The 288,358-nt window shown below is 41.0% G+C and overlaps 4 protein-coding genes across 6 annotated transcripts; 1 reads left to right on the forward strand and 3 right to left on the reverse strand.

Annotated features, from left to right (window-relative positions):
• Positions 1-10,046: 10,046 nt before the first annotated feature.
• On the reverse strand, positions 10,047-40,620 carry RCAN3 (RCAN family member 3). The gene is made up of 5 exons (XM_074305841.1): positions 40,464-40,620; positions 33,092-33,339; positions 18,144-18,317; positions 16,878-17,049; positions 10,047-14,867 (listed from the first exon to the last, which is right to left on the reverse strand). The coding sequence occupies exons 2-5, from the start codon at positions 33,284-33,286 to the stop codon at positions 14,683-14,685; spliced, it is 726 nt and encodes a 241-aa protein (XP_074161942.1). The 5' UTR covers positions 33,287-33,339; positions 40,464-40,620; the 3' UTR covers positions 10,047-14,682.
• A 6,375-nt stretch (positions 40,621-46,995) lies between these two features.
• Positions 46,996-98,295, reverse strand: NIPAL3 (NIPA like domain containing 3). 2 transcript variants are annotated; one of them, XM_074305839.1, is made up of 12 exons: positions 98,134-98,295; positions 93,306-93,524; positions 75,815-75,883; positions 71,569-71,740; positions 70,626-70,685; positions 70,054-70,199; positions 67,817-67,913; positions 61,928-62,063; positions 60,097-60,185; positions 56,103-56,166; positions 54,282-54,376; positions 46,996-47,571 (listed from the first exon to the last, which is right to left on the reverse strand). In XM_074305839.1, exons 2-12 carry the CDS (start codon positions 93,396-93,398, stop codon positions 47,372-47,374), a joined length of 1,221 nt encoding a protein of 406 aa, XP_074161940.1. In that variant the 5' UTR covers positions 93,399-93,524; positions 98,134-98,295; the 3' UTR covers positions 46,996-47,371. The 2 variants fall into 2 exon arrangements, with proteins under 2 accessions (XP_074161940.1, XP_074161941.1); XM_074305840.1 differs by having other exon boundaries at positions 70,054-70,175; positions 98,134-98,294.
• Positions 98,296-106,751: 8,456 nt separating this feature from the next.
• On the forward strand, positions 106,752-199,150 carry STPG1 (sperm tail PG-rich repeat containing 1). 2 transcript variants are annotated; one of them, XM_074305842.1, is made up of 9 exons: positions 106,752-106,875; positions 115,888-116,019; positions 125,891-126,009; positions 150,652-150,753; positions 160,757-160,927; positions 169,973-170,090; positions 174,525-174,693; positions 191,208-191,398; positions 198,620-199,150. In XM_074305842.1, the coding sequence occupies exons 2-9, from the start codon at positions 115,959-115,961 to the stop codon at positions 198,694-198,696; spliced, it is 1,008 nt and encodes a 335-aa protein (XP_074161943.1). In that variant the 5' UTR covers positions 106,752-106,875; positions 115,888-115,958; the 3' UTR covers positions 198,697-199,150. The 2 variants fall into 2 exon arrangements, with proteins under 2 accessions (XP_074161943.1, XP_074161944.1); XM_074305843.1 differs by lacking the exon at positions 160,757-160,927.
• Positions 199,151-204,994: 5,844 nt separating this feature from the next.
• GRHL3 (grainyhead like transcription factor 3) lies at positions 204,995-252,509 on the reverse strand. Its single transcript, XM_074305844.1, has 16 exons — positions 252,362-252,509; positions 234,580-234,766; positions 233,824-233,885; positions 232,522-232,867; positions 231,926-231,999; positions 230,895-231,048; positions 230,349-230,460; positions 228,305-228,399; positions 224,869-225,027; positions 223,824-223,902; positions 222,631-222,764; positions 220,822-220,856; positions 218,695-218,783; positions 217,480-217,565; positions 213,590-213,654; positions 204,995-207,343 (listed from the first exon to the last, which is right to left on the reverse strand). Exons 1-16 carry the CDS (start codon positions 252,376-252,378, stop codon positions 207,229-207,231), a joined length of 1,809 nt encoding a protein of 602 aa, XP_074161945.1. The 5' UTR covers positions 252,379-252,509; the 3' UTR covers positions 204,995-207,228.
• Between the last annotated feature and the right edge of the window lie 35,849 nt (positions 252,510-288,358).

The raw sequence follows: 288,358 nt of genomic DNA on the forward strand, positions 1-288,358 counted from the left end.
TTTCATTCTCAAAGAGGACCAAAATGACATTGCTATGTTAGAGTCGAGTTACAGTGTGTCTGACTGGGGCTGACCAGACCAATAAGAGCTCAGAGTGCTCTATCACAAGTCAGGCTCAAATAATTCATGTGGCCATTTGGGGTGGATTCTCTAAATCTGAGCATCAGATTTTTCTTTTTTTCTTTTGCTGAGGCAATTGGGGTTAAGTGACTTGCCCAGGGTCACACAGCGAGGATGTGAGACCAGATTTGAAGTCAAGTCCTGCTGACTTCAAGGCTGGGGCTCTATCCAGTGCTGCCCCAGATTTTTCTTTTGAATTTCGTTTTTGCTTTGCTAATGAGGGCACGCCATGCTGGGCAGTCCTATGCCAGTGTCTTCCATGTCATACAATCAATTCCAAAGTTTTTAAGTTCTTGAGAGCGTCCTTTCATCGTTTTTTCTGACCATAACATGAGCATTTGCCCAATGTGAGTTCTCCATAAAATACTCTTTTAGGCAAAGCATAAGTTTGGTGTTTGAACAATATGGCTAACTCACAGAAGCAGAATGTGAATGCTCAGCAGCTTAATTCAAGAAAGGACTTTAGTATCCAGTACCTCACCCTGCCAAACGATCTTCCGAAACTTCCCAAGAGATTCATTTTCCTGGCACGGCACTGGAATCCTGCCCAGGATTCACAGGCTTCGACGAGGAGGGGGGGGGGGGGGGTCATCAGATAGTTCTGTAGACCTTCACTTAGGTCCTCAGTCTAATCCCTTTCCTCTCCCACATTTTCCTCAGGAGCCTTCCAAACACTAACAACACCTGCATTAACCTCATTATCAATGAATACATTCCTGGAAAGCAAACTCTGCCCATAGCATTTAAAACTTCTCCATTTGCTGTAACTGATGGTTCCACACATGGATCTGTTTTCTCGGTGTTAACTGTAAGACTAAAATAAGCACAAGTTGTAGAGAATCAACCCATACTTTTTTTTATTTTTTATTTTTTTTTACATTTTTTACTCAATATACAAATTGAGTGTAACATAAATCTCCTAACAAAGAGTCACTCTAATTCTCCCTCCACTTTGGTCTCTGTTCATCTCTATAAAGGCAAAGAACATAGATTGTCCTGTGATAATCACAGTGGGCAGCGATGTACAATATTGATGGACTTCTCCAGGCCCAAATTTTGACACAATTTTCACAACTGATAGTACCATAGGCTTTGGTCAGATTGACAAGCTTTGTGTGTAGAGCTCTGTTCTCCTGGATTTCTCCTGGAGTTGTCCAACAGCAAACACCACATTGGCTACCTGGTAGATTACCATCCTCCGGGTGAAGGGCCAGACTGTTACAGGAGGACTCTGGCAAGCAGCAGTGACTAAAAGAGAGCCAACCTCTCCCCCTGTTCCTTCCCACTTTCCATCCCTCCATCTCTGCTTGCCTGGGTCCTGATAATGGATGATGCTCTTGCACTTGCCCAGTTACCAACGAGGGAAGCAAGGGCTTGCTCCCATGTTTTTTAGCCAGATGTTTTCCTTCATGTTGTCAGATACCTTCAATGAGGAAGAACACAGCATCATGTTCAGTTCCTGCACTGACGGTAAATAATTTAACTTGAAATGGCTATCAGCCTAGTAGTTATATTGCTCAGTCAAAGGGTTTTTATAGCCTTGTTCCAAGCTGCAACTCCACCTGTTACAATTCACTAGTGTACCTATTTTTTCTTCACCTCCTTCAGCATCTGTCATTTCTCATAGGTGTGAGGGAGTAACTCAGAGTTGTTTAAGTTTGTCTTTCTCTGATCAATGATTTAGAGCATTTTCCATATGACTACAATATAGCTTTGATGAGGGAGAGAATTTTTAACCAAATAAGAAATAGAGGTCATAGGAAATAAAAGACAATTTGTAAAATTAAAATGCTTTTCCATGTATGAGATCATTAAAAACAAAATTAGAAGAGAAATAAGAGAATAGGAAAATATTTGCATCAAATATCACTAATAAAAGTCCAATATTAAATATAAACAAGGAACTGGTACAAATATGTAACAGCAACAGGTATTCCCAATAGATAATTGATCCAGGGAAATGAACTATTTTCATAAGAATTTCAAACTAAATATGTGCACATGAAAACATGCTCCAAATCACAACAGCAAGAAAAAGCAAAATAAAACGATGCTCAGGTTTCACTTTACCTAGTGTAAATTGACAGAGATGACAAAAGATTAGGATTGGAGGGGTAGTAGAAAGAGTGGATACGATTTGGAGACAGAAGTTGTTGTTCAGTGATGTTATGAGGCCCCCATTGGGGTTTTCTTGAAAGAAATACTGGAATCTTTTTGCCATTTCTTTGTATGTATACTCCTCTCTTTTCCACTCTTATTATTAGTTGCTATTTTCATGGTCAACTATGGCCCATATTTCTATTACATAAACAAAGAAAGGGTAGAAACCTGGATTCTGTTGCAAGATGGACCATAAAGCAATATTTTCAAAACATTAGACGCTTTAAAGTTGGTTTACCTCTTTTTATGATGAATGTAAATGTCTTCTTTTGGTTGATTCTGTGCCAAATTAAAATTATGAACTTATCTATTTTTTATAAATACTGAAAATAAAAAAATATTTTCATGCTTACAAAAGATAAATATGTGAAAAATCTAAATTATTTTAATGACATTAAAATAGGACAAAAGCAGAACAAAATAATTTGTTTCCAGAACATATGCTTTAAAAACAAATAGTCATCTTCCTTTCATCTTTATAGGACCGAATCTAGTAGGGAATCTAGGTCCCTTTCTTGATAATATTTACTTAAAATATGTAACATCTGAAGATTTTCTGAATGCCTTGCTATCAAATCATATGCAAAAAGCATTAACAAGGAAAGCTGATCCTGTGGTGCTTTTCTGTGGCCAAACTTTTTGCCTTTGACCTTCTTCAGAGATGGCAAGCCCATGGTGAGTTAATGCAACCTGCCTGCAAAAGTTTTCTTGTCCAGGAAATCTACTCCAGCACTCAGAAAACTGACTTTTTGGGAACTCAAGATCACTTCCTTTTATGAGGAAAGCTTCTGAAAAGGAAGAGTTTCTGTAACTTTAGTAAAAAAGAGCATATCAGATTTTTCTGATTGGAGCAATAAAATAGGTGGAAATAAGCAATTTAAAATTGCCTTTAATGCAGAATTGAAGTGATGCAGAAGATCTAAGCAACATGCATCATTCAGTTATTGCCCTACTCCCTCTAGTGGCTTATTCTAAATTTGTACTTTTGCCTTTCAGAGAACATATAGGAATTTTAATTCATAATCTTATACTTATGAGAACATCTATGCCCCGTCTTAAAAGTTTAATATTTTCCTTAACTGTTATTTTCAGATGGAGTATCTGGGTTAAGTTCCCTACAATTAGACTGAGATGGAATTTTAAATATTACTTCTTTATAAAGACTCATTTAATGCAAAAAAAAAAATCTGCTCTCCATGCCATAGGAACTCCTAGACATCCCTGATGGCGTAATTTTGTTCTCTCCTCACATCCTCAGCATTTAGCACACAGCATCTTCCATAGTTAACAAATGTTTGTTGAATTGACTTGTCTTCTTCCTTTATCAGACACCTTGGAAAGACACACGTTTGTTCCCATTATATTTCCATTCATTAAAATGTTGTCAGAAATTTGAATACATTGACCAGTAGAAAATGTCTGCCTTGGGAAGGTGAAATTGATTTGAGGATTAATCAAACTCAATTGAAGCCCAGACTGGTGATTAAGGAGAATAAAATTGTATAAAACAATTTCTGGAAAAATGAACAACCAGATTGTGACTATAAGGTAATAAGATATCATGTGGCTTAAAAGAGTTGATTTTAAAAGTGATGTCCTAAGAACATTTTGGAAGATGAACACATACAGACTCTGAAGGTGATGAATTTGTTGAAGAAAAATCACTTTAATTCATTAGTATTTATTTATTTTTAAAAAATAGTTTTTGATTTTCAAAATATATGCAAAGATATTTTCAATATTCACCCTTGCAAAACCTTGTGTTCCAGTTTTTTTCTCCCTCCTTTCTCTCCATCCCTCCCATAGACGGCAAGTAATCCAATATATTAAACTGCAATTCTTCCATACATATTTCCACACTTGTCATGCTGCATAAGAAAAATCAGATCAAAAAGGAAAAAAAATCAGAAAGAAAAAGCAAGCAAACAACAACAAAAAAGGTGAAAAATACTACCCTCACATTCAATTCTCAGCAATTTTAATCAATAATGAGTTCTTGTCCCAGAAGCTGGGATCTCTGGGTTGATCAAACACTAGATTACTATAGTCAATGACTATTGTGTCTTGCAAACTTAACCTCTTTCACTGTAATATGTTAATTTTGACAAGTTTATCAATAATAATTTTGGGCAGCAAGGTACAGTGCAGAGAGTGCCAGGCCTGAGTCAGGAAGACCTAATTGAAATTCAGCCTCTGACATTTCTTAGCTATACAATCCTAGGCAAATCATTTACCCTCTGCCAGCCTTGGTTTCTTCAATTTTAAAATGGGGATAAAAATAACACCTGTCTTTCAGGTTGTAGTGAATGTTAAAGGAGATAATATTTGTTTGCAAAGCACTTAGTACAATATCCGGCATAAAACAGGAGCTGAAAAATGCTTGTTCCCTATCAGATTAGCTAAAATGATAGAAAGGGAAAAGGACAAAAATTTTGGAGGAGATGTGGAAAAATGGAGACACTAATACACTGTTAGCAGAATTGTGAGCACAATCAATCATTTTTAAGAGCAATATAGAATTATGCCCAAAGAGTTATAAAACTGGGTATATCCTTTGATCCAGAAATACCTCTATTAGGTCTGTTTCCCAAGGCAATCAGGGAAAAAGGAGAAGAACCTCTATGTTCTATGTTTAAAGCAGCTTTTTTTTTGTGGGGGCAAAGAACTGGAACTTGAGGGGCTGACCATCAATTGGGGAAAGGCTAAACAAGTTGTATTATATTATTGTGATGAAATTCTATTGTACCATAAGAAATGATGAGCTGGCTGATTTTAGAAAGATTTGCATGAAGTAATGAAAAACTAAGTGAACAGAACCAAGAGGATATTGTATATAGTAACATCAACATTTTTTGAAGAAATCTTCCTTAATAGATCTTTTATAGTTGCTATGAGTATTTATACTACCCAGAATATCTGAATACTACCCAGTTATAGTAACCCAAGTTATTCTGGGTAGTATAAATACTCATATCAACTATAAAAGATCTATTAAGGAAGATGCTATCCACCTTTAGAGCAAGAACTGATAAATAGAAGTACACATACCAGAATTTTACATATATTTATAAATCTTCATCAAATGATGGCCTTCCTTAGTGTGGGGTAGGGAGGGAGAGAGGGCAATAGTTGGGAATTTAAAGTATAACCTGCAAAAAGAGAGAAATAAAAAACAAAAACAAAAAAGGGGGACTCTTGTTTAAGTTGTATTATTCCCTTAAGCCATCATCCTATATTTTCTTCTTGTCCATCAAAAAGCACCTACTATGTGCCAGGCCCTGAGGTCAATGATAGGAATGCAAAGAAAGGCAAATGCCCTCGAGGAGTTCAGATTCTAAAGAGGAAGACAATACGCCAACAACTGTACACCTAAGAGACATGCACAAGGTAAGAGGGTAAGCTCAGAGGGAAGGTGCTGGGCTCTTAGGGAAGGGAGCATTTACAGATCTGTACAGAAGGAAGCGTTTCCGCTGAGCTTCGAAGGGAATCAGGGGAGCTAAGAGGCGAGTGTTCCAGACATGTGAAACACAGTGCAAAGCCCCAGCTGGTGTTTATTCGAATAATATTTAGAATATTATCATTATTATTATTAACTTTGATTACTATTATTAATAATTATTATTATCCTAATAATAATTAAAATAGGCAGCTGCCTATTCTAATGGGGGCCACTCCCACCCTAATTATGGATTCTCCCTTGCCACTTCACCACTCAGCTAAGACTTTTCCTGGCAACATGGACATAGCCCTGGCCAGGATGAAACACCCCTGTGGCTATGGGCCAGCACCATTTCATGGAGAACCATCCTGATCTAGGGACAGTAATAAGCTGCCTCAGCTTGTATCGTTTCCAAGTCCAACTAATGAGTAACCAAGAAATATTGATTTTTTGAACACCTCCCACATCATATTGAACAAAGTGTTTTTTTCTTACTTCCTATATATAGGAGGTTAAAACAGCCCTGGCTAAGACTGACTTTGCTGTTGCCAACTGATCAGCACCAGAATATTGGGAAAACCTCCTAGATCCTGTTTTCTTTCTTTCTTTCTTGTTTTAGATTTGTTCTGTTTATTTTATTTTTTATTTTTTTAATTAATTTTTTTTAATTTTATAATTATAAAAAAAATTTTTTGGCAGTATATATGCTTGAGTGATTTTTTAAAATAACATTATCCCTTGTATTCACTTTTCCAAATTTTCCCCTCCCTCCCTCTACTCCCTCCCCTAGATGACAGGCAATCCCATACATTTGTCATGTATTACAGTATAACCTAGATACAATATACGTGTGTAAATCCAATTTTCTTGTTGCACGCTAAGTATTGGATTCCAAAAGTATAAGTAACCTGGGTAGATAGACAGTAGTGCTAACAATTTACATTCATTTCCCAGTGTTCCTTCTCTGGGTGTAGTTGTTTCTGTCCATCATTGATCAGCTGGAAGTGAATTGGATCTTCTTTATGTTGAAGATATCTACTTCCATCAGAATATATCGTCATACAGTATTGTTGTTGAAGTGTATGGTGATCTTCTGGTTCTGCTCGTTTCACTCAACTGATGTTAGTCTCTCCAAGCCTCTCTGTATTCCTCCTGCTGGTCATTTCTTACAGAGCAATAATATTCCATAACCTTCATATACCATAATTTACCCAACCATTCTCCAATTGATGGGTATCCATTCAACTTCAGTTCTAGAGCCTGTTTTCACTGCTGGATTTTCATCCTCATCTGGAATGGAGCTGTGTTTTACCTTTTGCCTCCCACTAGGCTGGCTTTTAATTGGTAAGAGTTCCCCTCATTTCATCCATCCCAGACTCCAAATCTTCAATTTTTTTTTCTGAGATGGCACCTGGAATTTCTGTCTATCTCTAATTCTCAAATCGTAATTTCCTTACCATTTTTGCTAAGGTGAGTTAATTGTACCTTTCATTCACCACCCCTGTAACATCCCAGACCCAACATACCTCTCTGGCTACTAACTTCCTATGTATATTATTTTCCCCTTTATAATGTAAGATCCATGAGGGAAGGGACCATTTTTTTTTTTTTTTTTTTTTTTTTTTTTTTTGGTATTTGTATTTCCAGAAATGCCTGGAACATTTTTTTCATAATAAATGTTTTTTCATTTATTTATTCATCCAGTCACTTTTAAAAATTTCACTTTTAATTTTACTAAACATATGTAAAATATATTTAAACAAAATATTATATATAAAGCCTTTTTTTAACAATTCAGTTTTAAAAGTTTTAAGTTCTAAATTCACTCCTTCCCCCATCCCTTGCTAAGGCAAACAATAGATTATTGATTATATATGTGAAGTCATGCAAAACACATTTCCATACTTGCCATGTTGCAAAAGAAAATACACAAATAAGAAAATAAAGTTTTAAAAAGAAAAAGTGTGCTTCAATCTGCATCCAGAGTTTGTTAGTTCTCTCTCTGGGGTGGGGAGAAGAGCATCTTTTATTGTAGATTCTTTGGCAGTGTCTTCATTTACCCATTCTTGATTGCCAGGGCCTGGAGTCTTTAACTTCATCTTGTGACACTACACACGACTGATCCTCAGTATTCTCCCCCTTTTGTTTTCCCTGATGGGGCTCACTCCTCTTCTGCTTGTTCCCTGCCTGGATCCCATTGGCTAGCTGTGGATACCCCTTCAGGCTCTGTCCGGAACCCTTTTCTCTTTCTGCACTCCGCCTTCATGGTTTCTTCAGCATTTGTGGATCCATATGCTAACAGAACCCCCAGATGACTCCCTGTGTTCTCAATCCTAGTTCCTGACTTTTCCTTGGGAAGTAGATTCCCTAATATTTTATATTATCGGCAGTTATTTTAAATGGAATTTTTCTTTGTATCTCTTGCTGTTGGATTTTGTTAGTGATGTATAAAAATGTTGATGATTTATGTGGATTTATTTTATATCCTGCAAACTTTGCTAAAGTATGTAATTGTTTCTAGTAGCTTTTTAGTTGATTCTCTGGGGTTCTCTAAGTATACCATCATACCATCTACAAAGAGTGATAATTTGGTTTCCTCATTACCTACTCTAATTCCTTTAATCTTTTTTTCTTCTCTTATTGCCAAGGCTAGCATTTCTAATACAATATTGAATAGTAATGATGATAGTGGGCAACCTTGTTTCACCCCTGATCTTACTGGGAATGGTCCTAGTTTATCCCCATTACATATGATGCTTGCTAATGGTTTTAAATAGCTGCTACTATTTTAAGGAAAAGTTCATTTAAGGGAGGTCACAATCTAAGTGAGGAAAAACATACAAACATATGAACAAGATTAACTGGGTTCAATTTCAAAGTCCTTAAGGAGGCCTAAAAAAAGCTTCTTTTTAAAACATTTTTTTTTTCATTTTTAAAATTAAAGCTTTTTATTTTCAAAATATATACATGGGATAATTTTCAACATTCACTCTTACAAAACCTTGTGTTCTAATTTTTTCCCTTCCCTTTCCTCTACCCTCTTCCCTCTATGGCAAGTAATCTATATTAATTAAATATGTACAATTCTTCTGTACATATTCCCAGAAGTATCATGCTGCACAACAAAAATCAGATCAAAAAGGAAAAAAAAATGAAAAAGAGAAAAGGCATCTTAAAGAAAGCTGAGACAATTCTTTCTGACACTGAAGGACCTTCACAATGAGACTCTTATCTAACTTTTTGGCCTTATACATTATTTCCTTTAATGCTTTTCCCAGTCCAGTCACACTGGCTTCTTGGCTGTTCCTCATATGTGACATCTTATCTCTCATCTCCAAACTGTTACACAGGTCTCCCAACTCCTTGGAAATGAATTGGAATGAATTCTTCCTTCATATCCAGTTTGAAAACACCAAATTTCCTTCAAAGTTCAGCACAAATGCTACCTTGTACACAAATTATTTGAGTGGAAATAAGCCTAAATTTGTGACTAAAAGTCTTAGATTTCCTCCCTGGTTTTGTTACTGTCTAAGTAACCCTGAGAAATTATCCCACCTCTGTGGACCTCAGTTTCCCTATCTGTAAAATGAACGGGTTGAACCAGATGATTACTGTGGTTCCTTGCAATTCTACATTCTATGGTCTCAGGTCTAAGGTTCTTTCCAAGATTTGTGCCTTTGGCCATTTTTCTCTTCAAGATGTAAAAATACTTCATTAAGAGTCCATAATTCTGGAATTGAAGCAACCGACCCCATCATCATAATCATCAGATTCACATTTATAATACTTCATATAAATCACCCCATTTTATCCTCAGGACAACAGTGGTGGCAAAGAACTGGAAATCATCAATTGAGAAATAGCTGAACAAGTTGGAATATATGATTGTGAAGGAGTTCTACTTTTCTCTGGGAAATGACAAGCAAGTGGATTTCCGAAAAACCTGGAAAGATTTACATGAACTGATGCAAAATGAAATCAGCAGAACCTGAAAAACACTGTATACAGTAACAGCAACCCCATGATTCTGAAGGATTTATGATGAAAGGTGTTGTTCATCTCCAGAGAAAGAACTAGGGGAGCCTGCATTTTTGGGCAAAGTTTTTCACCTACTTTTCACCTACTGAATCTTTTTTTTTTTTGGGGGGGGGGAGGCTTATTCTATTATAAGTGTATCAGGGAGTTAACTACTTTGAACTCTGGCAGAGCCCTGGAGTTAAGGTAAAGGACTGCATATCACACACTGTGCTTTTCCATCTTAATTCAATAACACCCACATATTACTGACCACATAATGAAATCACCACACAAAGAACAATTCACTGTGTTATTTTAAAAAAATTAAGTTTATTTCTTACAGTTTTGAAAAACAAAAATTTCTTAGCAGGAATCATTAAGCTTCCAAAAGAATTACATTCTGCTTTTGCTATCTTTACAGCACAAAGTATATTAACTGTCTTTGCAGCATAGTATGCTCAATAATTGTTAATAACACACAAGACTAACTACAATTAAGACCATCACCTCAAGGACACTAAAATGTGGACAGTGTGTACAGATTATTGACTGGTCTTTTAAAGTTAATGACATACAACATATCTCCCAGGACCCTAAAGGGAAGGAGGGCCTCTAAAACAGAACACAAGCTCAAAGCCATAATCAGGGAAATCAATTACTCAACACATGAAGAGATTGGGGTGGTCATGTGTAGGGAAATGAAGCAGAAATGGGCAAAACAATCTAAAGAGACCTCTCTTCTTGCATCTTAGGACAGGATGAGCAGTGGAAAGGGACATCAGTAAATCCTGTAAACATTCTTTCTGGTTTTGAAAAACTGCAGGAAGAGTAATAGAGAAATCATATGGCACACCATTGACAAGATGACTGACTGCCTTTATCTAAGCCTTGTCTCATTCCCAAATTATGGCTATCAGGGGCTTTAAATAAGTCAAAGAATAGGGAAGACCCCCATTATTTGAACAGGCAGGCCTTTCATTATAGTGAGGATGTACATTTAAGAAAAGATCCTTCAAGGAGCACTCACTGGGAACAGGATTCTACTTTAAGAAAGGGGGAGGAAAAAAGCATTTATATAGGGCCTACTGTGTGTCAGGCACTGTGCTAAGTACTTTATAAATATTTGCTCATTTGATTTCAGAAGGAGAGATATAGGCCCACAAGAGCTCAAATTCCAGGGAACTAAGTTAGCAGGGAGTCAGGAAAGTCGTGCTTTTTATCATGTAAGGGTCCTTCGCTCAGGAGGAAGGACCTTCCTTCCCAATCCTGGGGGATAGTTTCTACTCTGAACAACATAAGTGTCTGTCCTTTTTTGATCACTAAATCTAGTGATTACTGTCTTCCAGTTGGCTTTAACCTATACCGGTTATAACAAAGGTCTCCTGGGCATCTAAAACATGTCTTCAATAAGCAAAACAACAGCATTTACAGAAAGTGCCTACCTCATTGCAAACATTATGGCAGAAAGGAAATTATGCTATTGAGTCAATACCTCTAAACAATGGGCCAAATCCGAGTCTTATTTTCAATCATCCAGTGACTGCTTGGTGAACATTTATTATTACACAGATAGGTTTAGATAAGAAGCAAATAGCTGGCCAGATCTCCACTCCCTTCCCTTGTCATGGCCAATATAAATTTGGATTTTCAGTACTAGAAAATTAAATGCAACACGTGTTCCCAGCAGATGGGACTATACAAAGCAGAAAAAATAAAGTGGTTCACAAAAGCTTAATTCATGTCACATAACATAAGGTGCACAACTCTTGAGAAAAGCTAAAATGAACAATAGCACCAGGAGATCGCTTCAGATTTCAGATTTCCTAATGCTTTTGTACACTAGTGTGTACCTTCTGACCAAAGCCACAATCTAAGAAAGGCAAGGGATGTTGGGCAGCCCCCCCCCCCCCAGTCCCAAAGGTGTCCTTGCTTTATTATCTATCATGGTTTCCATTGATCATCCCCTTCCCTCCCCTCCAAAGCACGAAGCTGTAAGATGGACTCTGGAGAGACTTCCACATGGTTTCAGGGTCTTATTCTATCGCATTAGATGCAGATTTAAAGCATAATAGTTACCTTAAAATCTCATTACAATTCTACTCTGGAAAGACCAATGCACACTGCTGGTATGGCTGACTCCCGAGATTAACCCCCGTTAAGCTCCACAGGACTGAACCAAACCGGAAAGCTAGCTTGTGAGTCAAAAGCACCACGGCCCACGACAAGGCAGACAGTGCCCTCTCTGCTGCACCCTGTGCCAAGGACTCAATGGCTTCCATGGCGCCAAGTAGTCTCAGGAGCGTCGGGCTTCATTTATTCCTCTCGTGCAGCTTTATGCAGGGAGGATTTTAAGGGTTCTTTGGAAGAAAATTGGATAATTTCGAGCCATGCTTTTTGGCAGTGCGTGCATGGTGAGAAGCAGCTGTTCAGAGGCCTCCATGGCACAGCTGGCACAAGCCCACCCACAGAGGAGCCAAGGCAGATCTCTGGAGGACAAAAGGACATGAAGCCTCTGGGCCAGGAGACCTCGACATTGTCTCCTTGAAAACACTCCTTCAACACCCACAATTCTGAGGCCATTTATCCTTTCTCAGAAGCCCTGGGTGGCTCCTGCCCTCCTCAACAGCACCTGCCACCCGTGAATGAACAAAAGGGGGCAGGAAGGGTAGCTTCCTTCTTGGTCACTCCAGTTTCTGTATTAAAACCGATGACTTTCCCTCTCTCCTTTCCCCACAAGGCACTGTTTTCTTTCCCAGAATTTCCTAGGCTATAGAGATTATAAACTTCAAAGAAAACATGGTCATTAAAGTTACTCAGACTTGGGTACAAACGTTAATTTGATTTACAATAATACAATTTTGATAGCAAAAATGTTGAAGGAATTTAGTTTAAAAATATTAAGTGGTGCATAGGAGAATTCTTCATTTTTCAAGAGTTATGTGACAGGATGCATAATTGCCCCAAAGGCAGAAGTTACAAAGTGATTCCAAAAGTGAGAAACTGAAAGGCATGGATAATTTTTACTTAAAACATTTGCCTCGTGAAAAATACGCCCTGGAATTGTCAGTGTGCCACCCTCACCAAAAACACAGAGCACGGCACCAGGAGGGACCTCAGAAAGCTTTACATTTTACAGACGAGGAAGTGAAACGCCACCTTCAGGAGACACAAGGGATCTCTGTGACAGGACTGGATTCCAGCCTCTGGATTCTCGGTTCAATTCTTCTCCAAGTGTAGGTCATGCTGACTCCTTTCTTCAATACTTTGCTGGTAGTTTGTTTAAAAAGAATTCGTCTGTTTAAAAGGGGTTTTGTTTTTTTTTTTTTGACTCATCCAACATTCTCAAAAAGGAGGAAAAGTGGGCAGCTGGGACTGCACAGATACAAAGTGTCTCATATCTCACTGATAGGACATATTAAAACTGTCAGGTGAGGGACAAGGTGGAATGAAAATTAAAGCAAAAATTGTATTGATTACATGGATTGGGGCCACTGGAAAATTATGATAATGTATGGCTACCAGTGTGGCCTCTGAAAATGATCTTAAGCAGATTTAAAACACATGTTGTTTCCTTCCTTAGAAGACTCATTTTGCAGCTCTAAACTGATGCCTACTGGGTAAGAGCAATAACTGGAACTGTCCTGAATTCAGATTTATGGAGTGAATTCATTAACTGGTTGCCAAATAAACTGCCAAATGCTGATCAGAATCCAAGAAGTTGCTGATTAATCACATACTTCCACCAAATTTACATTGGAATTTAGTAATGACAAATTCCAGAAGTACTACATGAATGTGTGTTTGTGTGTGCACACGTGTTTAATAAAGATTTCAGAATGTGGAAGGACCAGGGACACGTGGGAGATTAAAAAACAAAACCCTTACATTGAAATGGAAGCCCACAATAACCTATCTCACTGACGTTAGAACAGGTGCCAGAACATCTGGGGAGCACGCTCAGAGGTGCTCCCTCTTAGGAGGATCCTGGGCACCATGGAGAAACCACCTTCAGAATATCAGTCATCTCCTTTTCTCTGGATTATGGGCAGACATGAGCAAACGCACAACGACGAACAGTCTCGAGGACCAGTGGTTAATACGACAGAAAACGTGTCAGACAGGAACACAGTTAGGGGCAGGTGGCCATCCATGATGAGCCATCTGACTCCACAGTCAATCGTGCCTACTGGCAGGTGTCCCGCTCTGAAAGGGGCCGCCAGGGAGCTGGCCCCCCGAGGGCCTGTGCATCAGGAAGGGGAGCCTGGGGAGGTCTCTTCCCTCCAGACTCTGTTAAGGATAGAGGACGACAATATGCACATGGAAAGATGCCAAAGTTTTCATTCGTTAAATGTGAATTTGACATTTCTTTCCAAAAAGTTGAAGAAAAAAATACTTTGAAATGAGCCGTTCTCCTAGACATTAGATTTCTAGCCGTGCAAAATGTTAGTATATACTGAATAGCATTTATAATTTGATCAATATATTAGAAGCTAGTATACCAGTACAAAAATATCCACGCTGAACTGTTAAACTAGAGACTAAATCTTTAAATCCATAAAATGGTACTGTACTGGGTGAATATAGTTCCAGTTTTTGGTACCCCATGCTACATATTAGAGAAGTTAACATTGCTGGAAAAAATAAAACCAACTGCCTAATTTTCCACTATTAAAATATGTCAGAGATGCTACATTGGGGTACTATTCTTCAAAGTAAAGTGCTTTTTAGAATCTCACCTAAAATTCTGAACATGAAAGACAACCACTAGTAGAATCTGCTGTTACCTGTACTATGTATAGCGTACGTGGCTCTCAGAGCAGGACAGAACTGCGAAAGCCACGGCATCGCCAGCCCCCTCGCACCCTCCTGACCCGCACCACTCCCAGGTGCAGAAACCCACCCTTCGTCACTAAGCCACGGGAGGTCACTGCTCATGTCAGCCGCCCTCACAGTGCGCAGCCAAAGGCCGGGGGCTCGCTGCGTACTGTCGAAGGTGCTTCCGGGCGCCGGGTCGGGGCAATTTTCTGTTTGGGGTTTTTCATTTCTTCTTCCTCTTCAGTCTCACTTTCGCAGACATGAACCACCACACTTGGAGTAGACTCGGTCCCTGCGTGAAGTTCATATTTCTCTCCTACAGAAGAAATGAAAAGTTAAGAATGGGACAACAGGTTCCTGGAAGACTCTGCTTAACAAAGGAACAACAATGAACATCATGGAATTAAAGCAGTCCCTTTAACGTCCAGCTGCCCCACGGTCCCCTCTAGGATCCTGAAGATGTTTATGAATCTTTGTAACCTCACAAGACACTGGATTTTGGAGGGCCGACATCATCTTTTCCAATGCCAGCATTCTCCATGTGAATCCTGGCCCTTTAAATAACGCTTTTTCAAACACAGCAGCCTGGTGTTCAAAGGGGCAGAGCAAAAAAAAGGAGCTTTTGTGTAAGGAAAAGAATTAAATCAACCTGTAAAGAATGCCTCTTTCAAAGGCATTTCAAAGGCACCTGCTTGATGCCTGGAAGGAAGAGGGAAAGAACTCTGGCATAATAAAAACTACAATAATCTGGGTATAAAACAGTTTTCAGATAAGCTAGGTAGGATTAGTCTAAGGACAAAAGGGGCAGAATGAGGATGACCTCATTCTGTAGAAGACATAGAGGAAAGCCTCTTTTATATGGCAATAGTCTGGTTGTTTAAAGGGTTTTTAAAAATTAAAAAAAATGATAAAATTTGAATGTAAAGAAACACAGCTGCTGGGGACATGGGCCGTTTAACTGGACCTTTTTGCATATATCAAAATATTTGGAGCTGCACTTTTGGGTGCAGAGGAGACAAAATGGATGATCACTGAATGTGGCTGTAAGAAACAACACACATGATGACCAGAGAGAAGCACGGATAGTCACACGCAAACTGCTGCAAAACAAAGGCAGCAGAGGCAAGAACATACTACACAAACGACTCCGATGATGTGAACAGAAAGAGCCACCAAAAGCCAATGGAAAATGAAGGTTGCAAAACTACACAGAACTAGATGGGCCCCAGAGAAGGACTCAAGAGGGGACTTTCATCCATTCCTTTTTAGGGCAGAGGATACTGCAAATGTCAGCTTCTTTTGGTACTGATTGGTTTTACTGAAAGCTTTTACCCCTCTAGTGTTTGAGTTTTTGTCTTTTTTTTTGTTTGTTTGTTTGCTTGTTTGTTTTTTTGGTCATTGTTATAAGGGATAGCTCAGAGGGAAAAAGGAGAGATACAGGAGGAAATACAGGGCAAAAACTAAAATATGTAACTAAAGATTATTTTTTTTTTAAAGAAAAAAGGGGCTTTCATGCATTGATTAAAGGTTCTTGTCAAATGTATACACATAAACACAAAGCTTTGAGTCAACTGCATGATATTTGTGACAGCCATTAAAATGGTGAAATAGTGTAAACATATTCTGTAAAATGCATGTTTTCTCTGGAAAAAAATTCAAATAAAAAGAAAATACTGCTATTAAAATAAGTAAAAATAAAAAGTTGGGCCTGGTGAAAGATTACCGAATGGTTAAAGTTCAGAGCATTTACATTTAAGTGTTTTGAGGCTCTGCAGTAGTGAGGAGGAGGGGCTATCTGGACAGCCCTTCCCCATTCTAAGCCACCTTCTGCTTCTCTCTCCCAGCATGGGGGCAGAGGCCAAAGGCTAGGAAGCGATGAAGCCTCCTGCTGCGGGTGCCGCACCCCTCCGTAGGCCCACTGACTCCTTCTCTGACTAAGGATTTTACCCCAGGCTGGGGCTCTTCCAGCCCCCACTCCTTCCCCTGGTCCCACCTTGTGGCGCTGGTGCCCCTTCCTACAGAAAGTGGCCATGGGCATTGTCCATGACTCAGAGCTTTTTTGGTTCTTGCCAGGTAGATCTGCCCAGTCACAGAGCTGGTCAGCACCAAGTATCTGAGGCTGGGCGTGGGGGGTGCCTGCCTGCAGGGCCGCCCGGACTCAGATCCCATCTGGCATCTCTTCTGTTTGGGGAGAGAGGCAAGAGACAAGAAAGGCCAACGAAAGGGGGATCAGACAGCACGACTAACGATGGCTCCCATGTAGCCTCCGGTGCTCCCAGCAGCTGGAGAAGGTCCCCCCAAGCCCGAGCTGGCGCAGGGTCCTTACCGGGACCCAGCTTGGAAACGGCACAGAGTAAGTCATAGTTTATAACAGGCATGGCGTCCTCCCCCTGCTTCCAGCCCACGGGAGGGGAGGCGGGTGGGGAGATCAGGAACTGCTTGGTGGGCTGCGGGGGCAGCAGGTAGGCTTTGTCTCCCGGGTCACTGGACATCTGCACCTGGAGGGAAAGGACAAAGGTCGGCCTGGTGGGAAGTGGATTCCCAAGCTTTCTGTCCACAGCCCCAATCAGGCCATGACATCCACATGTCCCTCTGCAGCGGCACCAAAACAGCAGCGAAGGCTGCAGCCCTCAGGCCAGGGCGCTGCCGCCATTTTGCTTTCACCTCCACCTTAGAGATGGCTGCCAACACTGTCAACACGAGCCAGCTTTCTTGGGCCCCCTGCTCAGGAGGAGGACCTCCGGGAGGGCACAGAACATTCTAATCCCACAGAAAAACCATCTATTGTGAAAAGAAAATAATTTTAAAATGCTCGATTCATGAGAGAGAAAAGGAGAAGAAATCTGATTGTATTTCCATCGGGTTCCTCCTAAAAGATTCTAGTAAAAGGAAAAGGAAGGCTCCGATGGAGGGAGAGGATGAGCTCCGGGTGCAATTCCTGTTCTGGCACTGAAGCACGGACTAGGCCTTGGGGCCCTCGTGTTACAGGTGATCGTTAGAGAGCAGCAGGGACGGGCTTGAGCTCCCACCTCCTGGCTCCTAGATCCATATACTGATGGGCGGTCTGGTCTGCCCTCTCCCTTTTGTGCATGGGGAAGACCAGGCCCACAGGGATGGCTAGTTCTAGGTCACCCAGCGAGTCTGCAGCAGAGCTGGGAAATACTCCAGGCTCTGCCCTCCCAGGTCTGGCCCTTTTTCATCAGGACACAGATCTGGAGTTGGGGGGCCTCAGAGTCACTGGGGCTGCTGCCCCCTCCATTCTACAGAGGGGACTTGGCTGAAAGTCATGTAACTGACCTTAGGTAGCTACTGGTGCAGTGAACAGAGTGCTGGGTCTGGGGTCAGAAAGCCCCAAGTTCAAACCCAGTCTCAGAAATGTGTCAGTGAGGAAGTTAAGTGCTCTCTGCCTCCCATGGCAGTAAGGCAAGGGCCCACCTCCCAGGGCTGTTGTGAGGAGGTGATAATTGTAAAGCACTGAGCAGAGCTCCTGGCACAAGTTACAGACCCGCTCGTTCCCTCCCCCAGAAAATATCTCTTCCAAACCAGAGAAAAGGAAAAGTTGACAGGGAACAGCAATCTGCTCCTGAAATACCTGTGCAAAATACAGTTTCAGCTTCTTCCCATCAAAGTCGGTCTCATGCAGCTCTATCCGGGCTCTTGCTGCTGCTTCGGGTTTGCTGAAATTTATTCTGACTCTTCTAAAGCTTTTAAATAACTGAAATGTAACTTGGTCATCATAGATTGTAAAAAGTGCTTCAAATCTCTCCTAAAATTAAAAAAAAAAACTATATTTAATGAAAAGAATTTTAATTCACTGGAAATACAAAATCTATCACAGACACTTTTACAACTTTAAGAGACACTTTTATACTAAAAGGTAATTAAACTATTTACACTGATATTGTTTTTTAACTCTTACAATTGACACCCTTTTCCCTGGACCCATGGGATTACTGAGTTGCTAATTTGTCAAGTTTCTCCAACAGGCCCCCCATTTTACAGGTATGCCTTATTTCCCATTAAATAGGTACTGAACCTATCAGTTTTTAAGTTCCACCCAAGCAGGGATTGTGTCTTCTTTAATCTTTTTAACAATCCTCAGGACCTAGTAATGATGGAGCATGGGGGTGAAGCACTGAAGCCCCAAAATATAATGGGGTCCCAGGACTCTCCCTGTATGGATCATCAACTGTTGAGAAGTGGGGGTTGAATCCCCAAAATAAATTGGGGTTTCAGTTGCTGTCCCAAGGTATCTCCAAAGAATCTGTAGCCTTAGACCATCTCCAAATCAAGAAGCAAAGATTTTATCACACTGCTGACAGTGGGCTAATATTTAAAAGGGAGTTTTAGTGATTAACAAAGGAAAAGATGATGGGCTAAATTCCCTAGCAGATCTCAATTAACAAAGAGGAAGGTGTCATAAGGCAGGCTAAATTCCTAAAGAAATTAGTCAATTAGTGGCATATCAGTAAGTTCTTTTATAGGAAAAAATAACTTCAAAGATTGACATCATAAATTAGCCTTCTGACTGGATACAGTAACTGTGAGGTCTTGATAATTTTGTCAATGAAAGGAATTCACTAAGGGCCCAATGCAATAAAGGCTTCCTTAAGGTTAACAAAAGGTCCATTTAAGGAGACAATCCTGTCAGTGCTCCTCCTGTCTCAGAGAACAGTGGGACAGTAATTCAGGCCCTCTCCTGTTAATGATCCTCCCTAAGACCTATATAGCTACCAATGTTCTGGTCTTTAGAGTCTTCTTCACCCTTCACAACTTAGACCTGAAAGACTGGCCAAGAGTCCACTCAAGTCAACTTCTTAGTACATTCCTCAGAGGACCCTCTACCAAAGACATGTCCCCTACAGAAGAATGGCATCACTTAAACCCCCTCATATTCCTGAGGTTCAAAAGGGACCCCAAAAGGTTGGGGGTCACAGAGCAGTGCCACAAGATTCTCAAAAGAATTTGCAGACTTGAACCCATGTCCAAGTTAAGGGGCAAAGTTCATTGTAATTGTAACGCCAATTGAAGCAGTCTAAATTCTAACAGAATTTAGCAAAGAACCAAGAGCAAGAAGACAGTTTTATAGGACAGTTAGACCAGGTTTGAGGGGTGGCCTATTCACTATTGTCTCAGGAACTTGTAATCTGACCCACAGATTATCAATTGACAGTAATGTTTGTAGGACTATTCTAAGGCCAGAAAACTTTAGAATGATTGACAAGACAGATTGTTAGAACAACAGCACTCCAAGAGTAGGGGGACCTCAGGATCACTAATTCTAAAACTATAAGACTTTAGAATCATTGACAGATTGGTAGAACAGAAGTACTCTAAAATCAGGGAACCTTAAAATTATTGCTCTATTTCCCCTAGAAATTGTACCCTATCAATATAAATCACCTAGGTCATTCAGTAAAATCTTATTTTCCATAAAAAGTGAGAATTAGACCCTTTCTATTAGCTATGATAATAGATACAATATTTGGATCAAGTCTGACAGTGAAAGAGAGGAAGGAAGGGAAGAGAGAGAGAGACAGAAACAGAGACAGAGAGAGATAGAGAGTGTCAGAGACAGACGATGAGACAAGGCAGAAAGAGAAACAGAGACAGAGAGAGAAGGAAAGAGAGACAGAGAGAGGAGAGAGAAAAGAGGAGAACATCGGAGAGATAAGAGGACAATCAGAGAATGATGAGACAAAGAGAAAGAAAAGAGGAGAGATAGTGAGACAGATACACAAAGAGATGGAGAGAAAGAGCGAAGAGGAGAAAAACAGAGAGACAAAGAAGACTGACATAGAGAGAGAGAGGAGAGAGGGGAAAAGAGAGGGGGAAAGAGGGGGGAAGAGAGGAGGGAAGAAAGGGGGGAAGGGAGAGGGAGAAGGGAGAAGAGAAAGAAGAGGGAGAAAAGAGGGAGACAAGGAAGGGAGGAAGAAAGAGACAAAGATGGAGACAGAGAAAAAAATAACAAATCACTTAGGATAAGTGAAAATACCCCTAAGAAATAAATGACAAAAAAATCTTCATTTGACACTTTTTGTGTTGGCAAAGAACTAGAAACAAAGTGGAATGACACATGGACAATTTAGAGATGTTGATGGGAAGGGACAGCAGATAGTAAACAGCAATGGATTTGGAATCAAGGGAATTAGGTTCAAATTAATAGCTTAGTTATTTCCTCATATGTCACAGTAGTTCTTCCCTCTCCTGACCTCTTTCCTCCTTGAAATTGAGGGCCAGGATGGTCACTCATTTCCTTTGAGGTCTAAATCTAAAAAAGCAAGATTTATATAAAGTGATACACAATGAAATAAATACAGGCAAAGAAAGAGATATGTCATGGTTATGACAATGTAAACTGAAAGAAAGGAGACAAGAAGGAAAGGAAGGAAGAAATAAAGAAAGAAAGGAGGAAGGGAAGGAGGGAGGAAGGAAGGGAGGGAGGGAGGGAGGGAGGAGGAAGTCAGAAACTCAGTACTCTGAAATTAAAACGACCCAGCTTGACTTCAGAAAGAGCAATGTCCTCCCTTCTTTGCCTGGGTGGGGAGACCAGTGTGATAACTGGCATTTGGAGCTCATTTTTCTTTTTTCCTTTTTATTGTCTGGCATAAGAGACAATTTGAAGATCAGAGGAATATATTCCAAAATGAAGATGTAAAAACAAAAAACAGATTAAGAAAATAGCGTGGCTGGGTTTTCAAGTGAGTATATGGGTGCTGGAGTGAGCTAAAATAAAGAAAATTGGTGGGTCTTTTAACAATGTGAGCATCTTGTGGACTCCGGCGCCAAATCACCTTTCCACCACCCAGTTTACTCCTTCTGCCTAGGCTGGGGCACCTCTCCTGAGGAAGAGAGCCTTAGCATCTTTCAGCTGGAAAGGAAAAACCTAGGCTTCCTTCCTTTCCTTTTTGTCATCTTTTGCTTACAGAAGAAAGTTACTGATGAGATTAACCTTTAATGTAATCATATGTCCTGTCCCTCCTTAATAGTTTTCCTGGCAACTAAGTCGGTACCTATTTTTTAATTTTAGCTTGAATAGAAGCCCTAGTTTCTGACATCTGATCAATCACTTTGATGAGTGCAGAATAAAATATATATTCAATGGCTTCCTTCACCTTCTCCTAAGGTCCATCTGCTAGCTGAGAGAAGCTGTCTTCCTGTGACCACAGCACCAGCAACACACTAGGCCCGAGGCCTAGGACCTGTCCGTGGACAGCCATGGGACAGTCCGAGCAGGGACTGCCTCTAAAAGCCCTCGATGGAGCCTGGATGGAGGCTGGGGGAGGGGGAGCCAGCAATGATCCTCCTCCTCCTCCTCCTCTTCCTCCTCACTCTAGCTGGCCGACCTTAGAGCCTGCCCTGGGGGGAGGGACAGGAAGGGAGGGCCCCCACGGAAGGAGACCTCTGCCTTCTAGCTCCCCATGGGCTGATAAACAAAGGGATAGAAGAGTTGGCAGCCTGCTTGCTCTCAGGCTGAAGGGCCCTACTGTGTGCATGGCTTCCTCTTGGTAGAATGTGAGCTCACAGAAAACAGGAGCTTGTCACTTTTGGACTTGTAACTCAGGGTTCAAAACAATTCTTGGCATAGAGCAAGAGTTCAGTTAGGCTTTTCATTTATTCATTCGTTAGTATATTTTACTTTATTAACAATTAACAAGCTATTTTCTTTCTTTCTTTCTTTTTTTTTAAGAGGGAAAGAGCTGTTTTCTAACACACAAAAACAAAAAACAATTAAAAAGACTCCAACAGTACAAATACTGTAATTTTCTATTAAAGAGATTAATTAATTCAAATACTTCCTTCTTCCACTATACCTTATGGATTCTTTGCAAACACAAAATCAGTTAACAATCCCTTATTAAGCGCCTACTAAATTCCAGGCAAAAACCCAGTGGATGACCTGAAGGCACTCTCAATGTAAAGGAGGAGACAACATGCAAATATCTATTGATGAATAAGATACATAGAGGATAAACTGGAGTAATCTCACAGGAAAGACACTAGCATTGAGGAAGACCAGGAGAGGCCTTCTTGCAGGAGGCAGAGTCTCACCTGACACTTGAAGGAAGCCTGAGGAAGCAGGAGGTGAAGGTGGGGAGCCGCCATTCCAGGCCCACACTCCTGACTATGCTGATCATAACAAGTGGTTATAAAACAAGTTCCTGCCTTCACTATCCAAAGAATCTGCTACACCTGAATTCTCTTTAAATTAAATCTTTAAAATAAACCTGCAGGCATCCCCAAATGCAGGACTATGCACTACAAGGTGCTGTTAAGAAACTCATCTTCAGGTACCAGAGGATGCTCTGAAGGAACATTTCCTTTTGTCAGAGGAACATCTATAGGGAATCCTGGTTGGGCTGTCTCTTATTACCTAAAGAAGAGTTCTCCAAGTAATCCAGATCAGAGGCTAAACACCTCCAAGGGGGAAGAGCCTGAGCAATTTTTTTGTCCTGAATAATTTAATCATTTGATTAATAAGGTCAGCAGGTTAGTATTAAAGGATGGTTACTTGGCCATCTTAGACCAAAGAACCCTAATGGTGAGGGGGTCACAGTTTGTATGCTCTTTGAAAAGGAGGGGTTCCTGAGGGGTGGCAATCAACTTGGACTGGTTAACCCCAAAGCGGGTGTGGACTAGATTAAAATGAAGGTCTTGGGGTACCTGACGCAGGTCACTCAAATGTTGGTCAAAGAGACATCAATTTCCATATCATCTGTCTTGATAACAGGAAGACTCAACCTGTGCCCAGACCTGTCTGAGGGAGAAAGAATACACCTCTTAGCCTAAACTTAGAATTTCGTCTATTGCCTGATTAGAGCTTGGCCTGAATGTCTAACAGAAATTTCCCACACTGATTGGTTTCTGGATGAGGAAGTAGAAAAGGGAAAACCTCGGTCCTAATACAATAATTAGATATTAAATATGAGAGATATTCATTTTTCACACTGCCCTACCTGCTTCTAATTAAGGAACAAAATTTTCTTAGGGGATCAATAACTGATGTTACTCCATGAAGGATTCTTAACCATGGGGTAACAATGTGAGGGAAGCAAAGGGAAGAAACCGATGGAGGCTCTGACAAAACCAAAGCAGGCAGTCCCCTGTAGTGAGCAGCCCTTACAGATAAAATATGCAAAGGAAGAAATAAACAGTTAAAAAAACATCGTCCACAGGAGGCTCAGAAGGAGACGAGGCTCCCTGGTCTGGGTGTGGTGCACCTGAGCACTTGTAACAGATACTTAGACTAAACAGAAAATATTCTTCTCAGGAGCTGAGCCCACAGAAACATGGCCTGAGATTCAGAATGCTACCGTGCTATTTTGAGACTGAGATTCTTATAATTTTGAGAAATTCTGACATCAGCCTTGTCAGCTGTGCCAACCTAAAAGCACCATGCAAAAGAGTTACCTACAAAACAGGTAAGAATGGAGGTCACGGCAGAGAACCACATCTTGGGCACTCTCTTTTACCCTCCATACGCCTTTGCTCTAGGGCTCCTGCAGGCAAGGACTCGAAAAAAAGATCTAAAAGGCTGGTGGGCAGGAAATGAGCATTCTTCCTAGGGATCCAAGTTATTTTTCTTTGAAAGTGGCTTTAAATGTGCTATTTTATATATATATATATATATATATATATATATATATATATATATATATATATATATTTATTCCTAAATTATCTAATGGCAAAAAAAAAAAAAAATTAACTAACAGAACCAATGACACACTTAATTACTGGATCACCCCTGGAGGAGGGGTTGAGGGGGGAGAACCAGAGGAGTATTATACACCCACTATAGATAAAATATAGTTGTCCCAGCATTAGGGGGTTCAGGACCCTTTTGAATGTGAATTTTTTTGTGAATAATCTTTATTTTTAATAATTGTAATCATTTAAAATGTTTACACACAAGATAAGTAAACAATGCCCTGCACCCTTAAAAGTTATAGCTTCTCCACATAAGCTCACATACTATTCAGAATCTCTGCAGTACCTTCTTCCTGACTGCTTTCTCCTACCAGAAGCATCACCTAGGATCACTGCCCTGGGAAGGGAAAGGGGTGGCCTGAAACAGAGTCTGGATGGTAGAGAGAGGTGCAAAGCTCTTCATTCTTTGATGCCCTGATACTTTTGGCAAAATTTAGCTGTTAATAAAATACACACACACACACACATAAATGTATGCTTATGGTAGTGATAAAATGGGTGAATAATATGCAGTATTTATGCATCTATAAACTACTATAAATGCTTTTAGTTTTCTTTATATATGTACATTGTCTACAATTTTCTTCAGCATGCTGCAAATCTCCAAAAATTCCCATTTAATTATCAATGGCCAACTGCAAATAACTAGAACTACGAATGTGGAGGGATAACTAATTTTATCTGCTATCATCTTTCAGGGATGCTTATGGAACGTTTCCTTTTGCCAGTGGAATATCTACAGGAAATCACGTGTTAAGCAACCTGAGAAATCAATCCTGTTATTATCTAAAGAAGACTTCTTCAAGTAATTCAGATCAGAGGCTAAAAATGACTTCGCTTGTCTACACCACCAAGTCAAATATTAAAAAGACAAGTACCACGTCTTCTTGCAGGAGAAGAAAACCCCAAGAGCAGCCCACCGGAGAGGGAATGCAAGCTGTCCCCAAAGCCCAAGAGGAGGCAGAAGTCTGGGCGGGTGGGGGCACCAGCAGCCACCCAGTGGTGGGAGGTGCTGGTTTTTCCACTACATTGAAGTGACCCTGCTCCTTTCTCCCCCCTCTCATTCCCCGCTCCACAAGGAGAGCTAAGAAGTCAGTCCATCAGGGTGCTGAAGCACAATACAAGGGGACAGATGGCTGCCCAGCCCTTTGCTGTGACAGTAAAAAAAAAGAATCCCCCTTGGGGTCCTCTAAAGCATGGGTAGGTTCACAAATGTCGCTGAGGCCTCTCGTCTCCATTTCAAGGGGCCCCAGAAACGAGAAGGGTGCCGTGCTTGAGAAGGACAAGACCACCTGTTCCAGGACCTCCTGGACACAGGGTTCTCCTGCTGAGAACTTTTCTGCTTGGTGGCAAGGAGACTGGGACAGGTCAAAGATACTAGGATAAGTCAAAAAGGACTATGCCAGAGTATAAAATACCCTCCTTGAGGAAAAGTACCCTGGACAGCTTAATAATGCAACATGTACAAGTTCCGAAATCTTCAGTGTATATGGGGAGAAACTTAAATCTACGAACTTCTATCTTTCACAATGCTTTCCACCAGTGGAAGGAAAATGCTAACTGATACACTTCTCCCTGCATCAAGGAAACAGATAAAGGAAAATCCACCCGTCAAAAGGAAAATATGGACTGTCTGTTGTTATTCCCAGCTATTTACTTTGTGTTTTTGTAGTCATAGAACTTACTCAAGACACTTTTTGGAAGGTAAATTTTCAGAAGGCTGGGTCTTGTGCAGATTATAAGCCATGATGCGAATGTCACAGTAAATAGTCACAATAAATATTACTGATGAAATTTTGTTGGTTTATTTTTCACAGTAACAGACTGTCAAATTACAAGTACGCGATACTGTGAAATATTGTGCTTTAAGGGCACTTTGCCTCTGCACGTGGATGTAACCGGAGAAAATGGACTTAAAGTACAAGAAGATGTAGTTCAGAAAGCAATCTGGTGCAGTGTGACTTAGTGCTAGAGGAGAAGAGTCTGGGTCCTGACTGAGCTCTGCCCCTAAGGAGCTGCTGATCACAATCATCTCAGGCTGCACTGGGGGGGTTTAGCACTCGGTCAGTCAGAACAGGACGGAGCTATGAGGGGCTTACCCTGGGCAGGCCTTGTATTAGGGAAGAAAGGCCCAGGCCCTCAAGGGGCCTCCATTCTATGAGGCAGACTGGACACAAGAAGTACACACACAACAAACCCCAATTACGTCCATGGAGATCGGGGGCTGGGTGTGGGCCAGGGCAGGAAGGGCTGCTGAAGCTGCTGTTTGAACACGGTTGCTTAAGAGCTGGGAGGCTGAGAGGAGGTAGAAGGAAGCTGTTGTGCACTATAGGCCTGAGGACCAGCCATGGTACAAAGCCACAGAGATGGGGGATGTGAGGGCAGTGTGAAAACTGCAAAACATATGAGGCTGATCATTCTCAAGGGTGGTCAGGGAACTTCTGGGGGTCTCTGAGGCTCTTTCAGGGGGTCCAGGAGATTAAAACTGTTTTTTATAATAATACTAAAACATTTTAGTCCTGAATATGGCAAAACCAGATAACTAAAGTCCATACAAACTCTCGAGGGGGGATCCTTAATAATTTTTAAGAATATAAAATGATCCTGAGACTAAAGTTTAAGAACTACTGGACTAGTGCACAGAATGGGTGAAAGGGTATTCTGGGCTGCACCTGACCGAGGTGAATACCCCAGCAATTGAGTTTGCTACTAGAACAAAATGAGTAGGTCCCTGCAGAGTTACAAAAGGAGATTTTCTTAACTGAGATTAAAAAGACAATTCAACGAGGATGGGCTTTTCTAACCCTCTGAACAAGCAAAGCTCTCACAGAGACCCAGCAGCCACACCCAGGAGAGCCCCTGCTCTCTTCGAAGCCATTCGGGACTCAGGAGATGAAGAAGTGAGGTGAGACTTGGAGCCTCTGGAGCCAACTGAGCCTTAACAAAGGCCTTGAAACTTGTCAAAGAAATGCTAACCTGGTCTGCATGGGCAGAGGTATTGGTCCCAACACAAGAAGAACAGCATGTTTGTCACCGAGAAATTCCAATTCCAATAGAACTGAGTCTTCCTTCCCTGTGCCACGTGGAGGTGACTGTGGGTTCCCTGGGAGGGCTTAGTGGGCCCTATTTCATTTTGAGTTTGATGCCATGGATGTAAACGATACCACTGGAGACAGGTTGGTCATGTAGTAAGAGCCAGCGCCCACGGCAGGGCAGTGTCCCCAGAAAGGTCCCTAGCATGCTGGGGAGGGGAAGGGGAGAGGGGGGACATGGGGAGAACTTATGGGAAGACACGAGAAAGGTCCCCCAGAACTGGCTGGAACTTCAGCGCTGGGCACGGCCCCATCGAGGAAGTCAGGGCCACTGCATCCTGGGAAGAGATGTCCCTCAGCATCAAGCCCCCAGGTCAATGATGCTCTTGCTTACTCAGGTAACAGCCCACGAAGCAGGCGGGATAAAGAGCTCTCCTTCAAATGCAGAGAGAAGCACTTGGAGGCCTGTCCTGGGCCCCACTGCTGGCCGGGGGGAAACCTGAACCCATGTCTTTTGGTTAGCTGAGCTAACCAAGGAAACGCCAGCCTGTTTTGTGTTTTTATTTCCTTGATTTTCATTTAGAATTTTTATTCTCTATTCTTACTGAGATGCACAAATGATAAGTGTAGAGTGCAAGTTTAAGCTCATGCTTAGAAAAGGCTTAAACTGAAGAAGGTGGAGGTGAGTGTCTATGAAGACACCCTACAGGATTTGGGTCAATTAAGAGCGTGGCGTTAACAATGTCAATCCCTATGTGATCTACTTACTTTCACAGCCAGGAAAGTCTATTCTGTAGCTACAGGATATATCATTAATCCTTGCTAACTATTTCATGAATAAGGGACAATCAGACAAACAAAGGACACATGGCTCAAAGAAAACTCACCAGTTTGACTAGGAAAAACAATTCAAAGTATATCTAACCAACCAAGGAAATATCTATTCTTTTTTTCAGTAGATATTCACATAAAAAAGAAAAATACTTATGTTAAAGAACAATAATATAAATTATATTTATAAATGTAACATGAATTATATTTCTTCATAAGTCTAACTGCAAAGAAAAGTTGTGCCAAATAATACATATGCTGAATGTCCACAGATGTCACTTTGTACATTATAGAGGGATAAACCTCTTTACTCTAGAGTGGTCTCAAAATCTTAAAAACTGCACATTTACAAAAAAAATCCAAGCTACTTTAATTTTATCCTTACTTTAAAGAAGGGTAGAGATAGAGTTAAAGATAACTATATCATGTGACAACTTCAAATCTAATTAAGAAAATGGGACGTTAAAATACAGTGCTATCAACAAATCTACCAAGATTGTCCTACCTTTGGTGCATCTATTCATATAATACAGTGTACATAAATATATACAAATATAGTTCAATGTGTATACAGAACACAAACCATCATTTTTTCAACCATGTTCCTCTGCTGCTTTTTAGCCACTTCCCCCATATAGAACAGAATCAAGATAACATTATCTCTGTGGTATAAAAATACTTGGCAACTGGAGATGGATATTCACCTTTGGAGGCAAACAGCACTTGGATAATTTAGACTAAACACTCGAAGGATGTAAAAGCCTATTTCGTTGGTCCCAACTGCTGGAAGGCTATAAAGACAAGAACTATTGTGATTCAGGAATAAACTAAACTCCTTTTGAAAATAAAATGCTTTTTAGCACTCAGGATCTTCCTACTTCTATTGTTCAAAGTGTGATTTCTTCTGCATTTATGTGGATGACACAGATTACTCTAACATTAGCTAAATCAGAATGAAGAGAGATGAAAGAAAAGAAAAAATGATATTATTAAGAGAAGAAAATTAATGAAGAGTGGGACCTCTTCTCTATTTCAGTTTCTCCATTTCTTCTCTGTGCTTGCTCATTTGAGCACAGATTTGCTTAAACTATCCCCAAAGTCTTTGTGCATTTTTAAGAGCCCATAGTTTTTCAAAGCCTGCCACAGCATGCTTGGTGACATGTAGGGTGCACTGGGCTCCACCCCTCCCCACTGTGCCTTTCAGCTTTCCTATTTTCGTCTAAAAAGGGGATAATGATACTTACACTATCTATCCTACATGTTATTGGGAGGAAACAGTTTTTTAAATGGCAAAATGCTAAAGTTAGGGATGAAAACACATTCCATGGTGATAAATCTCCAAACTGCTCAAAGTTTGCTCCATGGGCAAATATCATGAGATCAGATTAAGTTCTCATGAATATAATTTTTGGGTGAATGAGAAATTGCACATAACTTCCTCCTACAACAAATATGCCAAAACTATCTTTTCTATTTAAAGTACGGAAACTAAGCACTAAACTTACATACACACAAACTCATCCTGACTGAATTTAGAAATGTAGAGAAAAACCAGTGAGGGTGCAGAGACTGAAAAAGATAACTAAGTTCTATTTTAAGACTGAAGGGAAGGAAGAAACTTTCACAGAGCAAATACTTTTTGGGAAAATGCAAGCACTGATAAAAAATAGAAGAGAAATCTTATAGTATAAGAAATGAATAATCATTTCAGATGTTGGTTATTAATCCACCCCCAATACCATCCATTCCCTCCAAAATGTTGCTCCTAAAACACAGATGTGACTACATTAAACCAATGACCACGACATATTGGGGAGTGTTCAGAGAAAAGTGATGGGGAAGGGCCTTGAGTCAGTGTCTCACTGGTTGGAGGGCCTGGGAATATTTACTCTAGAAAAGAGAAGATTCAAGATGAGGAAGATAGTTGTATATAAGTATCTGAAGGGTTGTAAAGGTGGAAAAGGGATTAGATTTAATCCTGTCTGATCCCAGAGAAAATGGGAGAAATGATGGTAGGTGGTGGCAGGAAGGCCATCCACTTCACAGGATTCACACTGTATTACATAGTAACTGAGGTCCCATTCAACTTTGATGATTCTGTGATTATGCTACTTTCTTCCTACTTAAAAAAAAAATAATAGCTCCACATCGCCTCTAGAATAAAAGACAAATCTTTGGTCTGGCATTTAAGATCCTCTTAATAGTCTTGCTTCTATCCAACTTTCCAAGTTTTTACATTTCCCTTTTTCTCCTCATGCACTCTTCATTCCACTAGCTATTTCTTAGACATCAAAACCTACCTCTTTCTTCTGAACCTTTGCATCAGTAAGAGGTCCTCCACCAGGTGTGGATGCCTTCCCTCCTCACTTCTGCCTCACAAAACTTCTAGGTGATTCCTTCAAAGCCCAGTTCCTTTACAGCCTTTGAAATGTGTTTTGAATTCACTTGTCTTTTATATGAGACCTCAGGAGGGTATAAGATCCTTGAGGAAAGACATTTTTTTATCTTTGAATCTTGTCTACTTTGAATAGCAAGAGTTGTGTTTGTAGGGTTGAACTGAATTTTAGGTATTCATGACTAAGACTCAAGGAAATGAAGCAAAAACCTACTTTTTTCCCCGGTGAATAATAAACTAGAAAAGGTTAGGCATTGGAAAAATTGAGCTATCATTTTGTTCCAGCCAGCTTCTACAGAAATATAATTAGGCAAATCACATAAAGGACAATCAGAATTTGTGGTGATCTTATCACATTCTATATAATTTTTATTGTATAAAGAACTCAAAAAAACTTATGAGTTTGTCTCCAAGAGTAATCTAGGCTAAATTGGTAATTTTTTGAGCTCCTATCAGTTCAGAAAATTAAGGATTCCTTCAACTTTAAGATTCAGCAATTAATTCTTTGACACAAAAGGGCAGCGAGGTCGGCAATACACCTCTGAGGACATTTGGGAGGTTCACAGAACCTTCCTGTGCCCCAGCTTCCTCCAGCAGCTGCAGCCTGTCAACCTTGCCATCTTTTCACACTGCAGCCCCATTTTACCCCCTGCTCAGCAGGCAGGAGCAGGCCGGCTTGTGCAGGCCCTCGCTCTGATGTCTCCTTGCCCAGCATCAGGGAGGTTTGGCCACACTGGGCATTCTAGACCTGCCAAAGCAGAGGTCTCAGGACCCGTGATTACTTCTCATAATACTTAAGGCTACAGTCTAGGCCAGGGTGCTCGAGCTGTTTTCCTACCCTTGGCCAGTGTGGTGGAACTACTGCTGGAAACCCTTTTCAGACTAAAGTTCTGAAGGCATAAAAAACCCACATGGGATTATTAGTCACACTGAAATATGGGGGTCAGACTATAAAAAAGCAGGTGGGCCCTAGGTAAAGAACTGTGCCCCCCCCAGGATGGCACACATTCCCCTGGATCATTTACTGTGCCATCTGTAGGGGGTCAGTCAGAGAGCAGGGTCAGGCTGGTATATGTGTATGCAGAAATGCACCTGTTTCCATATCACACGTGCATGTGTACACACATATACACCTATGGGCTGCACCCATTTGTTATTTACAAGGCACCTTCTATGTGCTGACATTGCCTCACAAGAACCCTGTGGAGCGGACACCAGTTTTACCCCCATTTTATACCGAGGCAATGAGGGGTTAAGTGATTTGCCCAGATTCCCAGAGCTACCTGCAGGCAGGCCAGTCTGGTTTAGAACCTCCCCATGAAGAGGAACCTCATCTGGAAATCGCTGGTTGGTAAGAAATGTTTTCTCACATTCGATAGCCATTGGAGCCCCTCCTCTGCGCCTCCCACTGTGGTCAGTGGCTAAGGCATGGCCTCCCCTGCAAAGTCCTCTAGGGCCTCTGTATTTGACATCTGACCTCTCCAAAGGTCTCCTCCAGGCCTGGGGCTCCATCTGTCTCCTGCCCATGACTCCCACCAGACCCTGCTATCCAGGGGCCCCCTCCTGGGATGGCTGACTGCCCCTCTTGGAAAGAAGGCCAGCCATGCTAGGCCCAAGTGGTCCCCCTTTGCTGCGGTCTCTTTTTCAGTTGAGGAACCACAACCACAGTCCAGTGAATTCTGTGCGAATTTCAGGGTCCATCACAGGCGCACACATTAGCAGACACTGCCATGTTTGTTGAAGAACCACCTATGACTCACACTCCCATGCCATTTTACGGTTTGCAGGCTGCACCTGGCTTATTATTCCCCCTTTCCAGATGAAGAAAGGCCCAGGGATCCATGCTCACACCAAACCCTGAGCCCAGCTCCTCAGCCTGGTGCTCTGGCAGACCACAAGGGGTTCCGGCTGATGATCAGCCACAAGCTTGGAAAAGCCCACAGGGCACGAAAAAAGGGCATTTCCTCTCTAATTCCATGACTCAGGATCATTTTTCTCTAACACAAGGTGAAACTTCAGCCCAGAAACAAAACGAATGTAGAAACAAAAAGGAGCTTGGCGCTATCTTGGAAAAGTGCTGTGCCAGTGCCACATATGACCCTGAGTCAGTGGCACCTGCTGGAGAAATGGTGGCTGCTCTGAGGGAGCTTCCTAGCATCTAGGCAGGCCCTCAAGTGCTGACCGTGCACAGCTTCTACCTGGACACATGCTCTGTGAGCACAGAAGCATTTACCTTAAGACAGTAAGTCTCCTCAGGCTTCACTGAGCATTTAGATAGCACCTACTGTATGCTAGGGATTGTGCTAAGAGTTTTACAAATATCTCATTTCCCAACAACCCTGGGAAGAGGGTACTGTTATTATTCCTATGTTATACATCAGAAAACTAAGGTAAACAGATATAAAGTGACTTGCTCAGGGTCACCCAGTATCGGAGGCTGGATTTGAACTCAGGTCTTCCTGCCTCCAGGCCCAGCACTCTGTCCAGTGTACCATCAAAACCAATATTGTATAATAGATCTTATTAGGATTTTATGACAGATGGTCTCTAATATATTCACATATTACCTACCTTCTGCTCTTGCACCTCAAAAACAGTTTCATGTACACTACATGCAAAAAGTGAGGTAGGCAGATCACTTAAATCCATCATCTCTTCCAAATCATCCTCATTTTCACCAAAAATCATCTCTTCCTCCTCTTCTTGGTCACTGCTGTAGAGATCTGACTGGCTGTCACTCCAAGACTTCATAACGTCCCTTAGCATTGTCCCCTAAGAGCAGATCTCTTTTTCTGAGTTCCACAATGTCAACAAGGCACCTGTTATAAAAGAAACCAGAAATCAGACCAAAGCACATGCCATGGCACATTTCCCCACAATGGAATTAGTGAAGCACTTTTATTGAGCAAAGATGAATGGGCCCCCTGCTTACTTCATAAATCAACTCATCTCAACCTTCTACAACTGAAAACTATCAATATCGGTTTTTATTTTCGCTATAGTTGCCTTATGCAATACATTTTGCCAGCTCGGAGTGAAAACAGGAAAAAGTCAAAACAATTTTCTAGCATGTGTGAAAAAGGCAAATACACATTTGTGTATGTGTTCCAAAGTAGTAAGAGGAAAACACAAAACACAATTGTGTCTGCATGTTTGTTTTCCATTTAACTTCTCCACAACACTGAAAATGGCAAATTGGTAGGTGCCCACATGGACTAATTTGCCATCTGCAGCTGGAAATCTGCTCTCTAGTGGTGTAACTGCCTTTTCTTAATCAGTTAGTTCCTTTCAAAGATATTAAGTAAGCAAAAGTTCTCTATAAATGTAGTCACTACCAGTTCTGAAAATATTTCCTGTAAGTACTGAGATAAATCAGAAAACATAAAACCTTTAAAAGGAATCGTTACAGAATTCTAGTAACTAGAGAAATGAAAGAGACTTGGATCAGCTCTTTCACCCACCAGGTCCAGAGCAGAATTCTATAAAATAGGATTCTCCAAATAACTTAACTTTCAGAGATATTAAAGGTCATTACATCTTAAAGTAGGATGCTTTTTAAACATAAAAAGGAGGTTTTTAAAAATCAGAAGTGCTATATAATACAGATAACAGTGCTTTAATTTCAATAGAATTTTGTTTTTTTTCAATTACATGGAGAGATATTTTTCAACATTCATTTTTGTAAGATTTTTAGTTCCAATTTTTTTTTCTTCCTTACCTCTCCCTTCCTCAAGACAGCAAGCAATCTGATATGGGTTATACATATACAATCATTTTAAATATATTTATCATTAATCATTTAAATATATTTCTATTTAGTTATTTTTGTGAAAGAAAAATCAGAACATAAGGGAAAAACCATGAGAAAAGAAAAGCAAACACCATCACCACAAAGGTGAAAATACTATGCTGTGATCCACATTCAGTCTGCTCTCTCTGGATGCAGATGGCATCACAAGATCATTGAAACTGGACCGAATCATTTTATTGTTGAAAAGAGCCAAGTCTGTCACAATTGATCATCTTATAATATTGCTGTTGCCATGTACAATGATCTCCTGGTTCTGCTCATTTCCCAGGTCTCTCTAAAATCATCTTGTAGATCATTTCTTATAGAACAAAAATATTTCATAACATTCATATACTATAACTTATTCAGCCATTCTCCAATTGATGGGCATCCACTCAGTTTCCAGTTCCTTGTCTCTACAAAAAGAGCTGCTACAAACAGTTTTGCACCCGTGGGTCCCTTTCCTTTCCTTTTTTTTTTTTTTTTTTTTTTTTTGTTTTATGATTTCTTTGAGATACAAAGCTCCAGTAGAGAGACTGCTAGATCAAAGGGTATGCACAATTTGATAGCCCTTTAGGCATAGTTGAAAATTGCTCTTTAGCTAGATCATTTCACAACTTCACCAACAATGCATTAATGTCCCACTTTTCCCACAATCCCTCTAACATTTATCATTATCTTTTCCTATTATCTTAGTCAATTTGATAGGTTGAGGTGGTACCTCAGGGTTGTTTTAATCTGCATTTCTTTAATCTCTAGTGATTTGGATCATTTTTTTCATATGACTATCGATTAATTTCTTTATAAGAAAACTGTTTGTATCCTTTGACCATTTTTCAATTGGGAAATGACTTTGCTTACAAATTTAACTCAGTTCTTTATGTTATTTTAGCCTTTATCAGCTAATAAAAATTATTTCCCAGCTTTCTGCTCTCCTTCTAACCTTGGCTACATTGATGTTTGTATAAAACTTTTTAATTTAATGTGATCAAAATGATTCCTTTTGCATTTCATAATGTTCTTAGTTCTTCTTTGATCTGTATTATTATTTTATTAGGACTTTTCAGAGAGGTGGAGGAAGGAATGTTAACCAGCTGGTATTTTAAGTCAAAGAAGTAACTGTTTTTCAAGGATATGATTTCTCTTTTTAAAGTTCCATACAGGACAAGTAATGGTATATAACCGTGGTAGAATACAATTGTGTTTATTTATTTATTTATTTTTATCAGCGTAATGACGAGCCAGGACTAATGCTAAAATCTACCTCCAGCAATAGAGTAGAATGCAGAATGAGAGAAAAAAAATTTTGGGAGGAGGGAGGTATGGCCAATGTGCAAATTTGTTTCAATCGACCATACTTAAGTAAAAGGAGTTTTGTTTTTCTTCTGTTCTCAATTGGAGGGGGAGAGAGGTGGGTTTAGAGGGAAGAGAAGGAAAATTTGGGGTGATTAAAACAAGTAAAAACCTTAAAAATAGAATTAGAAAACTAAAGTTCCATCTTCTTACTCCTCAAAAAAAAAAAATCAGAACACAGGAAATAAGTATTTCCTGTACCTGAACTTTTAAAATTTTCATAATGTGATACCTTCATTTCCTGTTTTCTACCTTTCTATCTTTAAGACTATAATGAAAACACTTGTCCTCGGTGTTGCTATATTCCTATTAATTCTATATTCCACTAGTTTGTTTTTTTTAATTGGTTTTTAAAGTGATTGCACCCAGGCTTGAAGTACTGTTTTATTGCTATGGTACAACAGGAGAGTTTAATGTGATTGCTGCTCACTTAACACATATACACAGAACACAGAGTCTTTGCCCCATCTGAACTGTTTGTTTTATGGTTGAACTCATATACTCCTAAATGAGATGTGTAGCAGAAGGACAGGACAAAAACAAAACCTCAATCTGTCTTCATTTTTACAAATGCTAGTCCACAAAACAAATAAAATTCAAAGCAAAATTTAAATAAGCTATTCAGAGCTGAAGCTAACAAATGCTCTACTCAATATCTCAATAAAGCATGAAGACAACCAGCAATTCTTGAAGGCTGTGCAAGTTCTGAGCAAGGGGTCCTAATTAGGGCAACAAATTTAAAGGACATAGACTTATTTTCCTTTCTTAGGTTAGAAACTATGAAGCTAAGTATCTAGCTAGTAAGAAGATTTTGTGGCTGGTCAGTTGTTACTCTATTCCAAAGTCTACCATCAAACAGACATACTCAACAGGAAACTAGGATCTCCATCTTTACCACAGCCTGCAAGTGGGTACCTGCCCCCTTCCCTTAATTAAGGAAGAGAATGCATCATTATTCTTGCTCCCAGAATGGTTTGTGCTACTTACTGTAGCATAAAAATTCTTAGTTATGGGCAGTCTGGCTGACAAGTCTTAACAACTAGCAGAGCTTTAGAGATAGACTCGGATGGATCATGTGTCTAACTACCAACAATCAGCATAGCTAAATTTGTAGTGGGGGATTATTTTCTCCAGCCACAGAAGCTCACAAAGACAATCAGCTATATTGAGATGATTGCTGCCTATACTACAAAAGGAATCTATACTGATGAAAACACAAATCCCTGAAGATATGAAAATAGTCAACTCAAAAAAAAATCATATGAATTTTGCTACCCCACAATATAGTCAATTGTCTTTGTGAGCCTCAGTGACTGAGGAAAAAAAAATATTCCCCTTCTGGCTAACTTTTTGGTAATGAAGCTCTACACATTTAGTCAGGATTTTGCATTATTATGTAATGAACATCTTAGCTATATTGGAATTAGAAATTGGCTCTCTCTTACTAAAGGCAACAATTTAAATTCTTTATTTCTATTCTTTATTATATTCTGTTATTTATATTCACGGGCATGTGAGATTTTTTTGTTTTTGTATTTGATAGAGCTCATGGTCAAATAGTTTCACAAATTCCTACCAACATTCTAAGTCCAGCCAAATCTGAACAAAAACAGGAGCCAAACTGAAAACATCAACTGGGTGAAACAGTCTTATTGGAATAGAACCAGGGTTGGTCAGCATGCATTAACAATCCATGAGAGTCAGTGCTAAGCTGGGACTACTGGAACTGTTAACTTTTTCTCAGCTGGGGCTGCTCCCAATATTTTGTGCCCTCAAAGCACTGACTCTTGCCGTAACAACAGAATAGTTCTAGCTTCAACAAGCAAACATCTGCATGGATCAGGGTTTAAATGCCTCTTCAGTGCTAACGATAACTAGCAAACTAGAGTCTAGCAAAAGGTTCTTTTAGGGCACATGAAATGAGTAAAAAACTCCAAGAAGAATGATCTTTTATACTGCTACAATATTCCTTCTGCCAGAGAAGCCTGACAATCTTTCAAGGAATGCTGTCAAGTTGCTTTATAAAGCCCATCATCAATTAATCATACTATTTCTGTCAAATTCTTATCAGACAGATTCCTCCTTAATTAAAGTATTTATAAGGGGGCAGTTCCTTTTTTTTTTAATTATGTAGATTTGGAACTAGTTAAATGACCATAATCTTTGAAAAGGAATGGGTTTCTCATCACAATACTTGCAGAGTCTGTGCCCTCTCTGGGATCATCCCTCCTAAGTGCGTTATGAAGGCTATCCAACAAAGTAGGGGCTCTATTTCCAGCTCTACTAAGCACTTGCTGAGTGACATTGGGGAAGCGATTGGACTTTTCCATGTTGCAATCTCTTCATCTGTGAAATAAGAAAAGATATTCACAGATGCTGCTGAGTTTGAAGGCATGCCGCATTCCTCAAAAATACTAAGTCTTGTCAATTTATGAGTCTTCAGAGGTTGCTTATTATACAAGCCTTTTGCTTGAACCTCCTACTCCCTTCTCATTTCATCATTTGCTGGCAGGAGTTGACTATTTCTAAGAAGCGCTGAGAAAAGGTTTGCTGAGGACGGAAGCTTGCACTATAGGCAAAAACGAAGATTTCTGCTTTTCTTTGGGTTTCACTGGATTCTATGCTATCCCTATATCCCAGGAACCTTCAGGGAGGATGAGGGTAGGGATTTATACGGCTGGATGGGGGAATCAAATAAGAATACAAGAATTAACTGTCAAACAAAATGAGGGAAAACATCAAGCTATTAAAAATATTTAAGTTATATGACTCAAAAAAATGTGATACTGACTTACATCTATATCATTTCCCCAAAATATTTCCTCCACTTCCAATTACTGAAGAATCAATCCCAAGTTTTGCATGTTACATAAGTGCAAACCCTGAGATTTTCACTGGGGTTTGGGGAGGAGGACCTTTAAAGGACTCTGTCTATTGCAACTCAGTATCTTGTTATTACTATTTTTCTTGACAATTGTACCTAGAGGTTTTTCTACAATCTACAAATTTAATGCCTATTTACAAAGCTCAGAGAGCTGATCTCAGCCTTAGGAAGTCCTGGGTTCAAATCTACTGCTCGATGTCTGGTTCTGGGCAAATCACAACTTGTTAGCATTCAGGGCAACTCTTTTAACTGGCAAATAACAGAAGATGTGGACTCAAAGAGGCAAAAGGACAGCTCTCTTCTGGAAGTTCTGGGAGAAGGGTCTGAAATCAGACCCTAGACACCATTCACTACCAAATCAGAAAGGTCATTTTAAACTTGGAGGGAACTATGATTTTCCTATATAGCACCGGGAATCTCTTTCCCAAGAACCCGACAAGGTTTTTGTCAGTACTAGATGATAAAATATAGGGCTGACTTGCATGGCCAAGGAATGAATGGGCACCTTGGATTTACAGCTCTCACACCAAAGAACATCCTAAAGCTGTCTCTAGACCACTTCAAAGACTTCATCAAATTGAAACCAAACCAAACTGAAAGATGTGACGCACAAACATGTGAATGTAGCTGCTTTTTAGTCTCATGTTAATGAATCAAACTGTAACATGCGGGATCTTGGACATCCACAAGAGTCAATTGCTACGAAAAGCAAAACAAGAAATTAGTTAAGTTCAAAGGTGAAGGCACTGTATCAGTTTGTGTTCAGTAATTTGCAATATAGAATAAATCCGTTATTTACCCCCTAATGAAAACAGTTTCTGTGGGCTTGTTTTGGACAGACGATCTTCCTTCTGAAGGTAACAGCCTAAGAGCCCTGCAAGCCCCGTTTCTCATATTCTTTCCAAGGCCTCTCTAATTCTCTACATTCTGAGGTTTCTTTCACTTTCCCAGTCTATCCCTTTAAATACCCGGTTGGAGTCTGACATTAAAGGGCACCATTTACCTGACAGACAGGTATGGATTTAGAAAAATTACGCTCAGATTGTTTGTCACCACAATATAAGCGGCAGAGCGCAGGCCGGATGTCCTGGGAAGAGATGAGGACTAGAGAGCAGCCGGCTCTTTCTGGGAACCCGCTGCAGCAGTTACCACGGCCTCGGAGACTTCAGACAAGGCGGCTTCCTCGCCCTGACACCAGCAGGGCCACTGGCGGACTGTTCTGATCCCTGCCGCCTCTTTCCCGGTACAGACGCACGCGGCTGGGTCCGCACCTGGACCGGGCCAGGGTCCAGCAGCCTCCTAAGTGTTCCCCATTGTGGGGGGGGGGGGGGCTGAGCCGCTTAGGGGGACAGGCGGAGTTTCTGGTGCAGGTCTCCTGCCCAGCGCTCTTCCTCCAATGGCCTCCCGTGCCATCCACACTGAACCAGCCCGGCCAGAGTCAGGTAGCACAAGTTTAGGGAAGTTACAGAATGGGCCAGGCAATGGGCATCTGGTGTTCCAAGTGGGGGGCTTTGGGGCAGAACTAAACCCAACAATGGCACGGAGCCGGGTGATGGGCACCGACCACCTGGCCTAAGGGGGCAGTATGATTCAGAACATCTTCACGGCTGCTGATGACCCCGGGCTTGGGGGGGGTGACCCCTTTTTCCTCCCCTCCCCGGGGTGCGACCTTAGGTTCAGCGGGGGGGAGGGGGGGTGGATTTGGAAGAGAGGACGACTCCCATTATTTGGCAGAGGTGGAAACTGAGGCAGGTGGGGGCGGTCACTTGCCCAGCAGGAGAAGGGCGCGCCTGGAGCGGTGTCACGCGTGTCGCCACTCCACGAGCCGCGGGATTTCGGGATGGGGGTGGGGATGCAGGGCCCGGGGCTCCGAGCAGGGGAGGGCGGGGCCGAGATGCCGCAGCTGTCAAACTCACCGAAAACTCCCGAGGACGCGGGCGGGCGGGCTGGAGGAGGGGACGCGGGCCCGGAGCCGGAGCGACCGAGGCGGCGGCGGCGGCGGCTCCAGTGCACCGAGCCCCAGAGGCAGCCACGGGCCGGCCGCGCGCCCCTGTGGCCTCGCGCGCTCCGGCCCCGCGCGCCCTGCGCGCGCTCCCGCTCCTCTCTCACTCCTCCCTCTCTTTCCTCCTCCCCGCCAGCATCTTCTCCCCACCCCCCTTCGGGAGAGTCGGGAGGCCCGCGGAGGGAAGGAGGCGGGAGCCGGACCTAGACCCGAGCAGGAAGCGACTCCTCCTGCCCCTGTTCCCGAAGCTCCGGGTGCGCGTGCGCAGGCCTCGCTTCTCGGCCCGTGACCCCTTCTCCTGCCCTGCCCCTCTCCTTCCTCTATTTCTCTTCTTCCATCATTCCCCCTCCTCCTTTTACCTCCCTCTGCCTTCTCATTCCCTCTCTCGTTCCTCTTTTCCTTTCTCATTCCTTTCCCCCTCTCCTCCCTCATTCCTCTCCTCACTGGGGCCTCTCCCCTTCATTTTTTACTCTTTCCCCATCCCTCATTTTCCTCTCTCATTTCTCCTCACTCCCCCCCCCCCCTCAATTAAGCCTTTCCCTCTCCCCCCACCCCCTCCCTTTCCCTTGGAATTAGAGGAGGGAAGGGGAGGAGCTAGAAGCACCCCCCCCCCCATGTTGCTTGCGCGTGCGTATTTCTCCCGCTCTCCTGGGCAAGTTTCCCTCTTCCCCCAGCTCCGCGCAGGCGCGCAGGCGCTCTTCTTTCCTGGCGGGATGTCCCCGAGCTTGGCCCTGCCCGCCCAGTCCCGGCCTGCATCCCCGTCCCCACCCTGACCTTTAGGCCCGGGGCCCGAGGGAAGGGGTTCTCGCCCTCGCCTAGCATTTTGCAATTTCCGTAATAGAGATATCTCAATGGAGGAGGGGGGCAGTGACAGGCCGGGAAACTGAGGCACAACCACGGAGGCTTGGAATCTGCTCTAGGCCAGTATTGGAGCTGGACCGGACCGCTGGAGTCCTACGACAGAAACAGGGCCGATGCTCTGCCCCCTGGTCGCAGACTGGATTAGATGAGCTTTAGGACCCCTCTGGTTCTCTGAGGTTCTTCCTGGCACTAAGATTCCATCCTCTGAGGCTCCCTCCAGGTCTCTGGCCAAGGACTCCTTAGACTAGACTGAAGCCTCTCCCCCGTCTAGTTGGAGCATGTCAAGCTGCCCAAGAATCATTCCATTGGGCAACTAACACCACTACACTACCCTCTCTTTTTCAGACATACATAGTTCAGTCTAGGAGTGCTTACCTTTCCATTTTCAGATGAAGGTGGAGGCAGGCCATAATTCAGAAACCTGAAGCTCACTCCAGCCCCGGAATTCATACACTGTAACTAAGTACTACACCCCCGGTGGTCTCTCCCATAGTCTAGATGGCTCCTTCCAGAACCGCAGTTTAACTGTTGGGTGCCCAGACCAGCAAGTCTTCATGAACTTTCACCCCTCACCCCTTCTAAGCTTCTCTTTATGTATAGTCTTTCCCCATTAGAATGTAAACTCCTTGAAGACAGGATCTTTGTGTCCTCTGTGCTTAGCCCAGGACCTATATGTTCCTGTAAAAGTTGTATGTTTACTGACAGTAAAAGAATATGATAAAATATATATGCTCTTCTTGAATCAAAATAACAGGTCTCACTCATGCCTATCCTGGCTTCTAGATAATCCAAACTTGAAGACAAGTACTCAAAGCATATTACTGAAATTTTTTTATTATTATTTTTTAAATATCACTTTGTTAAATTACTCTCAACCAGTGGACACATTATACAATTATAAAAGAAAGGCAACATGCAGCATCAGGTTTGTGAAATGAACAAAATATAACTTTTGCATATGGTACATACTGGAAGGCCACAAGGCCCCATGATTCCTATAGAGAACCCCAAGATAACATCATTCTGAACCTCAACCAGTGACGGACCAAATTTGCTCAGAAGCTTAAAGCAAAAAGGGCATATCATGCATGCGCTGGTGTACATGCACATTATACAGCAAAGCAGTTTGGCTTCCATTAAAGAAACCGATGGACGAATCTGACTGACCTGATGCACAGACCAATGTGATGACTACTGCTAAGAGAATCCTGCGGCACTGTCTAATATGTGCACTGGATCTTCATCTATTATTAAAACCTGTGGTAGCCGAACTCAGAAGGCCATATTATTTTTTTTTCTTTTAAATAATAAATTTTATTGATATATTTTGTTTTTACGTCATCTAGATTTCCCCGTTTCCTTCTCCTTCCCAGAAAGTCATCCAATAGAAGACTATTTCTTAAGAAAAAAGGAAAAGAAAATCAACAAATCACTCAATACACTAAAAAAATTGGACAATATATGAATTTTTCCACACCCAAAGATCCTACCACCCTCCATCTGTAAAGGAAGAGGAGGTATCTTCTCATCTCTCTTCTTTGGGGCCACATTTATTCTTTATAATTTCATTTTTTGAGTGTTTTCCATTTCTCATTTTTTTTATTATTTTATGCTTATTCTTCCACTTCCATTGTTGTTGCCATTGCATACATTATTTTCTTGATTCTGTTAACTCCACTCTGAATCACTTTATATAAAGTTTTCTCTTACTTTTCTGTATTCATCACATTTGTCACTTATTATACCACCATAATAACCCACCACAGAAAGATGTCATTCTAATTTGTCAGTACAAAATCTTCAGCACTTCAGTCTCCTTCCCCATATTCTCTTACTTCTATCAATTCTTTGCCTCCCTAAAGAAGGATATGGTGGGGGTGTAGACAGCAGAGAAGAAACATTCAAAATCATGTCCCAATCAATCAATAAACATTTATAAGTGCCTACTATGTGCCAGGCACTGAGCTGAGCCATGTCCAATGGCCTTATTCTGTGTGCTGAGTTGCTGACAGGACGAGATTTGATTTCCAATGTTCTGACAACTTGCAAGAAGGAAGAGAGGATCAATTCGGAGAGAGGTGGGGGACTACAGGTGTGAAAACACCATATATACTGTTAGACTCGGTAGAATATCACTTAAGTTTGCTCACCTTTTTTCCCTTTTGCTTTTTTCTTTATTCTTGGAGATGACCCTCTGGCTAGTGGCAGGTAGAATTGGAAAAGAAAGTGATGTGGAAAAAAACAGAATAAAAAGGGGGAAGGTTGGGGAAGCAATGAATGGGAAAGCCAGATTGCTAATGGTGGCCACCCCCTCAGAAGCAGGTGCTCCTTGTTGCTAGCAACAAGCAGACTATTTACTCAAGATTCACTTTCCAAGGTCCCTGTAAGTAAAGTGTGTTGTAAACCTGAGAGAACCCTGACAGTTGTGTTCCTGTTATGAAAAGATAAAGGAAAGGGGGATATGCTGTATGGTTGGCTGGGTTTAAAAGGCTTCACAGAACATTTCCTGAGGTCTCAAAAGCCTTTTTTTCAAGGTGGGTCTCTCATTTGACTAGGATTAGGTTAGAGCTGTCCCCAAATTCTGCATTCTTCAAAACACAGTAGTAGGAATAGCACAGCCTGGGATCCAAGAGACAGGGTTCTAATCTCAGTTTTGCTACCACCTTCTTGTATGAATCATTTCCCTGCTTCTGACTTCCGTTTCCTCATCTGTAAAGTGAAGGAGTTAGACTAGATGATTTCTTAAGTTTCTTCCAGCTCTGACATTGTGTTCTAAAAGTCCTCCCAGCTCTGACATCCTGGGTTCTAAGGGCCCTCCCAGCTCTGACATCCTGGGTTCTAAGGGCCCTCCCAGCTCTGACAGTCTGGGTTCTAAGGGTCCTCCCAGCTCTGACATCCTGGTTTCTAAGGGTCTTCCTAGCTCTTGACATTCTGTATTCTAAGAGTAAGACCTCTTCCCTATCTGCACCCACTCTTTCTCCACTTTAAGAGTCAAGACTTGCTCTGTTTTATATCAGGGTTACTTTTAATCCACTATCAACTTTGGTCCTTATAGAAATAACCTAAGGAAAACATTTTGTATCATGTCTCTCTCATATCTTAAAAATAAGTACGTCTTCACCTTATCTGTAGCCTGTAGACTTGAAGATGTTGGGGCTAAGTGGGGATACACTTAAATCAGTGTCCAGCATGGCCCATCAGAATTAATGTTCTAATGACATTTTTGTTTTCACACCATTATCTGACTTGGCAGTGCCAGGGGGCCAGAGGGAGAAGTGAGGCTGTTTCTAAGGTGAGGTGGAAAGAACACCATGGATCATATGATGATTATTGATCTTATCTAAGAAATTCTGAGGAAGAAACATTCCTTTGACCTTGCCAAACCAGCTATGGTGGAGCGACCTGGAGCAGAATACTAGCATGAAACTCAATATGAAGGAGTTTTGGATCCACTCTCCCAAGAACTTCTTATATGATCCTAGATAAGTCTTTTGGGTTCAGTTCCCTTTTCACTAATATTAGGATCTTGGATTTCTAAGGTTACATTTAGCTGGGTTCTTCTGTCTTCTAACCCCCAATTCCTAGGACCCTAGATCTAGAGTTGAACAGAACCCTGGAAGCCATCTGTTCCAGTCATTTCATTTTACAGAGGAGAAACTGAGGCACAGGGAGATGAAATAACTTGTCCAAGTCATCCAGGTAGTAACAATCAGACATGAAATTGGAATCCAGGTCTTCTATATTTATATTTGTGCTATATTTGTAGCATATTTGAAAGATCCCCTTGGTTTATATAGATGTCTATTCTCTAATTTTTTTTTTTTTTTTTGCTTCTCCTCCCCAAACCCAGGTTCCTGGGATTAAGTGATTTGTCCAGGGTCACACAGCTAATAAGTGTTAAGTGTCTGAGGCTGGATTTGAACTCAGGTCCTCATTACTTCAAAGCAGATGCTCTATTACACATTTAGCTGCCCCTGTTCTCTAAATTATTAAACAGACATCTAGATTGAATCAAGGGGAAATCACTTCACATAGACACAGTGAGAACTGACCCCTTCCAGAGAATATTTCCATTACTCAAGTAGGTCTGTGTGGGCATAGGATATCCTGAAACACATAACTCAATAGATACCTATCAGATTCAAGGAAAAATGTCAAGTTGAAGTTTAGCTTGTGAGTCTCAAAATCTCAGGCAGGAGGAGGTAATGAGCAATTTTTTCTTCCAAATGAACACCAAGACTTCTCAGGTGGCTTTAGCTTAGAAAAGATACAAAGTCCAGGAATGAACAAAATAAATCTCTGTTGTCTGAAACATATGTAGGGAAGCTCTATAAGCAATATTACTGCCACCATAGTTTATAAGAGTTACATAGTCCCTGCTATTGTCAAACAGTGGAGGGAGTTCCCTGATCAATTTGATAAGCTGTACTTTTGCCTAGGATTTTGGGTATAAGAGCTGTTTCCTAATTAAACCCCAGATACAAAATTCCTTTGAGGCTGAAGATGACCTAATCTTTGTAATGATTTCACAAACTTTAACAACTAACAACTACAAAATACTTTTGTGTAATCCCTTTTTCCTTGGGCCCACCATGTTAGTTAGCTATTCCTAGGTGCTAACTCTTTTGGAAGAGGTGGAATAAGGTGAATCTTTCTTTTTCATAGGCATTATTTGCTTCAAATGTTAATTAATGAACTCTCATTATTATGTCTGAACATGTGGGAATCCCAGCTTCTGCAACATAAATTGGCAGCATCCCGAAATAAAGGATAGGGAGTATATATTTCATGGACTATCATGAGCTGGTACAGAAGATACTTTCAAGGACATGGGCAAGTGGAAGAGGAGGCCAATTGAGGCAAGGACGACATGGGCCTTGGGACTGCAAATGGTCTAAAGGAATGACCCAGTACATGGGGTAGGTGGAAAGATTACAGACAACAATCCCACAAGATAAGGGAAGACCAACCCATATAAACTCAGAGATCCAGGGATTTCAAAAACAGTCTCTGATTCATCTTATTAACTGACTTTCTCTCTGACATCTAGCTATGGCAAAGCTACTACTGCTCAGCTGTTGACTTCCCAGCTCCTAAATTTGGGAAAAAAAAATTCATAAAGCTATTTGTGGCTCAAAATAAGTTTTAGATCCAGATGGATACTAGATCCAAATTTAGAGACACTGGCTTGTTTTTTTTTTTTTTTTTTTTTTACCAGAGGGAGTATTTGTGACCCTTCGAACACAGAGTTGGGTGCACTAGCCTGTTACCCCTCTTGTGTTTTACATTTCATTGACATAAATTACAAATTGCTCCCTCAAAGATTTTATCAAGTATGCTAGCCCATGGTAACCTGTCATTATACACACCTGATCACAAAGAGATAATTGAGAGGGATATTTGGAGAGTGATCATGCAGAGGGAAGGACAAGAAAGGAAATAAGGATCTCAGCCCCAGAGTTCTAACACTTCAGCATGTCTTAGCCTCCGCCAGGTTTCTGTTTATTTTCAATCAATCAACATTTATTAAGCACCTACTATGTGCCAGGCATTGTGCTAAGCACTGGAAGTAAGTAGAACTCATGAATCTTTCATGATTTATTTAGGCAGACACATAACCATCAAATAAGACGTGAGATCCTAGAAGAAAAACATACACGGCTGCTGTGCGTTCCTTATTGCATACCCCAAATACTGTGTTTAGTTTGTTTTGTTTTTGCCTTTTTCTACACAACAGTTCAAACGTAGAAGACTAGTACAATTTGCGGTTGGTTTAAGACAAATAACTTCTGAGTTCCCAGCTCTGCGGAATTCTCTACATGAAAAACAAACAAACAAACAAAATTGGAAAAGCAAGTTCAAGGCTAGAGTTTTAAGCTATAACAGACTGGAAAGCCCAGGTAATAAATAAACAAACTCCTCTGGGGCCGGGCTGGATTTCAGTTTCTTTTGAGACCTTACTCATTCCCTCTTTGTGTGTTCCAGCACTCGGTAGGGTGGCGTAGAGGAGGCTCTGGAGCCGTGTTCCTCTTGCATGACGGGCAGCGTGGCAGGGGTGTAGATCTCAGAAACATTGTCGTTGTTCTCCAGGGCGCCGTAGGAAAAGGAAGCTTTGAGGTCGGGCTGGACGGTCATTCCCTTGTCGTGTATATTCTGCATACCTGAAAAGAAGCCCGGTTTTTTTTCCCCAAAGAGCATCACATTAGGGTGGATGGGGGGAATGGGAATACAGCTTCACCCCAGCCACTGGCTAATTAGAGAACTCATCATGTACATTATCACATCATGTACATTGTCAATTTCCTGAGTGCTTTGGATCACCAAGGGAACATCCATAAAGGCAACCCTTGAAAATGACAGTTGCTTAGCAACGGTGGGATGAATCTTTCAGAAATTACACATAATAGACCAAGCATGGCAAAGGAAGCCACGAATGGGTACCGAAGGTAGACATTCATCTGCTTTGGTTAAAATGACCTTGGGAACTAGGACGGGGCCTTGCACATAGTAGGTGCTCAAGAAATGAATGTGGAGTCAAAGGGATGGGAGCATTCTCAGACTGCTGATCCCAGAGCCAAATCCTGCCCCTGACCCAGAACTGGAGTCAGAAAGACCCAAGTTCAAATCTTTCCTCGGATGCAAACCAGCTGAGTGATCCCTGAGCAAGTCACTTTTCTCAGCCTCAGTTTCCTCATCTGCAAAATGGGGAAAACAGTAGCAATCTGCCTAACAGGGTTATGAGCAGAGGTATGCCAGAGGCAGTCTGAGCTGGCTGGTGAGAGCCGATTGTTAAATTTTCAGTGGGAGCCTTTTTGCTCTATAAAATGAGGAGGTTCGAGTACTGGGTCTCTTAAGGTTCCAGTTCTAGAGGTAGATTCTAGAGTCTATTTCTAGATTACAAAGGATTATAATCCTGTGGAATCACTGATGAGGCAGGTAGATGTCTCAGTGGGGAGTCAGAACTGAATTCAAATATTGGCTCAGGCAGTTTAACTGTGTGACTTCAGAGCCACTTTTAGCCTCAGTATTCCCATCTGGGGATAATAATACTCCCCAGGGTTGTTGTGAAGATCAAATGACAGAAAATTTGGAAAGTGCTTTGCAAACTTTGCAATAACTTTAAGTTATGTAAATGCTAGCTATTATTATTAATCATGACAGAAATTCACATAATACACATTTTAGAAAATTTCTGTATTATAATCACACTCAATATTTATAGACCATCTTAAGTATTACAAATGTTTCACATGTGTCATTTGTTTGAAACTCACAACAACCTTGGGTGGGGAGAGAGGGCTATTATCATCCCCATTTTACAGATGAGGAAACCGAGGCAAGTGCCTTGCTCAGGCTTATACAACTTGTAAGCATCTGAATCACGTTTGAATTCAGGTTTCTGACTTCAGGCCCAGCATTCTATCTAATGAATGGATCATCTAGCTGCTCATAATTTAGAGAGTCAGTGTTCCCCAATGGACCCAAGAAGATAGATTTAGCCCTGGAAAATAATTTCTGGACTCAGGGACCATTCTATTCTGGGCTCAATGGGGTGACATCTGCCAAGTCTGCATAGGATCCATAGAGAGCATCTACACAGGATCAGCTATGGTGTTTTTCTGAGGAAACATTTCTAGTCCTACCTTTGAATCTATAATGCCAATTGGACATAACAGATTTGCAGTTTCATGTACAATCATCTTTTATTAATTATTATTATACTATATTATGGAGATGCTTATATTATTCTATAAATTAACAATAAAATAAATAAAAATCTTAAAGCATCTATAATTCCACACATCATGTGAGAATTTTTTCCCCCATAAGAATTAGTACCAATGAGTGGTTTGGAACCTGCAAAGAGGTGCCAAATTTAGGGTCATAAATCCAGAGCTGGAAGCAATCATACAGGACACTAACCCCCTCATTTTCTAGATGAAGAAAATGACAATACAGTTATTAAGTGTCTGGGGTAGGATTTGAAATCAGGGCTTCTCACCTATAAATCCAATGCTCTAACCACTGTACCATTCAGCTGCTAAAAATGAGCTGTTGAGTTTTTTCCTTGGACAGGCTTCATTTCTAGAACTTTCTTTCTTCATTGGATAAAAATTGACTGAAGTTCATTTTCAAGGAATGATTTAAGATCTAACTTGAGGGGAAAGTTATCGCTGAATTTGGAACTTGAAGGGATCTAAGAGATCACCCTAATTCAACCCTTATATTTTTGGGGAAGGCAATTGGGGTTGATTTGTTCAGGGTCACACAGCTAGTAAGTATCTCAGGCTGGATTTGAACTCAGGTTCTCTGGACTCTTATACCACTTAACTGTTCCAAATCCCTTTACTTTTGATAAGTGAGGAAATTACATGAGCTTATGGAGCTCATGTAAAACAACTTGGCTTAGGGCCTCGAGGAATGTAGTTGGGAATTAAGAAGGTCTGAGTTCAAATCCTGTCTTTTGATACTTAGATTCTGTGTGATAATGATTATGTCATCTCATCTCATGAAGCCTCAATTTCTTCATCTGTAAAATGAGGCTAATAAGACTTGACCAAGGTCATACATTTAAAGTAGTTTGCAAAATTTATATATTTTTCTATATATTTTATTATATAAATGCCAGTTATTATTATAGAGTAACTTGCCCAACATCACATGTAGAAAATTAAGGAGGGGGGCCCGAGTTTGGAACCAATCCTTCTGACTTCAAATAAAATCCGACTTTTGTTTGTTATGGTTTCCCTCCCCCCCCTGCCTGTTCCTCAAAATTCTCCTAGGCCATAGGGAGCTGGTGGGCTCAAATTTGCCTTTGATGTTTTAAAAACTTCCAGCTTTCAGGGCTGCCCATGCATTTTGTAGTTAATGAGACATTGATTTAGATGTCCTTGAAAAACAGGTACTGGTAAGATGCAAATGAAGGCATAACCTATACTATATCTCTGTTTCAGTTATACCCAGAGGCAGTTAGGTGGAATTGTGGATAGAGAGCTGCAGGGAGGAAGACTAGAGTTCAAATCCAGCTTTAAATACTTGCGTGAAGCTAGGCAAGACACTTACCTGCTGCCTACCTCAGTTTCCTCAATTGTAAGATGGGGATAATCATACCTACCTCTACCTCCTGGGATTGTTGTGAAAATCAAATAATATAATATTTATAAGCATGGTATTTAGTAGGTGCTTAATAAATGCTTGCAGGGCTTGAATTAATCCTTCGTATGTCATTTTAAAAATGCTATGATTTGGGAACAAAGGGTAGATAGAGTACAGAGATTCAAGGAAGAACTCCCTAATGGAGAGCTGTCCAAGAGGGGAAAGGCTGCCTTGGGCAGTGGTGGGCCACCTCCAAAGCAAGAAGGCCCTTTCTGCCTCAGTTTCCTCATCTGTAAAAGGAGAAGCTTGGAAGAGGGGACCTCTGTGGTCTGTTTCAGCTCTGAGTCTATGATCCAATAACAGGTTTCTCTCCACCTGCTCACACTGCTCCTCCTGAGCCAAGGCTCCACACAAGAGAACGTTTCCAGCTTAATCCCAAACTAGAACTAGAAGGCATCCTGGCCATCGCCCCCTGCATTATTTTGCAGATGATGTGATGAGGTCCATGGAGATGATGGACTTGCTACACAGACAGCATCTCGAGGGGTGCTATTTGAACTCTGGTCCCTGTTCTATCATACTGTGCAAAACCCACAGGCGTGGCAAAAACACACAGAGGAGCCCGTGGGCAAGTAACCTGCAGCCTTTGCTGCCTGCTTCACTCGGGCCACATGAACTGGGAGTGGAGAATCCAAGATAATTTAGCCTGGGGGCTGGATCACCTTGGGTCTCATCCCCTGTGCTACTTTGCCATGTGTGCAAATGGTTTGGGGTTCTCTGAGTCAAGGCCAGCTAGCGTAAGCTCCAGCAGGCCCTAGCCAAGTGGAAAGGCTGGGGCATGACCATCATCAGGGGACCAGCTGGGCGGAGTTCAGGGACTCTTGTCCACAGAAGGTCTCTGGAAGTGACTTTTTTTTTTTTTTTTTTTTTTTTTTGGTCACAGCAACTCATGAAATTGTCCACTCAGAGCATGGTAAGGGTTGGGACGGAAAGGAAGGAAGGATGACCTGCATCAGTGATGGGGGAAGGTCCATTCTGATGAGATCATTGGTCTTTCAAGGTCAGAGTAAGGAACAGACACACATACACACACACACACACGTGTACACACTTACACACACAGAGTAATACCTCACCTCCTCACCTATCTGGATCTTAGCTGAGGAACAAGGAAGGAAACATATAAGGCCTCTAAGCAGCCAGAAGAGACACCCCAAATCCATGCATCAGAGCTCATGCACTTGCACCAGAGGCTGGATTTCACAGCACGAGAGTGCCCCACCTCCCAGCTGCTAGCTTCAGACCCACCAAAGGTTAGAAGTGGCCAGTCAGAAACGAGGAGGGCGGACACGCCGACATGACGGAGGAGAGAAAAACGCCACAGCGAAAGCAGGTACGAGAACTCACAAGACACAGCACTTTGGGGCTCTTAGCCTACGGGCACAAAGGTCCAGACCCCCCCAAAACCCGAGGGCAGGGCTACACCCTAGGACACCCACAACAGGCGTTCAGAGGGATGGCTCAGAGTCAAACCAAGGGTTAAGTATCTTCAGCATCCTCTGCTTAAGAGGACAGGGAAATGCGTAAGATATTGGATTATTTTAAAATAATGGCTGACATTTATATAGCCCTTTAAAGTTCCCAAATACATCTGTGACATTCTTTGGATCTTGCTGCCACTCAAGGAGGTTGTGAACAATTTGAGGGCAGGGAGCTGCAGGCGCTTAATAAATGCTTGTTGATTTGAATGGATTTATCAGAGGCACTCCTCATTTTACAGATAGGAAATGGAGGCTCAGAGAGGTCACTCAGCCAGTAAATTTCAGGGGGCAGCAGTACTGAAGAATGGATGGAAGACTTGAGAAAAGGCAGGAAAGCCTTGGGTTCAAAAGCTGTTTCTGATGCTTAGAGCTAGCTGCATTATGCTGACTCAAGTCACTTGCCTTGGTTTCCTCATTTGTAAGACGAGGGAATTGGACTGGATAGGGGCTGTGGTCTGTTCTAGCTTTAAATCAATGATCATAAGTAGGACTGAAAACTGGGCCTTCCTGATTCTAATTCTGATGCTTATCCAGTATGCTGAGCACTCTCTCTCCCCAGTTCCCTGCCCACTTTTCCCCTTTCTCTATCTTTTTGTCTTTCTTTGTATTTCTGTCTCTTTCTGTATTTGTCTGTCACTCTATCTGTTTATCTCTTCCTCTCCTTCTTTTCCTCTTTCCTTCTCCATCTTTTTCCTCCTCTCCCTCTTTCTTCCCCACATCTCTTTCCCTTCCTCTCCCATCTCTCTCCTCTTCCGTCTCCCTCACTGCCTCTATCTGTCTCTTTGTTTCTCTATCTTCTCTCTGTTTTTGTCTGTCTGTCTCTTCCTCCCTCACACCCTCTTTCCCCTTCTTTTCCTCTTCCCTTCTCCATCTCTTTCCCCTCTCCTTCTTTCTTCCCTACATCTCTTCCTCTCCCTCTCCCATTTCCATGTCTCTCTTTCTCTGTATCAGTTTCTCTGTCTTTCTTCTCTTTTCCTCTCTCCTTCTTCATCTCTTTCCTTCCTTGCATCTCTTTCCCTCTCTCCTGTCTCTCTTTCTGTCTCATGCTTCTCTGTCTCTTTCTTTTCTGTCTCTTCCTCTCTCCCTCTTCTCCTTCTTTTCCTCTTCCCTACTCTATCTTTTTCCTTCTCTTTCTCCTCTTTTCTTCCTTGCATCTCTTTCCCTCCTTCCTGTCTTTCTCACTCTTTCTCTCTATTTCCACTTCCCTCTCTCCCTCTCTTCTTTGCTCCTTTGAAATTTAGCATTTCCTTCAATTGTTCAAAAACATCACCATGAGAAAAGATTTCAAGGCTTCCCAGACCACCAAAGGGGCCCAGGACCCCCAAGATTCAGCATGAGAAGCACCTTCCAGATCACCTGGGACTTAACCCAGCCCCCTTATTTGCTACAAAACAGACTGGCTCTCTCCCCTAAGGTCTAGGGGGTGGAGGAAATCTCTTTGTCCTGCAGTGGGCAGTTCAGTAGCCCCAAAGTAATCCTGCCAGTCTAGGAGGCAGATGCACCCGAGTTTACATCCCACCTCGGACTTTTTTAGTCTTAAGTCACATAACTTCTCACCCTCAGTTTCTTCATGGGAGGGGAAGGGGAAACTCAAAAACCTCTCAATTTGTCAACCATCTTTAGCTCTAAATCTCAGCCATCCGGAAAAGCCCTGATTATCCAGAATGACTCTCATGCTAAGGGTTCTCCTGCCCAGATTTTGAGGTTCTAAGCAATCATTCTATTAAGGGAGACAGTTTCCCTTCACAGACTGAATGCAAAATAGGAAGAATCAGGGATGTTGAATCAGAAGAGTTGGGGTTTCTTTAGAAACTACATCTAGGTGAGGGGGAACAAACCAAAATTCTCAATAAAAGCAAAGTGGGAGATCAACATGGGGAGAGCCAAGTTCAGGGGTAGTCTCAGATACTGATAGCTGTGTGAGCCGCTCTTTGCCTCAGTTTGTTCAACTGTAAAATGGAAATGTAATAGTCTCACCTGCCCAGGTGGTTGTGAAGATCATGTCTGTCACATGGGCACAGAAGGGGCTACATAAATGCTCATTCCCTTTTCTTCCCTTTCCCCTCTGAGGGAAAAAGAATCATGTAGAAAAACAGAGATGACATGACAGCTCGGCTAACCTTTTGTGGGCAAAGCTCTCAAGCTTCCCCTCCCCTCCTCCCAGCTCCTATCTCCCCCTTCTCCTCCCCTCACCCCCATTCCGCACAGTCAGTCAGAGGAGGAAGAAGGGTTACCTGGCATGGCATCCATGGAGATGTAGGGTTCAAATGGGACGGCCTTCTTTCTGTTCCTTGTGATCAGGAAGACGCCCAAGAAGGCAACAAGGCAGCTGAGGAGAGCGGATAGGACGGGTGAGAAATGAGACAGACCGAGAGGATGTGAGACAGGGTGTGGGCTTGGGGGGCCTGGTCAACAGGCAGTGGGTGGGTGGGGCTAATCAGCTGAGAATGGGCCAGAGGCCTGTTCAGCATGGATCGGGACCATGCATACATACATACATGTATAAATACATGTGTGTATATATGTGTATTATGAATATATGTATTATGTACACACACACATATCCGTTTCTCTCTACCCTTTTTCTTTCTCCCTCTCCACTCTCTACTTTTCTCCTCTCTCCCCTTCCTCCTTCTCTCTCTCCTCTCCCCTATTTCTTTTTCTCCTCTATTCCTCCCTCTCTTCCTCATCTATCCTCTATCCTCCTCCCCCCTTCTCTCTCCCCCTTCCACCTTTTCTCTTTCCTTCTTCTCTTCCTTCTCCTCTCCCCCTGCTTCTTTTTCTTCTCTATTCCCTTTTCCCTCTCCCTTCCTTTCTCATCTATCCTTCTATTCCCCCTCTCCTTTCTCTCTCTTTCTTCCCACTCCTCCTTACCTCTCTCTTATCTTCTCCCCTCCCCCCAGGACTTCTCTGCCTGTCTATGTCCCCTTTCCCAACCTCCCTGTCTCTTTCCTGAGCTCTTGTCCTCCCTCACACTTCTCTTCTGCCTCCAGTCCAGAGATTGCCTTTCAGACAACTCAAACTGAATGTCCCATGGGCATCTCAGGCTCATGGTGTCTAAAACAGAATATACAGTCTCTCTCCAAAGCCCCTCTCTTCTCAGCTTTCTTATTACTGTCAAAGAGGCCGGCAGCCTCCCGATCACCAGACTCCTAACCTCGGCTCCTTGCTGGCTCTTGCTCCATAGCTCATCTGTCCAGTGCGGGTCATTTCGACTTCTCCCATCAAGTCCCCTTTTCTGCATTCCCACGGTGAGTCCCCACCTCATGCCTGAGCTATTACAAAAGCCTTCTGACTGATCTCCCTGCCTCAAGACTCTCCTCACCACAATCCATCCTCTACTCAACTGCTCATGTGACTTTCCTTGAGGGTAGGTCTGACCGTGTCCCTTCCTGCTCAATAACCTCCAGTGGCTCCCTAGTACCTCCAGGACAAAGATAAAACCCTTCCCAACCAGCCTCATACGCATTCTTTCACTACATTGCTTTGGTCCTCTTACACACATAATACTTCACCAGATACTATGCTAAATGCTTTACAATTATTATTTTATTTGATCTTCACCCTGGGAGAGAGACATTATTATACCCATTTTACAGATGAGGAATGTGACAAAGATGGAGGTTAAGTGACTTGGTCAATTGGTATTTGACTCTGCATTTCAACTCCAATCTGCTTCACTTGGCTGCCTCCTGAGTCTCCATTTTCTGCATGAGAAAATGGAAAGGTTGGATTGAATGACTTCTGAAGACCAGCCCAAGAGTCAATTTATGATTTTTAAGCAGAGCGACCATTTTGGTCTCAGAGAATATAGGATGGAAGGTGTTCCCCTCCTCCTGCTAGAGCTAAGGCAAATGGGGATGACTAATGATGGATTACTACATATAGCCAAAGGCTGTGGTATTGGTTTTTCTTAACTGTTGCTTTTCCTTGTTATAAGAGAGCATATACAGCTTAAAATGATAGAGATATGAAAAACAAAAAAGCACAAATAACGCTTTAAAAAAAAATTAAATTGTGTGTTTGTGAGGCAATGAGGATGGGGATGAACTCACCCAAGGGCAAACATACATATGTGGAGAGCGTCTTCACCTATGAAATCCAAGTAAAACGTTGCTCCTAACAGAAAAACAAACAAACAAACAAAAATACTATGTTTAAATGCTTTTTAAAAAATATAAATAAAAAATTTAAGAATAATTAAAAATAAAAATAAACTTGAACATATTCCAAATACACAATATTGACAGCAGCACTTTGCTGAAACAGAGTTGATATATCCAGTGATTGGGGTAAGTTTGAATAAACTCGTGATACTTAATTAAATATAACAAACAAGACTTCTGTAAGAGATGATGAATGTGATAAATACAGACAAGCCTGGATAGCCTGACTGATGCACAGTGAAGTAAGCAGAACCAGGAAAACACTGTACACACAGTGACTACTATCATATAGAACAGGACTGATGTGAAATTATAAAGAACAAATGTAGTCCCAAAGACAGCTAAGAAAATCATCCCTTCCTCCTACTTCCTGTTCAGCTTCTTTACAGAGAGGTGGAGTCCACACCACATATTTTTTTGAAGTGTGGACTAGTTCTGTTGGATTTTTTCTTCTTATCTTCCTCTGTATCTTAAAAAAAAAATTCTTGGTTGTAAAGAATGGTTTTGGAAGCAGAGGGAGAGAGGATTACATAGGAAGTCCAAGCCATGTAAAAATAAAAAATAGCAAAACATTTAAAAAAAAATAAAAACTGGGGGCAGCTAGGTGGAGCAATGGATAGAGCACCAGCCCTGAATTCAGGAGGACCTGAGTTCAAATCTGGTTTCAGACACTTACTTCCTAGCTGTGTGACCCTGGGAAAGTCACTTAACCCCAGCCTCAGAAAAAAAATAAAAATAAAAACTACCAATGATCTTGTGATGAAGAGACCAGAGAGACGATCTAAGTGTAGATCACAACAGAGCATTTTCACTCTTTTTGTTGTTGTTTGCTTGCATTTTGTTTTTTTCTCATTTTTTTTTTCCTTTTTGATCTGATTTTTCTTGTGCAGGAAGATAATTTGTAAATATGTATACATGTATTGGATCTAACATATATTTTAACATGTTAAACCATCTAAGGGAGGAGTTGGAGGGAAGGAGTGAAAAATTTAGAACACAAGGTTTTTCAAGTGTTAATGCTAAAAAATTATCCATGCATGTGTTTTAAAAATAAAAAGCTTCAATAAAAAAATTAAAAACTAAACTTCAACAAAAACTGTCAAGCACAAAATCTTAAGGACAAGATTTTATTTTTTAGTTCTATCATCTAACCTTTATTAAGGCAGAACCAAGGCATGAAAAACTAAGAACAAAGCAAAGAAAATGCCTTTGTGTGCTAAGTTCCTTCTAATAATAGAATCATGCATCTAGAATTGGGAGGGACCTAAAACACCACAAAGTCCAAACCACTGACTATAGATAAGCAAATAAGCCCCAGAGAATGATTTTACAGCTTGTAATAGAGGCTAGATTTGAAACCAAACAACTTGTGATTGGCTTTGTGTACATCATCTCCTTGGAGTCTCTCAATAACTCTGTGAAAAGAATTATTCTCATTTTACAGACGAGGATACTGAGGCTTACAGTGATGAAGTCACTTGTCCATAACTGTAATTCTGTTATATGTCAGAGGGCTGAGTTTGAACTTAGGCCCAGTACTTTTACCATTAAATTACATTGCTTTATCTTGATTTTGAATTGTGGTTCTGTATGAACTTAAACAAGCCATTTAAACTGGGACTCAGTTTTCATTATTTTTAATGGACACAATATAATTTGTACTACTGATAGATACAAGTCTCAATATTCTACCACCATTTGCTCTTTTTTCTTTCTGTTTGTATTTTTTAAAACTTAATCATATTTTATTTCTCCAAATACATGCAAAGATAGCTTTCAACATTCATCTTTGTAAGATTTTGAGTTCCATATTTTTCCTTCCTCCCTCCTTCACTGTCTTTCCCCAAGGCAACAAGCAATCTGATAAAAAGTTAGACGTTGTACTTTTTAAAAAAAGGTGTTTTATTTTTTAAATAGTATTTTATTTCTTCCTAGTTACATGTCAAGAAAATATTTAACATTCATTTTTACCAGATTTTGTATTCCAAGTTGGTACTCTTTTTGAATCAGCTGAAAACCCACTAGCTAAGATCTGCCTCTGATGCAGAATATCTGTGAGACCCCTGAGCATCCTCAGCAATCTCATTTAGAAAACGAAGGGACTGGGCTGCATGGAGCCTGAAGACCTTCTTCCTCCCTGTTCCTCAAAGAAACAACAGTCTACTCATTTGTTCTATGCCTTTTCACTGGCTGACCCACATTTGGGATTCTTTTTCCCCTCAGCTCTGGCTTCTGGCTTCCTTTGAATTCAAACTAAAAGTCTCCCTGTCTACAAAAAGCCTTTCTTAAGTCCCTTCAATCTATTGCCTTCTGTCTGTTGATTGTTTCTAAATTATCCAGTCTCTAGCTTGTTTATATGTGATTGTTTACATGTTGTCCTCCCCTTGAGGAACTGTGGACTCTTTGAGATCTTTTACCTTTTTTGGTAATCCCAGAATCAATGGAATATAGTAGAGATACTTAATAAATATTTATTGATTGACTGCTTTTATTACTATTGATTGGTAATATTATTTATCATTCATTAATTTATGCATCATTTATTATTTATCACTATTTATTATTTATCTATTATCATTTATCAGCCATGTGGCTATTGATCCAAATATAGGCCAAATTCTTAAAATAAAAATCACTTTAGAAGGAAACAATGCACACATACAGCCAAACACTTATATTTCTGATAGCTGATGCAACTGGAAGTAGAATGTAGGGGAAGAAGGAAGCCCAAGGCTCAGATCCCAGCTCTCTCTCTCACACATCCTGTGTTCTAAGGGCCCTCCCAGCTCTGACCTCCTGGGTTCTAAGGGCCCTCCCAGCTCTGACCTCCTGGGTTCTAAGGGCCATCCCAGCTCTGACATCCTGGGTTCTAAGGGCCCTCCCAGCTCTGACATCCTGGGTTCTAAGGTCCCTCCCAGCTCTGACCTCCTGGGTTCTAAGGGCCCTCCCAGCTCTGACCTCCTGGGTTCTAAGGGCCCTCCCAGCTCTGACCTCCTGGGTTCTAAGGGCCCTCCCAGCTCTGATCTCCTGGGTTCTATGGGCCCTCCCAGCTCTGACCTCCTGGGTTCTAAGGGCCCTCTCAGTTCTGACATTCTGAGTTCTAGATTCCCTTTCAGCTCTAAACTTTTGTGTTCTAGATTCCTTTCCAGCTCTGATATTCTGTGTTCTAAGGGTCCTCTCAACTCTAATATCACAATGGCTAGCATTTATATGGCTGCTTGCCAAATACTTGACATATATTATTTTATTTAATTTTCCAAGAACACTGGAAGAGTTATCCCATTTTACATAGAACATGGAGACTCAGAGCATATATCCTGGGGTGACACAGACAGTAAATGACTGAGGCTGGATTTGAACTCATACCTTCCTGAATCTAGATACAGCACTCTAACCATTGCACCAGCTCACTACTTTTCATTAAAAGGACCAAAGACAAGTGGATCAAACACTGGATTTGGAGATGGGAAAACCTGGGTTTAAATTCCACCTCCTACTGCCTGCCATCTAGGGGAGGGGGTAGAGGGAAGGAGGGGAAAAATTTGGAACAGAAGGGAGTACAAGGGATAATGTTGTAAAAAAAAAATTACCTATGAATATGTACTGTCAAAGAAAATGTTATAATTATAAATATTAATAAAAAAAATTCCACCTCCTGTATTTACTAGCTCTGTTAATCCTGTGCCTCAATCTCCTCATCTGTAAAATGAAAGGCTTGGATTTTCAGGCCTCCCTAATACTAATATTCTATAATCTTATAATTCCCATTACACAGAATGATCCACAGGAAAAGGCTTGATAAGAAATGCTTCCTTAGTCATCTCTACACTGTCAATTTTTTTTTTTTAAAGGAAAGAAAACCTGGTCATTTCATAATAGTTACCTGCTGTGATTGCGATGGTTGTCGACAGAATGTAGCCCACACTGGCGATCAAGGAGGAATCATAGAGCTGGGTGGCCTGGCTTAAGAAGCTTCAGTAAAAGAAATAAGTACATTCGTCAGTTCCTTCCTTGCAGGAAAGATCAAGAACATTATAATTAAAATTTTCTAACTATAAGGGGGGGTATGCAGGACCCTGAAACATCAAGAAAGCATCTAGCATCAAAAGAACTAAGTATTCCTTTCATATTACTTTGCATCACTTTTGAGGAAAGAAATGGTCCTTGAGAAGATCCAGGTGTACTTGGTTCTCTGCTGGCCCCCTTTCCAACTCAGTCTAGTGTCCGTCACACAGCAGGTGCTTAGTAAATGTTTATCGACGAGCTGATGGATTGTCATGGTTCAGAATGGAGGATGAAACACCGATCATTCTTCTCTACAGAAAGATGGAAGATTTGGACCTTTCCAATCTTAGACCCTTCATTCTCGACAGACATGACCCCTCTGAATTTCTCCCTCTACCATCGTTCTTTTTTTTTTTTTTTTCTGCCTAAAATTCCAGCCCTTTTTCTTCTGAAGAATGGATTAATATTCTGTAGGTGCATTTCAAATGCCTCCTCCATGAAGCCGCCTTCTTTCTCTATTCAGATGTGATCTTTATCTTCCTTCAACTCTTATTAGTGTCTTGACTCTTTCTCATCACATTTTTATATCATTCTTCATATGATATTTAACTATATATTATATAATAATTAATGTTATAATATCAAGCTATGATATATTTCTCTTTTAAAAAGAATATTTTACTTTTTCCCACTATATGATATGGACAATTTTTAATATTATTTTTTAAAAAAAATTTGAGTTCCAAATTTTTCTCCTTTCTTCCTTCCTAAAATGATAGGCAACTTGATATAGGTTATATATTTGTGATTATATCATAGCTCTTTTGTACACTCACTCCCTAATAGACTGTAAACTCCTTGAGGGCAGGAATTCCATCATTTTGGAGAACCCTGTAACCCGAACACCCAGCAAAATACCCTGCAATCAGGGACTGAGTAAGCCTGAGCCAATTAAGGATAATTAGCGAAATAACAGAGTTCTCTCTTAAGCAATTGACATGGATATGAAATTAGAGAAGGTATTGTGTTGCTTCATCATACATTTTTTAGATCCTCAGTTAAGAGAAACTTGTGGGATCTTTGGCCCATTTATGGCAAATGAGATGACATCTCAGAAGGCCTCAGCTGGGGAGTATATATATCGTGATATCTTTCATTATGATGTTCTTTATTTCCTATGGTTTTAAAAGTGCGACCCAACAATGTTGAAAAATTACCCGTGCATATGTCTTGTAAATAAAAAGCTTTAATAAAAAAATACTTTAAGAAAGATAATTCTGATGGACATAGCTCTTTTCAACAATGAGATGATTCAGGCCAATTCCAATAGTCTTGTGATGAAGAGAACCATTTGCACCCAGAGAGGACTGTGGGGACTGAGTATGGACCACAACATAGTATTTTCATTCTTTTTATTGTTGTTTGCTTGCATTCTTTTTCCCCTTTTTGATCTTATTTTTCTTGTGCATCATGATAATTGTGGAAATAGGCACAGGTTTAATATATATTGGATTACTTGCCAACTAAGGGAGGGGGGGAAAGGGAGGGAAAAATTTTGGAACACAAGGTTTTGCAAGGGTGAATGTTGAAAATTATCTATGCATATAATTTCATTATAAAAAACTTTAATAAAAAATAAAAGAAAAGTGGGACCCAATCAGTATCTGATGGGAGATGGTGAGAGGCAGCAGGAAGAGAAGATGACTTACGCGGCTTGATAGATGGCCGTGGCGACCATGCACACCAGCATCACGTAGAAGATGGGGTAGTCGAGCTGGAGGTTCCCTTGGATTGATAAGACCAGCATTCCTGCCACAGCCTTGACAGTCACCACTGTCATGGAACCTGGAAATAATTTACAGCAATTTAAAAATCGGTTTTCTTAAAAATCACACACACACACACACACACAGACACACACGCATAATTATTATTATGGGTTATTATATTATATATTATAATTATATTATTATATTATATTATATAATTATTATGGGCGTTTCCCAATAGTAACTCTCCCATTCCCACGGAAATCCTATCTGATAATAAAGAAAAAGAGACAAAACTGAATGATAAAACAATCATTTATCACAGTGCAAGTCACATGGAGGAAGCTGGCTGGCTTGGTACACAGAGCACAGGACTTGGAGGCAGGAAGACCTGAGTTCAAAGAGAGCCCCAGACACTTACTAGTTATGTGATGGAGAAGTCACTTCATCTCTGCTTCAATTAATTATCAATCAATTTTTATTGAAGCTTTTTATTTTCAAAACAAATGCAAGGATAATTTCCAACATTTCCCCTTGCAAAACCTTGTGTTGCAAATTTTTCCCTCCTTTCCCCCCATCCTCTTCCTAGATAGCAAGTAATCCAACACATGTTAAACATATTCTACTTCAATTTAAATAAAAGTGGGATAATAACAGTACCTATCTTCCACTGGTGTGAGAATCCAGTGAGATATTTATAAAGTGCTTTGCAAACTTTGAAGTACTATAGAAATGCTAGCTGTTATTATTATTATTATTATTTTGTATTTATGGTCTATCTCTCTACAGAAAGGAAATCCTTTGTTCTGAGCTAGCCATCCATCAATAAATAAATAATTATTTTTTTATTAAAGCTTTTTATTTTCAAAACATATGCATAGATAATTTTCAACATTCACCCCTGAAAAACCTTGTGTTCCAAATATTTTCCCTCCACTAGACAGCAAGTAATCCTCCACACACAATTCTTCTATACAGATTTCCATAATCATCATGCTGCACAAGAAAAATCAGATCAAAAAAGGAAAAAAATGAGAAGTAAAACAAAATGCAAGCAAACAACAATAAAAAGAGTGAGAATGCTATGTTGTGATCCATGCTTGTTCCCACAATCCTCTCTCTGGATGCAGATGGCTCTCTTCTTAATAAATAATTATTAAGCACCTATTAAGTGCAAGGTACTGGGCTAAATGCTGGGGATACCAAGAAAAACAGATAGTCCCTGCTTCCAAGTAGCTCACCATCTAATGAAGGAAACAACAGGCAAACTCATTACATTTCATCTGTGTCCAACTGCCTTTTAGGGAAATTTTCTATGTTATCTCTATTATAATAGGTGCTCCTTTAAGAGCTGGGACCATGAGGAGTTTCTATTTATACCTCCAGGTCTTAGCAGAATGCTTTGAACATAGTTAAGTATGTCCAATAATTTTTCATTCATTCATTCTTAAGTCACTGTGTTTGCAGCTCAAAAACAAAACAAAACCTACAAACCAGGAGATGCACAAACTTAGGGTCATCTCCACTCCTTATGCTCCTATGAACTATTTGTGCCTAACTTGTGGTAGAGACTTCCCAGATCATCTTGGGTGATCAGCCTGTCAAGACACACTGCAACCTTGACTCCACAAAATGATGTCACTTTGATCCTCTTTGTGCATAAAAAGAAATGTATAATTCTGCTTTCTTCACTCTTAAAAATTCCTGTTTCTCTGTATTCTTCATATTCATTACTTCTTATGCTATCGTAACATTCCATTAGTCTTATTCCACAATTTGTTCCATCATTTTCCAGATCGATGAGTGCTTACTTTATTTCCAGGGTTTTTGTTTTTTTGTTTTTTTTTTTTACTAGTATTGTTACGAGTATTTTGTTTTATGTAGAGCCTTTTTTCTTTTTTTTTGAGGGGGGTCTTTGATATCCTGGGAAATTAGCAGAAATGAGATCATTAAGTTAAATAATTTCAAATTATTTTCCAGAAATGACTGGATCAAATCACAATTCTATCAATAATATATACATGTGTAGGTGGCCCTGTTTTAGTCCTGTCACAGAGGACTTGAGTGACCCATTCACTCAGGGTCTCAAGTTGCAGCTAAAATCTCACCTTCTAGAAACCTTTCCCAATCCCTTTTCATCCCAGTGCTTTCCTCTCCTGGTTGTCTCCAATGTATCCTGTCTATATCTTCTCTCTCTCTCTCTGTCTCTCTCTCTCTCTCCTGTGTTGTATGCTGTCCCCTCCTTGCTTCTGCATCTGCCTGCGAGCTCCATGAGAGCAGGCTTGCCATCAAGGCGATGCACTTGTTTTGTACACTTTTATTTGTTTGTTTCCAGTGTTTAGCACTATATCAGTACAGGTGATTAATAAATGTTGACTGTACACAGTGAGCAATGAATAAATGTTGAATGAGTGAAAAATTTAAAATAAAAAGACAGAAGCAATTTAGGATGCTTGGCTTTAAAAGCTCTAACTTTTCAATCTCATACGACTCCCCTTTTTGCACACTATAGTATAGAGGGATTGGTCTTCTTCATGTTCTGCATAAACAGCACTGCCTTGACTGTATCTTCAGTTCAACAGTTCAACAGGCTGATTTCAGAAAAGCCTAGAAAGACTTACATGAGCTGATTACCGAGTGAAGTGAACTGAACCCTGAAAACTTGGTGCACAATAACAACAAAATGTGATGGTCAGTTATGACAGACCTAGCTCTTCTCAGCAAAACAGTGATCAAGACAGCTCCAATAGATTTGGGATAGAAAATGCTGTCCACATCCAGAGAGAACTATGGAAATGCTGTGGATTGAAGCATATTATTTTTATCTTTTTTTCCTCTCTGTTTTTTTTTTTTCTCATGGTTTTTCCTTTTGTTCTTATTTTTCAACCACAACATAATAAATATGGAAATGTGGTTAAAATAACTGTATATGTATAATTTGTTTTATTGATTGCTCTCTTGGTGGTAAGAGAGGGAGGGAGAAAAATATAAACATGAATGCTGAAAACTATTTTTACATGTAATTGGAAAAATAAAATACAAATGTTTTGTTTTAAAAAAAGGACACAGATCAAGTACACAGAACTTTGTCTGATTCTTCTAACTCTTAATGTTCTCTCTTCTAAAATGTTCTCTCTCCTGTTCAACTACCTTCCTTTTATTTAAGACATACAATGTACATGTTGTCTTCCCCAACAGAATGTGAGTGTTCTAGGAGCGGTGGTTACTTAAATATTTTTGATTTGGGTCTTCAGTTGCCTATACCAAAATACCCAGCTCATGGCGGGTACCTAACATTAAATACTTGCTGATAAAGTTGGAAAGGAAGATAAGGAGACCAGCAAATGGGATCTTGCTAAATACCATTTCAGCACAGAAAGAATAAGGATAGTAACAGCTGTTATCTTGATATTACTTATCATGTTTTTCAGGCACCAGTTTGATGGCCCAGGCTGCAGCTTAACTCCCTTACAGGAAGCAAACTGAATTATAGCCTTTCTGACCTTTACTGAAGCTTAAACCAGGACACCCAGTGAAGGTTCTATTCTGACTACAATTATGGCAACCACAGCAGTGAACTATTGTTGCTTAATTAACAAAATGGAGATTATAATATATATGCAAACAGGTCAATTAAGTATTCTTTACTAAACTCAGCTGCTTTTTCCTTTTGTTCCATTCTGCCTAATTAGGATTATAAAAGCAAAGACAGCTGGTAGATCTCATAGAACACAGAATGTAAGAGTGCTGGGAGAGATCTTAAAAAGGCGGAATATCAAAACTGGGAAGGAGTTTGGAACACAGAACACCAGAGCTGACTCTTAAACTAAAGAATGACAGTGCTTGGAAGGAGGCCCTTAGAACCCAGGAGGTCAGAGCTGGGAGGGCCCTTAGAACCCAGGAGGTCAGAGCTGGGAGAGCCCTTAGAACCCGGGAGGTCAGAGCTGGGAGGGCTCTTAGAACCCGGGAGGTCAGAGCTGGGAGGGCCCTTAGAACCCAGGAGGTCAGAGCTGGGAGGGCCCTTAGAACCCGGGAGGTCAGAGCTGGGAGGGCCCTTAGAACCCAGGAGGTCAGAGCTGGGAGGGCTTTTAGAACCCGGGAGGTCAGAGCTGGGAGGAACTTGAGAGCACAGATTATTTGGAGAAGAGAAGTCTTTGAAGGTGACAGGATTGTTGCCTTCAAGCATTTGAGGAATGGACATGGTAGAAAGGATTAGATTTTTTCTGTTTAACCTCAGAGGAAATAACTAGGAGTCATAGGTAGAAATTATAGGGAGATAGTTAAAAGTATAATCTAATTGATATGTTTCTAAAAGGAAAAACCTGATCAGAACTGTCAAAAATTAGAATCAGGAGGTAAAGGGATTCCTCATACTGGAAGTTCCCAACAGAGACTACTTAACCAATGGGCATTCTTGCTTATATATCACTCAGTTAACAAGTATTTATTAAGGGCCTCCTGTATGCACCAGGCACTGGGCTAAGTGCTGATGGGGAGAAATGGGGTGGCCAAGAAAGACACAAAACAATACTTGCTCTCAAGGAAGCTAACATTCTAATAGCAAGTTGGAGTAATTGAGTTTTTTTTTTTAAATTTGGAAAATGAAGGAGTAGGATTAAGTAATCTTTATAGTCCCTTTCAACTTCCCTCTCAACTCTTAATGTACAGTTCTAAAATTCTAAATATTTAGTTAAATAAATAAAATGCTAAATATACAGATCTAAAAATTATAAAATTCCTAAATATCATGCAAGACCTTGTAATCCACATGATAGACAGCACATGTAGGAATATTTATATGCAGGTGTGTATCATCTGTGTGTGCACGTGTATGTGGCTGCTAGGGGGCGCCATAGTGCCCAGAGCAAGACTCCTCTTCCTGGAGCTCCAATCTGGTCTCTGACACATCCTAGCTGTGTGACCCTAGGCAAGCCACTTCACCCTGCTTGCCTCAGTTTCCCCATCTGTAAAATGGACTGGAAAAGGAAATCGCTAATTACTCCAGTATCTCTGCCAAGAAAACCCCAATCTGGTCAGGAAGAGTTGGACATGACTGAAAAATGACTGAAAAGCAAGAGATCTTTACCTACAACAAACACACGCACGGATCCGTATCTACAAACATAACAGGTTTTAAACTGGGTGCATATGTGAATTGTGCGCACGCGGGCCTATACACACGTATGTGTGCACACACGAGTGTACGAACCTATTACACAAACTTCAATTACGTAAACAAAGGCATGGATCCAAAGCTGGGAGGCCACCATCGAGCCCAACTTTCTCATTTTACAGACAAAAACATGAGTCCAGAGAAAATAAGATCGCCAACTTGTCCGGGGTCACAGCACCCAGTAGGTGTCAAACTCAGGATCTGAACTCAAGGCCACACGCAGTGTCAAAGGCGGGATCTGAACCCGAGGCTTTGGAGTCAGGGCTCTTTCCCTGCTCCCTCTTAATGATTTCTGGGCAGGACAACCACACCCTCCCGTCCCAAGGAGCCCTCTCAAATCAAGTAAAAACCAACTACTGACACTGTGTCGTGTGCTTTGGGATGTGGGGTTTTGGTTTTTTTTGCCAGATGCTGCAGAAAATGTAGCAATTAATGATTTCTTCAATATTTAATAAGTTACTTTTTTTGGAGGGGAGGGGAGAAGAGATAAGAGGAAAAGGAGAACAAAACGAGAGAATGAGGGGGAGGGATGGAAGGATGAAGGAGAAAAAAGGCAGGAGAGAAGAAGGAAGGAAGAAAGGATGGATGGAAGAAGGGAGAAAGGAAAGAAGGAAAGGAAGGAAGAAAAAAAGAAAATGAAAAAGGACAATCCTCACCAAGAAGAGCGACCAGGAGGAGGATCACGACTATGTAGTTGACGTTTTTCTCCTTGTAGAAATACAGCAGCAAGCAGAAGACAATGATCTCCACAAGCTACAAAAGAAGGGATAAAACATAATCCAAACTCATCCAGGTAAAGCCGGTACCCTCATAGTCCATCTCTAGAAACCCTCCAGGAAGCCCGTCGACTGTAAGAAGAGAGGGACAGAGTGGGGACTGTCCCCTGAGAACCAGCCTGCTCAGCCCGGAGGCAGGACGGGGTAGGGAGCGGTCTTGGCTACGTGACCCTCGGCAAGTCCCTTTGCTATTTGTCAAATCACTAACATTTACCTCGTAGGGTTGTTGTGAGATTCAAACGGGCTCAGAAAAATCATAGAATTTCAGAGCTGAAAGAGAAGTCAGTGGTCATCGCTTCCAACCCAATAATAATAACGTCCACCTGCCAAGTGGGCATCCAGCAGCTGCTCTGGGGCTCTTGTAAGGGAGAGTCCCCCTTAGCACTCTGGGGAGAATTCCAAGGAGGAAAGAAGCTCTCCCCAATATCTGACTTTATTTGGCCTCTTGGCGAATGCCCTCCGGGGCCCATCAGAAAAAGTCTAATTTTTCTGGACAGCCCTTCAAATACCTGGCTTTCACATCCATGTTTGGATCTTTCAAGATAAAGATTTAGAGTTCCTTCAACTGGTGAGTAATGTCCAGAAATAGGGAGGATGGCGTACACTTTGCCAACTTTCAACAGTTACACAAGTACTAATTATTGTTATTATTGTTGTTCAGAGTCATTCATCACCAGGTTAACCGCAAGGCAAGGAACGTCTTAGTGACAGCTCAGAGATTTAGAGCTGGAAAGGATCTGAAAGGCCATTTTGTCTAAACTCTCCCCACTCCCCACCCCTTGGGTTTTACAGACAAGGAAATAAAGAAGAAAGGCCTAGAAAAATAAAGAAACTTTTAGGGGCACAGAGTCACTAATATTAGCAATGGGACTTTGACCAGATCTTCCAGATGCCATGACCATCCCCGTATTCAGGACACAGTGTCTACTAAAGATTGTCTATTAAGAGGATTAGGTGTGATCCATGACAAAATCACAGATCCCTGAAAACTAAAACCCTCTCCCTCCCGCTCTCCAAAACTCTAAATGAAGTTTTTAGCTTTAATGGCTGTTCTAAGGGCCCTTCCAGCTTTAGATTCTAGGTTCTAAGAACAAACTCCGATATAGCAAGTTCTAAGGTTTTTCCCAACATGATATTCTACGTTTTAAGGTCTCTTCTAACTGTGATATTCTCTGTTCTACACTCTCTGTTCTATAGCTGCCACCACCTCACTGCCACCCCCAGCTTTGTCATGCTGACTTTTAAGGTCCATTCTAGTTCTAACATTCCAGATTCAAGGTTTGTTCCACTCTGATATTCTCTGTTCTCAGGGCCCTCCCAGCTCTGACATCCCAGGTTCTAAGGACTCTCCCAGCTCTGACCTCCTGGGTTCTAAGAGCCCTCCCAGATCTGACATCCCAGGTTCTAAGGGCCCTCCCAGCTCTGACCTCCTGGGTTCTAAGGGCCCTCCCAATCTGACATCCTGGGTTCTAAGGGCCCTCCCAATCTGACATCCTGGGTTCTAAGGGCCCTCCCAGCTCTGATCTCCTGGGTTCTAAGGGCCCTCCCAGCTCTGACCTCCTGGGTTCTAAGGGCCCTCCCAATCTGACATCCTGGGTTCTAAGGGCCCTCCCAATCTGACATCCTGGGTTCTAAGGGCCCTCCCAGCTCTGACCTCCTGGGTTCTAAGGGCCCTCCCAGCTCTGACATCCCGGGTTCTAAGGGCCCTCCCAGCTCTGACGTCCTGGGTTCTAAGGGCCCTCCCAGCTCTGACCTCCCGGGTTCTAAGGGCCCTCCCAATCTGACATCCTGGGTTCTAAGGGCCCTCCCAGCTCTGACGTCCTGGGTTCTAAGGGCCCTCCCAGCTCTGACCTCCCGGGTTCTAAGGGCCCTCCCAGCTCTGACATCCTGGGTTCTAAGGGCCCTCCCAGCTCTGACATCCCATGATCTAAGGGCCCTCCCAGCTCTGACATTCTCTGTCCTAAGGTCCCTCCTAACTCTAATGTTCTACAATTCAACAACCACAGACCCCTCACACAACCCCATTTTAAAAGGAGACAAATGCAAAGCCTGTCTCCTCCAGGTATTTATGACCCCAGCTGTGCTCTCTAAGGGAAGGCTGCCGAGGCTTCTCTTACCATGTAGAGAAGAAATGGCCAGCTCACTAAGTGCTTTGTGATGTTTTCTCCTGTCATCTTTTCGTGACTGTTGGGTCCAAAGGTAACCAGCAAGTAAGTGCCTATGATGGCCAAGCCACAACCTACAAAAGACAAAACATAACGCCCTGTGGGGGAAACAGGGACACAAGACACAAAGACACGTTAGTGGATTAGTAGATAGAACGGGACACGGAGTTATACTTCATGGAGGCGAGGGCTCGGGGAAGGAAGAGCTGGCCACTGGCACGGGGAGGGGCCTGACCTCTCAGGCCAAGGCCGCCAGAACAGAACAGGAGCCCACTAGCATGGAACAGTCGGACACACAAAGTCAGAGACTGCACCACAGGGAGGTTCCCGCCCTCCACCTTTGCTCCTCAGCCCCAAACTTCACAGAAAGGAAAATAAATGAAGTCAGCCTTGCTCATTACTGGGCTGTGGTTTATTAAGCCCAGGAATGGGGTGGGGAAGCAGCCCAATTACCCTCAGGGAAGCGGACACATCAGGAATGTAAATGAGAGAGCGGGCAGAAAGAGAGAAATTGGAAAACTTACTCAGAAAATCTTTGGGTTTCCATTTTTCTTTGATGAATATGATTCCTATTATGGCACTGGCTGCAGAAAAAGATACACAAGACAGAGAAAGAAGAGGAAAGATTTACATTAGCTCTATGTAGGGTTCCATCCCCCTTCCCTTTCCATGGGTCTAAGCCATCTCAAAGTGTCCCCCTTGATAGTTACTTGTTTACCCTGGATTTGGAATCAGGAAAGGTGGGTGCGAGGGGGTCAAGTCATGCTTCCAACATTTATTAGCAGAGTTATTTCTAAGTTGCCTCAGTTTCCCCATCTAGTAAATGAGGGAGTTATAATCAGGGATTCTCCTCCAGTTCTAAGCTTATGCTCTTTTATTGTTGCTATTATTCAGTCATTTCAGCTGTGTATGACTCTGTGATCCCATTTGGGAATTTCTTGGCAAAGACACTGAAGAGGTTGGCCATTTCCTTCTTCGGCTCATTTTACAGGTGAGGAAACTGAGGCAGGTAACACGCTGGTAAGCATGTGAGCCTGGATTTGAACTCAGGAAGACTTCTCGGCACTATGGTGTCATAGACTGGGGATCTCCTATGACTGGGGATCTAACTGGTGTAGGAACTTTTGGTGAGGCCCAAGTAGAGACCAGGAAAGAGCAGTTGACTTGGAGACCTGTTAGAGGTGTCTCTGTTATTAACAGTCACTTCCCTTCTTGGGGACTCATTTTCCCTTTCTGTAAAATGAGCACATTGTCCTGACAAATATAACTGGGCTTGAAAATGAAGCTTCCCGAGTGGGGATGACAGACGGCCTTCCCTCCTTGCTTTCTCCTGCCCACGATACACCTGCCCTCCTGCCAGCGTCCCATGCCCAGCGCAGGTCCCTCTGTGGTTCTCTTTCCAGATCACAATAAAAGGCCCGATTCTTCCAAGGACACAGAGCCCCCATCAAATGCTCCTGATCTTACCGATGACAGAGACGGCGCTGAGGGGCACGATCAGGGAGAGGGGCGCGAAGGCGTAGGACGAGAACACTCCCAGTTCTCCCAGAAGCATCAGGAACAGGCCGAGCCACCACGTCTTGGTCTTGAAGTAGGCCCGGGGGTCCTTGGAGCCAGCCAGGCGAATGTGGCTGTATTTCTATGAGAGGGAGATAGTGCAAAGTGTACAAGATTGGGGGCTAGATTCAAGTCGGGATGCCCTCCAGCTCCATCTTTCTGCTCCGATGCTCTCCTGGCAGTTATTTCTCAGCTGGGAGATTTAGCAAAGTCACCCCCTCCTCAACCTTCGTTTTCTCACCTATAAACTCAGGTTACTGGACTACATTACAGGCCCCCTGCCAAGGGCATGAGATCATGACAAGTCTCCAGGCCCTGCCATTAATTCAGGAGTTAACAGCTGATTTGCATGATTTTATAAGATAGAATAGAAGTCAAGAGGTCCAGATTTGCTCCCATGTGTGATATGGGGCAAATCCCATAAATCACCATGTCTCTGTTTCCTCATGCTTAAAATGAAAGATTAGATTTCATTCATAGACTTGTTAGTTTTAGTTCTAACTTTAAAACTCAATGATTCTGTGATTATCTCAATCAATCAGCTAATAATCACATCCTTTGTGGCCGGTATGTGCCTGAGTAATAAGTGGCCATCCAACCTTCCCTTTGACACCTGTGAGTGAGGAACAGCCACTATCTCCGAGCTTGTGGAGAGCTCTGATTATAAAGGTTTTTTCATATAGTAGAGGATGTTTGTCTCTGTCTGCACCTGCCACAGAGGGGTCCTAGCCTTTTAAGGCTAAGAACAACACCTTCTTGCATATTATTCAAACATTAGATTAGGAGCAGGTCTTCTCTTTTCTACCATAACCATTTCCACCTACTATTGATTAAGCACCTACTATGTGCCAAGCACAGTATTAAGCATTGGGGATACAAGAATAGCAAGAGAGCATCTGCCCTCAGGGAGCTTACAGTTTATGAAGAAGACAACATGCAATAGTCCGGATAAATTAAAGGTAACAGGGAAGGCAGTAGAATAGCTTCCTCTACAAGGGAGGTTTTTTGGGACCAGAAGGAAGCCAGGGAGATCAGAACTGAGGGCATTCCAGGTACGAAGAGGAGGGAAGGGCCAGTAGGGAAAATGCCTGAAGTTGGGAGACAGAATATCTCGAGGAACAGAGAGAAGGTCAGTGTTACTGGGTCACAGAGTACAAGTGGGTAGGGGGTGCAAAATATATGAAAATGGAGAAGGTTGGGGAGGACATTAACTGCCAAACCGAGGGGTTTATATTTGATCCTGAAGGTGAGAGGGAGCCATTGGAATTGACTGAGTACGTGTAAGGTTATAGGACTGGACCTGAGCTTTAAGAAAATCACTTTAGTGACTGAGAGGATGACCGAGCCGGCCCACCAGCAGCCACTGCAATAGTCCAAGCATGAGGCGGGGGGATGAGGGCAACAGTATCAGAAGGTGTTAGAAAGCACTAGAAAGCACAAGGGATAAATTAGGGGGAGACTAGAAAGGGCTTTTTTTTTTTTTTTTTTTTTTGCATATAGTGAGACTTTTGCTGCAGCTTAAAGAAACTGGAGAAGCTAGGGAATACAAAAATGTATTTCTCCATCTGTACCCTATGTCCATGCCCTCCCTGCTTTATTAGCAGTTCTTGGGAGTCATGATTGGTCACCATGTTAATCAGAATTAAGCTTTAGGTTCATAAGTCAATGACAAAACAATTTTCTCTGGAATACGCTGAGATGTAGTTTATGAGTAAAAAGAGTAATGGCTCCTGGATCCGGATCTGGGTTCAAATACAAACTTCCATCTTGGCTGCCTGTGTACTCCTGGACAAATTATTCCACTTTTCTGTGTCTCAATTTCCTTATATATGAGGGACTGAACTCGACTAATCTAAGTCTCTTCCAGCATGCATTCTACAATCCTCTGAATCCCAATGCTTAGCTCAGTGCCCGGTACATAGTAGGCACTTAATAAATGCTTATTGATTAATGGACTATTAAGCTCAAATGCTGCAGAGAAGCCTCAAAACTCCCATGGTAGGTAACAAAAAGAGGACAAATTTTCCCAACTTGGAGAGCTTCATTCCCTTAATAGATCTCTTAAATTGTCATTTGAATTTCTGGTGTCTATTTCCTTCTTCCTCAGATAAGGGTTTTGATGATGGTGGCTTGGTGCCTTATTCCTTACTGCATCCTCTACAGAGCTGAATCCAGGACCCAGGATGTTGTAGGCATTCAATAAATATTTGTTGTTTCCTTTTATTTATTTATTTTTTTGCTGAGGAAATTGAGGTTAAGTGACTTGCCCAGGGTCAGAAAATGTGTCTGAGGCCAAATTTGAACACAGGTCCTCCTGACTTCAGGGCTGGGGCTCTATCCACTGCACCACCTAGCTTCCCCTAAATATTTGTTGAATGGGGAAAAAAATAAAATAGCACAAAAAATGATCATCCCTAAGGTGTTAGATAATATTCTGGTTAAACCAGTTCTCAACAGTCAGACAACCTGGCACAGAAGGAAATGGAAGAAATGTGTAGGAGAACTTTCTATAGTTCAAGTAGAATTGGTTGAGGGGAGTAGTAAAAATCAGACCCACTCTTTAGTCTGGCCCATTCATGACGCCCACAATACCTTGCAGTAAGGCAATAACATTCCATTTTGCTCATTCTTGCCTACTATGTACTCACTCTATGCTCTTTGCTGGAAATATGAGCTGGAAAATGATATAGTCCCTGCCTTCAAGAAGTTTATCTAGATAATAAGTGGTATACAACATGACAGCTGATAGTGTAATGTGATCCTTATCTCCATTAAGAAGCACACTGTCTAGAAGCAGGTACATGACATCCTACCATACTCTGCCCTACAGATCACAAATAAAGTATCGGGCCCAGTTCTGTGAGGCACTTTAAGGAAGGACATTGTTGAGTTTTGGGAAGAACAATCCCAGGAGGGCACATATCCAGGATGATGGACCTCCACTCAATCCCACAGGAGAATCTGAGTTCTTGGTCTACAGAAAATGAGGTATTTGAAAGGCACAGAGAAGGGGTTTTTGATTTGTTCTGTTTAGCCGTCCGGAGCAGAATTAAGAACAATGTGTGCAGACTTCAAAGACCCAAATATAGCCTTGATGTCAGGTCAACCTTCTGGCAGAGTTATCCCAACACAGAGTGGGCTGTTTCAGAGTGAGGGAGCTCCCCCTCACTAGTGCTTGAGGGCACTTCGGTTCAGACCAGAGGGATCGCAGATTTAGCAGTTAAAAGATCCTATGAGACCATCTAGTCCAACTCCCTCTTTTTTTTACAATTAAGGAAACTGAGCTCCAGAGATGAAGGGAATGGGCGGCTGAACCGGAAAGACCAAAATTCAAATCCACCTCAGATAATCACTAGCTATGTAACCCCAGACAAATCACTTAATTTTAAAAATATATATATACATTATAATAGAATAGAATACTATATTTTATGCACATTATATATAATAGAACAGAATATATAAAATATATGATAATAAATATAATAAAAATTATTTAGATTTTCATTAAACTGTTGGCATTGAGAATCAGACATACATAATAAACCTCCCAAAAAGTAGATCCTGAAAGGTCCTTTTTGCTTAGAGCAGCACCCCTGAACTAGGCAGGTAAACAAGCTGGCTTCCCTGTACCACACCAGTCAAGTCAGCTTCCTCCATGGCCAGCTGTTCCAGCTTTGCTGGGCAAGTCATTTAATCTTTGCCTGCCTCAGTTTCCTCACCTGTAAAAATGGGAATAATAATAGTGCCTGCCTTCTGGGGTTGTTCTGAGGATAAAATATTTGTAAAGTGTTTTGTAAGCCTTAAAACTATATATAAATGCTAGCTATTATATTATGTATATTTTATATGAACCTATCTGCATATATGTTTTATCTCCCATGACCCCCAGGAAAATAGAAGCTATATGAAATCAAGACTTTCATTTTGGTATCCCCAGTGGCTAGCATTGAGCAGATGCTCAATCAACACTTGTTAAATTTTAGCAAATGGATTCAGATCCCCACAGCATGGAACAGGGGCTGGGCTATATTTACCGACAGCAAGGTCCCAAATGCAAGGGACAGAGGGACATGAACACAGCCTGGCAAACCAAGGCCACTTAAAGCCAAGCTCTGACGTGCTTTTCCCAACGGCGCTGAGGACTGACACTTACCTGGAGATTGAGGGCTATGCTGACGACGAGATGTCCAAAAATAGCCAGCAGGGCACCAATCAAGTTTTCCTGCAAGGAAAATGAAGGGGACAGAGATGAAATCCTGGCCCCAGTCACAGGAGCAATGACGTCCATAAGACCAAGTGAGGCGAGGTCTAGAAACAGTATCAGAAGACAAAAATAAAAGAACCACTCAACACAAGAATACCCAAAGTGGTTACTTAGGATGAAGACAGTCCATTTACAGATTCCCAGACTCTGGAACAGGAACAATGTCTGCCAAATAGGCCAGGCTAATTTTTTTCCTGTAAGAGTCAGGGAAGCTGTCTCTGAGGGCCCAATGGGTTAAAGATCTATTCGAACCTGTGCTGTATCTTTGTGGTGCATCCTTTCCAACCTATGGCTAAGTAAACTTCTTTTTCTGAACTGCTAGATGGCCTCCAAATGTCTCATTATGTTCCTATGCTATAACTGAAATGTGCTGAACCATGCCCAACCTGTAACAGAACTGGAAGGGACTTGAGAAAACAAGATATCGTTGCTGGATGGTACCTTGGAGCAGAGGATGTGAGATTTGGAAGAGACTCAGGAATCTAGGATGAATGAGCTGGAAGGGACCTTGGAACACGAAGGGGAAGTTTGAGGAGAACAGATTTAGAGATGAAAGGCATAACCTACTCCTTCATTGTTTAGATGGGGAAGACAAAGGCCTCAGAGATTTTAACAGATTTTTTAAAAGGCAAAAAATGTAAGTTACAAAATCAAGATTTGAATTCGGGGCCATCAAATTTTTTTAAATTCCAGGTTCTTCTTTCTTCTTCTTCTTTTTTGTTGACATAATGCTGTCTTCCTGATGAAGGAGCTAGAGAAGGCTTGAAAAAACAAAATTAAAAATTGATGGAACCTTAGAGATTCAACTTCTGATTTTATAGATGGGATTAAATAAAAACAAGAAACTGAGTGCCATGTTGAAATGCTTTGCCCAAGGGCACACAGCTCTTGGCTCCGCTACTTACTGGCTGGGTGACCTTGAGGTGGGGGTGATTTTCCCTCTGTGCTTTAGTTTTCTCATCTGCACAATGTCAGGAAAGGGCTGAGACAGAGTTAGTCTAGATCATCTCTAAGGTATGTTTACACTCTAAAATCCTATGATTTCCTGCTAAGAAAGGTGGCTCTAAAAACAAGGCTGGAGGAAATTAAAGGATTAGTTCAGATAGAAAGAATTGGAATTCCATCTCCAGAAAGAGAACTGATAAATTCTGAGGGCAGAATGAAGAATATTTTCTCCTTGCTTTTTTTTTCCAACATGGCTAATGGTTCACACAACCATGTCTATAATGATACTATATTACTTGCCTTCTCAGTGGGTAGGGGAGATGCTATATACATATAACATGTGTGGGGGGGGGGGAGGGAAAAAGAGAGAGAGAGAGAGAGAGAGAGAGAGAGAGAGAGAGAGAGAGAGAGAGAGAGAGAGAGAGAGATCAGTTAATTGATGGACCTGGTGCTTCCAGTGTTAAAAACTTACTTTGTGGTAATTATGTTTCCTTGAAAGCCAAGAGAAAGACATTGTGGCAGTGTAATAATAGAGATCTGACTTGGGAATCATGAAGATCAGGGTGCTGTCTCTGACTAGCTGAGTAATGCTGAGCAAGTCTCTCAGTGACGCCCCCAGCCAACTCTTTAAGACTACAAATTACAAAGAATTGTTCAGTTTCTATTGGTGGAAGAAATTTCCACAGTTGAAGTTCTCTACTGACAAAAATCACAGTTCCTGATTTTAAAAAATCGAAATCATATATAGATTGTGTGAGTTTTAACTATATCAGCTTATTTTTCATCAACTTCCTTCTGTATATGAAAACTATTTAACTAACAAGTTATTATTACTAATTGGCACTTATAAATAGGCCCTTTTATTCAAAGATTTCAAAGGGCCTCAGACATGTTAATTATCTCTCAAAACCCTTCTGAAGTAGGGATTGTTTCAGTTTTATAGTTTTCTGTGGTTTTTCCCTTCTTCTGAAGGTAGGCAAAGGATGGTTGGGACTTGTCACACAGCAAAGGTCTGACTCCCCATCACAAGACTAGGGATTGCCAATCGAGTGAAAGTAGGATTGTCCCATCTGTCAGATGCATGTGTGGGGCTGCAAGCACAGCCCAACTCCTACGAGTAACAAGGAGGAACACAGCAGCCACACAGCCCTCCTGGGCTCTGCTGTTCACATGATGGAAAAATGGGAAACATCGCCCAGTTTGGGCCTTTTATTGTAGCCAGGAGGAAAGCCAGGTGATTGGCCAATGCCAGACAGGAAGGCCTTCCGACTCCTAATTTAGGTTGTCTATTCTTGAATGGAATACATTCTGGAAAGGAATTTGGAACTAGGGCTGTCAAAATGTGCACATCCTTTGATCCAGCAGTGATTCTACTGGGTTTATATCCCAAAGAAATCTTAAAGGAGGGAGAGGGACCCATGTGTGCAAAATGTTTGTGAGCCCTCTTTGTGGTGGCCAGAAACTGGAAACTGAGTGGATGCGATATATAAAAGTTATGGAATATTATTAATCTATAAGAAACAATCAGCAGGATGATTTCAGAGAGGCCTGGAGAGATTTACATGAACTGATGCTAAGTGAAGTGAACAGAACCAGGAGATCACTGTACACAACAGTAAAATTATGTGATGATCAACTGTGATGGACATGGCTCTTTTCAACAATGAGATGATTCAGGCCAGTTCCAATGATCTTGTGATGGAGAGAGGTATCTCTCAGAAAGAGAGCACTGTGGGGACTAAATGAAGATCATAACATAGTATTTTCACCTTTTATGTTGTTTGCTTGCTTTTTTTTCTTTCTCATTTTTTTCCATTTTGATCTGATTTTTCCTGTTCAATGTGATAATTATGGAAATATGTCTAAACATGTTTAACATATTGGATTACTTGCCATATGGGGGAGGGAGTGAGAGGAAGGGAGGGGGAAAAATTTGGAACAAAGCTTTGCAAATGTGAATTTGAAAATTATCTATGCATATATTTTGAAAATAAAAGGCTTTAAAAAAAGAAAAAAGAATGTAATAGCAGACAGAAAGTTGCCTTTGTAGTCAAAGAAGCTGGATTCAAATTCCTTCTCCCATCTCTTGATCATCATGTGATCCTGGACTAGTCTTTGCCTCACCCTGGCTGTTTGTTCCTCTATTAAAAAAAAAAAAAAAAGTTGCTTGGACAAATGACCTCTGACGTCCCTCTAGGACTAGGCTTATGATCCTATGAAATCCTTACATTTATTTCCAATAGTGAAAGATCAGGCCTTGGTAAACCCAGGCGTAAACCCCTCCCCTGCTATACTTCTCAACTTTCAATTCAGGTTTTAATAATAGTCACAGAAAACAATTCAGTCAGCTAGTTAATAAACATTTATTAAGTGCCTATTAATACCAGGCACTGTACTAGGAGCTGGGGATACAAAAAAAAAAAAAAAAAAAAAGAAAAACAGTCCCTATCTTCAAGGAGCTAACAGTCTAATAAGGGAGACAAAATGCAAAGAACTCTGCATAAAAGAGCTAAATAAAGAAAAAATAGGAAACAATCAACAAAGGGAAGGCACCAGAATTAAGAGAGTTTCAGAAAGGCTTCTCCTAGATGGTGGGATTTTATTTGGATCTTGAAGGAAGCAAGGGAAGCTGGGAGGGAGAGATGGGGAGAGAGAGAAATAATTCAAACCTTCCCGAAGCTGAAGGATAAATCTAACAGCATTAAATCAGCAGTATTTTCCAATCTGTGTTCCTCTCATAGGCCAAGATGTTGGTACTGCCTGTTCACGGGAGATGATATTCTGCTGCCAATCTTGTCAAAAGCAATTCCAGCTACGATCCCCCCTTCTCCAGGAAGCCTTTCTCAACCAACTGCAAGAAGTTGCAAAATTATTTGACCCATATATCAAATTGTTTCTAATCTAGAATCTTTGCCAGGAATGCTTGATAGAGTTATTAAGCACTAGAATATTTATTATATTTCTGCAAATATCTCCCTTCTTAGAGAATCTCAAAGTATTTCCAAATTTTTCAAAGATAAAGTTACACACTAGCTACATCTGGGGGCTGATATGAGGGAGAAACTTTGAAACTATAAAGATCAGATGTGGGACTGACTCTTACAATTTCCACCACCTGGGGCTGTGTCTCAGGGAAAGGAGGCAGACTCTCCACCTACTTACTGATGCAATGCAATGGCTTTTGAATGATGGAGGGAGGGAGCTGGACAAGGTGACTCAATTCTACATATACACGCCTGCAATTCACAAAGCTGAGTTTGCTCCAGCCTCTCTGGAGACATGGAGCATCAGGTCAGAAAGAAGGGGCTTTTCTGGCAATGAATCAGCGCCTAGTGTTAATTACAGGCACTTAATAAATGCTTCTGGACGCGACTTCAAAGCCCAGCACTCTATGAAAACCCTGCATTTGCAGGGTGCATGCAAAGTGCAACTCCGTAGCCTAGTAGATAGAGCACCAGCCCTGAGGTCAGGAGGATCTGAGTTCAAATCTGACCTCAGACAGATTAACACTTTCTGGCTACGTCACCCTGGGCAAGTTACTCAACCCCAACTGCTTCAGCAAAAATAAAATAAAATAAAAAATAAAGTGCATGCAAAGCGGTATATAATTTGGGAGATTCTGAAGTCAAGAGCTCATCACCTTGTCAGGGAGGTGGGGACATATACCCAGAAAAAAATGGAAATAACAAGACACATGGCAGGTACAAAAACAAGCAGAATAGATAATACAGGCCAGTGGAATTTATGTCTGTACCTGGGAAGCAATCTGGCTGATTACAGCCACCACCCTTGCAGGTGCTGTAGTCACTTCCTGGACACTCAGAAAAGAGAATTCTAGCTACCCAAGTCCTTGCCTCTGTTGGGAAACTGATAGGATTTTATCAGTGGATATGATACTAAAGAGAAGGCATTAACTGCCTGCTTTGTTGCTGCATCCTAAGGATCATGGGATTTTTCCATTTGATTTTTGGCTGAAAGCTTCCCCAGGTGGTATTTCCCCCCAGTAGAATGTGAGCTCCCAACGATGTACTGTCGTGTTTGTATTCAACCCAGTGCTTTGTACATGGTAAGTGCTCAATAAATCCTTTATTCACTTATTTATCCATGAATGAAAAAATGAAGGTGTGGATTATAGCACTCCAGACAAAATATTAAATACCTAGCAGTTACTGAGCAGAGAATCTTTAAGTGAGCTGACGTCATGCAGAAAATCCAGGAAAATAACTTGCTGATGGCTGAACAGGCCAAACCATTGATGATAATAAAAAATGTATAAATATATATATATATGCATATACATATATATATACATATATATGTATGTATGTATATATCTTATTGTTATAGCACTCAAAAATAAAAATAAGTTTTTACATATATATGTTAAAACTTATTTTTATTTTTAATGCTATAATAATAATAATAACTACCATGTATATATTGCTTAAAGATTTACAAAGTGCTTTATAAATATTATCTCATTCTATTTTCATAATGATCCTGGGGAGTCGGTGCTATCATCTTCATTTTGCAGATAAGGAAAGAGGCAGACAGAGGATCACATGATCTGTCCAGGATGACATATATATGTATGTGTACACACACACACACACACATATTAATGTTAAAACAACAGACTCTTGGGGTTAGAAGGGACTTCAGACACCATCTAGATCCCAACCTCAAACTGTGATTCAAGACTTCATATGAGGTCTCACAATTGAATGTAGGAGTTGGGAGATTAGAATTTATTATCAGTAAATGTTTGATTTGTATAGATCTATTTTATATACCTATATACCCCAGATCATGCAAAAATTTTTTGGACAAAAAGGGCTCTAATCAAGATCAGGAATCTTACTTAGCCTTTTTTTTTTTTTTGGGGGGGGGGGAAGTATCATAAATCCAGTCTTTGGCAATCTGGTGAAGCCTATGGACCCTAGCTCATAATAAGGTTTAAATCTTAGGAAATGCTAAATTTCAGTAGAGAAGGGTGAAAATGAAGATGTAGCTTTTTTTCCATACTGATGTTTATGGAATCTGTGAAATCCATACATGGGTTCTTTGGCAGGGTTAAAGGACTCTGGGTAAAGAACCCTTGATATAAACTAATCTATATGTGAATAATAAACCCCTCTATAATCCCCACAAAAAAGTGGCCATTCAGTGAAAAAAATTTAGATCTGGAGTCTGGAAGATCTGAATTCAAATCCAGTCTCAGATTCTTACCAGTTGTGTGAAAGCTCAAGCTGCAGTTTCAAATAACTTAGGGAAAACCATAAAAGCCAATCCACACAAAGGTAACCACAGCCTTCATCTAATGTACAAACTTAATCCTGTGCAAGTCATTTAACATCTGTCTGCCTCAGTTTCCTAATTTAGAAAATGTTAATAATAATGTCATCTATGCCAGGACCGTTTTAAGGCTCAAATGACATAATACTTGTAAAGCACTGAGCACAGTGCCTGTCACATAAGAGGTGCTATATAAATCTTAATTCTTCTTATTATCATTAACTTCTTGACATATCATATGTACTATGGATCCATTTGGACTTTGCAATCCAAGTTCCAAAAATTCCAGATTTCTATCACGTAAATGGTTGCCTAGTTATTCTCTACTATATTGTAAAAATGATCCCTTCTGATTTTTGTCCATGTCTTGCCAATAAATTTTTCACACATAGGGGTCCTATTCAATATACTGGAATTGTTTAATATACCTATTCTATTTTTATTCATGAATTCAATTAATAGAAATTCGCGCCTAGGCCCCATTTTGCATATTAGGAGTAGGTTGACATGATCTATCCAGGATTAAACATCTAGTAAGTGTTCAAATAACAGATTCTCAGAGCTGAAAGGGACTTCATTCACCATCCAGATCCAGCTTCTTAAACTGTGATTTGTGACTTCCTATAGGCTCCTTGGACTATCTGTGCAAAACCTTAAACCCTAAAGCATCACCTAGTCAAAGCTTTGTCCTGGATTAGGAAATGGCTTGGTTCCAGATACATTAGAACCCCTCAGGCAAGCTTCTTGGGCTATGATAGCCTCTTCCCTTTCAGCTTCCCTTTCTCTACAACATGGACTTGTAAACATTTCTCCTCTGGCAAACTCAGTTTAATTAACTAATCAATCAAGAAAGCATTTACTTAAGTCTTCTAGTAGGCACCGGAGAGACAAAGACATAAATGAAATGGTTGGGAAAGGCACAAAGAGTTAATCAATAAACATTTTTTTTTAAAGTTCTTACTATTTGTGATACATTGGGGATATAAAAAACAAAAACAAAAACAAAAAAAGGTCCCTTCCCTCAGGAGATTTACATTCCACAGCAGAAACATGACAGATGAACAAGTAATCAATCAATCAACAAGTATTTAGTACCTACTCTGGACTGAACAACAGGCTGGGAACACACAGTGAAAAGTCACATGGTCCCTGCCCACAAGGAGCCAACTGGCTAAAAATGATCCCATTTCTGGAACTTCTTACTAGCTTTGTGGCTATGGGCAAAGTCATTCTGTTTCCTCACCTACCAAATGGGTACTCATGGGGCTGTCCTTGAAGTTCTAATGAGCCACTAACGTAAAGTCCAGCAAAAATAACTCTCTCAAGCCTCCTCTGTGATGCCACTTAACCTAGGGAAAGCTCAAGTTGCAGTTTCATATGACACAGGGAAAACCATACCCCCCCCAAAAAAAAAAAATTACACAAAGGTAAATACAGCCTTAATCTAAAGTACAAACAAAGGCTGGGCTGTTTGTTCCCCTGCTCCTCTCAGCTACAGACCAAAGGTCCCACCCTCCCTGGAGCCTTCCTAGACTATCACACCCTCTGAAATAAATAACTGAAGGGTAAATTGAATTTTACCCAATTAAAAAAAAGACTGATACATTCTGTATTGACATCCCTTGTTGGCCAATAAAAACTTTTCTGAACCTCAGTTTTTCACCTAAAAATGAAGGGACTGAATCCCACCAGCCTCTCTTAGCTTGAGGTGTACAAACCTCTGATTCTATGAACTTTCCTTTTCTCTCATTTCTTAAATTGTGCATCTCCATTTAAAAAACAAAAGTTAAACAAAGTCATGATTGTAATTGATAGTACAGGGAACTGTCCACTTTTGTAGTTTGTCATCTATCAGCATTCTCCCCAACTTCAAGGTGAAGAACTAAGATCAAGGGACTTGTCACAGAGGTCACAAAATAAGAGACTGAGGATACAAGTACAGAATTAGGAGCCCGATGGTCCATGCAAGGGGATAGAGCACTGGGATTGGAGTCAGGAAGATTCTTCAAGAGCCCATATCTGACTTCTGACACTTACTAGCTGGGTTACCCTGGACAAGTCATTTCATCCTACCCAGTTTCCTCATCTGTAAAATGAGCTGGAGAAGAAAACAGCCAACCACTAATATCTTTGCCAAGATAACTCCAAACTGGGTCACGAGAAGTCAGACACGACTGAACAACCCCAAAGCTAATTTTGACATTTTATTTCCTGTGTGATCTTGAATGAGTCATCTTACCTCTGAGGCCCTTTCATGATCAAGTGATTTAATCCCAGTCTCCTGTCTCTGAGTACAGCACTTTCTCTTTTCTTTTTCTCCTAGGTTTTCTCTTTATTCAAAGAATTACCAAGAGAGGCTTGGATTGATGGGAGAAAATCTGTGTGGGATGAAGAGGAAGGACTTCTTGGGGGTGCGGATGCTGGCAGCCTCTGAAATCCCAAACAAGATGGCTTTTGGGATCCTTCTGCTTCCAAAGGAAGAAACAATGGACCTTTTATCCCATTTATCTGGAACAGATACATGGTGATTTGCTTTGAAGAGAACTTAAAATGGGTTGACTTAGGCCTGTTCCTCTCCCTGTGGCTAACTGGCATTCCATGTACCCAATGGGCCATAGGAAGGGGAAGAGATGGCCCAGCTGGGGTCCAGCTTCCCATGGTGGGGTTTCCAACCTCAGCTATTACTATTTTAGCAGCGTGGGTCCTTTGGCAGGACCCCATGACCAAGTCAGGACTGGTCTCTTCTCTTTCCCTGCTATAGATCAAACCCTGCTTTCAGCTAGTCATCCCTCCAGAAAAGTCTGAGTAAGCTAATTCAACACAAGGCATTAGTACTATTCGATGAGAGTTTATTTAATGTGGACATTGGCTTTCAAGAAGAATCAGTAACTCAACCGAAGGGAAATGAAGCTCTACAGGTGTTTTTCAGACATCAGTAATCAGATATTTTTAGAGCTGGATACCTTAACAATAATAACAGTGTTTATATAACACTAAGGTTTGCTAAGCATCTTCTGGTTTTAATCTCTTTTGATCCTCATAAATCCTCATAGGAACTAAGAAACAGGTGTTGTTATTATCTTCATTTTTACAGATGTGGAAACTGAGGTAGATGGAGGTTAAATGATTTGTCCAGTGTCACACAGCTAGTTAATGCCTGAGAAAGGATTTGAACACAGGGCTTCCTGACTGCAAGTCCAGAGCCTAATCCACTGAACTATCTGGCCAGATTTTAATTTTATTATTAAGATTCTCTGGTCAATTGTGAGAAACTGACAATGAGTCAGGGGCCTATTCCTAGGAGGTTCAATGGTAGAGGATTACAGAATCATAGAATTTTTCTTTTTTGGTTAGAAAGATTCATTTAAGTTAATTAGGGATAATAAACTTTTATAGGCCTCAATTGATCTCTAAGGCCTCTTTTAGCTCCAAGTCTTTGTCTCAAAGTCTCTTCCAGCTCTAACATTGTTTCACTACCAGCTCAGATACCCTATATTCTAAGTTCTGACATCCCGGGTTCTAAAGGCCCTCCCAGCTCTGACCTCCTGGGTTCTAAGGGCCCTCCCAGCTCTGACCTCCTGGGTTCTAAGGGCCCTCCCAGCTCTGACCTCCTGGATTCTAAGGGCCCTCCCAGCTCTGACCTCCTGGGTTCTAAGGGCCCTCCCAGCTCTGACCTCCCGGGTTCTAAGGGCCCTCCCAGCTCTGACCTCCCGGGTTCTAAGGGCCCTCCCAGCTCTGACCTCCTGGGTTCTAAGCTCCCTCCCAGCTCTGACCTCCTGGGTTCTAAGGTCCCTCCCAGCTCTGACATCCTGGGTTCTAAGGTCCCTCCCAGCTCCGACATCCTGGGTTCTAAAGGCCCTCCCAGCTCTGACCTCCTGGATTCTAAGGGCCCTCCCAGCTCTGACTCCCTGTGTTCTAAGGGCCCTCCCAGCTCTGACCTCCTGGGTTCTAAGGGCCCTCCCAGCTCTGACCTCCTGGATTCTAAGGGCCCTCCCAGCTCTGACCTCCTGGGTTCTAAGGGCCCTCCCAGCTCTGACCTCCCGGGTTCTAAGGGCCCTCCCAGCTCTGACCTCCCGGGTTCTAAGGGCCCTCCCAGCTCTGACCTCCTGGGTTCTAAGGGCCCTCCCAGCTCTGACTTCCTGGGTTCTAAGGGCCCTCCCAGCTCTGACCTCCTGGGTTCTAAGGGCCCTCCCAGCTCTGACACTGGGTTCTAAAGATTCTTTCAGATCAATATTCTGGGTTCTAAGGGCTCTCTCAGCTCTGACATTCTCTGATCCACTACTACCTTAAAAATTCTGATTCTGTGCTCTTCTATTAGCCACCCCCCCAATAAACTCTTATATTTTAAAAAAGAGTAACTTATATTAAGAGGGAAAGCTAGGGGAAAAGTGGTCCTTTTACTCGAAATTGCTATTTGACTGTAAACTGAACTCCACTTGTATCTTCTGAAGGCCCCCTCTCTTCTGCTAATGGCATTACCTATTTAAAGGCCAAGCTGATCAAGCTTTCATCACTTAATATTTCCTGAAGGCCCCCAGCCTGGCAGGGACAGTCCAGAAAACAAGTATGGATTAAATCCCCTTGCTTGCCCCCAAGGAGCAGACACGGTGCAGTTCTATCACTTTTGCCTGTCCCTGCCACCTGAAACTGGGGTGAGCTGGGGGGAGGGGTGGTGGCTCAAGGCCATCCTCTTGACATTTCAGGCTGCCCTGGCCCTCTTCAGATGGCACTTTCCCCCACCTTGAACTTGTTTGCAAAGCTTCTTTTCCCCTGGTGATGAGGAATCCCAGGATCTCAGGCTTAGAAGGGACCCTGAAGCTCAGGAAACGTCCCAGTCTCTGATGAACAATCCCAGTAATGGGGAGGCTCCCAACCTCATTGGGCTGATGGGGATGATAACAGTACTTATCTCACAGAGTGGTCATGGGGATCAAGTAGGATTGTTCTTGTAAAACATTTTACAAACTTTAAAGCCTTTTCTTTCAGTCTCTCCTCCATTCTTTTTTCTTTCTTTATCCTCTTCTATTTCTCCTCTTCCTTTCTATTTTTCCTCTTTGTTCTCCTCTTCTCTCATCTTCTCCTTTCCTATTCTCTCTATCCAATCCCTTTCTTCCCTCCTTTCTTCTCTCTTTTTCCCTTCCTATTTTCTGTTTCCCCCCTCTGCTCTCTTCTATCTCCTTCTTCTCCTTTCCTATTCTCTTCTCTTTTTCTCCAATCCCCCTCCTTTCTTCTTTTTCCTTTTCTATTACCGTCTCTCTGCTCTCCTCTTCTATGTCCCACCCTCCTTCTCTTCCTTTTCTCTTTTTTCCTTCTTACTTTCTATTCTCTTCTTTTTCTCTTTTCTCTCTTCTCTCTTCCTCCTTTCCTATTCTCTCTCCTGTCCTTTTCTCTCTTTAATCCCCTTCCTCCCTTTTCTCTCTTTTCTTTGCTTCTCTCCTCTCTTTCTATTCTCTTTTCTCTGCACCCCCTTCCCTTCCCATCCTGCTTTTTTCCTGCCCCTCTCTTCATATACATGTGTATATGTGTATCAACACACACATATAATTACACATATAAAGCTAGTATATGTGAGTTCATGTGAATAAATACACATTACACATAAATATACTAGCTATTATGGTCCTTGTAAATTCAATGTGTAACACAATATCTTGGCACATAGGAGATCAGTAAATGCTTTTTCAATAGAATTTTTATTAAGCCCAAAGCTGACTTCCTTTGCTTTCTCCCACTGGCCCTAGTTCGGACTGCCAGAGACACAGAAGGAGAATGATATATTGAGTAGAACACCAGATAAAGAGTCATGATGACCCAGGTTAAAATCAGGGGAGCGCTGAAGCCTCAATTGTTAAATATTTAGTGTTGACACTCACACCTCGGCTTGCTAAATAAATTATATAGAATTTCAGAAATGACAGAGAAAATGTTAATAATGCACAATAAACAGTAAACTATATTGTTTTCATAGAGCTGGTTGCTAAACATTTACCTGTAGAGCCCTGGTTAAAACCCCACATCAGACACTAAGTTGTTTGACCCCGGGTAAGTATTTTGATGACTTGTTTTCTCATCTACAATGAGCTAGAGAAGGAATGGCAACCCACTTCAGTATCTTTGCCAAGAAAACCCCAAATGGGGACATGAGGTGTTGGCAAGACTCAACAACAACAACAACAACAAGCTCTTTGAGGGCAGGTCTGTTTATTTTAGTATTTGTGCCCCCGAGGTCTAGCACAGTTCTTGACGTGGAGTAAATAAATGTCCATTAAACTGAACAGAACTTGCTGCTCCAATGACAATGTGGAAACCTCATTGGGGTGGCTGTTGCCCACTGTTGTCACAAAGAATGAGGCATTTTCTAAACCCTGTCACAAAGAACCACACATTTACTTTTCAGTAGAAGGAGCCACACAATTACTATTCACTGGGCTATGGGCTTGGATCCAAAGCCTAAAAGCAGCTCCCTTCTGCAGCCTCGGGCTGAGATGTCCCCTGGGCTTCTCAGAGTACAGGAGGGCCCACTCACAAAGAGCTCATCCTTGGTCCAAGGCTCCTGACATCCATCCAAAAAGAGAAGCTAACATCCTGGGGAGCATTCTCTCCTCTCACTTGAATTCTTTCTGGCCTCCTTAAACCTATTTCTTTATGGGGCAGCTACTTAAAAAGCACAATCTGACTTCATAAATGTTTGTTGTAGAGGATGGAGCACCAGCCCCGAAGTCAGGAGGGCCTGAGCTTAAATCTGGCCTTAGACCCTTAACACTTCCTGGCTGTGTGATCCTGGGCAAGCTGATTTGAAGGGAGTGGCTAATATTTTGACCAATAGAATACTTGGGTTTAAGAAGTCTGGGAGATTAAAATTATAATCAAAGCAGTATTTCTGATCTTGGCACAAAAGACCTGAGATTTCCATCCTGGCTCTGATATTTACTAAGGTAGACAAGTCCTTGACTATTTTTCTCTAAGCTTTAGTTTTCCTTCCTGTAAAATGGCTGTTTGTACCACCTACCTCCCCCCCTAAAACAAAATGAAACAAAAGCCAAAAGAACTTTATATAAACCATAAAGCAGGATGTAAATGTGACCTGCTGTAGTCCTAGGATCTTATTCAAAACAAGACTCGACCAAAATCTCTCTGTATAAATTCTGCCCATTAAACAGATTTGTAATTTGCTCTTCATTTTTTTTTTCTTTTTGCAAATGATGCATAACACTTAGGATGATTTCACTAAGAACGATCTGGACAGTAGTGCAGTAGATAGAACAATGGGCTTGGAATCAGGAAAATTTGAGTTTAAATGCAGCCTCAGACCTTTACTAGCTGTGTGATCTTGGGCAGTTCACTTACTTAACTTGCCTCAGCTTGCTTGTCTTTAAAATGAGGATAACAGTGTCTACTTCCTAGATTCATTGTGAGGCTCAAATGAGACGATTACAAAGTACTTAGTACAGTGTCTATCATATTGTTGTTCAGTCATTTACCATCTTTGGGGTGAGAGGAAGGGAGGGAGTTTGGAACTCAAAACTTAAACCCCTCCCATCCAAATGTAAAAAATTGTTTTAATGCACAATTGAGGGAAAAAATAAAATATCATTAAAAAAAAAAAAAACTTGGAAGAGACCTAAGGAAGAAATTGGAAAAAAAATTATGAACAGAGAAAAGATTTGCAAATATATTCATATATACATGTTTATCATTTTATATAGTATATATGCATATATGTAGCTACATATGTATAAATATATTTATATTAATAGAGCATATATGTACAATACAGAAATAAAACAGTACACATGAAGGTTTTGCATATCACCACTTTCATCCATCTGTCTTCCTAATTTTCCTAGTTCTGTTAAGAGAACTTCTGAACTTCCAGTCAATCTCTGATTCATCTTCAATTCTTCCTTTCCCCTCTTTGCTCACTCACCGGTGACATCTTACTGATTCTGTCTCCAAAATCTATCTCGATTCCATGCCCTTCTTTTTATTACATCATAGCCAGCAGAATGTAGAGCTCATCACCTCTCGCCAGGACCACTGTAACAGCTTCCTAACTGGACCTGAGAGTTCTAATCACCCCCAAATCCTAACTCTGCTACTTATCCCGTGGCTGACTTTGAGCAAACTCCTGGATCTCAGTTTCCTTGTCTGTAAAATGAGGGGTTTATGAATCTAAATTTGCCTCTATGACCATTTTCTCATTTATCTTCCACAAATATTTACCAACTCTTCCTCAAGCAGAAGGCTGACCACGTTGCTGCCTTCTGGACAATCTGTGGCGGGTTCCTTATTGCCTCTAAAACAAAACATCACATCCTCAGCTTGGCACTGGGGATCCCACTCACACTCTGGCTCTGGCTACCTTTCCAGCCTCATTTCCTATTTTTCCCATTGGCATCCTCTACTCTCTGGCCAAATGGCCCTCTTTGCCATTCCCCAAGGCTGGAATCCATCCTCTCTTGCTTGTTTTTGCAAAGGCCATTTCTTCCCCAGCCCCAAAATCTTAGAAAGCAATTTCTCCTCATTTCTGCTCTGAGAAGCCCTGGTTTCCTTAAGCATTCCCAAATTCTTTTCCTAAGTTATTCTCTCTCCTCCAATAATCCTGCCTAAACAGACCAGTTTTCATATTGCAACCCCTAGTAGAGTGTAAGTTTTCTGAGGGGAGGGGATTTTTTTTTTTTAATTTTATCTCTGCATCCCCAGTCCATGTAATAAATAAATGCTCAATAAATGTTTGGTAATTGGATTACCTAGCTTCACACTGAATTCCATTAACATGTTTTAAGTACATAGTGTGTGTCTCGAAGGAGCAGCTAGGGGGCTCAATGATCAGAGTTCCAGGCCTGAAGTCAGGAAGACTGAAATTCAAGTCTGGCCCCCAACACTTACTAACTGTATGACTCTTTACCTCAGTTTCCTCATCTGTAAAATGACCTAAAGAACTAAATGGCAAACCTTCCAGTATAATCCCTTGAGAGCAGGAGTTGCATTTTTGCTTTGTTTTGTATTTCTGGTGCTTAGCATTATTCTTAGCAAACAACAGGTGCTTAATAAATGTTTATAGATTGAATGACAACATCAGATTTCTTGTATGAAAAGGGGGAAATAGTGCCTGAAGATATTCTAAAGAGAATTGTGTGAACAGTAAAGTATTATAGAAATGTGAGATCCTTTTATCGCTTCTGTCCCAACAGACAGAAAGGTCGATCCTTAACAGCACAATAATTGCCACTGTCTGCTTGAAAGTTTCCAAATGGTGGTATGCACTATATCCAATTTGAGCAAATACACGATTTCCTTTTTGCCAAAAGGGAGGCTCAGGGGCATCCGATGTCATCGCACAACTTGGAGGTGTCAGGTAGGTCTCTATAACTTGTGGATTCTTTCAAAGCTCATGGACCTACCCTGTAGAGGAAGGCTGCTCTAGATTCCCTTAACACTGGTGCCCACTCTGTGAGTGACCTTCCATTTATCCCGTCCAGATATTTGTCTGTACCCGGATATCTGTATGCTGTGCCCTGTTAGACTGTGGGCTCCCTGTGACGGAGAACTGTCTTTTCTGTGTCTTTCTTTGGCTCTCCGATGGTTAGAGCAGCATCTGGCATGTAGCAAGTAGATGCTGGAGAGATGTTCACTGACTGACTCACAAGTTAGCTGCCTCAATAACTGCTACATTATGGTTGCAAAAGCAATTTTATATTTATGACTAGAACAGTAAGATTAAGACCAGATGGAATAAAAAGGAAACAAATCTTTCCTTCCTTCTTTATCCCTTCCTTTTTCTTTTTTCCTTCCTTCCTACCTTTCCTTCTCTTTTTCTTTCCCTCCCTCCATTTCTTCCTTCTTTTCTTTCTTTTTCTTCTTTCTCCCCTTCTTCCTCTCTCCTTTCCTTTTTCCCTCTTTTTACTTCCTTCTCCTTTTTTCTTTCCTGTCCTTCTCTCTTTTTCTTTCTTCTTTTCTTCTTTCCCTTCTTTATTTTCCTCCTTCCCTTTTTTCTTTGTTCCTTCTTTTTCTTCTTTTCCTTCCTTCCACTATTCTTTTCTTTCTCTCTCTCCTTCTTCCCTCTGTCCTTTCTCCCTTCCTTTCTTTTCTTTTTTCCTTCCTTCTCTTCTTCCTTTCTTCCTGTTTCTCCTCCCTCCATCCCTCCTTCCCCTCTCCTTCCTTCATTCTTCCCTCTTTCCCTCCTTCCTTTTTTATTTCCCCTTCAAGGAAGAATACCCTGAATTATCGTTTTTTTTAAACATATTTTCATTTTGAATTCCAAATTCCTCCCTCTCTTGCAGCTCACAAGAAGTCAAGAAATATGATAGCTACTATCACATGAGGTCACTGCACGATCTTAAATAACTATAAGAACTATGCCGACAAGAGAACTGTACAGATCTGCACACATATATTGTATCTAAGATATACTTTAACATGTTTAATATGTATGAGACTGCCTGCCATCTAGGGGAGGGGGTAGAGGGAGGAAAGGGAAAAATCAGAACAGAAGTGAGTGCAAGGGACAATGTAAAGATTACCTATGCATATGTTCTGTCAATAAAAAGCTATAAAAAAAAAAAAAAGAACTATGCTGGTTTATCATATGATAACTTCTCTAAAAACAGTGACTGTTTAGTTAACAGTTATACCATTCTGATCTCTAGGTCTTAGTTTCCCTTGTTGGAAACCGAGATGGTCTACCACATTTAGATTTCTGACTAGGGTCAAGAGATTTGGATTCAGATGTCAGCTCTTCCACCAGTTCACTATATAATCTTGAGCAAACGGTTCCAAGCCTCAGTTTCCTCCCCTGTAAAGTGAAGTTGTGGCTTTGATAATCTTAACAGAATGTGGGGAATCATGAAATTATGATTTATTATCAGTAAATGTTTGATTTGTATGCCTATTTTATGTACCTATATAACTGGCGTTATGTAAAATTTCTTGGGCATAAAAGGGTTGCAAGTGGAAAAAGTTTAAGAAGTCCTGGCCTACAGGATGTCTGAGGTTCTTTTTTTGCTCTAAATCTATGAATAACCTAGAAAAGGTTATTCATGCAGCAAAATCTCCAATAAAAGCCATCTAAAAAAATATTAAGTTCCCCAGTAAAGAATTAAAAAAAAAAAAACAACCCAAAAGATCAAAAAGTCCTTGCCTTATAAGAGAAAGAAACTTCATTAACCGTGACAGTCATGCTTGTGGGTGGAAGTTGCTGGAGCTGCAGATCAGGGCTGTTGGCTCCTTCCATGTTGGTCTTCTTGGCTAGCTTGGTAACTGAAAATACTTGCAGGTGGAAGACTTCAGGTAAGCCAGACACTGGAGTCCATCTTTCCTTTCGAGTTTTTACCACTTCCCAGCCTCAATTTTCTCATGGCTAGGCAAAAGAAATTTCAAGTCATTCATCAGTTCATTTGATCCTTCATCAATCCACCCAATCAATATTTACTAATAACTTACTATATTCAAGGCACTATGTTAGGTGACAGACCTCCAAGTTGCTCTTTGCTAATCAATAGCCTTGTTTCATATCAGAGAAGCCTGGATTTGCTCCTTCACAGACAGTTCTCAAAAGTAAGGATGTAAGTTTAAATTTCTTCAGATGCCTTTAAGGGTCTTAAAAAATCACCCAATGGATTTAACATATATTTCTACCATGTTTAACATATTTTGGACAACTTGCCATCTGTGAGAAGGGGGGGGGAACCGGAATAAAAGGTTTTCTAGAGCTAATGTTGCAGAATTATCCATGCATGTGTTTTGAAAAATAAAGAGCTTTAATTAAAAAAAAAAAAGTCACTTAATAAGACCAATATTTCTAATAACAGACACCAACTATAATAAAACCTTCTTCCTTTAAAAATTTATTTTTTAATACACATTGCTTTATGAATCATATTGAGAGAGAAAATTCAGAGCAGTAGTGAAAAATCATGGGAGAGATTAAAAAAACAAAACAGAAAAAAGAAGTAAACAAAGTGTTGATTTACATTCAGTCTCCATAGTTCTTTTTCTGGATGTAGGTGGCATTTTCTGTCCAAAGTCTATTGGGATTGCTATGGATCACTGAACCACTAAGAACAACCAAGTCTTTCATAGCTGATCATCACCCAATCTTACTGTTGCTGTGTACAATGTATTCCTGGTTTTACTTGTTTCTCTCAGCATCAGTTCATATAAATATTTCCAGGCCTTTCTAAAATCAGCTTGTTTGTCATTTTCTATAGAAAAATAATATTCCATTATCTTCCTATACTATAACTTGTTCAGCCATTCCTTAATTGATGGGCATCTACTCATTTTCCAATTCTTTGCTATCACAAAAAGAGTTGCTACAAGCAATGTGGGTCCTTTCCCTTCCTTTATCATTTCTTTAAGGTACAGACGCAGTAATGGCACTGCTGGGTTAAGGGGAATGCACAGTTTTATAGTCCTTTGGGCCTAGTTCCAAATTGCTCTCCAGAATGGATCAAATGCATTAGAGTCCCAGTTTTCCCATCCTCCAACGTTTATCATTATCTTTTCCTGTGATTTTAACCAATCTGAGAGGTATGAGGTAATACCTCAGTTGTTTTAATTTGCATTTCTCTAATCAATAATGATTTAGAGAATTTTTTCCATATGACTATAGATGACTAATTTCTTCATCTGAAAACTGTCTGTTCATATTCTCTGACCATTTATCAATTGGAGAATGACTTGTATTCTTACAAATTTGACAGTTCCTTATATATTTTAGAAATGAGAACTTTATCAGAAATATTGGCTGTAAAGATTTTAAGATCTTCTTAACTGGTTTCCCTGACTCCACTATGCTCCAATTTCCAAATCTACCCAAGTGGATATTTATTAAATAAAACTAGCATGTGAGGATATCTTGTAGGCAGTTAGCAAGGTGTGTTTTGGATCCGTGGACTCTGAACCACGAAGGAGTTTAGTCAAGTTTTGTGAGCAAAAGATTGCCAAAGAAAATCATGTAATAAGAGCCAGGAAGAGGTTTAAGGGCAGATCCTTGGGACATAAACCCATCAGGTAGTTAAATTGCTATCAGTCACCCCCCGCCCCGGGGGGTCACTGGAACACAACAGATGAGAGTCTCTATGGGGGGGCAAGGATTCTTTGTTTAACAGGTACGGTATACCTGAAATAGTTGGGAACTGGGAGGCTCAAATCCAGTCTCTGACAAATGATCTCTTTGAGCCTCAGTATTCTCATCTGTAAAATGGGGGTGATTATTCCCAAACTATTATTACTGGGAGGCAGTTAGAGGGCCAGAATAGAAGGCAGGAAGAGCTGCTTCTGATGTTTACCAGCGTGAACATAAGCATGCTATCTTAAGTCTGAATTTCCTCATTTTTAAAATGGAGATGCTCACTGGTCAGAAGTGAGCCTCAAATAGGGGAAGTACAGCTTAACCTTTATTAATTTATTATTCAACCTGTAAGTATTTATTGTGGAAGGCCAATTAAGTACCTACTAAGTGGGGCAGGGGAGAGACAAAGAACTGAAACAGTCCCTGCACTCTTTTTTGGAGAGGGTCATGATGGAGATAGAAATATACAGAATGTATGAAAATGAAGACAGGATTGGAGGTGAAAGGAAGCTGGAGGTGGAGGAATCATGATCAGGAAAGGGGACTTTTGACTTAAGTCTTGGGAAGACCATGGAGTCCCAGGGACAAAAGTAAGGAGGAAAGAACAATTCCCATTCAGGGAAGTGGGTGGGACACAAACACAGACAGCTGCAGGAGTAGAAAAGCCAGGAGGTCAGGCCCTCAGAACAGCAGAACGGATAGGGTGGGAGTCAAATGTTAAAAAAGCCATGCTTGGGAGTATTTTAAATATTAAGTGGAACAGTTGCTAATTGATCCTAGAGATAATATCCGCAAATATTAAAAATACTACACTGGGTGTCTCAAAAGCCTTAGTGCAATTTTAAGCTTTGATAACTTAAAATAATCTAAGCTAAAATAGTTTTAAGGTTTTTGGGAAGGTTAACAATTGTTTTTTACATGTAATTGGCAAAAAAATTAAATGTGTTTTATATGACTAGACATGTATACTCTATATCAAATTTCTTGCCTTTTCATGGAAAAAGGGGAGAAGGATGGAGGGAAACTCAAAATGTTCAAAAGTGAATGTTAATGATTTTTACACATAATTAGAAAACAAATAAATTAATTAAAAGACTTTCTGTATCCAACATAACCTTCCTTCCTTTAATCTTTGACCTAAAATATATATTCCTAGGATTCAGATGCAGAAGAGATCCTAGAGCCCAAATCCCTCATTTTTACAGTTAGCTAACGAGCACTTATTTATTTATTTAATAAAATTACATGATAACTTTATTATATATATTTTTTGAAATAGCAAGTTGTACATAATAGATTTGTGGCTTCATTTTTTTCTCTTCTGCTTTGTTATGGAAATGTTTGTTTTATTTATTACTAAGTATCAGAGACATCATTTTGAACCCAGGTCTCTGTTGAGAGCAGTATTCTTTCCTAATCTACCCTGTGGTTCTTCAAAGACGGCCTGTCTTTGTTTCTGGATTTTGATCTCTCTGCAGTATAGAATATTCTCAAAGCCAGTAATATCATCAGATGAGCTTTTATAGCTGTACTGGAAGGGGAACAGGATTCACAGCCGAAGCTCTGACTATCCTCCATGACTTATTTTTCCTTCTTGCCTTTAACAGGCCCATAACCCAGATCTCTTGGGAGGGGTGATCTCTGTCTCTGAATTAATCAACAGACACTTTATAAAGTTTACTATGTTCCCCACATTATGCTAAGTGGTAGGGATACAAACAATGAGGGAGGGGGGAGAAAAAGACAGCAAATCCAAAAGACAGTCCCACCTCTGGAGGAAGGAGCCGGGGAAGGGAGTCACAAGTGGAGAAAGCAGGAAAGGGAGCCAGACTTGGAAAAACTTTATTTATTTATTTATTTATTGGGAAAAACTTTAAATGCAAGTGGAGAAATTCCTATTTAATCCTAGAGATGATCTGCCAACCTTAAAATGCATTTTAAGGAGACACCATAGAAATAACTAGATAAATCTCTGATGTTTATCTACACTGGCTCAGTGTAGATAAAATTCTTATTCCCTAAATCCTGCTAAAACACAGAAGTTTCCATTCACCCAGAGGGCCCATAATGGGAATCCTGGGACATCCTCTCACCTCAGGGCCCAAAGGAATACCACACCAGGGGGCTTGGGGTCCCGGCCAAATTTTCCTAATAAGTGACTCCCAGCTGTCTTTGATTATTAGGTGACATCTATCTCTTCTAGATCTCGGGCCTGATGGAGGGGAGGGAGAAACAGATTAAAGGAAATATAACAGCTAAAAACGGTCCCGCGGGCTCAGAGATGCTCTTTGGTTTAACCCTTTCTCTACTGAATTAACAGAGCGCAGGCAGGTGACGGGGGTGGGGACGAAGCAAAAAATCGGAGGCTTGGGTCACGTGTCTAACTCGAAGGCCCTTTGACAGAGGAGTTAATTACAATTTGCCCAAGGTCAGTCACACCTGGCGAGCCTCGGGGGGCCTCTCCGCATCCAGACCTGCGCTATTTCTACAAGCGTAGATGGAGGGGGGCTCCCATCCGGGAAGCTCTGGGGTGTGGCCCGTAACCGAGGAGTTAAAAAAAATAATAACCCTCAGCTAGAACTAGCGCCTGGGAGAAGGCCGTGCATCCACGTCCCTTTCTACCTGAGGTCATTTTTTTTTAACCTGAGCTTAATCCATTTCACTTCCTGGTTGCTTCATATCACACTCCATCAGGTAAGGAGATACCCCCATCCCCCACCGGGCAGACTTTTTAACCACGACGCGGATCAGAAAATGAGCCCAACTGAGAAATGCACCAGATAGGACTGATATTGAATTAACTTTCCATCTACTCGGGAGAAATAAACACGCACCCACTTTCCCAAAGCGCCCTCACCACGCCCAGGCCGCGCCCCCGGCGCAGCGCGCTCACCTGCTTCTCCCCCACACAGCCTCCATCCGTCAGCCGCGCGGGTGGGAGGACCGCGTCCGTCCGCTTCCCGAGGAGAGGACCCCTAATTTCTTCTCCAGCTGGGCTCTTCCCGGCTGCTGCAGAGCTGCGCTCTCCGGGGCGGGGCCTCCGCGGCCTGCCACTGAGCGGTGACGCTCCGTGACGCTCGGCGGGCGTGAAACCGACATCCCCGGGCTATTGGCTGGAGCCCGACAAGCTTGTCTGAAGTGTGGGGGGAGGGGAGGGGAGCCCCGGGTAGGCGGTGGCGGCGGAGGGGAGGGGACGCCGGGAGTCCCGGAGCACCCACATTCCGCCGTTTCTAGCTTGCGCAAATGAGCTTTGGAGGGAGGGAGCGGGTCTCCTGCCCCGCCCTGCGCTGTGTAAATAAACCCCTGCTAAATAGAAAAATAATGCGGGTTCCTGGAAAATAGTGATGGGACCGAACGGTGCTCTACGTAGATGGTTCGGAAAGTGTGTGAAGCATTAGGAAGGGTCTGGAAGGAAGGAAGAAAGTAATGAGAAGCAGAACGAGGCTGGGAAAAAGAACTACGAGAGGTTTGCCGCGGCGAATTCTACAGCATTGGCAACTGCGTGATGGGATTGATTAGGGGAGGAGACCAGTGGGACATCCAAGTAAAGATACCCGGCAGGGGACGGAGGAGTCCCAGGCTGCGGACAGCACCATGAAAAGGGAGGGCGAGGGACGGGACAGTGAAGAAGCCAGATCCCAACCCCACCGCTGCTGCTTCCACGCGTGGTCATTCTGGGGCTTTCTCAGTTCTCCCGGAAAACAAACGTTTCGGATTACGCGGCCTTCCAGGGCCCCTCCATCTCCAAAGTCATGATCCTGCGAAATAAAATTCGGGGCCTTCTACTTACGGGGTGATCCAAGTCACGGGAGTGGGCAAAGGCAGATTTTAAATAGCCACTGGTTTAATGAGGCCATTTGCAAGCTGTGCTACCAAACTGGCAGGGACAGAAACCAAATCAAAGGGACTGAGGAATCGGAGCCATGGAGTACTTTTCTTAAGTATGATAATGAAATAAGGGCAGGTTGTCTTTTAGGCTAAGGGGAGATCCATGACTGATCATAATGAGAAGTTACCAAGACGGGCATCGATTGAAAACTAATGAGAGGGGCCGCTAGGGGGCGCAGTAGATAGAGCATCAACCCTAAAGTCAGGAGGACCTGAGTTCAAATGTGGCTTTTCACACATTTCCTATCTGTAGGACCCTGGGCAAGTCACTTAACCCCAATTGCCTCAGCAAAAAACAAAAACAAAAACAAAACAAAACAAAAAACTAATGAGAAAGGTCATGTCCTTTTGTCCAAACTGACCCCATGACTGAAATGCATTCATCCTCCCTTCAACTTGTAGAATCTTTACCTTTCTTTAAGACTAAACTCATCGGTCATCTCCTACAGGAAGCTTTTCATGGTCTCCCTAATAGTCTTTCGTCTAAAATTATCATGTGTAAATAGTAATCTAGTGTTTGGCAAGTCCCTATAAAAGAAGTTTTGGGGGTAAGAACACGACATTTAAGAACATTTGCTGGCAAAACTTAGATAAAATAAATTTTTTAACAGCTTAATTAAAGGACTCATTTCTCAAATAACCGGGGAATTCAGCCAAATATATAAAAATAAGAGTCATTCCTCAGTTGATAAATGGTCAAAGGATATGGTCCTTCAAAGGCAAAGCTGCCATAGCTGAACCCAGTTGTAGAGTTTTAGGTAAGGAAGGCAGAGAGCAGCTTTGTGGAGTGTGTCCCTCTGTACCTTTATGGGGAAGGGAAGCAGGAGTTTATTTTCTACCTTCCCTGTATCCATCAGCCATGGCTTTTTTGTAGAGGAACTATTTGCCCAATGAGAGACTGGGTGTCCAACACTCAAGCAATTCAAAGAATCTTGAGTTTGAAGCCTTAATCAGAGATTCTCCTTAGAAGATAGACAACAGACAGATAGACAGACAGACAGACACACACACACACACACTCAAAACAGGAAACAGCTTTGAGGAACAAGTGACAGCAGAGGAAAGAGCTGACTGTGGGCTCTAGAGATCTAACTTCAGCAGTAGAGAGTTGAACTGCAGAGATGTCCAGATTCAGAAAACCCAATTGAAATACTTTCCTAGCAAGATGGGATATTTAATGGAAACACCATAAGAAGAAAAAGAATATTAGAGCCTGACAGTACTACAGCTGTGCTGGCCACTCTTCCTAATGACACGGTATGTATTTGTGGATAAACACATCCACATGGCATAGCTACTATTCTTACATGTACATTTTACTAAATGTTTTTGTTTTGATCTATTTATTTCTGCTAGTTGATTATTGAAGATAGGCTCACTGATGGGCTTGGAGTTGTAATTCTGGGAATGCAGGTCCACCAACCTAGGACTAGCTGCTTTTTGGAGACCCAACCCTTGAATATGAATCTAATGGTACAACAATCTTTTATTACATTCATATACTGTGTAATCTGTTTAGTTAGCCAATCCCCAATTGATAGTCATCCACAGTAGGAACATTAGAAACATTTTTTGATACTCTTTAAGATCAATAATTTTTCAATTAATGCAAAGTGAAATGAGCACAACTAGGAGAACATGGTACATAGTAACATTGCACACACAATTGTACATACAGTATTATAGGATGATCAATTATGAATGAATTAGCTATTCTTGTCAATGCAATGGTACAAGACAATTTTGTATGAAAAATTCATCTGTCTTCAGAGAAAGAACTAATGGAGTCTGAATGCAGATCAAAGTATACTTTTTTCTTTATTTTTCTTGTGTGTTTTTTTTGTCTGTGTTTTCTTTCACAACATTAACTAAATATGTTTTGCATGCCTGCACATATATAACCTAAAAACTTATCCTCTGAATGAAGCAGGGAAGGGGAGATAGAGAGAAGAATTTTGAACTCAAAAATATTTTTCAAGGAATGCTAAAAATTGCTTTCACAAGAATTAGAGAAGATATTAAATAAAATATGAAAAAAATAATTTCTCTATTTATTAATTAGTCAACAAGCATTTTGGAGAAGGAAAAGGCAAATCATTCTAATATTTCTATCAAGAAAACCCCAATGAGGTCATGAACTGAAAGGACTGAACAACAGCAACAAGAAGTATTTATTAAGCATTTAATATGGGAATATAAGTAGAAGCAGAAAGAAAGCCCCGAATTGCCCAGATTAACAAAAGAGAAAATAAATTACTTAAAACATCCTATTCTAGGAAAAAAAAAAACTATTTAGAAAAATAGGTAAAGAAGAAGTCCTGCCAAATTCCTTCTGTTACACAAATATGGGACCGATAACCAAACCAGGAACAGCCAGAACAGAGAAAGAAAATTGTAAACCAATCTCCTATTGAATATTGATGCAAACATTTCAAATAAAATATTAGCAAAGAGATTACAGCAATTTATCAACAAGATAATACACTATGACCAAGTGAGACTTATACCAAGAATGCAAGACTGGTTCAATATCAAGAAAATTATTTCCATAATCAACCATAACAATAACAAAACTAATAGAAATTATATGATAATCTCAATAGATGCAGAAAAAGCTTGTGACAAAATACAGGACTCATTTCTATTAAAAACTTTAGAAAGCATAAGGATAAAAGTAATTTTCCTTAAAACAATAAGCAATATCTATCTAAAACCAACAGCAAACATTGTTTGTAATGGAGAGAAGCTGGATACATTGCCAGAAGAACAGAGGTGAAAGAAAGATGCCCATTATGACCATTATTATTCAGTATTGTACTTGAAATGTTAGCTTTAGCAATAGGAAAAGAAAAAGAAATTAAAGGAATTAGAATAGACAATGAGGAGATAAAACTATTCCTCTCTGCAGATGATGTGATGATATAGTTAGAGAATCTTTGAAAATCATCCAAAAAACTACTGGAAACAATTAACAGCTTTAACAAAGTTGCAGTATATAAAATAAACTCAGACAAATCATCAACATTTCTATATAGATTACGGACAAAACCCAGCAGTAAGAGATAGAAAGAGAAATTACATTTTTAAATAACTGTAGACAAAATAAAATATTTGCGCATCTACCTGCCAAGACAAACACAGGAACTATATGACCACAATTACAAAACGCTTCTCACACAAATAAAGTCAGATCTAAACAATTGGAAAAATATTAATTGCTCATGAATAAGCCGAGTTAATATAATAAAAATGACAATTCTATCTAAATTTGGAATTATGCCCAAAAGGCTATCAAACTGTGAATACCCTTTGACCCAGCAGTGCCATTACTGGATTTGTATCCCAAAGAAATTATAAAGTAGGGGAAAGGTCCCACATGTATAAAAAAGTTTGTAGCAGCTCTTTTTGTGGTAGCATGGATAATTATATCTCTTCTGCACCAAGACTGACATGTGAGTTCATACTATGCCATACTAATCAAACTGCTAAAAATAGAACTAGAAAAAATAACAACAAAATTCACCTGGAAGAACAAAAGGCCAAGAATATCAAGGGAATTAAGGAAAACAAATACAAAGTACTAAACCTAAAATTATATTATAAAGCAACAGTCATGAAAGCATTTGGTTCTGACTAAGAAATAGAATTGTAGATAAGTGAAATAAATTAGATGCACCTGACATAATAATCAAGGCCTACCCCCAAACTCCAGCTTCTGGGATATAAAAACTCACTGTTTCACAAAAATTTGTAAGGAAAGCTGGAAAATGATATGCTAGAAACAGCATATACCTATACCTTATACCCCATACCAAAATAAGATCAAAATGGGTACCTGATTTGGGTATAAAAGGTGATACCATAGGTAAATTAGGAAAGCAAGGGGTATTTCACCTATCAGATCTTTGGGAAAGGGAGGAATTTATGACCAAAGAAGAACTAGAGAACATTATGAAATGCAAAATGAACAACTTTGATTACATTAAATTAACAAGGTTAAGCCAACAGAAACAAGATTAAAAGGGAAGTATAAAGCTGGGAAACAATCTTTACAGCCAGTGTTTCTGATAAAGGTCTCATCTCTAAAATGTATAAAGAACTGTGTCAAATTTATAAAAATACAAACAATCCCCAATTCATAAATGGTAAAAGGATAACGAACAATTTTCAGATGAAGAAATTAAAGTCATCTATAATCATATGAAAAAATGCTCTAAATAATTTTTGATTAGAGAAATGCAAATTAAAACAACTCTGAGGTACCACTTCTCAGATTGACTAAGATGACAAGAAAATATAATGATAAATGTTGGAGGGGAAGTGGGAAACTGGGACACTAACGCATTGTTGGTGGAGCTGTGAACAGGATCCAGCCATTCTGGAGAGCAATTTGGAATTATGCCCAAAGGGCTATCAAACTGTGAATACCCTTTGACCCAGCAGTGCCATTACTGGATTTGTATCCCAAAGAAATTATAAAGTAGGGGAAAGGTCCCACTGTTAGGATTACTAGGTGAGAACTCAGGTTGTCTGGACAGTGACAAGGTGAGAATTCAGGTTGTCTGGACAATTACAAGGTGAGAACTCAGGTTGACTTGATAGGAGCAAGCTCATTGGCTGAAGTGGTTCTTCCCAGAAGCCCTTGCATTATCCCACGCCCATTCTCTGGGAGGAAAAAAGACACAACATTGGGCCTGGAGAGCAGATTGGATTGGAGAAGGACAAGAGTCAAAGAGGAGAAGACTCTGCACTACATCTGGCTTGACGCAGCTCTCTGCAGGAAGGGAAGTCGGCTCTCTGCAGGAAGGGAAGTCACTTCTCTGGACAAGAGTTAATAGCAACTGCCTGGAGATAACAGTTCACTACAGGAAGAAGAATCTGTCTGAAAGATTTGAGTAGACACAGCAGATCTCTTCCCAGAGAGCGATCCAGCAGCTTTTGGAGACGACAGCTCGCTACATTTGGCGTCCACACGTGGGGCCAGGACTTTTGCTTATCCTGACAAGAGGAGCTAGACCAGACCTTTGCATCCCACATGTATAAAAAAGTTTGTAGCAGCTCTTTTTGTGGTAGCATGGATAATTATATCTCTTCTGCACCAAGACTGACATGTGAGTTCAGTTTAGATCAGTGGTGTTAAGTAGAAATGGGGCCATTAATCTGTACATAAGGATTCCTGAAACTGTTTATTGTTTTAATTTGGAAATATAATATTACTTATTTGAAAATAAAGTTTTACATGTGATTTACTGCATTTTTATTTATTTTGTTAAAAAATTTCCTCAATACATTTTAATGTAGTTCTAGCCAGCCTACAAAGTTTGACACTTGTTGTGGAGACAATCTTTTCAGGAAGTTAACAATGAAAGGGGAGAAAGAAATGGAGCAGTAGGGGGGCTACTAATCCATTCTGACCTTTCTGCTGATCTTCAATTTCTCATAACCCAATAGACATCTCAAACTGGATGTCCTGTAGACTTCTTAAGCATAATCCCTTCAAATTTATTATCTCCCCTCCTCCCCAACTTTTCTTTCTTCCTAAGTTCTCTGTTACATTTGAGTCACTCTTATTTATTCAGGCTCAGGACCTAGTTGTTGTTCAGTAATTTCAGGTAGTGACCCTATAGGGAATCTTCTTGGCAAAGATACTGGAATGGTTTGCCATTTTCCTCTCCAGCTCATTTTACAGATAAGGAAACTGAAGCAAACAGGCTGAAGTGATTTGCTCAGAGTCATTAGTAAATCTGAAGTCAAATTTGAACTTATAATATGTAACGTGCTGTTGTCTCCAGAAACTGCTGATCGCTCTCTGGGAGGAGATCTGCTGTGTCAACTCAAATCTCTCGGACAGATTCTTCTTCCTGTAGAGAACTGTTGTCTCCAGACAGTTGCCGTTAGCTCTGGTCCAGAATAGTGACTTCCCTTCCTGCAGAGAGCCGCCTCAAGTCTGGCCTAGAGCAGAGACTCCTGAGTCCAAGTCTGGTGCTCTATTTACTTCAACACCTAGGTTGCCTTCAGGACCTACTAGTCATCCTCAGTTCTTCACTCTCTCAGTTATCTCCATTCTCCTCTTCTCATTCAATCTACTGCTAAGGCCTGTGGGATTTGATGTAGTGTAACCCTTGGAAATGATGTTATTCATTTTTAAATATTTTTTAAAAATAATATTTTATTTTTCCAAATATATGCAAATATTTTTTAAACATTCACCTTTGCAAAACCTTGTGTTCCAAATTTTACTCCCTTTCTCCCCCGCCTTCTGCCCCCAAACAGCAAGCAATCTGAAATAGATTAAACATGTGTACTTTTCCTAAACCTATTTCCATATCCAACATGCTGCACAATAAAAATCCCATCAAAAGGGAAAAATAAACAGGAGAAAGAAAAAAATAACCAAGCAAGCAAACAACAACAAAGGTGAAATTACTATGCTTTGACCAGCAGTCTCCAATCCATCACATTGTTGAAAAGAGCCAAATCCACCATAGGTGATCATCTTGCTGTTACTGAATACAGCGATCTGGTTCTGCATCAGTTCATGTAAGTCTCTCCAGGTCTTTCTGAAATCATCCTGCTCATCGTTTCTTACAGTACAATAATATTCCATAACATTCAGATACCATAACTTATTCAGCCATTCTCCAATTGATGGACATCCACTCAGTTTCCAGTTTCTTGCCCCTACAAAAAGGGCTGCCACAAACATTCTTGCACAGGTGGGCCTTTTTTATGAAACCTCAGGACACCAGGTAGTCACCTTGGGAATATAGCTATATTAGGAGTGATATGGCACAGTCTCGGAGAGTATGTGTGAAAGGGAGTTGAATTTAACATCTTTATTCAACTAAACCATCTTTCAAGGACATATGGGTTGTCACCAAACTCTGGGGGGCTCTCTTCCATCTGGATCCCCCAAAATAAACACTTTTTAAATTCAAGAGCGAGTGTTAGCCTTCATTGTCAGACTTTCCACCATGGGCAAGGACCTTTCCCTGAAGGACTTTCCTCCTGAGCAGGGTACTAGAGCATATTTCTGTCCCATGTAACCTCCATGATAAAGGCACTCTCTTTACCATCTATTAGCATATTCTTGTTCCCGGGCTCATACACTTGTCAACAAAGGATGCACGTGTGAGTTCACTCTCAGAGTTGTAATTGTAACTTTCCACATTGGTCAAAATAACAGAAATAATAATAATTTGCATAATATAATAATATAATAAAATATAGTGCTTTCTGATTTGCAAATATCTTTGCAAATCTCATTTTATCCATCATTCTAATAATATAATATATGTATATAATATAATAATTTAATAATAATAAAAAACAGGTTCTGTTATTATCCCCATATTTTTACAGATGGGGAAACTGATCACATAGTCAATCAATAGAAGCCGAAATTCTCAATGCCTTTTCTTTCTGGGGGATGCAAATAAAAGACCCAAAGCACATTGGGGGGTGGGGTGGGGGAGAATCCTATCCATATGCTGCAGTCCTATTCCGGGACCGTCCCATCTTATTCATAAACCGAAGCTTCCTTCTTACATAGTGGGACAGACACTTTGAACAGCGCATGCGCCCTGGAAAGCCTGCTCCTTCAGACGTCTCTGAAAGACTTCTGGCGATTGGCCAGAAGAAACTGGCGTTTGGATTGGCCCGGGAAGCTTTCGAATGTTAGGGTTGTGTTGTTACAGTAACCATGCAGCTCAGTCCTAAACTTTTCCGGATTTGCCTTAGAGGCTAGGTAGGAAAGTTTGGGTGGGGAGAGGGTTTGGGGAGGAGGAGGAAGAGCTTGGGCTCCGCTTGGCTGGGGAAGGTGGGCCTCTCCCCCGTCCGGCCCCTTCCCCGACGTGCAGGAGACAGAACCCTCTGGGAATCTGGGTGCAGGGCCACGAGGCAGCTGCGGGGGGAATCTCTTCCCTTCCTCCTCCCTCCCAAAAAAACCACTCCCACCATCCGAAGATGGCGAGGCAGGTGTCTGCTCCTACCTCAGCTCTCTTCAGCTTTAAGCCTCTGGAGCCTCAGTCTCCTCATCTGTGAAATGGGGTTGATCTTGGGGAGCCTGGTTTACCTGTCAGGGACATGGGGGTGGGGGGGAGGGGGGTCCTCTTTGTAGATTTCCAAGTGCTATAGAAACGTTCCTTTCGTTTTTACCTTCCTTGGATTTTCTCTGCTTTTACTCAAGTTTTAGCCAAAATCCTATTTTCTTACAGGAAACCTTTCCCAACCATCTCTAATGCTAGTGTCTAATCCCGGTGTGATTGTGCTCAATTTATCCTGCATAAATCTCGTTGCACTTAGGAGCTTGTACGCTATTTTGTAAAGGAAAATACCGTGTTTGGGCTTTTGCCTTGATTAAGGAGACGAAACTCAGGGAAAAAAAGAGAATTAAAAGAATTATTCAGAAATCTGGGCTGATCAGGGTTAACGAGCGAGGGATGCAAGAGGAAGCATCTTTTCGTAATGAGAGATCGGACAGCTCCAGCCAAAGGGGGCAGACACCAGTGGGCCAGCATTGAGGACCGACAGGCTAGGAGGTGACTTAATTACTCGCTGGGTAGTGAGAAGTGTAAAAGCTGCAGACTTCCTGCAGGGGTCCTCAAACCACGGCCCACCGGCCAAATGCGCTGCGCCGGGTTATGCTGCAAACGGGGCCGAGGGGCAGAGACAGAGTGGGAGCTTTTGTTTTTACTCTAGTCCGGCCTCCCACAGTCTGAGGGACAGAGAACTGGCCCCTATTTAAAAAGTGTGAGGACCCCTGCTCAGAGACTCCCCCAGGACTTGATTTACAAGCATAACTTTTAATAATATTTCTTCTTTTAGAATGAGCTGCATGAAAGCAGGGGCTGCCTTTTGTCTTTGTACCCCAGTCTTAGCCCTTAGTAGATGCTGTTTATTGGCTGACTGACTGGAAAGAGCTCTGCATCAAGAGTTTGAGTCAGAGTTGAGTTCCGGCTCTGCAGCAGATAAATTATTTACATTGTCGGGGACTCCTGTTTCTCTTCTGTAAAATAGATTGCATTGCACAGCTCTAAACGCTATGATCCTAGTTGTATCTTAACCAAGAAGCCTTTTCCCTTCCAAACCTTAGCTTCTTCCTCTATAAAATGAAAGGTAGGATAGTCAGAAACTAATTTTCAAGTCGGGAAGACCAAGTTCAAGTTCAAGTTCCAGCTCTTATATATGCTGGTTCTGTGACCCTGGGAAAGTAAGTCATTTTTCTCTCTCAGTGCCACAGAAAGCTTTCTAAGGCTAATTTGCACAAGGGCCCATCTACATTGAGAGGACTTTCTAACTCTAGACTTTCTATACCACTGCTGCTGCTTCCACCTCTTCTGTTCCCCACCTCCCCTACACACAAACACATACACACACACACACCCAGGGACACTGAAAAAAAAAACACAACAAAACTTAATAATACCTGCCACCCTCCACTGTCATGGAGTGGCTTTGTCAATCAAAGGAAGTAATGGCTATGCATGGCTTTGCAACTCTAAAGTCTTTCTAGCTGTTTATCTCCAAGCAGGTTTTCACTGAAACTCATCCACTGAGATGTTTTTATTTAAAAGAAAATAAAAATTAATATTAATATTAAGCATCAATACAGCCAAATAAACTTGCCTAGTAGCATTTAAACTTAAATTAATTTCAAAGTGCAAAGTTTTCCATTATTCTCTTTAAGTTTCTGATCTCTTTTTCACTCATTCTCATTGATGTTTTCTTTTTTCATGGTCATAGTTATTTGGTTGTTTTTAAATATTGCTTCAGCTTTTTTTCATTTATGTTATTTTACAAAAATCTTTCCAGATTTCTTTGTATTTTTCATACTTGTAGATTGTAATTACATTATAGTATTCCATTACATGTATTCTTTTTTCTTTCTTTTTTTGATCTGGACTTGTGATTTTATCACTATCATGATACTTGCTCTGCTGATGTAGATCAAAACATCCCTTAAAACTTATAAAGTCTTAAATAGTTGTCTGGTCCACTGAGAAGTTAAGTTACTTGCCTAAGGTCACATAGCAAGTACAGTTCAGAGGAAGAACTTTCTTATTCGGTCATTCAGCAGGTATTAATTATAGACTTAACTATTTGTTGGGCAGTATGCTAAGGGCTGGAGATACCAAGAAAAAACAGGCCCTTCTCTCAAGGAGCTTACATTCTAATGGGAGAGACAAGGGTCTACACATACAAGTATATGCAAGTATATATAGAATCTCCTCTGGGTTCACTCCCCCAAGTGGTCCCCAGTAAGTGGTAGCTACTCTTTCTCAGGGTTTTGCAAATAATTTTGTGGGTATCTATTCTCCTAAAACTGTAGATTTCAAGCCACCACTGATATGGTTCCCTTTAACAATCAGCCAGTAGTTTTAAGTTTGCTGTAGTAAAGACATTTACTAAAATGGCATAGCAAGAATAATAGGCATGAAGCATTACTTGGGTAGCAATATCCCTTAAATACACATAGAATATATGGAGATGGGGAGGAGAGAAGGCCCAAACTTATAGGATGATGGTTTTGAGGCACATTTGTAAGGAACATATCTAGCAACTCAGCTTTGAAACTGCAAGGACTTAAGGGCTTTTTATTTTTTTTTATTTTTTTATTATAGCTTTTTATTTACAAGATATATGCATGGGTAATTTTTCAGCACTGACAATTGCAAAACTTAAGGACTTTTTAAAAAAGATCTTAAGCTTGCTGCAGAATATAATTGATAAATTGATCAACTGCATTGTCTTTTTGAAGGACACATCATCTCTCTTTTTAAAATAATTAACTCATTTTTAACATTGCTTTTTAAAAATTTTGAGTTTCAAATTCTCCTTATCCTTCCATTCTCTCCATTGAGAAGTCAAGCAATATATCAATTATACATGTAAAGTAATGCAAAATATATTTCCATATTATCCATATTGCAAAAAATTTAATGAATTGGTCCCAGGCCAATAAAGGCTCAGAAAGGATTTTGAAAATCAAGTAAAATAGGTAGAGGAAAAATTGGGAAGAGATATGAAAATGACGCAAGAAAAAAATCATAAAAAAAGAGTCAACAGCTTGATAAAGGAGACACCAAAAATACTGAAAAAAATATCACCTTAAGAAACTTATTAGGCCAAATGAGGTGCAAAAAAGCCAATGAGGAGAAAAATGTGTTGAACAACAGAATTGGCCAAATGTAAAGAGAGGGACAAAAATTCACTGGGGAAAGAAAGCCTCTTTAAAAATTAGAATTAATCAAATAGAAAAGGAGGTTCAAAAGCTCACCAAAGAAAATAATTTCTTAAAAATTAGAATTGAGGAAACGGAATCTAATGAATTAATAAACTATCAAGAAACAATAAAACCAAAAGAATGAAAAAATAGAAGACAATATGAAATATCTCTTTGGAAAAGCAACTTACCTGAAAAATAGATTTGGGAGATAATTTTAAAATTATTGGATTATTTGAAAGTCATGATCAAAAAAAGAATCTTGATATCTTTCTAGAAATTATCAAGGAAAACTCTTCTGATATTCTAGACCTCAAGGATAAAATAGAAATTGAAAGAATTCACCAATTGCCTTCTGAAAGAGATCCCCAAATGAAAGCTCCCAGGAATATTGTAGCCAAATTCCAGAGAGAAAAAATATTGCAAGCAGCTGGAAAGATTTATCAGCTTCTATATTAAAGGATCAAAATGATGAGGCTTGAATCCCCTCAATTCCTGGTGGTGATGAGGTTAGTGGCAATAAGAGAGTTGTTTAAAATCCCCTTTTAGTCTGCCACAGATATTAAAGTGAAAGAATTCACTTATTCCCTAATTATTAATTACAAAATGAAAGTTTATTGTTGGATAGAAATCAGTTTGCTAAGAGACTTCCATTCTTTAGTGGCAGGATTCTATTAGGGAAATGGAATTTGGCACTGAGAATGCTCAGTGGGCAGGGTCCTAGTAAATTGCTGGGTGATCTGTGAAAAAGCTTAGCTGAAGGAAGCTGTTAAATGGGCATCTTGGTTGGGGCTGGAACAGCCAGAGCAAATCACATCAGGATTTCTCAATTGAATGAGAATTTAGAATTTCAAAAAGATCAATGGAAGTTGATTTGCCCTTGAATAGTGTTTGCTTCTCTCATCCTGTCTCTAGACTCCCTGATCTCTGAGATCAGAAAAGGGGACACAATCTCAGAGTGATGATTTTAAGGAGAATACAGCTTCAAAATGATAATCTTAAAGGGAACACAGTTTCAGTAAAGGGACCAGTTTCCCTCCTGCTTCAAAAGGGCTTGGAAAGTCCCAAAGGAAGTTGTAGATCAAACAAGGAATACCAAGGGGCTACCTCCCTCAACATATCCAGCAAAACTGAGTATAATCCTTCCTCTGAGGGAAAAATGGATATTCAAGGAAATAGAGAACTTTTAAGCATTCTTAATGAAAAAAACTAGAACTGAATAGAAAATTTGACTTTCAAATGTAAGACTCAAGAAAAACTAAAAAGTTAACAGGAAAAATACGTAATAAGGGACTTAAAAAGGTTAAACTGTTTACATTCCCATATGGAAGGATGATATTTATAACTAAGAAGAACTTTCTCATTATTAGGGCAATTAGAAAAGGTTTATATAGACAGAGGGTATAAGTATGAGTTGAACATGAAGGAATATCCAAAAAAATTAAGGGACCAGAGAGGAATGTACTGGGAGAAAGGGAAAGGGAAATGTAGAATGGGACAAATTATCTTACATAAAAAGGGGATAAGAGAAGGGGGTAAGTGTGATAGAAGAAAGAGCAGATTGGGGGAAGCAACAGTAAGAATAGTCAAAACACTTTTGAGGCAGGAAAGAGCAGAAAAAAAGAATAGAATAAACAGAAGGGGAAGTAGGATGGAGGGAAATACAGTTAATAATAACTGTGAAATTGTTGAAGCAAGTTTCTCCTCTTTTCTGAAACAGAGAATTAAGTCAAATTTATAAAAATAAGACCATTCCCCAAGTGATAAGTGCTCCAAAATATGAGCAGTTTTCAGGTGAAATAATCATAGCTACACTGTAGCCATATGAAAAAGTGTTCTAACTCACTATTAATTGGAAAAATGCAAATTAAAACAATTCTGAGGTTCTATCTCATACCTATTGATTATAGGACAGAAAAGGAAAATGATAAATGTTGGAGATGTGAGGAAAAATAAAACTTTAATGCACACTGTGGATTGTAAAGCAATTCAACCATTCTATAGAGCAATTTGGAACTATGCCTAAAGGTCTATAAAACCATGGATTATTTGTATCCCAGAAGATATAAACAATGAAAAGAAAAAGGACTTATATGTACAAAAATATAGTAGCCATTTTTCTGGGTGCAAAGAATTAGAAATTGAGGGAATATCTTTTGGGAAATAGATGAACAAATTGTCTTATGTGACTATGATGTAATATTACTATGCTATAAGAAATGATGAGCAGGATGCTCTCAGAAAAACCTGAAAATGCAAGAACTGATGCAAAGTGAAATTGGGAAATAGATGAACAAATTGTCTTATGTGACTATGATGGAATTATTGTGCTATAAGATGAACAGGATGTTCTCTGAAAAACTTGGAAAGACAAGTGCTGATGCAAAGAGAAATGTAGTATACAAAATAACAGCAATATTGTAGTTATTCTCAAGACAACTCAGAAGAACTTAGAATAAAAATTGTATCCATCCCCAGAGAAATGATGACATTTGAATACATTGAAGCATACTTTTTCAAACTTTTATTTTTTCTTGAGTTTTTGGCTATATTATTGTGCTATATAAGAAATAATGAATAGGATGCTCTCAGAAAAACTTGGAAAGACTTACAAGTGCTGACGTAAAGAGAAATGTAGTATACAAAGTAATAGCAATATTGTAGTTATTCTCAGCAGTGCACTGATTCAAGACAACTCAGAAGAATTTAGAATAAAAATTGTATCCATCCCCAGAGAAAGAACTGATGACATCTGAATACAAATTGAAGCACACTTTTTCAAACTTTATTTTTTCTTGAGTTTTTGTCTATATAAGAAATGATGAACAGGATGCTCTCAGAAAAACTTGGAAAGATAAATTCTGATGCAAAGAGAAATGTAGTATATAAAGTAGCAGCAATGATATAAGATGTGAAAAACTTAGTTATTTTATCAGTGTAATGATCCAAGACAACACAGAAGAATTTAGGAAAAAAAATTTATCCATCTCCAGAGAAAGAATTGATGGAATTTGAATACAAATTGAAGCATAGTTTTTTTAAACTTCATTTTTTCTTGAGTTTTTTTTGTCTGTTTGCTTTCAAACATGAATATTTCTCTAGACTACGACTGATTGATCAGACACTAGGCTACTTATAGGGTTTGTTGCTTCTGCTGGACAGGTTGATCTGCTGGACTCCCTGGATGGGGCCCACTTTGTGGTGAGGAGCTGCATTGCTTACCACCTCCACTATCCGACTTGGCTGGATTCATTTAGAGTGGGTTTTTGTTTTTTTTTCCTAGCAAAGGCAATAGATAGGCTTGGCAGAAACCTTGTATCTGGGATTCATTATCTCTAGGAGAGATCATAGGACACAAATCTAGGGCCAAAAGGAAGAGGCCATCTAATCCAGTCCTTTCATTTTCCAACTGAAAAAATTCAGATCCAAGGATGTTAAGTGACTTAGGTTACTTAATCTTCAGCAAGCAGCAGGAGGTGTCAGAGAATTTGAACTATATTTGCCTGATTCTAGAGACAATATTCTTTGCAATATTCTACCTTAGTTTCCTTAGGAGATAAAGGAAGTATATCTTCTCCTATTTGGTAATTTTCCCTTTTTTTTAGCAGCTTCCCCACTTTTAGGTATGATGAATAGTCAGTTATATTTCCCATACTCCTCTTGAGGTCTTAGGGCTAGGGAAAGAGGTATTGGCTTATTGTGTCCTGTCACTGTCTCCTGGTCTCTTTATATGCAGTTATGTTTCTGACTCTTTCTAAGGTGGAAATGCCTCCTTTGCATCTGAAAATCTTTTCATTTATATTTTATTATCTTTTTTTTTTTGCCAGATGGAATTCAACCTCCTGCTCTCTACCCATATTAAATGATTTCAAAGCAGTTTGGGGAGGCTACTAATTTGGGGGTAGTAGGAAAGCTTTCCTCAAGAAGATGACAATCCTGCTTTTCAACACAAATGTGCCCCACGTCATTTAACTTTTTGTCCTATTGTTGGATGTTCAGACCATTTAGGAGGGTTTTTGTTGTTGTTTGTTTCTGATAATGCTTTTAGGATATGCTCGCTTTGACATCTCCAACTTTGGACTTTAGGAGTTCTCAGAAGAAAGTTCTTATCTTGTCCTCATTAAGGCAGTGTTTCAGTAATCTAGGGAGAGCCTTGGCCTTTGACTTAAAAGGAGAACCTCTGTGGACATTTTATCGATGAGGATCTTTCGCACTGTCCAACTCTTACCTGTAGCAACATAATCTCATCTTCTTAGTAAGAGACTTAAGAAAGATATTTAAATTAGAAATACAATTCCCATTATTTTTCTTAGGATCCATCTGGCTTGGGAGTGTGGGGTATTGGAATGAACCTTGTTGGAGATGTGGATTCTAGGATGCTAAAGTGGATTAGAATGCCCAATTTGAGTGTTTAACTTGATATCAGACAGTCTGATAGTTGAAAATTGTCTTTGCTTCTGTTTATGTATCCCTAAACAAATCACTTCATCTCTCAAGACATCTGAAAAATAAGGATTTGGGCCAGATGGCCTATAATGTGCCTTCTGGTTCCAGGTCTATGGTTCTAAGATATCGCATAAACTAAGTGACTGTGGCTGTTTCATCTTCCATAAAATAATGGATGATCTCTAATTTTCTTAGCAACAATTTTCTATATTATATTATTCTTTTCAGCTCTGTAAGTAACAGGGAGAATCTACTTAAATATATTTCTAGACATATTATCTTGGATCTCACTTTTTTTGTTTTTTGGCTGAGGCAATTGGGGTTAAGTGATTTGCCCAGGGTCACACTGCTAGGAAGTATTACATATCTGAGGCCAGATTTGAACTCAGGAACTCCTGACTTAAGGGCTGGTGCTAATCTACTCACATTTTAAGAATCATTGTAGGATAGTTGCTTGTGGGACAGAATTGGGGAACTATTCCTTGGTCTTCTAGAGGAAAAAGAAAAAAAAATTTCTAGTCTACATAAAGAAATTAAAGTTTTGCTGAATACAAGGGAAAAAAGAAAATCTTTGCCCTTCGGCAATTATAAGTCTAATTTCATAAGTACGAAGGGAGAAGTGACCTGGGCAATTTCCAATGTTCTACCAATACGTCATAGTCAGGACTCAATGTTCTTAGCCTAAAGCTCTGTTAGCAATAATAAAAATGATAACTTGAGAAGAAGTGACCTACACTGTTTTAGCAAGTATAAAAGGATGAGGTTTTAATCCTAGGGATAGTTTATGGTTTAGAAGGAAAACATGAATTAATCTTTATAAAACAGAACAGCTCTGAGACCAGATGATATCTGTTCTCCAAATACCAGCCTCACTGAGTAAAGAACAGCTGACCTCCAAAGAGCTGACTGTTAGGTGATGAATTCCTGGGCCATGACAATCCATAAAAATGTCTCTTTGGATAAATACAGTTCTTGCCCTTGGAAAAGCTACGTTCTAGTTAGGAAAGGGGGTGTGCACATGAAAAAAGGAAGTTACAATAGTCATAATTTCATTCCTGCCCTAAAAATGTTGCATTTTTGATGTTCTAGGTGGTAACAAAGAAAAATGTCAAAGATGCTTTCCGTCAGACGAGTGAAACTTGCTGCTGTTTCTTAGTGATATGGCTACTCTGGAAAACGAAAGCTACCGAAGATCCAGATTTTTTAAGAATATCCAAAAAGGTTTTGTGAACTTAATAAACACTTGCTTTATGGGGGAGAGAGCTCTACGAACATATAATCCCTGCAATTTGCAGAGCTGAGTTGTTGGAATGTAGTAAATATAGTGTCTGGCAGTGGAATGCAGCTGAATGAGAACTGGGATTTGGGTGTCTTCACGCCATTTATTAGTTGGATGTGACCAAGTCATTGCCTTGCTCTGCATGTCATAAACCGTGAGCTTGGACTAAATCATTTTGTAAATTCCTTTCTTTGACATTATAATCTCTGACCTTTCCCTCAGCTCTAACATTATAATGTTCATACCAACCTTATTATTCTGTGTTGTAAGATTCATTTGGGTTCTAACATTCTTTGTTCTAAGATCCCATTAGGTTATTTTTTATTTCTTTTTTTTTTTTATTGTAAGTTTATTTACTTTTAATACACATTGCTTTATGAATCATGTTGGGAGAGAAAAATCAGAGCAAAAAGGAAAAATTATAAGAGATTAAAAAACCCCAGAAGAAGTAAATACAGCATGTGTTGACATTCAGTCTCCTTAATTCTTTTTCTGGATGCATATGGCATTTTCTGTCCAAAGTCTATTGGGATTGCTTTGGATCACTAAACTACTGAAAAGAACTAAGCCTTTCATAGTTGATCATTGCACATTCTTGCTGTGGCTGTGTACAATGTATTCCTGGTTCTGTTTGTGTCTCTCAGCATCAGTTCATGTAAATTTTTCTAGGCCTCTCTATAATCAGCTTGTTCATCATTTTAAAAAGAAAATAATATTCCATTACCTTCATATATCATGACTTATGCCGTCATTCCCCAACTGATAGACATCCACTCCTTTTCCAATTCTTTGCTACCACAAAAAGAGCTGCTACAAACATTTTTGTACATGTGGGTCCTTTTCCTTCCTTTATGATTTCCTTGGGATACAAACCCAATATATTAGGCACTTCTGGGTCAAATGCACAGTTTTATAGCCCTTTGCGCATAGTTCCAAATTGTTCTCCAGAATGGTTGGATCAGTTCATAACTCCATCAACAATGCATCAGTGTCCCAGTTTTCCCATATCCCTTCCAATATTTATCATTATCTTTTCCTGTCATCTTAGCCAATCTGAGAGATGTGAGGTGATACCTCAGAGTTGTTTTAATTTGCATTTCTCTAAACAATAGTGATTTAGAGCATTTTTTCACATAACTATAAATGGCTTTAATTTCATCATCTGAAAATTGTCTGTTCAAATCCTTTTACCATTTATCCATTGGGGAATGACTTGTATTCTTATAAATTTGACACAGTTCTTTATATATTTTACAGATGAGACCTTTATAAGAAATACTGGCTGTAAAGATTGTTTCCCAGCTTTGTACCTCCCTTTTAATCTTGTTTTTATTGGTTTTCTTTGTGAAAAAACTTTTTAAATTAATGTAATCAAAGTTATCCATTTTGCCTTTTATAATGTTTTCTAGTTCTTTTTTGGTCATAAATTCTTCCTTTTTCCAAAGATTTGGTAGATAAATCATCCCTTGTTTTCCTAATTTATTTATAGTATCATCCTTTATGCCCAAATCATGAACCCACTTTGACCTTATTTTGGTATGGGGTGTGAGATGTAGGTCTATGCCAAGTATCTGACATTATTTTCTAGTATTCCCAGGAACTTTTGTCAATAGTGAGTTCTTATTTCAAAAGCTGGAGTTTGGGGGTTTATCAAATACTAGATTGGGCTAAAGGCTTGGATGGATGATTGTGTCGTATGTATCTAATCTATTTCACTGATCCACCATTCTTTTTCTTAGCCAGTACCAAATGATTTTGATGACTGCTGCTTTGTAATATAGTTTTAGGTCTGGTACTGCTACGTCTCTATCCTTTGTATTTTTTCCCATTAATTCCCTTGATATTGTTGACCTTTTGTTCTTCCAGATGAATTTTGTTATTATTTTTTCTAATTTTATAAAATAATGTTTTGGCAGTTTTGTATGGCACCGAATAAGTAGGCCAATTTAGGAAGAATTGTCATTTTCATTATATTAGCTCAGTCTAGTCATGAACAATTGATATTTTTCCAGTTGTTTAGATCTGATTTTATTTTTGTGAAAAGTGTTTTGTAATTGTATTCATACAGTTCTTGGGTTTGTCTTGGCAGGTAGAGCCCAATGGAATTTCTCTTTCTATCTCTTGATGATGGGTTTTGTCAGTAGCATATAGAAATGCTGATGATTGTGTGGGTTTATTTTCTATCTTGCAACTTTGCTAAAGCTGTGAATTGTTTCTACTAGGTTTTTGGATGATTTTCCAGGATTCTCTAAGTATATCATCTGCAAAGAGGGATAGTTTTATTTCCTCATTGCCTATTATAATTCCTTTAATTTCTTTTTCTTTTTTTTTTTATTGCTAAAGCCAACATTTCTAGTATAATGTTGAATACCAGTAGTGATAATGGGCAAACTTGTTTCACCCTTCATCTTATTAGGAATGCATCCAGCTTTTCTCCATTACAAATAATGCTCACTGTAAGTTTTAGATAGAAACTCTTATTATTTTAAGGAAAGCTCCCTTTATCCTTATGCTCTCTAATGTTTTTAATAGGAATGGGTGCTGCATTTATCAAAAGCTTTACTCTATCTATTGAGATTATCATATGATTTCTGTTGATTTTGTTTTTGTTATTGTTATAGTCAATTATGGCAATAGGTTTTCTGATATTGAGCCAGTCCTGCATTCCTGGTATAAATCTCACTTGGTCACAGTGTATTATCCTGCTGATAAGTTGCTATAATCTTTTTGCTAATATTTTATTTAAAATGTTTGCATCAATATTCATTAGGGAGATTGAGCTGTAATTTTCTTTCTCTGTTTTGGTCCTTCCTGGTTTAGATATTAGTGCTATATTTATGTCATAGAAAGAATTTGGCATTACTCTTTTACCTGTTTTTCCAAATAGTTTAAAATAGTATTGGAATTAATTGTTCTTTAAATGTTTGGTAGAATTCACTTGTGAATCCATCTGGCCCTGGAGATTTTTTCTTAGGGAGTTCATTAATGACTTGTTCAGTTTCTTTTTCTAAAATGGGATTATTTAAGCATTTATTTTCTCTTCTGTTAACCTGGGCAATTTATATTTTTGTAAATATTCATACATTTCCTTTAGATCTTCAGACTTACGCCATAGAGTTGGGCAAAAAAACTTCTTAATTATTGCTTTAATCTCTTTGTCATTGGTAGTAAGTTCATCCCTTTCATTTTTGATGCTGGTGATTTGATTTTTTTCCTTTTTCTGATCAAATTAAACAAAGGTTTGTCTATTTTGTTAATTTTTTTTCATAAAACCAACTCTGGTTTTATTTATTAGTTCAATAGTTTTCTTAGTTTCTATTTTTATTAATCTCTCCTTTGAGTTTCAAGGTTCTAATATTATTTGGTTATTATTCTGAGGTTCCTTGATGCTCTAAAGTTTTATATTCTGAGGTTATCTTTAAATTATATGTTTTTAAAAATTCTTAATTTAATTTTTTAAGCCATGTACAAAACCATGTCTCATTCTGCATATTAGCTTATTCCTCCTGTCAGGTGCCTAGATGTTTCATCATTAGTCCTCTGGAATTCATGATTGCATCAGAGTTCTGAAGTCTTTCAAAACTGTTTTCACAGTGCTGATGTTAGACTATAAATCGTTTTCCTGGTCCTGCTCACTTATCTCTTTATTAGTCCTTATAAATCTTCTCAGATTTCTCAGAAACCATCTTTTTCTTAATTTTTATGGCACAATTGTAGCCCATTATATTAATATGCCATAATTTGTTTAGCCATTCCTCACTTGATAGACAGCCCCTTAAGTTTCGAATTGATTGCTATAATGAAAGGACAATTTTTTTTGTACATATTGGTCCTTTCCTATTTCTTTGTTGGGTGTGAAGGCTTGGCAGTTGTTTTATAGGGTAAAAAATAGTTTAGTGACTTTATGAGCACAGCTCATAATGGCTTTCCAAAATGTCTGGGACCAACCCACAACTTTACTAACAGCACCTTTTTCCCCACATTTCCTCTAATAATTGTAATTTTACTTTTTTGTCATCTTTTGCAGTGTGACAGGTATGAGATAGAATCTTAGAGTTGCTATAATTTGTATTTCTCTATTTGTTTTTCAGTCTATATTCTATTGTTCAATTTCTAAGGTTCCTTCAGACTCTTAATATTCCGTGTTCTGAAGTCTCTTTTCAATCCATTATGCATATTCTAAAATTTCTTTCATATCTAACATTCTGTTTCATAAGACTTCTTTTTTGTTAGTTTTATAATTATAACTTTTTTTGACAGTACATATGCATAGGTAATTTTTTTTACAACATTATCCCTTGTACTCCCTTCTGTTCTGAATTTTTCCCCTCCTTCCCTCCACCCCCTCCCCTAGATGGTAGGCATTCCCATACATATTAAATATCTTATAGTATATCCTAGTATAATATATATGTGCAGAACTGAATTTTGTTGTTGTTGTTGTTGCAAAGGAAGAATTGTATTCGGAAGGTAAAAATAATCTGGGAAGAAAAACAAAAAAAAATGCTCACAGTTTAACTCATTTCCTAGTGTTCCTTTTCTGGATGTAGCTGATTCTGTCTGTCATTGATCAATTGGAATTGGATTAGTTCTTCTCTATGTTGAAGATATCCACTTCCATCAGAATACATCCTCATACAGTATCATTGTTGAAGTGTGTAATTATCTAGTTCTGCTCCTTTCACTCAGCATCAGTTGATGTAAGTCTCTCCAAGCCTCTCTGTATTCCTCCTGTTGGTCATTTCTTATAGAGCAATAATATTCCATAACATTCATATACCATAATTTACCCAACCATTCTCCAATTGATGGACATCCATTCATTTTTCAGTTTCTAGCCACTACAAAAAGGGTTGCCACAAACATTTTGGCACATACAGGTCCCTTTCCCTTCTTTAGTATTTCTTTGGGATATAAGCCCAGTAGTAGCACTGCTGGATCAAAAGGTATGCACATTTTGATAACTTTTTGGGTATAATTCCAGATTGCTCTCCAGAATAGTTGGATTCTTTCATAACTCTACCAACAATGTATCAGTGTCCCAGTTTTCCCACATCCCCTCCAACCTTCATCATTATTTGTTCCTGTCATCTTAGCCAATCTGACAGGTGTGTAGTGGTATCTCAGAGTTGTCTTAATTTGCATTTCTCTGATCAATAGTGATTTGGAACACTCTTTCATATGAGTGGAAATAGTTTCAATTTCATCATCTGAAAATTGTCTGTCCATATCCTTTGACCATTTATCAATTGGAGAATGGCTTGATTTCTTATAAATTAAAGTCAATTCTCTGTATATTTTGGAGATGAGGCCTTTATCAGAACCTTTAACTGTAAAAATGTTTTCCCAATTTGTTACTTCCCTTCTAATCTTGTTTGCATTAGTTTTGTTTGTGCAAAAACTTTTTAATTTGATGTAATCAAAATTTTCTATTTTGTGATCAATAATGGTCTCTAGTTCTCCTTTGGACACAAATTCCTTCCTCCTCCCCAAGTCTGAGAGGTAAACTATCCTATGTTCCTCTAATTTATTTATGATCTCGTTCTTTATGCCTAAATCTTGGATCCATTTTGATCTTATTTTAGTATGTGGTGTTAAATGTGGGTCCATGCCTAGTTTCTGCCATACTAATTTCCAGTTTTCCCAGCAATTTTTGTCAAATAATGAATTCTTAACCCAAAAGTTGGGATCTTTGGGTTTGTCAAACACTAGATTGATATTTTTATTCACTGTCTTGCTCTGTGAACCTAACCTATTCCACTGATCAACTAGTCTATTTCTTAGCCAATACCAAATGGTTTTAGTGACTGTTGCTTTATAATATAGTTCTAGATCAGGTACAGCTAGACGACCTTCATTTAATTTTTTTTCATTACTTCCCTTGAAATTCTCAACCTTTTGTTGTTCCATATGAATTCTGTTATTATTTTTTCTAGGTCATTAAAATAGTTTCTTGGGAGTCTGATTGGTATAGCACTAAATAAATAGATTGGTTTAGGGAGTATTGTTATCTTGATTATATTCGCTTGGCCTATCCAAGAGCACTAAATGTTTTTCCAATTATTTAAATCTGACTTTATTTTTGTGGCAAGTGTTTTGTAATTTTGCTCATATAATTCCTGACTTTCCTTTGGTAGATATATTCCCAAATATTTTATACTATCGACAGTTATTTTGAATGGAATTTCTCTTTGTATCTCTTGCTCTTGGATTGTGTTGGTAATGTATAAAAATGCTGAGGATTTATGTGGATTTATTTTGTATCCTGCAACTTTGATAAAGTTCTGAATTATTTCTAATAGCTTTTTAGCAGAGATAAGACTTCTTTTGAGTTCTAACAAATTTGTATTCTGAGTTTCCTTTTAGTTCTGATATTCTATGTTCTAGGTTTCGTCCTAACTTGAATATTCAGTCCTTTTAAGATTTTTTTTTCCATCTCTGGTCTGTTGCATCTGCTTGAGTATAGCAACTATATCTTTTTACTCTTGAGTCCTTAGCTCTAATAAATGTTTGTAAATATATATATATATATATATTTGTGGAGTCAAATGGATTCACCTTGGCCAGGGTGAATAGGGGCTTTTGCCCTGGGATCACTTCTTTTATTTCTCCTAAATTGTAGGAACTAGTGACTGGTCAGGGATGCAAGGAGCCTGGGGATGCAGCAGGAGTCAGGAATTAATTGCTTGCAACAGCAGATGTTCTTCTTAAAATAAAATTAAGGCTTTCCACTCATAATTGGCTGCCTTCCCTTTACTATTTTTAGACAGGAAAATTGTGATGGATCCTGCATCTTTTTAGTATCCCTATACTATTTATTAGTTCACGACATATATCTCATATAGACTGAATCTTTATTTCAATTCAACTGAATTAAGTTCTGTAGATATTTATAAGCACCCTAAATGTGCACCATGTAAGGCATTGGGAATTGTTGTTCAATCATTTCAGTTGTGTTCCAGTCTTCATGATCCTATATGGGATTTTCCTGGCAAAGATACAAGGGTGGTTTGTCATTTCCTTTTCCAATTCACTTTATAAATGAGAAAACTGAAGCAATCAGACCTAAATGATTTGCCAGTTAGTAAATATTTGAGACTGCATTTAAACTCATGTCTTCCTGAGCCTTGGAGGGTATTACTGATGCAAGAATCAGAAGGGAGCAGAATGCAACCAGTACCAAGGATTAGGAAGAGCTAGTCATCTAGTTTGGGCTAAACTATAGAGGACACAAGACAGAATAAAGTGTAATATTCCTGGAAGAGTATGCTGCTGTGAGACTGTAATGGATTTTAAATATTAAATAAAGAAGTTTATGGCTTTTTTATGGGGAGATCTGGAGACAATGGGGAGTCCTTGAATCTTCTTAAGTAGGAGTGTGACTTGGCAAAGAAAAAAAAACACTTGAACTTGATGACAGAAAACCTGGATTTGAGTCCTTGTTCCCTTTTTCTAATGCTATAATTCAGAGCATGCTATTTAATGTAGCTTCTGCTGAACTTTCTAAACTTTGTGAATTACTATAGAAATTTGAACTGTTATTATCGAAATATCCAGGGCATCCTTTCATATATGGGTACCTTGTAGGTCAGCACACACTCAAAAACTATAGCTCCTGAGCCCCCATTGGTTGTTTATTTTTATCAGTCATCCAGATGGCCCAATGTGGCTAAGACTAGGTAGTCTGAAATTTTATCTCCTTCCCATTTTCCTCTTCTTTGTTTAGTCTTCCATAGCATTTTTTCCCAAACAGGGAGGCATTTTTAGGGTCCTAGTTTCAAGTTTTTGTGTGTATGTATGGGGTGGAGCAGGGAATGTAGAAATGAGCGCACTTTATCAGTTCAACACTTTTGCCTCCCACTATCCTCTCTGGTAATTTTATTTTAGAACTTCTGGGGCAGCCCATCTATCTAACTTCTTTCCTGCTATTTTTTTCTAGTGTTATTGCTAGCCAAATTAATTAGAGTAGAGAATTCAAAATATGTAAAGATAGTATCCTCATTGATAGATCAAAAGCTATATGTTATCCTTTTTTCCTCTCTTTTTAAAAAGTTTTTTTAAGTAACACAGATTTATTCTTTCTCCATCCCAAACAAGAAAAAGAAAAACAAATTTCTTGTAATGCACAGTCAAGCAAAAAAAAATCCTTCATTGACTATATCCAAAAAATATGTCTCTTTCTGTACCATGAATCCCTCATTTCTCTGTCAAGAGGTGAATCTTCATCATTAGTCCTCTGGAATTATGGATGGTCATTGTATCAATCATAATTCTTAAAGTTTTCAAAGTTGTTTGTCTTTGTAGTATAATTATTATTGTATAAATCATTCTCCTGGTCCTACTCATTTCATTCTTCATTAATTTAAACTCGTCTTGAAAACTGTTCATTTTTATAATATTCATGTTATTGTATATAATTTCCTAATGGTTCTGTTCATTTCATTCTGCATCTGAAAGATATTTCCATGAAATTCTCTATTTTATAATTTTTCATAGCATGGTAGGACTGTATCATATTTGTAGCCCATAATTTTTTCAATCATTCCCCAATTGATGAATATTCCTTTAGTCTCTAGAAATGCTATAAATGTTTTCATACATACAGGACTATTTCCTCTTTCTTTCCCCTCTTTTTGGGTCTAGGCCTATAAGTGGTATAGTGAGATCAGAGTATGTTCTCTTGTTCTTTTCAAAGTTCTTTAGTTGCAGGATATCTTGTGTGATCTCTTTTGCTTTGTTTACCGGGATCCCCTGAGGTCACTCAGTCTGATAATTCTCATTTTTCTGGGGACTAAAGAAGTGGACGGTATAGGAAATTAACATGTTCAGCCAGAAAGCCAGTCTTAAACCCAGAGGAAAAAGTAACTTGCCCCAAATCAGGCAGCCAGTGTGTTGGGTCCAGGGCTGAAGTCCAGACCCTGGTAGACACTGGGGAGCTTCCTTTTCATTAAGCCACTGCTTCCTCAGAAAGGTTGATGATCAGCTAGGGGGATAACATCCCATCTGATGCCATCTATTTCTTCCTCAAAAACATATTGAGTGAACATCTTTATTGTGGGGGCAGTTAATTTCATAAGAACAGTGTGATAATTTGCATCTCAGCTCAACAGACATTTCATGGTAGCCATTCAGAAGGATGGTGGAACAAGCATCATGGTGGTCTTTAAGCCCTGGCAGAACCAGGAGTATTATGTAGAAGCAGTGAAGATGCAAATTATATTAGTGAGAAGGAAAACCTTCCCAACATACCATGCTATCTTTGTGTAGAATGGGCTGCCTTTTAATATGGTGGTCTTCCTGTTCTTGAAGTTTGAGGCCTTCTTTTTTTTTTGGGGGGGGGAGGTCTGACAGGGAATTCTTTTCCTGTTTTATATTCGACTAGATGCCTCTAAGGTCTCTTCCAGTACTGAGGTTCTATGATCCATGATGCTTCAGGGTAGGCAGGTTATGAGAATAAATCAGTGATGGTGAATAAGAAATGGTCGTTGTTGGGTTCTGCCCCTCAAGCTTTAAACTGGTAAATGAAATCCGGATCAGTCATTTTGATTTTTTTGCATCTTTTCTAGCGAATGGACTATTCTGCACACATTGGATGCTTGATAATTATTTAGTATTGCATTGACTTTGAATAAGCAAATGTTGAAAAAGGTTCCCCCAATAGGAGTTTATTTAATCCTTTTCACAAGTCCTAGGACAAATTCCCTCTTGTGTCTTGTTAAAAAGAAATCTTGATCTCAGAGCTCCATTTCCTACATTCTCCAATCCATCTTTTTATGTTTTTTTAAAAAAATGTCTTTTTCTTTAATCATTTAGGTTACACTGGAGCATATCCAAAGCAATCTTCCATTCCTTATAAATATCGGACCATAGTAACCCCGGAGTCAGAAAGAAAAGGATTTAACAGTCAAAGCAAAAGGTTTTATTGTAAACCGGTAATGATGCTATTTTTAATATTTCTTACTTTTATTCAGGATTTTAACATGATCAGCTTGTTTCATGGGAGCTATTTCCCTGCATCTCTGTGGGCCTCAGTTACTTTTTCTTTTCTTTTCTTTTCTTTTTTTTCCTGAGGCAATTGAAGTTAAGTGACTTGCCCAGGGTCATGTAGCTAGGAAGTATTAAGTGTCTGAGGCCAGATTTCAACTCAGGTCTTTCTAACTTCAGGGCTGGTGCTCTATCCACTGCACCAACTAGCTGCCCCCTCAGTTATTTTTTCTGTAAATGAAGGCATTTGGTCAAAGGATGTTTAAAATCCCCCTCAGCACAGTCTTCCTATATTCTAAGATCCCTCCCCAATATCCTGTATTCTAATCTTTTGTGTTCTAAAGTCCCTTCCAATCCTAAGCCTTCTAGTTGTGACATTACATATATAAATATGAATATCTGTATATTTATATATATAAAATATTCTGTATTCCAAGATAATATCCAATTACAAAATTGTAAAATTCTACAAATAAAATTCTATATCAGGACTTGGCTCTTTAAACTATAATAATAACAAACATAAAGTCAATTAAAGTGTTTATAAATATAGATTTATAAATATAGATTTGCATATATATAATATAACTTCTGGGAAATGCAGATTTAAAAATATAAATATATAAATAAACAAATATATGTCTATATATATACACACACACATACATACTCATTTAAATGTTTTCTAGTTAACCGTTTGTTCTTTGATTTGAACACCAGAGGGCGGTGTATTCCACACAGATATGAGTGCACTTTTTAAAAGGGTTCATTTTCTTTTTTTTTTATGAAGTGAGATTGAAATGTCTTAAATCTTGCAAAAATCAATCTTCTGTTCTGTCTGTTCCATTCCATTGGCACTGGCCTGTAGTTTTGTTGCTGGAGAGACTGAGGCCATTGAATCGCTTGAGTTTAGGAGTTCTGAGCTGTTTGAGCCCAGCAAGATAATTTAATTCTAGCTTCCATGCCAATCAGTATTCGCTGTTCCAGCCGAGGAAACAGGGAGACCCTGTCTCCAGAAACACAAACTAATCATAAAAACAACAACAACAAAAAACAAACTAAAGACAAAAAAGAAAAATATGAGGTCTGATAAAATGGGGATGATGCTGTAGGATAGGAAATTATCTAAAATTTGCACATTGCATGTCATTTATATAGTTTTAGTATTTTTAATCATTTTATATTATTGTTATTGTCCAGCTTCCTATATCTGTCTCTTTTAGATCTCCTGTCTTTCCTTGATGTTTCCCCCTTCGGATGCAGACATTTAATGATACAGTAGAAAGAGCCTTTGATGGAAAGGGGGAATGTAGAAACTTGAATTCTACTTCCTGGTCTTCTTCTCTTAGTGTGATCTTCATCAGTGAGATTTCCCTGTCTGGGCTTCAGTTTTCTTATTTTATAAATTGGGGGGAGGGTGTGTGCATGTGTGTGACCTTGAAATGCAGTGGGAAGAACAAACAATTTGGGTTCAAATCCTGACTTTGGACACCTCTCAGTGTCTTCCTTAGCTCTCAAAGCCTCAGTTATGGAGAAGGTGCTTGCTTTGCAACCGACTCTGCTAGTTCTCAAACTGATGAAATCACTCACTTGTATGGACAAATCCTAGAAAATCTGATATTTTTTAGTCTTTGGGCTCTCTGTTCAGTTAATCTCTTTTCATTTCATCTTCTCAATTCTCGACAGATTTCATAGTTATCACTTTATTACATATTTGGAGGTTGGAGGGTACCTCCAATTTTCTTTTTTCATTGTTCTGGGATAACCTCGGCCATCTTCTTAAAAATATCAAATTTATTATAACTTGGTTAAATTCCATTACATTCACCAATTGGGATGTTATTATTTTTGACTTACCCTAATCGTGAACAAGGAATTACTTCCCCATTAATTTCTGCGAGAAGCTTTGAGGTTGTTTTTAATAAAGTCTCTTGTGCATCATGCTAAGTTATTGCCCAAATATTTTATATATTTGTCATTATTTTCAGAGTATTTGTTAGTTTTTCATGGTTTTTGATGGCTTTCTTTGAAAATGCGGATAATTTTTATTCTCTCCCACTACTTCAATAAAGTCTTCCATTATCTCTATTTTTTTTTCATTTACTGTTTAGGGTTCACAGGTATGATTAGGGCAGTGTCATTGGGGTTTTGCTTTAGGATGCCTATCACTCACCTTCAGGTGAAGAACAATAGAGTTTACTGTCTCCACCGAGGTGGCCTATCACCCTTCTCCTTCTGTCTCTTTTTGCCCCCAGTTCCAAGCTTTGTGTCCTCTGGTCTTTGTCTCTCCCTTACTGACCCAAGTTCCATCTCCTTCTTCCTTAAACACACATTTACATTAGGTATCCTTTGTGGTATGTTGCCCTGGGGAGCAACAATTTCTAGTGACAGCTTTACATGAGTTTTCTAGGTATAACAATAGCTTGTCAGTGGCCCACTGGGGTTAGGTTCCCTGCCCCACTGAGGGGCCCCTTTAGTACTTGGGAAGCCTGAGCTCTAATGAGTTGGGCTAAACCATGTCCTTTTTCTCATTGTTGATGGATATTTGCAACCCCACCCTGGAGTCCTGGGGAAAAGCACTTTTTATAAAAAGCTTAGGTTTGGCTTATGTAGAGTCTTCAAAATGTACTACAAATAGTCCATATCTTAGGAAAGTCCCAAAGTTTCTTACCTCACATTCTCAAGAGAAGAAAAGGAGAGCAAGATCTCTTTGCTTTAATGACCACTTGTTTCTAAAAGGGGACCCATTCCCTCTGTCATGGACATCAAGGGACCAATAAGGAGATTGTTTTGTCATCCCCACACATGTCTTTCACTACTGAGCCACACATTAGAAGGAAGCCCTGGAGCAGAGCAGGGAAACACCAATTAATCTCCCTAGGATCCCCTCATAGTCTAAAAAGAGACTTTTACCTTCATTTCTTTTCCATATCTTCTTATTAATTCTAAGAGAAATAGAAAAAAATGAACATTTGGGTTTTAAGAATTTTTTGGTTTTTTTTTTCTGATTATACATGTATATTAACTTTTGAAGTTCACATTTATTTATGAATCATGTTGCAAGAGAAAAATCAAAACAAAAAGGAAAAACCAGGAGAGAGGAAAAAAAAAGTGAACATAACAGGTGTCGATTCATTCAATCTCAATAGTTCTCTTTCTGGATGCAGATGGCGTTTTCATCTAGTTTATTGGGATTGCCTTAGATCATTGAACCACTGAGAAGAGCCAAGTCTTTCATAAGTGGATCATCACACAATCTTGCTTGAACATTTGGTTTTAATGGAAAAGCACCTACTGTTTCTCTTTTTAAAAAACCAAATCCCTGATTTCACTGAGGTAGCAATGTCCCGATGAAGAAATTTCTCCTATCAGAGCGGAAACTTTGAGTCTTATATGGTTAAATGGCTTGCTTAGGGTCCCACAACCAGGATGGGGAGTGGGTGGGCTTTGAAGCTTAGTCTTTCCTAAGCTCCTCCCCTCAGTCCAGCTCTCTAGCTTCAACCTCTTTTGTAACATACTTCATGATCCTCTGATCCATTCTGGTTTCAGTTCAACTTTGTCCAGGGTCGTTAGGACCACTGTATTTCACTGATATTCTAAACACACACATATATTCCATCAATAGGGGGCAGCAGCAAAGCATAGAAGTATAGAAGTTCTGAGGAACCTGCTTAAGCTCTGAAAGGGATCTCTGAGAACACTGAGTCCAACCTTCTTCTTAGTACAGAGGAGAAACTGAAATCATTTCCTTTTTTTTTTTTTTTTTCCTTTATCCGTGCAGAAGCTCCCTCCTGCAAGGTCTCTTTCATTTCTATCTTTTTTTGCTTTGTTAGGGGTAGGAATCACCATTTTATTTACGCCCTCCCCTCCTCCCCAGCTGACTTTTATTTTAGTTTTACAACCATCATCCTCTAAGATCATTGGGATGATAGTCAAGACTCTGGTTTCCAGTTCTCGCTGTTCCTTAAGAATAATTGTGCCTTTGCACAAGTTATTTTTTTCTAAATCTTGTTTTGGCCAAGTCATCATTTTCTTGTGTATAAGATAACAGAGTTGGATTAGGGGACCCTCAAAATGCTTTCCGGCTCCAGTATTCTGTTATAAGGGCTAGCCCTCTCCCCAGCTCTAAGATGATTTGTTTTAAGGTACCTCCTGTAGTTCTGATGTGTCATGTCTTAACTAGAGCTATCACTAGGAATTCTGACAAGATAGGACTAGTTCATTAGGGGAGAAGGGTCAGTCATAGGTATCTTGGTTGTGATATGCTTGGGAAGGGCAAAGAAAAGGTGGGGTACAAAGAGATCTGGTTGAACGTGATCTCAGTGGCCATGCTTGTAAGGGTGAGTGCTAAAGTTGAGCAGTGGAAGATGGATGGTAGCAAAGAGGGGCGGGACCTTTATGGTGCCATATGGCATGGGACCAAGGGCACCTTGGCGCAGTGGATAAAGCATAGACCTGGAGTCAGGCAGATATCTTCACGAATTCAAATCTGGACTCCGATACATACTAACTGTGTGACCCTGAGCAAGTCACTTAGTGCTGTTTGCCTTATTTTCTCATGTGTAAAATGAGCTGGAGAAGGAAATAGCAAACCACTCTCCGATCTTTGCCAAGAAAACCCCAAATGGGGTCATTAGGAATCAGACACAAAGCAAACAACTGAACAACAATAGTGTGGGACCAATGAAAACACTTGAAGCCCTGGGTTGGAGGATTTCCCCTGGATTTTGGTGCTATGGAGTAATGCCTTGATCATTACTCCCTAGATACAGCTCACCTTGACCACTTTTTAAATAATTTTTTTCACTGATCAAAGTTTTCATTGATCTATTTCCTTTCCCTCCCCACTGCTCCTCTGTTCATTTTCCTTCATTGGCCATGTCCCAAAATAGGTGTTTTATTCCTCAGCAATTTCATCATCTTGATGTCAGGAGATGGGTTAACATTGTCATCTTCTGGGATCGTGGTTGTTTACTGAATGGTGCAGACTTCTTAAAGTCTCTGAAAGTTTCTTTTCTTTGACTGTTATTGTAGAAATTATTCTCTTGGTTCTGCTCACTTCACTCTGCATCATTTCATACAAGTCTCCACAGGTTTCTCTGAAACCCTCCCCTTTGTCATTCCTTACAGACAAATGTGTTCCACTCCCATAATTTGTTCAGTCATCTCCAGCTGATTTGCCCTGACTTTCTGTGTTCTAAGATCTCTGTCCAGCTCTAGCATTTTACATTCCATTATCCTCTGTTCTCTGTGCCCTTATATCTCAAAAATTTGTTCTAAGGTCCCTTTCTGCTTTAAAATCCTTTGAATTTCAGAAATCATCTTTTTTTTTCTAAAGTCAATCAAAGTGAAGAGTTTGATTCACTAGTTTCCACTTTTTGTTCCCTGTGATTTCTGCTGACCTATTTGCTGAAGTCTTATGTTGGCAATGCTTTACATTGAACATCGTCTATTAAGTGATTTGACATTCTTTGTTTTATTTGATCTTACCAGAAAGGCTGTGAAGTTGAGAGACGGGGCTTTATTATCCCCATTTTACAGATGTTAAACTCAAGGCCAGAGTTGAAGTGGTTTTCTGGGAGTTGCTCAGCTAATAGTGGGCAGCGCCAGGACTCAAATGGGCTTTTGACCATCAGGCCAGTGCTCTATGCACTAGGACACATTGCCCTTCTATAGACAGTCCCTTTCCAGCAGTGTACCTTCCCTAGCCTATGGACCATCATCCGCTTTGCAAGGCTGGTGTTGGAAGAGACCTGAGCTGCTGCCAGCTCCCCTTGCCATCTTCCTGGGCACTTTCCAGGAGTTCCGGGTAGTAAGCTTCTGAATTTGCCAATCTGGATACTGGGGGGTCTGAGAGTTCAAGCTATATCTCCTCAAAGTTTTCTTGCTATTCAGAAGATTTTTTGCTGAAGTTGACAAAGGGATCTCAATACTGTGGCATTGAGCCAAGCCACAGGTTGGTGAGGGGAGAAAAGCAGGATTTTCACATGCTTCTAGCTTCTAAGACATTCCAGTTCTGCCACTACCTCCCTGTGTGAACTTGGGCAAGTCATTTCCCCTGTGAATTTTCAAATTCCATATCTGTAAAACCAGAGAGTTGTCTTACACTTTTTTGTGTCATGGATCTTTGGGCAGCCTGGTGACGTCTCTGAATCTCTTCTTGGAAGTATGATTTTAGAGCACCAGCCCTGAAGTTAGGAGGACCTCAGTTCAAATCTGTCCTCAGACACTTAACATTTCCTGACTATGTGACCCTGGACAACTCACTTAATTCCAATTGCCTCAGCCAAAAAACAAACAAACAAAACAAAACAAAAAAACAAACAAACCTAAAAGAAATATGATTTTAAACATGTAAAATGAAATATATAGGATTACATAGGAAACCAATAGAGAAAAATAAAATTTTCTTCATAGACTCCCTGAAAACTCTCTGTGGACCCAAATTAAAAACCCTGGAATAGCACTTTTCACCTATGTTCTAACAGTCTTAAGTTCTTTTGGCTCTGACATTGTATATTCTAGCTTGGACAGACAGTATGTTTTTAAAGTGCCCTGCAGCTCATAAATTATATTTAGAGTCGAAAGATACTCCAGAATCAACTTTCAATGCTTTTCTTTTCTCTTTTCCTTTTTTTTTAACCTTTTCATTTTTTCCCAATAATATTTTATTTTTCCAAATACATGTAAAGATAGTTTCCAATATTCATTTTTGTAAAACTTAGAAACCAGGATGTCAGAGCCAGGAGGGGCTAGAACACAGGATGTGAGAGCTGGGAGGGCTTTAACCTGTATCAGATTGCTTGCTATGTTGGGGAGAGGGGATGTACGGAAAGGTGGAGAAAAATTTAGAGCTTAAAGTTTTACAAAAATGAATGTTGGAAACTATCTTTTTATTGCTATGATGCAATTCTGCCTCATTTAAACCTAATTCACTCACAAGTCATGATATCACCCACAGTGTCATTGCTCCTCTTTGAAAATGAAGGATGATTACCATCAAGAAGTATCTGACAGCATATGTTCTCTTGGCCCTTTCAGCTTTGAATATCTATGACTCTAAAGCATGGCACTCAAATTCTTTACCATAGCCAAAATCTAGCTTTTAAAGGCATTTCAACAAAGAACATCATCAGTCCAGAGTTTTTGACCTTTCTTGTTTGATGGATCCCTTTGGCAACTGGATCCCTGTTGAAACTTGGGGACCTCCTATCAGAACAATTTTTTAAAAAAGTATTTTATTTTTCCAATTACTTTTACTCTCAGGGTCTGTCTTTGCCCATCTATTTCTTTCCCAGTATTCAAAAACATGTCACTCTGAATATTGAGATCAACCTAGCTTCAGTCTAGAAATCATAATCCTTTGATGCTTAGGAGATGGGGAGTTGGGCCCCTGAGGTTTCTCTAGGAAGAATGTAATAAGCCTCTTACTGATAAGGAAAATTCAAATTCAAGAGAGCAGATTCTTTATACTGGAGTGATATGTAAAGTGATGTCTCAGGCTCATAAAAGTGATGTGGGAGCATGACCAATGTGCTAAGAATGGGGACAGAGGTATATTGGGGATTGTGTTAGAGGAAGATGTGGGACCCAGGAGTTTCAAAGGCAAAAATTAACTTTTCTACTACTAATTCAATGGGTGCTCATAACTTAGGAGAGGGGTCTTAATTTCCCTCTAACTCCATTTTCTCCACCATGAGATGGAGGTGATCATAAAATCTTAATGTTTTAGAGCTAGTGGAAATTTTAGAATACCAAATGTCACAAAAAAGCCAGTCTGTATTAAGAAAGGAAGCTCTTCACTGGAGGTTCTTTACTCTAAGAAAATCACAGGTCTAGCCTCATTCCAGGATCTAGCTGAAATAAAGAGTCCAAGCTATTGGGATCTGCATTGTAAAAGCATATGATGTCAGAGCTGGGAGGACCCTTAGAACACAGGATGTCAGGACTGGGAGGGCCCTTAGAACCCAGGATTTCAGAATCAGGAGGGCCTTTAGAACCTGGGATATCAGAGCTGGGAGGGCCCTTAGAATCCAGGATGTCAGAGCTAAAAGGGGCCTTAGAACACAGGATGTCAGAGCTGGGAGGGTCCTTAGAACCCAGGATGCCAGATCTAGGAGGGCCCTTAGAACACGCAATGTCAGAGCTAGGAAGATCAAGACAACAAAACTGAGTGAAGTGACTCGTGCAGTCACACGGTTAGTAACTGTTCAAGGCTGGATTTGAACTCTCCACTCTAAGTCTGGTGGTCTTGCCACTTAGCTGCCCTGAAATCCTCCATCTGCATGCTCCCATATGAAATCAGTGAGATCTTCAAAAGGAATTCTATTGCTTTTGTCCAGTTGATTAACAAGCATTTATTAAGCATTGACTATGTGCCAGACACTGTTACTACAATTTCTGACCTCAAAGAGTTTGCCTTCTATTGTAATTCTATTGGGGGTGCTCTATGTTACATAGAACTTAGATGTCCCCCCATCCCTGCTAGCCATTATCCCATAGCGTCTGTCCCTTTTCTGGCTAAATTCCCTAAGAAGACCGTCTATAGTAGGCACCTCCAGATCCTTCCTTCTCACACTTTTCTGAATCTCTGCAATCTGGCTTCCAGCCTCATCATTCAAATGAAACTGCTCCCTGCTGAATGACCAGTGATTTCTGCCTGGTGAAATCCAACCACCTTTTTTTTATTCTCATCTTTCATTTTCTGGCTGCAGCCTCTGACCACTGACAACCTTTTCTGCTTGATGCTCATTTCCTCTAGGATGTTCTCCCTTGGTTCTCTTCCTGCCATCTGACCCCTTCTTCTTGGTGGCTTGATGGCACATTTATTAAGCACCTACTATATATTTATTAAGCACCTATTATGCACCAGGCACTATGGTAAGCACTGGCATATAAAGTAAGGCAAAAGACACCTGCTCTCCAGGAGTTTACAGTCTAATGGGGGAGACAACTGTGTACAAACAAGCTATAGACAGGGTCAAGAGGAAAGGTTTTAACTGAGATTTGAAGGAATCCAAGAGGTGAAAATGAAGGAGAATTTCATTCCAGATATGAAGGACAATTAGAGAAAATGTCCAGATTTTGGATATGGAGCACTTTGTGGGAGGAACAGCAAGGAGACTTGCTTCCTTCATTAGGTCAAAAGAGTACTTGTGTGTACATAGAGCATAGATCTATTGTCTCCCACCTCCTTCACCCCCAACCCCAATAGAATGTGAAGTCCTTGAAGGCAGAGGCTGTTTCATCTTTGTTTTCCCAGCGGTTAGCATGGTGTCTGGAATACAGTAGGTGCTTAATAAATGCTTATTAATCAATTGGACATCTAGATTAGCAGAATTCCTTTTGAAGTTACCATGGGAGCATGCAGATGGAGGATTTGAGAGCATTTAGGTGGCCAAGTAAATAGAGCACCACACCTGGGGTCAAGAAGACTCATGCATGTGAATTCAAACCCAGCCTCAGACACTTAGGTGGGGCTCTAGGCAAGTCACTTTATCCTGTTTGCCTCAGTGTCCTCATCTGTAAAATGAGCTGGAGAAGGAAATGGCCAACCACTCCAGTATCTTTGCTAAGAAAACAATGGGGGTCATGAAAAGTTGGACACAATTGAGAAAACAGTTGAAAAACAACACTGGGATGGAGAATGTTACCATTGTGGGAGATGGGGGTGGGGTAGTTCTATTGACTGTCATCTTCATAAATGCTCAACATACCAGGATTGTTTAATCTTTTGTAAAATGACCCAGTGTTAATAACTGTTTACTTATTAACCTGCTAACACACCCCACAATCTCAGGGGAATTTCAATGAGAGAAAGATAGCTGGTGTACTTTCTTGAATCAGCCACATCTTTTGAGACAGTCACTCAGAAGATTTGATAATAAATAATAAACTGCATATTGAAATAAGTGGATGGGAACCAGCTGCTCTGTGAAGCATGTCCTAGCGCTGATACTACCCACTGCGGCAGGTATTGATGACTAGACTTGTCAACAAAATGCCCTGATCCTGTCCAGGCTTTTAAATCTCTTTTTGAGCCTATAATATAGTGTTCTTTATTTCTTTTAAAACTTCTTTCTTTAAAAAATTAATCCTACTTTGATTGGCAGTTTTTGTTTTTTAATCATCTTTATTTTAGAATACATCCGTCTCTGTCCCTTACCTAATGAACCATCTCTTTGTAACAAAAATTTGTTTTTATCTTTTTGTTCATTTTTTTTCAGTGGTTTTTGCTTGCTGTCTTGAAAAGCAGTTCAGCAAAACTAATTAACTCATCAGATTATGTCTGACAGTGTATGTAATGCTCCACACCCATGGTCCCCTAGCTCTGAAGTTAAGGAAGGTACTTATTCCCAGCTCTTCTTCAGGGCCAAACATAATCCCCTTTGATTTTTATAGTCAGTTTCTGAAAACGGTAGGATGACTCCAAGTTTCAGCCTGGACTGATTTTAACAAAGAAGAGAGTGTTAAGGTGAACAAAATTGGATAACATAATTTAATATTTATATACTACTTTCTCTGTGCATGATAGAACACCAGGCTTGGAGTCTGAAGGAGCTGATTTCCAATCTGGCCCCAGATACTCACTGTATGCTGTATGACCCTAGGCAAGTCACTTAACCCTGCTTCAGTTCCCTCATCCATAAAATGCCCTAGAGAAGACAGTGGTCAACAACTCCAGTATCTTTGCAAGAGAACGCCATATGGAGCCACAGAGAGTTGGACATTAATGAAATGACTAAATAACTGCCAAGCACTTGACCAAGTGCTTGACCAATGTTATTTCATTTGATCAAGATGGCAACTGATCGAATAGATATAGGGCAATGGACTGGGAGTCAGAAAGACTTGACTCGATATAGGAATCTGAGCAGCCTCTCCGAGCCTCAGTTTCCACTGGGGATAATAATTAATACCATCTCATAGGATTGTCATGAGGGTCAAATGACATAACCTTTAAAAAAACCCAAGTAATTTTAATGGTCCTTAAAAAAGTATTATCTACATGGAAGTCATAGTCATAGAATGATAGAACCGGGAGGAAATAGAATACAGATTATTAAAAAATGTTGTACAAAGAGATCACGAAGGGGAGGCAGTTGGGTAGCATAGCAATAGAGCAATTGAACTTAGAATTAGGCAAGTCCAGAGTTAGAATCTTCTGATACTTAATTGGGCAAAGTTGGTGTTTTCACTTCACATTCATTGAGTGTTACAAACCCTTAGGACAAGGGTCTTAACTTCTCTAGGTGTCAGTTTCTCCCCATCCAAAAAAAAAAAAAAAAAAAAAAAAGTGGTGTCAGTCTGTTTCCTCATCTGTAAAATGGGAATGATAATAGCCCCAACTACACAGAGTTGTTGTAAGGCTCAAGAGATCCAAGGATCATTGATTTAGAGCTGGAAAGGACATTAGAGGTCCATTGAATATGACCTCATTTTATAGAAAGTGAGGTCCAGAGAGATTAATAGACTTGTTCAGGGCTGAGGAAAATTTGAATTGAGATCCTGACGCCATGCACAGTACTTTTCCCAAAATAGCACACTTCACAAAGGGCAAAGCTTCTCTATAAATGGTAGCTATAACCATTATTGTATTAGCAAGAGTACGGGCTTGCACATCACAGGGCCTGGGTTAATAGCAGAGTCAAGCTTTTTTTAAACACCTGTGATCTTAGGCAAGTCATTTAAACTCTTTGGACCTCAGCAAGGGTGTGGCCTTCCCTCTGTTCTCTTTTGTGCATTTAAAATGCTTCAATAATTCTATTTTCTTTTTCTTATTCTTTTGGCTACCTTGTCCCTCCCCCACCCTCCTCCAACCAACCAATTGAAAAAAGGAGAAAGAAAACCAAATCCGTAGAGTTAGCGTTGGCCATGCACAAAAAATGTAGGGCTCATTTTATACCTTGAATCACCTGTCTGTCCTTTCCTCTCACTCTCTTAACCCTTCTTAGTCAGCCCTCCAGGTCATTGATTGGCTGGAATCATTCTCCAGAGGTGCCAGTAGCCTCTTACTTTAATAGTATATTATTTTTCCAGTTACTTGGAAAAACCACAAGAAGAAAACAACAAAGTGAAATATTATGCTTTGATCCACATTCAGTCTCCATAATTCTCTCCTTGGATGTGGATGGCAGTTTTTCATCCAAAGTCTTATTGGAATTGTCTTGGATCACTGTATTGCTGAGAAGAATCTATCATAACTGGTCATCCTACAATGTAGCTGTTTTATGTACAATGTTCTCCTGGTTCTGCTCACTTTGTTCAGCATCAGTTCATGCAAGTCTCCCCAGGCTTTTCCAAAATCATCCTGCTCCTCATTTCTTAAAGAACAATAATATTTCATTACATTCATATACCTTAATGTGTTCAGCCATTCCCCAATTGATGGGCATCTCCAGCTACTAAAAATTTTTTCACATGTGAGTCCTTTCCTCTTTTTAATGATTTCTTTGGGATACAGACTCAGTAGTAGCACTGCTAGATCAAAGGGTATGTGCAGTTTGATAATCCTTTGGGCAAAATTCCAGATTGCTCTCTAAAATGGTTGGATTATTTCACAACTCCACCAGCAATGCATCAGTGTCCCATTTTTTTCTACATCTTCAACATTTATCATTTTTTCCCCCTGTCATCTTAGCTAATCTGATGGTTGTGAAGTGGTACCACAGTTATTTTTAATTTTCATTCCTCTAATCAGTCATTTTTTTCATGGCTATAGTTAGTTTTAATTTCTTTATCCGAAAACTGTCTGTTCATATCCTAGCCAATGATCTGTTCACAGTCAAATCCTTGCTCAGACTTCATCTTCCTTGACCACTGCTGCCTTGGACACTGCCCTGGATAATTCTCTCTTTTCTCGAGTTTTTCGTGACACTGATCTCTTCTGTTTTCTTCCCATCTGCCTAAAATTAGTTTCCTTTGTTGAATTTTTAAAGTGTCCAGGAAGTTAGCCATGTGTGTTCCCCATGTCTTTGTCCTGGGCCCTCTTCTCTTCTCCTGGACCAAAACCATAGTCAGTTTTTGAAGGTGGTAGGATGGCTGAAAATTTCAGCTGCTACTGAATTTAACAAAGAAAAGGGCATTAAAGCAAAATTGGATAAAAAAAATAGTTCTTTTCATTTGGTGATTCCATCAGCTCCTATGGATTCAATTATCTCTATATAGATAATTTTTCAGACCTATTTATCCAGCCCTTATCTCTCTCCTGTACCCTGACTTTATATCTCCAACTGTTGCTTGAACATCTCAAACTGAAAGTCCCACTTTCCTGCTAAATGTCCCTCTCTTCCTAATTTCTCTTTATTGCTTAGAGTGACACCGTCATCCCAGTCACCAGGTTTGAAACCTAAATGTCATCCTCGACTCCTCTCTCTCCTCACGTCCATTCTTTACAGCATCTCTCCCATAAGTTCTGGACACTGCCATCAGCCTGGACTGCTTTAACCTGGTCTGTAGCCTTGACCACTCATGCCTGGAATATTAGAATTTGCAGCTGGTTGGTCATTCTGGCTCAGGCCTCTCCCCACGCCAGCTATCAAATGGATCTTCGTTAAGGTCAGCTCTAACTATGTCTCTGGGTCTGACCATCATTATGGGATTCTCTCCTTATTGATATGATGAGAGCAAAGTATTATGGAACTGTTATCTTCTTTATTCTAGACTTTGATTTTTATTCTTTTCAGATTTCTGCCCTATACATATACATATATATTTATATCTTATTTCTTTCTTTCCTGGAGTTGTGGAACTGGTTTCCTTTGCCACCTCAGTTTCAGACCCAATAAAGCCAGGCCTAGGAGTTGATCCAAAAGCTCTATGTTGGGGCCTGCTGGTGTTGTCATTTGTCCCCATTGCTCTTTCTGTCTCAATAAATGGCCTTTGTAGCTGCTGGAGGAGCCATGCTTGTTTAAGGAAGTAACTCTTATCAATGGAGCTCATTCTAGTTTTCTGGTTGCTCCCTTGGGGCTCCATCCTGACGTTCACTTTTGGCACCTTCTTTTGTTTTGAACAAAAAAGCAGAGTTTTTCTGCCTGAATCATCTCCCCTGTGATGGAGAGTATGGACATGAACAGCCACTATAGCCAAGGATGGAAGTCACAGGAACAGGAGGAGAGGAAGACTAAGGACAGATTCTTAACATAGGTATTGTGACCTTCATAGGGAGAGGGTCAGAGGTCTAGCCCAATATTTCATTTATAGAGGGCAGGAAACTGAGACTCAAAGAGATGAAGTGGCTTGTTCCAGTCCACACATCAAGTAAAAACAGTTAAGATTTGAATTCAGTCTCTGCAAGTCCAGTGCTTGGGAATAAGCAGCATGTGTCCAGGAAACAACCAAATTAAAGGGAATTGGAGAAGAATAATGTTCCCCCATAGCTGTCTATAGTTCTCAAATAATTTCTCCACTGAAATGAGCCAAAAGTTGGCTCAAGTTAATATTAGATATTTTATGTATATTTCATAGATTCACAGGAGGTCAGAGCTGGGAGGGCCTTAGAACCCAGGAGGTCAGAGCTGTGAGGGCCCTTAGAACCCGGGATGTCAGAGCTGAGAGGGCCCTTAGAACCCGGGATGTCAGAGCTGAGAGGGCCCTTAGAACCCGGGATGTCAGAGCTGAGAGGGCCCTTAGAACCCGGGATGTCAGAGCTGAGAGGGCCCTTAGAACCCGGGATGTCAGAGCTGAGAGGGCCCTTAGAACCCGGGATGTCAGAGCTGAGAGGGTCCTTAGAACCCGGGATGTCAGAGCTGGGAGGGCCCTTAGAACCCGGGATGTCAGAGCTGAGAGGGCCCTTAGAACCCGGGATGTCAGAGCTGAGAGGGCCCTTAGAACCCGGGATGTCAGACCTGGGAGGGCCCTTAGAACCCGGGATGTCAGAGCTGAGAGGGCCCTTAGAACCCGGGATGTCAGAGCTGGGAGGGCCCTTAGAACCCGGGATGTCAGAGCTGAGAGGGCCCTTAGAACCCGGGATGTCAGAGCTGAGAGGGTCCTTAGAACCCGGGATGTCAGAGCTGGGAGGGCCTTAGAACCCAGGAGGTCAGAGCTGGGAGGGCCTTAGAACCCAGGATGTCAGAGTTGGGAGGGCCCTTAGAACCCGGGATGTCAGAGCTGGGAGGGCTCTTAGAACCCGGGATGTCAGAGCTGAGAGGGTCCTTAGAACCCGGGATGTCAGAGCTGGGAGGGCCCTTAGAACCCGGGATGTCAGAGCTGGGAGGGCCCTTAGAACCCGGGATGTCAGAGCTGGGAGGGCCCTTAGAACCCGGGATGTCAGAGCTGGGAGGGCCCTTAGAACCCGGGATGTCAGAGCTGAGAGGGCCCTTAGAACCCGGGATGTCAGAGCTGAGAGGGCCCTTAGAACCCGGGATGTCAGAGCTGAGAGGGCCCTTAGAACCCGGGAGGTCAGAGCTAGGAGGGCCCTTAGAACCCGGGATGTCAGAGCTGAGAGGGCCCTTAGAACCTGGGATGTCAGAGCTGAGAGGGCCCTTAGAACCCGGGATGTCAGAGCTGAGAGGGTCCTTAGAACCCAGGATGTCAGAGCTGGGAGGGCCTTAGAACCCAGGAGGTCAGAGCTGGGAGGGCCCTTAGAACCCGGGATGTCAGAGCTGGGAGGGTCCTTAGAACCCGGGATGTCAGAGCTGGGAGGGCCCTTAGAACCCAGGATGTCAGAGCTGGGAGGGCCCTTAGAACACAGGGGGTCAGAGCTAGGAGGGCCCTTAGAACCCAGGATGTCAGAGCTGGGAGGGCCCTTAGAACACAGGGGGTCAGAGCTAGGAGGGAGCTTAGAACCCGGGAGGTCAGAGCTGGGAGGGCCCTTAGAACCCAGGAGGTCAGAGCCGGGAGGTATACAGAATACAGTATACAGTGCACAGTATACAGTATAGAGTGTACAGTATATAGAAGTATAGTATACAGTATATAGAAGCAGGGATGGAGCTTAGACAAGGATTAACAGATCTCAGAGGGCCTTAAACCTCCCTCTCATTGCTCAATAAATCCCATTTGCCCTATGGACACTTTCCTTGTGGAAGTGTCCAGATCTTTTAGCTCTTAAACTTCAATCACCAACTGATTGTCACCAACAGATGAACTGTTGATGAAAAACATTTTTTATTACCCATTCAGGGTCTCCCAAATCCCCGCCCTTCCACAATGGTTCCAGATGTTTGGCTCTCCCATTGTCTCTCAGGAAACTCAGAAGACAATCTCCATCTCATTTACCTTGCACTCCTACTACCTAAATGGCGTCACATGCCCCATCAAACTTGCTGAAAGCTGGAGGTCAGGCCCTGGATGGCTGTTAAGGTTTGTTAACAAACCATGTCTAGTTCTTCTCCCTTCCTTGAGGCAAACCACACAGTGGATGCCCCTCCGTTGGGAAATGGCTGAACAAGTTATGATATATGAATATAATGGAATATTATTGTTCTATAAGAATTCTCACTACCCATAAGCCTGAAGCAGAAATCCCAGTGGGTCTCCCATACATAACACAGTACCTTCTTCCTTCTAGCTAGATTGTAGTATTGACTAAGGTATTGGATATAGCTCATTCTTGCTTTATAAACTGCTGGATTAACTAAATGGAGTCCTGACTTGGCACTTGGGCATCTATGTTCTATGCTGTCTGTTAATAAAACAGTTCTGCTCCATTTAATATATATGAATACATATACATATATTTTTATTAAAGCTTTTTAATTTTCAAAATACATGCATGGATAATTTTTCAACATTAACCCTTGCAAAATTTTGTGTTCCAATTTGCCTTCCTTCTCCCCACTCTCCTCGATGGCAAGTGATCCGATATATGTTAAACATAATAAAAATATATTAACATATATTTATGTTATATCTAAACAATGAGCCAGGTCCTGGTGATATGTAGAAAAAAATGAGATAGTCGCTATCCCCAACCTAGGAAAACTTTTTTTTTTTTATAATGAATAATAGCATATCTGTCTAACTCATTGGGACAGCTAGGTGATACAGTGGATAGAGCGCTGGGTTTGGAGAAGATCCATCTTCCTGAGTTCAAATCCAACTTCATTTACTAGCTGTGTGACTCTGGACAAGTCACCAACCTTGTTTGCCTCAGTTTCCCCATCTGTAAAATGAGCTGGAGAAGGAAATCACAAACCATTACAGCATCATTGTCAAGAAAACCCAAATGGAGAGTTGGACACAACTGATCTTCCCCAACCCATCTAAATTCTAGTTCTCTCCTTCTTTTAAGTATTTCTTATTATCCTGTATATAGATTTCGTAGACATATTTGTTTTTTGTCTTTCCCATTACATTGGAAACTCTTTGAGGGCAGGGCAACGACTATCTTTTGCTTCTTTTTGTATCCCTAGTAGTTAATTCAGTTCCTGGCACATAGTAGATGCTTAATCCATATATATTGACTGCCTGACCCTGGCTCCAAAATCCAGTTCTTTCTACTGTCCCAAGCTGCACTGCAGTCTTATCACTTGTTTCCACAATTATTGTTTGTGACTTATTAGCATATTGCTTCTTCTCTCAGAACACATTATCCTCCTCTCCACAGCAGCTCTCCCAAACTTTTCCATCCCTCCTTAAACCTTATATGGTTCCTTTACCTCCTCCTATTTCTCTTAGTTGAGAATTTTGCCCCATAACTTACAGGAAAAAAATGAGTCCATTTGCTGTGAGCTCCCTCTTCTCCGATTTCCCTCATCTCCCAGCACTCGACAGCCTCTGCCACAATCTCCATCTGGGCCAAATTGGTCTGTGAAGTAATAATTCAGGAAGTAGTTCAGGAACATCTCCCTCGGACTAGCTGATAAGAGGGTAGGCTCTCTCCCCCGGTCTTAAGATCTCTAATGTTCTATGACTTAGAAAATACTTTAGTTTGGACAAGGATCCTTAATCTGAGGTCCATGAGTTTTTTTTTTTTTAATACTTTGTCAACTCCATTTCAATACAATTTATTTCCTCTGTAATCCTCTGTATTTTATTTTATTTAAAAACACTGTTTTGAGAAGGGGTTTCCAAGTTCTACCAAACCTGATGGAGGCGGAGAGGAAGCGCGTGACAGACAAACAGAAGGAAAGTGTTACAGTATCTGAATTCTTAGGATCCCGATCCTCCTCCTTGTGTCTGGGTGCATTTGTGTATATCTTCTCGGAATCCTTGTCCTTCCAGGCTCAGGCCATGTGCTACCCAGGAAAGAGCCCTGATTTTGGAGCCGGGGACTCCCCTTTGAATCACAACTTTGTCATTTTCTGCCTATGTGCCCTTGAACAAATAATCTGATCTCTTCTGGCCTCTGTTTCCTATGTGGAAAAGAGGAGGTTGCATCTTCTGGCCTCTGAGATCCCTGTCTGCTCTATATTGGTGTCCCTTCTTCCATGGTGCCTTCTCTGATGTCCCCCAAGCACCTTTTCCATCTTCAGAATTTCTGGGAGCATTTTCCCTGGACCTCTCCTTAGCTCTTACCGCATGCATCCTCATATTCTATTTCCTAACACTCTCAGTAAAATGCAAACTCCTGTTGTTTGGAATCTTCAGACCTGCAAGGTCCTTGCAAGATCCTTATGCAATAAGGATCTTAAGTGTCAGCAGAAGACTTTACTATTTGTTAAATTAAATAAGGATCTGGAGGGTAGAGATATGCAATAGAGATGGGGAATATTGCTAGCATGCCATGTGCTGCCCAAATTTGACCTGGCAATTGTTATCTGAGAAGCTTCAAATATCTGAAGGGCTGATGTGGAAGACAAATCAGCTCGAGGAGGTGGAACTGGGAAGGGTGCGGGTTGATTTGGGCTTGATGTTGGGAATGGCTTCCAGATAATGGGAGCTGCGTACTAAAGTAGAAGGGGATGCTGGGATAGAACAACGGTTTTTTCCCCCTTTTTTTTTCACAGAGGTCTTCAAGACAAGACTGAGTGACCAGTTACCCCAGTATGTTACACTGAGGGTATCTGTTCAAGTTCTGTGAGTCAGACCAGTTGGTCTATGGGGTAATTTTCAACACTAAGCTTCTTTGATTTTTTTAAACTGTATTTAATTTTTTAAAAAATTCTCTACTTTGATGGTACCTAGAAGGTACCTGGTAAACACTCATTGAATGGAATTGTCATCAATCTGTAGCACGCATTAAGTAAATGATCTCCAGACTTAAAATTAGGAAAACTTCAGTTTGAATCCAGCCTCAGACAACTATGGGTTACCATGAGCCTAGATAAGTCACTTAACTAGGTCTGATTCAGTTTCTTCATCTTCTGAATGGGAATAATAAAAGGACCTACTTCCTTTGTGAGGATCAAATGAGAAAGTGGATTGGAAGGAACTTTACAGAGCTTGTAGTCCTATGTCAACTATTTCCATTTTTAAAAAATTAAATGTTTATATTTTTTGTATTCCTATCCCCTATGTTTCTTAGTTTAACCTTTTCCCCCTCCTACCAAGAGAGGCATCCTATAAAATGGAGAATAAGAAAAAAGAAGAAAAACATTCAGCAAAACTATTTAGGATATTGGGGAGGGAGAAATGAGATCTGTAGTATTTCACACCCAGAGAACCTCACTTTGACAAAGAAAGGGAGATAAGGAGGTACCTTCTTCTGGCTCATCTTTGGGACCAAGCTGGATTTTGTCCACTTTTGTGACCCCATCTGGAGTTTTCTTGGCAAAGATACTGGAGGGGTTTGTCATTTCTTTCTCCAGCTCATTTTGCAAATGGGGAAACTGAGGTAAGCAGGATAAAGTGACTTGTCTAGGTTCACACAGCCAGTAAGTGTGTGAGGCTGGATTTCAACTCAGGTTTTTTTTTTTACATCAAGCTTTGACATTCTATCCTCTGTACCACCTAGTTGTAGTTATTTCTGTAAAGTGCTTTATAAATATAATCTGTTGTCATCGGGTTGTGTAACCCTGAAGGTACTGCTGCAGGAAATTATTCATAAGAGAATGTCTTTTCCTACTCACTTGCCCTACTAGACTTCATCAGGGTCTCCAGAAATTCAAGAGCACATTAATCCTGAAACTCAGATCTGCTTTGTACCCCCTGCTCCTGGGCTTCTACCACCCCTAACTGGAGAGGCAGAGAGTGGACTTCCAATGGATCCCCCAGATTCTCCATTTAAGGAGGGCTCTAGAGCAGTCTTCTCATGATTTTCATGCTGGCTGGACTCCTCTTGACCTCATCATCCCACTCCCTCTCTCTTCCAGATTTTTTTTTATGGTGGTTGCCCTCCTCTTGGAGAGCAAAAACTGTTTTTTGCCCCTCTCCAGCACTTAGCTCAGTGCATGGCGCATAGTAGGTACTTAACAAATGTTTGTTGACTGACATAAGATATCATCCTTGCCCTCAAGGATATTATAGCCTAGTTGGAGAGATGATGCATGTATATAAATCACGTCAAGAGGCAGAAATAGAGGTAGAGTCAGGGAGGGGACATTGGAGGCACTGGAAAAGGTGCTGAGTGAGGGCTTGCCAATTGATGATCAGATAACCCAAATTATTGACACTTAGGGAGAAGAGAGTAATAGAAGTTAATGAGAACTTGCCTTAAGGATTTACAGGAGCTCTCTCCTCACAACAAACCTGTAAGGCCTCTCTGCTCCAGAAACTTCTCTAGTTCTCTGGAGATCTTTCACAGACCTGACCCATCTTTCCTAGACCAGATCAGCCCCTGCCTACTGTGAGATGGGCATACTGAATGTTGCCAGTTGCTATCTGGTGGACTTTGGAGGAAGGACCCTAAACAACACTTAGTGGCTCTCTCTCTCTAGCCACAGATATTCTGCCTAGATTCATTCCTGTATTATTTACATATCCTTACCCCATTTCATCACCCCTTTTCGGTGATTCTAAACCCCTGGCTACAAAAGTATAAACCTTGTTCCCCATTCCCAACTACTCTCTCCCTCACTCCCATCTGACTCAACCCAATCCCACAACGGTCCGGATCCACACCTGCCCACCCTTCCATTGTGCTCTCTGGAATATCCATTCAGTCATTAACAAAGTTGCTTTGATCTTAAAATTTTCCATTCCTATTCTTTCCATCTCATGGTGTTCACCTTACCCAGCTCCTTCCTGATGACACAGCTTCCCTGGCCACACTTTCCAAAGCTGATTCCACTTTCCCTCTTATCCCTAACCTCACAGTCATGATTCAAGAGTTGCAATACTTCTTACTTCACATTGCCATATATTCTCCCTTTGCTCCCACCACTGAGCAATCGCTTCTTTTTTTGAGTGTCACAAATTTCAAATTTCTCAACTCATATTCTCTCCAGACCACCTCCACCCTGGGCCATTCTCCTTTCTTCTGTGAGTTCAGTGTCTGGCTTTTCCTCCCTCCCAACTCTTGTGCTTAATGTTAATATTGAAGAAGATATCAACATGTATTACTATTCCATCTCAAGTATTTCAACTTTCCATTTGTTCAATCTACTTAATCCCCATGTTCTACATATACTTAATCTCAGTTACACACAGAAATTGTCGTACCCTTGTTCTCACTCTCCCTTATACGTTTTCTTCTATGTTCATGAAATCCCAAATTCCTTCATTTGATCATAATCTTTGATCATTCCATCTTCCCCTCTGCCTTGGGATACTTAATCCTGTTCTTCATCCTCACTATGACTTCTGATTCCTCTACCCCTCAATTCATTACATTGTCCATTCTTCCTTATCTCCACACCTTGGTGACTAGAATCATCAGCTTCCTATTTCACTTCCACCAACAATGTATCAGTGTCCCAATTTTCCCACATCTCCTCCAACATTTGTCATTATCTTAACTGGTCATCTTATCCAATCTGATTTTTAACCCTCTGGCTTCTAACCTCATTATCAGACTGAAATCACTCTCCCCTAAGTCACCAATTATCTCTTAATTATTACATCTCATGGTTTTTTCTAATGCCTGCCTCATTATTCTTGACCTCTCTACAACCTTTGACATTGTGAAGCATCCTTTCCCCCCCAGGTACTCACTCCTCTCTAGGTTTTTGTGATACAAGTGTCCTGGTTATCCATCAATTATCTATCAGCACAATAATGCTCTTCTACCTGTCTGACAGCTTCTTCTCCATCATACCCATCAATCATGGCAGTCTCAAGACTCTATCCTGGACTCTCTTCTCTTTAACTTTTATGGTATCCTTTTCATCTCATATGATCCTATGGGCCAAATTATTATTTCTATGTAAATAATTCCCAGATCTATAACTTTAGTCCTAATCTCTGTCCTATGGGCAACTAGGTATTATAGTGGATAAAGTGCTGGGGTTGGAGTTGGGAAGACCAGAATTCAAATCTAGCCTCAGATACTTACTAGTTATATGATTCTGGACAGTCACTTAAGTTTGTTTGTCTTAGTTTTCCTCATCTGTAAACTGAGCTGGAATAGAAAATGGCAAACCATTTTCTTTGCCAAGAAAATCCCAAATGGGGTCACAAAGAGTAGGACATGGCTGAAACAACTGAGCAACAGTTTCTCTCATAAGTTACAGTCTCAAATCACCAACCATTTACTTGTTGGACATCTTGAACTGGATGTTCTATAGACACCTCAAATTCAACATATTCCAGATAAAATTTGTTATATCCTTCCCTCACAACCTCTTTCCAAACTTTCTACTACTGCTAAGTCCATTACCATCCTCCCAGTCTCTCAGGCTAGGGATCATCCTCAATTCCTCACTCTTCTCTCTCTTCTCCAATCTGTTGCCAAGTCTTGTTGTTTCTACTTTTACAATACCTCTCATTGTCTGTCCTTTTCATTTATACAGCCACCATCCTGAGGCAAGCTCCCTTTACCTCCCATGTCCCCATTACTTCCTGTCTGCCTCAGATTTTTTTCTGCTCTAGTCCATCCTTCATTCAACTGCCAAACTCATCTTTCTAGCGCTCAGAGCCAATCATATCACTCCCCTCCTCAATAAACTCCATGGCTCCCTATCATCTCCAGGATTGAAAAGAAAATCCTCAGTTTAGCTTTTAAATCTTTTCAAAATCTGTTCCTTCCAACTTTTCAGTCTTTTTTACACTTTACTCTCTTCCCCACATACACCCATCCAGGAACATTGATCTTTGGGTTTTTTTTTTTGACTGACTATTCCCCATGCACAGAATGTTTTTCTCTGGCTTCTCAAGTCTCTCTTGAGGTTCAGTTCAAATCTCACTTAATTTTCTTCCCTCTGAGATTACACCCCTCCCCATTTGCACTGTATATTCTTGTATAGTGGTTGGCATTGTTGTCTCCCTATTAGAATGTGAATGCTTTGAAAGCAGGTTTTTAATTTATTTGTATCCTCAGTGTCTAACACAGTGCCTGGCATAGAGTAAGTGCTTAATAAATGTTTATTGATTGATTCTGAAGAACCTTGAAGACAAGATTAAGGTTGTTAGTCATTCAGAAATGGGGAGCCACAGAAAGATTCTGAGCACAAGAGTGATGTCCTTATACAAATTTCTCTTACTTCTAAACATCCATGCTAAACACTGCCTATACAGAACTCCTTTTAGTAAGCAGCCTGGAAGATTAAATAGAAGCCTACTGAATTGGAATAGGAGGAATATTCCAAGACTTTCATGCAGTCTCCAGGCTTATACATACTATTCTGTTGGGTGCCCAAAGGGAGGAGTAACCAGTTTAACAGATAGTCTGGGCTGTGCCTTATAGCATGACCAAGGACCCTTATAAAAGTGACATATATGGTGATGGGGAAGGGATAGTGGTGATATTCTCTTTCATCTCAAGATGTAATTTGACCACCCCCATGGTAGTGGGCAGCAGGTAGGACTCTGGCACTGGAGAAGGGTATAGTAGTGATAGGATGGGAGTCGTGGTGGTGGCAATCTGTGGGTAGGTGCTTACATCATGGATAAGTGAGGATGGTGGTGTGAAGTTCTGTTGGGGGAAAAAAAGGTGATCCTCTAAATTTCAGTGCCTTGAGGCAAAGTTCTAGCTATCTCAGCCTAGTTACAGCCATGCCCTTTTATAAAATGAAGAGTTGCTTTAGGTAATCTTTAATACCTTGTAACTTTAATATTCTGTCTAAAGATCTCTTTTAGCTCTAACGCTATCCTAGCACTTTATGTTCTAAGGTTCCTTCCAAATCAGACATTTAGTGTTCTAAGTTCCCTTCCTGCCTAGCACATGGTTCCTAAACCTAGTTTTCCCCTCCCCATTCCTCCCACAATCCCCACATGCTTACATCCCTTGGTTCTTGCAGCAGGCATCAGAACCGCTAGTTACAGTTAAAGAGATGGGAAACTCGAAGCCCAGATATCAGTGCTACTTGCCCACAGAGAGTGAATAGCAGCACTGAGAGTAGAGCCCAGGCTTCCCAATTCCCAATCCAGGGCTCTCTGGGAAGTGGCACCTTTAGCAGGCAAAAAGGCATTTAGAGAAATGGGCAGAAGCTGGGGCTTTTAGTGGACTTGGCAATGCACTCACTTGGTGGGCATTCTCACCCAGAGGCAGAAGGGCAGCAGAGGGGACTGGAATGAGCAGTGTCTGGTACCCAGCTGGCACTTAATAAATGCTTGATTGATGATCAGTTAGCTGACTGATTGACAGATATTCCTTTTCTCTTTCTCCCCAGGATGAAAACCCAGGTCCGGGTTTTTACAATGTCATTCATCAGTCTCCAGAGTTCAACAGTGTCTCGCTATCAAAGAAAGGAACAGGATGCTTTCCTTCTGTGGTGAGACAACCTTCTTTTTTTTTTTTTTTTTTTTTTTTTTGGTGATTTATTCCATTCCTCCTCCTTCCTTCTCAGCCAGAAACCAGAGCACCATCATTACTAGCTTCCTGTGTCTTTTATTATCTCCTTCCTTCCCATTAATGAGGCTGCACATCTGTTAGGTGCTTTTCTGTCTACCCAGGGCTTTCACACCAATTACCTCATTTGGAGCTTACGACACCCTTCTAGGTAATGAGAATAGCAACAATAATAGTAATAATGATGATGATGATAATAACAGCTAACATTTATATAGAGAACTTTAAAGTTTATAAAACACTTTCCATGGATTATCTCATTGGATCCTCACCTCCAATCCTGAGAGTCAGGTGCTATTATCTCTCCATTTTACAAAAGAGAAATCTGGAAGTTAAATGAATGGCTCAAGATCTCACAGGTAACGAGGACAGGAGGTAGGATTTGCATCCAGGCCTTCTTGGCTCTTGCCACTTGGCTATTGATCATTTTGGACTGAGAATAAGGAAATTGAATTAGTTTCTTATAACTAAACAGACAGTTGGGGAGTCCTGGGACTATTGATCCTAATAGGTCTTTTGATCCCAAATCCAAGCTAGTTTCCCACAATGCCAGATATCTTTGGTTGTATCTGAAAAGCTTTAAAATTTTCACAGGCACAGCCCTAGGTGAGAGACACACTTTCCTCTTAAATGTCTTTGCCCATTTGTAGATGGGTAAATAGAAGCCCTGAGAGGATCCACTTTGTTGCCACGCCCTGTGCCACATCCAGGCAGAGCTGGGGAAAGAAGCTTGAAGAAGAATTCAGAATCTGGTCATTTGGGATGATTCAGCTGGGTATCCTAGCAAAGCAAAGACAATAATATTTGTGGCGTGCTTTCTGATGACCAAGCGCTTGCCTCACAAGAACAGAAGAAGTAGAGAGTGTGCTGTCATCATCTCCCTTTTCCAGTGATGAAACGGGGCCCTGTCAGGATCTGCCAAGAGAGCCTCTGGGTCTGAGGATTCATGACCCCATCTGAATAAATACAGCGAGGCACCAAGGGGTCTTGGTCAAGTTGAAATTGTAAAATTTCCGGGGGGGTGGTGTTTGAAGACTGATTATTATGGTTTTTAAAGGGGGGGGAATGACAAAGAGCACTTTAGGACCCGGGCCTCCCATTGAGGAGCTCTTGCCTCTGCTTTTTCATCGGTGGATAAAAATATCTCAGTGTTATACACCCAGGGCTTCTAGGAGGAGAGCCCCAGAGAGGACGGGGCCGGTGCCCCCCCTGCTTTCAGCGATAGGTTCTTGATTTACGACAGCATTCACCACCACAGGAGATCTCTGAGCCCTTTACAGGCCCTCCTCAGACACCTCCAGAGTGGAATGAAGGCTTGGGACCGGAGGCTGGCAGGGCGCAGTTGCCCAATGTCTGCCCCAGCTTTGAAGTAAATGCAGCTCAGGCCTGGCCGCCCACATCTCCAGCGGGTTCAAGACCCATCCTGCCGGGTCAGAGGGACCACACCTTGCCTGACGCCACAGGCACTCGCTAGCACATCGTTGGCTCACCCCCAGCCCTGGGAAGGCACGCAAGGGACGTGCCCTCCTCCCGGCACACTCGCCAGCCAGAAAACCCTCACCCTGGCTGCCGCAGAGCGCCACCTCCTACTGGTCCATTGCTTCATCCCGTCAGGAGGCAGGACTACTCATCGATCCCCTCGCCCTGAGGGATTGTGGGAATCCACCTGTCAGTGACTGAGGCTCACACACAGCGCAGAAACATGCTCGAAGTTCGGGCTGTCACCTCCTGAGTCACCAGCCAACACTTCCTGCAACACCTAGATTTCCTCCCTGGGATGGGGGCTCTGCCCACAGCCCGGCTCCATTCCTCATCGGGCAGCTTGCCCAGCAAGGCTATCTGCAACAGCAACCAAGGCTTATACAGCACCTACTATGTGCCAGGCACTGTGGCCAAGGGCTGTTATTTTTTTTATTTTTTTTTTTTTTTTACAAACATGATCTCATTTGCTCCTTAGAAGGGCCCAGGGAGGTAGGAACTGTTATTTTCCCCATTATACAGAAGAACAAACTGAGGCAGACAGCGACTAAGTGACTTGTCCAGGATCACACAGGTAGTCACTGTCTGATGCTGAATTTGGACACAGGTCTCCCTGACTTTGGATCCCGCACTCTATCCACTTTGCTGCCTGAATCCTGAGACAGATCCATGTGGGGAAGGGCAAACACATAAATTCTCCTGATCTAAGAGAAAAGAAGAGGAGAGACATGCAAATGCAGCAGAAATCTGGGGAGAGCCGGGTCCCTTTCAGCAGCGGGAGGAGGTGATGGAGAGCGTCTCCTGAGGAAGAAAGGGAAGGACTTCAGCATGAAGCTGGTCAAGGACCGATGAGGAAATGAAAGTCATAAATGCTGACATCTGCATAGCGCTCTAAGCTCAGCAGAGCACGTCCATGCTGCCTACTGTACTGGGAGGAGGGGCTTTAAGTGGCCTTATTTTAGAGATAATCAAAGGGAAACATCGAGGGATGTCCTGGTCACTCGGGGACTCGTGTGGTTGCTGCTGTTTGTCCTTCCTCCTCCAAGAGGACTGTGAGTCAGGGAGGTTCTATGACATGCAAGTGAATCCGATCTGCCCAGGTGGGATAGACCCAGGTTAGGTCACATGGCTGGGAGTGTCAGTGGCAGGATTTGAATCTAGGTCTTCTTGACTGCAGTTCCAGCTCTCTCTGTCCATCACACCATGACACGGCAACGCAGTAGGGGAGTGTAATGGTAGGGAATCAGGGTGTCTGGGGTTGCCATGGAAGCAGGACAGGTTGGCTCTGGTACAGAATATTGAAGGGAATACCCAGAGTCTTAAAGTTGGACTCTAGAGTTTATTTGATAGTCAGTGGGGAGCCATGGAAATTTTCGGAGAGAGGACAGAAGGACAGTGGAGCAGTAGGATAGGAGGGGCCTGACCCTGGACTGCCATTGAGGGAATAGAAATGAGGGCCAGAGAGGAGAGGTCCTGACAAGGAAGGAAGGACTTAGCTGGCGGATGACGGAGAGCAAAGTGTCCGAGAGGACTCTCACATGATGGAGTCGCAGCTCAGGCCAAGCCCCACTTCCTGGAGATTCTCGGATTTGGGGCTCCGAAGCCATCCACTACAGCTGGTGAGTCCCCTGGATGATCCCCGAGACAGATGGCCATCCAGTCCTCCAAGCCAGCCCCTTCCAGTTGTAATTGTGCACAGCTCTATGATGGATAGGAGATTTAAAAAAATTTTCCCTGTATAAAAAACCTAAAATAGCCTTTCTTAAACTCCATCCATTGTGTTCATTGCTAATTCTACCCTCAGGGACCACAGAGCTTTTGAATCTTTGAAGACAGGTATTAGGAACCCCAGTCCAGTTCAACCCAAGCCAATCCAGTCCAGTCTAATCCCCCAAACCCTTATTAAGTCCCTTCCATGGCCAAGACACTATGCTGTGGACCCGGATTCCAAGAACAAAACCAAAACATTCCGTCTTCCTCTCTTACCAAGTTTTCTTTGGTGAGCCCTCATATGGCACGACCTCCAGGCCCCCCTCAGTGCTGGCCATCCTCTTCTGGGTGGTTTCCAGATCTTTGAATCCAAGGATCCACCTCAGCTCACCGGCCGCGGTGGCCCTTTGGGTGGGGCAAGCAGCATGTCACTGTGGCTGCCCGGCCCTCAGAAGGTGTGGGTTCTGACCCCGCTCTGACACTTAGGGGTCATTGCTCAGAGGAGGTAGGCAATACAGAGTTTTGGCAAATCATTTCTGGACCTCAAATACAGGTGTTGGATTATTCTGCCTGTGAGATCCCTCCTAGTTTTAAGTCTATGATGCTACGACAGGGTTAAAGAATCCAGGAAATTTAAGAAGGAGCATAGGGATAGAAAGGAACTCAAAAGCCATGTATTTCAGTGTTTGGGTTTTACAGTGAGACTTCACATGGTGACAGAGGCAGCCCATGGACTGGGCTGGGATGGAACTTGCCCTCAGGCCATCTGCAACTGAAGGCAGGGTCCATGGATCAGTTCCTTAACAAAGAGCCAGGTACACAGGACCAGTTGAGGCTTAGGGTCACTGGCTTTGTTCCTCACCTAGGAGGGTTCTGAGGAGAACCATGGGGCCTGCTCATCTCTAGGCCAAGGGTGGAGAACTATATAGTTCTGGAGAAAGAGGCATGAGGACAAATCAGTACATGACCTAAAAATAATGGCAAACATGCAAATCTTTTAGAAATCAGATATTAAAAACTACACTTTTCTTGTAAAATAGCAACAAAAAGTAAAACTAAAAAAGAATGCCAAATGATATTATTTTAGTATCATAGCATTAAAGAAAAAATGTTATTACAGAACAGAACACGCCAGACTGGAGGCACTTGATCGTTTATACACGCTCCTTCTTCCATATTTTTGAGTAAAGAAGGAAAAAAAAAACCCAAAATGATATAAGCATTCTTCAATAACTGTTGTCGGGTGGGGTAACTAGGTGGTGAGGTGGATAGAGCACTGGGCCTGCAATCAGGAGGACCTGAATTCAAAGTCAGCCTCAGTCACTTGGCACTTAGCTGGGCAAATTACTTAATCCTGATTACCTCACAAACAAAGCAAAACAAAACAAAAACTCAAGGTGGCCAAGACTGACATGGTACATATGAGGGATGGTGACGTCAACCATGGTTCATCGTTGGTTCTCTGGACAGTGTAATGTTGCATTGTTTGTATTTCATGTAAAGAATGGACTCATGGGGCAGCTGGGTGGTGCAGTGGATAGAGCACCAGTCCTGACATCAGACACTTAACACTTCCTGGCTGTGTGACCCTGGGCAAGTCACTTAACCCCAATTGTCTCTGGAAAAAAAAAGAATGGACTCAGGTCCCTATGGACCTCACAACCTCCCTTCTTAACTCTCTTGCAGCTTTGGGGCTACCCAAGATCCTTGCTCATAGGAGGTATGCAATATCACATTTTAAAAAATATCTTTTTATTTTCAAAATATATGTAAAGATAGTTTTCAATGTTCACCCTTGCAAAATGTTGCGTTCCAAATTTTTCTCCATCCCTATCGCCATCCCCCTCTCCTAGATAACAAGTACTTCAATATTTGTTAAACACTACATTTTTGTTGATTTGGATTTCTTAAACAATGGAAAGATTTGGAGTCAGAGGATCCAGTTTTGAATCTTGACTCTGTCATTGCTTCCTGGGTGACTTCAGCTGGGCAGGTCACTCACTCAGCCTCTCAGGACCCCAGTCTTCTCACTTGTCCAGAGGAGTGGATTTGATAGTGTCTGAAGTCTTTCCAAAGCTATGAACCCGAGGGAAGAGGGATCTGGGGATCAGGAAAGAAGGGCCTTCCAAAGCCAGGGCTCTTCACATGTTTGATCCATAGACTGCTCGAGTTAGAGCGAAAAATCCTACTGGTCCCTCGAGTTGGGAGGGTAAGATGGGTAGCTGTCTAGGGCACATTAGTCAGTGGGGTACAACCAGGATCACTTTGTAATAGAGTTTTAAAAATTAATGCATGTCTTTACATTGGCTTTTAGCCTGAAGGCTGGGAAATACCAGTGTACATGTTTTAAATGCCAGAAAATTCTTCTGTGTGGCAGGTAGAGGCTTATTGTGCAATATCTGCTGTATTACAGTGAAGGCTTGAAGCCTCAGGTAGACAATAATGAAGAAAGGGGATGCAATTTTCTAACCTTGCCAAGGGCCTGCCCACTGCCTTGTCCTCCCTGCTCACACGTCCCTCTGTGCGCAGGTTACCCCAGGGTTGCCCTTTTATCTTTCCTGTGAGAATGGACTTTCTGGCCCTTTTCATTTCCCATCACAGGGAAGGGGGAGGGGAGCCAGACCCCAGGGTCTTGGTATCACCTCATTTTACAGATGACGCGGATGAATGTCAGGTAAAATGGCTGAGAGCAGCTAGGAGATGAGATCGGTGCCCAAGGTAAGGAGGAAGGCAGAGAAAGGGCAGTACCAGGAGCTCAGGTTGGGCCTCCTCCGGCAGCTTTTCTCCCCTCTGCTCTACCTGCTGGTCGTCTCTTCAGCCCAGAGCTGAGATGGACTCAGACATTTGTAAAGCATTAACAGACAGACACAGGGCAGAATGCCTGGTGCTGCTGACAAAAACCTAGGAATAAAACTCAGGGAGACTTATTTGCCTATAGGGAGGACAGTGAGGAAATGAGGGATGTGGGAAGGACACTGGACTTGGGGTCAAGATGACCAGCCTCTTTCCACCTGGGTGACTTTGTGAAAGACATTTGACTTGTTTGAGTCTCAGTTTCTTCATCTGTAAAATGGACAGGTTGAGCTGGATGAACTCTGGGCTCCCTCCCAGCTCTGTCTCTCTGAGCTCTGAATTTTATTAGAATGGAAAATTCTCCCACATAAGGATTGATTTGTTCTTTATATCCTGTCACTAGATAAATTAGTAGAACTTAATAAGTGCTTGTTAATTGAGTGACTGATGGATCGATCCTATAGATGATCATTGAGTTCCTTTCAAGTTCTTTTTCATCCTGGATCCCATACCAGATACAGTGGGATGAGGGCAAAGGAAAGGTCCAGAGGAAAGTCTAAGACATCTGTTGAGAGAGAAATTGATTTTGGCTTGTGAGGACCTTGGGGAGCTCTTCATGGAAGAGATGGCACTTCAATTAGGCCTTGAAGGAGACAAATTATTTTTAATAACAGATATCTGAGTATTGCTTTAAATTTTGTGAAATGCTCCCCACATATTATGTCCTTTGGTACTATATAATAGCTCATATTAGTACCATATTATTAACCATATTTGGTACCACATTATTACCCCTATTTTATAGGTAGGTAAACTGAGTCTTGGAGAAGTAAACTGAATCATGAGTGAATGCCAGATCAAGACCTCTGTTCTATCTCCTCTCAGTGTGGTAAAGATGAGGAGGGGAATGTGTTACAGAGAGAGCTGCAGAGTGGAGGATGAGATAAAGAGGTATTAGATGAACCTGTTCTGCCATATTGGACCTTATCAAACCTCATAGAAATGGACTGTCCCATTCCATCCAGTCCTATGTCCAGTTCATAAGGCCAGGTCAGTCCAGTTCAGTCCGGTACAACTCAAGGAATATTTGTATCCCAAACGCAGTGTGACAGTAGAACAGGAAGACAAAAAACAGTCCCTTGTCTTGAAAGAGCTTGCTTCTTATAGGAAGCAGAAAATGGGGGTTGCATGGGTTGGAAGTATAACAGGTGAGCATGGAAGCATATACATGATAATTGGAGGAGGAGAGAACACTCACAGCAGAAGGATGAACAGAGCAGCACATTTGTAGACCTTTATTGCATTGGATGAGCAGTGAGGTGGTATAGTGGATAGAGTATTGGGCCTGGAGTCAATAGGCCCTGAGTTCAAATCTGGCCTAACATTTTCTGGGCAAGTCACTTAATCATGATTGCCTCAGTTTCCTCATCTGTCAAATGAACTGGAGAAGGAAATGGCAAATCACTTCAGTATCCTTGCCAAGAAATTCTAAAAGGAGTCACAGAGAGTTGAGTAAGACTGAACATCAACAATAAAAATCTTGTTGGATAGGACTATTGGCTCTTGGAGCTAGAAGAACTCAATCCTTTCATTTTCTAAATGGAAATGAGGGATTCTAAGAGGCACAAGAGAGAGAAATGCCCAGAAGTAGGCAGACAAAATAGGGAGGACCAAGTTTGGGGGACTTGTCCTGTTTGACTGGAACATAGACTGTGAAGTGGAGAAATGTGAAATTACCTGGAGAGGTGGACGAGATAGCCGAAGGTATCCTGGAGATTTATGAAAGTTATGAAAGCTCTTGAGCAGGAGAGTGACATGGTGAAAAGTAGACTTTAGGATGATTTTAGCATATTGTGGAGGGTGGATGAGAGACTGATAATGTCTTTTCAAAACTCCCCAGCTATTGTTGGTATCTCCAGCAAGAAAGTAGCCTCAAGTAAATAGCAATGATTCATTTCTATAATGATCAGAAGTTTACTAAGTATTCCTGAGAAGTACACATGGTATCACCCATTTTACAGATGACGAGGATGAATGTCGGGTAATGTCGGCTGAGAGCAGCTAGGAGATGAGATCGGTGCCCGGGTCTCTAGATTCTAATTTTGTCCTGCCATTCCTCCTTCTTATAAAGACCACTCCATCTTCCTCTTATTTCTTTGGGAACTTCTAGAACTCAGCACATCTGGCCAGATACTAACTAGGAAGGGTGGGAATGGGGTATTCACACACAGGATCATACACTTTGAGTTGGAAGTGACCATAAAAAGGAGTCTAATTCAACCCCACTATTTTATAAGTGAATAAAGGGAGGGCCAGAATGGCAGAGTCAGGAAAGCCTGGATTCAAATCTCACCTCAGTTACTTACTTAGGATGACCCTAAGTAAGTCACGTAATTAAGTCAGTTTCCTCATTTAGAAAACATCGCTTGTGAGAATCAGAGATAATGAGTGTAAAGCCTTTTGCAAACCTTAAAGCACTCTATAAATGTTTCCAATGACCATTATCCCCCTAGATCCCATAGCGTCCAGTTGGTCAAGACTGGAACCCATGGCGCTTGCCTCCAGATCCAGCATTACTGGTGGTCCCCAGGCCAACGCTTCTGAGAACCCCTGTATCATGAAGCGGGGACTCACCATCTCACCGTTCCCTCAGGCAACATGCAAAGTCTCCCAGTGAAGCCGCCTCCCCCAGCCTCCCCAACCCACTGAAACTCAGAGCAATGTCCACAACTATTTTAATAGAGATAACTGGACATTTTTTCTCGATCTTACTCTGATACCTGCCATTCTATCCCAGGTAAAGAAGATGTTATCGTCTAGTTTCTATAGCTTTTGTCCCTCTTCGTTGGGCAAACATCGATTCTGTTTGTTTTTTAACTGAGAACAGTGTGTCATGGGCTTCCTGGATTGGTTCTGATGAGGCAGCAAAAATACTGTTGAGTCTTATGTCAACATATCTTAGATGGGAAATGGGGGAAGGGGGAGCCAGGCCCTTGGGACTGTGGCCACCAGAAGGTTAGAACCCAGTTCCACCGGGCCATTTGGAGATCCCACGGTGTTTACTTGTGTGAAACAGCAAGTCACGCTTTGCTGAGAAGACTCTAGTAAAATATTAAAGAAACCCTGAGCTCCCATCAAATAACCCTTAGCACACAGATGATGAGTCAAGTCTGAATGAATCAGAAGGCAGTGGAAGCAACAGAAATGCACCGAAAGCAAAGTCTTTTCTGCCAAACCCTAAACATTTGATACATGCTTGGGAAGGGTTGGTGCTTTTTTTTTTTTTTTTTTAAGCTCAACCTAAAACACGCCTGAACTTGCTTTTCTCAAGCACCCAAACCTACAGATTCAAAGGGCACATCGGGCTTCTCTTGCTAGAAAAGACAGCCCATGATGTAGTTAAAGCAACACTGAACTTGGAGTCCAAAGATTGGGTTTGAGGGCACTTAGGCAAACTGCTTCTCTTCCTTTTAGACTCAGTTTCCACATTTTGAAGATGGAGATAATAATACCCTCCCTCCCACCCAAGCCCACCCCAATTTCACAGATAGTAGATAAATGCAATTTTTATTCTTATTATTAGGTTGGGATTTGTGATTTCATTTTTGAGAAGGACTCCCAGCCCAGAAACTTTCTCCATTGATCCAAGTCAGTACCTCATTAATAAACTCAGGATTGCCCGGGGCATCTGAAGGATAACTAGTGGACCTGCCTTTCCCCAACTTGTGGGTTTCAGACCCCAGGTCCTGGTGTCTCCAAAGCTGGTTCCCCACTGAGTAGGCCACGCTGCCTCTTGGTGCCTGATCGTTTCCACTGTCTCCATAATTGCTTCGTCTTGTTTCTTCCTTTGGGAAGGCTTGGAAGCCTCCATGTTTCCTTTCTTGGTCTCCCTGATCAGCCTACAATGGATGGGTTTAGATTCCTTTTCCTTTTCTTTTTTGCAGGATACTCGAATGCCCAAGAAGATTTCTAGTTCCCCTGCAGCCAATGCCTACAATCTTCCATCCAATTTTACTTCTAAGAAAGACTTTAGCAAATCATGTTCTCACATGTTCCAGCTGCCCTTCTGTCAGAACGTCAGCAAATGGCACACCCCAGCACCTAATCATTATAATGTAAGGGGGAAAGGTCCATGGGGAGTGGGGTGGTGGGGGTCTGGGGAGGGAATTGGGGAAGGGGAACAGCTCTGGGTGGGAAGGGACTTCTGAGGTTCTAGACCTGCCCTCCCCCATTCACAAGAATCTTCTATAATTCCTTTGAGAAATTGCTGCTCCATTCCAACTTGGAAACCTCTGAGAGTTTGGAACTCATTTCTTTCCTGGACACTCCATTCCTTTTCTGAAATAGTGCCTGATCTGTTCCCTTCAGGCCCCTGGCTCCAGGGTGTATTGGGTGCTGGTATTACTGAGGGAGCCTCCATGCTGGGGTGGAGGACACACACACACACACACACACACACACACACACACACACACACACACACACCTGGAAGTTACTCCCTTGGCACCAATTCTCCCAGCAAGTCCTGACACCATCTGTACCAGGGAGCCAGTGGGAAGCCAAAATGACTTACAAGTTAAAAAAACAAGCCACTGTCCAGATGGGCTTGATAACAAAAGCGAGCATTTAGTTCTGACTCTGACAAAGCCCTTCGAATAAATCTTTTGCCCTTGCTTTTCAGAGTGCCCTGTAAGGTAGTCAGGGTGCAGTGGATATCACAGGCTCTAAAGCTCAAAGGAAGCTTAAGTTCATATAATTCAACACTGCACCCCTAACTCCCACATTTTTATAGGGGAGGATACTAAGGCCCCAAAAGATGGCATAGAATGGGTGCTTCTGGAGGGCAGACTCTTAGACTTTCCCCAAGTCCTGGCACGACATAGGTGGTTAATGAATATTTGTTGGATTGGGTTGGATAGAATTCTGAGAACGTCATAATTAATTAGTTGTAAGAGACCCCAGAGGCCATCTTGTCCATCCCATTTCATAGCTTAAAAGTATTTCCCTCAATGATACCCCCCCTAAGTGAACAGCCATCTGACCTCCGCTGTAAGTCCTTCCTCTGGGGAGACAGCCCCTTCCATTTATTCCATTAAAGAATAAAGCCTTAATATTCTTCCCTTCAACTCCTAAGCATTGCTACTGATTCTTAAAGAAGGACAAAGTCTAACCCTCTCTCAAAGGATAGCTCTTCACATTACTAACAACACCTCTCATGTTCCTCCTTCCTTCCTATCCCTAATGCCTCAGGACCAAACATCCCCAATTCCTTCAAAGATTCTCAGAAGTCATGGTCCCAGGCCCTCACCATGTTGGTCATTGTTTTCTGGATGTTGTCTGGTTTAACAGCGTCCAACCTAAACTCTGGCAATCTAAACTGATCAAACCCTCCAACTATAATCCAGCCAGGTGGGGGGACAGCAGCACTCTCCCCTTCCTAATCCAGTGAGCCTTGACCAAAATCGCATTGGATCTTTGGGGTTAGTGGATGCATTTCACTGCTGCCCAAAGCTCCTTGCCTCCAGAGCTTAGCCCAGTGCTCGGCACATAGTAGGTGCTTAATGAATGTTTATTGATTTATGTATTGACTTTCCCCAGGCCCCATAGGTAGTCGGTGAAGAGCAGAGTGGGACTCAGTCCCACTTCCTGACTCTGAAACTAGCACTCAATTCACTAGATTGTGTTGCCTCAGGCCCTCATAAATGCTTATTGAATTAAATTAATATTTGGATAACTTGCCCCATTGGATGGTGAGTTTGGAGGATCCAGTGGAAAACCAGGTGCTTGGAAAAATAAAAGTGCTCCAAGCTGGGATGGGCCTCGGAGATTATCCCCTCCAACCTTATCATTTTACAGATGTGGAAACTGAGGCTCACACATCCTTTTCTAAAAAAAAAAAAATGCCATTCTTAAAGTTACTATTTTATTGCTGCCTCTTGTCTCTACGTCACAATCACAATGATTTCAGCCTTCCTCTCTCCTATTGAACTCCCCATTGGGGTAAATAAAAACAAGTAAGCAAAAAAAACCCAAAAACCAAAAAACCCAAGCAAGTTGGTACAGTAATTGCCAATGACCACGGACATACTACTCTGCCCTGGTAAGCCTCCTCCTCTTGTTTCCTACTCTCACTGGTTTTTCTGTTATTCAGAATTCAATTTCCTTTAAAACTTCATGAAAGTCTCTAAATGTTTTGGGATGAATTTTCTTTGTTTATAAAGATTCCTCTGCCCTCTTCTTACCTTTCACATCCTTTCTCCAACTCCAGAATATAATAGATTCAGGGACAAGGGGATTCCTCTGAAGATCCCATTTTCTAGCAGTGTCAGACTACCTCCAGCCCTGGAATCCATGACCATACTCCCTCACCAGAATATGGTCCCCAGAGGTGTTGGAATGCAACTCCTTTTTACAACCTCAAACCCCAAACAGAGTACACAGTCCTTCCAGGTATAGCTGGCTCTTCCCTGCTAGCTCTCCCATAAGCAAAGCTTCTGGCATCCATTACCATTACACAAAGCAAAAAATCATGGCTCGCACTCCAGGGCATGAATTTATGGCTTCTTTCACACAAACTATGTTCTGAATCCATCCTGGCAGCCCAGGTCACCTCTTGGTCCTTCAGGGAAGCCTTCTCTATACCAGAGTTGCTGTCTTTTTTTTTTAGAACCATAAATTACTAAAGCCTGACCAAAGCTTCTGACCATTTCTCAAGGCCTTGTGGCTATTAGGGGTTAAATAAATGTGAATTGAAAAGCAAGGAATTTCCATATGTGGAACAAATGTCCTTAAGAGGCAAGGGATTAAAAGTTAAATGTGGGAGTTAATGAGGGGGGTGAGAACATCCATCATTTCTGCCTTGGTAACCTCTGGCCTGCTGGCTCTCTGAATCCTTTTCAACCCTTCTCGGTCTCTTCAAAGCTGCTTAAGCAACATTTTCCTCCCTCTGATAACATTCTTCACTCCTCATCCCCTTCTACTTCAGCCTCACCTGCTTTTGAACAGTCAACAGATTTGTATGAAACACCTACTGTGTGGGCTAAGGGCTGGCCTACAAAGGAAGGCACAAATGTGGGCCCTGCCCTCTGGTACTACTCATCTATTGTTCAGAAACTACTCTTTCTCTTAGACTTTGTTGTTTATTTTGTCCCTTCCATCTTCCTGAACCCACAGAAACCTGGCTCCACCCCAGAGGGCAGGGCAGACATCCTCAGCCAGTTTTGCTCATCCTGGAGGTACTTGCTCTTGTTGCTGGGACAATGGAGTCAGCAAGGAGAATGGTCACGTATCTCTATTTTCACTGCCATTTCCTGAACCTCTCTCTTCTGTCTTTATTCAGCAGACTTTCCTCTTCAGAAGTTTGCCCCCATCCAGTTGGATTATCCTGTCTGGATCCTACTGGCCCCCAGGAGATCAGTAACTGGCTCATGGTCTCCTTCTCCATCCCAAACTCTGACCTCATGCTGGAGAGGGTTTAAATATATACATTGATATCCCCTCAAAGATACTGGAAATGGTCCTCCTGCAGGAACCCAGGATCCTTCTCCTAGGGCTTCTTTCTCTCTCTGTGTGTGTGTGTGTGTGTGTGTATTAAATAGCTCCTAATGTCCATTACAGCTCTAAACCTATGGTTCTGTGATCTCGGTCCACTTGTGTCCAGACTGTCAGGTAACTTTGAGAGTTTTCTATTTAGGAAGCCCCTCTTGCTCCTTAGAGGAACCCAGACAATATTCTAGAAATCCCCCATCCCTCCCACTGCCAAAGGATCTCTATTCCCTCCTCAACGTTCCTGTTGTCTCTCCCCCTCTCCCTGGGGATGATTTCCAGCCTAAATCACAGGAAGGTTCAGGCTGGCAGAAGACTTTAAGATGTTAAGGTGTTACTAACTACTATGTTCTACTAACTACAATGCAGAGAAATGACCATGGTTTAGGGTATTACTTTCATGATTTAGGAAAGAAAGGATTTCCCTTCTTACTGGGGCCTCTGATAAAGTCACATAGCCTCATCCTGGCTATAGCTTAGTGAAATGTGTAATAACTCAGTTAACAAATCTTTCCTGTCCTCCCCTGCCCTTTCTTCCTTTCTCTTTTCCCTTCTTCCCCCAGCTTCTGTCCCCACCCCATGTGCTTACTTTCAACTCTGAGCCCAAACCCTGTGGCAAATGCTCAGGTAAGCAGCCACACAGAACAGTCCTCCCAGAATACACCAGATTTCTTTCACTCCTTCTTAATTCAATGAAAAAGGTGAATATATGCAAATCCTATTAGCTATGCAGAGTTTTACCACAGGGCTGGTCCTCTTTCATTACGTACCCAGCAAAACAAAGATTTCTAGACTTGGGATCCAGAAGTCTGGATCACCCTGAGCAAGACTTGCTCATTTGTAAAATGGGGACAATAATCCTTTTTCTTCCAATTTACCAAGGATACTCTGAGAGAAAGCAGAGACTTAAGTCTCTTTTTTTTTAAAAAAAATATTTATCATTTTATTATTATTTATTTTTTAATTTATAATTTAATAAAATAACAAATTATTTTTTATTATTTTTTACTAAGGGTGATAGAAATGAACACTGTTGTCATAGTGCCCCGTTCACCTCTTTCTTTGTCATCATCTAGGAACTAATCTGGCCCTTGCCCCCACCACAGTCCCATCAGCCCGATCTGTTTACTCTCTCTCTTCATGTCATGTAGCCTGGTTATCGAGGGCCCTGGAATGGGTGAATTCCACGGCTTCTATAAACACAAGATCAGGAATTCCATCTTCCCACCCTGAAAAGCTCCCCGGCAGCCCAGTCACCCAAGCCCCAGCAAACAGCCTCACCAGCCCCAGTGGAGAGCCCAGGGGCTCTTATCTAGGATACAGCACGAGGGCATCTGAAATATTTCTGATTCGTGCCTGATCTTCGCTTGGCATCGGATTCAGGGCTCTTGAGCACACTAACCCATCAAGACTGCTTATCAGCAGGAGAGGATGTTGGAGATGGACATTTTTTCATTCTGGTTGGTCCAGGAAAGCAGAGCCAAGGGCAGTACTGACCCAAAGGTCTGATCCTAATCTGAGATCGCATCACTGACTTGGGGCACACCGAGAGTTCTTCCTTGGCTGCCCCGTGTGTGTCTGGTTGTCATGTTTGACCGAGGAGTCTTGGGCCAAGTAAGGAAGGGATCAAGTATTTGTTAAATGCTTACCGAGTGTCAAGAGCTTTTCAGAAATCTCATTTCAAATATCTTCACGTCAACTCTTCAAGGTGGGTGCTATTATTGCCATCCCTATGTTACAGATAAGGAAACTGAGGCAAAGGTTAAGAGATTTGCTCAAGGCCATGCAGCTAGTGAGCATCTGAGGTCAGATTTGAACTCAGATCTTGATTCCAAGCCTGGTGCTCTATCCACTGAACCACTCGACTCATCAAGAAGTTCAGTGATTAGGGCCACACTTGGTTTTGTGTCTCTGCACAGAATGCTCTCCTTCCTCCTGTCTGCCCACTGGACTCCTGTCTCCCTTCAACACTTCATCCCCAGCAATTGAATTTGTAATTTCCCATCTGTGTGAATAGTGTAAGGGCCTGAAGGGCAGAAACTTTGGTTTTTGTATCCCCATCATAGAGTCAACAATACTTGTTGAATGTAACTGAATTGAAAAGTGACTGCCAGAAGATAAAAGTGATAATAACAACTTAGATTTACATAGGGCACTTTTGGGTTTATAAGTTCTATTTAGTACAATCCAATAAACATTTATTAAGCACATACTCTGTGCAAAGGGGCTGGCTGTCTCTGATGCACATTAGCTACATGACCATGGATAAATGAATTAATGCCACTGAGCCTCAGTTTCTTAAAACTTCAAAATGGAAATGAGATGATAAATAACCATAGCGAGAATTTATATAACACTTTAATGTTTGCAAAGTGCTTTACAGATAAAATTTCATTTGATCCTTACAACAACCCTGAGAGATAGGTGCTATTATTGTCCTTATTACACACACACACACACACACACACACGTGTGTGTGTGTGTGTGTGTGTGTGTATAATTTGAGACAATTGGGGTTATTGTCCTTATTACATATATATATATATATATATATATATATATATATATATATATAATTTGTGAGGCAATTGGGGTTATTGTCCTTATTACATATATATATATATATATATATATATATATATAATTTTATATATATATATATATATATATATATATATATATATATATATATATATATATATATATATATATATATATATAATTTGTGAGGCAATTGGGGTTATTGTCCTTATTTTATAGATGAGAAAACCGAGGCAGGCAAAGGTTAAGTGATCTAAGACACAACGAGGCAGTGTATGAGGCTGGATTTGAATTCAGTTCTTCCGGACTCTCAAGTCCAATCCACTCTGACAGGCAGATGACCACTTCCATCCAGGATAACAACTGTGGTGTGGCATCTTGTCATGGTGAATAGCCTACTGTCCTTGGAGTCAGGGAAGCCTCTCTTCAGATCCCTAATCTGATAGTTCCTAGCTATGTGATTCTGGACAAATCCCTTAACCTCTTTGTGATTTAGGCAATTCCCCAGAACTCATCTAAGTGACGGGTAGTAGAAGTAGAGATGTTCTGAGTGGGGAATCCCAGACACCAGATTGTCCATGTCTGGCTAAAAAATTTCCTGTGTCTGCTAAGAACAAAATCAAACCAAACCAAACAAAAATGAGAGGTCTGGGAAATTTCAGATGCCAGTATAAAGTAGGCACGAAGGAAGATTAAGAAGATGAAAAGCAACAGATCTCATGTCCTTTAAAAGCTTATCATCGCTGGAGATGAAGTGGGGGGGGCTACACTAGAAACTAGAATGAAGCAAGACAGAATGGGATGGGAATAAACAGGGGATTCAGACAAAGTGTCCTGGGACAGTTTGATGGGAGGGGAAAATAATTTTCATTTGGGAGAATCTGAGCTGGATTCATAGAAAAGGAAGCATTTAAACTGGGTGTAGAAACAAGAGGAAAGTTTAAAATACGTGGAGCTCTAAGTATAGAGGATGGGATGACATGGAGGATGGTTAATGATCCAATTTACTTAGGACACATAAAGAAATAAAGCTCAGAAAGGTAGGTTGGATCTAGGCAAGGCCTTAAATGCCAGGCTAAGGAGTTTGCATTTTATCCAAGAAGTAGTGGAGAACTTCAAAGTTTTTGAGGAGGGGAAAGCAAAGAATTTTCTTTACCACAACCCAATAAGATGCATAGTATAAAGATTGTATTTATATTTCAGATGAAGAAATTGCGACTGAAGCAGACAAAGAAACTTGTTCAGGCTTTGTTGGTGTTGAGTTGTTCAATCATGTTCCAACATTTCATGACCTATTTAGGGCTTTCTTGGCAAATATCTTGGAGAGGTTTGCCCTTTCCTTCTCTAATATAGGACTTCAACCCATTACACTAAAATATTAGGCCTTTTTATTTAGGTTATTGCTATCTAGCTTCCTCTACCTTGTAATTCTTTTTTCTTTCTTACTTTTCTTTTTTTTTTTTTTTCCCCTGAGGCTGGGGTTTAAGTGACTTGCCCAGGGTCACACAGCTAGGAAGTGTTAAGTATCTGAGATTAGATTTGAACTCGGGTCCTCCTGAATTCAAGGCTGGTGCTCTATCCACTGTGCCACCTTGCTGCCCTGTAATTCTTTAGTTGATTTTTTGAACCCTAAGCTGCTAGAAATTGATATTTTTATTAGTATTTTTACTATTTTACTTAAGATAATTATTTAGTAGTATTAGTATTTTATTTAGCATTATTCATATTTTATTCAGTACTTTTAGCATTTTATTTATTAGTGTTTTTATTATTCATCTTAGTATACATGGCTCACATTCTAGTTTGCCAATAGCTTTCTTGATCCTAATTCTGTAGTATTCTATGCTCTCTATCACTTTCAATTTTGAGTTGACTTCAAAGGGTGATAAGCATACCATCCATGCCTTCCTCTGAGTCACTGATAAACATGTTGAACCACCCTGGGGCCAGATCATTGGGCTGTCCATTCCAGGGCTCCCTCCAGGTAGATACCCATCCATCAGTTATTATTTGGGTCAGGTCAACCAATGAAACTGTTATCATTGGGCCCAATCCTCCCTACCCTGTCTACGTGGTTAGTGTGTGAGAGCCCTTGTCTGGCATTTGGGGCCCTCTACAGCCTGGCCTCCGTCTGTTCTTCCCACCTTGGCTTGAACTTTTCCTTCCCATTTTAGCTCAAATTTCTCTTTGTTACATACCCTACATTCTGGCCAAATTGGAATTTCAAACACTCATTCCTATTTCTATCTCTGAAACTTTGCTGTATTCTTCCCTATGCCTAGAATGCTCTCTCCCTGTCTCTGCTTATTAAGTTTCTACAAGATTCGGGTCAAATCAGTCTGTTCTGTGAAACTTCCTGGTAATCCTCTGATTGGAATTAAACATTCCTCCACTTTTAAATTCTCATTATACATGGTGCAGCAGACAGTGACTTTGGCATTGTAAAACATGGATTTAAATTCTAGTTCAAATAGGATGTTGACAAATCACTTTAACCTCCGTCCCCCTCTCCCCCAGCCTCACCTCATTCTACTTATCTGTAAAGTGGAGGAAAAAAGATTGGATTTCGATATTTAAACGTTTTTCACTCATGATCCCTTTCCCTGAGAAACTTTTAGAAGACCTTGGATATATAGGTATATAAAATATTTACTTCTAATAAATCATAATTTCATGCTCCCCACATTTAATTATGAGACCCCATATGGGATGGCCCACAGTTTAAGAATTGAGGATTAGATGGTCTCTGAGGTTGCTTTCAGCTCTAACTAAATCTATGATCCTATGAGGACTTGGTTTACCTCCATAAAACAAGGTGATTGATTTCCAGCTCTAATTGTATGAGTACATGACATTGTTTCCACCTATTTCATGCCTTTTCCAAATTCCATTTTGTGTGAGTATGTATGTGTGAGCCTATCATGTCCCCTTCAAAAAGACAAGCTCTCAGAGGGCAGGATCTAGGTTTAATTTTGTATCTATCTCTTTTAGGGCCTACGGCATATTAGATATTGAGTAAATATTTATTGAAGGAATTGAGATTGTTCTCTCCTCTCCCACCTCTCCCCCAACAGATCACAGAATTTTTCTGCAAGGAACGGAGCAATTTGTGTGTTCCTCCTCAGCCTGGGTTTTTGTCAAAAACTCCAAGGGGGTTTACACCTACTAGGCAAATACTGGTGCCTTCCCCAGGTAAGTGATAGGGAGACTCACACTGGAATATAGGATATACTATATAGTGTAGGACTTTCAAAGGCTCCATCTTCATTGTTTTTGTTATTATTATTGCATGGACCTGTGATTTGTGGCAAAGTGAGAAACTTGGTGTGGAAACTCCTTCCACTAATACAGATCAGCAACTGCTTTGTAATTTAAGGTCTTAGGGAACCACGGAAGGAAGGAAGGAAGGAAGGAAGGAAGGAAGGAAGGAAGGAAGGAAGGAAGGAAGGAAGGAAGGAAGGAAGGAAGGAAGGAAGGAAGGAAGGAAGGAAGGAAAGGAAGGAAGGAAGGAAGGAAGGAAGGAAGGAAGGAAGGAAGGAAAGAAAGGGAGGGAGAAGGGAGGGAAGAAGAGAGGGAGGGAGGGAGGAAGGGAGGGAAGAAGAGAGGGAAGGAGGGAGGAAGGGAATGAGGGAGGGAGGAAGGGAATGAGGGAGGGAGGAAGGGAAGAAGGGAGGGAGGGAGGAAGGGAAGGAGGAAGAAAAGAAGAAAGGAAGGAAGGGAGGGAGGAAAGGAAGAAGGAAGGAAGGAAAGGAGAAAAGAAGGGAGAGAAGGGAGAGAGGGAAGGGGGTAGAGGGAGAAGAAGGAATTCAGGGAAAGAAGGATGGAAGTGAGAAAGAGAGAAGAGGAAAAGAAAGGAAGGAAGGAGGACAGGAGGAAGGGAAAGAAAGGAGGAAAGGAAGCATTAAGTATCTACCATGTGCCAGGTACTTTACAAATATTATCTTATGTGATGCTCATAACAACTCTGTATCAGAGTTCCTTGTTACTATGCCCATTTTACAGTTGAGGAAAAAGAGACAGACAGAAGTAGTGACTTGCCCAGGATCACAAGCTAGTAAATAACTGGGGACACTAAAAGGGCAGATTGCCTTGGGACACAGAGCCAGAAAGTTTCAGAGGCAGAATTTGAATCCTGATCTTTGTCTTGTAGGCCAGCCTTCTGGCCCCCATATCATTCCACCTCTCATGTGATTTGCTGATAAATAATGACTAGTAAGTCTATGGAACTCCATAGTTACAAAATGTTTTCAGTCTGTAGTGTGACCCATAGATCTTTGAAGAAGGGCTGGCAGGTCTCAGAGGGTTGTGGATGTAGAGTTGAAAAGAACCTTGTAGATAATTGAGTCTGTATCCATGTTACAGGTGAGGGAAGTGAGATCTGGCTCACAGGAGGAGTAAACAGCAGAACCTGAATTCAACTTTGGGTCTTCTGACTTCAGATCTTTATTTTATAGCAGAGGGAGCTACAGTGGGGAGAGGTGATGAGGGGTGGGAGAGGCAGCCCGCACCATATAATAAGTAGCAGAGTCAGGCTGCCACCCCAACTTTCCTGGCCCCCTCTCTGCCTTATCCCCCACATCCATATGGTATCTGTTCATTGGGGAGGAGAAGGAGGATTTTTCAGGCAGTGGATTTTTCCTGGCTACAGATGGAGCATGTCAGATCTCAGCAAATATTGGATAAATTTTCAAAATAAATTGGAAGAGAAAAATTGCACTTTTCTGGCCTTAGAACCAAACAGAGTCTCCTTTGTTTTTGGAAAAGAATTCAGATTGCTTCTGTAAAATATTATTAGTCACCTACTGTATGCCTGGTTCTAAGAATGCAGAATTAAAAATAATAATTCAGAGATTTAGAATGGAAGGACCAGCAGTAGTGCTGCTGGGAGGAACTCAATGGACAATCTCTTCCAGCCTTCTTATGTAGGTGAAGTAACTGAGGTGCAACACAGATGTGAGACTCTTACTCAGGCCCGCAGGTTGTAAATCTTTCTCTACTGTACCATGCTGCTTTCCCTTCCTGGCCCTTGAGAAGGTTATAGGTTATAACCTAAAAGGGAATATTAGACACATACATAAATAAGGATAATGTTAAATAGGATGTGAAGAGCAAAAGTGTGAGCCAGGCAACAATGCTCTAAGAATGAAGAAGATAGGCCTTTAGGATGAGAGGAGAGTGAAGGAGGAAATGATCAAGGAAGGCTTCTTGGAAGAAGCAGCCTTGAGTTTGGCCAGGAAGGAAGGGAGGAATTTCAGCAAATAAAAGTGAGGAGGGATAGAATGTTTTTCACAAAGGAGTCATGAAGGAAGGAAGGAGGGGTAGAAGGGAGGAAGCAGGGAGCAAAGGAAGAAAGCATTAAGTACCTACTATGTGCCAGGCATATAGAATGGAAAGATCCCCTATGCTAGAGTTGAGAGGCCTGCTTTCAAATCGAGTCCTTCCTTTCTGTGTGATCTTGGGCAGATCAATGAACTCTTCTGGACTTTAGTTTCTTCATCTGTATAATGGGGAGAGATGGGACTAACTCTGGATGTCTGATAGTAGGTAAACACCCTGAGTGGGAAAAAGCTGGACAGGACTGGGGAATAGTGAGAAGTGGGAATGGAATATCCATAGTGTGTTTACAGTAATAATAATTGCCATGTGTAGTATTTTAAATTCATAATCTCGCTTTGGTGTAATAAGGCAGGAAAGACAGTGTTTGAGACAGAATTCAGTGAGCAAAAATGTCTGCCCTCCACCTGCCACGGGCCGCGGGGCCTTTGTGGGTCCCAGAGTCCGAAGGGTGGGACTCCAGCTTTAAGGCCTGGTCTCAGAAGTCTGGAGCAGTTAAATGGGTCACACGACCAGTGAATCAGCTACGGGCAAAGCTGGCCAAAGCCTGAGCTCGTGGGGCAAATCGTCCCATTTTCTGGAAGGGATAATGGCGGAAGGTTCTTCTCCATCCCCTGTGGGGCCAACAGATGTGGAGGAGAGATTGGAAGCCGCCGTGCCCCTGTCCTCCCAGGCAGGTCTGCTGCGCTTGGGTGATCTAAGCAGCCCAGGCTTGGCTGTCCATCATTGGCCTTCCCAATTAGGGGCCAAGGGAGAGGGGCAAGAGCTGATTAAGTCAGGCCTTCAGACCTGCCTAGGTTTTTCTTTGAAAACATTAATCATTCTCAAACCCTGATTATTTTCTTCTTCTGAGGTTCTGGTGTGTTTGCCAGTGCAACCATCCTACCTCCCCAAGGCAGTCTATGCAAACCCAGAGTTTTCTAGCTTTCCAGTCAGCTCTACTCTCTGGTTTCACTTTTCTGTCTCAAAGTTGAATAATAAAAAGTACTTAAAGGTTTGTTAAAAGTTTTCCCAATAAACTCTGAGGCAATATTATTCTCCCCATTTTACTGATGAGGAAAGGAAAATTGAAGGGTCTATCATTGAAGCTAGTAGGGGGCTAAAAAGGATCCAAAAACTTTGGTCTGGGGGCAGCTAGGTGGCGCAGTGGATAGAGCACCAGCCCTGAATTCAAGAGGACCTGAGTTCAAATCTAGTCTCAGACACTTAACACTTCCTGGCTGTGTGACCCTGGGCAAGTCACCTAACTCTAATTGCCTCAGCAAAAACAAACAAACAAATTAAAAAAAACTTTGGTCTGACCCCAATGCAATATACAGACATGTTAAGGTCTGCTATAGTCTGGTTTCCTAAGAACAAGACTGTTCACAAATTATGTGACCTCCCGGGTTCTAAGGGCCCTCCCAGCTCTGACCTCCTGGGTTCTAAGGGCCCTCCCAGCTCTGACCTCCTGGGTTCTAAGAGCCCTCCCAGCTCTGACCTCCTGGGTTCTAAGGGCCCTCCCAGCTCTGACCTCCCGGGTTCTAAGGGCCCTCCCAGCTCTGACCTCCTGGGTTCTAAGAGCCCTCCCAGCTCTGACCTCCTGGGTTCTAAGGGCCCTCCCAGCTCTGACCTCCTGGGTTCTAAGGGCCCTCCCAGCTCTGACCTCCTGGGTTCTAAGAGCCCTCCCAGCTCTGACCTCCTGGGTTCTAAGAGCCCTCCCAGCTCTGACCTCCTGGGTTCTAAGGGCCCTCCCAGCTCTGACCTCCTGGGTTCTAAGGGCCCTCCCAGCTCTGACCTCCTGGGTTCTAAGGGCCCTCCCAGCTCTGACCTCCTGGGTTCTAAGGGCCCTCCCAGCTCTGACCTCCTGGGTTCTAAGGGCCCTCCCAGCTCTGACCTCCTGAGTTCTAAGGGCCCTCCCAGCTCTGACCTCCTGAGTTCTAAGGGCCTTCTACACTGAGATATCTTATCATCCTTTGTTTTTTCCAAGTGACCCTTTTCTTTGGTTTTTTTTTTTTCTTTGTTTTTTTTTTTCCTGAGGCTGGGGTTAAGTGACTTGCCCAGGGTCACACAGCTAGGAAGTGTTAAGTGTCTGAGACCTGATTTGAACTCAGGTCCTCCTGAATTCAAGGCTGGTGCTCTATCCACGCCGCCACCTAGCTGCCCCCGACCCTTTTCTTTGGAGCAGGGGGTGGTTCTTTAGAACATCTATTATATAACTGCTATTTCCCTTTGGTTGTTAGAGCCATAATCCTTAGACCTATAACCTCTCCACCTCTTTCATTTAACTAAACAGATTCTTTTCCTTCTTAGGACATTATGAGATCAATGAGACTCTGGTGAAGGAGACCCCTAAGCTTCTGAGGTGTGGTTTCAAATCAAAAACTCTTCGAGAAATGAAGATAGATTCTTCTGGCCCTGGGCCTGGCTCCTACAATCCTGACTCGCCTGTCAAAGCCTCCCCAAAGAAGACCCCTATCCGGTGAGTCGAAGTTTTATTCATAGAAGAGGAGGCTGGAGAGGACAGCCTTCTATCCTGAGGAGAAGTGCTGGGTGCGGAGGTGCGGGGGGTAGGCATCCACCTTCAAGAAGGGGCCTGAGACAGGACCCTTAACCTTTGTTCTGTCCTGGCTCCAGGGGCTATCTGCTGACAACTCAGAGCTCCTTCTTGGAATAATGGTTTTCAATAATTGAAGGACATGGTAATTTTCATTTACAGAATAATGAAAATAAAGAGGCTATTTTTTTTTCCATTCAAGTACCCCAAATTTCTGAAATCCACAGTTGCTTTGGGGGCCAAAGACTCCAGGCTGGGATCTCCTGCTATAAGAAAAGGTTGATTATCACTGGGGCCTTTGCATCTCTCTCTCTTTTTTTTTTTTTCTTGTCTGCTCTTGTTGTCCCGGGTGGATGGGCTGAGAAGACAGAGGCTGGGGGGACCTCCAGTGTGGAGATTGTTGGTTGCCTGCCTGCCAAATAGAACATCTAGCCTCAAGGATCTTGGAAATGCCTTGAAATCCTGTGACTCTATACAGTCTCCTTGGTAGTTCCTCCATCCTACTCCCAGGGTAAGGTAACATTACTTGCCATGGGATGGAAAAGCTGGAACGGACTACAGAAGTCATCTAGTCCAACATTAGCCATTTGTTCGGTTCTTCTTCAATTGTGTGATGAATTCCTACAAATCAGGCATGAAAGGTTGCATCTCTAGAATGTGTTGAGCTGAAGATCATACAGAGGGAGTCAGGATTTGAACTCACATCCCCTGCCTGAGTTCTATTGTCACTAATTTGTCATTGGACCTGACACTAAACCAGCTTCTCAAAGGAGGCCCAAGAAGGTCCTAGTTCTCCCCGTTTCCCAACAACTTCTGCCTATCTATGCAAGATCCAGAGGCTTTTCTAAGAATTGAGTTGTCCTGAAGTGCAATGGATAGCTTGGAGATGTGATGGGCTCCTTCTGATTGGAAATCTTCAAGCTAAGGCTGGCCAATGTTTTGCTGAGTATGTTGGAAAGGGAATCATCTCAGCTGGAAGAGGCTGAGATTGTGGTAGATAGTCCAGGGTAAGACTGAGAGACAGTGTGAACAGAGAAGGCAGGATACGATGGGCCTGGAGCAATGAATAATCTAATTTGGCTAGAGTTTGGAGAATATAAATTTTAGCTAAACATAGCAAGGCATTTTGGAACCTGGGTTGTTGGTTTTTTTTAATTTTGAATTATTATTGACATATTTTGTTTTTATATTACTTTAACTTTTTAAAAAAAGTTTTTGTCTTTTCTTTTTACACATTTAATTTCCCCTAGTATTTTTCCTTTTCTCCCTTCCATAGAGCCATCTCATATAACAAATAGTATTTTTTCATCAAAGCTTTTTTTATTTTCAAAAGATATGTATGGATAATTTTTCAGTGTTAACTTTTGCAAAACCTTGTTTTCCCTTCCCTCACCCCCTTGCCTAGATGGCAAATAGTCCAATATATGTTAAACATGATAGAAATATATGTTAAATCCAATATATGCATACATATTTATACAATAATCTTGCTGCACAAGAAAAATCAACTCAAACAGAAAACAGGAGAAAGAAAATAAAATTCAAGCAAACAACAACAAAAAAGAGTGAAAATGCTATGTTGTAAACCACACTCAGTTCCCACAGTCCTCTCTCTGGGTATAGATGGCTCTTTTCATCACTGAACAATTAGATTTGGTTTGAATCCTCTCATTGTTTAAGAGAGCCATGGCCATCAGAATTGATCATCATATGATTTTGTAGCCGTGTACAATGATCTCCTAGTTCTGCTCACTTCACTCAGCATCAGTTCATGTAAGTCTCTCCAGGCCTTTCTAAAATCAACCTGTTGGTCATTTCTTATAGAACAATAGTATTCTATAGCATTCATATACCACAATTTATTCAGCCATTCCCAATTGATGGGCATCCATTCAGTTTCCAGTTTCTTGCCACTACAAAAAAGGCTGCTACAACCATTTTTGCACATGTAGATCCCTTTCTCTTCTTTAAGATCTCTTTGGGATATAAGCCCAGTAGTAGCACTGCTGGATCAAAGGGTATGCACAGTTTGATAACTTTTGGGGCACAGTTCCAAATCGCTCTCCAGAATGGTTGTATCAGTTCACAACTCCACCAACAATATATTTGTGTCCCAATTTTCCCATATCTCCTCCAACATTTGTCATTATCTTTTCCTGTCATCTTAGCCAATCTCAGAGGTATGTAGTGATCCGTTAATTGTCTTAATTTGCATTTCTCTGATTAATAGTGACAAATAGTATTTTCAAAGAAAAAATGAGAAAAAATCATTATAACTCATTAACCATCAAAAATATATGACAATATGTATAATTTATGACCCTATAGAACTCCCACTTCTGTGAAGGAATGGGGTGGAGTATTGCCCTAATTTTTTAATATATTCCTCTTCAGCTTGTTCCTTGTAAAAAAAAAATAAAAAGAAGAAAAAAATTTAGCAAAACTGACTGAGACATCAACTAAGTCTGACAGTATATGCAGTATTAAGCATCCATAATCCTCTACTTCTGCAAAGAAGGGAAGGAGCTTGAAGGCAGATTTTATTTTTGGATGCAGATTGTTGAGGGCCTCAGATTCCAGGACAGAGGGGAGCCATTTACAGTGATAGCACTTGTATCTTAAAAAACACTCCCTTAAGATGAGGAATTTGGTGTTTTCATACAGCGATCTTACTCGATTTTCCTATCAATGCTCATCTCCTAGATAGAGAAGACGTCATTAGTTGCACTGAACACATTCAATTCAGCAAACACTTTGCTACTATGGTTCTTGCTGCTGTGATTGTGGTTGTTTGCCTAATATATACAACCACTGGGGCTTGAAGTATCAGAAATTCTCCTAATTATTCTCTCTCATATGTCCTCACACTGATCAGTTGCCAGATCTCATCAAATGTATTTACACAGTGACTTTCATGTCTGTCCCTTCCTCTCCATTTCTGTGGCCACCATCCTACATGAATGGGTTCTCCTCCACGTATAATAGCTTCCCTTGTTTCACCTCTCCAATTTCATCTTTCAAAAAGCCAACATGATATCCTTGTTTATCCTTCTTTTAAAAAATTCTGACCTTAATAAACATTTTTTTAAATTAACATTTCCATCTACATCGTAGACCAGTAAGAGGAGATTGTGGTCAAAAGTATGAATCTCAACTATGTATAGCTTAATTAGAATAATTTTCCTAAAACTCTTTTTTATTTTAATTTTTTGTTATACATGTACATTCATTTTTATTTTTATTTCATTACATTCATTTTTAAAAACACATTTCCTTGAGCAGAACCAGGAGATCATTACACACTTCAACAACGATACTGTATTAGGATGTATTCTGATGGAAGTGGATATCTGGGACAAAGAGGAGATCTAATTCAGTTCCAACTGATCAATAATGGACAGAATCAGCTACACCCAGAGAAGAAACACTGGGAAATGAATGTGGACTACTTGCATTTTTGTTTTTCTTCCCAGGTTATTTTTACCTTCTAAATCCAATTTTTCTTGTGCAACAAGAGAGCTGTATGGATCTGCACACATATATTATATCTAAGATATACTTTAACACGTTTAACATGTGTGACTGCCTGCCATCTAGGAGAGGTTGTAGAAGGAGGGAAGGGAAAAATTGGAACAGAAGTGAGTGCAAGGGATAATGTTGTAAAAAAGTATCCATGAATATGTTCTATCAATAAAAAGCTATAATAAAAAAAACACATTTCTTTATGAATCATGTTGGGAGAGAAAAATCAGAATAAAAACAAACAAAAAAAAAACCATGAGAAAAAAAAACAGAAGAAAAAGAAAAAAAAGTTTTTTATATTCAGTCTTATATTACTCTCCTTGGATGCAGATGGCATTTCCTATCCAAAGCCTATTAGGATTGCTTTTGGATCAATACACCACTGAGAAGAACCAAGTGTTTTATAGTTCATCAATGCACAATCCTTACTGTGTATAGTATATTCCTGGTTCTGCTTGTTTCACTCAGCATCAGTTCATGTAAAACCTTCCAGGCTTTTCTAAAATCAGCTTGTTCATCATTTTTAATAGAACAATAATATTTCATCACTTTCATATATCATAGCTTATGTAGCCATTACCCAATTGATGGGCATCTACTCATTTTCCAATTCCTTGCCATCATAAAAAGAACTTTTGCAAACATTTTTGCACATGTGGATCTTTTTCTCTCCTTTATTATTTTTTTTGGGGATACAGACCTAGTTTTGGCACTGAGGGATCAACAGGCATGCACAATTTTATAGGCCTTTGGACATAGTTCCAAATTGTGCTCCAGAATGGTTGGGTCAGTTCACAACTTTACCAACAAGTTTTCCCCACATCCATCCAATATTTATTATCTTTTCCTGTTATCTTAACCAATCTGAGAAGTGTGAGGTGGTACCTCAGACTTGCTAAAATCCATTTTTTATAGCATAGGAATACTATGTCATATGCATATTTTACAATTTGTTTAGCTATTCCTCAATTGACAGACAGCTCTTAAGGGAACAAATTTAGGCCATCAAGAATAAAAATAAGAAATATGTTGCAAATAATTAATAATTAGTTAGCTTCCTCCTCACACCCATCAGACTGGCAAAGATGACAAAAAAAATAAAGAAAATGACAAATGTGGGAGGGGCTGCAAGAAAACAGCTTCATTGTTGGTAGAGTCATTAAGGTCTAATAACTCTGGAAAGCAATTTGGAATTACATACAAAAAGTAACTGAACAGCCCACGTGAGCACTTGGACTCATCCATAGGACTGCTAAGCAGGAATATACTCCTAAGAGAGCAAACAAAGAGGGAAAAGAGCTTTTTGTACCAAAAAATATTCAGAGCAGGTCTTTTTTGTGATGGCAAAAAACCTGGAATCTAAAGGGTCTTTTCTTTCTACTTGGGACTCAGGGTGGGAAATGTGCCTATTTAAGTAAATACAAGATAATAGGTGAGGGCAGGGGAATTAGAATGGGAAGACCACTAAATACTAATTCCATCACCAAAGACTTCACCTAGCAAGTGGCACCTAGTGGATCCTTTTAAAGGAGACCGGGATTTGATTGGATTTTTCCATTTCTATTTTGTTGTTATTGCATCCTCCATATCTAGTACAGTTCCTGGCTGGCACAACATTTAATAAATTCCTGTTGAATTGGATTTCACTTAAAAGGCAGAAATAAGGAGGGAGAGAAGTCTGTAGTCTATGCAGACATATAGGAAGACTATTTGAGGGATGACAAGGGATTCAATCAAGTCTCCTCCTGGTGTCACTTAGCTTAGTAAGGAGTGGAGGAAGGATTTGGATCCCCCAGCTCCAGCCCAGTTCTTTCCAGAGTGCTGAAAGATTTTGTAACCAACATATTTTGCTGATTCAAAGGGCTTATGGGTCTCCAAAATGTCTTACAAAAAAGCCTTGAATATAAGCTCGGATTTCTTTTCACTATTTCTCTTTCTGATGATTCAGAGAGCAGGGTTGGTTAGGGTCAAAGTTTCTGGAGATCTGACATGGTGCCCAAAAAAGGAGAACACCTAGGACTTCCAATCCTGTGTCTGTTTACTAGAGGTCCATGTGCCTGTGTCTCTGCACAGACATGTTGGTTAACAACAGCTGTTGAAAGTGTCTTATAGCCTTTATTGGCTGAGGTCCAACCTGGGCAATTAAACCAGACCCACCTAAGCTTCCACTAGGATTATCGATTAGATATGGGAGGCTTCTACCCCCCCTCAATCTGTCACCTGTTGCCCTGTCAAACACACATCGAATTCCATCCTAGGGGCAACTGGCTGCCCTTTAATGATGAGCAGACTGTTCCTTTATTCTTCTCAAATGATGGGGACCCCCTGCTGTCGATTTCAATCTGTTCTGGGAGTGTCCGGAGGGTCTCTGATGCCTTCCTAGGCTGACCTGCTGAGCTCTGGGAGACATTCATTATCCTTCCCTGATTTGCAAACAGCCCAGATTTAAAGGAACAAACATTAGTAATTCTTCTGGTGGGAGAAGGCTGGCCCTTTAATAGAAATTCCCCCTTCTTCCTCCTTGTCCTTTCTGCCCTCTTCTTCACAAACATAGAGGGCAGGGCCTAAGTGACTTTTATAAATAAATGATGAGGCTCATAAAATTCCCAGTTACCAAGAACTCAGGGACCTCTCTGGTTTTCATCAGGTGTGTTCTTGTAAAACTGCCAACATGCTTCCTTGATGCTGAACAAGAAACGCTTGTAGACTCTGAGTGTTTCAGAGCAGTCCTTCATATGGCTGTTTCCATCTCTGACCTTCTGTATTTCCACATCCAGGGTTCTAAGACCCCTCCTGGATTTGGCATTTTGTGATAGTAATTTACAGGCTAAGAACCCTTCTAACCCTGATGTTCTAGGTTCTCGCATTCTTCTGGTCCCAACCTCCTGTATTCTAAAGCCCGTTCTGGTTTTAACATTCTGTGTTCTAAAGTCCCTCATAACTGACATTCTGTGTTCCAGATTCCTTTCTGGCTCTTCAATTCTATGTTCTAAAGTCCTTTCCATCCTTTGTCAATGTTAGAAGTGTATTCTTATGTCTTTCCTTCTGCACACAAGTGATATTTAGAAAGAATGCTATACTCTTTGCAGCAAAGCCTGGGAGATGGGTAATGGCCTCTCAGCCAGGTAGTCCTGCTTCAAGTCTTCTGACACACACTAGTTGTGTGACCCTGGACAGATTACTTAATTTCTCTCTTTAAATCTCAGAGGAAGTGCTAGCACAAATTGGTATTATTCCTCATCTGGGATTTCCTTAAATCAATGAAATCATAGCATTAGTCTTTCTCCCTGTGCTTAATATAGGTACAACCTGTATAAATATGTTATACATATATTGGATTTAACATAGATTTTAACATGTTTAACATATATTGGATCAAGTGCCCTCTAGGAGAGAGGGTGGGAGGAAGGAAGGGAAAATTTGGAACACAAGGTTTTGTAAGGGTCAATGTTGCATAATTATCCATGCATATGTTTTGTAAAGAAAAAGCTTTAATAAAAAATATAGGCACAGTCCTCTCTGTTGTTCTTAGGCCAGTCATGTGGACAGATGAGAACCAAGAAACATGGCCAGACATATTCCTCAGTAGCTTCAGAGTTTGGCAGATTCAAGGAAAGGTCACCAGGGTCTTGAATAGAACCTCAGAGAAGGATTTATGGGGAAATATAGATGAGGATTACAGAATGAAAAGATGTGGAAGTGTTTTAATCTGTACCTGTGAGGGAGAGATCAAGCACCACTACCAACAGCAGCAATATTAATCATACTAATAATTTTATATAGTACCAGGGACTGTGCTAAGATCCTTTACAAGTAGTTATATGAAGTACTTCCCTTAAAGCATCAACCAGAGATTCAAAAGAAATAATACACAGAGTGTCTCAAAATTCTTGGTGCAGTTTTCGTTGATGCTTAAAATGACTCTTAAGATTTTTGGAGCATTCCGTATTGTTGAGAACTTTGCAAACGTTAAAGCCCGCTATACACCTCAGCTTGAAGGAACACAGATTTAAGCACTGGAAGAGAAGCTGGAGGTCATTGAGTCTTCAATGTCTCTCCCAGCTTTGGGATTCTGTGACCCAAGATGCAGAGTAACATGCAAATAGGTACAGGGAAAACATAATGATGAAGATGATGATAGCTAACATTTACTGTGCTGAGTGTTTGCAATTAGTTAATTCTCAGAACAACTCTGGGAGGTAAGGACTGTTATTATCCCCATTTTACAGATGAGGAAACCAAGGCTGAAAGTGATTAAATGATTTGCCCAGTTGGGAAGTAGCTGAGGCTGGAGTGGAACTCAGGGCTTCCTGACTCCAGAAGTTTAGCCCTTTCACAACTAAGCCATGTTGCCAGGGGGCCAGATCTCAGGAGGATTAGGGTCTAGTGCAGAACAGAACATGATATGAAATGCACTAAAAGGCATGTGTAAGGGACACACAAACCAAACTAAGGCCCAGGGAATGAAACCCTTTTTCCAGTTGGGGGAGAGGGATGAAGGAGTTCCTCCTGAAGGTTATAGCATCGGAGCCAGGTTGGAGAGACATCGGACTGGGGAAAGGCCTCCCACATGTGGGGAAGAGCACAGAGGAAGGAAACACCTGGAGATATAGCAGAGTGGGCAGTGGGGAGACTAATGACTCACTCCTTCCCCACAAAGGAAGAAATTGGTGCAATTGAGAAATGCCTTGAAGGCATTTGAGGGGAGTCGGGTATTGAAATGGCTCAGAGCTGTGCCTCTCCAGGGAGTCAGGAAAATCTGAGCCCACATCTGGCCTTTGACACGTAATAGCTGGTTAATAATAGCACTTACCTCCCTGGTTTGTTATGAGAATCAAATGAGGTATATTTGTAAAAGTGCTTAGCCCAGTGTTTGGTACAAAAAGGTGCCTGGTTATTTCTGTCATTGTCCCCATGTTGCAGATTAAAAAAATAAGGTTCAGAAAGATTAAGTCTTCATGGTTACATAAGCTTGTTGCTATTGTCGAGTTCTGTTAGACTCTTTGTGACTCCACTTGGGATTTTCCAGGTAAAAATACTGGAATAGTTTGCCATTTCCTTCTCCAATTCATTTTACAGATGAGGAAACTGAGGCAAGCAGGATGAAGTGACTTGCCCAGAGTCACACAGCTAGGAAGTTTCAGAGATTGGATTAGAACTCAGAGTTGAATCTCAGAGAGCTTCCATGCCCAGTGCTCTATCCACTGCACCACATAGCCAAAGGCAGAATTTGAATCCAGAGTCTTTTTGATACAGAGTCCAGCACTTTATCCACTTTGCTGGAGAAGCTGTCCTGAACAGGATTTTTGCACATTTCCCAGGAGAATAAAAATTCTTTGAGGATTGAGAAGATCCCATTTTGGAGTCTTTGGATTTGTGGAGAGTGGCCCCTAGAGTGCTCTGGGAAGTTCCTTCTGTCCAGGGCAAACTCAGAGTCTGAGTTATTAAAGGTTAAACCTGTCTAAGGTTTGGGGGTTAACTTAGACCACATTAGTCTGGGGAGCCTTCCCAGGAATCTCATGGGTGAGACACTCAGCCCATCATCCTGTCCATGGTTTTAAAGATGAATATGGTTCTGACCCAAAGTCCCAAAGTGAGGAAGTGTCAGAGGTGAGATCACCTGATTCTAATTTCTATACATGGAAGGTGTATAAGAAATATTTAGTGAATCCTCAGCCTATATTGCACAAGCTATTACCTAGCCCAGAGTTGTCAAACTCCAAGAGAAATGGGAATCGGTAACTAGTGCACAGCGATCTTTGCCAGCCACACACTGACTTAGAGAACCACTATATATACATATATATTTATAGACATATATAGACATATATTATTTTTATTAGTACATCAACACATTAAAATCAAGAAGTGTAATCTGGTTTGGGCTGTACCCTGGAGAGTTGTAGAATCCATTTGGCTCATGGGCCACTCTGATCTAGTCTAACTTTAAAAATGTCTACTAATGAGCAGAAGATACAATGCCGTTCAAATCCCACCTCAGACACTTACTGGCAGGTAATGTCAGATGAATCACTTAACCTCTGTCTACCTTAGTTTCCTAATCCGTAAAATGGAGGTAAAAATGGTATGTACTTCCCAGGGTTGTTGGTAAGTTCAAATGAGATATTTGTAAAGTTTAGCAGACTGCCTGTCACATAGTAGACATTTAAATAATGCTTGTTCCCTTACCTTCCTCCCCCCCAATAAGTACATACAACATGCAAATAAAGTGAATTGTACAAATATTGTATGGGTGACTAGAGGGCATCATAGTGCATAGAGTGCAGGGCCTGGAAGCAGGAATACATCTTCATGAGTTCAAAGATAGCCTCAGATACTTCCTAGCCATTTAAGCCTATTTGCCTCAGTTTCCTCACCTGTAAAATGAGAAGGAAATGGTGGACTATTCCAGTTTCTTCGCCAAGAAAATTACAAATGGAGTCATGAAGAGTTGGGCACAATTGAACAACAACCAATATAATACCAGAGTGAAATACAAGGTTATTTGGGAGGGAAGAAGGGCACTAGCAGTTGGGGTATCAGGGAAGACTTTGGCATGAGGATACTGGTCTTAAAGAAATAAAGGGATTCTAAGAGGTCAGTTAGTCACAGAAAATAAACACTTATTTGTGCCTATCAGGAATTGTGCTAAGTGCTGGAGGAGGCAAGGAAGGAGCGCATTCTAAGCATGAAGGACAACCAATGCAAAGGCATGGAGGTGGGAGGTGACCTCCCAAGTGAAGAACAGAGAGAATCTGGTTAGATATTGTTATTGTGGCTTGACCTCTGTTCCCCAAGGGGACCATGACATCAGGGAAGTGATACCAAGCCATGTGAGCCAGTTGGATTGAAGTGAGAGAGGCTGTGCGAGGTGACCCTACCCTCCAGAGCCAGCTGGGTGCCATGGCCAGATCTAGCTGACAGAGGTGGCCTTGGATGCAGTGGGACACCTTGGTCTTTGAATATCCAGTGATAATGGTAAGACAGAATGGGAGAGGCAGCTGGGTGGCACAGGAGACAGGAGGACTCTGTGGCACTGGGCAAGTCACTTAGCCCTGATTGCCTAAAAGAAAAAAAAAAGGGCTAGGTTGTGTAAGATTTCAGAAGCTACACAGCTATATTTACATTTTATCCTGGAGCGACTAGGAAGCCACTGGATTTGACAGAGTAAGTGGGTCGCACTGGATCTGCTCCCTGGGTTTGGGAACCGGTTCCTTTTTTGTTTTATGCCAGGCACGTAGTATGCCCTTAATAAAGGCTTGTCGTTTGCTTGATGGCTCTTCAAATACACAAAGAGAAAGATCAGAGGAGGCACTGGAATGGTGGTTACATTGAGTTCAATAACAACATCCACAGAACAACCCTGGTTGGGGGAAGGGAGGGTTAGAGAGCAGCAGGTACACCTCCTTCTCACACCGCTAATCATATGAATAACTGACAGGTACAAGGCCTTTGGGGCTGTATTCCTCACAAAACACTGGCAGTCGGTGATACTAGGTTTAGTATTCCCCAGCTGCTGTGGAGGGAACTAAAGCCCTCTGTGGCTGGCCCACCCTCATGCAGCTCCTAAGTGATAGGCCGGGGTGAGCCCCAGATTTCTCCTGACCAAGGGCAGCTCCCTGCCCCAGTCCCTTAGATGGCCTCTTCCACTGAGGCCAGAGCGGATGTGTGGGGAGGAGTCCCAGGCCGTGGGGGTCTGCAGCCAGGATCTCACTCTGGCCCTTCAGCAATCTAGCAACCCAGTCAGTTTCAAGACAGGGCAGGCTGCAGACTCAGCAATTTCCCAGGACAGCAGAATGGCCAGTGGAGGAGGAGGGGGAGGGAGCCACAAGTCAGGACAGGAGCAGGCCGGGATTAAAGCGAGGCCAAGAGAACTCCATACCCTCCCTTTGGGACGCTCTGGGGCAGACCAAGGGGGAGGGCAAGGAGGGGAATTTGGGCTCCTCAGGCACATTTCCCTTTTGAATAGGTGCTTCCCAGCCAGCCCAGCAAATCATGGGAGATCCTCATCTTAGATAAAACCCTCTTCTTCTCCAAACCCCAGATTCCTTCTTTGTAAAGTAAGGAATTTAGGTTCCTTCTCACTCTGACCTTTTGGGTTCTAAGAGCCCTCCCAGCTCTGACCTCCCGGGTTCTAAGGGCCCTCCCAACTCTGACCTCCTGGGTTCTAAGGGCCCTCCCAGCTCTGACCTCCCGGGTTCTAAGGGCCCTCCCAACTCTGACCTCCTGGGTTCTAAGGGCCCTCCCAGCTCTGACCTCCTGGGTTCTAAGGACCCTCCCAGCTCTGACCTCCTGGGTTCTAAGGGCCCTCCCAGCTCTGACCTCCTGGGTTCTAAGGGCCCTCCCAGCTCTGACCTCCTGGGTTCTAAGGGCCCTCCCAACTCTGACCTCCTGGGTTCTAAGGGCCCTCCCAGCTCTGACCTCCTGGGTTCTAAGGACCCTCCCAGCTCTGACCTCCTGGGTTCTAAGGACCCTCCCAGCTCTGACATCCTGGGTTCTAAGGGCCCTCCCAGCTCTGACCTCCTGGGTTCTAAGGGCCCTCCCAGCTCTGACCTCCTGGGTTCTAGGGGCCCTCCCAGCTCTGACAACCTGGGTTCTAAGGGCCCTCCCAGCTCTGACAACCTGGGTTCTAAGGGCCCTCCCAGCTCTGACCTCCTGGGTTCTAAGGGCCCTCCCAGCTCTGACAACCTGGGTTCTAAGGGCCCTCCCAGCTCTGACCTCCTGGGTTCTAAGGGCCCTCCCAGCTCTGACCTCCTGGGTTCTAAGGGCCCTCCTAGATCCTAAATTAGTGATAGAGACATCACCTAGCCTTGAAGTCAATCAAGAATATAAGAGATTGCCTGAAAGCCTGATCCAGCTCTATATGATCTGGCAATCCTGAGATTTGAGTTCTTCTTACTATATGACCTTGGACAATAATATAAATTATTATTATTAATATTAATATTAAGGCACCTCTAATCTGCCTTTAGAGCTTCAGGGTTCACAAAGGAATCCAAGCCTGTGACCTCATGTGATCCTTACAACAATCCTACAAGTGAGGCTCTATAGAGAGGTATTTCATCCATTTTATAAATGGCAAAATCGAGATTCAGAAAGACCTACATCCTGGCCTGTTGTCATAGAGCAGTGTTGGATGTGATCCCGGCTGTCTCTCAGCTCCAGGCTCAGTTTGAATTGTTACCCTGTGTTTCTGGTACCAGTATTTGCTTTCCTCTGATCCTCAGTTTCTTGCCTTATAAAATGAGTGTAAGAAGCTTCTATTTCCAAATCCCATGATGCAATTCAGAGAGCATTTGGAGCTCCATTCAAAGGTCAAGCCCAGTCTGGTTTTGAGAGGCCACCTCTGACCTGTAAGCTGGTAGAGTGAGGGGTATCACCCTAATCAGGGTGATCCATCTTTGGGCCAGAGGTGCTGGTCCACACTCTTGTTTCGTCCTCACAAGGGAACTTTAGGGAAATCACACCCTCATTCAAGGATAGAATTATCTGGGGCCCTAGGGCTTAACTTGTCTCTCCTGCCCATCAGAGGGTCATGCCTTTGGAGCTAGGAAGGCTCTCTTGAGTTCATCTTGACCCACTGAGGCACAGATCAGCGAAGTGATTTATTCAGTATGTCATACAGAGAGAACGTCAGAGCTGAGATCTGAATCCAGAGTCTCTGGTCCAGATGCATACACTCTTGCTGGCTCAGCATGGGTAGTTCCCCAACAGAGGAGCCTGAACTTTTCCTGGCTTCCCTTTGGCTTTTCTCTGCCCATCCCCAGTTCTGGGTGGATCCGCTTTTTCTGAAGTCCCGGTCGTGTAGCATCCAGCTAGGGCAGGCTCAGGGAGCTTGATGCTTGTGTGTGACTCACCCACACTACGGACACCTGCCTTGACCATAGGTGGTTTTTAGAACCAGCTTGCTTTGAATGTCCCCTATAGTGAGCTCGGACATCAACAGTTATGGAGAAATGGGCAGAGGGGTCCTCAGATTTGTTTCTCTATGTCTTTATGTGGCAACCCTCTTCCTGTTTATAAACAAGGGTATATGGATGTGAGGGTACCCATGCTTGTGGCCAGTGTGGGAATTAATTTTATTTAAACACACACACACACACACACACACACACACTTATTTAAAACAAGAACTTTCTACACTCCAGCCCCCACCCTACTGGAATAAAATGGAGAATAGAACAGGAGAGAAAGAAGGAAAAGGAAAGAAAGTTGTTTAAGAATAATTTTTTAAATGAAAAGAAAACATGAGGAAGGCCAGGAAGAAGCACAGAAAAGTAAGATAGCTTGGAAAGCTACAGTTTGAACTGTATTTTAATATAAATTAAAAGTAATTTTATATATATATATGCATATATATATATAATATGTAATATAATTAAAAAGAAAAATTCTTCAGTTTTATATCTAATTCTCTATTCTCTTTTTTCTTTTCTACTCTGTATATGGAAATGCCCTTTTAATTTGATTGTAATTAAGTAACATCTTTTAAATAAGAATCTCTGGTTGAGGTGGGAGCAATACCAGTATAAAATGAGGTTTTTTGATATATAATGTTGCTGGTTAAAGAAATGTGTTTGTCAAACTGTCTACATGAGGGAGATGTCTGAGCAAACCAGCCCACGGAGCTCCAGAATCCTGGGAGGCAAAGATGGAGAAGAAAAATGGTAGATATTTTGTTTAAAAAAAAATCTGTAAAATGAAGGTGTTGGGCAATTTGCTACCTTACAATCCTTTTCAGCCCTAGCATTCTGTGTTATTCAATTATTTAAGGACTCTTCTAGCTGCAACTTCCTATATACTTTCATAGTTTGGGAGTATGAGGTTGTCTGCCTTGGATAAAGAAAGGTTAGTATAAGAAAAGATTTGTCGATCTGTAGATCTTTTGGAGTCTAGGCAAGTGGATTATGAAAACAGGAGTTAAGGGCTGGACTACTGGGCGGATCCAAAACCGAGACTGGAAAGACCTGGCTTCCTCAGCATGAAAGCAAGATTGATGAGAAATCTTACTGTGGCTTGAAGTGAGTTTAAGTAAGGGTGGGACCCCTGGAATCTGGCCCAAATGAATAAGCCCCAAACTCTATGGACAATAGAGAGTATTAATCAATCTATCAGCCTCCAATATTTCTCCCTTAAATCCATTCTAGCATCCGGCCACAATAATTTGACCTAAATAAAACATTTTACTATTAAGGTTGCTTCCCAGCTCAATGAATTTCAATGACTCCCTATTGTCTAGGGTTAAGTTCAAATTCCTTAAGTGACTACTATGTGCCAGGTTATGTGCTAAGCACTAGAGATACAAAAAAGGCAATAGACTATCCCTGCCCTCAAGGAGCTTAAAATCTAATGGGGGAGACTACATGTAAACATATATTCAGAGCAAGTTGTATATAAAATGAATCGGAGTTAACAGAGAGAAGACACTGGAATGAGGAAGGATTGGGGAAAGCTTCCTGTAAAAGAATTTTAGCTGACACTTAAAGAAAGCTAGGGAGGTCAGTAGTTAGCGAAGAAGAGGGAAAGCCTTTCAAGGCCCAGGGCCAAGAGATGAAGTGTTTTGTTCATGCAACAGCCAGGAGACCAGTCAGTGTCATTGGATTGCAGACTTTGTTGGGGAATAAGGTGTAAGAAGATAGGCAAAGGAGGTACGTTAAGAAGGGTTTTGAAAAAAGACATTTCCTGCAATTTGAATTATGCCCAAAGGGCTGTCAAACTATATATACCTTTTGATGCAGCAGTGTCTCTACTGGGTCTGTATCCCAAAGAGGTCATAAAAAAGGGAAAAGGGCCTATATGTGTAAAAATGTCTATAGCAGCTCTTTTTGTAGTGGCAAGGAACTGGAAACTGAGTGGATGCCCATCAGTTGGAGAATGGCTAACTAAGTTATGGTATATGAAAGTAATGGAATAATATTGTTCTATAAGAAATAATGAGCAGGCTAATTTCAGAAAAGCCTGAGAAGACTTAGATGAACTGATGCTAAGTGAAGTGAGCAGAACCAAGAGAAAATTGTACACAGCTACACAGCAACAAAATTATATGATGATTAACTGTGATGGATTTGGCTCTTTTCAACAATGAAGTCATTCAACACAATTCCCATAAAATTGGGATGGAAAGTGCATCCACATCCAGAGAGAGAACAATAGAGACTGAATGTGGATCAAAGCATAGTATTTTTGCTTTTTTTGTTGCTGTTTATTTGTTGTTGTTTTTTTTCTTTCTTGTGTTTTCTTTTTTCCCTTTTCATCTGATTTTTCTTGCATGGCATGATGAATATGGAAATGTGTTTAGAAGAATTGCACATATTTAACCTGCATTGGATTGCTTTCTGTCTTGGGGATGAAGGAAGAGGGAAGGGAAGGAAAAAAAAATTGGAACACAAAGTTTTGCAAAGGTGAATATTGAAAATTATCTTTTCATGTATTTGGAAAAATAAAAAGCTATTACATATATATGTATATATATAGGTGTGTGTGTGTGTATATACATATATATAATATATAAAGGCATCTCCTGCTCTAAATTTTATCTATTCCTAGACTATAAGCTGAAGGCAGGGACTGCACTATATTTCTCCTTGTATTATCCAAGGCTCTGCATTTAGTGGGGCCTTATAGCATAGCTGTCATGAATAAGGAGCTTTTATGTTTCTCTGGAGCAATTTATACACATTTTATTAGTGGTATGAAGTAAGTAGATCATCTTCATTTTTACATAAGGAATTGGGGCCTAGAGAAGAGAAGTGATTTACCTTTGTTGACCCAATCCAGCTTATTTATAAATGGCGAGAGCAAGATTGGAACCCAGGACTTCATCCCTGAGTTCTTCTCCTTATCCCATAATATATTGTTTCACACTCTTCATAATGATCACAGATTTTAATGAAATGTTCACATTTGTCATTCCACAGGAAAAGATGCACCCTGACCTTCTCTGCATTCCCACTGCCTCCTCTTCCAAAGCCTCCTGTTCCAGGTCCTGGTCAATATGATATTGTGAACTACAGAGGCCCCTGCAAGCATTACATATCCAGTGCCACATTTGTGTCTAGCACGGAGCGCTGGACATATAACTCAAACCAGGGTGGTTTTCCAGGCCCAAGTAAGATGATTGTGAATGTTGCTTTCAGTTGTTTCAAAACAGAATAATTGAGGATTATTGGCCATTCTAACTTTTCAACCATGTCAGTACAGAACGCCACGTGTTCATTGCTGGGCATCCTTCAGTAGATGTACCTGGTGGCCCTTCTAGCTCTCTATGAGGGAGAGAGCTGCCATGGTCAAAAGAAAATTATTTTTTGGTGGTGTCAGCTTTTCTAATCTGCCTCTCTTTGCTTAGCTAAGCTCTGGCCAAGCTGGATGCCCTTTGCACCTGTTTTTTCCCACTTTCTTACCTTTGCTCATGAGTGCTGTTCCATATGCCTAGAATGCCTTCCCTCATCTTTGAATGAACTTGTTGAATTCCCTTGTTGAGGCCTTATCTATCTTGCCCCCCCAAAAAACAATCTTCTTTCCCACTTCTCCCCTTCCCCATTGAGAAAGCAAGAAAAACAAAACCGGGGTCACAAAAATGTACAGTAAAACAAGACGAATTCTCACATTGACCATGTTTGAAAACAAAATGTGTCTCAATCCATGTTCTAATTCCATTGTCTCTCTGTCAGGGGATGTCCTGCCTACCCTTTAAGGCCCAACTATTGTGCTCTATTGTTCAGGAAGCCTGCCCTGCAAAGTTTCCCTTGTCAATAAGGATAATCCTCCTTTGATTTCCCAGACTTTGCTTTATTTTCTTTAATGTGCTTATCATGTAATACTTCCCTGGGCATGTCCCTTATCCTCCTTTTAGACCAAGCCTTTTGAAGGAAGGACTGTTTCTTATCAAAATTCAGCATGTTCCCTAGCATCTAGAAGAGTACTCTGTGTTTAGTAGGTGCTTAATACATGTTTCCTGATGCTGGTACAGTTGGCCAAGGCAGAATCTATCATGAGAGCAGCATTCAAGCAAAGCTTCTTCAGCTAGGACCCTTCAAGGTGTGTGACCTTGACCAGTGCATTCTATTTGCCTGAGATTTCGCCCCTGTAAAATTAGGGCTATGATGCAACTACTAAAAGTTTGCATTTATATAATGCTTTAAGATTTGAAAAGTACTTACTTACATATATTCCCTCACAGCATCCTTGGAGCAAAGGTAGGTTCTCTAATTGTTTCCATTTGGTAGCTAGAAAAACTGAGGCTCAATGTTTAGGAAGTTAGGGCTCACATTTCTGTTGTACTTTACAGTTTGCAATCACTTTTTGCCTCTTATTTTACTCGTTCCTCACTACCACCTTGTAAGGGAGGGACTATGATTTCCCTAGGTGAGAAACAAAGATCACACAGCTACTGAGTAGCTGAGAAGTCAGGTCTTTCTGATCACAAATCAAAAGTGAACAGCTAGCATTTAGAATATTAAAGTTTGCAAAGTATACATGGATACATGTTTTTCTTCAGTGGCCACAGTGAAAGGGAGTGTTGTGAATCTGGGGTAGGTTTTGCAGTCAAAATTAATCTAGTAAACAAGCACACATGCCTTCCAAAAGGAGTGAATGACAGGTTCATGACAATGCAGTCGCCACTTGCAGGAAAACGCCACACCACCATCATCAGTGCTTAAGCCTCATCCTGACAAACTGATGAGATCAAAGAAAAATTTTATGAATACCTGGAGACCCTTATCATCAATGTGCCAAAAGAGGACAGGCTGATAATTTTGGGTGACTTTAATGCTAGAATAGACTTAGACTACCAGACACGGCTGGGAGTCCTTAAGAAGAATGGAGTTAAAACAGCAACAGCAATGGTCATTTACTATTGAAGACTTGTGAATCTCGTGATCTCATCACTGACATTGTATTCTATTTACCTAAACACAATAAAATTTCATGGATGTACTGGCAAGCATTGACATTTAATAGACTAGGTGATAGTAAGGAGAAGAGACAAGATATGAGAGAGGTGAAGACAGTGTGTGGAGCAGAATGCTGGACGGATAATAGACTTCTCCTCTCTAATGTGAATATTAACATTCAACAAAGCAGCAGATCCAAAGCCAAAAGATTACAAGAAGAATTAATGTCAACAGATCAGAGTGCTTCTTTGAGAGGGAACAGTTTGTTGCTAACTTGGAAAGTAAGTTGAGCCAACACATAGTTGGCAACAATGGAGCAGAAAAGGAGTGGACAGCTTTCAGAGATTTTGGTGTATAATGCTACATTTGCACATCTGGGTCAGAGCACACCCAAATATCAAGACCAGTTTGCTGAAAATTATGGGGAAATTCAGAAGCTGCTAAATGAAAAATGAGAATTCCACAGGATGTGCCAGCGGGATAGTTCATCCATTTCTAAGAAGGTAGTATTTGATTCCATCAAAAATAAAGCACAATTGAAACTTAGAGAGAGTCAGGGTTCTTGGCTCAGGAAGAAGGCAGATGAAATTCAGTTTTATGCTGATGATAACAATCCAAAGAATTTTTATGATTCCCTGAAGGCTATTTATGGAACAAACACCTATGGTGTGCACCTAAACTGCTCAGTGTTGATGGAGTCACACTGATTAGTGATAAGGACATGGTCCTGGAGAGATGGGCTAAACACTTCCATAGTGTTCTCAACAGATCATCATCAATCAGTGCTGAAGCCACTGACCATTCACCTTAAGTTGAAATCAGTTCCTCCCTAGCTGAAGTTTCATTTGAAGGAGAGGTTTTGAATGCCATTGGGCTACTTTTGTGTGTGGTAAAGCACCAGATGCTGATTCTATTCCAGCTGAAATTTACAGGAATTCAAGGATGCCTCCATTGTCCATTTTTATAAAAGCAAAAGAAATAGATTGTCCTGTGACAATCACAGGAGGGTCTCTCTCTTAGTCATTGTTGGCAAAATTCCTCCTTAATAAGCTGATCCTATACCTAGGAAAAAGGTCATCTACCTGAGAGCCAGTGACTTTAGAAGGGGCCAAGGATCAGTCGATATGGTATTTGTTGCCCAACAACTCTAGGAAAAATCCCAGAAGCACAGAGGTCTGTATACAACATTTGTAGATTTGACCAAAGTCACTAGTACTGTCAGTTGTGAGGGCATATGGAAAATTATGTTAAAATGTGGCTGCCCAGAGAAGTTCATCAGTATAGTATGCCAGTTTCACAATGCCAAGCTTGCCTGGGTTCTGGACAATGGGCAAAGCTCTCGAGCTTTCCCAGGCACCTGTGGAGTAAAATAAGACTACGTACTTGTTCTCATGTTTTCAGCCATGTTGTCAAACACTTTTGATGAAGACGAACATGGAATCCAAAGTCACTGATGTCAAATTCTTCAACTTGAAAAGGCTATAAACCAAACTAAAGTGGAGGCAGTGTCGGTTCATGATTTTTTGTTTGCAGATGATTGTGCAGAATTGATAGATAATTTTCTCCTGCTTGAGCTAATTTTGGCCTAATGATTAACAAGAAAGCACAGCCAGCACCACACTATCCATATGTGGAACCATCCCTTACAACAAACGGTGAAGCTTTGAATGCTGTGGATAAGTTAATTCCCTTACCTGGCAGTGAACTTTTCTGGGACGACCACATTGATAAACAGATTGACACACGCATTGCCAGAGCTATCTCAGTGTTTGGGAGACTCCAAAGGGAAAGTGTGAGAGAGGAGAGGGATTAGACTGAATGCTAAACTGAATGTCTACAGAGCCATTGTACTGATCGGGTTTACTGACTGCCTGTGAAACTTGGACAGTCTGTAGTGCCATGCCAGGAAACCGACTCACTTCCATTTGAATTGTCTTAGGGGGATTCTGAAGATCACCTGGCAGGATAAGATACCAGACCAGAGGTCCCTTTTTTAAATTAAATGTCTGCTACTATTGCTAGTTATTATTATTATTATTATTATTATTATTATTATTGCCTCCAGTGAAGAACAAGTCTTCAGATTCTCTTATTGGGCTGACCATATCGTTTGAATGCCAAATGTACACTTGCTGAAAAAATTATTTTATGGAGAGTTCACACAGAACAAGAGCTTACAAGGTGGTCAGAAAAAGTGACACATGGACACTCTTAAGATCTCTCTTAAGAATTTTGAGCATTCTAGCTGTGTGATGCTGGGCAAGTCACTTAACTCCAATTGCCTCAGCTAAAAAAAATTTAAAAAAGAACTTTAGTATTGATTGTATAATATGGGAGACACTGGCACAGGACATGCCCCAGCATGGCGTGCTGTCATGAGAGAAAATGCTGTGCTCTCTGAGCAAAGCAGAATTGAATTAGCTCAGAGATGTGCAAAGTTAAAGAATCCACCCAAAATGTTCACACAGACTATTTGTATCTAACCTGTGGCAGAACATTCTGAGCTTTTATAGGTCTGATCAGCCATATTTGGACACACTTGACTCTAACACAGTGGTATCGTTTTACTCCTCTTCAAGAACAAAGTACAATAATCATTCTTGAAGAGTTCCTTGATATCAGGGAGGTGATGCCATGAAATGCACGCTTGTTAGATTTAAGTGGAAGAGAGAGCTGTGCAAAGTCACCAGCTTCTCTGTTTCCTCTCAAGCCATCTGGGTCCAGGGGCCAGATAGCGATCAGAATAACTGAAGATGGCACTGATACAATGGCAGATCTGGCCTTTTGAAGCTAAGGTCTTTCAAATGAGATAACATAGGAAAGGTGTTTTATATAAACACAGCATTATATAAACATAAGTTATTTTTCCTATCCTCCAACTGAAATGGACAATAATAATATTAGTAATGATGATGATGCACGTGTTGTGTGGTAGCAAAGGTCAAGCCATTTGGATGCAAGCTCTGATAGACTACAAAGAACAGCTTTGCACAGGCTGAGCAATGAACCTTTCAAGATTCAGACAAAGCTTTGTTTTGGCCACAACAAGAAGTGAAGCCATCTCCTAAGGTGTGGAGGGATGATGACTGAGGCTGGTAGAGACCACAAGCACCCACATCTATGAGACTGAACTCCTTTTGAAGTTGGTGTTTGTGAAACATTTGATGGTGGCTAAAGAACCTAAGAAAGCTTACACTTCGTCCTTTATGACCTAGTCAATGGATGTCATGAAATTTAGTAGAAAAAGCCCTGGATTTGGAGCAAAAAGACCCAGTGGTCAGATATCTCCTGTCTGTGAGTATCCCTGACCTCATTTTAGTCCTTTGAATTCAATTCAGTTCAGAACATTTATTAAGCTCCAATTGTGTATTAGGTATAGAGATAAAAATAAACCAAGAATGGGGCAAGGTTAGGGTTGACGATATAGGAGGGATGTGGCAAGAGTTAGTTCTTGCCTTCAGGGAGCCTGCATTCTACAGGATCAATACCATCAATACAGGATAATCTGGGGAAGGAAGGAGCACTAGACTGTAGAGAGATCAGCTTCCTGTTGGTGGTAGCCAGTCAGTGGAACCTTTCAAGAAGCTTAAAGATTCCAAGAGGAAGAGAAAGCAAGGAAGAAGGGCATTTCCACTATGGGGAAACAGCCAGTGAAGAGCTCAGAAGTCCAGGAGTCAATCCCCACCTGAAAGGACCAGCCTGATAGGCAGGTGCCTCAAGAGCATGGATGGGAAAGCTGGAAAATGAGCTCTGAAAATCACAGCCTTGAATTAGAGGATCACTGAGGGTTCTGGAAACTCTGACAGTCCGACCTCCCTAGGTTTCCCAAATGAAATCTTCCATAAACACCAAGTCTTTGCATTCACTTATGTAAGCTTAGCCATATGGAGAATGAAAATAATTTCATCTCTATGTGTTCCCATTGAAGTTCAAGCAGCTCCTTGCATGCAGAATTCCCTCTCACTGGGCCTACATATGAACATGGTCCTGAGAGGGTCCCTCATTGGCTCAGAGAGTAGATAGGGTCCATTTCCTGTAGGGTGTCTCCCATGGTTACTTGGGAGCTAGAGCTGATGTTAGAAAGTTCAAATTCAGTTTCACACATTTACTATCAGTGTAATGCTGGGCAAGTTACTTCACTTCTGCCTGCCTCAGTTTCCTCATCTGTAAAATGGGATTATTAATAACAGTTACTTCTCAAAGTTCTTGTGAGGCTAAAATGATTTTTTGAATCAATGAATATTTGCAAAGCACTTTACAAACTTTAAAGTGCTACATAAATGTCTGCTACTATTGCTATTATTATTATTACCTTCAGTGAAGAGCAAGTCTTCAGATTCTCTTCCTTCCTTCTTCTCCTCCCCCTGCCTCCTTGTCTTTGTGGGGGATGCTGGGAGAACCTTTGTATCCTGTGATCAATGACCATGGGGCTGAGCAGAATGGGCTAAGCAGCCTCAGGAATTTAGGGAGTCCAGTGAAATGGTATTGTAAGATAAAAAAAGCATTTTCCAATCCCTGATCTCCTTTGATCACTACAACTACCCTATGAGGGATGCAGGGCAAGCAATTTCATCTGCATTAAACATTTAAAGAAGCCCAGGTTTAGACTCACACAACTAATAAGTATACAGCTGGAGGCTTAAACCCAAATCCCAGGAATGAATTAATAAGATGTAGCACTAATACTAAAAAAAAAAAAAAAAAAAGGTATAGTGCCTGAAAGGGATCTTGGAGATCATCTTGTCCAGCAGTTCTCGACCTGAGTCCATAGACCATGAAGGGGTTAATCGTACAACCAAAGAGAAAGGTGGCTGGTCTGAAGTTGGAACTGAAAAGAATGAAAATTCTAATTCAGTAAATGATAGATGACTGGGCCAGGAAAGATTGCAGGGGCTCCATGAATGTGAATGGGGGAGAAAAGTGACATCTTTATTTCTAACTGCTTCTTGATAGAATGGAACATTTCTTTCAATTATTTAAAACTCTTATTCTGAGGAGAGGTCCAGAGCTTTCACCTGGGACCCAGAATTTTAAAACCCCTGATCTAATTTAAGCCCTTCATTCTTCACATGGGGAAAATGAGGGCCACAGAGAGTTTATGTGACTTGCCCAAGTTCATACAGACAGGGATTAGCACCAGAACATAAAGCCAGGTCCTGCTTTCTTTCTACTACTCCATGCCATCCTAGACCTCCAGTTTTCCAAAGAACAGCCCCTTTCTCAACCTTGGTTACTCGGAGGCTGAGTCACAAAGGGTACCATCAATTCATTCAGCTTTGCCTCAAAGAGCTCCGGCCCCTCTGCAATCTGCTGCTTCCCCTGGAGGGATTATCTCCCCAGTTGGGAGACAATGAGGTGCCCTGAGCTGGGAGTGATGACTTATTTTAGGAGCCAGATTTCAATCTCTAAAAAGTGTCTTTGTTTTTTTTCTCCAGCTACCTACAAGCCTGAATTCCCTGGAAAACAGTCTTTTATCTACAACAGTGACAAGAAATGGATCCCTGCTTTATAATGGAATCCCAGAGTTCTGTCTTCCAATTATTTCTGCTGAAAATGATCAGCAAAACTCATTAAAAGTTACACTTTCTTTTGTTCATGGGCATCCACTGAGCTGTTAAGCTCAAGGACTTGTACATATGTTGACAGAGGTTTTGGTAATCTAGATAACCCAGAATGAGATTTGAGATGAGGAAGCTTCCATCCAAAATGGGGGTGTCTGGGAATGATGCAAGGAGCTTTTCTGGGGCTGTTCTTTCCTCCTGGTGATCCTCTACATCCCTTGTTATCTTTCTTTGCTATCCAGGTCCTTCTTCCATGGTGACTGGGAAAGATCTGAGAAGTACCTAGCTCTCAGATACCACAAGGGATGGATAGCAATGAGGATGGGAGGGGAAGAAAGGAAGTCTGTAATGGATACCATTTAAGTGCTTAACAAAGTACCTAATTAAACAGAATTTTTAATTCTCTCGGATGTTGGCCTTGTATGAATGCAAACAAAGTTCATAGAAAAACCTGAAGGACAGTTGGATTTTAAAGTCAGAAACACATGGGGTAGCCAGGCAGTGCAGTGGATAGACAGTCAGGAGGACCTCAGTTCAAATCTAGTCTCAGACACTTACTAGCTGTGTTACCCTGGACAAGTCACTTAACCCCAATTGCCAATTTTTTTTTCAAAAAAAGAAAAGAAACACTTTTGGTTTGGAAGGTTTGGTGTAATAATCTGTGAAAACAGGGTTTGGGCCAGAACATAGAATCAGAAAGTAGGAAAGCTGGAGGAAACCTTAGAATGTTGGAGCTGGGAGGGATATTGTCTTCAGATCTAGAAATAATCTTAGAACATAGAATGTCAATGTGGGAAGGGACTTAGAACTTACATAGTTATGTTATATATTTCTAGTGCTGGGAGGGACCTTAGAATGTCAGTGAAAGGAGCATTAGAATATAGACAGTCAGAACCTAATGGGTCCATAAGAACATTAGACTATAAGAATGGGGAATAATTTGTAGAATACAGAATGCTATCCTGAAAAAGACTTTGGAATTCCTCTAATCTTATGGTTCTTAACTTGGGACTCATCATTTTCTTTTTATGTTTTCCAAAATTCAGTTTTATATTATTTTCGGATCTGAATTCTTTCTGGTCCCTACTCCTTTCCCCTCCTTCTCCATTGAGAAAGTAAGAATAAAACTCATTACAAACATATATGGTCAAGCAAAACAGATCCCCACAAGTTTATGAATGTAAATTTTCTTTTGATAATGACTTCAATATAATTGGTTGCCTTTGCAATCCCATGTGTCTTACGAATTTAAAGACATTCCAATAAAAAGTACTATAAGGGTCATTGGATTGCCAAAGTATATTCATGATAGAGAGAAAGGTAAAGAAGACCTTGAGCTTGTCTAATAATAAGCATTTGTACTTTAACAAAGTAAAGTTTGTTTCCTTTAACAGAGGAGTACCAGGTCCAGAGAAGGATACACAGAGAAGAGTTCATTGTAGAGCTGAATCTATATAGCAAATCTCCTGAGTATCATTCACATTGTATCAGGCTGCCAGTGTGTGTGTGTGTGTGTGTGTGTGTGTGTGTGTGTGTGTGTGTGTGTGTGGTGTGTGTGGTGTGTGTGTGTGTGTGTGTGTGTGTGTGTGTGTGTGTGTTGTAGAGACAGTCTGAGCTTTAACTAGGGGTTGAAGGAGAGGACTTCTAAAGTTTCTTCCATTAGATAAAGTCACAGGGTTCTAGAAGTGCTAGGATTCTGGGATTGCTAAGATCCCTTGCAGTTCTACCATTCCTGATTCAATGCCTACAAGTTGTTTTGGGAAGATTTTTCTTCTTTTTTAATTAAAGCTTTTTATTTTAAAAATATATGCAAGGATAATTTTTTTAAACATTGACCCTTGCAAAACCATGTGCTCCAATTTTCCCCTTTTCCCTTCACCCTGTTCCCTAGATGGCAAGTAATTCAATATATGTTAGACATAGTAAAAAATATATATGTTAAATCCAATATATGCATACATATTTATACAATTATCTTGCTGAACAAGAAAAACCTGATCAAAAAGGAAAAAAAAATGAGAAAATAAAATGCAAGCTAAATAACAAAAAGAGTGAAAACGCTATGTTGTGATCCACACTCAGTCCCACAGTCCCTTTCTGGGTGCAGATGGTTCTCTTCATCATAAGACCAGTGGAACTGTCCTGAATCATCTCATCATTGAAAAGAGTCGCATCCATAAGAATTGATCATCATATAATCTTGCTATTGTTGTGTACAATGATATCCTGGTTCTGCTCATTTCACTTAACATCGATTCATGTAAGTCTCTCCAGACCTCTTTGAAATCATCCTGTTGGTCATTTCTTACAGAACAATAATATTCCATAACATTCATATGCCATAACTTATATTCAGCCATTCTCCAATTGATGGCATCCACTCAGTTTTCAGTTTCTGCCCACTACAAAGAGGGCTGCCACAAACATTTTTGCACATATGGTCCCTTTTCTTCCTTTGAGATCTCTCTGGGATAGAAGCTTTGGGGAGATTTTTGAAGGAAAGGCTCTTTTCGTTTCCCCAAGATATTTGCAGAGTGGATAAAACACCCATGGCCTTTGTCAGTTCCTCTGGCTTTAGGGAATTTGGGGCCAGCACTCAGACAAGGGGCAACAGCAGAATTTCCCCTGAGTGAATGCAGATGCAGGTGATAGTCATTAAGAACAGAGATAAAGTGAACTAGCCCTCTAGGCAGGCCCGTTGTCCATTTGGAGGGGCAGGGCTTTGGGAGAGGTCAGTCCAGGGGCACAGAGAGTAACTAAGGAAATAAAGACAGAGCTCCCTGTGTGGATCTCAGTTATAACCCAGAAAGCCAACTAGAGCCCATAGAAGAGGTTTCCTTCTAGAAATGAGATGCAAGCCCTCACAAGGTCATCAGAAAAAGTGATACTCCAAGGATACTCAAAAGTATCTCCTGAGAACTTTGGAATGGATTGCATGACATGGGAGATACTGGCACAGGATCACCCAGCATGGTGTGCCCTCATCAGAGAAGGTGCTATGCCCTATGAGCAAAGCAGAAGTGAATCAGCTCAGAGATGTGCAGTTAGAGAAGCCGTCCCGATTGTTCACATGGACTATTTGTGCCTAACCTGTGGCAGAACATGCCGAGCTATCAGCCACAGTTGGACACACTGTTCCCCGACTCTGTGTAACAGAGTGATGTTCTCTTCGAGAACAAAGGACAACAACCAAACAATTGTGCTTGGATTTCGTTATAACCCAGGAGGCCAGCTGGAGCCCATATACACAATAGCTGGGTTTCCTTCTAGAAATGAGATGCAGGAACCTACTCCCAGTCTCTTGGAAGGCTGTGTGGTAGGATAGTGCATTGAGTAGGGCCTCAGAGGACCTGGATTTAAAACCTGCTCCTGCCTGTGACTCTATCAAGTCAACACTCTAGGCCTTGAGAATCCTTCTCAGTAAAAAGGATTGGACTAAAGAGCCTCTATGTTCACTTCTAGCTCTGAAGCTGATTCCCTCTCTGCCTCTTTACATGGCAGTTTCTACTACAGTTCAGTCAGCTGGGTCCAACTTTTTGTGACTGAACTTGAGCTTTTCTTGGCAAAGATGCTTGAACAATTTGCCATTTACTTCTCTAGCACATTTTACAGATGAGAAAACTGAGGTAAATACAGTTGCCCAGGGTCACACAACTAGAGAGTATCTGAGATCAAATTTGAACTCAGATCTTGCTGACTCTAATCTCAGTGCTCCATCTACTGTGCCACCTAATTGGCCCTGAGAGAAGACTTAATGGGGTTATGATATCTGGGTTCAAGTAATTGATGAGTCATCATGGGGTTATTCTACATAGGCCCAAATAGGAGAACTAGAACAAATGGTGGAAATCACAAGCAGGTGGACTTCTGCTTACTATATAGAAAAACTTGCTTAGATGAACTAGAATCTTATGTAGGAAGTTCTTGTTTGATGAAATTACCACCTGTCAGAGATGCTGTGACAGGTTCCCATTTCCAGGAGTAGGACTAAATGATCTCTGAGAAGTCGCTTTCATTTCCTATATTATATGCCCCCATTTTAAGACCCTTTCCAGCTTTAATATTCTTAATTCTATTGTTCTTTCTAGTTCTGCTAGTTTGCCATTTAACCTTTATATTCTAAGATGGTAACTCAAAAGTCTACTTTTTAAGCATCTCTTTAGCTCGAACATTCTTTGTTCTAATGTGCCTTTCAGGTCTGATATTCTAGATTCTAAGATCCCTCCCAGCTCTGACATTCTATATTCTAAGACTTCTTTTAGTTTTAATGTCTTATAGTTTTAGAAGTAAATTTCTTGAAACTAAGACTTCCCCTAAACAATAGGTGGATGTGGCACTTTGCTCTTTATAACTGAAAGAAAAGGAAGATTTTGTCTTTTCCATAGAGATATCTTTTCCTTCTGTTTAAGACATAAATCTGTCCTATCTCCTTTCTTGTCTTCAGTGAGTAGTCCTGATATGGGAAGAACAACACCCATCTGTATTATGTCACAGCCAAGGTCTTATTAGACCCTTGCAGAGATCTCTGCAAAAAAGGATGGGTGGGTATCATTATTCCCCATTTTGCAGAAGATACTAGACCTCACTCACCCATAATTATCCACAAGGACTGAGTAGTAGAGCTGGCCCTGGAATCTAGGTCTCCCAGCTAACCTTTTCAAGACATCACCTGCTGTTTTCCTGCAAGCCCTTTCTGTTTTTTTGTGTGTGTGTGTGTGTGTTGTCTCCCTTCCTGGGAAGGAAATCTCTGACATTCAAAGTCAGGGCAGACTTTGGGAGCCGCATAGGTGACTCAGTGCCATTGAGCTGGGTATTTTTGATATAGGGATTCTAGTCTTCTTTCTCTTTCTTATCTTGATCTCCCCTCAGTAGTTTCTTCATATATCTCTCAAAGAAGGTGCATTAGCTTGGAGATAGGAAGGAAGCACAACAAATATGATTATAATGATAACTGACATAGGACTTCAAATTTGTAAGGCGCTATGTACATATATTTATTTACATATATGTACATACATGTATATACACATTTATATGTACACACATTTATGGATATGGAAATGTGTATATACACAATTTTAAGGAATAAGTGCCATCCTCATTTTCCAAATGAGGAAACTGAGGCTGAGAGATTAAAGGACTTGCCCAGAGTCACAGAGCTAGGAAATGTTAAATGCAGCATTTGAATCCAAGTCTTCCCACCTGCAAGGCCAATGTTTTTGCTACTATGACAAAGGTAGTTCATTGTTATAAACCTTTGCACCCAGGTTGGAAGAACTTGAAATATACTTGGGCAAAGATATTTCTCTGGATTTCCATTTCCCCATCCATGAAATAAGAGAGTTGGATTAGAACGTTTTTAAGGTTTCTTTCAGTGTGAAATACTGTAACAACTCAAACTTAAAATTCCAGATCATTAGTCCATCGCTTTAATTTTTCAGATGAGGAAAATAGGACTCAGGGAAAGAAAGTTACTGTCATACTGCAAATTCCAGAACTGGGATTTGAACCCAGATCCCCTGACTTTCTCTCTTCTATGCTTTCTACCTCTATACAAGGTTCTTAAAGCTATACAGGCAAGTCTTTGCACTATGGTTCTTGGAGAGGCTATTTGATGTAGTAGATAGAGCAATGGATCTGAAGTCAGGAAACCTACATTCAAATTTTGTATTGACCACTTACAAATTGTATGACCAAGGGCAGATCCCTTACTCAGCCTCAGTTTCCTCATCTGTGAAATGGAGATGATAATATTTATATTGCCTACCTTCCAGTGCATAAAAAAATGATTGATAGAATTTAAGATTCTATAGAAATGTGAGTTTGAGACTTCATTTTTCTAGGCCTCTGTTTCTTCATTTGTGAAATGGAGATAATAGTCTTTTCTTGCCTTTGTTACAAAGTTTCTGTGAGAACCAGAGGTGGATATATTATTTGTAAAATGCTTCAAAGCGACAATCAATATCCTTTTTATATATAGGGTTTGGATAAAATAGAAATCCTAAGTCCTCAGATCTCCTCATATATGACATCTCTGTTCTGACCATTCCAGATACTTCTCTATCAGTCCTCAAAACATTTATGGGTTGGAGAGAGACAGACAGACAGACAGACAGACAGACACACACACACACACACACACACACACACAAATTAAGAGAGAGAAGGTTCAGTCAAATGAAGCTGACCTATTTGACTCTGATTTCTGGAGACATTTACAAAAGGAAGTCATATTCACATCTGGTGTGTCATGTAGTCAGTCCTTTATTAATTAATGACATACTAATACAATACAAAACATTTAAAAAATCCAAGAAATGTGAAATAACACATTGTTTGAAATGATAAAAATGTCCCCATGAAAAATATAAAATGTTGCATATATATATACAATACATATTTATATTTTATATATATATATATATATATAAAACACAGACAAAAGTATACTCAGGAAATGTATCACATATTAACAAAACATCGGTAGACAACAACAGGATCCAATAAAATATGGCAGCAAATGACGGTTTATGTTACGTGACCAGTAACACAGTTTCAAACAATGTGGTATCAACTAGTACCCTTGCATCAAATATCAGTAAAGATCAACTGGTAGCCTCTTAACAAAAAGTTATCAAGCAACACTAACTTGATATTCACTGGTAATACCATTGTATCAATGTCTAGGGACACTGAGGGAAAAATATGATCTCAAACAGAAGGAATAAGTTGTGATGATATCTCCAGTGGTAACCAGGTGAATGAGACACAGTGGAATGAGAACCTACTAAGAACACAAATGCATGAATTAAATGTGGTGACTGTAACACAGACTCAAATTATCTCTCTAGTAATGACCCGAACAATAACGTTAGCAACAAGGTATCGTATTGTAGCAATGATGAATTGCAACAATATCAAACAGCAGCATGTTCTCAGTTAAAAATGGGGTATTAGGCAGTAACAAAACAGCAAAATAACAAGATTAACCAGATAATTAATGGTCATCACCATTAACCAGATAATTAATGATCATCACCATTAACCAGATAATTAATGATCATCATCATTAACCAGATAATTAATGATCATCACCATTAACCAGATAACTAATGATCATCCCCATTAACCAGATAATTAATGATCATCATCATTAACCAGATAATTAATGATCATCACCATTAACCAGATAATTAATGATCATCACCATTAACCAGATAACTAATGATCATCCCCATTAACCAGATAATTAATGATCATCATCATTAATCAGATAATTAATGATCATCATCATTAACCAGATAACTAATGATCATCACCATTAACCAGATAACTAATGATCTTCACCATTAACCAGATAATTAATGATCATCATCATTAACCAGATAACTAATGATCATCACCATTAACCAGATAATTAATGATCATCATCATTAACCAGATAACTAATGGTCACCAGAGTGACACAGTGGCAAGAAATGACATTGTATTTTACTATGAGCAATAGCATAGTTTCAAACAATGCAGCATCAACTACTATCCTAGAATCGAAGAGCAACTTATCAAACAATGGCAACTCAACATCCAGTAGTAATATCATGCTGTATAGCAACACGGTACCAAGGAAGGAGTATGACCTCAAATGGATTGTAAAGCTGACTCTAGGAATGACTGGATAACACCATGCAGTGGAATGAAAGCCTACAAAGTACACAAATGCACGACTGAACTTAGTGTCTGGTAGTAACGTAACCTCAAATTACCTTTCTAGTAACAGACCTGAACAAGGACAATAGCAACAAGGTGTCCGATTGTAAGAGAGATGAATTGCAACAATATCAAACAGCAGCATGGCCTCAGTTTGGAACAGGGTATCAGAGAGTAGCAAAGTAGCAATATGACCAGATAATTAGTGACCAAGGCGTCGGAGAATGACACAATGATAGCCTCTTTTAAGAGCAAAACCAGTTATACTTTAGTTGGGGAAATGAGTGGGGAGCGTATAGCCTGATGTGGCTGATCTGGCTTCAAATGTCTTTTTCTTGCACAAATGAAATTTCCCCATCTGCCTCCCTGTGTCTTCTGTCTGGAAATGGGAGATGCCACAAGAGTGGCCTTGGAAGTCAAGACCACCGATATCCCAATCAAAATGTCTGACCATTGGGCACAACAGGGCAGCCCCCAGTGCAAGAAGCAAGAAGGATCTGCTCTCAAGAATGGAGTAGGAAAGAGTCTGAAGGCTGGGATGGCAGCTGTCTCTGGAATCAAAGACAGAGCGGCACCCCAAAGGGGCAAAAGGCTTCTCTTGGGAGCTGCAAAGGCTGCTTCTGAAGACTGAGCATCTTCTCTCCCGGGTGAGTGCATTCAAGTAAGGGAGAACACTGAGGCATAGAAAAAGGTTGTGTCGGGGTTTTAGGGCTACGTTCTGGCTCTGCGAGTCAAATGTAGGCCCATAGGTCCAAGGACAGAGCAACTCTGGGGCCCTATAGCTCCTTGAGGATGATCTGAATTTTGCCATCGAGTTCTCCCATGTCGAGCAGGAAAGCCACATGGTTACTGTAGTGCTGGATGATGTTGTTGTCCATGTTCACCAAGATCCTGAAAAGGAAAACAGGAGAGGATGAGCAGACGCTGAAGATGGAATGATCTCAGCATCAAGGTTCTAGGATGGTAAAGGGGTCTAAAACTGGGAGTAACCGGAGAATTCAAGATGAGCCCCATAGGTTCTTAAGAATGAAAATTCTGTCTCTCCCAATGACCACATCAAATATTTCTCTCCCTTCCTGGGATCTTATCAGGTGTTTGTCTGACTACTGAGCACAACTGTCATAACCTAACAATTTATAGAGGCATTGAAGGCAGGAGCTTAGAACCTTAGGGAGGGACCTTAGAGCACAGAAATGTCAGCACTAGAAGGGTTCTTAGAACATTAAATTATCAAGCCTCAGAAAAGTTTTGGAACACAGCATATCAAAGCTGCAGAGGACCTCAGAATGCAGAATTCTGGAGATGAAAGTGAAACAGAGCTGGAAGAGGACCTTAGAAAATTATAATAGCGATTGCACTACTAATTACTATAACCCTTCCAAATGGCTTTGCTTCTCTCAAGGAGGCAGATCATACCTAGGTTGTTATCTCCATTTCATAGATGAAGAACTAAGGTTAAATGCCTCATTTAAGATCACAAAGCTACTTATTGGCTAACTGGGGGCTTGAAACTCATTTAATCTATTCTGCCGCTAAGTACTGTCCTGTGTGGGACAGATCTTTCTCTTCTCTTGGCTCCCAATCAGTCAATGCTATACCTAAACATTAGACAACCTTGGTCTGAGGATGGGCAGGATGAATCAGATAGTCCTGATGAGCAGTAAGGAGGGAAATTTCTTCTCAATTCCATCCAGTCATTAAACTAACCATGGAGGCTTGGGGATTGAGGTCTCTTCATGGGACTATCTTTGGCAGTATCAATAGAGCTATTATTCTCTAGATTGAACATTTCTGCTTGGGATTAGAATGCTCACAGAGCCAAGGACATCTTGGTTGGTCACTGCCAATTAATTAGAGGAGTTTCTTTCCTGGATTCAGACTTAGATTTATTCCCCAGTCAATTTCACAAAGGACCCTTTGCTTTGCTCTTCTTCAGGGGAGTGGAAAACCAAAGGAGATCCTCTGGGACCTAGTCAGATTCAAAGCCTTTGATCCCTTTGGCTAAAGTGAGCTTCTTTCTCTGCAGTGTCATAGCAGTAAGAATACTAAAGTGAAAGTTATTGAATTAAGGGATCTAAGGTCTAAGAGACCATCCAATCTAACCTTGTCAGTTTCCAGATGAAAAAGCTAAGGATTATTGTTTCTGATTTCATAGATTCAAAATGGCAACTCAGGATCTCTAAGCTAAAGCTGAAAGGAACCTTAGAGACCATCTAGTTAATTCAAACTCATCATTTTATAGATGTGGAAACAGGCCAAGACAAAGGTTGCCCTTGTTCAAAGAAGTCCTAGAGAACAGAAGTTCTCTAAACCTGGGTCCTGTGATTCCCAAACCAACTGGTCTTTCCCTTGTACCACTTTGCCTCCCTGTGAATTATAGAGGGTACCAGTATTAGGAATTATGGTTATTCCTTCTTGCCAAGATTTCCTTGTTAAGGGTAAACCTTGCCTCTCTAACCTTTTCCCTCTCCACCTCCAACCTGGCCCTTCCCAGTCAGAGGGGAACCCCAGAAGAAGACAATTGGTTGTAGTTTCATTCTCCCTCCCATCTCATATTGTTTAGCTTCTGAAAGCAATGTGATTCTGGTCTTTTTAGCTGGGAGATGAGAAGGATGAATACCCCAGCATCTAAAGCAACAGCAAACATAATGTGTGACCTGACTGTCATTTTTACCCTCCTATCTGTCTCACTTCACATTAAAAATCTGGCCAGGGGCCAGCAAAAACAATGTATTACTTAATCTTCCAAGCACTCAGTGATGCTTGCAAGGCTGATGGTATCTCTCTTTGTCCAGAGGACTCGCTATGTAGCTTTATGAAAATAAACTTGGCCATTTATTAGAATTTCCTGTTCATCAGATTACAGAGAGGACTGGGCCCAGGGAAGGGTGGGGAATCAGCCCAACCTCGTCAGAAAAGCATTTCTGAGGGGATATATTTCCTAATCTGCTCATTTGAAGCAACTTAATCAGGGGCACCTTTGAAGGGTAGAAATTCTTATAAGTTGGGAAAGGTGTTCCTGCCTCAGTAGAACTTCCAAGAGATATACCCTAAGTCTATCCTAGTATCTAGTCAAGAACTGCCATTGTCCTCTATTTAGAGGGAAAGATGGAAGAAGTAACATAGGGCAATGTTTCTTAAATTGTGGATCATGACCTCACATGGGGTTACATAACTGAATATGGGGATCATGAACTTATGGTTTATTATCAGTCAATATATGTATATATAGGTACATTTTATGTATATATATATATATCTATATATGTAATATACCAATATATATAAAATATACCTATATACTCAGGGTCACGTAAGAGTTTCTGGGGCAAAAAAGGGTCAAGAGTGGAAAAAGCTTAAGTCCCGGTGTAGTATGTGGAGTAATGAGAATACGTGTCAGAAGACATGGAGATGAATCATGATGCTGCACATCAATGGCAAGTGGCAAGTGGTTCTTCTCTGTGGACACTGCTTTTCCTAACTGTAAAATGTGACATTGGACTAGATAAGATCCCAGCTCTACATCGGTGTCCCTGTTCCCTATGAAAATGTGGGTGATGGACTCACCCGGCCTAAATATCTCTCCCACCTCTGACATTCTCTGTTCTAAGATCCCTTCTAACTCTGCTGTTCCATGTTTGACAATCCCTCTGTATTCTCAGAAAGGCCCCTTCTGGCTCTATCATCCTATAGCCCAAGGACTCATTCAGCTTAAATTCTATGACCTAAGGCCTCTTTCACAATTCTGCATTCTAGGGATATTTTGCATTGACATTTTAGCCTAACTGTGACATCTGATTTTCCAAAGTACCTTTCCAGCTTAGGTGTTCTGATGTTCTAAGGCCCCACTCAATTTTAAATTCTATGAATCTGCCAATCATCCAGACTGGGGAATGAAGCTCCCAACTGGACTTCCAGATATTTCAAACTCTCCAAAAGTGCTGCGGACAGTCAAAGATTCTGCCTACTCTGCTCCCAAATGATGAGAGTTTTGTTATTCAGAAGTAAGAAACAAGGGAAAGTCACTCTGGGCAAGGCAGCATTGAATGCTGAGCTGAGATTCTGATTCAGCTCCAGTGAACACGGGAGTCCCAGTTTAAAACCGAAACTTAACTAAACAAAACACACACACACACACATTCACACATAGAGACAGCCATTCTCAGGGCCCCTGATGATGAGCTCATTAGGGAATCATACAGTGTAGAGCTGGAAGAGATCTCAAGAAATCTTGCCTCCTGCCTGCAGGTACAGCAATGGCTAGGGAAGAAGCCCCAAACATATACCATACGGATTCAAGGAGACTTGAGTTCAGATTTAGAGAATTATTACCTATATAGCCATAAGTAAAGAACTCAAACTTCTCTTCTACAAAATGGAGGGGAGGGGGAGAATACTGTTATTTGTCAGGAGACAATTCAGGACAGTGGAAACTCTTGAGTCAGAGCAGCTATTTTTCAATCTTACCTCTGAAAGTTACTACTTGTATAATTTTTAAATTTTTGAGGGTCTGTTTCCTCATTTGCCAAATAAAGTTCCAGATCACAGGTTCGATTTCCACAATTGTTGTGTAAAGCAGCTTATAAACCTTAAAGCACAATTTAAATGTGAGCTATAATTCTTAAGAGAATATCCTGAATTTCTCTCCCTCATCTCTTATTAGCCAGGTAACTTTGGTCAGAGCACTTTCTCTTTTGAGCCTCAGTTTCCTCCTCTGTAAAATAGAGATAATCTCAACTGCTCTCTTTTCCCCACTTGCTTTTGTAGGCAGGAAAAGGGCTAGTCTGTCTCTGAACTGTTATTAATTTTCTAACATAGCCTCTCCCTGGCCAATCTGATGGGCCTCTGCCATTTGTAGAGTTGGTCAGAAGGAGGAGAAACAGGTAGTTAGGGCCCTTGCTCGGCCCCTCCCCCTCAATCCTTTGTCAGCCCCCAGCCCTAGCCCAGGGAGCATTCTGGGAGGGGGCGGCAAGGTAAGGGAGACTCACAAAACCTCTAAAAGGAAAAGGCCCAGACATTGTCTGGAGGCAGAATTCCTGGGCTCCTTCCAGGTGCTATTAATAAGTAAAAGAGTACAGTGCTGCTGGGGGTGGTGGTGGTGGGGAGGGAGCACTGGGGGACGGGATAAGAGAATCCTCCAGGAGAGGGATTTAGGGAGATAGATCTCAGTTTCGGGCCATTGTCCAGGCAGAACCGGGGATGGGTGGAGAAGGCTTCCAATTAACCCCTTACTATTATTTACTGTTAATCGCTCATAAATAATGATTTCCCCAATCAGCACTCACCACATAATGACTGCAAATTGGGGCTTAGCAACAAATGACTGTGGCTTCCCAGACAGCGGCTGGGCTCCGAGGAGACCAAACCTGCCCACCCCTGCTGTGGGTGGGGTGGGGGTGGGTGCACAGGAGCTGGGAGGAAGACTCCTGGCTCCATGTGTATGAATTGCAACAGAAAAACAGAGGATGTTGACTGAAACCATCAGTGGGGGCAGAAAAGGGAAGGGGGATAAAAATTATACTGGCATTTAGATAGTAATTTCAGGTTCACAAAACAATTTGTGTTCATTTTCTCATTTCATGCTGATGCCCCAGTGTATTTTTCAATTCAAAAAACACTAATTAAACACCTACTGTGTTCTGCTACTCTACAGCTCAGCTTCTTAAACTGTGAGTTTAAGCACTTTACATATGTTAGCTCATTTGCTCCTCACAACAGTCCAGAAGGTCAATGCTATTATGATGTCCATTTCACAGATAAAACTGAGGCTGATTAGAGTTTAAATAACTAGTTATCAGTGACTAGTAAATGTCTGAAGCAGAATTAGCATCCAAGTCTGTTAGATTCAAAGGCCTGTACTCTCCATCTACTTTCAACACCTGCCAATAGTCAATTGCCTGGGGTCAAATTTCCTCCAGTGCTTCCATACAGCCTATGTAACTTAAATCTCAGTTTTCTCCTCTGAAAAAAGGGGCATTGCTCTGCATTATCTCAAAGGCCCCTCCAGCCAGCCTTAAGGCTGTTTACTACCCAAGTAAGGTGTTTTTACTACCCAAATTCTTTCAGGTTCAGTTTGATAGATCACTCTCCAAGCTTTTATCTCTCTGTATGATTCCTCATTGTTTCCCCTAGAGTAGCTTGCTCAGGGTCCCAGGTCAGTGATTTCTAGAATTGCTCTAGCCTACATAGAATGGTGATCCCTGAGATTGAAAAAGAGTATTGTGGGCACCCTTTTATTCCAATAACCACCCTGGCCATGCAAACTACTAGAGGCATTCAGCATATGTGGATAATAAAAACCAGTCCTGCATACACTCAGAATCAAAACCTTACAATGGAGAGGAAAAAGCAGAATAGATCTCAGAGCTGGGAAGGCCTTAGAACACAGGATGTCTGAGCTGGGAGGGCCTTGGAACACAGGATATCAGAACACAGGATGTCAGAGCTGGGAGGGCCCTTAGAACCCAGGATATCCAAGCTGGAAGGTCCCTTAGAATATAGAATCTCAGAGCCTGGAAGAGTCTCAGCATTATAGAATGTTGGCTCTGGGATGCCATCCAATCCAACAAGTACTTAGTAAGCACCTGCTCTATAACTGGCCCTTCAATGTAAGTAAATATTTGAAAGCTACAAAGACCAAATAAAAAGTCGAGTTGTTCTTAAAATATAAAATATTAGAACAGAGGTACAAAAGAGATGAAAATATATCAAGTACGAACTTGATAGTTTGAAGGTACAAGGGGAGAACACTAAGGGTCCTTTAGGAGACAGTACTTAAAAGATCATCTCACTTAACAAATGGGGAAACTGAGGCCCAGAGAAACACTGCTCAGTGGTAACTGGCAGAGTCTGACCTGGAATGTCTGACTCTATTCTCTTTCTACCAGATGAATATAGATTGGAAGAGGTGGAGAAACACAGTCTATTCTCTTGAGAGTTATGGGGCCTTTTCCCCCAATGTCTTTCCCCTCAGAACCCTTGACAGGCTGGACACACACAAAGACACTTGGACACAAGGAAACACTTTGTGTCTTTGGTCCCACCAGTGGGCTGGACCTACTTGTGATTTACAATCTTGTTAAGGCCAAAGGCTGTTGACAAGTAGGTGCCAGCATTTCCCGGCATGCACTTACTTACCCTCGCTTGCATTTTTTATAGACTTTGTAAATACTTTCTTCAGGAAAACCATACTTCTCCGAGATCTGCAAGAGAACAGCCAGGAATTTTATTTGCAGGATGCCAAGGCCAGATTTTAACAGCCTAGAGGTGAGGTGGGAGGGAGTAGGTAAGTAAACTTTCCCCACCATCTAAAAATAACAATAATACCTCACTTTTGTGAAGAGTACTATGCTTTTCAAAAGAGCTTTCACATCCATTATCTTCCCAGAATCTCAGGATAAGCCTGAGAGGAAGGTGGAGCCTGTGGCCCTGGGCAGACCTTTGATAGATGGTCTGTAAGATTCCTGCCAGATACTATAAAGATTTCCATTTTGCCCATTAAGAAACTAAGGCCTGGAGAAGTGAAATCATAGGATTACAGAACTTTAGAGTAGGATGTCAAAGCTGGGAGAGCCTTCAGGACACAGGATGTCAGAGCTGGGAGGGGGCTTAGAACCCAGGAGGTCAGAGCTGGGAAGGCCCTTAGAACCCGGGAGGTCAGAGCTGGGAGGGCCCTTAGAACCCAGGAGGTCAGAGCTGGGAGGGCCCTTAGAACCCAGGAGGTCAGAGCTGGGAGGACTCAGAACATGGAATGTTAAACTTTGGAGGGGCCTTAGAACATGGGATGTCAGAATTGTGAAAGGCCTTAGACCATCGATTCTCAGAGCTAGAAGAGACAGACCCTGATCCTTTGCAATTCTGACATTCTCTGTTCCAAAGCCTATTTTAAGTTTATCTTTTTGAGCTTCTATAAATATTTATGTAACACTAGCTCAAATAATTGCAGAAAAATATTTAGGGACCTCTGAACCCCAGCTGGAAGGTTTTTATTCACCCTCACTCATGTATTACATAAGAACAAGAGAGATTGTCAAGTTGTCTGAAGATGTTTCTAGAGCAGAAGCCTCTTCAGGCTGTAGCCTTTTCTTTGTAATAAAGTAGCTATGTGCAGCTGAAAAGTTTTGTTCCTTTGATTCTGTCACTGGATATTCCAACTTTCCCTCAGCATCAAGAGGATCACTGAGAATATTAAATCTTCCTTGACTGGCTTCTTTGGAACTTCCCAATTGCTGCTGACAGGACCACCCTCCTCCTGGTAGCTCAGATTTGCAAACTTGACGTCACCCCTGACTCCTCACACTTTTAATCATGCCACTTATCCATCCAGTTTCCAAATCCTGTCATTTCTAACTTGCCACTATCTCTTGTACCCCTCTCTCCACTCATGTAATTACTACCTAGTTCAGGCCTTCAACATCTCTCACCTGGACTACTGTTATTAACTTTCTAATGAGTTTTCAGCCACAAATCTCTCTTCTCAAAAGTACTCTTCACTAAACCAATTTTCTTAAGTATAGGTCTTATCATGTCTTACTCCATAAAATACAATGAGATAATATTTGTGAAGGAAAAAAAAAGGAGAAGGAGGAGGAAAAGAAGAAGAAAAAAGAGGAGAAAGAGGAAAAAGAGGTAATAAATAATAAAAATAGGAATACAAAAATAGAAATAATAAAAATAATAAATAAAATAATAAAAATATAAAAATAAATACTTATTATCTTCTACCTTCCCTTCAATAAATTGCAAAGGCTGATTGAATAGAAATTGTTTTGCTCTCATTTAAAGCCTTTTTCCTTTCCTACTTGGTCCCTCCACCTTTTCAGGCTTGTTATACATTACTCCCTTCCATATACATTATGGTTCATCTCCTATTGTCATATCTTTACACAGGCTGTTTCCCAACCTAGAATGTTCTCTCCCTAACCTCAACTTTAAAAATCTCTGGCTTCCTTCAAGACTCAGCATAATTCCTGCTTGGCCCCATCTCTTTTCTCCCAGCTGCAAAGCCTTTCCTCTAAGGCTGCCTCTTCTCTATACCTTATGTGTACCTATGAATAAGTTTTCTCCCTTATTAGATTATGAACTCCTTGAGGGCAGAGATTGTTTTTGCCTTTTTTTGCATCTCCAGCCCTTAGTACAGTGCCACAGGTAATCCAGGCAGATCCACAGTCTTTAGCTAGCCTTGAAGGGATCTGAGAAGTCATCAAGAATGGAGAAATGTTCTCCATACTATTTCTCCCAAAAAGTGGTCATCCAGCCTCAGTTTGAATACTTCCAGGTCAGGGAACACTTTAGTTCCGGAGGCAGCCCATCTCATTGTCAGAGGTCAGTTTAGGAAGTCCTTCCTCATGCTGAACCTTATGAATAACCCTCGTGGATGGCTCCATTTCAGTCTATTCAAAACCACTCAGTTTAATTTCTGTTAAAGCTCACAGAGAAACAGGTTTGCAAGGCTAACAAAGGCACTGGCCCATCATAAAACAGCCATCAGATTATGGAGAATTTACGGCGTGTGCTTTTCCTGAGGAGCCAGTGTTATAGCAGCCAGGAAGATAACCATCACAGAAATATGCCTCATATGTCCCTCCCGCAACCCAGCTCCCCAAATCCCCCTGGAACAGGGAGAGCCACAGAAAAGCTGAGGCTTCAGGTTTCACCTTAATGGACCCTAGATAGGATCAAAAAGATGTTGGCTTTTTTCATTATAGTCAAAAATATGAAAACCTTTTGGGATTTTAGTGGGTTGCCGGCTCAACCTGAGTCAATAATGTATGTGAGACACCAATTCGGGGGCAGGGGGAGCAAATGTGGTTTCCAGGCTTTATTGATGGGATCGAGGTGTCTAAAAGGAAAGGTCGGCTACCACAGGCCAGTGCTCATGAGGAGGGAGGGCCTCAGGCTGGGTCCAGCTGAAATGTCTTTCTCAGGTGTGGGTGCCTCATTTTAGGAAGAAACCTAACAAGGTGATCTACATCTAGTGAAAGTAATCAGTATTGGGGGTGCTTAACAACCACACCATTGGACAAAAGAAAGGACCAAGTCTAGAGTCCAGGCCAATGCCTTATACTCAACTTGAGAAATGTGTGTGGAATACTATTGGTGAATGTTCAGTCTGGAAGAAGGGAGACAGTGGAGTGAGGCTGGAAAGCAAGTAAATATTTTTTTTTAATCAACTATCTTGAAGAACTATCTTGTGAAAGATGGATTGGCTTAAGTTCCTTGGCCCCAGAGAGCTGACGCAGAAAAGGTGGAAGATACATTTATAGAAATAAAAACTTTCTATCAAGTAGAACTGCCCAACAATATAAAATGGCTGCTTTTGGAAATAGCTAGCTCTCCTTGTTAAGAGGTATTCGTAAGAAGCTGGGGAAAAACATATCAAGAATAGGGTAATGGAGGTTCCTGATTGAAACAGTGAACTAATGCTTTTTAAGATCTCCCAGCTAGGATGTCCTATGTTCTAAGGGCTCTCCTAGCTGACATTCTGTGTTCTAAGCTCCTCCTAGCTTGGAGACATTCTGTGTTCTAAGGGTCCTCCTAGCTCTGAATTATGTTCCAAGAACCCTCCTAGCTCTGACATTCTGTGTTCCTTAGAACTCTGACACTCTCTCTTTTGAGAGGAAGCTCACATCCGACCCTGGATACTTACTGGCTTTGTAACCCTGAGCTAATCATTTGATCTCTCTTTGCCTTAATTTCCTCACCTGTAAGGTGAGAGGCTTGGACATGATGGATTCTCAATATCTCTTCCATTCCTGAATTTATGACCCCAGATCTCTTCTATAGTCTGATCACCCTTCCAGTTCTAGATGTTTCCAGATCATGTCTAGTACTAACACTTCATTCTCTAAAGTGCCTTCTAACCCCAAGGATTTGTAGCCAGATCTCATTTAATCATCTGGGAGAGAAGAGCAGATCAGGATTGCAAATACCTGTATCCTTCTAGGATTATCCAAGCTCCCTAGGGACCATCTCTTCTCACTTCCCCCACCTTCCCCAAGTAAACTGAAAACTTGAATAGATCTTACCGCATTCCTTAACCCTTTGAGGTCTGGGGTCTTCAGCATGAGAGCATCAAACACCTCCTCCGTCTCCCTCCGGACATATAACAAGACTGCAAAGAACAGGAAAAAGCTTTAGTTTACGTGAGAGGGAAGAATGAAGTCAATATAATTTCAGACATGGGGATCAATCATAGAATTAGTAGATTTAGGGCCAGAAGAGACCTTATAGTTATGGAGGTCCCTCTAGTTCCTTCATTTTATAGGTGAGAATCATGACTCAGAGAAATTAATCAACTTTCCCAGAGGGACATGAGTGATAAGGGGTAAAATTGGGATTTGAACCCATCTTCTGATCCCAAATCCAATACTTTCCCCCCTATACCATGAAATCTTGAGCCTCGGAAACTTTTTTTCCCTGAGGCAATTGGGGTTAAATGACTTGCCCAGGGTCACACAGCCAGCAAGTATTAAGCATCTGAGGCCAGATTTGAACTCAGTTCCTCCTGACTTCAGGGCTGGTGTTCCATCCACTATACCAACTAGTTGCCCCAACTCTGAAACTTTTTAAAAGGCCCAGAATGAAGAGAAGCGAGCATAACTCTCGGTGTCTGTCCAAGCCCCAAAGAATGTTCACCCATTAGAGACAGAACTGTCCCCATGGCCAGGGGCATGACACATGGCTTGGAAGACTAAAAGGTATTCACACACATATACATACACACACACACACACACACACACACACACACACACAGATATGTGTGTATATCTATATATCTTACAATGAGAAGATCTGAGTTTAAGATTGAGTTTGTCATTTACTAATGGTATGACTATGGCAAATTACTTGATCTCTCTCTGAACCTCAGTTTCTCCATCTCTAAAATGGGAATAACATAATTTGTTCTACCTTCTTCAAATGCCCTCACGTTCATAAGACATTGTGTAAGCTTTGGAGAGCTGCATAATTGAATATCTTTATTATTCTTCATCCTTCATAGCAGATGTTAGTACCTCCTGGAGAGGTACCAGGGGCTGTCCCAGTCTGATTTTCTTAGAGAATGGGGCATACATCAGCATGATGTGTGTGAAAGAACATGGAGGTTGGAGTCAAAGAACCTGCCCTGGACAAATACCTCTCTGAGTGTTTTGGTTTTCTCCTCTGTAAAATGAGGGGACTAGACTCAGGGATCTCAGAGATTTCTTCCAGATATTGTGTGGGGATGGGAGGCGCCCTTACCTCTCTGGAGATCATCTTCCTTGGCTTGTTTGGGAGGCAGAAGGTCAAAGTCATCAGAAAAGGGTGAACAGGTTCGTTTAAAAGGCAGCCTGAGGGGACAGAATGGTAGGGAGTTCCAGGTCAGGAGCACAACCAAGAGAGAGAATCAGCTAGCCTTAGAAGCTATGTGGAGAAACTTCTCATGGGGGGATTTCTGTTAGACTGGACAAAGAGCAGGGGTAGTCTTGCCCTGTGTTGACATATAGCTCAGAAAGTTGGGGTCCCTCCAGATAGTGCCATCGGACCTACATTTAAAAAGCAGTGCTCTGTATTTCAAAGTCCGATTCTTTTTGTACAGCAAAATAACTGTTTGGACATGTATACTTATATTGTATTTAATTTATACTTTAACATATGTAACATGTATTGGTCAACCTGCCATCTGGGGGGAGGGGAGAAGGAAAGGAAAAATTAGAACAAAAGGTTGGCAATTGTCAGTGCCGTAAAATTACCCATGCATATACCTTTAAATAAAAAGCTATAACAAAAAATAAAATAAAATAAAAGGCAGTGTTCTGGGAGGGGGGGGGAGAAACTGTACTAGAGAAGTTAGAAATCCCTGAATATGACTTGGGAGGTTGGAAGTAAATGTAGATAAGCACTTAACATTTGCTTTGTATTATATCTTTTATGGTGACCTCCATGGACCCCTTTTCAGAACCAGATATTTAAATATATTATATTTAATTTATATATTTACATCTATAAATTTCATATATTTCTGTATATTTAAATATGTAAAATTACAAAGGAAATTAATTATTTTGATATATTCCTATTGAAAATATTAAAATCAACTCACAGATACTAGGCTAAAAACTCCTGGTAGAGATTTTATATCTCTCAAAGAAACAGTCAGTAGAGGGAAAAGAGCCCAGGAGTGGTTCTGGATACCATTATGTGGCAAATCCATGTAATTTCGGGCGTATTGTAATTACTCATATATGTTTCCTGACTCCTAAAATAAAAGTCCCACAAGAACAGGGATGGATCAGTCCTTATTAAACCAGCACAGTGTTCTGCAGATATGTTTTTATTTATTCAAAAACATTTTATCTTGCACATAGTACTAAATAAATCTTTCTCCAATGAAGGAATGAAGGAGGGAATGAATGAATGACAGCTTTTGTGTATAAAAGCGCTCAGAAGGAATGGAATGATCCTATTCCCTCCCCAGCACCAAGTCGTCTCACAAAGCCGCCAGCCAATCTCCCCATCTGCCAGGCCATCTCTGAGACTTGCTATTTTGTTTGTTTTTACAAGAGGTTGTCTCGCCAGAGATTAGCTGAGTTTTCACATAAAATGAGTCCAATAAAAACTGGGGGAGTTTCAATGAGAAAGGAAAATCTGGTCCCTAGCTCTGTGGTTGAGGTCCACGCCCTCCAGCCACTGGGCCTCCCTTATGGGGCTGTTTCTAGCAAAAGCATGGTCAGCCTTAAAGGGACGTTGGACTATGTCTGCTCACAGTAGGTGCTTAATACATGCACATCTATCATTGTTATGATGATGATCAGCATTTTGTCTATTCCACCACCTTGGCTATTCCCTCCACAAATAGTGATTGGCAGCTAGTGTGGCAAAGAAAAAAAATCCTCCTCTGCTGGCCAAGTGTCAAATGATGAACTCCCATGCAATTATGGAGGCTGGGCCCTGAATGACAGATTAAAAAGCACATTTCTGGTGTGGTTCTCCAGGCCTTTCCAGCTTGGTGGACTCTGCTAGGAGTGATATAGCGTTCCAGAACCTTGGGGTCACCTCCATGCCATAAAAAAGCATCAGAAGAGAGAGCAGGGACCTTCTTACTTTGTATCGTAGTGCTTAGCATACACATCTGGCACACAGTAGCTGCTCAATAAATGCCCTTCCATTTCTTTCATTCATGGAGAATTGGTAATAGTAGGATTACTAGTATCATGGCTGATCTTATGCTCAAGTCCTGACTTTGAGAAGCATGAGCTCCAGGAGGCACTGGCTTGTAAATGGGCCTGTGTAGGGGGAGCTGGGAGCAGGAGGTAACTCCAGAAGGGGGAGCATGATACAGGAAGGAGAAAGAGGGAAGATAAATAATAGGGGCAGGATTCTTCATACCTGTTTGTGCTGTTGTGGATGGTAGGAGAACCAGTCTAAAATGCAAAAAGAAGATGTATTCCATCACATCAGTGATTTATATATTTACATTTATAAATTTCATATTTAAATATATAAAATTACAAAGGAAATCAATTATTTTGATATATTTGGTTAGTGAAGTAGTTCCACTTGGGGCAGGCAGATATAACAGAACACTGGCTTGGAGTTGGGGTTCTGTCCTGCCTCTGACATTTGCTAGATACATATCCAGCCTCAGGCAGCTCCCTAAGCCTGAGCCACTCACAGCTCTAGAACATTATCCACAAGAGAGACCTTCCACGGGGAGAAAGCCATCCCCTCCCAAAGCAATGCCTCCTACTTTGGGTTTACATAAAACCTCCATCCTTTTTCTCATAACTCTCCCCATCACCTCTATTTGTGTCCTGAAGCAGGATGTTAATGCTCAACTATCATCCCTCCTCCCAACCCAAGTCTTCTCTCCTCCAGGAGAATCACTCCTAGATCCTTTGATCAATTCTCGTAGGGCTGACCTCGGACCCTTCCCTTTCCTGGATATTCTTCCCTGAACAAGCTGTGGCTCAGTATGCATCCTAAAGGCGATTCCTGGAACAGAGCCCAAGAAGGCAGAGGAGGAACCTGATTGCAACAGAGGGCAGCAGATATATAGGCAATAGGCAGTCGGGAGGTCTGAGGTCACACTCTGCCTTGGACACTAGTGGCTGTGTGGACAGTCCCAAGCTCTCTCAGCCTCAGTTTCCTCATGCAGATAGCAATCTGCTCCAGAGACTGTTGCAATAATCGAATGAGAGAACATGTGTAAAGTTCTCTACAAACCTTACAATGCTATTGTTATTCAATGTAACGTAGCTGAATGTCGTCATACCATTGACTCACGTTGTGGTCCACTAAAGCCCTCAGATCTTTTCTCCCTGAAATCTTGCTATGTTCCCCTCACCGCCATCCCACAACCCCCCCCCCCCCCCCCTGTGCTCGTGAGAAGGTACAGTCACAGTTTTGAGACCTGTGAGGATCAATAACTCCAGTTTGCCCTTAAAAGACCATTCCTTGAATCTGGCTACAGGCTCTACACCTTAAACTTGGCCAGACATTTCATAAACATATGTTGTAAGTTACCATATGGAGCTGTCTGAACCCATAACCTCCCTGATCGGGCTGAGTCAGGAGCCTGCTGGGCCCTTGCCAACGTGTCACCACACGCTGCCTCTGCGGCCTCAGGGAGGCCGATTGTGTCATCCCCTGACAGCCCATATGGCACGTCTCCGTGGACGCCTCTCCAGCCCGGCTGCTCCTCACTGAAATCAGTATTCCTGGTCGCCACCAGCTCCCTACTCACTCCTAGGCTCATTTGAACCTTGCCTCTGTACACAAAGGAGTGAGGAGTTTATTCTAACTGTCATCACTGGCTCACTTAAGTGCTTCCAGGCAGGGAATGTAATAAAGAAGAAAATGGGGAATAAAATAATATTAATCACAGCTTCAAGATTACAAAGCACTTTACATATAGGCGTCCATTGTTAGTATTATTCCCATTTGTTGTTGCTGAGTCATTCTGCAGTGGTGTGGGACTCTTCGTGATCCTACGTGGGGTTTTCTTGGCAAAGATACTGGAGTATTTGCCATTTCCTTCTCCATTCATTTTATAGATGGAGAAACTGAGGTAAACAGGGTGAGTGACTTGTCCAGAGTCACACAGCTGGTATCTGAGGCTGGATTTGAAGGAATGATGTGTCTTTCTGGTTCCAAGCCTCAGGCTTGGGCGGTTTGGACCCACTCCCTGATGCTTACCACGCCATTCCTTTGCAAGTTGGAGAAGTGGATGTTGGGGATGAAGAGAACAGGCTGGCTCTCTAGGTCAGACTCTGGTCGAAGGTAGGTGGTCTCATTGCCTCGGAAACTGGACAGTAGGCAGCCCTTGAGCCCTATTGGGGAGAGACCAATTCGCACCTGAGAAGTTGACTCCAGTAGCCAGCAGAGACTGGTATAGAGTCCTGAACCACTTTGAACCCAGGCTCTCCAATGAACTAGTTCATTGTACAGATAAGTAACTTCTCTTTTCTGGGTCTCAGTTTCCTCTTTTGTCAAACAAGGGAGGGTAGATGGAGGTTCCAGATTTCCTATTCTAGTTCTAAGACCCTTCCCATTTCTGACTTTCTGTGTTCTAAATTCCCTTTCAAGTCTTACGTTCTATGCTCTGAAGTCCTTTTTAGCTTTAATATTCTACGTACCAAAGCCCCTTATAGTTCTAACATTTAACATACTAGCATGTGGGATATCAGTTGGTCCTTAAAACATGCTAATATATTCTATGTTTTAAGAATCCTTTCAGCTCCATTTCATATACTAATATTCTATGTTCTAAGGCTCCTTCAAGCTCTATTTATTTTTCTATTCTAACCTGTAGGGTTCTAAAGTCCTTACCAGCTCCATCCACAAGCTGTTCAATATTCTAAGGTTCTTTGTAGCTCTAATACTATTTATTGTTATTGCTGTTCAGTCACATCCAATTCTGTGACCCCATTTGGGGTTTTCTTAGCAAAAAATATTGGAGTGCCTTGACATTTTCTTCTCCAGTTCATCTGACATATGAGGAAACTGAGGCAGACAGAGTTAAGTGACTTGTTAAAGGTCATGCAAATAGTATCTGAGACTGAATTTGAACTCAGGTCTTTTTGACTCCCCAACTGGCACTCTATCCACTGTACCACCTAGCTGCCCAGTATTAGTCATACTAATCTACTATGTTGTAAGAGTCCTTTCAGTTTTTAACAATTTATGGTTCCATGATTCCATTCCACCCTGGGAGATTTTACTGAGGACACGGAGGCTCTCACTAAGTGAAGGAGTCACTGTTCCTCTCCAGGCTCCCATCTCTTGTCCTGACTCTCCCTGTCCCCCCCAAAGCCAATCTGTGGACTCCTACTACCTATTGTATCTAGACAGAAGGTACCAGCTGTTCTGCCCCCAGGCATAATACTGACCATTGTTGCTGGAGTCTGGGCACTTGGCTTTCCTCCGAAATTGTTTGCGTTCATCATCTCGCATTTTCCTCTCTGCGCCCTGTGTGGGAAAATCAAAGTCACCAAATCACCCCGGGCAAAGGGCTGTTTGCTTTCATAACTGCTGTTTTGCATCTTACAATATGTGTAAACCACCATGTCATGTTTTCTTTACAGAGCAAGACCAGGAAATGACAGCTCAGGCCCAGCCCGGGCCTTGTGATAGGGCCCGAGCTGGAGCCCCAGGGTGACTTCCTCAGCTGAAATCCCCAGGTGCCCCACCTTCAGGGATAGCTCTCTGGGCAGAATGGCTAAGGGGGAACACCATGTCCCCTAAGGCAAAACTCTGACAGGGATGCTGAAGGGCAGGAGAGGGACACTTCTCAAAGAACAGAGGGTCAGGGAGGATTTTTGGAGAGCTGATGTGCCAGCACTAAAGGCTAGAGGTGGGATGCAAGCCTGAGACCTGGCCAAGAGGGGAGACAAGATGTATATGTACACACACACACACACACACACACACACACACACACACACACACAGAAACAACACTGTAATGTGGAAGAAAGATTGATAGACTGGAAGTTTGAAGACCTTGGTTCAGATGTTGTCATGTATTAATAATTGTGTAATTGGAGAAGTCACTTCTCTCTGGCCTATAGTTATAAAAAAGAGGTAGGGGTTTAAGACTAGGTGGTCTGTAAGATCCTTTCTAGTTCTAGCTTCCTGTGTTCTAAGGACCCTCCAGTTCTGACCTTCTTTGTTTTGACATCCATTGTTCCAAGGCCCCTTCCTGATCTGACATTCTAGTACCCTTCCAGTTCTGACATTATGCTATCAAATTCCTTAAGGATTAAGTTTGTAGAATGTAAGATCCTTAGCCCCGACCCAACCTAAGTTTCACCCCCTGGGGAAGACAGAGGCTGGAGAGTCTGGGAGGCAGCATTCTGATTTCCATAGCTACAAGGAGAATCACTGGGAATGAGAGGGAGATATCAGTTCCCAGCCCATTCTGAGCCTCCATTACCTTATCACAGAATATCTTGATCTGGCAGACCGCTCGGTGTACCAGTCGGTCTGTCCCGGTACCACAGTCATAGGTGTCTATCTGGAGATTTAGTGGAACGCCTTTTACCCCCTTCTGGGTGGAGAAGTCTGTGCTCAAGCAGTTGACTCCAATGAACACCTGGGGGAAAGAGGAGAAAAGTAGCAAGATGAGTGGTCTTTCCAAAGTTGAGGAGTTTTAGGGTTTGCCCTTGACATCAAGGCTGGTTCTAGGAGTCCAAGGGTCCAGGTATTCTACGTCTAAAAGGATTGCTATTGGAAACAACACAGAATTATGGGGAAAGCCCTGGACTGTGAGTCAGGAGATGTGGATCATGTTCAGAACCTGTCACTAATTCAATGTGCGAACTTGGACAAGATTTTTTCCTTCAGCTTCAGTATCCTCTTCAGCAAAATGACCTCTGCAATCCCTCCTAGCTCAAACATCCTACATTCTCCAGCACAACTCAACATTTCTCCAGAGAAGAAGAGAAATCAAAATAACACTTGGTATTTAAGGCTGACAAAGCACTTTGCTCACACCCATCCTGAGAGATAGGTCATGCAGGTATTTTTAGCTCAGTCTCTGAGACTCAGTTTACTGATCTGTAAAAATGAGAGGAGTCGAGCACTGAATGATCTTTGAAATAAGACAGCTTTTTCTCCAATTTGCCTTGTTACACTTTCTATTATTATTATTATTATTATTAAAGAATACACTGTGTGATGCAGTGGATAGGCAGTAAGAGTCAGGAATTCCTATCTTCTGCATATACTGGTTGCTTGATTCTGGACAAATCAATTAATCTCTTAAAAGCACGTCTATGATTATGAGTAACACATGACTTGCTGGTTTGCATTAGAGGAAGAGATTTCCCCACACCAATGACATCATAAATCTAGATCACTTCTTCTTAAAAAAATAGTAATTGTGATAACCAATGACAGGTTCCTCAAACACAGGGGCTATTGATTCTCCCCACTCTTGCTTCCCAAGAGGCTCCTGGCGTCTGTTTCAGGCCCTCTCTCTGCTGTCTGGTGCATCCCCCCACCACCTGCTGTTTTCTCTCAATCCCCTTGGTCCACCTCAGGCCACCCGGTGCCTCCTGTCTCAGGCAGCTATTCTCTTGATGGTGGCCTTGGGGGTCAACATGCCTCGCATACTTTCCCCTCAGACAGTTCAGGACTGAAAGATGTATGTTAAAATCTCTGGCTTGTAAAAGGCCCAAGTCCCCTCAGGGCCTTCTGAGGTCTGTGAGAAAATCCCAACTGAAACCCACCTTCCCTTCAATCTCTTCCACCCCACTGGGAGCCCAGAGCCAAGACAGCTGTGGGCTGTTCTACATCTGGAAAGGGAAGGAAAGGGAGGGGAGGCAGAGGAGGGCTTCCTGACACTCCCCACATGACCATTTATTTCAACAAGAATCGTCCCATTCCTCTGCAAAGCCCTCCTCTCCACCTTTCCTCCAATCTCTTCATTAATTATCTCGTTTAATAATTTCTATAGCATTTCAAAGTTATTTAGCAATTTCTTCACAACTCATTCCAGAAAATAGAATGAGCTTGCACATAGTCAATCTGTAAGTGACAGAGCCATTAGTATTAGAACTTCAGAGGCAACATGGTACAAATTCAAATCCCAATTCTGATACTACCCATATGACTGTGGCTAAGTCACTTTTGTTGTCTAAAATAAGTTTACTAATCTATGAAATGAAAGAATTGAAGTAGAAAGTCTGGAAGGGCCCTTCCCATTCTAATTGCCATGACACACTAGTCTTCAAAGTCTTTTTTGCATTTTATCTCCCCCAGGTTTGGAAGCAGAAGGTGGATATTCTCATCTCTGAACAGAACACGGTCTAATAATCTGTTACTTGAAAACCTTCCCAAATTAGAAAGCACAGCACCTTCTGCTTTCTCTAATGTGTCCTAAAAACAAAATCATGTCAATTATGACCAAAAAAAAAAAAATGTGTGTAACTGTGTCACAAATTTAGGCAGTCAGCTGCTTCTTTTTGTTGCTGCTGTTTGTTTTTCATTCTCAAAGAGGATCATGACATCAGGGAGGTGATTGCCATGACATGCAAGGGAACTGGATTTAAATGAGTCAAGAGTCACCAACTTCATTTTCTCCTGTGGAACCATCTGGGTTCAGTGGCCAGATATAGATCAGGGTACAGGAGATGACCCTGTATACAATGGAAGATCTTGGCCCTTTAAGTTAAGATCTTTCCCAGGCCTCAGCTTGTCTGAGGCAACACACATTCAGTGATTAAGGTTAGGTAAGAAATGAGGCAAAGAATGATCTCTTTTACCTAATTTTTTAAAAAATCAATCTGGGAGGGGAAGACCCTTGGTGGTTTCTGCCCAATACAGAAACGATGGCTATTTACATTCACTGTAAGCCAATCAGGGCCCAAAGAATGATCAATGAGACTTGATTTAGGACCTATCATTGACCTATCAAAGTGATTTGGGTTTAAGAAGGAAATCTATCAGTTGGCTCCTGAAAGAAAATAGGAGGAAGGTGAAGAGGATATAATGAGAACTGAAATTTAATCAGGGCAAATCCAAGAAATTCTCCTGGGGTTAAAGCATTTCTCTTCCAAACATAACCCATAGAAGATTTGGGTCCAACTAGCCACCGTATTATTCCTCCCACCTAGCCCTTGGTGTCCTGGATCTCCATAAGATGAAGAGATTGAATTAGCTGGTTTCTGAAGTCTCTTCTGTCTCATATTCTAATGTTCTGGAGACCCTTTTAGCTTTGATATTCTAGGTTCTAACATTCCTTCTAACACACATTCTAGGTTCTAAGATTCCTTCTAATTATGTTTTAAGTTCTAAGATTGTATTTTTTATTTTTTTATTAAAGCTTTTTATTTTTCAAAACATATGCATGGATAATTTTTTGACATTAATCCTTGCAAAACCTTGTGTTCTGATTCCCCCACCCCCATCCCTTCCCCTAGATGGCAAGTAGTCCAATATTTGTTAAACATGGTAGAAGTATACTAACATTGTATTTTTAAGCAACCCTGTTAGCTGTAACATTTTGTGGTTCCTTCCATTCTAACATTCCATATTATAGTATTCATAAGGAGTTCCCCTCTATTCCATACAGTCTATGCTCTAACATTTCATGTCTTATCATCTTATATATATTTTGTTTTTGTTTTTGCTAAGGCAATTGGGGTTAAGTGACTTGCCCTAGGAAGTGTTAAGTGTCTGAGGTCAGATTTGAACTCAGGTCTTCCTGACTTCAGGATTGGTGCTCTATCCACTGCAGCACCTACCTGCCCCAGCATTCTATATTCTAAATCTATATATTCTATATTCATTCCATGTTTGATAATGACCAACCATGACTTTCCAGTGACAATATTCACCATTCTTCAATCCTATCTGTGAGTACTGACCTTGGCTTCTTCATTCACATTCCACACGAAAGACAGGGCATTATAAGCTACTTCTTCAATATGCTGAACAGTATTGAAGTTTTCTTTGCAATCCGCTGAAAGAGAGATAAAGCCAAGTTAGGAGTGAGTCATGGGGTAAAGCCTTCAGAAACTGGGCCACATCCATGGCTTTGATCCCAGCCCCTTTTATCTAAGGACCATCTCTAGGTTTTTGAGGCAATCTTGCTTACTAAACATGTTGATAAAGATCAGTGGTTCTCAAACTTTTGTTCTTACTCTCTTTTATACTAATAAAAATTATTGAGGATCTCCTCAAAGAGTTTTTGTTTATATGGGTTATGTCTACAGATATTTGCCATATTAGAAATAAAAACTAATTTTGAATTTGTAAACTCTCTGAAAGGGTTTCAGAGACTCCTGGATTCTCTGAATCATATTTTGAGAACCAGTGATATATATGGGTAAACTAAAGTCCAGACTAGAACCTAACTCCCCAACTGTTTTGTAAGGAGAAGCTATTTTTCACTTTTCCACCTATGGGTGTGTGTGTGTGTGTGTGTGTGTGTGTGTGTGTGTGTGTGTGTGTGTATCCAGGAACAGAGTAGAAAAGGAAGCCCCACTGCTGCTTATGTTTCCCTTCTTTCCTGGAATTACAGCAAAGCATTGAGGAGTAGCATCTTGAGTGAGAATATAACTTGATGTGGGTGAGAAGAAAAATGGACCAGGGGTCTGGAGATATGGATTTCTGACTCAGGGATGGCCAGTCCCTTCCTTTTTAAAATGAGGTTCTCTAACATGACCTGTAAGTCCTTGATGAAATGAGTGAATGGAATAGGCTTGGAACCCAGAAGACAAAAATTCCAATGTTGCTTATGACACTGGATAGATGATTGCAGACAAAATGCATGACTTGAGCCTCAGGCTCCTCATCTCTCAAATGGGGATAATATTATTTTTTTTAACTTTTCTAAGTCTAAAATGTGATGAAAACATGCTTTGTGAATTTAATCCAGTGTCCTTTTCACTGAGATTCTAATATACACTTGAATTAGAGTATAAATTCCTTGAGCTCATAGAGGATAACTTTTCTTCCATTATGACTACATCTGACATAATAACTCATGCCAAAATACTTAAATCAGTCATCTAATTTGACCCTTAATACAATCTTGCTAAGCATACAACATAAGTATTTTTTAGATTTTCTAGGTCTGGTTGAACCTGTTGGAGTTCCTTTAGCATAGTCTCAGCCCCAGTAACAATCTATTTCCTGAGGACCAACCTAGCTCAATAGAGATAGGCACATACTTAGGAGGAAAGACATTTAACAACAGTTTCTTTTGTCCTTGGCAACCCAAGAAACAAAACAAAATGGCAGAGCTGTGAAGGTTCTTGGAAGTCACCTACCCTAACCCTAACCCTAAATGCTCTGACAACGACTTTTTCCTTTCCCCTGAGCTCTTTTCATCTGATCCAAAGCAGATCTGGCTGTGAGCCCTTCAATCTGGCTTCCTCCCCAGGTCATGAAGTGTTCCAGAAAGTTTTCTTCTCCCTGTCTGATGACTAGAAGCTGCTGCCCTCTTTTTTGTGATGCTTTGAAATAAACAGAGCCATTGGAGATCCAATGGGGAGAGAAGCTCACTGGGAAACAATCCCTGCTAAAATCTGAGCCTCCTTGTCAAAAAAATTAAGATGTAGCAAATGATGACCCAAATGTGGAAAGCTTTATCTGGGAAAGAGTCTGTGAGTCAAGATCTAGGATTGCAGCTGGGGACACAAGGCCTACTTTGGGAATGGGTTTCTTTCTCCCCATACCCAGAACAGATAGTTTGGTCAAAAGAGTATTAGTTTAGGGGGTAAGTTTGGCTTTGTCAGATATGTGGCCTTAAAGGTCAAGAATCAACTGGTATCATTAGTTATCATGTAGCAGAATCAGAATATTTAGAACTAGACTATAGAATATTAGGGTAGTGAATAGAATATTGGGACAGGCCAGGGCGTCTCTGCTGTGATGTTTGTACGTGGGGAGGAGTTCGTTACTCACCCACATCAATGACCCGTTGCTTTGCTGTGGGCTGGCGCGAGTGCCAATGCTTCCAGAACCTCAGCTGTTCCATGGGGATCTTCTCGTTGTCAAACACCACCATGATCATGCTCTGCAAAGTAGCCCTTATCAGTGCTGGGGAGCCAGGCCTCAAACACCCTGTCCCATCCTTGTCCCCTCACCAACCACCAATAGGCAAGAATCCAAAAGGTCAATGTTATTGGGATTTGGTGGTTTATTCTAGTGTTCTTTGTTTAGACCTGCTTAGGTCAAAAGACATTAAAACCCATGAATAAGTAATGATAAGTGGGTGATAAGTGGGCCTCAGTTTCCACTTTTGCATTTAGACAAGTTGTAGAATCATAGAAATTCTGAGTTGGAAAAGGCATCCAATCCAAATTCTACTTGAACAGACATCCCTTTACATCCCGAGTCTTTACATTGGGAGGCAAATTCCAGCCTTACCATGCTGCCTTGGTTAGTCCCATCTTAACTAATCATTTCTGTATATCTGATAGAGTTATTTTCCATTCCCATGATACTGACCTTCACCTTGTTGGAAGACAAGTGTAGGCATCTGCCTCCTCCCGGAGTCCTCAGAGTAACTGGGTAGAACTGTCCCTTGTTGAGATAGGCCATAGGTGACTCCCCAGATTTGATGTGGATGGCTTTGGGGGAACCCAAGGTATATTCAAAGTCACTTCGGGGAGAATAAAGAGAGAGTCATGAAGCTTCAGGCCAGGAGGATTTCAGTGTCCATCTTAAGATCTGGACAAGATCAGAGTTTCTTCCACAATCTAATCATTCCCTCTTGTGTACTCTAGTGGGGTGGGGGAGAGGAGCTCTTGGATGGTGGGGCAGGAACTATGAAGGTTCCAAGCAGAGGTCCAATGAGGAGTGGACTGAAGAGGTTACGGTGGGCCCCAGAGTGTGTCTGCTCAGGGAACAAATCACTCAATTTTATGTAGAATGGAATGCTCAAAAGAATTCTGGACTAAGAAGTGGGAGATTGGGGGGCTATTCCCAACTCTGCCAATTAGTTACCATGTGACCTTGGAAAGTTATTCTGGCTTTTGGAATTCCAGTTTGGTAAATCATAAAATGAGAAACAGAGAAACATATCTAAATGGAATATTCAACACCCATCTCTTCTAGCTTTAGTATTCTAACACTCTGTATTCTAAGGTCCCTCCTAGCTCTGACATTCCATGTTCTAAGGCCCTTCCTAGCTCTGATGTTTTTTATTTTAAAGTCATCCCAACTCTGAGATATTGTACCCTAAGCTCCCTTTCAGCTTTGACATTCTAAGGCCTTTTGTAGCTCTGACATTCTAAGCTCTTCAAGTTCTTATACCCTACATTTCAATATTTCCCCCCACTTTTAATATTTTCTCTGACTGTAAAAAAAAGGCAGCACGAGGGAAGAACCTAAATGTTTTAGGTAACAACAATGAGGGAATGTTTAATGGAATTTGGAGAATGTCTTGCTTATGTCCATGAATACCTCTCATTCCACCAGCCCGCCACCCAAGGGTCCCATGAGTAGCTAAGCCACAGGGCTAAGCTTGCTTCTGTTACCTTTTGGCACCGGGGTACTCCTCTGGACAGTGGGGCTCCGAGGGACTTTTCAATATATCAGGGAAGAGCAATGACTGGAGAGAGATACAATCACAGGGGAGGGCCATCAGTGACTGGCTCCAGTGCTGTTTTTCTATGGGTCCCAAAGATCTTCCTCTAACCTCACCTCCACCACTGATTTTCTTCAGGGCCTGGATCCCTTCGGCCACATTGTCTGAGCTACCAGAAGTATGAGGAGTGTCAAGTAACATCATTTAACAAATTAAGGTCTGAGGCCAAAAAGGGCCTCCAAGTCCATGTCCAATACCAGGGGAGGTGGCAAGACCCCTGAATCGGTTCAGAGATCTGAGTTTGAGACCACTTAACTCTCATAGTATTAAGAAAGAAAGCAGGAGCATGTTTTTGATACTCTGACCACACCTTTTCTCTTAATTTTTAATCAAATTAAGTCATCCCTCTCCCAGGGGAATGCTCCCAGAGTATCACATGAGCCAGAAGGCTAGGGACAGGGATGCTATCTCCATCCTTCATCACCAAGTTCCCTTCTGGTCCTAACATTCTGGGATTCTGGTTTTGTCTTCCTAACTGGAGCTTACCTCCTGTCCATCATCCTTGAAAGTGCTGTCAGGCTGCCAGCGCTGTTGGGGAGGAGGCCCGTGGATAGTTTCAAACAGGTTACTGAGACTGCTGTCATATATGTCTCCAGTAGGAAGCAGGTAGCTTCCATCTGCAGAGCTGTCCTCCAGCTTGCTGGGGCCAGGAGGGAGGAGAGCTGGTTTGGTTGGGGCTGATCCAGTCCCCTCCAAGTTCATCAGATTGTTCTTCTTGGTTAGATCTGGGTACTCTTGTGTCCCTGAGATGTTTTCAGTCAAAAACTTCATGAGATGGGTGGGGCTCTCCAGAGGGGGAAAGTCTACTTCATATTCCATTCCATGATGGTACCTGGAGGAAGAACTTGGTTGCTGACTTGGAAGATGACTTCTGGAAGCACTCAGCTGCATCTCAGTCATTCATTTAACAAATATTTAAGTATTGACTATCAATCAATACATTAACAAGTATTTCTTAAGCTACTGCCACGTGCCTGGCACTGTGCTAGCCAGAGTTGGGGATAGAAAGACAAAAAATAAGGTATAAACAGGGCACTCTTATAGGGCATGGCTGATAATGAGTGAAACTCTCCAGGGATGTCCCTCAAGAAGCCAGAGGGCTCACCACTTCTCCCCCAACATCCCTGGCTTGGAGCCAATGAGGCATGTTTTGGTTCCAAACACCAGAATGGAAATTTAGAGAGATAGAAGTCAAGAACTAGTGTCCCAGGGACAAATGCAGTAACAAAACAGTCATGTTTTGGAGTAAATGGAGTAAATGAAGGGGCAAATTAAATCTTTTCTTCCCAAGCTTGAAATGTATTCCCAGCTCTCCTCCACCTTTTAGAATCCCTACTTCCCTTCAAAGCTCAGCTTGAATGCTACCTCCTACAAAAGGCCTTCTGAATAGTCACTGCTCCCAACTCACCCCCATAAAATGGCATTATCTGTGTCCATGGCATCATTTCCCAGGAATCATAAAAGACAGTTCCCTTCCCTCCCAGGCTTTTAAATTGTCTTTATGTACATCAGTCAAACCTAATTTCTTCTGGCACCTCCTAGGAAGGAGTTGGAAATAAGGGAAAGAATGGAATGGAAAAACCATAGGATTGGGAGCTGAGAGAAATCTAAGTGACCATCAAGTTCAACCCCCTCATTTTACAGAAGAGGAAACTGAGGACCAGAACAAGGTAGTAATTTGTCAAAGTCTGGGATTTGGACACAGGTTGTCCAATTCCAAGTTTTGTTGTTATTCTGCAAAACAGAGGAATGAGAGAGGGAGCAGGTAGAGAACTGATATTTTCTCACCTCTTTCCTAGGTCACTTCGTGTAACTGTACTTGAAGAGAGGATCCTTTTCTCCTTTGGGCCCTGAAAGAGAAAACAAATATCATTGAGGCTTGGGGAACTTTCAGATTTGTGGGAAGGGGACAAAGTGAAATTCACATCTCACCCTCACCCTCTTTTGTAAAAGGGATGGCTAATTATAACATGAGAATTGTCTTCAGAATGAATACTTTCTGTTCTATCCGTCATAACAGCCTCATCACAGGAGCTAATACAAATCCCCTCTCCATCAGCCGTAATGTACTCTTCAAACCATGATGTCCCAGACCATCTGACCACCTTCCTCATTCTCCCTTCCTCCCTATCATCTTTATTTGTTGTTTTTACCAGTTATCTTCCCCCATTGGAATCATCCACAAAAGGTCCATCCAAGGGGCCAAGAGGCCTTCTTCTAGTTCTCTTAATGGCGCACGAATGCCAATGAATACATGAACTGTCCATAGCAAATGAGAGGGCTTGGCTAGATTGCCTTATATATCACTGGAGAGAGAGAACTCATGTCTCTTTTCAGCATCAATAAAATTATTGAACCAGACTTGGTTGGGCTGAGGGCGTATGCTGAGAAATTGATGGCAAATTAGTCTGTGTAATGGGAAGAAACAGCTTGAGGGCCTTGGAAGTTGGGGGTAGGCTAGTGGAAGAGAGGAGCAGCCACTGTTGGCAATGGTTCGGGCCCCTCTCAGGCATTTCCCACTCTTGACAACCAACTCTGCCGTACCATGTAGTAGTCGTAGAGAAAGCTCAGTGCCGCGACACTATCTTCATCCCCATTGACTCTCATCATGGCCTTGGTGGCGGCAGTCAGAGGGTTTTCCAGATAGGTCTTCCAGGCCTCATCCTCATTGGTGTAGGAGAACTTCTGAAAGTTGACTGTGTCGTTCTTGATTACCCGGACAGACCTGAAACTGGGAAGGCAACAAGAAGGTCATGCTTAGTCTACCCCTAAAGCTGGTGCACAGGGGGTAAGGGGGTGCTGGAGCCAGCTCTGACTGGCCAGCAAGGGCAAAGCATTGAGTCATGAGCATTTACATTTTGGAAATTACTAAATACCAGAAATCATGGCTTGACTTATTGTTTTGTTGATTTCCAAATTTAAGAAAATGATGGAGAAAATATTAATGATGCAAATTAAACCTAAAAGTGTTTGAGTTTTTGGAGATCATGTTAATCAATGACCAGCACACTCCTGAACCTATGGGAAATCCACAGCCCAATTAGTAAATGCTCTGAGGACAGCCTGTGTGATTCTGGGCAAATAATTTAATTTCTTGAGCCTCAGTTTCCTTATCTACAGATTTAAAAATGTAGAAATGTAAGATCCCTTTGGGCAGACAATTTCATTTTTGCCCTTCTCTCCCCATTGCTTAGTTCAAGGCCTCAAGCACAGTAAGCACTTAATAAATTTTTATCAAATAATAATAATAATAATTGACATTGACATGATACCTACTATGTGTCAGACACTATACTAAGCATTTTTTTTTACACATATCTTATTTGATACTCAAAATAATGCTGTGAGGTGTGTTATTATAATCCTCATTTTACAGATGAGAAAATTGTGGTAAAGGGCAAGTGACTTCACATAACTTGTAAGTATCTGAGGTCACATTTGAACTCAGGTCTTTCTTCAGACCCAGTGCTCTCTCCACTGAGCCATCTAATTGGAAAAAGTAAGAAATTATTGGAATTGGGGAGAAAGATAATTTTAAAATCCTTTCCCTGACTTCCCAGTCCAAAGTACATCAAGGTTTCCAGCATGTTAGGGTCTTAATGAACTATATATATAAGCTTTAAACTGCCTACAAGATTATAAGCTCCATGGGGATAGAAATTATACCATTCCTCTTTATATTCTCTCCTGGCAGTTTCTAGCACATGGTACATGCACAAGAATTACTTGTTGAATTAATCTTGTTGAGTATATTCAAAGAATTTCATATGTTTGGGGGAGGCCCTTAGTGTTATCACAATACAGAAAATACCATCAATTAATTAATTAGTTAATTCTTTAATTCACTGATTAATTAGCTAATTATTAGGAGAGTGTGGTAAGCCTTGTTTTGCCATCAACTTTCTATGTGTTTTAAGACAAATCATTTCTCCATTTTGGCTTTAATTTCCTCATGTGTAAAAAGAGAAGCTTACATTAAATGTTCTTAAAGGGCCATCCTAGTCCTAACATTCTATGATTTATGGTTATAATTATGTAATACAAGTATATAATACAATGCAACTAGCTTGTATTAATTACTGCTTATTTTGGGCCAGTCATGGGGCTGTCTTCGAGAAGCTATCTCTTTTGGGCAATATGTATGTGTATGAATATATACTCAGATAAGTGAATACTAAATAATATTCAAAATGAATGCAAAGTTGTCAGAGAGTAAGGGGGAAGAATAACTAATAATCACAGAAATCAGAAAAGATCCCATGTAGGTAGGTGGCAGTTGAGCTGAACTTTGGATAGCATTAGGGATTTTAAAAGATAGAGGTGAAAAGGGAGACCATTTGGGGGCACAGCCTCTGCAAAGATGTGGAGGTGGGAAATAGAATGTCATGTAGGAGAAAAAGAAAATAGATCATTTGGGCTGGAATGTAGAGTATGTGAAGGTAAAAACATGGAATAAGTTTTGAAAAATAGATTAGAACTAGGGTAGTGAAAGTTTCTAGCTTTAAAATTATTATTCTAGGGTCTCTCTCTAAGCTTTGATATTATATATACTACAGTCCCAAGAACTCTGAAAATCTATGTCCTAAAATGCCTTTCAGTTCTGACATTCCATGTTCCAAGGTCCTTTCTACGTCTGACTTTCTATCCTAAGATATCTTAGATAGCTAAGATAAAATTCCAATTGCAATGGTACCATTCCATTGAAAGGCTGATGCTTAACACAACACTGTGAATGGCAACTGAGACGCAGTATATACTGATGAGTTTGGGGACCGTCACCTAGATGTCTCCTGGTCAACCTACCCATGATGGCGGGTCAATTCTTGGGCTGAACTGGATCTCAGGAAGGTGGAGGCAACATCCAAAAAAGGAGCCAACGCCCAGAAAGAGGGAAGATAATACAGAAGAACCTGCTCCTCCCAGGGGCTGCCAGGGAGGGATGCCTACAAGCTTAGCTCCAGGCAATGGGGTGTTCCAAACTGAGAGGAAGCTGTCACCCAGAAAAGAGAAATGACAGAAATGTTCCTGCTATTTGGGTGAGGAGTGAGAAGGGGTGGTAATGCCCCAAGTTTCTGCCGCTATAAATCAAGCAAGCTTGACAGCAGAAAAGGGCAAAGGGCACACCCCTCCCAGCTGCCTTCTCTCATGGAGGAAAGACACCCAACAATATTCCCTCCTTGGATGGGAGGGATGGGATGGAGTGGAAGAGCAAGCCCCACTCCAATAGGGAGGCTCTCAAACTTTATAAGCTGTGCTAGAGATTCAGGAGAACCTGAGGTCACAGAAAGAAGAGTAGCAGTAGAAGGGTCTTTAAAATACAGGATGTTAGACCTGGAGGGGACCTTAAATCGTCAAGTGCCAGAACTAGAAGACACTTAAGAACCAAAAATTTCACCACAGAAAGGGACTTTAGGGAGATATTACCTAGACCAATTGTTGCATATTATAGATGAGGAAAATAAAACTCAGAGAAGGGACAATTTGTCATGGTTACAGAATTAGAGGAGGTGGGGCACTCAGATCTGAAAAAGCCAGCCAAAGCTTTGATGATTATGATGTGACACAGAGCAAGGCACTCTGGGGCTATAAAGAGCCATGAACCACCCAGCCCTTAAGGAATTCAGAAACAAAGATCTTTTGGAAAGATGTCTTATATGATAAGGCAGCTTTTTCATCCTGGAAAGTATTGGAGGAAAAGGAGAAACAATAACAGAGAAAAAAAGTGAGAGAGAAAAGACAGAAACAGAAACAGATAAAGGGATCTTTCCCTTTGATGGGGTGTGGGGAGGGAGGAGGAGAGAAAGAGAGACATAGAGAGCCCACATCTTATTAGCTTATTTAGGGAAGGCTTCCCAGTAGAGACTGTCAGTGATGTGAAGACATAAAGTCATTTATTAAACCTGCAGGCAATCCTTATGGGTTTCATTTCTTTGGCTTGGTCCCAAGACAATAGTTCCACCGGGACACTCTAAAGAGAATGTAGGACTGTGCTTAGAGGGGACCAGGGTGAAGAAAAGTTATGTTAGTTGCAACTGTGCTCTGAAATGGCTGGCTTTTGAAAATATGTACAAAGAATGTTTCTGCCCTTTGTGACCCAGAACACCTTGGGAAACAACCAACTATCCAAAAGTTTTGTCATACTGGGAAAAACATTGGAATTGTCTCCAAAATCCTTCCATGACATTGATTATATCATGGAAGGAAGCCTTCAACCTTTCTGGGTTTCAGTTTCTCCTTCTATAAAATCAGGGGGCTGAATTTTAAGGTAGATATACAATGTTTAATTCAATTCAATATTGATTAAATACTTAACATAGTGGGCATTATGTCATATATACTAGAGATACAAAATCAAGTACAAATAGTCCCTGTTCTCATTGACCTGTGTCGTGTGGGCTCTCCAGGCTCTGATATTTTGTCCTAAGTCTCTTTCCCATGCTGTTTTCTGTTTTCAGGTTTTCTTTCGTTTCTTTCTTTCCTTCTTTCCTTCTTTCTTTCTTTCTTTCTTTCTTTCTTTCTTTCTTTCTTTCTTTCTTTCTTTCTTTCTTTCTTTCTTTCTTTCTTTCTTTCTTTCTTTCTTTCTTTCTTTCTTTCTTTCTTTCTTTTCCTTCCTTCCTTCCTTCCTTCCTTCCTTCCTTCCTTCCTTCCTTCCTTCCTTCCTTCCTTCCTTCCTTCCTTCCTTCCTTCCTTCCTTCCTTCCTTCCTTCCTTCCTTCCTTCCTTCCTTCCTTCCTTCCTTCCTTCCTTCCTTCCTTTTCTTAATTCTCTCTCTCTCTCTCTCTCTCTCTCTCTCTCTCTCTCTCTCTCTCTCTCTCTCTCTCTCTCTTTCTGTTCAGATCCTTATTTTAATTGCCTTACAGATTTTCTGTTAGGAAAATGTCCTTGATTAAATCAGACTAGCAATTCTTCTCTATCTTCTAGTCATGGAGAGTTGCCTAGGAACAATGAGAGGCTAAATGACTTACTTAGGGTCTTGTGGCCAGTTTGTATCAGAGATGAGTCTTTCAGCTCCTGAGATTGGCCCAATCCACTATCCCACATTGCCTCTAACCATAATAGAAATAATAATAACAACTGAACTTTACATAGCATTTTCACATTCCCACAGCACATTATATTCCTTATCTTATTCAAATAAGCCTCACCCAGGGAAGTAGATGTGCCAGATGTGTTGAAGGCAATAGAGGCCCAGAGGAGCCCAGAATTATGCAGCCTATAAGTGTCTGAGACAGGATTGGAAGCAAGATTTTCTGCTGTCATTATTAAATAAATCATTCTCTAGGTTCTGCTTACTTCCATCTGCATCCGTTCATGCAAATCTTCCCAACCAGGATCTTCCAAAATCAAAGTCATTTACTTTTTGCTGAGGTGTAGAGGAGTTGCAGTCTTTTTGTCAAGATTGACATAATACCCACACCAGCTGAATCAGGGTCCCTTGGTGCCTCTCTCCTCTTTCTAGCACCCCATTAGGTATGGTCTTCTCCCACTAGAGTATAAGCTCTTGGAGGATAAGGGATATCTTGCTTATTTTCATGTTTGTCTCCCCAATGCTTTACATAGTCCCTGGCTCTTAATAAAGATCACCTAGAGTTAAGTGAGAGGGGCAGGTTATAAACTTGACTCTTTCCATTCTAAAGCAAATACTCTTTCCATTATACTACTCTTCATCACTGGGCATAAATTAGAAGTGGACATTAATGACAACTCATTATTAGCAATCAACATCATTAACGAATATTATTAGTAGAAGCATCTAGGAGGTGTAGTGGATAGAACTCAGGAGGACCTGAGTTCAAATTTGTCTTCAGACACTTATTAGCCATGTGACCCTGGGCAAGTCACTTAACCCTGATTATCTTCCCCTGAAAAATTAGTAGTTGTAGTTTTTAAAAGTGTTTGCTTGTTGTTTGTCCTGTGTCCATGAAAAGGGGCATGGCATTAGGAAGGTAAAGCCATGCCATGCAAGTGAATTGTATTTGAGTGAGGCAGAGCTGTTCAAAATTGCCAACCTCACAGTAGTAAAACAAAAACAAACAAATAAACAAACAAAAAAAAAAAACAGTATAGTGGAAAGACTTCTTATTGTTGTTGTTTTAAGTTACTTCTTACTTCAGAAGTGAGCACATTGCTTAGTATCCCTCATTCTCATCTTGTTGGTGAACTGGGGACAATCTCATGTGTTCTTCTACTTTAGAGAGTTGCAAGAAAAGTGCTTTATAAGGTTTAAAATGCTATGGAAATGTGAGCTATTATTATCACCATCTCAAGAGACAATAGAGAGGTCCATAAAGACCAACATGTCACATCTGGAATAACCTCTAAGAGTAGAGCAGACCTGCTTAGACCAGACCAGTCCTGAGACAGTTAAGTCACTATCAGTCAATCATTTGATCTACAGGTGTTTATTAAGTACCTATTATGTGCTAATCACTGTCTAAAGTTAGCATTGATATAATGCTTTAAGGGGTTTGCAAAACACTTTACAAATATTATCTTATTTTATCCTTGTAAAATCCCCGGGAGATAGGTGCTACTATTAACCTCATTTTAAAGATAAGAAAACTGAGACAGAGAAAAGTTAAATGACTTGTCTAGAATCAGTGCTTGAGATTTCCTGACTCCAGGTATAACACTATAAACTGCACCACTTCATTACTTATGCATATGAAGATACTGAGACAAAAATAAAATAATCCTGCCCTCAAGGAGTGTTTTTATTCCATGTAGGAAAATAACACAAACATATATTAGTTATTCAGCCAATTCCAATAAATTTGTGATGGAGACAATCATCTGCATATAGAGAGAGGACTAAGGGGACTGAATGAAGATCACAACATAATATTTTCATCTTTTTTGTTGTTATTTGCTTGCTTGTTTCTTTCTGTCATTTTTTTCTTTTCATCTAATTTTTCTTGAACAGCATGATAAACATAGAATTATGTTTAGAAGAATTGCACATATTTAAACTATTTTGGATTATTTGCTGTCTAGAGGAGGGGGGAAGTGGAGAGGAAAAGAAAAATATGAAACAAAGATTTTGCAAGGGTGAATATCGAAAACAAAGAGTCGAGTTTGTATTTTGAAAAATAAAAAACTACTAAAAATAGAACATAAATTAGTGCACATGCAATAAAATAAATATAGGAGTCAGATTTTCCAATTGCCTCAAACATAACTGTCATTTCTTCAAGGGAACCAGTTTAAAATAAAGTCTGCCACAGATCACCTAGCAAATGTCCAATTACCTGTGATAGGTTAGAAAACAACAATTGACGGGCAAGAGTCACTTAAAATAGCCTCCAAGAAGAACACAGCCAGGATATCCTTAATGATTCTCATATTCATTAAAGTAATTTGCTTCCCCCAAAACAGCAAAACATGATGGAGAGAGAAGAGCTGGGTACAAATTCCTCTTCTGAATTTACTACCTGAGTCACCTCAGTCAAGTTCCTTCATTTCTGTGGGCCTCAATTTTTTTCATTAGTAAAATGAAGGGATTAAATAGGGGAACTTTAGGCTTGCTTCCAGCTCTTAGCTATGTGATGCCACTATTAGGAAAATAATTGCCCCAATTGTCATTTCATCTTTTGGAGTCTGTTTCCTCAAATGTCAAATGAAAAAAAACAAAAACAAAAACTAATTGTACTATCTATATTAGAGTGTTAAAAGGAAGAAGTGCTTTGCAAAATCTTAGAGTGCTGCAGAAAGCAAATATCTTCCAGATTAAGGAAGACAAAGTTATAACAAATATCCTGGTTTTTATCAATTACATCACAAGATAGCATCCCTTAGCACTGATCCCTCCACCAGTATCTTGAGGTCATCTTGGATTGAGGGGCTGGTCACCACTGATTCATTCCTAAACAGCTTATAAAAATGTGCATATCGTTTGATCCAGCGATATCGCTACAAGATTTGTATCCCAAAGAGATCAAAGAAAAGGGGAAAGAATCTATGTGCAAAAATGTTGACAGCAGCTCTTTTTGTGGTGGCAAAGTTTTGGGAATTAAAAACTTGCTCTTCTTCAGTTGGGGAATGGCTGAACAAGCTGTGGTTTATAAATGTGATGGAATACTATAATGCTATAAGAAATGACAAACACAGTGATTTCAAGAAAACCTTGAAAGACTTATATGAACTGATACAACATGAAATGAGTAGAACCAGGAGGACATTGTACACAGTAACAGCAACATTGTATAATGATCAATTGTGAATTATTTTGTTATTCTCAGCATTGTGATGATACAAGACAATTCCAAAAGACTTATGATGAAAAATGCTATCCACCTCCAGAGAAACAACTGATGGAATCTGAATATAGATCAAAGTATACTTTTTAAACTTTATTTTTCTTGGTTTTTTCCCCCTGTGTTATCTTTTGCATCATGGCTAATATGGAAATAAATGTTGCATGACTTAACATGTATAATCTATATCAAAGTGTTTGCCTTCTCAAGGAAGGGGAAAGTGATGGAGTTTGGAACTTAAAATTTTTTAAAATGTTAAAAAAAATTTACATGTAATTGAGAAATAAAATAGGAGAGACTAAAATTAAGTAAATAAAATAAAATGGGAGAGACTAAAATTAAGTAAATAAATCCAAATAGTATTCCATTTCCTAACAGAGGCTGATATGAATGAATTGACCATTTTTCTCTTTGACTAGTGGCACAAGGCTTCCCTCCCATCTGGGAACAAAATCTCCCTGAACTTCTGAAACAGGAGAATGGAAGAGGCTGAAGACTGAGTGCAGTGAAGTGGATAGCACTTGCATTCACTTCCCTTTTCTTGGCTTTCCACTTTGGGGAGAGGCATCTATTAATTCTCATGACATTTTTCATTTTCCTCCCCCATAACTGACTGGCTCTGCTCCCCTGGGGACTCACTTCTCCCTTAGCCTCCCCCAACCAGCTCCATACTATTATTGCAATAGTATTTACTTCAAGGGCTGTGGCGGGGGAAGGAGGCTTCTTACAACCAGGGGGAAAACAACCAGCTTGGGGATCTTGCCCTCCTGGGGCCATTGGCACTAAACCAAGAGTGGCACAATGCCAGTGCTGTCTGGGTTATTGTCAGGTGGCACATGCCATGCTGTCTCTAGACTGCCAACTCCTTCTGTCTTCTCCAGGAACTAAGGACTCTCCTCTCTTTACCCCACTGGTCTCAATTTCCCCACCTATAAAATAGGGAGGTTGGATTAGATGGTCCTTTCTAGTTTCGAATCTCAAGATCCTATGATGGGGAGTCTGGAGATGAGGTTTTCTTTTCAACTTCTGCCATTATTGTACTGTGTGACCTGCTTCCCTTGCTATCACTATAAGGATCAAGAGGCATAAAAGTGACATGTTCTCTAATCATCAAATGCTAATAATAATAATAAATTGTTCTCTGGCTGGAACTCAGGGATTTGTTTTGGAAAATGGCTGGAAGAACAAAGGAAGTCCCCCTGTACTCCACAGAATGTAGAGGTTGGGAGAGCCTTTAGAACACATAACATCAGAGCTGGGAGGGCCGTTAGAACACAGATATCAGATGTGGGAGGGAACTTAAAACACTGAAAGAATTTTAGGAGTTAGGACCTGAGAGATCAAGACTCACTTAGGGGGGGAAAAATCCAACCTATATTTAAGGGGCTGATAGACTCTGAGCCTTTAGCTCATCCCAATGTAAGGATGGCTTTATAGGCAATATAGGCAATTCTCTGAAGTCAAGAGCCCCATGCTGTGTTCTTAGTGGGAAGAGTCCTAGAAGCAGAACTTTCTTGCAAACACTTCCTCAGTACCTGTGGACAATCCCTGAGGTTGGAGCTGAGTAAAACAAAGGATTTCCAGTCTGGGGGATCAGGGAAAGAGAGAGGAGCAATGAGGCTTTCACAAAAAAGGTAAATCAAGTGTTGTCGAGTTCAGTGGAGGGAGAGATCACGTCCAATGTGTAGGAAGGCTACCCAAAGGAGATGACACTCAATTAAAATTACAAGTCAAGGGAAACAAAGAGGCAGAGGCTAAGTGTTAAGCACACAGTAACGCATGATGCCAGGGAAGCATCTTAAAGAGATGACATGACTCATTGTTGCCTGCCCCTCTGCACCAAGGACAGGCCTTGGGCCCAGGAGGTACTCAGAAGGGCCTGAAGAATGAATAGCTATCAGCTGACTTGGGCTTGCTTCAGAGCAGGGCAGGTAGGAGAGAGAGAGCTGTCCACAGAACCTGTCAGGACCTTGTGAGAAGACCCTGACTGTGAAAGCAGCATCCAGGGGCACACTTCATGTGGACAGTGATACTCTGAGCTAGGAAGCTCTGAAGCAAGGCAGGCACAGGGGGAAGATGTTTAGGATGACAGAACTGGAACTAATAAGGTGCTGCCTCAGAGGCTAACTAGTCTAGCCCTGCTATACTATAGAAAAGGAAACTGAGGCCAGGAAAGTGAAGTGATTTACTTAAGTTCACATAGGCAGTAATGAGATAGGATACAAACCCAGAACTCCTAAGACTCCAGAGCTAGTACTCTTCCTCTGCATCTAGAATGTCAGAACTAGAAGGAGATTTAAAATACAGGATGTCAGAACTGAGAGAACTCTTAGAGCACAGGATGTTAGAGTTGAGAGGGACCTTAGAGATCACTGAAAACAACCCCCTCATTTTAAAAACAAGGAAACTGAGGCAGCAGTTAGAATGTTGGACATTGTTGTCAGGAAGACACAATAACAGATCCCACTTCAGAAACTTACTGGCTGAGTGTTCCTGAGCAAGCAACTTTTGTCTGCTTCTATTTTTTTAATCTGTCAAATGGGAATAATAGCACCTATCTCATAGGATTGTTAGTATTTAATGACATAATATATCCATTAATATTAAAGTCTTATATAAATACTAGTTTTTATTAGAAAGTTGGGAATTTTATTATAAAGTCTAGAATCAGTAAGACTCATTTTCTTGAGTTCAAATCCTGCCTTAGACACTTACATGACTAAAAAGTGACCAAGCATTCTAAAATAAGAAGAGAATTCTGGTTGTTGTTGTTGTTGTTTTTTAAACCCAGCCCCAACTTTTAACCTCTGCATCATCTTGATTCTCTTGATTTATTTCTCAAAGGCTTCGATATTCTATGTTCTAAGGTCCCTTCCACTATAACATGCTATAGTCTAAGGTCCCTTCTAGCTGAGTACTTATTCCAGTTTATGTACTAAGGTCCCTCCCCAGCCTAACCTTCTAATTTCTAAGCCAGTCCCTCTTCCTTCCGACATGCTATGTGTTGAAGACTTTTTGCAATTTGGACATTGCTTGTTCTACAGCCCGTTGCAGCTCTAATTCAAATACCTGAACATAGAAGATGTACCTGGGTGATGGTACCATAAAAGATGATCCATTGTATCATTGTGCTTCTGTTCAACTTTCATCTTGACCACGCACTTCCCTGGGCAAAGGCATCTTTTGATCTACAGAGCATCATCCTTAAAGCAGAATAAAGGTACAACCTCTACTTTCCAGAAGAACAAAGGGCAAGATCAAGACCCATGCAATGGGCTAAGTCTCTCTGTGGGAAGCACTATGAGAATCACCAGTTTCTGTCCCTATCTGTGCACCAGGTCCTGGCTCCACCCATTCTCTCTCATGGAAAAGACTTCACTGGGTTGTGCTCCTGGTGAGTGTTGACACACTGATCCACCCATCAATTTGCTTGCCAAACCCTAATGCAGAGATATCCAGCCCTCATCAGAGGTGATCAATCAAGCTCACTAATTACCCACACAGAAGCCCTGCCAAAAACTGCACACGGCGGAAAAAATTCCCCAACCTTCTCCCTTCCCAACAGCTAGCCTTTGTCTGTGATAGGAGTGTCCGCTCTGGGCTGTGTGGGCCTGCTGGATACCCACTGGGGATTCTGGAGGCTGACTTGACCAAATACAAAACTGATTTCATACTGTGGTCATATCTGGAGGATTTGATGGCTTAACCTTGAGTGGGTCAATACCTTTGGCCTACTGGCAGGCCCTCCCTGAGCCTTATTTTACTTCTAACTTATGAAGGGCAAGTATCTTCCACACCATCAACCTTGGCTAAGGCACTTTGAGATCCACAGAGATGATGAATAACTGAGCCAACTGTGTCTAAAACCATTCATGGAGACTGTTGTTTTCTAGTTCCAAATTTCTATCTGAATATCAACTAAGTGTTTTCTATTCTTCAGTTAAACAGGCAACTTTCTTTTTATTTTATTGGGCGGAAATCCCCTTTTTTTATCTGATCTTGTCTTTCTTCCCTCTTTCTCTCATATCACATTCTCTTTCTTTCCTGTCCATCCCTTTCTTTCCGCCTTTCCTTCATTGGTCAACATTTTTTTTTCTGTGACTGAAGACTAACATCCATCTTCTCATCCAGGGTGGTTCCCTACAAAAGCTGGGCATGACATACTATAAATCACTATTAGACCAGTCATTTGAGCAAATATTAAATCTCCAAATAGGGCTCTGAGGATCATAAGCTTAATGTTAGAAGGGGAAGCCATTCAATCCAAACCTCATAGATGAGAAAACTGAGGTCCTGGAAGGTTGGATTCAATTAAATAAACTTTTATAAAGAGCTTACTCTTTATATAGAGTGCCAGACTCTGTGCTAAGTAAACTCGCCCAAGGTCACACAGCTAGACATCTTCCTTCAAGATTCTCAGAAGTATTTCATGGGCATTATTTCCTTTGTTCTCAGTGAAAGGGGTGATGGATGGGTTTGGATGGAACAACATTTTATTATCCCTGTTTTACAGATGGGGAAACTGAAGCCAAAAGCAGTTAGTCCCGGTTTAATATTTACTTCTTAGGCAAAGCAATTGGATGAGTACAAGCATCCTTATAGCCCAACCAAGAAGTATTTCACTATTTCTTCCCCATAGAATCAAAAATCGTAGAATATTAGAACTGGAAATGACCATAGATCACAGAAGGTTAGACTTTTACATTAAAAGGGTTCCTAGAATACAGAATATCTGAGCTGGGAGGGACCTTAGAACAGTAGATATTAGGGCTGGGAAAGTCACAGCTGGAAGGGATATTAGAACCCAGAAAATCAGAATTGGGAGGGACCTTAGAACACAGAATGTTAGACCTGGAAGGGAACTCAGAACAGAGAAATGTCAGAGTTGGGAGGGACCTTAGAACACAGAATGTCAGACCTGGAAGGGAACTTAGAACAGAGAAATGTCAGAGTTGGGAGGGACCTTAGAACACAATGCCAGGGGTGGGAAGGTCACACCTGGGAGGGACATTAGAACCCAGAATATCAGAACTGGGAAGGACCTTAGAACACAGAACATTAAATCTGGGAGGAGCCTTAGAAGAGAGAATATAGACTATCAAAACTATAAAGGATCTTAGAACATAGACTGGCAGAAAGAATAACAATGCAAGAATTCTTGTCCCCATACTCTGCACTTCCCAGCCTGCTTTCCCATCTATTCTATTCCATCCTCCATCTCTCTGCCTAGAATGTCTTAGAAAACTTGGCTCAAGTCCTACCTGTCTCAGGAAACTTAATCTGTTCCCTTAAGTTATCAGCCTTCCCCCTGGCCCAAATCGGACTTATTTTTGCATTCATTTCCCAGGTGAGTGTTACTTCCCTCCAAAAGAAGAGGGACTTTCTGAAGGCAGGGTCTGTGTCCCCCTTGGTGAATTGTCCAATCGGAAGGCTCCCAAAGAACATTAGTCTCTCCCCCACCCCCCCCATCTCCCAGCTGGAGAGAGCGGTGCTGAGAATGGACTCGGGATGCCTCCCTTGCGGCTTCAGCTCCTGGTGGTGGTGACTCAGTGGGACACAAAGAGAGAAAAGGAGAGCCCAGCTGGCTGGGGCAGGGAGCACCAGGCCCTCGGGAGGCAGGCGGGCAGGAGGGCTGCCTTGTAAAATCTGCCTGTGGTTAGGAGGCCTATTGAGAGGCTGGAAAGCTTGCCAATGGCTTGGGCTGCTGGGATGGCCGTGCTGTCAGCCTGCTCAGAGAGCTTTACAGCCAGGACTTAATGATGGCTTTTAACTTTTCATTCGCCAGGAGCGTAACTCAACTTTTAATAAGACACCTTGTGTATGACAAAAATGTGCTCCTGGCAATCATGGTTTCGACCACAAAACCACAGTGGGGAGGAGCTCCTGGTTAACTCCTTCCTGGCTCTGGAGCACTTAGAACAGGTAGCAGCTGCCAGGACCGCCTCAGTGGGCCCATGTTAGAGATGGGGCTGTTTCCCCAGAAACAGCTGAAATCAGACTTAGGGACGGACAAATCAGGGTGAGTTATTCTCTGCCTCAGTTTTCTCATCTGCAAAATGGGGACAATGACACTACTCTTTGCCTCCCAGGGTTGTTGTGGGGGAAAGTGCTTTGTTAACCTTAAAGAGATATAATGATAGGAGCTGTAACTGTTATTATTCACTTCTTTAGCACCTCTATCCCTACCTTATTCTAATTGGATGACTTTTCTAGGTACTACTCAACAATAGAAGGCAAGCAGAATCCACTACTAGACTCTAGGTTCCCCATGCCTTCTCTCTCAAATTATCTATTATTTATACTGTGTATATCTTATACACACACGTTTGTCTCACCAACTAGAATGTGAGCTTCTTGGGGCAGGGATAACATTTTTTTTTTTCATCTTTTTCATATCCCCAGCACTTAGCATGGTGCCTGTCACACAGTAGGTGCCTAATAAATGTTTGAGAATTAACTTTTTGGAAGGTGTGGGTTCAAATCTGCCTTTCCTATGTGATGTCTATCTTTCTTTGAATCTCATTAACTTTATTTGAAAAAAAGTAGGGGGGGCAGCTAAGTGGCACAGTGGATAGAGCACCAGCCTTGAATTCAGGAGGACCTGAGTTCAAATCTGGTCTCAGACACTTAACACTTCCTAGCTGTGTGACCCTGGGCAAGTCACTTAACCCCAGCCTCAAAAAAAAAAAAAGAAAAAGAAAAAATATAGGGGTTGACTTTTCTGGGCCCATCCAGCTGCAAATCTATGATACTGGGAGTGGGGAGGAATAGGCTGATCCATTCAAGACATGGGGCTGGGGATGGCGGGCCACTGCAGTTAGTCACTCACGCTTCCTTGGCAGGCCCCCTCATTCAAAGGCTGGCTGGGAGAGCGACAAACCCAGACACGGAGACTCAGTGACCGCAAAAGGGATCATGGCCAGGAAGATCTGACCCTCAGGAAGCAGACAAGCTGTCTGTTTCCCCAACCTGAGGAGCTCATTAGGCAACCTGTTTGCTCTGGGTTCCCAGTTTCCAGTTCCGGCGAAGAATGCCAGATTCCCCCAGGGTTCTCTGCTGCCTAGAGGTACCAGAGGGCAGCAAAGGGCTGAGAGGAGGAGGAACTGGCTAAAGGAAGAAGGGGGTGGATTTCATTTGGGTGACACAGCCCTATGTTGGGACCAGACCACATGAAAGCGGACTGGGCCTGCCACCCTGTGGGCTGAGTTGTGTTAGCTTCTGATGCAAGTACCAAGCTGCCATATTTCTTAAGACCCAACAGGGTTACATAAAATGTGAAGGCAGCCAAGCCTACAAAATCGCTGTGTGACCTCAGGCTAGCTGCCTCCCTTCTCTGGGCCTCCCTTCTTCCATCTAAGAACGGAAAAGCTTGGATCAGATGATCACTAGGCTATCTCTGGATTCTGTGCCCTCTTCTAACAGTTTAAGTCCACCCCAGTTCAATCTACATTCCTTCAACCATCCACCCATTCATTCAACCACAAACATTTACTGGAATTCAGTGTTTACTATATGCAAATCACAGAGCAATACGGAACAGACGCTTGGAAGGTACATTTCCTCCCAAACATTCTGAGCGCTAAATTTCCTTATAGCCCAGGTATTCTTTGTTCCAACATTCTTTGCTCTAAAATTTCCCATTCAGTTCTCTCTTCTAAGGTTTCCCCCAGCTCTGACATTCTTTGTTCTGGGTTTCCCCCAGTTCTAACATTCTAAGGGCCCTCCAGCTCTGACATCCCGGGTTCTAAGGGCTCTGATGTTGTGTTCTAAGAGCCTCCCAGCTTTGACATTCTGTGTTCTAAGAGTCCTCACAGCTCTAACATTCTGGGTTTTGAAAACCCTCCGGATTCTGACATTCTGAGTACTAAACTCTCCCTTCCAACTCGGAGATTCTCTGTTTAGGGGAGCCTTCCACTTTGACATCCTAAATACCGGTGTGTTCGTTTCCTTCCTGGGAGCCAAACACTCCTATCGCTGCATTCCTTGGCAGTGCTTTGAGGAGCTAATAGCCCTGCAGGTCTGCTGCAGCTCTGGAAGCTGCAAGAAACGCTGTCAGTGAAACTGTGAATCCGCTCTGTGCCCAGTTCCCATCCTCCTTATCTGCTCTGCCTGCGCAGCCTCGGGGCCTGAGCTCAGGCTGCCTATTGTGAGCTGAAATTGTGGTCTCTGAAGGCTCCCTGCAATTACCCATCTCCTTCCTCCCTGAATCAGAACCCCACCCCTCCAATGAAGCTGCCGCTCCGCCCCTGCCCGACCTCCCCCTCCCCTTCAGGTCCTGAAACCGTCCCGGTGAGACCCTCAGCCAAAAACTCCTAAGGCTTAAGTCACTCCCTGGGAGACAGAGGGAGAAGAAGTTTCAAGTGGAAGCAGCTTGGCAGTTTGGCAGGGAGAGCTACAGGGCTAGGGAGGGAGCTGTAAACGGAAACCGCCTGCCGATCTAGACAGAGTCTTGGGCTTCAGTGGGCTGGGCTTGGCCCCAAACACCGACCTCTTCTCTTTCCATCTAGTGGGAAAAGTCCGATCGTCCCGGAAGCCTACAGCCAGGTCACCCATTGGAGAGCACTGGGGATTTGGAAGAAGTCAGTTTCCTCTAGGACTGAAGAGTTTTAAACTGGGAGGTAGCAAGGCGTTCTAACAGTGAGACCCGGCCAAATCACTTCCTCTTTGAGCCTGACTCCTCATCTGGAAAATGGGCGTAATCTTCTTTCCCGGGCTTGTTCCGAAGGAAATGCTCGGGGAACTTTAAAGCCCTAAAGAAATGTCCTCTTTCTAATTAAGGGGTGACTCCGTGGAGTCTGTGCCTCATAAGAAGGAAGATGGATGCCAAAGAACCAGCAGAAAGATGGGAGCCTGCCTGCAAAACGAGGGCAAAATTCGGCCAGATCGAGGAATGGTGGAACCCTGCTCGGTCCCGGCACTCGTTCCTCTTCAAGGCTTTAAGTAGGGTCTCAAAGTTTTACAAACCTTGCCCATCAATGCCCATCCCTTCAGGACTTGCCTGGGATGAAGGGAAGCTTTTTCCATTTTATAGGTCTGAGATCCCTAGGATGGGAGAGCATCTCAGTCTTTACCTTCTAGCCTCCTTGAAATGAAGTTTCACCTCAGTGGGGAGAGGGAGGAGGGAAGGAAAGAAGGGGAGTAGTAATCCTACTCTCTCAGCATCCCATGTGGGGCCTGTGTCAAAGTTGGATTGGAGAAGGCCAGTAATCAAAGCAAATCAATATCCCATCACATCAGAAGCAAAAGGGTTCTTAGAACACAAAATATCAGACTTGAAAGGTGTTTTAAAGGCATTGAATGTCAGTGCTCAGGACAGAATACATTTGCACATAAAATTCAGAATGTTAGAACCTAATTATGTTAAAGCTGGAAAGGACTTTAGATGATAGAATATTAGAACCTAGGATATCAGTGCTGAGATCCCCCTCCCCCTCCAATTTTACAGAACAGCCATCTGTGGTGGTGGTCCAAAAGTACCCCACATTTACAAGAAAGAATCCACAGCTTCCAAAAAGATAGACTCTGTCTACAAATTTCTCCTCAGGTACTCAAGAAAACACCCTTATTAAGTCAGTTGGTTTTTGGCACCTAGTGATCACCTTCAGAAAGTTTTTTGTTTTTTTTTTTTTAAGCCCGAAGTATTTGGTTAACTAGTTAAAGAAGCCCCTCTGGCCTGAGAAAATGAGCAAGGGCTGTGTGTTTGGATGGAGAAATCTCCTGGCTCCCCAGGCCTCTCCCAGGGTGCCCAGCGCTGTCTGGGAAGAATCTTCCCATCGAGTTTCAGTCTTGGACTCCCCTGCCCGGGCTCGAAACTGCTCCAGGGAGAAAAAAAACACTCTTTTTCCCAGGGAAACAGCCTGTACTCTTGCCTTTGGGGGGGGGGGGACCTGTCCTGACACGCATGGAGACAGAGAGAGTCTTTGCCCATTCATTTACCCTTACAAATTACTCTCTGCTTCCAACCCACACAAGTCAGGAAACTCTCTCTGGCCGCCCGGGAAGCCCAGCAGGGCTCGGGCTCCGGCTGGCCGGGGCCGGTGACATGGGGGCAGACGGCTGCGGTTTTGTACTCACTCTACTTCATTCGACATGTTCTCCCAGGTTTCCAAATCTTCAAGCACCTTCCCCGCTCTGGCGGATGGAACCAACTGTTCTCTTCTAAATCCTGCCCAATACAGACATGGCCCGTGGAGTGAATGTTTGATTTATGGTCGGGTTGCTGTGTAGGTATTTTGCTGACAGGTTGGCTCCCCGAAGGGTGGCTTCTGATTGGCTGAGGAGACAGGTGCCCGAGAAGGCAGGTACACCTCAACAGGTGCAACTGTTAACCCTCTCTACGCCAGAGCCCAGCCCGGCCAGCTCATTTCTCTGGCTGGGTGGAGTCTTAGCCAATTCCTTTCTCGGTAAGGGGGCGGGGGTGGAGAAGAGGGAGGGAAAGAGAGAGGGAGGGAAGGAAAAAAAAAAAAAAAGCACGCTGAAAAGCAGCAAAACCGGGAGAGGAAAAATACAGGGACAAAAAGTCATTGGGGCTAAAGGATGTGGTTAAAAGTGAGTGTCCAGCTAAAACTTAGCAACTTAAGGTTGCCCACCTCCCCCAATTATCTGCAAGTCAGGAGCCTGGGGAACTTGCGGAGCGCTTGGCTGTTTGTGAGTACTTGGGGGTGGCTATCCCCCCCATCTCACTGTTTCCCCAAATTCTGACACATGTTACTGAAAGGAAACAAACTGAATTTGTGGTGTTGGGGGAATCAGCCCTTCTCTGGTGCTCCTTTTTCTCGGGGCAAAAGGAGGGCAGTGAGTCAGGTGGTCTCAAAAGTTCCTTTCAGCTCAAAATCCTCCACTGTTCTCTGTTCTAAGACTATAATAGAAATTGTGTTGGACTTGACCTCAAATCATAACTTTTCATTTATTATCTATGTGAGTGAGCAACCTCTCTGTTTAATCTCTCTGAGCCTCAGTTTCTACATCTATAAAATAGGGATAATAATACCTTAGGGGGCAGTCATAATGATGAGGTGAGACAATTTATTTAAAGTTCTTTTTGAGCCTTAAAGTATCAGTGAAGGTGATGTTCTAAAATGCTATGTTCCAGAGTACTGTTCATTTTTATTTTTTTGATTTTTAGCTCTGAAGTTTCCAGTTCCAAAAGTCTATGATTCCATAAAGCTATGAAATCTATATCCTGGGTATATGTTTTCTCTGTTTCTCCGACTCTCTTCTTTCTGTCTGTCTGTCTCTCTTTCTGACTCTATCTCTGTTTTCTTTCCTCTTGTCATATCCCATGCTTTTATTATTTCTCTTCTGCTTCCCTCTGTCTTTCTCTAACACTGTCTCTTACTTTTATCTTTCTCTGTCTCTTCTTCTATTTACCTTTTTCTGTTTCTTTTTCTCTCTCCCTCTTCTATTCTTCTCCTCCCTCCCTTTCTTTCTTTGTCTTTCTCCCCTTCCCCCCTTTTTATCTCTATTCACCTCTCTCCTTTATCCCACTCCTCCCCCTCTCCTCTCTCTGTCTCTGTTTCTGTTTCTGTCTTTCTCTCTGTGTCTGTGTCTGTCTCTTCCCCACCCCCACTTTTAACTTTTTGGCAGGTTGTTTCTTTGCCCTCTCTTCTTGAAAGCCTTGCCTTTTCCCACGCCCTCTTTTCTTATAGGAAGGTGAAGTTCATCAGACTTTGCCATTTTTTTTTTTTAATTTGAGGGCTCAAGTCTTATCCCTGGTAAATGGAGGTGAGCTCTTTCCATGACTGTCTTGGTCAAGAGAAGTGGGAGAGGAGGTTCCCTCACACAGAGCCCCCCCCCCCCAACTCCAACATGACAGACCCCAGCCAAAAAGGAAAGCTGTATTCTTCTTGGAGTTCTGTTAGCAGAGCAGGGCTACCACTGGGACAGGATAGGTGAGAGAGTGGGAGGGCAATGTGTTTCCCTGCCATAATCTCCCCTTAATGGGAAGGGAATAGCTTTTCTCCCCAGCAACCTTGCAGTAAGCTGTTTGGGTGTTAACCTTGCAGGTGCCGCCTGTCAATCAAAGAAAGAAATCTCTAGAGATGTTACCCAAAGGACAAAAACCTCTCTGCACCTCCTATTGCTCATTTCCATGCTGGAGTTTCTATCACATGTGTTGTAATGAACAGGTGAAGGGCTAGGGAGGTGACTCATGCTGCCTGGGCTTGGGAGGTGGATGGGATTCCGCCTGGCAAGTCCGTGCTCGCCAAACAGTTTTCTTAATGGTTCCCTCTATCTCTGGGTCCTTCACCCTTTCATCTCCACAGGCCATCTGCAGACATCAGCAGCTACTCACAATGAAGTTAGTATCGCCTCCCACAAGTCTTCACTCCCAGCCCCCCAGATGAGGTACTTTATAAGGTCTTTTCTGACTCTGACATCCTGTTCTTTGGTTAAGGCTCTTCTAGTCTTCCACGCTATTTATATTCATCAGAGCTCCTGGAAGGCAGGGACTGTCTCATTGTAACTTCAGTGGTTAGGACAGTGCTTGGCACATAAGAGGCACTTAATAAATGCTCATTGATTGACTGGCTTGAATTGAAGGAGATGCAAGAGGTCCTCACTTTACAGAGAAGGAAACTGATGCCCAGTTAGGTTAAATTACACACAGAGAAAAGGAGTAGGATCTGAATTCAGAGCATCTGACACCGGTTCCAGTATTCTTTTTTTTTTTTTTTTAAATAATAATAGTTTTTATTTACCAGATATATGCATGGGTAATTTTACAACACATTGACAATTGTCAAACCTTTTGTTCCAATTTTTCCCCTCCTTCCCCCCTGGATGACAGGTTGACCAATACATGTTAAATATGTTAAAGTATAAATTAAATACAATATATGTATACATGTCCAAACAGTTGTTTTGCTGTATAAAAAGAATCGGACTTTGAAACAGTGTACAATTAGCCTGTGAAGGAAATCCAAGATGCAGGCGGACAAAAATAGAGGGATTGGGAATTCTATATAGTGGTTCATAGTCATCTCCCAGAGTTCTTTCGCTGGGTGTAGCTGGTTCAGTTCATTACTGCTCTATTGGAACTGATTTGGTTCATCTCATTGTTGAAAATGGCCACGTCCATCAGAATTGATCCTCATATAAGTATTGTTGTTGAAGTATATAACGATCTCTTGGTCCTGCTCATTTCACTCATGTAAGTCTCTCCAGGCCTTTCTGAAATCCTCCTGCTGGTCATTTCTTACAGAACAATAATATTCCATAACATTTATATACCACAATTTATTCAGCCATTCTCCAATTGATGGGCATCCACTTAGTTTCCAGTTTCTTGACATTACAAAAAAGGCTTCCACAAACATTTTGGCACATAGGGGTCCCTTTCCCTTCTCTAAGGTCTCTTTGGGATATAAGCCCAGAAGTAACACTGTTGGATCAAAGGGTATGCACAGCTTGATAACTTTTTGAGCATAGTTCCAAATTGCTCTCCAGAATGGCTGGATGTATTCACAATGCCACCAACAATGCACCAGTATCCCAGTTTTCCCGCATCCCCTCCAACTCCAGTATTCTTTCATTTGTACATTGCTGATTTGCAGCTCTAGACATCATATGTTCTGAAGTACCTCCTAAATCTGATATTTTATATTCTAAGGTCTCTATTAGCTCTCATCTTCTGTGTTCTCAAACCCTCCCAGTTCTGACATCCTGTGTTCTAAGGGTTTTCCCAACTCTGACGTGCTGTATTCTAGAGGTCCTTCCCAGCTGTGATATTCTGTATTCTAAGAGTCTCCCCCAGGTCTGACATCCTGTGTTCTAACATTTCTTCTCGTTCAGGGTCTCAGATCACAGTTGATCATAAGGATGCTATTCAATATCCTTAATTAGGAAATTCTTCCTCATATTGACAGGAAAACGGCTTTCTTGAAGCTTCTACTTTTTGTTCCCAATTCATTATAGGACCCAACTGAACTAGACTAATCCCTCTACCACCCATGTGACAGCCCATTAAATGTTTCCAAGCAGTGATAGATCCCCTTTGCCCTCTGCCCTCTCTTCCCCATGCTCGGAATCCCTAGCATATTTGGGGCCATTTTTAATTGCTCTGCATTGGACAAATATAAGGAGTCCCAAAGATGTTCTATGATGTCAACGTCTTACCTGCCTCATGGTGGAGTAGGGAGGAAAATATGCTTTAACTCCGAAGGACCTGAGCTCAAACCTCACTTCAGTCTTACTAGTCACGTCTTAGAAAGTCAGGCAAGACATCTTTGGGTCTTAATTTCCTCTTCTATGAGACAATGCTCTTTCTAGCTGCCTTCTTTAGCACACTGGTCTGTTGTGAGGAGAGCACTTGGCAGAGCAAGAGAAATATGAATTAAAGTGAATGGCATGAACACTAAAAGGAGATGATCCTGGATTCATGGGATTTCTTCAGTATATAAGTGAATGTGTAACTCTGTGTGTGAGGGGGGAGGGGGAAAAGAGACAAAGAAAGCAAAAGAGACAAAGAGAGAAAGATGAAGAAGATAAAGAGGAAGGAGGAGGGGAAAGGAGGAGGAAGAGAGCTACAAAGAGGAAGGGAAGAGAGGAGGGAAGAGAGAAGAGAGAAGGAAAAAAGAGAACTGGGGAGAAGGATGGGAGAGAGAAAATCTCTATATAAGATCTCTATATAATTATATAGAGATTTTTATATATATATATATATATATATATATATATATATATATATATATATATATATATATATATAAAATTTATAGAGATAGATTTTTTTAGAGATAAAAACTCTATATAATGATATAAGAAGCTCTCCTTGATTTCCCTAATTCCTGGACAATGGAGTTTTGTCTGTAAAGAAAAGACGCACACTTAGGATTTTACTAGAGGGAACTCCTGGGTGAAAAACTGGCCCTATCCATGGAGGCCCCAGCATCTTCTCTGTAGTTTATCACTTTGGAGAGTTCAGTTTATTTTGCTGGTTTATTTGATGGTGAGTTCTACAAGGGCAGGTAAAATGAATTACCTAAATTGTGTAGCTCCACAGTGCTGAGCACAGGCTTCTGTGCAGAATAGAAAAATTGATAAATAATCATTAAATTATTTCCATTTAGACTAGGCAAGTAGGTGACATAGGAGATAGAATCTTGGGGGTGTTGGAATATTAGGAGTTAGGAATACCTAAATTCAAATCCAGCCTCAGATACTTACTGTGTGACCTTGGGCAAGTCACTTAACCCTGTTTGCCTCAGTTTCCTGGTCAGTCAAATGAGCTGGAGAAGAAAATGGCAAATCACTCTAGTATCTTTGCCAAGAAAACCCTAAATGGGGTCAGATAGAGTCAATAGGACTAAAATGACTGAATAATAACCTTAGCTAAATAAATATTAGTAGTTATTATGTTTGTTATTTAGAATTTTATCTCAGTTCATGGGGGAGGATCTTTGAATAATCCTGTCCTGAAGGTTCATTCACTTAACAGCAGTTACTTCAATGCCAATAGGCTCTGTGCTTGGGCATAAGCCAATGGTTACTAAACTCTTTCATCAAATTAGGATTATTGAATTTAAAATGTGAAGGGTCCTTAGAACACAAGATGTCAGAGCTCTAGAACCCAGAATGACAGAGCCAAGAGGACCCTTAGAATATAAAATGAGAGAACTGGGAAGGGCCTTAGAACACAGAATGTCAGAGATGATATGGACCTTATCGATTATCTAGATGGGGAAACTGAGGCCCAGAGAAAGAATATAACTGCCCAGCTCTGTGCAATCTCAGAAGTGGAAGGAAATTTGGACGTCCTCTATTCCAACCTTCCCATTTTATAGAAGACATGTTAAATGATTTTCCCAAAATCAAACAAGTGGGGACAGAGGCTGAAGACACCAGCCTTCATGCATTTTATTGTACCATAGTACCAGAGACTGATCTGAAGGTGCCTCAACCCTATTCAAGCTCTTAGGGGGAACCTGAAACCCCCAATTCAAATGGAAAGGGAGAGGATCTCTGAGTATTGGGGGGAGAAGAAGCAAGACTTATTTTCAGGCCACTCCCTTCCTCATTCTCTCTGTCTCCCTCTGTGTCTCTCTGTTTATGTGTCTGTCTCTTGCCTCTGTTTCTGACTATTTTTCTCTCTGTATCTCTCCTTTTTTGTCTCTGTTTCTCTCTCTATCTCTGTTTCCATTTCTGTCTCTGTCCCCCCCCCCCCCCCCAAGCAGCTGGAATCCTCCTGTAGGTCCAGGGACTCATTCTCTGGAAAAATGTCCCATCAGATGGAACGGGCATCACTTTATTCCAGGGAGGCTCAGCCAGCCTCAGACTCACTCAGGAGAGAGCCTGGCTGGAAAGAGCAGTTCTGAGCTGGATCCCACCTGGTTCAGGGCTGGGAGGGAGGTCGGCAGGTCGGCACCTCCTGGGGCCTCTCTTCACCTGGGCCCCGGGGCCCTCTAGCCTATCTCTTTGCTTATCGCTAGCTTTGGTTGTTAAAAAAAAAAATGACCCTGTCATTTTTCCAATAAAAGAAAAGTCTGTAACTGAGGAAAAGCCATTATCAGGGCCAAGTAAACAGCTCTTAAAAGTCATCCACTCTTTATTTGACCATTGGATTCTCCATCTAGCTAAAAAGTAGACCTGGGGACAGAGAGGGGTCAGAAGGAAGCAAGTGAGGGTCTGCTGCCCTGAAGGTGCTCACCTGGGATGGGCTAAAGATGCCATCAGGGCCACAATTGTGCCTTAACACCTGTACATGGAGGTGACCTTGGCAGGAGGCAAGGAAAAGAGAGCAACCCTGGGAAGACAGTGGTTGGAAGAAACAAGATTCTAGGATTCAAGTTAGAAGGAAAGGCTGGAGGGGCTTAGAAGTAGGACAATAGCTCTGGCCTGACCTGAGCTGGAAGTAATCCCAGGATAGAGGAGGCTCATGGTTAATTATACAGACCAGGAAGCTGAATTATTCACAGGTGAAGTAACTTGTCCATTTCACAAGATTTGGGGGGAATGACTTGAACCTGTGTCATAAGATCATAGGGGCAATTTGGTGGTACAGTGGATAGAGCACTTAACTTTCCTAATTTTTTTTTTTTTTTTCAATTCAAATACAACCACTTACTCACTATATAATCCTGGTTGAATCACTTAACTCTGGTTGCCTTAGTTTCCTCATCTTTAGATTGAATTGGAAAAAGAAATGGCCAAACCCTCCAGTATCTCTGCTAAGAAAACCCCAAATAGGGTCATGTTGAGTTAGACACGAATGAAAAACCCACATAAGCTCACAAATTTAGAGCTGGAAAAGATCTTTGAGGTCATTTAAGCTCACATTTTACAAATATGGAAACAGAAGCCTACGGAGGTTAAGCTGTCACATCCAGGTTGTAGTAGGGGCAGATTTTGAAGCCAGATTTGGGATTCTTTCCATGATACCACGCTGCCTCTCTCTACATAACCATAGCACTTTATTCTAGGCTGACTTGATCACTAATTGTTTTAGGAACAGTTGCCAAGCCTCTAAGTTCCTTTTGGCCAGAAGCAGAGCATCAAGGGGTTCAATAGACGCCTGCTCGATTGGTCAGTTGGTTATAATGTTGGTACTAGTTGGATTCAATTTAATTCCAAATGTATTGAGTGCAGAGTGCAGGTAGATTCTGGATCTAAATTCAAAGTTTTATAGTGCCTAGTCTCATGGACCTTATGTCTAGAGAGAGTTTCAACAGTCACTATTATAAGAGAAATGTATCAGAAAGGTACAAGTCAAAGAGGGAGAGGAGCAGAGCAGGTTTCCTGGATGATGTGGTATTTGAGTTAGGTTTTAAAGGACAGACAGGTAAAGAGAGAGACAGAGAGAGAAGGAGAGACAGAGGCAGAGTGACAGAGATGGAAACAGAGAGACAGAGACAGTGAAAGAGATAGAGAGGGAGAGACAGAGACACAAAAGACACAGAAACAGAAAGGCAGAGAAAGAGAGAGGGAGAGACAGAGACAGAGAGGAGGGGGTGAAGGGAGAGAGAGACAGAGAGAAGGGGAAGGGGGAGGGGGAGGGGGAGGAGGGAGGAAGAACATTCCAAGTATAAGAAATGATGTGGGCAAAGGTTCAGAAGTGGGAAACAACCAAGCCTGTAAGAGAAGAGCAGAGAGAAGTCCCCCGACTGCTTTAATAGCAAAGACCGTGTAGGACAGTAACATAAGGTTAGAAAGGCATCAGATAAAAGAGAGCCTTGTGTGCCAGGCAGAAGACCTTGTGCTTAGATCTCTGCATAAGAAAGATTATTATGGCTGTGGGATGGAGGATGGAGGGGGGACCCATTAGAAGGTGATTGCAAGAGTCCAGGTCTCAAAACAGTCTTCCTGCTCCAAGGTATGATAATCCTCTGAGTCACTCAATTCTTTTGCCTTGGTAGATGACTCTTTGATCTTTGTCCAATCTCATTTGAAATCCTGGGTCATGTGTGACACACATCTCTTTCTGAGACATCATTCCTTCCATACCCAGACCTCATCTCAGTCGCTTTCCTAACAAGTTGAAAAAATCTGTTGTCTTCCTTCTCATCCCACTGATTCCTACTCAGCCTGGCCTTGGGGCAATTTGCCTAGAGGGAAGGTGGATGATGTTTTGACTTCTTGGGATTCTAAGGAAAGAATATGCCCCTTTGAGCTGCTGCTGCGGGACTCTATTGCCAAAGACTCTGTAGCTCTGGGTTTTGAGCGTATCATTTCTTCGCTCCCCAATGGAGGCCCTGTGGGCCCAACTACCTTTCCAACTAAGATGGTGGTTTCCTGGTAGAATGTCTCCTTCTTGAAGGCAAGAATAGTGCCTGACTCACAGTGGTGCTTCAGAAATGTTTAATTGGGGGGCAGCTAAGTGGATAGAGCCCCAGCCCTGAAGTCAGGAAGACCTGAGTTCAAATCTGACCTCAGACACTTAACATTTCTAGCTGTGTGACGTTGGACAAGTCGCTTAACTCCAATTGCCTCAGCAACAACAAAATGTTTAATTGACTCTCCAGAGATCATTTAGATGATCACTATTTCAAAAGACCCTTAAGGCTTTCAAAGAGCCAACCACATGACAAGAAAAATATTTTGCAAAACTTGAAGCACAATATAAATGTGAGTTATTATTCTTTATTATTATTATCTCTTTCTTATCTCATTTGATTATCATTTGAGTAGAAAGGATTCTCAATTAAGTTTCAGATCTCAAGAAGACTGCATATTACACTAAGAACAATATTTGATTTTGCAGTCAAAGCATCAGTGTTCAAATGTCCCCTTTGATGCTTCCTGGGCAACCGTGGACATTCTGTAACCTATCTGGGCTTCAGTTTTCCCATTTGTAAAAATCAGTGAATTAGGCCAGGTGACCTCCAAGGTCCCTCCTAATCCTAGGTCTACGTTCTATTACTCTTATAAATACTTTAAATTCAATTGTATTTTATGTTCAGGTCCAAACTCTCTTCCTCTCATTTATTCCCTGCTTCTATGGAGAAAGCAAGAAAACCAACATGAATTGAACGTGAATAGCCAAATAAAACAACTTCCCTGTGACGTATTATTCCTTAGTATTTAATGTTCTCCAGAATATTGAACAAGGGACAAGGTAACTGCATTATATACTTGAATAAACACATTAGAGCGCTGGCCCAGCCTCTGTAGGCTCACTGAGAGCTCCAGCCAGACAGGACTGATAGGCACCACATCCTGCTCGTGCTTGATTTTGATCTTGATCTCTCTAGTTTGAAACCGTTTTGGATCCATGTCACTTGTAGTTGATGGTGATGATGGTGAAGATGGTGTCAATAATGATGAAATAGAGAATGATAACATGATTATCTCCATTTTATAGATAAGGAAACTGAGATTCCAAGAGGCTAATTTACTTACCTATGGTAGCTAGATGATGAAATGGAGAGAGCCTTGGGTCTGGTGGCAGGGAGACTCACCTTTTTGAGTTTAAATCTGGCCTCAGACACTTACTAGCCGTGTGATCCTGGACAATCACTCAACCCCGTTTGCCTCAGTTTCCTCATTTATACAATGAGATGAGAGAAACAAAAGGCAAGCCACTTGAATATTTGCCAAGAAAACCTCAAAAGGGGTCAGAAAAAATTAGTCATGATGAAAATGACTGAACAACATTATTATACCCACTTTATAGATATGGCCTCAAGAGGCTAAATTACTTCCCCATGTTTGTACAGCTAGTAAAGAGTGGCAAGGGATAATAGAAGGAGAAACTGAATTAGAATCAGAGGTCGTGAAATCTCAGTTCTGCTATTTAATACCTGTATAGTCAAGTCAGTTAACCCCTCTGAACTTCAGTTTCCCCATTTGGAAAATGATGAAGTGATTAAATGAAAGAGAGAGAGAGAGAGAGAGAGAGAGAGAGAGAGAGAGAGAGAGAGAGAGAGAGTAAGAGAGGGAAGGAGGAGAAAAAGAGGAAGGGAGGAGGAGGAGGAAAGGAGGGAAAAGGGGGGAGAAGACAAAGAGACAGAGATTCAGAGACAGAGACAGAGAGACACACAGAGAGAGAAGAGAGGCAGAAACAGAGAGACAGAGACAGATACACACAGAGAGAAGAGAGAGACAGAAAAGATGAGAGAGAGACACACACACAGACATACAGAAAGAAATGGACAGACAGAGACACGTACAGAGAGACAGGCACAGAGAGAAAAGAGAGAGGGTGAAAGAGATACGGATTCAGAGACAGACACACAAAGAGAGAGACACAGAGAGAAGAGAGGCAGAAACAGAGACAGAGACACACATACAAAGACACACTGAAAAAAAAGACAGAAACAGAAAAGATGAGAGAAAAAGACACACAGAGAGACAGAGAAAAGAGAGAGGAAGAGAGATATAGAGATACACAAAGAGAAGAGAGACAGACAGAGAGGATGAGAGGGACACACACACATGGAGAAGAGAGAGACAGAGACAAAGACAAAGAGAGTGCTGTGGGGCAGAGTGGGCAGAGAGCCAGTCTCATTGACTTAAAGACCTGAGTTCAAATGTGACCTCTGCCATACATTAACTACACGGTCCTGGCCAAATCACTCAAGCTCTCAGGTTCTAGACAACTTTTTAAGATTTTATGTTATAGAGAAGCCCTGTTTTAGTAGAGATTTTCCTCACCTGGGAGTTCCCTACATTAATGAAATCATAAGTAGGGATTTTGAAACTAAATAATCTCTTCTGTTTCTTATAGCCCTTAAATGAGTATCCTTTAAGTCTTAATACCAGAATCGCTTATCTCCGGATCCAGATCCCATGTGTATTAAGGGAGATCATAGTTCCACATGGGGGACACTGTTTGGTTTCCCCTCGTTGGGGAGGAAGCTCTGAAACAGAAGGGAAGTTTGGAAGCGCTTCCTTGGGTGCAGGAGCTTCTGAAAAAAGGTGAAGGGAAGACTGTGAGTGGGCTAGAGAATTGTCTTCAAGTATATGAGAAGTTGTCCTGACAAATGATTAGACTTTATTTGCTCGGCCCCCAGAAGTAGATCCAGGAGTGATGGATGAAAGTGACTTAGGTTTAGATTCAGGAGATTCAAACTTCTTAATGAGGAGAGCCGTCCCAAAGCTGCCGAATGGGAGGATGCACCATCGCTGGCATCCCTTAGTCTTGCCCCAGAGGCTGGAGGGGCCCTCTCAGGAATGGGTAGAAGAGGTTCTTGTTTAGCTTACAGTGTGCATAGGGTATTGCTGGACATCATCCTCTGGAGTCCCTTTTCTCTGGGTTCTTCCCTCCCTCCCTCTCTGTTTCTCTTTCCCCCTCTCCCACATTTCTCTCCCTTCCTCCCCCTTCCCTCTCTGTCTTTTGTCTTTGTCTCTGTCTCTCTCCATTCTTCCCTCCCTTCCTCCCCCTTCCCTCTGTCTGCCTTTTTGTCTCTCTGTCTGTTTTTTTTGTTTCCCCCCCTTTTTGTCCCTGTCTGTTTCTGCTTATCTCTCTTTCTCTCTCTCCCCAACTTTCTGTCTCTATCTCTGTCACTTGTCCTGCGGGAAAGAAACTGATTTCAACTTGACAAAGAGAAAAAACTTCCTGACAGACCAAGCTTTCCTGCAGTGGAAAGGACTGCCTTGGCAAGTAGGGACTTCCCTGTCACTAGAAGTCTCCAAGAAAAGGTTGCTTGACTATGAAAAATAACTTCAATTCAGAGGGTTTGGGTTTTTCAAATCCTCCATCAACATTTACTCTCTGTGTGACTCTAGGTAACTTTCTCAGCCCCTAAGTTTTTCCCTTCTATAAAATGCATGCTCATTTTGAGAACCTCCTACTGTAATTCTTAACATGTTACAGAAATGGGAGTTATCAGGCAGGATCCTAGTTCAGGTCCATGTGGGGCTAGATGACCTTTGAGGTCACATCTGAGGTAATCCTCAGATTTCAGTGGTGTAAAAAGGAGATAGCAGCCCCACCTCAATCCCCTAAGAGCATATTTCCCAGAGATAGTGGGCTGGGCCTAATCTTTCCATCTGATGCAGTTGCCCCCAGGCAGAAGCACATCTGTACTTTCCCAGACAAGTAGCCATCCTGCTGGGAAGAGACCCAGAGATTTCCCTGACAAATATTAGGTCTAGGGGAGGGGCTGGTAGAGAGTTGAAGCTCTAAATAAATACCCACCCCTGCATATACACACACTCACATAAGACCCCCCGAATATCTACTCCAAGAGATTCTATCCCTCCAGGCCTGGACAGGAGTGGCCTGCCAGCTCACCTGCATGGAGAAGTTTATGATGGGGACCCTGAGGAGAGGCGAGCTAATTCTCCCTGCGGCTGTGGGATGTCCCAGTCTTTTTGACCACTGACTCTGATAAGGCTTGTTAAGTGTAGCCCATTTTCTGGGAAAAGGACTTTATTCCTAGTGACCTCTGACCTTCCCTTCCCCCCCAACCCATTGGCTGGCGACCTACCCAGCAGGGGTTGGGGCCTGGGAATAGGGGCAGTGGCTGGCCTGGCCCCAGGAATGAGGGACCCTCCACACATATAGGATTTTGCTAGTGCCAGTGGCCTACTGTGCCTTTCTCATTCATTCTCTGTCTTCACCTGGAGGGGGTGTGAGATGGGGGAGTGAGGAGGGGGTGCCTCCATAAGGAAATGATTCTTGTTTCCAACTAGTTCTACCAGTTTAAGGTTTTTTTCTCTTCCCCAACAGCCAGAAATGTGGCCTGTGAACACTTCACCTCTACAAATCTGGTGTGCTTTGAAATCAGCTCATTCCCTCTTGTTATTTCTGGAGAGGCCTTTCGATAGAAAGGATTTATGGGTAATTAATTGTGCCAGAGTGGGGAAACAGAACAGACTATGAAGATAAAGGACTAGGGTTTGAATTTAACCTTCAATTTTCTCATCTGTTATAATAGCTAACATTTATTAAGTACCTACTATGTGCCAGGCACAGTGCTAGGCTCTTTACGATCATTATCTCATTTGATCCTCTCAAAACTCTGAGAGATCAGGCTACATGTGGAACCATCATCTTTTTTACAGATAAGGAAATTGAAACTCAAAGACTTTAAATGCAATTTGGAAGTGTCAGAGATGAGATTGGAACCCAATCAGTCCTTTCTGACTCTGAGTCCCAAACTAAACTATGTTGCCACACCAAGGAAATTATTGAAAAAAAAAAAAAAAAATCCAACCCACTAAAGAAAGACCTCAGGCAGAGGTCCTTGTAGAAAGAAGCTCTATAGGTGTTCACTGAGGACATGATCAGGTCCACCTTTCTGGGCCCAGATTTTTTCATCTATAAAAAGAGAGGGTTACCCTATGACCAGATGGATTTACAAATTAATTCTATCAATCATTCACACAACAACTAATTCCAATATTATAAGCTATTAGCAAAAATAAAAAAAGAAAGGGTTCTACCAAATTTGAAGTAATCTTAATACCTAAACCAGGGAGAGAGAAAGCAGAGAAAGAAAAGTATCACTGATGACTATTAACACAAAGATTTTAAATGAACATTAAAACTATCAAAAAGATTGTACATGATGATCCAGTTGTATTTATGCCGGGAATGCAATATTAGGAAAACTAGATTAATTAGGAAGGCCATAATAATAAACAGAAAAGGACTCACAAAATCATATTAAGAATATGGAAAAAGATTTTAATAAAATATAACAACATCCATTTCTTTTGAAACATTAAAAAGGATATAAATAAATGATTAAATAATATCAATTTAAAACCAAGACCTAGCATTATAAATAACAGAATTAAATTAGAGGCCTTTTTAATAAGATCATGGGTAATAAATAACTAGCATTTATATGGTATTTTTCATATAGGTTTTTTTTTTTTTAATATGATGCTATTTAGATAAGTTTACAAAGCACTTCACAACTATTATCTCATTTAATCCTCATGACAATCCTAAGAGGAAGGTATTTTTCTTCTCATAGAAATTTGATGTTTGAGAAAACTGACAAAGTTTGTAATTGAATGATTAAGTGGCCTCCGGGAGATTTGTTGAAGACCTTAACTTTAAAAGGTCAAGGTCTTCCACTGCATTCCCTCCGGTCATCTTGATCTATATCTTGCCATTGGACCTAGATGGCTCTGGAGGAGAAAGTAAGGCAGATAACCTTGTACTACCCTTCCTCACTTAAATTCAGTTCACTACACATCATAGCATGTCATGTTCCTTTTTGAGAACGAAGGCAGACAACAATAACTTTGTACATGGAATGCTCTATGGTTGCCATCTAAAATTTTTCTAGCTTCACACAAGCCATTCTATGATCCTGGGAATTCTTGGTCAGAGATGCCAATTCCAGGAGGAAGAGATGGGAAGGAATATGAGGCTTCCTGACTTCACAGTTATGTCAGCTGCTACCACCTACAGGTTAGGGGCTCTTTTGGAAGTGAGAGAACTTTCTATATCCTTGTCCAAAGCAAGGAGTCAACAGCAGCCCACTCTTTGGCAGGTTGTCTTGAGTGTAACAAAGAGCCCTTTATGGTTGGGAGGCTATGGAGTGGAAAGGGGCCCAGGTGGAATCAGAAGAGTTGGCTCCTAGTCTTCCTTTGGCTATCTGCTAACTGTGGATTTGGGGCATCTTTTGAGGGCTCAAATTATTCCTCTGTAAAGCTAAGAAGCTGAATTAGATCATTTCTAATGTCTTTTTCATTCAGCAATCCGATTTTATGCTCCATTACATCTGACTTCCCATCTCCAGACTTTTGCACAATCTATCCTCTGTGTCTGGAATCTACTCCCTATTCCTTTTTAGAAGCCCTACTTTCCATAAAAGCACAGCTCAAATGCCAACTCCCACATGAAGTCTTTCTTGACCTCTTCAGTTCTTAGGATCTCCCTCTCAGATTTCATTTTTTGTATAAATCTCATATGTAATTAATTACATAGTGTTTTTGATCCCACTTCCAAATGACCTGACACATGCTTAGTAAATTTTCACTGGTGGATTGCTTCCAGGTCTGATGACCTATATTCCAAGATCTCTTCCAGCTTTGCCAGACTATTTGCCAAATAGTCTGTACTAAAATCATTGATCTGAATGCCCATAGTCATCTCAAACTGAATATCATCAAAATGGAACTTAAGATTTTTCTTTCTAAAACTTCCCTTCCCATGGTACAGATACCTAAACCAGATAGGTTGAAAACAGAGAAAGAAAATTACAGACCAATCTCCCTAATGAATATTGATGCTAAAATCTTAAATACAATATTAGCAAAAAGATTACAGAAAATAATCCTCAGGATAATACACTATGACCAAATGGGATTTATACCAGGAATGCAGGGCTGGTTCAATGTTAGGAAAACTATTAGCATAATTGACTATATCAATAACCAAATTAACAAAAACCATATTATCATCTCAATAGATGCAGAAAAATCAAAGGATATGAACAGACAATTTTCAGATGATGAAATTAAAACTATTTCCACTCATATGAAAGAGTGTTCCAAATCACTATTGATCAGAGAAATGCAAATTAAGACAACTCTGAGGTATCATTACACACCTGTCAGATTGGCTAAGATGACAGGAACAAATAACGATGAATGTTGGAGGGGCTGTGGGAAAACTGGGACACTGATGCACTGTTGGTGGAGTTGTGAAAGAATCCAACCATTCTGGAGAGCAATCTGGAATTATGCCCAAAAAGTTATCAAAATGTGCATACCCTTTGACCCAGCCATACTACTACTGGGCTTATACCCCAAGGAACTACTAAAGAAGGGAAAGGGGCCTGTATGTGCCAAAATGTTTGTGGCAGCTCTTTTCATAGTGGCTAGAAGCTGGAAGATGAATGGATGTCCATCAATTGGAGAATGGTTGGGTAAACTATGGTATATGAATGTTATGGAATATTATTGTTCTATAAGAAATGACCAACAGGAGAAATACAGAGAGGCTTGGAGAGACTTACATCAACTGATGCTGAGTGAAACGAGCAGAACCAGAAGATCATTATACACTTCAACAATGATACTGTACGAGGATGTATGATGATGGAAGTGGATTTCTTCAACATAGAGAAGAGCTAATCCAATTCCAATTGATTAATGATGGACAGAACCAGCTACATCCAGAAAAGGAACACTGGGAAATGAATGTAAACTGTTATTTTTACCTTCTGAATCCAATTCTTCCTGTGCAACAAAAAATTTGGTTCTACACACATATATTGTATCTAGAATATACTGTAATATATTTAACATATATAAGACTGCTTGCCATCTGGGGGAGGGAGTTGGGGGAGGAAGGGAAAAAATCTGAATAGAAGTAAGTGCAAGGGATAATGTTGTAAAATTACCCATGCATATGTACTGTCAAAATAATGTTATAATTATAAAATAAAATAAAAATTAAAAAAAAAAAATAGATGCAGAAAAAGAGTTTGACAAAATCCAACATCCATTCCTACTAAAAACACTTGAGAGTATAGGAATAAATGGACTATTCCTTAAAATAATCAGGAGCATATATTTAAAACCGTCAGTAAGCATCATATGTAATGGTGATAAACTGATACCTTTCCCAGTAAGATCAGGAGTGAAACAATGTTGCCCACTATCACCATTACTATTCAATATTGTATTAGAAATGCTGGCCTCGGCAATAAGAGGAGAGAAAGAGATTAAAGGAATTAGAATAGGTAATGAGGAAACCAAACTATCACTCTTTGCTGATGGTATACTTGGAGAACCGCAAAGATTCTAGTAAAAAGCTATTAGAAATATTCACAACTTAGCAAAGTTGCAGGATACAAAATAAATCCACATAAATCCTCACCATTTTTATACATTACCAACAAAATACAACAGCAAGAGATACAAAGAGAAATTCCATTGAAAATAACTGTCTATAGTATAAAATATTTAGGACTCTATCTACCAAAGGAAAGTCAGGAATTATATGAGCAAAATAACAAAACACTTGCCACAAAAATAAAGTCAGATTTAAATAATTGGAAAGACATTAAGTGCTCTTGGATAGACCGAGTGAATATAATAAAGATGACAATACTCCCTAAACTAATCTATTTATGTAGTGCTATACCAATTAGACTCCCAAGAAACTATATTATTGACCTGGAAAAAATAACAACAAAATTCTTCTAAATATAAGATTTGTAGAGGAGAAAGGAATTTGTGACCAAAGAAGAACTAGAGATCATTATTGATCACAAAATAGAAAATTTTGATTACATCAAATTAAAAAAACTTTTGTACAAACAAAACTAATGCAAACAAGTTTAGAAGGGAAGTAACAAATTGGGAAAACATTTTTACAGTTAAAGGTTCTGATAAAGGCCTCATTTCTAAAATATATAGAGAACTGACTCTAATTTATAAGAAATCAAGCCATTCTCCAATTGATAAATGGTCAAAGGATATAAACAGACAATTTTCAGATGATGAAATTAAAACTATTTCCACTCATATGAAAGAGTGTTCCAAATCACTATTGAGCAGAGAAATGCAAATTAAGACAATTCAGATACACTACACACCTGTCAGATTGGCTAAGATGACAGGAAAAAATAATGATCAATGTTGTAGGGGATGTAGGAAAACTGGGACATTAATGCATTGTTGGTGGAGTTGTGAAAGAATCCAACCATTCTGGAGAGCAATCTGGAATTACACACCAAAAGTTATCAAACTGTGCATATCTTTTGATCCAACAGTGCTACTCCTGGGCTTATATCCCAAAGAAATATTAAAGAAGGGAAAAGGACCTGTATGTGCCAAAATGTTTGTGGCAGCCCTTTTTGTAGTGGCTAGAAACTGAAAAATGAATGGATGCTCATCAATTGGAGAATGGTTGGGTAAATTATGGTATATGAATGTTATGGAATATTATTGTTCTGTAAAAAAATGACCAGCAGGATGAATACAGAGAGGTTTGGAGAGACTTACATGAACTGATGCTGAGAGAAATGAGCAGAACCAGGAGATTATACACTTCAACAACAATACCATATGAGGATGTATTCTGATGGAAGTGGATATCTTCAACAAAGAGATCTAATTCAGATCCAATTGATCAATGATGGACAGAATCAGCTACACCCAGAGAAAGAACACTGGTAATGAGTGTAAATTATTTGCATTTTTGTTTTTCTTCCCAGGTTTTACCTTCTGAATCCAATTCTTCCTGTGCAACAAAAAAATTCGGTTCTGCACCCATATATTGTATCTAGGATATACTATAACATATTTAACATGTATGGGAATGCCTGCCATCTAGGGGAGAGGGTGGAGGGAAGGAGGGGAAATTTTGGAACAGAAGTGAGTGCAAGGGACAATGTTGTAAAAAATTACCCATGCATATGTACTGTCAAAAAAAAAGTTATAATTATAAAATTAATTTAAAAATTCTAAAAAAAAATTTTTAAAAAGCTTCCCTTTCTCTACACTTCCCTATTTCTATTGAGGGCACCATCATTCTTTTATTTATTTGAGGTCAAAACCAAAGGTATATCTTCTGCTCTATATTCTTGCCAAAACCCTTTATTCTACCAATGGTTAAGACTTGTCAGTCTTTCAACATAGATTGCATCCATCTCTTCTTTACATTTCCATGGTCACCATCTTCATTCAGGACTTTCTCCTTATCCCTGGACCTCCTAAGTAGATGCCTGCTTGCCATTTTTATCCTGTTTCAATTCAATCTTCAGATAACTCTCCAAATGATCTTAAAGCACACTACTTCAGTCTGATGCTTAAAAGCCTTCTCTGATATCTCTACAATAAAATATAGTTTCTTCATGTTGGCATCCATATCCACATGGGCCTTGTCTACTTTTCCAAGATTTAATTCATATTATTTCCCTTAAGACCTTGTGAATTTCAGCCAGAACAGCTTATTTGCTATTCACCAGATGAGGGACTTCATCTTGTACTTCCTTGCTTTTGTAGAAGGCTATCACCCCACCTAGAACATGCTTTTTCCTGTTCCTTCTTCCCTTTCCCTTCTCCTCCTCTTCTCTCTTCCCCTTTTCTTTTCCTTTGGTCCTACTCTCCCACTCCACATTTCCTCCTCTTAAAATTTCTTATTTCATCCAAGGCTTGTCAGTCTCCCTGCTCAGATGATGAAACATTTACTCAAATGTTTGCATGTTGTCCCTACTCTCAGTAGAGTTGAGCTCAAGAGATGTTTTTCATTTTTTTCTTTTACTATCAGCATCTAGTCTGGTTCCTTACACATAATAAACATTAAATAAATTATGATTGTATTAGATTGGATAAGATTCTTTTTGCCTCCAAATCATGATCTTATGATTAATGAATCAATCAGTCAATCAATGAATGAGCACTTATTTTTAATCACTTACTACATACCTTTAAGGCACTGAGGACATGAAGACAGAAAATAAATAGTCACTTTCCTCAAGGAGGGAGAGAAAGACAACATGGATATATCAGATTTTAAGTTTCTTGAGTTTGCCTTTTTTTTTTTTTGTATCTCTAGTACTTAGTGAGTTGCCTGGCACATAGTAGATGCTTAATAAATGCTTATTGAATAAATATATCAAAATAATTATTTACATATTAAATAAACACTTTGGTGGCATGAGGCACCTGTATCTGAGGAAGGGTTTAGGATAAACTTGACATAGCAGGTGGTATCTAAGCTGAAGGAAACTAGAGTTTCAAGGAGACATGAGGAGTCTATTCCAGGCATGAAAGAACAAATGCATTGAGATAAAATATAGAGTATCACATGCAGGGGCATGCTGGAGCCACTTCAACCAGTTTATGAGAGCTGATACTTAATTTCAAGGTGAGCATTTACACCCCCAAAATCCACAAGTGCTATAGATCTGGACTTAATTTATTGTTTTGTTGACTGTCCAGACTTAAGAAAATAATGGAGAACATATTAATAATGAAGAATAAACTTAAAAGTATGATAAAATATACTGTCCCCATCCTGAGAGCTGGTTGTAAAACATTTACCAACACATCCCTTCATGTAAGGCATAGTAAAAAGGCTAGTTTGTCTTGACTGAGGAATGTCTGAAACAAAGTACTGTATAATAAGCTTGGAAAGGTAGGTTGAAGTCAGGTTGTAGAGGTTTGTAGAGGTTTGTTTATTTGTTTTTTTTAAAGGAAATTATATTTGATCCTAGGAGTAATAGGGAGTCATCTGAGCAAAATATAATGATATGGTTTTGTTGCTGATGTTGTTTGGTCATTTTTTCGGTAATATCCAGCTCTTTGTCACCACTTTGGGTTTTTTTTCCCCTTGGCAGAGATACTAGAATGATTTACCATTTTCATCTTCAGCTCATTTTACCTATGAGGCAAACAGAGTTAAAAGGCTTTATTAGAGCCACAACGCTAATAATCAATGTTTAAGGTTGGATTTGAACTCCTCTCCCTGACTTCAGGCCCAGAACTCTATCCACTGCATCATCTAGTTGTCATTATATTATATGATTAGAAAGCAATTATGGGGCAGCTAGGTGGCACAGTGGATAGAGCACCAGCCCTGAATTCAGGAGGACCCGAGTTCAAATGTGGTCTCAGACAAACACTTCCTAGCTGTGTGACCCTGGGCAAGTCACTTAACCCCAGCCTCAGGGAAAAAAAGAAAAGAAAAGAAAAAAGAAAGCAATCAGATGTAAAGGAAATAAATACAAAGTCCTCCATACCTTGTCCCAGCCCCTGTCCCTTCTTTTACTGGGAAGCATGTCTTGTCCTCTTAGTTCCATTAAATGCTCTCCCAAAAGAGTAAATCTGATGGGGGCTGGGGGGGGGAATCTTTTCTTGCTTAGAAGATGTGTGGGCAAAGATGGGAATTCTCTTTTGTCACAGATGCTCCAGATGGGGTGTATACCACAGGCAGCTTCTTAAACTTTTTTCCTCTCTTCACCCATTTTTGTCCAAGAAATCTTAATGTGATTCCAGGCATATAAGTATATAAAATAGGTATGGAAATAAAACATTTACTGATAATTAATCATAATTTCATAATCCCTACGTTTAATTATGAGACCCCCCCATAGGTTCATGACTCCCAGGTTAAGAAGCTGTGGACTAGATTTCTTTGAATGCTGAGGTTTTATGATGCCATGATTCTCCACTCCCCAAGGCCTTTTAATTTCCGAAGGAAATAGTTCACTCTTGTTGCTGCCTCTGATTCTATGTTTTCCTCATGCCAAATGTGCCCTTGCATCAGCCAAGTGCCTGATCATCTAGAAAGACCATCTCTCTGCAGGATTTTAGCCTCTACAAATCCTCTCCATTCCATCAATTGACATGATCACATCAAGCATCTCTAGCAACTTCCTTCTTCCTTGCCTTTCAAGTAAAAACCTGACTCTTCTGCCTGAAATCAAGGCCCCCTCCTAATACAACTTCACCCTAACTTTCTTTTTCCCCCCTTTTTTAAAAAATTAAAGCTTTTTATTTACAAAGCATATGTATGGGTAATTTTTCCAACATTGACCCTTGCATAACCTTTTGTTGCGAATTTCCCCCTTCTTCTCCCCATCTCCTCCCCTATTTGGCAGGTAATCCAATATATGTTAAATATGTTGAAATACTGTTAGATCCAACATGTGCATACATATTTATACAGTTATCTGGTTGCACAAGAAAAATCAGATCAAGAAGGAAGAAAAAGAAAACTGAGAACCCCCCCCCCTCAATTCAAGTAAATAACAACAGAGAGAGTGAGAATGCTATGTTGTGTTCCATCCTCTGTTCTCATAGTTCTGGGTGTAGATGGCTCTCTTCATTACTACACAAGTGAAACTGGTTTGAATCATCTCAATGTTGAAGAGAGCCATGTCCATCAGAATTGATTGTCATATAGTCTTCTTGTTGCTTTGTATAATGATCTCCTGGCTCTGCTCATTTCACTTTGCATCAGTTCATCTAAGTCTCTCCAGGCCTCCCTGAAGTCATCCTGCTGATTTTTTCTTACATAACCTTCATATACCATTTATTCAGCCATTCTCAATTAAGGAGCATCCACTCAGTTTCCAGTTTCTTGCCACTACCAAAAGGGCTGCCACAAACATTTTTGCACATGTGGGTCCCCTTCCTTTTTTAAATATCTCTTTGGGATATAATCCCAATAGAAGCATTGCTGGATCAAAGAGTATGCATAATTTGATAATTTTTTGACCATAGTTCCAAACAGCTCTCCAGAATATCAGTATCCCAGTTTTCCCACATCCCCTCCAACATTCCTCATTATCTTTCTCTGTCATTCTAATCAATCTGAGAGGTGTGTAGTGGTATCTCAGAGTTGTCTTAATTTGCATTTCTCTGATCAATAGTGATTTGGAGCACCTTTTCATGTGGTTACAAATAGTTTCAATTTCTTCATCTGAAAATTGTCTGTTCATATCCTTTGACCATTTGTCAATTGGAGAATGACTTGACCTATTATAAATTTGAGTCAGTTCTCTATATATTTTGGAAATGATGTCTTTATCAGATCCTTTGGATGTAAAAATGTTTTCCCAATTTATTGCTTCCCTTCTACTCTTGTCTGCATTAGTTTTGCTTGTATAAAAACTTTTTAACATATCTATTTATCTATCTAATTATTTATTTTATGATCAATAATGAACTCTAGTTCTTCTTTGGTCATAAATTCCTTCCTCCTGTACAGATCTGAGAGATAAACTATCTTATGTTCTTCTAATTTGCTTATAATATCATTCTTTATGTCTAGATCATGAACCCATTTCGACCTTATCTTTGTATGTGGTGTTAAGTGTGGGTCAATGCCTACTTTCTACCATACTAGTTTCCAATTTTCTCAACAGTTTTTGTCAAATAGTGAATTCTTATCCCAAAAGATGGAGCTTTGTGGTTTGCCAAATATTAGATTGTTATAGTCATTGGCTATTTTGTTCTGTGAGCTTAACCTATTCCACTGATCAACTTCTCTATTTCTTAGCCAGGACCAAATGGTTCTGGTGATTGCTGCTTTATAATATAATTTTAGATCTGGTACAGCTAGGCCCCCTTCATTTGCTTTTCTCTTTATTAATTCCTTTGAAATTCTTGATCTTTTGTTCTTCCAGATGAATTTTATTGTTATTTTTTTTAGTTCAGTAAAATAGTTTCTTGGGAATCTGGTATAGCAGTAAATAAATAGATTAGTATAAGTAGTATTGCCATCTTTATTATATTCACTCGACCTATCCACAAGCACTTGATATTTTTCCAGTTGTTTAGATCTGACTTTATTTGTTGTGGAAAATGTTTTCTTCACCCTAACTTTCAAGCCTTTTCTGTCATTACTTCCTTTTATGGACCTGCTGCTTTGACCAAATTGTACTACTTTCTGCCCTTTCACACAATCTTTACCCTCCCACTTCTTTGGCATGCTCAAGCCATTTTCTTTTCTTAATGTCTCCCTCCTTCACCCATTTAAAATTCAGTTCACTCTAGAAAGCTTTCCTTAAACTTTCTTAATTTATAACAACCTTCCTCTCATGAAACAGCAATGTTATGGTGATGATCTGAAGTTTAGATCCCAGTTCAGCTACTTCCATCCCTTCACCTCCCCAGATATTAGTTGCTTTAAACAAACAGATGAATAAAATGAGAGGATCAAATTATGATCAATTCTATGAGCTATATTTTGAGATGGCTATTGATAAACTGGAGCAAATACAGAGAAGGGAAATCTGGACAGCAGTGGGACTGGAGACCATGCTATTCAAAGGAATGGAGATGGTTGTTAAGGATGGCCAAGGATGGTCATGGATGAAAGAACTGGTGATGAGAGAGAAAGGAGGATTTTTTTTTTCTGAGGCAATTGGGGTTAAGTGACTTGCCCACGGTCACACAGCTAGGAAGTGTTAAGTGTTTGAAATCAATTTTGAACTCAGGTCCTCCTGACTTCAGGGCTGGTGCTCTATCCACTGGGCCACCTAGCTGCCCCACTTTTTTTTTTTTTTGAAAAGACATGATATTCATCTCTAAATATCTGAAGGGCTATTAGAAGACATTCCAGAGAAAGTAATAGGTTGAAGTTGCAGAGAGACAGATTTCCATTCAATGCAAGAAAATTAAAAAAAAAAAGACAATAAACCTATTGTTTAGTTTATTGTACACCAGTACAACAGTGAGGTGCCCTTCCTCAAGGTAGTGAGTTCCTCATATTGGCATTCTTTAAGTGGAAGCTTGTTGACCACTTGTTGGAGATGTTGTAAAAGGATTATATGCATTGTTCCAGGTATTTGAAGTTGTCTCCAATATTTATGAGATTCTATTATTCTGGATGAGACCATTGCTGAGATCCTTTCCTCTAATCCTAGGGTGCTTTCCTCTGCACCTTCCTATCATTAGAAAAATAATGCTCTTCTCTTTAATTATCTTATTAAATTGAATGATCTTAGATTTAATATTGTGTATTGCCTCTATCAGCCCTGAGGTCTTTTCCTCTCATTAGTCTGCACACATTTTCCATGGGAACTGACACCATGGATGATCTAAGGTTTCTTTCAACTCTAAATCTATGTTCCAATAATCTAAATTTTCTATCTCCCTTATCCTGGAGCTCAATGATCCGTTCACAGGAAGCTCTTATTAAATACTTAGGGACTACCATAAGGGATTAAATCTGGAATTTCATTAGTGTAGGGAAATTTAAAAAAAAGGAAGGTCCTTCTACCAAAGCACCTGCACTGTGATTTATAACATTAGAAAGTTTGATCTCAGGATCCCTTCACATTCTTGGAAATTAATGAGTAGGAGCAGCTAGGTGGCACAGTGGATAGAGCACCAGCCTTGAATTCAGGAGGACCTGAGTTCAAATATGGTCTCAGACACTTAACACTTCCTAGCTGTGTGACCCTGGGCAAGTCACTTAACCCCAGCCTCAGGAAAAAAATAAACAAATAAAAAAAAAATTAAAAAAAAAAAGAAATAAAATTAATGAGGACCCCGAAGAGCTTTGTTATGGATATTAGATCTATCAATATTTACCATATTAGAAATTTAAGTGTCTTAGTCTTATTATGAAAATACTTTTGATTTCATGGATCCCTGAAAGGGTCTTGATAACCTACAGATCATCTTTTGAAAACCAATGGCCCAGGGCTCTGAACTGTTAAGAGACTTGCCCAGAATTATACAGTGTGTGGTAGAGTTGGGGCCGAATTCAGGTTTTCCTGGCTCAGCAACTGACTTTCTATTTACTGCCAAGTTAGCTTTTTGGTATATGCTAATGGAAAGGAACTAAACTGAATTTATTCAGCATATATATCTTTGTTGTTAATATGTATTATTATCATGTCATAACAAATTGTTCTTATTTCTTTGGTTTTATAATTTACAAAATAGTTTCTTCATAACTCTAGAAAGTAGGCAGAGTGGGTCAGATAAACCCCAATTTTTCAGTTGTCATTCAGTCATTTTCAGTCATATCTGACTCTTTGTGACCCCTTGGCAAATATGGAGAGGTTTTGCATTTCCTTCTCCAGCTCAATTTACAAATGAAGAAATTGGAGTAAAGACAAGTTAAGTGACTTGCCCAGGATCACACAGCTAAATGTCTGAGGGAAAATTTGAGCTCATGAAGACTAAATAAATATACTGGGAGGAGGCAACCTACAAACTGATAAGTTTGTGTGAAATATTTTGAGAGAGGATGTTGCAGTAACAAGGAGATCAAAGAAGTGGTGCATGAGATGAGTGTCAAAGAGAGTCAGGGATTCTAGGAGGGGGAGATGAGGGAGGAAGGCATGCCAGGTCTATGTACAAAGACCTAGAGATGGGAAATGAATTTCCAAGTTTGGGAAAAAGGAACTAAGCCAATTTGTCTAGAAAGTAGAGTACATGAAGCTCAGATAGTTAAAGTGACTTTAAAATCCAACTATCCAAAAAACAAGCAAACAAATAAGTAAACCACAACAACAAATATCCAGCGAGTGGCAGAGTCAATAATAGAACCCAAGTCATGGCTTCAAGTCCTGTGTTCTTCACTCTTTCATGGTTATTATGTATTAGGCACTGATGCTGATTCCAAGATGATTCCTACACGGTTTCTGTCATCTGGATGATTACCTGCAGAGAGGTGAGCAAAGTATCATTGAGTCTTGGTCTCAGGAGTGCTGGAGATGGATGGATGGAATGCTATGTGATAACTCTTGAAACCAGCTGCTCTCCAGACTGTTCTTACCCCTCAATTATACAATCCAACAAAGATTCCTTTGGCTGGTATCTTATTTCTTCACATCTGCGATGGCTAGTCTCAAATAAGATCCCATCAGTGAAAACTGAAGGCTTATGAAAAAGTACTTTCCTTGCATTCACCTGGAAAGAGGTAATAAAAATGTTAAATGGATCCGTTTTGCAGATGAGAAAACTAAAGGCAAAACATTTGCCCAGTGTCACCCACACAATATATGTTAGGATATATCTGAACCCAGGTTATTTTAACTCCAAGTCTAGCATGTTTCTCATGACATCTCCCTAGCTCTTCAGAACTACTTAATATAATATTGTTACATTGAATTGAATTTCACTGAAACAAATTGAATTAAAATTTCCACAGATAGTGACCTGAAGGTTACTGTTTCTTTATGTAGTTAGCATTTTGTTTTGTTTTTTTCCCTTATAGGCCAGGCCAAAAAACATGCAGGAAATTGTTTTTCCCTTGAATAAGAGTTGATTTCCTAGGTGGTATAGTGACTAGAGCCAAGAAGACCTGATTTGAAACCTGATCTCAGACACACTTACTGGTTGTATGATGTTGGACAAGTCACTATACTTCAATCTGCCTCACTTTCCTCAACTGGAAAATGGGGATAATAGTAGCAGGGTAGTTGTGAGGATCAAGTGAGATAATATTGGTAGAAGTTCTTTGCAAGCTTTAAAATGTTAAGAAAATGTTAGCTGTCATTTTTTCAAAGGTTTGTTGGTATCATTTCCTGATGTCCTCCCTCCCATAAACAAACCAGCACATTGCCAAATCTTATGAGGTATGTCTCTTCTCATATCCGTGATCCACCACCTGATCCACCACCGCCTCTCTAAGAAAGGATCTTATAAAGAAGTACTTCAGTCATTGTGCTGGCACATAGTAAGTGCTTTATAAATTCTTCTTTCCCTCCCTTTCTCCTTCTCTCACAACATAGAATATCATTGACTCCCTTGTCTGATGGGAAAATTAAAATTCAGAACAGGAATGGGACTTGTCATACTAAGTGATTTCACACAGTAGTTCTCCTTCCAATACCATCTCTCACAAGATCTTTGGACATCTGGACCTTTGTGAAAGCCTGGGTACTCCCTGAATGCCTCAGAGAAGATTTCAGGATGGAAAAGGTTTTATATTTGACCTTCTGCAGCAGCTGGCTTTGCTCAGAAAACAACAAAGCAAGTGAATCAGAAGGTCTGTGAACTGGGGCTCATTTATTGCCTTATCTGGGACAAAGATCATATTTCCAAAAAGCAAAAAGTAAAAATAAAAAGCAACACTCCCTACACCATTGGCAGCTCTTAGCTTGTTCTGGCCCAGAGACAGGAAACAATTCCTAATCCCACTTCCATAAAGCTACCAAGCTGGGACTGAATTAAATCAAAGGGTCTTAAATCTGGAGCAGGACCTCAGAAGTCAAACAAGCCACTTCCCTTACAGATGAGAACTTGCCAAGGTCACATGACTAGTAAGTGTCAAAGGCAGGTTTTGAACCAAGTCTTCCTTCCTGATTGTAGCCCTGCCTCCAAGAACCTCCAAATTTGAAGGTTCTACTATTAGGCTCTAAGAAACAATGAAAATGATGAATGCAAAAACACATGGAAAGGCTTACGTGAACAGATGCAAAATGAAATCCATGTAGAAAATGACTACAACAATGTAAATAGAAACAACTGAAAACGAATATTTAAAAATGACAAGCAGTGAACTTGGCCCAAAGAAAAGATATGAAAAACTGTCTCTTTCTACTTCATTTCAAGTATGTGTATGCTCATGTGCTGGGGAGTCCTTGAGGATGTTAGATTTTTTTTTTTTTTTTTTTTTTTTTTTTTTGCTGAGGCAATTGGGGTTAAGTGACTTGCCTAAGGTCACACAGCTAGGAAATGTTAGGGTTTTTTTGTTTGTTTGTTTGTTTGTTTTTTAAAATCAGCTTTACTGATTTTTCTTTAAAAAAAAAACTACAATTCTTTATTACAAGGGATGGATCTTAGGGAGAGGAAAAAAATGGACACAGGCCATGAGCATAGGCAAAGTAAAAACAAAAGATATTTATAAAATCTCATAAAATAAACTATGATTCTCATAGCAATATGCATTTCTGATTGTGATACTGGTTGAATGATCCTGGGTACTAACAGCTTCAACTGAGTGCCTTAATTTTTTTCATTTATCAAATGGAGACAATAGTTTCTTTGGTCCCTATCTCACAGGGGCAGCATGAGACTCAGCTAACCTAATGTATGTAAATTGCTTTGTAAAGCCTAAAGAGTTATAGCATTACCACTAGTCACCATGTTTTTCATTATGGCTAAAACTCAGTTCTCTGGAACCATTGAAAACTATACCTCAGTTAAGTCCTGAAGCTCTGAATCCCAAGGTTGGGGTGGGATGGGGAGGAGAGTTTCCTTGCTGACAAGAAAGATTGATCACCCTGGGATCCTTAGGCAAATCCTTCAAATGCCTCCCTCTGTAGGTGACTGTGTAGGAGTTTTTCTTCCGGTATTTATCATCATGACTGTGAAACAGTTGACTGCCACACCTTCAGCCCAAAGTGCTCCTATGGCTTTGTACTCAAGGATTTTCCCTGGGGGGGGAGGGGGGGAGAAAAGGGGAAAGAAGGGCAAGAAATGGGCCCAAATGGGAAAGGCAGTTTGGCATATACTGTGGGTACAAAGGGAATGTTGGAAATAGGAAGATAGGAAGACCCCCAGTCAATCCCACTTCTGACACCATATTTCCTAGAGTAAGTCACTTGACTCAGTCTTGCCTTCTTCATTTGCTAAAGAGGGAAAAATAATATCTGTAGATCCTCTCTCACAGGGATATTATGAAACTCAAGGGGGATAATATCTCTAAAATATTTTGCAAATGGTAAAAGATTTATAAAGCTTAGCTGTTAGGATTATTCTTTGGGTTCTTTCCTGAGAGAAAGCGTTCTACCAGTCTTAAAAGCAAGAAACGCAATCTCGGATACTCTTGGAAACTCAGCTTTGATAGTGAATTGCCTCTGCTCACTCTCTTTTATTTATTTATTCATTTATTTATTTGTTTGTTTGTTCGTTTATTTATTTATTTATTCGTTCATTCATTCATTTATTTATTTATATATCCATTTATTTATTTATTCATTCATTCGTTTGTTTATTTATTTATTTGTTTGTTTGTTTATTTATTTATTTATTTATTTATTTATGTATTTATTAATTATTTGCTGAGGTAATTGGGATTAAGTGACTTGCCTAGGGTCACACAGCTAGGAAGTGTTAAGTGTCTGAGGCCAGACTTCAAGGCTGGTGCTTTATCCACTATGCTACCTAGCTGCCTCTCTGCTCACTCTCTTTTAAATCCAATTCTTAGACACCTGAGAAACATCATTCATTCATTCATTCACTTTTTTGACTTGCTAGTAGGCTCCTCTTACTCCATCCCCATTGCACATGACCATTAGAGACCAGAGAACTGTGATGCATTGTGAAAAACAATGTCATATTATGAACTGCTCTAGAGTCAGGAAGGTCTTTTACCTTTTTTCATATTTCTAGAGCTTAGCACAATGTTTGGCACATGGTAGGTACTTAATACATTTTTATTGACTGAATGATTATTAAACATCTACTTAGAGGCAATGTATGGGCAGTTGGCGCAGTGAACAGAATACTGGGTCTGAGGTCAGGAGGATTCCTTAAGTTCAAATCTAGCTTCAGATAATTACTATGTGTGTAAACCTGGGCAAATCACTTAACTCTGTTTGCCTCAGTTTTCTCATCTGTAAAATGATTTAGAGAAGAAAATGGCAAATCTCTGCCAAGAAAACCCCAAATGGGATGACCAAGAGTGGGACATGGCTGAAACAATTAAACAATGGACAGTGTACTGTGCTGTGAACTGAGAATTATAAAAGATAAATTTAACAAAATCCCTGCCCTCAAGGAGCTTATAATCTAGTAGGAAGGAGAATTTTGTGGATTCTGTAGTGGCTGGTGCCTTCCATCTAAGGGAACCTTGTATGTGCTTTGTATGTATCTTTTACACATCCATGTAGCTGCACGTATGTATATTGTACATTTCCATGTCTCCTATACTAGAATATAAGCTCTTTATATTTATTGCAGTTAGCATAATACCTGGCATATTGTATTTATCTAATAAATCATTTATTTAATGGTTTATAATTTATTATAATAATATATCACTATATTATATAATATATTATTATAATTATATATTATAATTTATCATTAAATTAATCCTTGAGAGCAAGAACTGGCTGTTGTCTTTCTCTGTCTCCTCAATGCTTAGTATAGTGCCTAGCACATAGTAGGCACTTAATAAGCATTTATTGATTGAGACTGATTGATTGACTCTCAGTTCTGTCTTTGATCAAGAAGTGGTATGTTAATATTAATAATAATCAAAAATCACGTGCCAGGAACTGTGTGCTAAGCATTTATTTTATTTTTACAATTATTATCTCATTTATTCCTCACAACTATTATGGGAAGTAAGCGCTATCCCTATTTTAAAGATGAAGAAACTGAGTCAGGATTGAAGTGACTTGCCAAAGATCACAAAGCTAGAAAGCACTTGAGATTGGTTTAGAATTCAGATCTTCTTGACGAATGAATTAAGGAGCTAAGATACCGTAGTATAATGAAAAGAACACTAGAATTGGAATCAGGGGATCTGTATTCTAATTCCATCTTTGCCGCTTGCTCTATGGGGAATCTTAGTTTAGTCACTTCATTTCTCTGGGAAGCAGCTTCCTCAATTTTAAAAATGAGGCCATTGGACTAGATGAACTCTTGAGGTTCCTTTCAGCTGTGCCTTTTTCTGCCTCTTTCCTCCTTCTCCCAGAGACCTTACTTGCCCTCTCAGGGTGTGACTTAGACACCCATTCACCATGCTCCCAAGGCCTCGGGCTCCTGCAGAGACAGGTGCAGGGCAAGTGCTCTGAGCTTGGAGCTGAGTTTGTACTCCCTCCTCCAATTACCTCTTTTTGTTCCACAAATCCAGAGTGCCACAACGTCCTCTCCCAAGAGGAAGATCATCAGCTGAAGTCGAGCCCAGACCTGTCCTTGCTACCCTTCCCATCATCACCAAAGTAGGTTGGCTCTGGAAATGGAGTCTAGTGTTTATGGAGCTCTACCCAGCCTGGCCTGGCTCCTGGCTTCCAATTCCATGGCATTTGGAATGCCAGTGATCTGTATGACCTTAGACAAGTAATCTCCCCTCTCTGGGCCTCAGTTTCCTCACTTATGCAATGGGAGTAAACTTAACAAAACCAAGCCAAATGAATATTCTATATACATACTAGAATAGAAAAGAGGATTATATAGGAAGACGATAATCTTATTATGAGCCATTTACTTTTTTAATGTATAAAAAATTAAACTTGTAACTTTCTTTCCCCCCCCACTTAATAGCATTCTATTTTTCCAATTACATAAACTGATAGTTTCCAATATTTGCTTTTATAAGATTTTGATTTCCATTTTCCTCCTCCTTCCTTCCTTTCCTCTCTTCCCCACCCCCAAGACAGCAAGTAATATGATATAGGTTATACATGCACAATCATATTAATCACTATCATATTAGTCACAATGTGAACTTTTCAAAGCTGTCCTGTTTGTATGTGATTCTTTCTAGCTTTCCTCCTTTTCTCCTCTATAGCTTTTTAAAAAATGGCTTCAGTGATCTTTTCTTTTTCATTCTTTTATTCATTCACCCTATCCTTAGTCCTCACTTCTCTCTAACAGTCATTTGATTGAAAGAAAGGAAGGAGGAAAGAAAGGAGGGGAGGAAGAAAGGAAAGAAGGGAGGAAGGGAAAAAGGAAGGGAGGGAGAGAGAGAGGAAGAAGGGAAGGAAGATAGAAAAAAGAAAAGAAGGAAAGGAAGGAGGGGAAGGAAGGAAGAAAAGACAGAAAAAGAAAAATAGAAAGAGAAGTAGATATAGATGATATATATTATGAATATATATCCTTTATATGCAAATATATACCTTCTTTTGTTATATACACATATGAGTAAATATTAAATATTTACAATTAAATGCTTTGGAGAGAACTGTGACATCCAGGGGGTTGACAAAAGCTTCCTAAAGAAAGTGCTGTTTAAACTGAGCTTTGAATAACACTAGGGATTCAAAAAGGAAGAAATAAGGAAGGAAGGAAGGGACAGAGGAAGAAAAAAAAATAAAGAAAAGTCCTTCTAAGGAACAAGAAATTAGAAAAAATTGATTTTCAAGTTGGCTGTCTGAAAGTGTTTTATTTTGTGTTTGCACTTTGAGTCCATCTCCTCTCTGCCCAGAAATAGATAGATGCTTTATTATCAGTCTTCTGGAGTGGTGGTTGGCCATTGCTTTGAACAGAGTTCTAAAGTTTTTCAGATATTTTTCTTTATCATGTTGCGTTATTATACTATTGCTCTCCTGGGTTCTGTTCACTTCACTCTGTATCATTCATACATATCTTCCCAGATTTCTCTCATTTCATATCATTCAATAATCTTCAGCTACATTTATCCACTATAATTTAGATAACCATTTCTCCAGTTGAATACCCATGAGGGAGGATTGGAGTAGGTGATCTCTAAAGTTCCTCCCAGCTCTAACTTTACATCCACTTTCCCTTCTATCAGCCTCTCTATTCTGGGTTGTGATGGGGAAAACTTGAAAGACCAAGGTGCAAAGACTTTATAACTGTGGAAAAGTCACTTAATTTATCAGAGTTTTAGCCTCTTCATCTGTAAAAGAAAGAAGTTGGACTCAATGATCCTAGAGGAGGTCCTTTTCAACTTCGTGTGTGTGTGTGTGTGTGTGTGTGTGTGTGTGTGTGTGTGTGTGTAGGGAATATATCTGGATGAGAGGAAGTTTGCTCAAAATAAAATCACTCAGACTTTCAATCTCCTAGAATTGTAGGATTTATAGTTGGAAGAGACCTCAGAGATCATTTGTTCTAATCCCTTTATTTTAGAGATAAAGCCATTCAGGTTTGCCCATGGTCACTCAACCTGTGTGAAGTAGTCAGGATTCGATCCCACTTCACTCACTTCCCGAGCCTCTTTTCACTCTCTAGGCTTCCTTCTCTTGTCTAGCCAGACTGTCCCTTTCTAAGCAAACCTGAGCTGAACCACATCTCCTTGTTGGAGTTTTTCTCAAACGATATACGCCCAGTTTCACCCAGCTCTTCTCTTCAGACAATCCTTCTAATCCCTCACACAAGCCTTCTTTGGGGTGGTTATATAATCTCCTAAGAGGCTTTCTCTCCCTCCCTTCATGTCGCCTCCTTTCAGTCTGGCTGCCAGTGAGAGAAGGTGGGAGAAGAGAGAAGCTGCAAAGCAGGGATGGGGCTGTGTATGTGGTGGGGGGGTGAGGGGGTAGGGAGGCAACTCAGTCCTTGGCTTGCTCAGCCCTCACAGAGAGACCTGCAGTGTTGTGCAAGGCTGAAGAAGAAAGGCACACACACACACACACACACACACACACACACACACACACACACACACACAGAAAGTAGCCCAAGACACAGTGTGACCAGTTTCTCAGGGGGTTATAGGTTTTTTCCCCAGTCCCTGTGGGAAATGCCTGCCTGCCCAGGAGGCCATGGTTTTAAAATCACTTTTTTAAGTTAATAAGCCAAAAATATGATTTTGCCCCCAACTCTTCTCTTGTTATACTCTTGATCATCAGCATCTTATTTTTGATAAACACATATATACACATATGTGCATGTGTGAATATCTAACACACACACACAGAAAGGCATAGTGTGACCAATCCCCCAGGGGATTGTGGTTTTTTTTCCCAATCCATCTGGGAAATGCCTGCCTAGGAGGACATAGTTGTAAAATAATTTTTTTTTAATAAGCCAAAAATGTAGTGATAAACACAAACACATACATGTACACACATGTGCACACACACACACACCTCCTCAAAACCAAGCCAGACCTGAGCTTTGGGGATATATGTACGTGATTGAAGCATGAGATAAGGCACTAGTGTGGGAGACAGAAATTCCTTCCTCACAACCTCCACCAAAAAAAGGGCCCTAGGACTGAAAGGAGAGGACGTTTCCCTGCTGGGCTTCATCTATAGCCCTTTTTAAAATTCATAAACTTCTCAAATTAGAGCTGGAGGGGAACCTAAGAGATTATCTGCTCCACTTCCTCTTTTTTTTTTTTTTTTTTTTTTACAGATGAGTAAACTGAGGCAGGGAGTGGCAATGTGACTTGCTCAGAATCACACAGCTATTAAGTGTCATAATCATCAGATTGAGAATGAAAAAGGATCTTATAGACCATCTGGTCCAATTCCCTCTTTTTCCAGATGATTAACCAAGGCAGAGAGAAGTGATTAAGAATTGAAAGATCATGGATGTCAAAGTGGATGGTGTCCATCTGACCCAACCCTGCTCATTTTAAAGACAAGTAAACTGAGACTTGCCTAATGTTGCATGAATACAGAATGAGTTGTAGAATATGAACTCACTCACTAGAGCTTTTTCCACTAGACCATACTGAGCACATGGAATCCTGGAATCTACCAAGTTAGAAGAGATCTCTCAATAAAAGAAGAACAAGAACAAGAAGAAGAAGGAGGAGGAGGAGGAGGAGGAAGAAGAGGAGGAGGAGGAGGAGGAGGAGGAAGAGGAAGAGGAGGAGGAGAAAAAGAAGACCTAAGCAGTCATCTGTTTCAACGCACATCACTATGACCCGCCAATTGGCCATCTACCCTCTGCCCAAACACCTCAATGGCCCCCAAGTATTAATGGCCAGGGACAGGATTTGAAGTCAGGACTGCTTTATTCCAGCTCTAGCACTTAATCCACTACACTATGTGGCAAGTCAACAAAGAGAGGCAGCCTGATCTAGCAGGTAGACAGTTGACCTTGAATATTGGAACTTTTGTGTTCTGACCCATATTCTGACCCTGTGTGACCCTGGAAAAGTAATTTAATTTCTCAGTGCTAGTCTAGGCAGCTACCAAAGACTGACTATAGATTGCAGAGAAGGTACTGATTTGCACTGGTGAAGAGACTTTCTTCACCTTGGAGTTACTTGTGCCAATGAAATCATGAAACCAGTTTCTATCCCCCAGTGCCAGGTTCTGTATTAGGAATATAAAGATGAAAAATTATAGAATCCCTCTCCTCCAGGAGTCTGCAGTCAGATAGGGAAATAAGACATTGAAGTACATAATACAAGTTTCATGGGGTTTTTTTATTTTCTTTGTATCTCTAGTGCCCAATACAGTGTCCTACACACACACACACACACACACACACACACACACACACACACATGTCTGTACGTATATATGTATGTATATGTGTATATACACACATACAAATACATATTACAACATATATACATATACATACATATGTGTGTACATGGGTATATACCAAATCTGATTTCATTGGTATAGGGTGGGAGAGAACAAAAAATCTATACAG

The sequence above is a fragment of the Sminthopsis crassicaudata genome, chromosome 3 (genome assembly GCF_048593235.1).
Source record: "Sminthopsis crassicaudata isolate SCR6 chromosome 3, ASM4859323v1, whole genome shotgun sequence".
NCBI lineage: Eukaryota > Metazoa > Chordata > Mammalia > Dasyuromorphia > Dasyuridae > Sminthopsis > Sminthopsis crassicaudata.

Excerpts from the sequence above, each read along its gene's own strand:
- RCAN3 (XM_074305841.1), bottom strand. The coding sequence starts at position 33,286 with ATGCTAAGGGACGTTATGAAGTCTTGGAGTGACAGCCAGTCAGATCTC. Across the intron at positions 18,318-33,091 it reads TTGAGGTGCAAGAGCAGAAG|GAGAGATTTGAAGCACTTTT; the intron begins GTAGGTAATATG and ends TTTTAATTTTAG. Across the intron at positions 17,050-18,143 it reads TGAAACTGTATTTTGCACAG|GTGCAGATGTCCAGTGACCC; the intron begins GTATTTCAGGAG and ends CTTTCCCTCCAG.
- NIPAL3 (XM_074305839.1), bottom strand. The coding sequence starts at position 93,398 with ATGGAAGGAGCCAACAGCCCTGATCTGCAGCTCCAGCAACTTCCACCC. Across the intron at positions 56,167-60,096 it reads AACCATCGCAATCACAGCAG|GAGCAACGTTTTACTTGGAT; the intron begins GTAACTATTATG and ends TTTTTCTGTTAG. Across the intron at positions 54,377-56,102 it reads ATATGTATGTTTGCCCTTGG|CTGCCTTGTTGCCTTCTTGG; the intron begins GTGAGTTCATCC and ends CGCTCTCCTCAG.
- STPG1 (XM_074305842.1), top strand. The coding sequence starts at position 115,959 with ATGGCTACTCTGGAAAACGAAAGCTACCGAAGATCCAGATTTTTTAAG. Across the intron at positions 160,928-169,972 it reads CAGCACCTAATCATTATAAT|ATCACAGAATTTTTCTGCAA; the intron begins GTAAGGGGGAAA and ends CTCCCCCAACAG. Across the intron at positions 191,399-198,619 it reads GGGTGGTTTTCCAGGCCCAA|CTACCTACAAGCCTGAATTC; the intron begins GTAAGATGATTG and ends TTTTTTCTCCAG.
- GRHL3 (XM_074305844.1), bottom strand. Across the intron at positions 225,028-228,304 it reads ATGTGAATGAAGAAGCCAAG|GTGTTCATTGGAGTCAACTG; the intron begins GTCAGTACTCAC and ends TCTTTCCCCCAG. Across the intron at positions 207,344-213,589 it reads TATAAAAAATGCAAGCGAGG|GATCTTGGTGAACATGGACA; the intron begins GTAAGTAAGTGC and ends TTTCCTTTTCAG.